This window comes from Notamacropus eugenii, chromosome 1 (genome assembly GCF_028372415.1).
Source record: "Notamacropus eugenii isolate mMacEug1 chromosome 1, mMacEug1.pri_v2, whole genome shotgun sequence".
NCBI classification, from domain to species: domain Eukaryota; kingdom Metazoa; phylum Chordata; class Mammalia; order Diprotodontia; family Macropodidae; genus Notamacropus; species Notamacropus eugenii.
In genome coordinates, this window is record NC_092872.1 from 308,552,120 (window position 1) to 308,790,653 (window position 238,534).

Below are 238,534 nucleotides of genomic sequence, written 5' to 3' on the forward strand. Positions count from 1 at the left end.
GGAATCTTCAGCAGCCACCTGGGTCCCTCCACCCACAGGCCTCAAAGGTTGGTGACAGGGTGTTCTCGGCTTGCCAAGAGGGGAGTGGGGTACCCCCATAACTCAGGCCCCGTCAGGAGGCAGCAGCAGAGGCGGGAGCAGACCAGGGTTCCCCAAGCAGGCAGGAGCCCAGATCCATTGTTGAAGGTCTCTGCATAAACCCCCTGAGGGAACTGAGCCCCAGAGGCGGCCCTGCCCCCACCCAAGCACCTGAACTTAATCTCACACTGAATAGTAGCTCTACCCCCGCCCAAAGCCCTGAGGCTGGGAAGCAGCATTTGAATCTCAGACCCCAAGCTTGGCTGGGCAGATTTGGAGGCAAAGTGGGTGTGAAGAGAATATTCAGAAGTCAAATCACTGCTGGGAAAATGCCCAGAAAAGGGAAAAGAAATAAGACTATAGAAGGTTACTTTCTTGGGGAGCAGGGATTTCCTCCCTTCCTTTCTGATGAGGAAGAACAATGCTTACCATCAGGGAAAGACACAGAAGTCAAGACCTCTGTATCCCAGCCCACTCAATGGGCTCAGGCCATGGAAGAGCTCAGAAAGGATTTTGAAAATCAAGTTAGAGAGATGGAGGAAAAGCTGGGAAGAGAAATGAGAAACATGCAGTCAAAGCATGAACAGCAAGTCAGCACCCTGCTAAAGGAGACCCAAAAAAATGCTGAAGAAAATAACACCTTGAAAAATAGGCTAACTCAATTGGCAAAAGAGGTCCAAAAAGCCAACGAGGAGAAGAATGCTTTCAAAAGCAGAATTAGCCAAATGGAAAAGGAAGTTCAAAAGCTCACTGAAGAAAATAGTTCTTTCAAAATTAGAATGGAACAGATGGAGGCCAATGACTTTATGAGAAACCAAGAAATCACAAAACAAAACCACAAGAATGAAAAAATGGAAGATAATGTGAAATATCGCATTGGAAAAACAACCGACCTGGAAAATAGATCCAGGAGAGACAATTTAAAAAATTATGGGACTATCTGAAAGCCAGGATCAAAAAAAGAGACTAGACATCATCTTTCATGAAATTATCAAGGAAAACTGCCCTAAGATTCTAGAACCAGAGGGCAAATAAGTATTCAAGGAATCTACCAATCACCACCTGAAAGAGATCCAAAAAGAGAAACTCCTAGAAACATTGTGGCCAAATTCCAGAGTTCCCTGGTCAAGGAGAAAATATTGCAAGCAGCTAGAAAGAAACAATTCAAGTATTGTGGAAATACAATCAGGATAACACAAGATCTAGCAGCTTCTACATTAAGGGATCAAAGGGCATGGAATAGGATATTCCAGAAGTCAAAGGAGCTAGGACTAAAACCAAGAATCACCTACGCAGCAGAACTGAGTATAATACTTCAGGGGAAAAATTGGTCTTTCAATGAAATAGAGGACTTTCAAGCATTCTTGATGAAAAGACCAGAGCTGAAAAGAAAATCTGACTTTCAAACACAAGAATGAAGAGAAGCAAGCAAAGGTGAACAGCAAAGAGAAGTCATAAGGGACTTATTAAAGTTGAACTGTTTACATTCCTACATGGAAAGACAATATTTGTAACTCTTGAAACTTTTCAGTATCTGGGTACTGGGTGGGATCACACACACACACACACACACACACACATACACACACACATACACACACACACACACACACATAGAGACAGAGTGCACAGAGTGAATTGAATAGGATGGGATCATATCTTTAAAAAATGAAAATAAGTGGTGAGAGAGAAATATATTGGGAGGAGAAAGGGAGAAATGGAATGGGGCAAATTATCTCTCATAAAAGAGGCAAGCAAAAGACTTATTAGTGGAGGGAAAAAGAGAGAAGGTGAGAGAAAAACATGAAGTTTGCTCTCATCACATTCCACTAAAGGAAGGAATAAAATGCACACTCATTTTGGTATGAAAACCTATCTTACAATACAGGAAAGTGGGGGATAAGGGGATAAGCAGGGTGGGGGGGATGATGGAAGGGAGGGCATGGGGAGGAGGGAGAAATTTGAGGTCGACACTCATGGGGAGGGACAGGATCAAAAGAGAGAATAGAAGCAATGGGGGACAGGATAGGATGGAGGGAAATATAGTTAGTCTTACACAACACGACCATTATGGAAGTCATTTGCAAAACTACACAGATTAGGCCTATATTGAATTGCCTGCCTTCCAAAGGGAAGGGGTGGGGAGGGAGGAAGGAAGAGAAGTTGGAACTCAAAGTTCTAGGAACAACTGTCGAGTACTGTTCTTGCCACTAGGAGATAAGAAATACAGGTAATGGGGTATAGAAAGTTATCTGGCCCTACAGGACAAAAGAGAAGATGGAGACAAGGGCAGAGAGGGATGATAGAAGAGAGAGCAGATTGGTGATCGGGGCAATTAAAATGCTCAGTGTTTTGGGGGGGAGGGGACAAAAGGGGAGAAAATTTGGAACCCAAAATTTTGTGAAAATGAATGTTAAAAGTTAAATAAATAAATAAACAAAAAAAATTCAATGATTTATTGCCACTAAAGTGGGAAAGAAGAGACGTTTTTTATTCGGTAAAAAATGCCATGTAGACATTTTGATGTTGCTAATGGCTCTCTTCTATAATTGTAAGTCTGTCAATGCGTATCTCTAGATCACTGAAATGAAAGGCTGTCCACTTAAGGACAAATTTGCAGTTTAAAGGATGATGATTCCTCAGGAATTATCCTGTTTCCTTAAATTCAATTCTTTGCAGTAGCTTGAGACTGTGAAACTTTGTGCATTTGCTATGATAATTAATTCTTGTTCCCTAAATTTGTGAAATGGATTGGCTTTGATCAACCCTTGACTGATAGGGGAAACCAAGTCTGAATGTCAGAAAAGTCCATATAGGAAATAATAAACTTGATATAATGCAGATTGTCAGAATTGAATAAGATAAAGACATTCTCTCACCACCTGCAAGATATCCAAGATTTCTATAGATTCGCATTGAAGGACATCTTCCCTGTGTTAAACTTTTATAACTTTCTAACCTTCATGTCTTGCACTGGATGTCAGTAGGCAGTGCTTCAAAGAGTAATGGAAGGATGTCAAGACCCCTATTAGTTCTAGCGCAATGGATCATGGCATATTCTTTTGGAAAGTGATTTTTGCTACCATCTCCTTGGTTCAGGTTGACTGCAAAAGGGGCTATTTCCAAGGAAAAGCTTATTACAAACTGAATCAAGTCCAAGACATTGAATTCAATATTGTATTCCCAGTCAAGAAGATGACTTTTGTGATATTTACTTCCCTACAAGGGAAGACGATATTTGTAACTCTTGAGAACTATGTCATTATTATGACACTTAAAAGGGATATACAGACAGAGTGCAGGTATAAGTTGAGTTTTACATGATGAAAAAAATCTAAGTGGTGAAAAGGGATTGTAATTGTAGAAGAGGAAAGGAGGAGAGAGATAAGGGTAAATTACCTCATATGAAAAGGTATAGAAAATCAGTTATAGTAGAGATAAGGATGGGAGGAAGAAAAGCCTTGTTTGAACCTTGCTCTCATCAGATTTGGCTCAAAGAGAAAATAACATAATCAGTTCAGTATAGAAATCTCACTTATCTGATAGGAAGCAGAAGGATAAAAAGGAAAGAAAAAGCAGGTGTGGATAGAAAGGAAGGAAGAAATAGTAAGGGTAAAGAGGAAAAAAAAGGAGGAGGCTTGATAGAAGGGAGGGCAACCTGAGTGAGGCAGTGATTGAAATCAAAACTCTTGCAAGAAAGGAAAGGGAGGAGAGAGAAAAGTTTAAACAGGGAGCAAAATACAATGGAGAGAAAGACCCAGATAGTTATCACAACTGTGAATGTGAATGGGATGAACTCTCCCATAAAAAAAGAAGTGGATACCATAGAGGATGAAGAGTCATAATCCTACAACATGTTGTTTACAAGTAACACATTTGAAACAGAAGGATACACATAGAGTAAAGGTAAAAGACTGGAAATGAATATATTATGCTTCAGCTGAAATTTAAAAAAAAAAGCAGGGATAGCTATCATGATCTCAGACAAAGCAAAAGCAAAAATAAATCTAATTAAAAGAGATAAAGAAGGAAATGACATCCTACTAAAAGGTATCATAGACAATGAAGTTTTATATATATGTGTGTGTGTGTAAATATATATATGTATACATATACATACACACACACACGCACTAAACATATATGCACCCAGTGGCATAGAATCCAGATTCTTAAAGGAGAAGTTAAGGATGTTACAGAAAGAAAAAGATAACAAAACTATACTGATGGGACACCTTAACTTTCCTCTCTCAGAACTATCACAAATAACCATAAAATAAACAAAAAAGAAGTTAAGGAGGTGAATAGAATTTTAGAAAAGTTAGATGTGGTTGATGTCTGGAGAAAACTGAATGGGGCTACAAAGGAATGTACCGTTTTCTCAGCAGTACATGGCACCGGCACAAAATTGACCATGTACTAGGGTATAAAAAACCCCTCAAAATCCAATGCAGAAAGGCAGAAATATTAAATGAATCGTTTTCAGATCATGATGCAATAAAAATTACATGTAACAAATTTCTATGAAATGATAGACTAAAAATTAATTAGAAACTAAATAATCCTAAAGAATGAGTAGGTCAAAAAACAGATCAGAGAAGCAATAAATAACTTCAAACCAAAGAATGACAACAACGAGATAGCATACCAAAACTTATCGGATGCAGTGAAAGTGGTTCTTAGGATTAGTTTTATATCTCTGAATGCTTAGAAAGAATAAAATAGAGAAAGAGGACTTCAATGAGTTAGGCATGCAACTAAAAAAAAAGCTAGTAAAAGAGCAAATTAAAAATCCCCAATTTAATACCAAATGAGAAACCCTGAAAATCAAAGGAAAGATTGATAAAACTGAAATTAAGAAAACTATTTGACTAATAAATAAAATTAAGACCTGGTTTTATGAAAAACAACAATAAAACAGATAAACCTTTGGTTAATTGGATTTTTAAAATAGAGGAAAAAAATTACCAGCATCAGAAATTAAAAAGGTGAATTCCCTACCAATAAAAAGAAAATCAAAATAATAATTAGGAGCTATTTTGCCAATGGTATGCCAATAAGTTTGGCAACCTTAGCAAATGGATGAATATTTACAAAAATATAAATTGCCCAGATTAATAGAAGAGGAAATAAAATGCTTAAGTAACTCCATTTTAGAAAAAGAAATTGAATACACCATCAATGAACTCCCTGAGAAAACATCTCCAGGATCAGATGTATTTACAAGTGAATTCTATCAAAACTTTAAAGAATAATTAATGCCAATAATATATAGACTATTTGGGAAAATAGGAAAAGAAGGAGTCCCACCAAATTCTTTTTATTATACAAATTTTGTGCTAAAACTGGGAAGAGTCAAAACAGAGAAAGAAATTTATTGAATAATTTCCCTAATGAATATATATGCGAAATTTTAAATAAAATATTAGCAAAAAGATTACAGCAACTTTTCATGAAAGTAATACACCACAATAAAAGGAATGCAGGACTGGTCGATGTTAGAGAAACTATCAGTATAATTGACCATATCAATATCAAAACTAACAGAAGCCATATAACTATCTCAACAGATGCAGAAAAAGTTTTTGACAAAATACAGCACCCATTCCTACTAAAAATACTAGGGAGATGATGGAAAATGCCATCCACATCCAGAGAAAGAACTGTGGAGTCTGAATGCACAGCGAAGCAGGCTATTTTTTTGTTTGTTTTATTCTTCTTTGTCATGGTTCCTCTCACTCACTTTAATTCTTCTATACAACATGACTAATGTGAAAATATGTTTAATAAGAATATATAGAAGAGAGCCTATATCAGATTGCATGCTGTCTTGGGGATGGGAGAGGTGAGAGAGGGAGAAAAATTTTAAAACTTATAGAAGCAAATGTAGAAACTAAAAATAAATAAGTTAAAAAATAAACTAAAAAGTATTAGATAGCAGAGGAATAAATGAAGTCTTACTTAAAATGATAGGTAGCATCTATCTAAAAACATCAGTAAGCATTATATGTAATGGGTATAAGTTAAAAGCATTTCCAATAAGGTCCGGCATGAAACAAGGATGTTCATTATATTAGCTTTGGCAAAAAGAGAAAAAAAGAAAATGAAGGAATTAGAACAGGCAAAGAAGGGACAAAGTTATCACTCTTTGCAGACGACATCATACTTAGAGAATCCTAGAGAATCAAGCAAAAAATTACTTGAAATAATGTCATTAACCAAGTTGCAAGATATAAAATAAACCCACATAAATAATCAGCATTTCTATATATTACTAAGAAAGCCCAACAGCAAGAGATAGAGAAATTCCATTTAAAGTTACTGTAGATATTATAAAATATTTGAAAGTCAACCTGCCAAAACAAACCCAGGAACTATATGAACACAATTATAAAACATTTTTCACACAAGTAAAGTCAGATCTGAATAACTGGAAAAATATCAATGGATCATGAGGTAGGCACAGCTAATAAAATAAAAATGACAATTCTACCTAAATTAAATTATTTATTCAGTGCCATACCAATCAAACTACCAAAAAATTTATAGAGCTAAAAAAAAATAATAACAAAATTCATCTGGAAGAAGAAAAGTCCAGGATATGAAGGGAGTTAATGAAAAGAAATTCAAGGGAATGTGGCCTAGCTATACCAGATCTTAAATTGTATTGTAAAGTAGCAATGATCAAAGCTAATTGGTACTGGCAAAGAAACAGCCTGGTGGATCAGTGAAATAGGTTAGGTACACATAACACAATAGTCAGTGACCATAGTAGTCTACTACTTGATAAATCCAAAGACTCCAGCTTCTGGGATAAGAACTCACTATTTAACAAAAACTACTGGGAAAACTGGAAAATAGTATGGCATAAACTAAGCACAGATCAAAATCTTATACTGTATAGCAAGATAAATTCAAAATGTGTATATAATTTAGCTATGAAGACTGATACTATAAGCAAACTAGGAGAGCAAGGAATAGTTTGCCTGTCAGATCTATGGAGAAGAGAAGTACTTACAAACAAGAGGTACAGAACACTAAGACAGGCAAAAATGATCATTTTGATTACATTAAATTGAAAAGTTTTTTACAGAAACAAAGCCAATGCAACCAAGATTACAACGGAAGCAGAAATCTGGGAAACAATTTCTATGGCTAGCATCTCTGATAAATTAGGCCTCATTTATAAAATATACAGGGAACTGATTCAAATTTATAAGAATACAACTCATTCCCCAATGGATAAATGGTCAAAGGATATGAACAGACAGTTATCAGAGGAAGAAATTAAAGTTATCTATAGTCACATGAAAAAATTCTCTAAATCATTATTGATTAGAGAAATGCAAATCAAAACAATTCTGAGCTACCACATCGCACTTATCCAATTGGCTAACATGACAAAACAGGAAAATGACAACTGCTAGAGAAGATGTGAGAAAATTGGAGCACTAATGCATTGTTGGTGGAGTTGTGAACTGATCCAACCACTCTGGAGAACAATTTGGGACTATGCCCAAAGGGCTATAAAAATGGGCATACTCTTTGACCCAACAATACCAAGTCTAGGTTGATATTCCAAAGGGATGATAAAAAAAAAAGTGGGGGGGGGGGAAAGGATCACATGTACAAATATATTTATAGCAGTTTTTTTGTGGTAGTGAAGAATTGGAAATTGAGGAGATGTCCATCAATTGGAAAATGGATGAATAAATTGTGGTATATGAATGTAATGGAATACCTCTGAAATCTGAATGCAGATGGAAGCATACTATTTATTTTCCTTTCCTTTTGTTGTTTTCCTTTGTTTCTTCATTCTTATGGCTCTTCCCATTAGTTCTAATTCTTCTTTACATCATGGCTAATGTGAAAATATGTTTAATATGAATATATATGTAGAGCCTATATCATTTTGCACACCATTTGGGGGAAAGAATAGGAGAGCAAGGGGGGGGGGGAATTAAAAACTCAAAATCTTCTGGAAGTGAATGTTGAAAACTAAAATTCATTCGTTCATTCATTTATTTTAAAAAAGAAGATTAGTTTAGCAAAGTTTGTTTGGAAAGAATAGTATGAAGCCCTATTGATGTGACCAATGTTCCTTTTCTATTATTGTAAGCCTCTTGATGCCTGTCTCTCGATTGATCAAAGGAAAGGCTTTCCACCTAAGGACAAACTTAGAGTTTAAAGATTGGCAGTTCCACAGGATTTGTTTTGTTTCCTTGTTTGCAATGCATTACAATAGCTTGAGACAAGGAGCTTTTTGCATTTTCTATGGAAGTTAAGACTTTTCTCATTCCATGAATTTGAAAAATGGATTGGCTTTGTTCAACCCTTGACTATAAGGCAAATCCACATTTGGATGGGGAAAAGTGAATAGGAACTTTAATAAAGTATATCTTACACTGGTAATGGAAAGATTTCAAAAAGACCCTTATTAGGTCTAGTGGAAGGGAAGAATGTGTGTAGGACCTTGGCACATTCTTTTGGAAAGGGACTTTTGTAGCAATCCCCTTGCTTTAGATTGCATGCAGAAGCCATTCTTTCCAAGGAAAAGCCTATTCCAAGTAGAATCAAGTCCAAGACACTGAATACTATATTTCATTGCCATTAAAGTGAGAAAGAAGATGAAATTTTCAACCTTTGTTGAGAGCAGAATGATATGAATTTCTAATGATGTGACTGATGTCCCTCTTCTATCATTGTGGGTTTATCAATGCTTATCTCTTGATAGCTCATAGGAAAGGCTATTCTCCTAAGGACAAATTTAGAGTAGAAAGGAAGGCAAGACCTCAGAACTTGTTTTGTTCCATTAGATTCAATGCATTACAATGGCTACAAACTGGTGATTTCTGCCTTGGGTGGTAGAGTTAAGACTTCTGTTGTTCACTGAATTTGCAAAATGGATTGGCCTTGGTTAACCCATCAAACCTTATTTGAATGGGCAAAAGTCAATAAGAACCTTAATAAATGAGATATAATGCAGATTTCAAAGTGGAAGAAGAAAAAGATGTACCCTCACCACTGATGCCCAGGACTTCTGTGGAATTTGGTTGAAGGAAATCTTGCTTGGGTTAAGCTTTATCAACTTTCTATCCTACTAGTCTTACATTGGAGTCTTACATTGGCTTCAAAGAGTAATGGAAAGATCTCAAGAAGACCCCTATTAGATTTAGTGGAAGGAAGCAATTTCAGCAGGATCTTGACATTATTTTGTTAAGGAACTTTTGCTGTAATCCCCTGGCTTCAGGTTGCAAGAAGGTATTCTTTCCAAGGAAAAGCCTACACTAAGCAGGATCAAGTCCAAGACATTGAATTCAATGGGGCATGGCCATTCAAGGGAGAAAAAAAGAAGAGAACTTTGTAAACATTTGTTGGGTAAAGAATGATAAGAAATCTTATTGATGTGGCTGATGTTCCACTCTTATTATTGTGGGTCTATCAATGACTATCTCTAGATGGCTCAAAAGAATCATCTTTCTCCTAAGGACAAACTTAATTTGGAAAGTATAGGAATTCTTCAGGACTTTTTTTGTTTCCTTGGATTCAATACACAGCTAGGGACTGTGGATCTTTCTGCATTTAATGGGGAAATTATGACTTTTCTCTTTCCCTAAATTTGCAAAATGGATTGGCTTTGGTCTACCCTTTACTGCAAGAGAAAATCACTTATGGATGGGCAAAAGTCTATAGGACCCTTAGTAAGCATGATATAATGGAGAAGATTATCAAAATGGAAGAAGACAAAGATGTGCCCTCTTTACCTAAAGGATGTCCAAAATATCTGGTGACTTTAGTTGAAGGAAACCTTGCCTGTGTCAAGCTTTCACAACTTTCTGCCCTATGAGTCTTTCACTGGATGTCAATAGGCAGAGCTTTGAAGAGTAATGAAAAGACTTCAAGAAGGCTCCTATGAGACATAGTGCAAGAGGAAAATATCTGCAGGAAATGGCATTTTTTTTTTCAAAAGGAACTTTTGTTGCATTTCCCTTGCTTCAGGTTACAAGAAGATTCCCATGGAATGGAAAAAGCCTATTCAGAACAGAATCAAGTCCAAAATATTGAAAGAAGATGACTTACATTTGTCGAGAAAAGAATGGTATGAAGCCTTACTCTTGTGGCTGATGTTCCTCTTATATTATTGTGCGTCTATCAAGATCTCTAGATGAATCAAAACAAAGGCTATTCTCCTAAGTACATACTAAGAATCAAAAGCATGGCAATTCCTCAGGACTTGTTTTGTTTATAGGATTCAATGCATTGCAATAGCTTTAGATTGTGCAGCTTTCAGCATTGTTGGTGGAGTTGTGACTTTCCTCATTCCCTGAATTTGCAAAATGGATTGGCTGGTAGTAGTGAAAGCCAACTTTGGATGGGGCAAATACTACAGGAACTTTAATAAATGAGATATATTGCAGCTTATTAGTATAGAGGAAGATAAAGATTTGGCCTCATCCACTAAAAGACAACAAAAATTTCTCTGGAATTGCTTTGAAGGAAACCGTTGATCTGTCAAGATGTGGAAACTTTGTGCCATAAGTGTCTAACACTGGATGTCAGTAGACAAATCTATAAAAAGTAATGAAAACATTTCAAAATACTCAGATCTCATGGAAGGGGACATTTTCTGCAGGACCTTAGCATTTTCTTTGGGAAAGGAACTTTTGTCATAATTGCCTTGCTTCACATTGCCAAAAAAAGACATTCTTTAAATGGAAAAGCCTATGCTGAGCAGAATCAAGTTCAAGATATTGAATTCAAAGCATATTGCCATTCAACAAAGAAAGAAGATGACTTTTGCAATGTTTGTTGCAAAAAGAATTGTATGAATTCATATTGATGTGCCTGGTGTTCCCCTCATGTTATTGTAGGTCTATCAATGCCTGTCTCTAAATGGCACAAAGACAGCACTTTATAGATAAACATAGAGGGGAAGGGATGGGAATTCTTGAGGACTTGGTTAGTTTCCTTGGATCCAATGCATTGCAATAGCTAGAGCCTTTGGAGTTTTCTGCATGCGGTGGTGGAGTTAAGACTTTTCTCTTTCCCTGAGTTTGAAAAATGGATTAACTTTGATGAACCTTTGACTGAAAGGGAAAAACATTTGGATTGGGAAAAGTCTATAGGAATCTTAATAAATGTGACATAATTCAGGAAGTTATTGGAATGGAGGAAGATAAGAATGTACCCTCAACACCTGAAAGATGTATATGGAACTGCATTGAAGTAAACCACAGCTATGTCAAGCTGTGTCAACTTTGTGCCCTAGTGTCTTACACTGGATGTCAACAGGCAGAGCTTCAAAGAGCAATGAAAATATTTCAAAATAATCTTAATAAATCTCATGAAAGGGAGCAATTTCTGAAGTACCTTGTCGAATTATCTTACAAAGAGACATTTAAATAAATCCCCTTCCTTCAGATTGCAAGAAGGCATACTTTCCAAGAAAAAAGCCTGTTCTAAGCAGAATCAAGTCCTAAACATTGAATTCAATGGTGAATTGTCATTGAAGTGATAAAGAAGATGACTTTTGCAGTATTTGGGGGGAAAGAAAGGTATGAAGTCCTATTGATGTGGATGATGTCCCTCTTCTATTAAAAAATCTTAACTGCACCTGAAAATGTAAGAAACTCCACAGTGTCTAGCTATTGCAATGCACTGAATCCAATGAAACAAAACAGGTCGTGAGGAATTAATATCCTTCCCACTCTCACTTCCTCCTTCTGAGAGAAGCATTTCTTTTGAGGAAACTAGAGATAGGCATTCATAGACAAAAAATACAAAAAACAGACTTAAACATTGTACCTAAGGCTTCATACAATTCTCCTTCCTAACAAAAGTTTCAAAAGGCACCTTCCTTTATGGGCAGTGCTCCATTGAATTCAAAGTTGTTTACCAGATTATAATTAAATAGGCTTTTCATTTGAAAGAACATCTTCATTCAATGAGAATCATGGGAGTTTCAGTAAGAATCCCTTTGTGACAGAATACTGGCAGGTGCTGAAGATATTGCTCATTCAGCCATATCCAATAGGGTTCATCTTGACAGCTTTCCAATAGTTTACATAGGGTGCTTACTGACATGAAGGCAAATTATATAGAGTCTAAAGTTGCAATACTCTCAAAAAAAATCTAACTAGTTCAATACCCTACTTTCCTCTATGACTAAATAAATAATGTACATGCAGAGAATGTATCCTAACAAATGAATTCAAACCCCACAGAAATATGGAATGTCTTGCAGTTTTTAAGGAAATTATTTGGACCTCCTAGATCCTGATTATCCTTTTTATTGATTTCTATGGACATTTTTCCATTCAAATGTGACTATTTCTTTAGGTTAGTGATTTACCAAAGCTTTATGCCATTTCAAGGAAAGAGAAAAGTCTTAACTGCACCTGCAAATGCAAAAAAATCCAAGTCTCTAGCTATTGCAATGCATCGAATCCAATGAAACAAAACAGGTCTGAGAAATTGCCATCCTTTTCACTTTCAAATCTTCCTTCAGAGATAAGCTTTTCTTTGGAGGAAATTGGAGATAGATCTTGAAAGACCAACAAAAATATAAAAGGGACTTACATAATGTAGGTTAGGTTTCATATTCCCTATTATATGCCAGTAAAACCATCCTAGGAAATGGATGAATATCTACAAAAATATAAATTACTCAGGTGACAGAAGAGAAAATGAAATACTTAAATAACTATCTTTTAAAAAGAAACTAAACAAGCTATGAGTTATAAAGAAAAATTCCCAAGACCAAAAGGATTGAGAAGATAATTGTATGAACACTTAAAGCATTCCAAAACGTTTCCAATATTATACAAACTGTTTGAAAATAAAAGAGATGGTTCAAATTATTTCTATGATACAAATGTGATTTTGATACCTCAATCAAAGAGCAAAAGCAGAGAAAGAAAACTATTAGATAATTTTCCTAATGAATATTGATGCAAAAATTTTAAATAAAATTTAATAAAGACAAGTAAAGATCATACACTAAAACAAAGTGGGATTTATAAGCCAAGAATGTAGGGCTGGTTCAGAATTAGGTCAAAGCATAATTGACCATATCAATAACAAAAACAACAAAAATCATATGATTATATCAAGAAACATAGAAAAAGCTTGAGATAAAATGCAATACCAATTCCTCTTCAAAAAAAAAAAAATACTAGGGATTTCCAGGAGCCAAGATGACAGAGTAAACAGTAAGTCACTATCACACTCCCTTTTTGACCTTGAAAAACCCAGAAAATACTGCCCCCAGGAAAAATCCTGGAAAAGTGGAGCCAACAGAAAGATGAGGTGCACCAGTCTTTTATCTCACGAGGCTAGGGGGATTATTGTGATTAAATTGCAATGATTAAAAGGGACCAGTCCAAGACAGGAGGCATCCTTTCAAGCCAGCTGAAAGGCACCCCTCAGTGGACCAGTAGGAAATTCTGAGCCCCAGAGTGGGGGAGCAGGCAAGTGCCAGGATCCCACCCCCACAGTCCCCAGTGCTTTGGCACAGCCAGGAAAACCAGCAAAAATTAGTGCAGAGAACTACCACTTTCATTAGTGGAGGGTCTTCAACAACAGCTAAGCCTACCTGTGCTCTAGTACAGCCTTGGAAAAGGAGGCAACATCCAATGGTCAGACCACCACCAGCCCCACATCCCACTTCAAGAGCTTCAGTGTAACCCCAGGGAAACATAGAAAAGTCTCAAATGGCCTCTGCATAGATCAGCCACCAGCAGCAGCTCCAGCTAAGCACCAGGTAAGCTACAGCCTCTAAATCCTCCAGTACCTGAGGTCCCAGCACATAAAGCCAATAACCAGAACCCTAAGCCCCCAGTAAAAGAAGTCTGGGACAATGCCCTCTATGTCCCAGAAGGATAGATCAACTTTAAAATCCAGGAAAAAGGAAAAAATCATGAGCAAAAAGCAGCAGAGAAAAACAAAGACCATAGATTGTTACTATGGGGACAGAGAAGATCAAAACAAATCAGAAGAGGAGAGCATTGTAAATGTACCCACATATGAAACCTCAAAGGGGAATATGAACTGGTCTCTAGCCAAAAAAGCCTTCTTGGAAGAGCTCAAGAGCGATTTTAAAAGTCAAATTAGAGAGAGAGAAGAAAATTTGAACAATTACTTTAAAAAGCAATTGATAACACGGGGGAAAGTACATTAAGAAAATAACTCCTTAAAAAGCAGAATTAGTGAAATGGAAAAGGAGGCACAAAAGCTAGTAGAACAAAAGAATTCATTAAAAATTAGAATTGGGCAGATGGAAGCTAGTGACTCTATGAGACATCAAGAATCAGTCAAACAAAATCAGTAGAATGAAAAAAAAATAGAAGAAAATGTAACATACCTCATTGGAAAAACAACTGAATTAGAAAATAGATCCAGGAGAGATAATTTAAGAATTATTGGTCTACCTGAAAGCCATGAACAAAAGAACCTGGACAGCATGTTTCAAGAAATCATCAAGGAAAATTGCCCTGAAGTCCTAGAATCAGAGGGTAAAATAATCATCCAAAGAATCCACTGATCACCTCCTGCAAGAAATCCCAAACTGAAAACATGAAGGAATACCATAGCCAAATTGTAGAATTATCAAGTCAAGGAGAAAATATTACAAGCAACTGGAAAGAAACAATTCAAATACCATGGAACCATAGTCAGGATTATGCAAGACCTTCCAGCTTCTATATTAAAAGATCAGAGGGCTTGGAATATGATATTCTGTAAGGCAAAGGAGCTTGGATTACAACCAAGGATCAACTACCCAGTGAAATTGAGCATAATCTTTCAGGTGAGGAAAAGGACATTCAATGAAATGGGGGACTTGCAGACCTTTCTGATGAAAGGACCAGAGCTCAATGAAAACATTTGTTATTCAAATACAAGACTCAAGAGAAGCAGGAAAAAAACAAATAGGAACAAAAATAACCCATGTTATTCAACACAGACAAACTGTTTACATCTCTACATGAGAAGATAATACTTGTAAATCTTGAGAGTTGTATCTTTATTATGACATTTAGAAGGAATATACATAGACAGGAGGGGTGGGTTTAAGGTGACTTTAATGTGATAATAAAAAAATCTTTATTAAGTGGTGAAAAGGGATTGTAATGGAAGAAGAGGAAAGTAGGAGGCAGAAAAGGGTAAATCAAATAACATGAAGAGGCACAAAAACAAATTAATTAGAGGGAAAGAAATGATGGAGATGAGCATTGTTACTCTCATCAGATTTGACTCAAGAAAGGAATAACATTCTAAGTTAGGTATAGAAATTGAACTCGCCCTATAAGCAGTAGGAAGGGAAAGGGGAAAGAAAAGGGAAAGTGACTGATAGAAGGGAGAGGAGATTGGGGGAAGGTGGTGATCAAAAGCAAAAGTCTAGTGAGAAGGAAAAGGGAGAAGGCAGAAATAATAGCATAAACAGAGGGAGGAAATAGGATCATCCTTGATGATTTCTTGAAAGATGTTGTCCAGGCTCTTTTTTTGATGGCTTTCAGGTAGACCAATAATTCTTAAATTATCTCTCCTGGATCCACTGGAAATGGAGAAATAGGATGGAGAAAGATACAGATAGTAATGGTAACTGTGAATGGGAATGGGATGAACTTTCCCATAAAACAAAAGTGGATAGCAGAATAGATTAAAAACCATAATCATACAATATGTTGTTTACAAGAAACACATTTGAAACAGAAATAAACAGAGTAAAGGTAAAATGTTGATCTCAGATAGAGTTAAAGCAATTAAAAGAATCTAATTAAAAGAGATAAGGAAGGAAACTACATACTGCTAAAGTCACCATAGATAATGAAGTAATGTCATTACTAAAGATATATGCACCAAGTAGAATAGCATGCAGATTCTTGGAGGAGAAGTTAAGTGAAGTACAGGAAAAAATAGAGAGGAAAACTATACTAGTGGTGAGCCTCAACTGCTCTTCTCTCAACTAGATAAATCTAACCCCAAAATAAAGAAGAAATAAGATAAGGAGATGAAAAGACTTTTAGAAAAGTTAGATATGGTAAACCTCTGGAGAAAACTGAATGTGGACATAAGCAAACACACCTTTTTCTCAGCATATATACCACCTACACAAAATTTAACCATGGACGGGGGAATAAACACCCCACAATCCAATGTGAAAAGGCAAAGATATTAAATGCATCTTTTTCAGATCATGATGCAATAAAAATTACATGTAATAAGAGCCATGGAAAGATAGACTATTGAAAATTAAATAATTAAATCCTAAAGAATGAGTGGGTCAAACAACAAATCACAGAAACAATCAATAACTCCATACAACAGAATGATAATAATGAGACAACATATCAAAATTTATGGGATGCAAAATCTTAAGACTAGTTTTTTATCTCTAAATGCTTATATGAATAAAATAGAGAAGGAGGAAATCAATGAGTTGGGGAGGCAACTAAAAACCTAGAAAAAGAACAAATTAAAAATCCCCAATTTAATACCAAATTAGAAATACTGAAAACCAAAACAGAGGTTAATAAAATTGAAATTAGAAAGCTATTGAACTAATAAATAAAACTATGAGCTGGTTTTACGAAAGAAACAATAAAATAGATAAACCTTTGTTTATAAATAAATAAATAATAAAAAGAAAAAGAAAAAAGAAAATGAAATCACCAGCATCAAAAATTAAAAGGGTGAATTCCCCACCAATGAAGAGGAAATTAAAACAATACCTAGGAGCTATTTTGCCCAACTGTATGCCAATAAATATGACAATCTTAGTGAAATGGATGGATATTCACAAAAATGTAAAATGCCCAGATTAGTGGAAAAGGAAATAAAATACTTAAATAACCCCATTTCAGAAGAAGAAATTAAATAAACCATCAATGAACTCCCTGGGGGAAAAAATCTCCAGGGCCAGATGTATTTACAAGTGAATTCTATCAAACATTTAAAAAACAATTAATTCCAATAATAAATAGACTATTTGGGAAAATAGGCAAAGAAGGAGTTACACTAAATTCTTTTTATGATGCAAATATAATGATGATACCTAAACTGGAAGAGCCAAAACAGAAAAAGAAAATTACTGGCCAATTTCCCTAATGAATATAGTACAAAATTTTTAAATAAAAAAATAGCAAAAAGATTACAGCAACTTATCACAAGAATAATACACTATGACCAGATAAGATTTATACCAGGATTACAGGGCTGCTTCAATATTAGAAAAACTACCCACATAATTGATCATATAAACAACAAAACTAGCAGAAACCATATCATTATCTCAATAGATGCAGAGAATGCATTTGACAAAACACAGCATCCATTCCTATTAAAAACACTAAAGAGGAACTAGAAAGACACATTTATGCAGGGTCCTCCCCACAGCCCATAAAATACCTGTAGAGAGGGACTCTCAACAAATTTTGGAGCAGCAGAAGTGGAGAACAACAGAGGGGAGGAGATTTCCAGCCCATGGTGACCTGAAAGGCCCACAGAAACGTCAATAGCACTGGATGCAGAGCTGAGCGCAGAGCCCAGCCCAGCCTCGGCCAAGCTGCACAGAGTGATGAGACTCTGGGAGGAGGACACCTCGGGGGCAGAATCTCCAGTCACAGTAGCAGATCCTCAGATCCCTTGGCCCACAGGTGCCAAAGGTCAGTGACTGGGTTTTATCAGCTGCCCAGAAAGGGAGAAGGGCCTTTCCAGAGCTCTGGCAGCAGGTAGCAGCCACAGAGGGTGCACAGCAGCCCATACAGACCACTCGTTGGTGGAGTATAAAAACTGGGGGCATTGAAAAGCTGAGTCTTACCTCAGCTCTGGGTGGAGGCCCTGGGAGAGCTGGTCTTTGTCTCACACTGAATGGCAGCCCTGCCCATCCAGCTTATCTGAAAATCAGCTCCCAGTGCTGACTTTATTGGAACTGGAGGTCAAGAGGCTGTGGAGAGGTATCTGCTAAGATTCTGGGCACAAAAATCCCTCTCTGCATCCAGACCAGTACACGCTTGATTGTGCCACCTTGGGGGAACTGAGATCTCACAGATTCCCAGAGTATACCCTATTCTTGACAAAGGACCCAAAAGTTAAGTAACTGGCTGGAAAAAACACCCAAAAAAGGGGGAAAAAATAAGACTTTAGAAGGTTACTTTCTTGGTGAACAGATATCTCCTCCCATCCTCTCTGATGAGGAAGAACAATGCTTACCATCAGGGAAAGACATAGAACTCAAGGCTTCTGTATCCCAAACATCCAAAATAAATATTCAGTGGGCTCAGGCCATGGAAGAGCTCAAAAAGCATTTTGAAAATCAAGTTAGAGAGGTGGAGGAAAAACTGGGAAGAGAAATGAGAGAGATACAAGAAAAGCATGAAAAGCAGGTTAACACCTTGCTAAAGGAGACCCAAAAAAATGCTGAAGAAAATAACACCTTGAAAAATAGGCTAACTCAATTGGCAAAGGAGGTTCAAAAAGCCAATGAGGAGAAGAATGCTTTCAAAAGCAGAATTAGCCAAATGGAAAAGGAGGCGAAAAGCTCACTGAAGAAAATAGTTCTTTCAAAATTAGAATGGAACAGATGGAGGCTAATGACTTTATGAGAAACCAAGAAATCACAAAACAAAACCAAAAGAATGAAAAAATGGAAGAGAATGTGAAATATCTCATTGGAAAAACAACTGACCTGGAGAATAGATCCAGGAGAGACAATTTAAAAATTATGGGACTACCTGAAAGCCAGGATCAACAAAAGAGCCTAGACATCATCTTTCATGAAATTATCAAGGAAAACTGCCCTGAGATTCTAGAAACAGAGGGCAAAATAAGTATTCAAGGAATCCACAGATCACCGCCTGAAAGAGATCCAAAAAGAGAAACTCCTAGAAACATTGTGGCCAAATTCCAGAGTTCCCAGGTCAAGGAGAAAATATTGCAAGCAGCTAGAAAGAAACAATTCAAGTATTGTGGAAATACAATCAGGATAACACAAGATCTAGCAGCTTCTACATTAAGGGATCAAAGGGCGTGGAATATCATATTCCAGAAGTCAAAGGAACTAGGACTAAAACCAAGAATCACCTACGCAGCAGAACTGAGTATAATACTTCAGGGGAAAAAATGGTCCTTCAATGAAATAGAGGACTTTCAAGCGTTCTTGATGAAAAGACCAGAGCTGAAAAGAAAATTTGTCCCTCAAACACAAGAATGAAGAGAAGCATGAAAAGGTAAACAGCAAAGAGAAGTCATAAGGGACTTACTAAAGTTGAACTGTTTACATTCCTACATGGAAAGACAATATTTGTAACTCTTGAAACTTTCAGTATCTGGGTAGTTGGTGGGATTACACACACACACACACACACACACACACACACACACACACACACACACATGCACAGAGACAAAGAGCACAGAGTGAATTGAATAGGATGGGACCATACCTTAAAAAAATGAAAATAAGGGGTGAGAGAGAAATATATTGGGAGGAGAAAGGGAGAAATGGAATGGGGCAAATCATCTCTCATAAAAGAGGCAAGCAAAAGACTCTTCAGTGGAGGGAAAAAAGAGGGGAGGTGAGAGAAAAACATGAAGCTTACTCTCATCACATTCAACTAAAGGAAGGAATAAAATACACACTCATTTTGATATGAAAACCTATCTTACAATACAGGAAAGTGGGGGAGAAGGGGATAAGCAGGGTGGGGGGAGGATGGAAGGGAGGGTAGTGGGAGGAGGGAGCAATTTGAAGTCAACACTCTTGGGGAGGGATAGGATCCAAAGAGAGAACAGAAGCCATGGGGGGCAGGATAGGATGGAGGGAAATATAGTTAGTCTTACACAACACGACTATTATGGAAGTCATTTGCAAGACTACACAGATATGGCCTATACTGAATTCCCAAAGGAAATGAGGGGAAGGATGGGGAGAAGTTGGAACTCAAAGTTTTAGGAACAACTGTTGAGTATTGTTCTTACTACTAGGAAATAAGAAATACAGGTAATGGGGTATAGAAAGCTATCTTGCCCTACAGGACAAAAGAGAAGATGGGAACAAGAGAAGGAAGGGATGTTAGAAGAGAGGGCAGATTGGTGAAAGGGGCAATTAGAATGCTTGGCATTTTGGGGTGGGGGAGGAGAAATGGGGAGAAAATTTGGAACCCAAAGTTTTGTGAAAATGAATGTTGAAAGTTAAATAAATAAATTTTAAAAAATTGTAAAAAAAAAAAAAAAAAACACTAAAGAGCATAGGAATCAATGGGGTCTTACTTAAAAGGATAGGTAGTACCTACCTTAAACCATTGACAAGCATTATATGTGATGGGTATAAGCTAAAAGCATTTCCAATAAGATCAGGTGTGAAACAAGGATGTCCATTATCATCACTGTTATTCAATATGGTACTAGAAATGCAATAAAGGAAAAAAAGTGGAAGGAATTAGAATAGGCAAAGAAGAAACAAAGCCATCACTCTGTGCAAAAGATATGATGATATACTTAGAGAATCCTAGAGAATCAACTAAAAACTACTTGAAATGATAAATAACTTTAGCAAAGTTGCAGGATATAAAATAAACTCACATAAATCAACAGCATTTCTATGTATTACTAACAAAATCTAACAACAAGAGATAGAAAGAGAAATTCTATTTAAAGGTACTGTAGACATTATAAAATATTTAGGAATCTACGTGCAAAGATAAACCCAGGAACTATATGAACACAATTACAAAACATTTTCATACAAGTAAAGTCAGATCTAAATAATTGGAAAAACATTAGTTGCTAGTAGAGCTAATAGAATAAAAATGACAATTCTGCCTAAATTAATTTATTTACTCAGTGCCATACCAATCAAACTACCAAAAATTATTTTATAGAGCTAGAAAAAATAACAAAACTTATCTGGAAGACCAAAAGTCTAGGATATCAAGGGAATTAATGAAAAGAAATGGAAGGGAAGGTGGCTTAGCTGTACCAGATCTTAAATTGTATTATAAAGCAGAAATCATCAAAACTACATAGTAGTCAATGACTATAGTAATTTACTATTTGATAAACTCAAAGACTCCAGCTTCTGGGATTAGAACTCACTATCTGATGAAGATGCAGGGAAAACTGGAAAAAAGTAAGGCAGAAACTAGGCATAGATCAACATCTTATACCATATACCAAAATAACCAAAATGGGTACACAACTTAGATATAAAGCTGATACTATAAGCAAACTAGGAGAGCAAGAATGAGTTTACTGGTCTGATATATGGAGAAGGAAAGAATTTATGACCAAACAAGAGATACAGAACATTATGACAGGCAAAATGGATAATATTGATTATATTAAATTGAAAAGGTTTTGTATAATCCAAGCCAATGAAGCCAAAATTAGGAGGGAAGTAGAAAACTGGGAAATAATTTTTACAACCAGTGTCCCTGATAAAGGCCTCATTTTTAAAATATGTACAGAACTGAGACATATTTATAAGAATATAAGTCATTCTCCAATTGATAAATGGATAAAGGATATAAATGGACAGTTTTCAGAGGAAGAAATTAAAGCTATCTATAGTCTTACGAAAAAAATGTTCTAAATCCCTATTGATTTCAGAAATGCAAATCAAAACAACTCTGAGCTACCACATCACACCTATAAAATTGGAAAATGATAAATGTTGGAGAAGATGTGGGAAAGTTGGAACACTAATGCATTGTTGGTGGAATTGTGAACTGATCCCACCATTCTGGAGAACAATTTGGAACTATGCCCAAAGGGCTATAAAAACATGCATATCCTTTGATCAAGCAACACCAATTCTAGGTCTGTATCCCAAAGAGATTATAGAAAACTATAGAAATAGGAAAAGGACACACATGTACCAAAATATTTATAGTAGCTTCAAGAATTAGAAATTGAGATGTCCATCAATTGAGAAATGGCTGAACAAGTGTGGTATATGAATGTAATGGAATACTATTATTCCATAATAAATGATGAGCAGACAGACTTCAGAAAAACCTGGAAGACTTACATGAACTGATCAGAGTGAAGTGAGCAGAACCAGGAGAATGTTGTGCACAGTAACAGCAACATTGTGTGATGACTAAATATGATAGACTTAGCTCTTCTCAACAATACAAGGATCTAAGACAACTCCAAAAGACTCACGATGGAACATGCTGTCCATATCCAGAGAAAGAACATTAGCTTCTGAATGCCAATGGAAGCATACTACTTATTCTCTTTTTCTTTTGTTGTTTTGATTTGTTTCTTTTTTCTCATGAGTCCTCCCATTAATTCTAATTCTTCTTCATATCATGACTAATGTCAAAATATGTTGAATATGAATGCATAAAGTACAGCCTATATCAGATTGCTCTCCATCTTGTGGAGGAATGGGGAGAAAATTTGAAATTCAAAATCTTATAAAAGAGAATGTTGGAAACTAAAAATAAATTAAAATCAATTTTAAGACACTAAAAATAAATAAAAACTTTTCTTCAAATCATAGTATAGCATATATTATCAAATTATACTGTAGCATATATAGTACCTATCTAAAACCAAGAGCAAGCATCATTTAAAAAGGTGGGAACAAAAACCATTTCAGTAAGATCAGGTATGAAGCAAGGATGTCCATATTATATTTATTATTCAATATGGAATTAAATACTAATTATAGCAATAAGGCAAGAAAATAAATTGAAGGACTAAGAATAGTCAGTGAAGAAATAAAGCTATTATTCTGTGCAGATGATATAAAGGTATGTAGAGAACCCCAAAGAATCAACTAAAAAACTATTTGAAAAAAGTAGTGATTTTAGAAAAGTTATGAGATATAAAATAAAGCAACATAAATCATTGACATGTCTACCAATAAACCCAAGACAAACTCACCGTTATGAAACACTTTTCATACAAATAAAGGTAGACCTAAACAATGGAAATACATTAATTGTCATGGATAGACTGAGGCAATATAATAAAAATTACAACTCTACCTAAGTTAATTTACAGTGACATACCAGTCAAAATAACAAAGAATTATTTTACAGAGCTAGAAAAATAATAACAAAATTCATCCAGGAGAAGAATCAGTAAAAAATGTGAAGGAAGTTACTCTAGAAGTAAGATATTTCAAACTGGCTAATCAAATGGTAACATGAAAAGTCTGGTACTAGCTATGAAATAGAGTAATTGATCATTGGAATGGATTAGGTGCAGAATACACAATAATAAATGGTCAAAGTAATCTGGTGTTTGATTTTCTCAGATATCCAAGCTTTGGGGTAAGAATTCACCTTTTGACAAAAAATATTGGGAAAATTGGAAAGAAATTTGGCAAAAACCAGGCATTGACCAACATCTCACACCAATTTCCAATATAAGATCAACATGGATAAATGATTTAGATATAAAAGGTCATAAATAAATTAACAGAGGATGAGAAAAATTACCTGTCAGATATACAGATACGGGAAGGATTTAAAACCAAACAATAAATAAAGAGAAGCATGGCAAGTAAAATGGATAATTTTGATTACTTAAATTTAAAAAATTTGTATAATCAAAATTAATGGAGTTAAAAGTAGGAAGAAAAAGGAAATGAGAAAGTTTACAGCTAGACTCTCTGATAAAGGCCTCATTTCTCAAATATATAGGAAATTAAAATGAATTCATAAAAATTACAGCCATTCCCCAATTGATAAATGTTCAAAGAGTATGAACAAACAGTTTTCAGAAGAAATCAAAGCTATTTAGGATCGCATAAAAAACTGCTCTGAGTCACTACTGATTAGAGAAATGCAAATTAAAATAACTTTGAGATACCATATAAGGTACCTATCAGATTGGCTATCATAATGTAAAAGAAGAAAGATAAATGCAGGAGAGCTTGTGGAAAAATAAGGACACTAATGCACTCTTGATGGAGTTGTAAAATGGTCCAAATATTCTGGAGAACAATTTGGAACTATACTCAAAGGAGCATCAAGCTGTACATACCCAGCACTACCACTAACTAGGTCCATATCCCAAATAGATCAAAGAAAGGTGGGAAAGACCTAATTGTACAAAATCCTTATAGCAACTCTTTTTGTGGCTGTAAAGAATTGGAAGTTGAGGGGATGCCCATCAGTTGGGGAATAGCTGAATAAATTTCCTTACATATGACTATGATGGATACATAACAGCATGATACATACTATTGTATTATATTGTAAAAAAAAAAACAAATTGAAAACATGGAACTACAACATTGTTCCTGAGAAATGAGAAAAAACTAGTATCTCATGGCAAAGTGTTCAATGCCCCAAGACACCAGACTCTGCAGGGACTCATTGCCCACCAAGGGGCCTCCAGAGTCACCATGGCATGAGTCCTTCCCACCTTCCTCATCCCCAGCACAGACTATGCTGGGAGTGATGGCTTTCAGTAAGTATTTTTGCATTTTTCCTCAGACATGATACTGATCTTCAGGCACTAGAGGGTGCTGGGATATTTGGCAAAGGGACTAGATACAGTGCCCCAGCCAGACACCAGTCCGGTTGTGCCAACAATGACACTGTCTTTTGCCAGCTGAATGGGTTGAAATTGGCAGTTCAGTCTCACTGGCTTCTCAAGGTCAACATGAAGTCATTGTAGCTGGTCCTGGAGCAGCAGAAGGAGTAGGGAACCTGGCGCTCCATTCTGACTGATTGCTGATAGGGCTCCAGGCACCTGATATTGTGTTTTCCCAAGACCACTCAAAAGTTCCAGTGGGTATAGTGAACTGCTGTGAGGACTCAACTATTGGACAGCAAGGTACCCCCACAGTGGAAATTCTGATTGAAGAACAACACCGCCCTCCAGGGCTGGGAGTGGGGAATACACATTTGACCACCAATGATCTTATCCTCATTCCTCTCTGAGTTGGCAGTGACCCACAGAAGAGGCAGTGTTAAGAACAGGCAGAACATTTCTAGAGAACTGTCTAATTGGCGTGTGGAAGGTCCAATGATAAGCAGATGAAAAGTGACTAACAGAAACAATTCTGAGAAATGCAGACACAGAAATTGATGGAGTAAGACAGAGTACCAGAGGCACAGATGGATGGTGCCCCTAACTGGAGGGAAGGCTGTGGAGGCTAAGAGAAGGAGGAAGGACAAGCAGATAAGAGGTTGCAAAAAAAGGAGGTCAAGGAAACTTTGGAGGTTAGGCAGTCAAAGAATGTTTTCCAATATATCCCATTGTTTGTGGGGCATGTCAGTACCCATCAGAGACATCATATTATAAACAATTGGGCTGGAGTTGTTACAAAATAGCAGAGATTATAGTGTGGATCCACTGCCAATATGGACATTGTGGTGCTGATAACATGTCCATGAGAACATATGATTCCCCTAACTAAAGACTATTCCTGCCCGTTTGGGCTTCTTGTGCCAGTCAAAGCACTCACCTAATCCAAGAAGTCCTTGCCCTATCCCCAGCTGGCAAACTTGCATTCTCCCATCATAAGACAAGTGGTTTATTTCTGCCAAGCAACAGCTCCATCAAAATACACTTGATTTTCCAACCATTTCCAACCATGTCTGTGACAAATCAGTTTCACTCTAGGAAGTTTCTCCAGTGGTGGTCCAGTGGTGAGATCTTGCTAACTATTTCTGCCCCTTCCTTATTACTTTCCCAATTGAGAGTTACCTTGGCCTCAAGATTCTTGAATGCTTAGAAGGTTCTGTATACCCTTGAGAAGTAGCTTAGATGCTCCTCAAATAACAGGCTTGTTTTCCTCTGGGATGATTTGGACAACCAAGAATAAGAAGGACTTGGGAATGCTAGAATGGTATTATTGAGAGGAATCTTACTTTCTAACAGCAATGGGAAAGGAGAAACTATTACTATATAACTATGATGAGTATGCATTTATTTGGGAGAGAGTGGACCCTTGAGATGAATTAGTAGTAATTCTAATTCTCTAACAGCATTGGGATAAGAGAGTAGAAGAAGGGCTCCCCTATTCAGGTTTTTAAGGGGCATGAATTGTGTATCATTCTTCTCATATGGCTTTCAGGGAAAATGAAGTTTTAGTGAGTGAACCAAGGAATGCTGAGAAAATGGCAATATTAGGAGAATCTCAGTATCAACTTAGATCCTGGGATAGGTTGTATGCAAGAAGCTTATGACCTCTTAACCACTTTACTACAGATGACACTGATGCATGAAGAATTGCTGTGTCAAAAATGTCATCATCATTGCTGTGTTCTTGATGTTCCTTGTCCAACTCATCAGCTAATTTGCTCATTGGCTCATCATCACTACCCTAAATTAGGAGACACACTATGAATTACAAAGATGTGGCATTGTTGACCACATTAATGAGATCATTAAGACCTGAGGCTCAGTCTTTCTCAAGGAAGGAACTAGGGAAGGGGGTGAGAAATGAAAACTATTAGCTTTTGCCCTACACATTTTTTCTTATTTTTCTTTATGGTGTTGCAGGTGGTAGGGGTTGTTGTTGTGATTGCTTTCCTTTTCATTTTTCCCTCCTGTACCAGGAAGATTCATTCAGTACTGATGAACTTCTCCAATCAAAACCCAAGATATGTATATGTATGCGTGAGGGGGGGGGCATATATATGTATGTATATGTATTTATGTGTGTATACATATCTATACATGCACTTACACATATGTACATATATGTATGTGTGTATATGTGCATATTTGTGTATATGTACATATGTATGTATATATACAAGACTTGACTTCCTTCTCACCAAATCCCAATTCCAGAATAAACATTTATAGCAAAAAACCCAATTGCACGAGTTGATAACAAAACCAAAATTAAAGAGTGTGTGTGTGAGTGTGTGTGTGAGTGTGTGTGTGTGTGTGTGTGTGTGTGTGTAGAAGGATCTATAAAAGAAGACCAGATTTTCTCTTGTCTCCAGCTTCTATCAACTCCACCCCTCAGGCAGACTTGGACCACTAACCAATCATTCTCCACCAATGAGGAGTCTATTATAGAAGTAATCCTTTTTAGCCAAGGGTTACATAAAAAGCTACACAACTGAGGCATTTATTAATATTTAAGAGGTGCCTTTCCTTACAACTCCCTGCATGCTGTATCCTAGCCTTGCCTACTTATCAAGGATCTTCCTTAAATTTAGACATTTTAGAAAATAGGAATTATGCCACATTTATATTCCAAATAGAGTAAGAGATTTGGCCATCAAAATTTACCTTCCTTTGGAAAGGAGAGGACATGCTGAGTTACCCAGCTGGCTGAGTTACCCAGCTGGCTGAGTCCTCATTCAGGCAGCTCAGTCTACTCACAGGTTGTGTTTGTCCTTTGTTTTTGAAGGGAACCATGACATCAGGGAAATGATGACATGACTTGCAGATTTGAGTGAGGGAGAGCCGTGCAAGGTCACCAACCTCACCTTCTCCTCCAGAGCCATCTGGATCCAGTGATCAGATATTCATCAAAATGACTGAAGATGGCCCAAGATGCAATGGGAGACCCTGGCCATTTTAGGCTAAAGCCTTTTCAGGTACTCACTTAAAGAAGTAACACCCATTCAGTGAATAGGCCTCTTTAATAAATGAGTCAAGGGATGGCCCCTTTAATTAGAAAAGAAATCAAGCTAGGAGGGCAAAACCTTCTGGGTTGCTGTTGCAAAGAGAAACAGTTACCATTGACATTCACTCTAAGCCAGGAGGGCCCAAAATATAGCCATTAAATGGAGCTTGAGAAGGGACCTATTGCGGTCCAATCTATGAGCTTCAGAGTGAACTGAGTTTAAGGTTTTGTGAAATAAAAAGAAAGGAAAGGAAGAAAGAAAGAGAGAGGAAGGAAGGGAGATACAGAGAAAGGAAGGAAGGAAGGAAGGAAGGAAGGAAGGAAGGAAGGAAGGAAGGAAGGAAGGAAGGAAGGAAGGAAGGAAAGAAGGAAGGAAAGAAAGAAGGAAAGAAAGAAAGAAAGATTTAGCCAGTAAGCCCCAAGTTAACTGGGCAGCTTCTGGTCATCAAAATTTTGGCCAGAATCTTCCTTCCTTCCTTCCTTCCTTTTTCTTTCATGAAACAGTAACAGCAATACTGAGGGTCTTCCACTCCCAACTTGATTTTTTTTCTTTTTTTCTAATTAAAGGGCCCATCCCTTGACTCACTTCTTAAAGAGTCCTATTCACTGAATAGGCATTACCTCACTCAAAGTAAGAATCTGAAAAGGCCTTAACCTAAAATGGCCAGGGTTTCCCATCTCACCCTGGACCATCTCTAATCATCCTGATGAATATCTGGACACTGAACCCAGATTGCTCTGGAGGAGAAAGTGAGGCTGGTGATTTTGCACAGCCCTCCCTCACTCACTCAAATCAAAGTCAACTGCAAGTCATATCATCATTTTCCTGATGTCATGGCCCTCTTTGAAAATGAAGAACAAACACGAGAGTAAGAGATAATTGATTTGTATCTGAATAGTAAAATGCTTCATAATTGTGGCATAACTCCAAAGGCAAATGTTTCACACAAGTTAACTAAAAACTTTGATATATATATATACATATATATATATGTTTTGCTTTAAATGAACATTAAGATAGTTGCCAAGTATTTTCTGAATTTGAAATCTTAACAGTTCTGCTCTGATTACCTGTGTGTGTATTTTCAAGTGTTTGTAATTTTTTTTTTTTATTGTAATTGCATACAAGACCAGGTTGGAACATGACCTAAAAAACTCTCATAGCTTATTTCTTAAGTTTATATCCTCAAAGCATATAGATTTTGTAAATTCTGACATGACTATTTTCCCTATCTTCCTACTGATTTTCACTATCCATTAATGAATTCAGTCATCCTAGGGAAAAATTAACATTTACTTCAATAGAGAAAATGTGTTATACCCATCTCTGACATAATTGGAGTTTCAGTTTCTTCTCATCTCAGAACAATAATATTATAGTATTATTTTATTTCACAGAAGGCCACTACAAATCTAGAAAAGGAGTTTTACAACATTTTTAGTTGCTAAATGTTGAATTAGTAAGAAATTTTTCAAATTTCCTTTCTTCCTTGTCCAGTTTCTTAGGCAAGACAAGCATATATAAGTGAAAACTGAGAACGAAGAGAAGGTTAGAAAGAAGGGAATTTATCTTTACAGATAAGCTTACAATATTTAGACTCTGTGAGCTCATTGCTTAGTTTTGTATATTAGGGTATTTGCACAACATATTTGTATTTCTTTGCGAATCCAGTATAATGGGTTTTATTGGCATTGTGTGAGTCTGTGAAGAGAGCGTGGGGTCGTTGCTCAAGCAGAGTGTGAAATGGATAATGGAAATCACACTCGGGTGTGTTGTGTACTCATGTGTTTCACTGATAATGCTCAAGTACTTATTCTAATAAGTCCACTCATTCGAAGTGAATTATCATAGGGGAGCCTCACACTGGTGTTTGTAGGAACTCCAGTTAGTAATGCCAAGCTCCATTTCCATCCCTTTCCATCTCCTCCCATTTCCTCCCAACCCCTCCCTACTAGTGCATTGCAACATCTTCAGACGCAGAGAACTGCACCCAACCAACGGTGCCTCCCAAAGCTGCAACCTGCAGTCCAGGGCACAGCCGGAGTTGCTAGAAAGAAGACCGGCGGCGGCGGCAGCAGTTATCACTACTAGGTGTGTCGCTATGGCCAAGAGTCGCAGGGACAGAAACAGCTGGGGTAGGTGGCAAACAGTACTTTCTCCCTCTAGCCTTCCATGGACTCAGAACCTGATATTTCTAACCAGTGCTTCTAAAATGGGGAGGGAAGAAAACCCCGGACTTGGCTCCAGCTGTTGGATGGCAGGGCTGGGCGAAAGCAGCTCAGAGTGCCTGCTGCTCGCCTTTTAAGTGTATGAATTATGGCTGAGGTGAATCCATCTCCCATTCTCCCTCCACTGGGACGTGGGCCTAGTATAAGCCGCTGTGGCGTCTCGGTCTAAGACCACCTTCTTCCTCCCCTTCCCCAGACAGCCCCAGCATTTGAACAAACAGCTCTTCCCCGGAGGTCTTAAGAGATGTGCGCAGGATGGACCCAATCAATGGAGACTGAGGGAGCGGGGCGGTCATGGTGTCCCTGAGCCAGAGGAGGTGAGACAATGTTGCAGCGAGAGTGCCGAGAGCCTTGAGTGAGCAGCCTACGTCCTCCGGACCCTGCCTCCCTGGGCTGGGATTAGGGTGTAGGGCGCGGGGGCAGAATTGGAGATAGGGGAGGAAAGGGGAGGAGAAAGGAATGGAGAAAGGAGAAGATTACTGAGCTCCTGGCTGCAGGCAAAGTAGAGAGCCGTTGGTTCTCCCTTGGAGAGCTTGCGATGTCACAGACTCGGTCTGTCTACAAGACAGCGTGTTGCTACATTGTAGGCAGTGTCTTCTATTCCAGGATACTTTCACTGGGGGAGGAGAGCTTTTAGAAAGGAAGGCGTAGCGCAGCGCTGTGGGAATGCATCTTGCCCCCATGGCTGTGACATCCTGGTTTTAGGCTGCTTTGTTTCGCGATTTTCCTCTGCAGGATACTGAGCTCGTGATTCAGAATCCGGATGGGAGGGGTGGGGGGGAGAGCGAGAAGCGGAGCGGGCTCCCCCTATTAGAGGTGGGCGGTACTCTCACAGGCCCACAGAGCCAGGGGCAGTGATGTAAAAGCAACCCAAGCCCCACCCGCCTGATGCTCCGGAACCGGATGATGCAGTTTTGTTCCTGACCAAGAGTTCCTACCTGTTCTTTGAACAACCTAATTAAGGCAGCTGTAGTCGTAGGGACTCACACAAAGCATGGCAGCTTTCTTATGTTACTGTGACAACAAAGGGAAAATGTTATTTTGACTATCTGATGTGGTTTTGTATTTAGGGAAATTTCATCGTTCTGACCTAGGGGACTTAAATTTAATTTTACGTGGTTATTACAGGTATTTTTTGATATGTGTTCTATATAGATATATGTGTATTGGGTATGGGTGTGGAGATAGACAGACAGACAGACAGAAAGATAGACAAATAGACACATAGACAGATAGATAGATAGATAGATAGATAGATAGATAGATAGATAGATAGATAGATAGATAGATGCCTCATTTGTCCTGTGCTTCTGATTTTCCTCATGTCTACTTCTGTAGGCAAGGCATAAATTGCGGCAGATCTCAAAGGAATGTACTGAAAGTGAATTTGTTGTAAAGGAACTCAGGAATATAGTATAAAAACATTTGGTCCTAAGAATAACCAAATCTTATCCTTAGCGAGCTCTATTGTTGCAGTAATAACTAAGCATCTTTCTCAACTGCTAAAATTTGGTGGCTTTTAATCGGTATTCACATACTTGACCTGTCTGAGATTTAGGAACAACTATGGATATATTCTCCTTTGCTTCCAGGACACTGACCTTTCCTAGTTATCTATTTGTCCAGCTGGATCATCATCCAGTTTGAACCTTCTAGTCTCCAGTATCGTTTTTGCCTTAGTCCTCAGGTTGTTTTTGTTTGTGGTCTTATTGCCTGACATAAGTTCAATCATCATTTCCATTTAGACAACTTAAATCTTCATGTCTAGCAATAATTTCTTTCCTGAATGCTAGTCTCAAGTTCCCGATTTCTTACTGGACCTCTCCACCAGGGTGTTGTAAAAGCATCTCAAAGTCACTCTGTTCAACATAGAACTTATTATTTCTGAAAAAAAATCCATCTCTCATTCAAATTTGCCTATTTCAATTGAACATCACCATCCTTCTAGTCACCTAATTTTTCATTCTTGAAGTCATTCTTAACTCTTCACTTTCCCTCATTCCATGATCCATCAGTCTGTCTTACTCACAATTCACACTACAACCATCCTAGTTCAGACCTTCACCTCTCCCATGTTTCCATACTCTTCCCTCTCTAACCCATCTTCTATACAGCTACCAAAATCATCTTCCTAAAGCACAGATGCTCAAAAATCTTCAATGACTCCCTTATTGGCTTTAGGATAAAATATAAATTCCTCAGCCTGTCATTTAGAACCCTTCACAAACTGCTCCCAGCCCATCTTTCTAGACTGATTTCATATTACTATCTCCTCCAGACAAACTGACATACTAGTTCCTTCAAGGTAGAATCCTTATTCACATAAGGTGCTCCTCATGCTTGCAGTGTATTTCCTCTTCACCTCTGCTTCTTGAATCCTAAACTTCTTTCAAGGCTACGTTCAGACTCTACAATTTTTACAAAGTCTTTCATAATTATCTTATTTTTATTGCTGTCTCTTCTCAAATTATTTAGTATTTACTTATCTGTGCATATTGTAATATCTTTCTACAAAATGTAAAAATTTCAGCTTTGTATCCTCAGTTTCTGGTACTAAGGATAAAGGTAGGGAAGAAAACTGTGATTGCGTTGGCTTTGGGAATTTCTTAATTTAGAAACTCCCTCCACCAATGCAAGTCAGCATCTTTTCTTCAACTTACAGTCTTAGAGAGTTGCTGTGGCACTAGGAAGTTAAATGACTTGTCTAGGGTAACAGCTAATATGTTTCAGAAACAGAACTTGAATACAGATCTCCCTGGCTCCAATGTCAGTTCTGTATTAACTAATTTTCTAACTAATAACTTGTGGTTATTCAAATGTGGTATTCAACTCTTCATGACCTTATAGACCATAACATGCTAATACAACTTATGGGGTTTTCTTGGCAAAGATCCTGGAGTGGTTTGCCATTTCCTTCTCTAGTGCTCCATCTGCTGAGTCACCTAGCTGCCTCCTAACTAATGGTAGATAGAGCCCCAGGTCTGGAGTCAGGAAGACCTAAGTTCAGATCTGGCCTCAGACACTTACTACCTATGTGATCCTGGGCAAATCACTTAACGCCGTTTGCCTCAGTTTCCTCAACTGTAAAATTAACTGGAGAATGAAATGGGAAAACATTCCAGTATCTTTGCCAAGAAAAGTCCAAAAGTGATCACCAAGAGTAAGGCATGACTGAAAAACAACTAAATTATTAAAAACTAAATAATGATTAACTAATAGTTGTTAACTAATAATTTTACTAAATCTATACTAACACTAATAGTGTTAATAATAATACTTAGCATTTGTATAGCGCTTATGTGCCAGGTGCTTCACAAATATTGTCTTATTTACTCTTCACAGCAATCCTAAGAGGCAGGTTCTATTATTATCTCCGTTGTACCGTTGAGGAAACTGAGACAAACAAAAGTTATATGACTTGCCCATGGTCACGTAAGTTTCTGAGGCTGCATTTGAATTTAGGTCTTCCTGTCTCCAGGCCCAGATCTCTATCTACTCAACTGCCTAGCTGTTTCCAATTCCATTCCATGCTGCAGCTTAATAAATTTCGATTGAAAATAAACTAAACTTTATTTACTTCTTCAAAAGGCTTTGAATGTTCCTTAAATATTCATTTCCTTCAGCCAGTTTTGTTTCTTTGCAATACAAAAACCAAAAGCTCTTGTGTAATACATGTTCTTGTAACAGATGTTCTTAATGCCCACGTTCTGCTAAGTGATTCTGCTCGTAGACACACTAGCTTTTTTTTCCTTTGCAATTTCCCAGAGCTTTATTTCTGAGCATGTCACCTCTATTACAGATTCCTTAAGTAGCAGTATTACTTTCTTCAAAGAATTATTCAAAGTAGGTATATATGCTTAAGAACATGCCCATGTATGTACAAGATGAATTCATTTATATGTGCATATATGCATGTATACAAGTATCTATGTATTTATATATGTACATACATACACAAACACACATACATACATTCTCTTACCAGTGGTGTCAGCAAATGTTTTTAGAAATTTTTCTGAGTCACAGAGAGCTTATGTGTCAAAGACAGTATGTATCAGAGACAGAATTTGAATCGAGTCTCCTGACACTAAGATCAGCTCTCTTATTCACTGTAATACTGTCTCTAGTATCTATGTGTGAATGTGTGTGCATGCACACATTCCTAAAACTCCATTAGAGTGATTATTCCACAGTAACTGCTGTAGACACAATAATAATTGTAGAATTTTGTCATGTAAATATGTAAATTTATGTAAATACTTATCCCCCCAAATTTAAAATATTTGTCTTTTGTTTTTCACATCATAGTTATTCTCAATTTATGCCCCTACCCTGAAACTGAACTTTTCTTTGTAACAAAGAAAAATACTTAATCAAAAACAGTCAATATTAAGATATGCGGTAACTATATGCAACATTCTGCCTTCGTAGTCCTCTACATCTCTGCTAGCATAAGATATGCTTGTTTTATCATCTCTTTTGCAGGATTAATTTTGATTTTTCATTTGCTCAGAATTCACCTTTCTTTTAGTATTATTTTATTATTTTCAATCAATCAAAATTCATTCAATAAAGTGTGCTAGGTGTTATGCTAACCAATCACAAAATAAAACTCCTTGAGGAGCTTACATTCTCTCAAGGAAGACAGAATGTACATATAGAAGTATATGCAATATATGTACATCAAACAAATATGAGGTAATTTGATGTTTAATGCTTTATACAGAAAGGTACTCATAGCTAAGGGATAAGGAAAGATTTCATGCAGAAAATTACACTTAAGTTGACCTTTGAAGATTTCTAACAAGCAGAAAAAGGGAGGAAATGCATTTTAGGCATGGGTAACAAAACTGTGCAAAGGAAAGTTAGGATACAAGGTGTCAGTAAACACAAGAAGGACAGTATGACGAGTTCATGAAGAGGTGTAATATATAATAAACTTGTAAAAGTAGGTTGGCAATTGGTTGTGAAGGACTTTAAATACAGAATTTTGTATTTGATCCTGGAAGCAATAAGAAGAGTGACATCTTCATATTTGTGTTTTAGGAATAAACTTGTGGCAGTTGGGGGAAAATGGATTGGAGTGAATAGAAATTTGAAGTAGACTTGAGACTTCATATTGTTACTTATATTGTTCTGCTTATTTCACTTTATTCATACAAAACTCATGCTTTTCTGGATTCTTCAACTTGTTCATTTCTTATGTCATAAAAGCATTCCATAATTAGTTCAATCACACCCCAATCTTTGGACACCTATTTTGTTTCCAGTTCTTTGCTACCAGAATAAGTGCTGCAATTTTGGTATTTATTAGACCTTTATTTCTATGTTTGATCTCTCTTTTGGGCCCAGAATTGGAGTCACTGAGTCCAAGGGCAAGAGGAATTTTATCAGATTAGTTTGATCTATCCAGAACTCCATCCACAGTACACTTATGTCCCTGACTCCTGCCCTTCCAAAATAAATTATTACACTTTTTATGTCAATTTTGCTTATTTGCAAGATTTGAGGTAAAGCTATGGAGTTATTTTAATACTAAATTTTCTTATTATTATTTGGAGCAATAATTGATATGCCTACAATTCTTATTTTAAAAACAATTCATATCTTTTCACCACTTATCTATTGGAGAATGACTCTGGGTTATATTTGTTTGGATATTCTACTTTTATTAATGATAGTTGATACTTCCCTACAGTTTTCCTTCTATCTGCTTTGATTTTTTTGTGCAAAAAGGCTTCTATAACATATATATATATATACATAATACATACACTATATATAGCAATATATTAGTATAATATAAATTGTCTGTTTTGTTATGTTCAACCTTTGGTTAAGAATTCTTGTGGCCCCAGTTGTGAAATGTACCACCTTCCATTCTTTGCTATCTTTATGATATGGTCACACATCCATTTGGAGTTTACTGTGACATAGCTATAAGTTACCAGTCTAAACTTCTATTCAAACAGCTTTCCAATTTTTCCAGCAGTTTGTTGACAAATTCAGAATTGCTTGCTCAGTAACTTATGTTCTCAGATTTATCAAACACTGGACTAATGTTTTTGATTACTTTGACTTCTTACTTACCTTGTACATTCCACTGATATATTTTTCATGTCCTAAGTAGTACCAAATAGTTATTCATATTTTATTATACCAATATATGCCTAAAGTAGCTGTAAGAAGAATTAGGTATTGGTAGAGTTTTGAACCTGAACCAAGTGGGCAGGAATAGAGAGTGAGTCACTTCTCCAGATCTGTAGATCCATAGATCTGGAAGAGAAGACTACTAATCTTCATTTTACTCAAGCTTTACATCAATAAAAAGAAAGATGGGGTACAGGTGGTCTAAAAAGTAAGGAAAGGAACAAGACTCTCTCTTCCCAAGAAGCTGAAACAGAAACAGAATATTCAAAATGTATGAAAGGAGAAAGTTTGATTTAAGTGCAATTCAGGAAGATAATGACAAAACTTCACCTTATCAAAACTCATGTATCTTATCTTATTTGAGCTACACAACAAGCTGGTATAGCACCAATGCAATATGCATAGCACCTTTGGTGCCCATGAGTATCCCAGTGCAGTTCTGAGTCATGAAATACAACAGAGTCTTCACATAGAAGACAGAACCAAAACATTAATTCAGACACCAGAAAACCAAATCCATCATAATCTCTACACAGTAACAATGCAGAAGATAACACCATCTCCAAGCCTTCCCCCTGCTAGACTTCCCAAAAACCATTAAACAAATCACAAGCAGGCTCCCTTAAACAAAATCACAAACAAGCTCTTTCACTCATGCTAACCAGCAGCCTGCTTGCCTGCATTCTTCCTATCTCTGACTACTCCCATGACCAAATTTTCTCTCAGCTCTGCACTAGCTCCACCTCTTCCTGTTCCACCTGTTCAGCAAAGTCCTCCCACTACTGACTCCATGTGACTCAGACTTCCATGTCACCCAGACAGGTCACATGGGCCTATTCATGAATGGGAAAGATTTTCCCATTTAAATTACCATTACAGCTGGTGAGAAAGGCAGGGTCAGGATAGGCATTAGCTTTATTTTGCAGATGAGAAAACAGATTTAGAGAGCTTCTAAAAGAAGACCTGTGCATGTGCATTGTGCAGTGGCAACTCCTAAATCCCAAGGTCAACTTTCTTATTCCCTTTGGAATTCTATCTCTTTCTAAGAAACCATCAAGAACAACTATATAGTTGGAAGTACCTACACCTAATCCATGTCCACCCTACTCTTTCAACTCACACCAATCTCTGAAAAAAAGGAAACACTATAAACTTAAGCAATTTGTCTGAGGTCACATTGATTAGAATTGGGATTAGAATCTTGGTCTCCTGTATTTTGTGCTTTCTGCTCTTTTCCACTGCCTTTCTATAGAGCATGGTGGAAAAAACAGGATTTTCTAGAGGCCTAAATCAAGGTGATATAAGTTGAGATAGTAGAAAGATTTGGAACCAAGAGATCTGATTTTTTATCTAGGCCATGTCACTTATTAGCTGGATGACTGTGCAAATGACCTACTCTCTCTGGGTTTGATTTTCTTAATCTATTTACAATAACAAGAACCACCTGGACCTCTCTATGCCTTTTTACCCACACCTAGGAGCTCTAGAGAGAATCACAAATATAAGTTTAGCTCATGACTAGAAACACCCCCAAAAGTGAGGAATAGAAACGTACTCATTGTTCAATATAAATCAGATACAGGACAGTTATTTATTTCCTACACACACACACACACACACATGCACACACATACATGCACACACACACACACACACAAAATGTTTAACAAGGCGTCTTATAAGCACATATTAACAAAGACAATTAAGCAATATTGTAATATTATCTCGTGAGACTGGGACTTAAATATCAAAACAGAAAGCAGGTTGCTGGACTGACTGCTAAATCATTTCACCTCAATTCTACAATGTCTCTGGACAAGTGCCACAAAGTCCATGTCTCATGTCAATCTGGGGATTGAGTTTTCTCCTTTTCATGGTCATTTTCTACAAGAAGCATATGGTGGCAAAAACACTCATCCTTCTACCACTAAGCCAGAAATGAGAGAACCAGAACTTTCATGTAGCTCAAACTAACAAGGATACCTCCAAATCTGGACATATCCATCTTGGTATTGCTATTTGATCATCTATGATCAGGAAAGTGATAAAAAACAAGAGGCAGCTAGGATCCCAAGGCCTAGGCTTGCCTACACTAATACATGTGCTTAGCTGTCACATGCTTTAGAATCATCATATTGCTATGGTGAAGGATGGATAATCCCTCTCCATCTTCTCACAGGAAATACATGAAGGAAGAATTTGCTACCCATTCCAGAGAGTCAAAGAGAAAGGGTGGGGTGAAAGAAAGAAAGGAAAAGAAAGAGAAAGGAAGGATGGAAGGAAGGAAAGAAGGAAGGAAGGAAGGAAGGAAGGAAGGAAGGAAGGAAGGAAGGAAGGAAGGAAGGAAGGAAGGAAGGAAGGAAGGAAGGGAAAAAGAAAGATTCTGGTCAAAATTTTGATGGCCAGAAGCTGCCCAGTAATTTTCCTTTTCAATTGGTATAGCACCCTGCCCTGCTACCATTATCATGATTTACGATGGAAAGGAACAAGGGACCAATGTTTTCTGCCTTACGTTAAAGCACTGATCTATTCAGTGCTGGGTCACATGTTTCCTTTGACACTGCCAAAGTGTCTCTGAGAATGCTCTATGGAGTGTATTATAATCCACCTCCTTTCCCCATTACGTATAAAGTGAAACTTACACTAGATGTTCTTTAAAGTCCCTTCCTTTTCTAAATCCATGGTGTCTATAAGAGGAGGCAAATATAAGGTTACTACAGGTTTCATTTTATGAAATTAATAATCATAATTAGTTCAGTATAAAAAGAATAAGAAAGATGATTGTATAAAACTGAATTGTTATAATTTGTTTTTAAAAATAAATATTTTTAAAAGAACTAAGTGTGTATATATATTTATAATTTAAGAAGAGAGAAACAAAAGTTCTCTATATTTGTGGGAACTGATCAGAACACCCCTAATCAATTGCTTTGCCCCTAGTCCATATGATGAAATCAAAGAAGATGAAAGGCAACAAAGACAACCAGATATTAATATCTTAAATGAACTTCAAAAAAGAGTTTTCGCTTGTTATGACTTTCCAAAATATGACAGTATCTTGATGGAATATTTGGTCAGCTTGCCATTGGATGGATGAAGATTATCCATACCCTGGTGGTATATAAAAAGCAAGTTTATCAGCTGTATAGTCAACTAATGCAAGAGATCTATGAAAAATATGACCCTTGACTCACAGAGTTAGAAACAGAGTTGCAGTGAGTAGGTCCAGTAAGTCTAGCAGAGAGACTTGCCTAGTTTCCTGAAAGGTGAGCACTGTAAGTACGCTACAAGAAGTGAAAGGAAATTGGGGCCCTGCAGTAGTGGAGGCATGAGTTATCTTAGCCTTTTGTATGCCTCACTACCAGCATACTGGTATGTGCCCCCTCTCCTCACTGATACTGTTTATATTTGTGGGGAAGTGTGCTCCAGAGTTATGAGAGGCGCATTTTGTAGTTGATGTTCTTACTACATCATCTTAGTAAATGCCTTTGCTTTGGGGTAATTGTGTTTTATTGATTTTTTTCTGGTAACTCCATGATTAGAATTTTCACCTGCCCCCCAGTAATCCTTCCTTGATACACACACACACACACACACACACACACACACGTGTGTGTGTGCATGTATATATACATATATGTATGTGTGTATATATTATATATATGTTTGTGTATGTGTGTATATATTTACACATATATTTATGTGTATGGTCAAGCAAAACATAATACACTGGCCTTGACTGAGAATTCATATCTACTGCACTTTTGGTTCATTTCTCTGCTAAGAGAAGGAAGGTATGTTTATCAGTCTTTTGAACATAATTGGTCATTACTTTGATTGATGTTGTGAAATTTTTCAGTTATTTTCACTCACATTGTTATTATGTAATCCAGATAAATTGTTCTGCTTACTTTCATAAGTCTTCCCATCTTTATCTAAATCCATCATGTTCATCATATTTTGCAGTACAATAGTATTATATTATATTCATATGTCACCATTTGTTTGTTGTTGTTCAATCATTCAGCTGTGTTCAACTCTTCATAATCCCATGGGCATGCCAGGCCCTTCTATCCTCCATTATTGCTCAAAGTCTGTCCAAGTTCATGTTTATTGTTTCCATGATACTATCCATCCATTTCATTGTCTTCCAATCCCTGTTCCTTTTGCCTTCAGTCTTTCCCAATATTAGGGTCTTTTCCAGTGAGTCTTGTCTTCTCATTATACACCCAAAGTATTTAAGTTTTAGCTTTGGTATTTGACCTTGCAGTAAATAGCTTGAATTTATTTAAGTATTGATTGATTTGATCTCTTTATTGTCCAAGGGGTTCACAAGTCTTCTCCAGCACCACAATTTGAAAGTGTCAGTTCTGCTATACTCAGGTTTTATTATAGCCCACCTCTCACAGCCATACATTGCTGCTAGAAAACCATAACTGACTACATGAACTTTTGTCAGCAAGGTAATGTCTCTGCTTTTTAGCATGCTATCCAGATTTTCTATAGCTTTCTCCTTAAGGAGCAAGTATCTTTTAACTTCATGGCTGCAGGCATCATCTGCAGTGATCTCTGAGCCCAAGAATATAAAATCTGACACTGCTTCCATTTCTTCTCCCTCTATTTGTCAGGAAGTGATGGCATTGGTTGCCATGATCTTATCATTTTGTTTTGTTCTACATTAAGCTTCAAGCTAGCTTTTACACTTTTCTCTTTCACCTTCATCAAGAGGCTCCTTAAGTCCTCTTCACTTTCTGCCATTAGAGTGGTATTTGAAACTGGAATGTGAATACTTTCCGTTTTAAAAACTTTCATACCTTTAGTCTATTTCCCTTTTCATTCACTTGTAAAGGAGTCTTGTAGATATATTTCATTTTTAATAACAAATATTTACAGATTTTTCTCATTTTGTAAGAGATCTGTGTAACAAAGCAAAACAATCAATTATAACTAATAAAAATGAAGCCAACTCATCTGAAAATTCATGTAGCATCTTGTATTTGTAGCATCTTCCTCCCATCTCCCTAATTTTAAACAATTAATGGACACTAATTAATAGACCTTTATCAATTTGATGGACTTCCTCTTAGTTTCCAGTTTCTGCTACTACAAAAATAGTTTGAAAAATATTTTTGTATGTACAGGGTCTTTTCCTCTTTCTTTGATCTCTTTTGGATTTAGGCCAAGGAGTTATAGGACTCAGTTATAGAAGGGTCAAAGCGTATGTGCACTGTTGAATAACTTCCTGTGCATAATTCCAAATTGCTTTCTAGAATGGTCACACCGATTCATAGGAAAACCAATTTTCTTCTCAGTCCTTCCAGCATTTATTATTTTCAATTTTTATCATCTTTGTCACTGTGATAAGTATGAGGTAAAATGTTAATTTGTTTTAATTTTCATCTCTCTAAATAGTAGTCATTTGGAACATATTTTTATATGACTAAAAAAAGCCTGGCTTTTTTCCTTTAAAGAGTGCCTATTTTTGTAGGCCTATATTTTTATAGGCAGACCAGACCTATACAACATATGGCCTGTGGGCTGCTTGTGGCCCACCAAAGAATTTCAGGTGGCTCATGAAAAATATTGAGGATTTAAAAGAAAGTAAAGATGCAATGAGTACTTTGTTTATGCCCTGCTAAACCTGCCTTCCATTATTCCGTTGTAACTGTCATATAACATGGCAGGTGAGTTGCCACTGTGAACTCTCTTTTGTTCCTCACATGACCCACAGCAGTGTGTGGGATGGCGAGACCCCCTACCCAAATTGACTACTCAGAGGCATCTCAAAGTACAAACAGAAAGTCCTTTATTTGGTTCTCTCAAGAAGCGGGCATCACCCTCTCCAGACAGTCTGGAGAAGTGAGTCACCTTACAGAAGCAGAAACATGGTTATATAGCTAAGAACCACAAACCCACTCCCCCTTACTCCCTTGGTCAAGAGCCTGAGCAAGCAATCATATTTTCAGAAATAAGGAAATGGCTTAAGTGAATCTGGGAAGAGGGGCTACAGGTGGTTTCACAACTTCAGGTTTCCCCATATCATATGATTTTTGAGAAATTGAAACTCAGGCCTAGAATCTGATCTACTTCAGATTTAAGTTCTTGAGAAGTTTTCACTAGCTATCACACTCAGCAGCCAACCATCACCAGAATGTCTCTATTAGGAGAGGAGTGAGAATAGTATCTTTTCGCTATGTTTTCAGTCATTACTGGCATTGAACAGGGACAAAGTGAGTACAGCCATGTGCCAGTGCAGCTGATGCCCACTATGCAACAACTTCCCTGCTGCAAGGCCACCCTCCTAGCTGCATGATTTTCTGGTGTTCTTTCCAAGATCAGACTTTCAGTTCAGTATTTCATTGTCTATGAGCAGTTGCTGTGGAGATTTTTGGTCCTAACATTAAAGTTTTTAGGGTGACTTTGTAAGATGGATAATAGAAACAGAAGACTGAATCAGAATATAGAGTGTTTAATGCGGAGTAGACAAATACATACTTGTTTACTTACATGAGAGACAAAGTATTATGCCTTGTTTGCCAAGAAGTAATAGCTGTTATGAAAGAATACAATCTTCATTGTCATTTGAAATCAAAACATCTTGATTTAAGCAAATTGGACACTAATGAAAAACAAATTAAAGGCTTCAAATTGTTGAAAAATATCAGTGGGGAACAATGGTTTTTCAAGAAAGTAAACTCATAAAATGAGGCAACTATTAAGGTTAGTTTTGAGATTTCTGAAGAAATCAATTTCAAACGTGATTCCAGAGTACAAAAAACTGATTGCTGATAAGAAGTGTAATACATCCCATTAACTAAATGTAAACAATAAGAAGACCTGAAAAATGTATTAAAACTTGTACCACTTAGCAAAGTAATTTTTTTAACATTAATGTGATTTTGAGGTAAAAATCTTAATAACTGTAATTAATTGACATTAATTGAAATTTCCCTTTTTAAAATATGGTTTATTTGAAAAATAGTTTAATCACTAATTTTACCTTTACTTGAAAAGTGAGCCCCTAAAAACCTATCTGCATTCTGAAGAAGTTTAGCCTATTTTAATTTTGACCCCTAGCTACTGCCAAGTTGCACCTTAGACCAAATTGGGAAATGGCTCTTTTTCTTATAAATTTTCATCGGTTCTTATATATCTTAGAAGTGATTTTTTATTAGATACTCTTTGAAAGACCATTTTTTCTCCTGAAGTATTATACTCAGTTTTGCTGGGTAGGTGATTCTTGGCTTCAGTCCTAGTTCATTTGACTTCTGGAATATCCTATTCCATTCCCTTCTATCCCTCAATGTAGAGGGTGCCAGATCTTGTGCTATCCTGATTGTATTTCCACAATACTTGAATTGTTTCTTTCTAGCTGCTTGCAATATTTTCTCTTTCACCTGGGAATTCTGGAATTTGGTCACAATGCTCCTAGGAGTTTCTCTTTTTGGATCTCTTTCATGCGGTGTTCTGCGGATTCCTTGAATATTTATTTTGCCTTCTGGTTCTAGAATCTCAGGGCAGTTTTCCTTGATAATTTCATGGAAGATGATGTCTAGGCTCTTCTTTTGATCATGGTTTTCAGGTAGTCCCAGAATTTTTACATTGTCTCTCCTGATTCTATTTTCCAGGTCAGTTGTTTTTCCAATAAGATATTTCACATTATCTTCCATTTTTCGAATCTGCGCAGTATGTTCTGAGATATCTGTCTTTCTCATAAAGTCCTTAGCGTCCATCTGTACCATTCCAGTTTTGAAAGATCTATTTTCTTCAGTGAGCTTTTGAATCTCCTTTTCCATTTGGTTAATTCTGCTTTTGAAAGCATTCTTCTCCTCATTGGCCCCTTGCACCTCCCTTGCCAACTGAGTTAGGCTAGTTCTCAAGGTGCCAATTTCTTCAAGATTTTTTTGGTTCTCCTTTAGCAGGGAGCTGATCTGCTTTTCATGCTTCTCCCTCATCCCTCTCATTTCCCTTCCCAGTCTTTCCTCCACCTCTCTAACTTGATTTTCAAAATTCCTCTTGAGCTCTTCCATGGCCCGAGCCCATTGGATGGGCTGGGACACAGAATCCTCGATTTCTGTGTCTTTGCCTGATGGCAAGCATTGTTCCTCCCCATCAGAAAGGAAGGGAGGAAGTGTCTTTTCTCCGAGAAAATACCCTTCAATAGTTTTATTTCTTTTCCCTTTTCTGGGCATTCTCCCCAACCAGTGACCTGACCTCTGAATGTTCTCCTCACACCCACCTCACCTCCTGGTCCTCCCAGCCAGCGTTTGGGAACTGAGATTCAAATGCTGCTTCCCGCCTTAGGGTTTTTGGCAGGGGCAGGGCTGCTATTCAGTGTGAGAATTAAGTTCAGGTGGTCAGGGGCAGGGCCGCCTCTCTGGCTCAGTTCCCTCTGGGGGTTTATGCACAGACCTTCCACAATGGATCCAGGCTCCCGCCTGTTTGGGGAGCCCCTGTCTGTAGCCGCCTCTCAGCTTCTATCTCCTGGGGGGGCCCGAGCCATGGGGGCACCCCACTCCCCTCTCAACCCGCCAAAGAGACTCTCTCACCTACCCCCGTCAGTCCCCTGTTGGTGGGGGGGCTTGTGCCGCTGCTGGAGATCCCGTCTCTGGAGCCTTCTCAAATCTGTGCCTCTCGGAGCCGCGGCCGCCGCAGGTCTGGGCTGGGCTCCGCGTCTACAGTGCGACGGACCTTTTGCGAGCGGTTTGCAGGTTCCTCTGTGGGTGGGGGGACCTGCGTGGCCGCTGGAGATTCCATCCCCGTAGCCCTCTCGGATCTTTTCCTCACGGTGTCGTGGCTGTGGCAGGGCTGCCCTCTGCTCCCCGTCCCGGTGCCCAGTCCACGGCGCGAAGGACCCCCCCACAAGAGGTTTGCAGGTCTCTCCGGAACAGAAATCTCCCTCGCTCCAATATTCCATGGTCTCTGGGTGCAGAATTCGCCCTGGCTTGGTCCCCTCTAGCCATTCTGTGGTTTGTGGGTTCGGAGCTATGTGTATGTGCATCTTTCTACTTCGCCATCTTGGCTCCGCCCTAGATACTCTTTTTACAAAGATTTTCCCCACATATTTCCCTTGTAATTTTGGCTTTATTAGATTTGTGTAAAGCTTTTTAAACTTTATAGAATCAAAATTATGCATTTTATCTTCCATGATTCATTCTTTAGTCACAAATTTTTCTCCTATCAATATAAATGATAGGTAATCTTTTCCATGTTCCTTCAATTTGTTTTTGATGTGACTTTTTATCTAGATTAGGCATCCTATTTGATACTTACATAAGACTTATTCTTGAATAAGACATAAGATAATTGATATAAATCTAATTTTTTCCATGCTGCTATCCAGTTTTCCCAGAAGTTTTTGTTAAATAGTGAATCCTTATCCCAATAGCTGGAGTCTTTGTGTTTATTGAATACTAGGGTCCTAGATACAGTTCCTATATGTTGTGCACCTTTTCTGCTCCACTTTTAAATTTCTTTTCTTTTATAGCCAGTACTGCATTGTTTTAAGAATTATTGATTTTAGTCTATTTTAAGATCCAACATTGCTAGGTCCCTCTCCCTGTCTTTTCACTATTCCTTTCAAGATTCTTGACCTTTTATTCTTTCATATGAATTTTTTTAAGTTCTATAATAATCCTTTGGTAGTTTTATTGATATGGTATTGAATAAGTAAATTAATTAAAGTGGTATTGTAATTTTTACTACCTTGGTTTAATCTATCCCAAAACAGTTAATATTTCTCCAATTCTTTAAGTCTGTTTCTATTTCTGTAAACAGTAGTTTAGAAATATATTTATATAGTTCTTGAATAGACTCCCAAATATCCTCAAGTAATTTTAAATGGGTTTTCTCTGTCTCTTGTTGCTGAGTTTTATTAGAATTAAATAGTAGTGGATTTGTTATATTTGTAGTGGATTAAATTTATAAAGATTTATTTTATATCCTTCAGTGTTACTGAATATTTTTATTGCTTCAATTAATTTTTAGTTGATTCTTCATGTTTAAATATAATCTCATACCATCTACAAAAAACTGATAATTTTGTTTGTTTACCTGTCGTTATCCCCTCAATTTCTTTTTCTTGTTGTGTTATAGCAAGCATTTCCAGTAATATGGTAAATAGACATAGTGGCATTGGACACAATTGTTTCATCTCTGACATTAGTGGAAAGAATTCTAGTTTATCTCCAGAACATGTAAAGGATATATGTGATATTTCTGCTTTTCTTCATTTGTACAGTTTTTATGTAATATGATATGATTTTTTTTGTTAAGGTGCCATGCACAGCTGTTAATATGACTATTTCTTTTTATGTGCATTCAACAATTACCAGAGATCTATCACTTTTTAAAAATTCTCATTAGGAACATAGAAATTTAATGTTTGATAAACTCAAAGTCCCAAGTTTTTAGGACAAGAGTTCACTATTTGTTAAGAACTACTAGAAAAACTGAAAAAAAGTATGACAGAAACTAGGTATATACCCCCACACCTTATAGCAGGATCAAGTCAAAATGAGCAAATGATTTAGACATAAAAGATGATACCACAGATTAGTAGAACATGTAATAGTTTACCTGTCAGATGTATGGAAAAGGTAGGAATTTATAACCAAACAAAAGATGGAGAGCATTACAAGATGCAAAATGGACAATTTTAGTTATATTGAATTAAAAAGCTTTTGCACAAACAAAACAAATGCAATTGAGATTAGAAGGAAAGCAGAAAACTAGGGAAAGAATTTTACACAGATGTCTCTGATAAAGGCCTCATTTCTCAGTTATATAGAGAACTGAATCAAATTTATAAGAATATAAGTCATTTTCCAACTGATAAATAATCAAAGGATATGAACAGACAATTTTCTGATGAAGACAGAGTTATCTATAGTCATATAACAAAATGCTCTAAATCATTGTTGATACAAAAATGCAGATTAAAACAGTTCTGAGATGTGCCAACAAAGCAAAATGATAAATATTGGAGGGGATGGGGGAAAATTGGAAAACTAATGCACTGTAGGTGGAGTTGGAGGATCCAATCATTCTCAAGAGCTATTTGGAAGTATGCCCAAAAAACTGTGCACACCATTTGACCCAACAATACCACTACCAGGTCTGTATCCCAAAGAAATTTTTATAAAAGGAAAAAGGACCTATTTGTACACAACTATTCATAGCAGCTCTTTTTGTGGTAGCAAAGAGCTGGAAATGGAGTGCATGTCTATCGATTGGGAAATGGCTGACGGAGTTGTGGTATATGATTTTAATGGAATACCTTCGTGCTATGAAAAAAATGACAAGGGGGTGGAGCCACGATGGCAGAGTAACAGCACACACTTTCTAGAGCACTGCCTCCAAGCCCAGCCAAATACCTGCAAAAAATGGCCCTAGACAAATTCTAGAGTTGAAGAACCCACAGAACGACAGAGTGAAGCAAATCTCCAGCCCAAGACAACCTGGAAAGTTGCTGGGAAGTGTCTTTTGCATCACACGGGAGGCCGGGAACAGTCTAGCATGGGCAGGGCCAGCACTGACAGAACCTGGGCAGGCCTTGGGGAGACTGAAACTCTCGCACCTGTGGCAGTTTCCAGACTTCAGGATATCAAAACGCCGAGGACAAATTGGAAGATCAGTGGAAAAAGTCTGTGGGACCAGTGCGGGAGAGTGGAGTGGTCTGGCCCCAGCTATAGGGCAGCAGAGGGAGAAGGGGTTAGGAGGAACCCGCAGCAGCCACAGAAGCAGGGGCAGAGAGACAGTGCCTGTTTCTGGAGCTTTAGGTCCACAGACTGTGGGGGAATCGAGCTACTGATAGCACACCACCCATCCACCCATCCCCACTGGAAGCAGACATCTACCTTGACAAAGAGTTCAAAAGTCAAGTAAATGGCTGGGGAAATGAGCAAAAACTGAAAAAAGAATCAGACTGTAAAATCTTACTTTGGTGACAAAGAAGACCAATACATGCAAATAGAAAACAAGAGATGATAAACAAGATGATTTGCCAAAAAAAAAAACCAAAAAACCCCTGAAGGTCTTACATGAACTGATGCAAAGTGAAGTGAACAGAACCAAGAGAACATTGTACACAGTAACAACAGTCTTGTACAGTAAACAACTGTGAATGACTTGGCTCAGCAATACAGTGATCCATCCAAGACATTTCCAAAAGACTCATGATAAAAAATGCTACCCACCTCCAGTAGATGAAGTCTGGGGGCAGATCAAAGCATACTATTTTTCACTTTCTCTATTTTTTATGGTTTTTTAACTATGACTTGACTAATATGGAAATACGTTTTGCATGATTGCACATTTGTAACCTATATCAAATTGCTTACCATCTCAATGAAGGGGGAGGAAGGAAAGGAGAATTTGAAACTCAAAAATTTTTATAAATGAATGTGAAAATTTGCTTTTTACATATAGTTAGAAAAAACAAAATATTTTTTTAAAAATTCCTTTTAGGACCTTACCTTCTTTTTTGTTTATTTTTTTAGTTATAATTATCTGGGGTTGATAAGGTTAATTTGGATTCCTCATGATTATAGTTTTAATGTCTATCTTTGTAATTCTTTCACTTTTTCCTTTAAGTCTTTAGACTTGGGGTACATACAAGTTAAACATTGAAATCAATTAATTGTCTACATTACCTTTCAACAAAGTTTAGTTTCACTCTTAATCTCTTTTAGTTGGCTATTTTTGCTGTTGCCTTGCCAGAAATCATAACTGCTACTTCTGCTTTCTTGTGTTCAGTTAAAGAATAATAGATTTTTCTCCAATCTCTTATCTTAACTTTGTGTGAATTTTTATATTTCAAGTGTGTTTTTTCTATTATTGGATTTTGTTTCCTAATCTATACTTCTAACCTCTGTCTTATGGGTGAGTTCATCCCAATCACATTCAGAGTTATAGTAGTTAATTGTTTATTTCTCTCCATCCTGTTCTCTCATGCTTTTTCTTCTCTATGTTCCTCAATCCCTCTTTATTTTAAATTATTTCCCTTCCTCTAATTTTTTCTCTTCCTTTCAGTATCCCCTCTCCCACCCATTGAGAATTTGATATCAATTATACACATGAAATCATTAAAAAAATTTCATATTAGCCACATTAGAAAAAAACACAAGAAAAATAAAGTGAAAAACAATTGCCTTCAATCTGCACTCAGAGTTCATCAGATCTTTCTCTGAAAGTGAATAGCATTTTTCATCATAAGTCCTTTGGAATTGTCTTGAATCATTGCATTGGTCAGAATAGCCAAATAACTCACAGTTGATCATCACTAAAATATTGATGTTACTACATGAAATGTTTTCCTGGTTCTGCTCACCTCACTCTACATCCTGTAATGTGTCTTCCCAGGTTTTTATGAAAGCATCTTGCTCATCATTTCTTACATCACAATATCATAATTACATATCACAACTCAGTTAGCCATTCCCCAATTGATGACCGTATCCTCAATTTCTAATTCTTTGCCAACCACCAAAAGAGTTGCTATAAATATTTTTGTACATATAGGTCCTTTCCTTTTTTTCTGATTTCTTTGGGATATAGACTTTGTAGCTCCACTGCCTCTGCCTTTCTGTCCCACTCCACTGCCTGCTGTCAAGGCCTTTTGTAGAAAAATCTGATTCAGTCAAGTTTATTACATTGTATTGGGTTCAGCAATGCCCCAATGAACTGGGACTGGAGATGTGCCCTCTTCTGGTAAGACTTTTAAAAATTTATTTATTTATTCATTTATTATTTTTGCTTGCTTAGCCAACCATTGAATATCTTTCACTCTTACAGTCCCAATTTAACAATTAAAAAAACCCTCTTAATCAATATGTATAGTCCAGCTCCTTTTCAGGCCTTTTAAAAAATAATAATTCTATTTTTTATTTTGAACTTGACTTAAACACAAAATAAAATGATCATTTCTTTAACTAGACTAAAACAGCAAAAGAAGTCATCATCTCCACCTCAAACGAGTAATTAATTGTTTGCTTTATGTTTGCTGCTACTTTTTTCCACCCATCTTGTGAATGTCCATTGCCTTTGGATGTCCTGTAATTGTGATTCCTTGGAGATTGTGGCATTATTTCATTTACAGCAATATAACATTACCAGAAGAATATTACTGTTAAAAAAGATGAGATTTTATTTGAAGAAGAAGCTTGGATTTATTAAGAATACTACATAATTTCCAAGTGCAATCCAATACAGCTTACTGCTTCCTATTTAATTCTGGGAGTAGATCAAGGTCCATCCATGTGTTTGTCCAATATACATGTACTAATGAATCCATCCAAGTTCATCAAACTGCATATCCTGGTCTAAACAACAGATAGTCTTCATTCACTTAGATTTTTCAACATGGACAGTGTCTCTTTTTAGAAATTATGGATATCAGGGTGCAGCAAAGATGGCAGAGTAAAAGGACAGACCTGTAGAAACTCCCCACCATAGGCCATAAAATACACGTAAAAAATGACTCTAAACAAATTCTAAAGTAGCCAAAGTCACAAAACAATGGAGTGAAAGAGATTTCCAACCCAAGACAGCCTGGAAGGCCTATAGGAAAGGTCTATCGCACCTGGTACAGGATGGAGTGCAGCCTTGCTTTGGCCACGGAGCAGCAGGGACAGGATTGGAATGGGCTTCAGGGGGCAGAATCCCCAGAAGCAGCTGCAGTGCCCAGATTGCTCAAACCACAAATGCCAAAGACAGTTTCAAAGGTCAGTGAAAAAGCTCTTTCACCTAGGTGAGAAGGGAATGCAGTCTGGCCCCACCAACAGCAGTAACTGCAGTAGCAGCATCCATTTTTGGAGCCCTCAACTTAAAGCCCCTGGGGGAATTGAGCAGCTGATCTGAATTCCAGCCCTGAGTGGCTCTCCTGGGTTGAGGAAGAGTGCTGGCATTGTGCAGTTGGAGGCAGTTGTAGAGAGGGAATTGTACTTGCAGATCCTGGGCAGAATTGAGGGCTTGTGGTTGCTCACAGATAAGAGCGCAGGCCAGGAGAGGAGTTTACCCTTGATTGTGCCAACTTGGAGGAACTAAGAACTTACAGGTCCCCAGGGTATACCCTCCTCTTGACAAAGGGCTCACAAGTCAAGTAACTGACTGGGAAAATGCCCAAAAAGAGGGGAAAAATAAGGCTTTAGAAGGCTATTTTCTTGGTGAGCAGGTATTTTCTTCCATCCTTTCTGATTCAGAGGAAGACACAAAAGTCAAATCTTCTGCATCCAAAACCTCCAAAAAAATATGCAATGGACTCAGGCCATGGAAGAGCTCCAAAAGGATTTTGAAAATCAAGTAAGAGAGATGGAGGAAAATTGGGAAAATAAATGAGAGCAATTCAAGAAAATCATGAAAAGCAAGTCAGCAACTTCCTAAAGGAGACCCCCCCAAAATGCTGAAGAAAATAGTGTCTTTAAAAATAGGTAAACTCAATTGACAAAAGAGGTCCAAAAAGCCAATAAGGAGAAGAATGCTTTAAAAAGCAGAATTAGCCAAATGGAAAAGGAGGTTCAAAAACTCACTGAAGAAAATAACTCTTTAAAAATTATAATGGAGCAGATGGAAGCTAATGACTTCATGAGAAACCAAGAAATTACAAAACAAAACCAAAAGAATGAAAAATTCAAAGATAATGTGCTAGGGTTGGAAGCTCAATTCCATGTGGACAGTCTCGGGCGGGTAAAGGTGGGAACTTCTAAATCTTAGAGTTCTCACGAGACCCCCCAGGAAACGGCTGGGAATCGAGGTGAACCGAGCTATCTCGTGTATTTCCACCTCTTCCCGTGAGAAACGTGATGGGAGAGAGCTCTCCCCGCCCTCGAGATTGTCCCGGATCTGGGCACACTATTGTTATCTAACAGCACGGTATTCAGATGCAAACTATGCCGCTGAAGAGTTTAAGTAGGATCAGGAAAGCCTGAAAGCTCTCTTGGGCGGAGGGGCGCGGAGCAGACAGGACAACAAGGCTCCGCTTTTCCTCTCTCCTCTCTCCCCTCCCCCTCTCTCCCCACTTACACTTCTACTTCCAATCTCTTATTGTAAGATCTTTGCCTCCTTGGGAGATCCTTCTCTCTCTCCCTCCTAAGGAAGAATCCCCTGCACTTGTAACCGAGACCCTGAAATAAAGCTCAACCCTTGTTCGACTCTGGAACATCCTTTCTCTCATATGCGCACCTGGCATGGCCAGCCGAAGACCTCGGGAGGTGAGGTAAGAAAGACTCGGGTAGCCCACAGGCCTCTAGGTCTGGCAATAATGTGAAATATTTCATTGGAAAAACAACTGACCTAGAAAATAGATCCAGGAGAGACAATTTAAAAATTATGGGACTACCTGAAAGCCATGATTAAAAAAAAAAAAAGAGCCTAGATGTCATCTTTCATGAAATTATTAAGGAAAACTACCCTGATATTCTAGAAACAAAGGGTAAAATTAGTAAAGAAATTAATTAAGAAAATTAATAAAGATGAAAGAATCCACAGATCATCTCCTGAAAGAGACCAGAAAAGAGAAACTCCTAGGAATATTGTAGCCAAATCCCAAAGTTCCCAGGTCAAGGAGAAAATATTGCAAGCAACTAGAAAGAAACAATTTGAGTATTGTGGAAATACAATGAAGATAACACAAGATCTAGCAGCTTCTACATTAAGGGATCAGAGGGCCTGGAATATGATATTCCAGAAATCAAAAGAACTGGGATTAAAAGCAAGAATCACCTACCCAGCAAAACTGAGTATAATACTTCAGGGGAAAAATGGTTATTCAATGAAATAGAGGGCTTTCAAGTATTCTTGATGAAAAGACCAGAGCTGAATAGAAAATTTGACTTTCAAACACAAGAATCAAGAGAAGCATGAAAAGGTAAACAGGAAAGAGAAATCATAAGGGGCTTACTAAAGTTGAACTGTTCACATTCCTACATGGAAAGATAATATTTGTAACTCTTGAAATTCTTCTCAATATTTGGGTAGTTGGAGGGATTATACATGTATACATAGACAGAGGGCACAGGGTGATTTGAATAGGAAGGGATGACATCTAAAAAATAAAATCAAGGAGTGAGAGAGGAATATATTGGAAGAATACAGGGAGAAGTGGAATGGGGCAGGTTATCTCTCATGAAAGAGGCAAGAAAAAGCTTTTTCAGTGGAGGGGAACAGGGGAGGTGAGAGGGAAAAAGTGAAGTTTACTCTGATCACATTTGGCTTAAGGAAGGAATAACATGCACTCTCAATTTGGTACGAAAATCTATCTTACACTACAGGAAAGTGGGAGAAAGGGACAAGTTGGGTGAGGGGGATGATAGAAGGGAGGGCAAATGGGAGAAGGGAGTATTTACATGTTAACACTTTAGGGGAGGGACAAGATCAAAACAGAGAATAGAATAAATGGGGGGCAGGATAGGATGGAGAGAAATATAGTTAGTCTTACACAACATGACTACTATGGAAGTCTTTTGCAAAACTACACATATATAGCCTATATTGAATTGCTTGCCTTCTCAGTGGGGATGGATGGGGAGGGAGGGAGGGAGACAAGTTGGAATTCAAAGTTTAAGGAATGAATGTTGAGAATTGTTTTTGCATGTAACCTGGAAATAAGAAATACAGGCAATGGGGTATAGAAATCTATCTTACCCTACAAGAAAAGATAGAAGATGGGAATAAATGAAGAGAGGGATGTGATAAAATGGAGGGCAGATTGAGGGAAGAGGTAATCAGAATGCATGGTGTTTTGGGGCAGGGGGGAGGGGAGAAATAGGGAGAAAATTTGTAACTCATAATTTTGTGGAAATGAATGTTGAAAACTAAAAATAAGTAAGCATAAAAAAAGAAATTATGGATATCTTTAGGTATGCAGTATTCTGGAACTTTGTGTAACCAGAATATCATCCACAAGCAGGAGCATCTGAAAGAACCTGCCATTGATAGGGAATCTCTTTCCTATTTGGACTCTAGGCCAGAAATCTTCCATGATAGTAAAAACACCATTGGCAAGCAAGCAAAGATGTCTTTATTTCCTGCCTCAATTAATATTAGTCATCAAAGAATCATGAAGTAAAGTTAACTTTGTTTGATTTGTCAAGGAATCTCAGAGAAGAGCCTTTAAACCTGAATTTTATCTAACATATCAAATGCTTTTTTTTGTAGTATTCAAAAAATAAGCACTTTGGGATACAGTAGTTCTCTGTACTTTTCAGTAAATTGTGTAACTACAAAGGTATGGTCATTTGTGAATGCATGCCTGTTCCTTTCTTGTAGTTCCTTTTCTCATAGAAACTATGATAAACATAAAGTTGGATATGTTTAAAAATTATTCTCATAAAAATTAGTAGGAGTGAAAAGGTAGATAACAGTTAGCAGTTATTGATATCCTTTCAATTCTTTTTAGGTAGTAATAACAACTTTTGTTTTTTCCAGCCATTTGGTATTTCCTCCTTTCAGATATTTTGAGAACTGATCCCTCAATACCCTCAGAACTGTGCAGCATGAATGAACTCACCCTGTGTTTTCTTGATCTAAATGCATTGATTATAATTTAAGTAATAGCAATTTTTAATTTTCTAGGATCATAGAGCAGATAGATCCTTTCTCCTTGGCTCATCACATGCAGTAGCGTTCCCTGACTGTTAAATTCATGAAGACACATCAGATCTCCTGTAGTGTCTTTTTCCTTTCTGTTGTACTCTGTCTATAAATAGCAACAACTACCTTTAATTAACATTAACATTGACTTTTCCAATGATATTTTCCTATTGGGATTGTTGGAAATGTTGATTATCATTTTATCATTCATTTTTAGCACCAATTGGTGACATCAAATTCCTTTACTTCTACCAGTTGCTTTTCTGAATTACTGCTCACTTCTGGCAACATGGTTCTACTCACTACTGATCACCAGTTAAAGGGCCCTAAACACTTTTACCTAATTACTGCTATACTGTAGAGATGTCCCTGTTCTTATTTCTCCCATTTGAGATTTATGTGAATAGTTCTGGTTAATGCCTTAAAGGTATTTGAGTTTCATCTCCTGTAACTCCTTTTTGAAAAATCTCTTCTAAATACTTTCTCCTGAATGTACTCCATTTTGAGGGCACCTCTTATATATTACTTTATTTTCTGAAAATTTTTGGGAATGCTTTTTGTGGTCAGGGAGAGCACAAGTTTTATATAGACTAGATCTACTGCCACCCATAGTGGAAGTATTTGGTCCTGCTAATTGGGGCAATTTCTAGTGGTGATAGTCAGAAGGTGAGCAGATAAAAGGGAATTAATCTGTGTCCTTCCTCTAGGGACACTCTCTAGGTCCATTTGTCAAAAGAAACAAAATGAACCTTTGGAAATAAAAGTCATATGTAATATTGGTATCCAATGGGAGGTGTTTGCAGGGAAGACTTTCGTAGTGCTCATTCGTTCTCATCCTCAAGAGACTAAAAATCCCTGGAAATGGGGATCTGTACTTATATTATTGTGTGTTCTTTTATTTCCTCAATAGTACCTTCTCTTCCTCCTCTCCTCCCCCTATCTTAATCCCCAAGTAACCCTTGTTCTTTTCTTTGAATAACATTATATTAGGAATACCTCCATGTTTGACAATACACATTAAATAAGCTTTCACTAGACAGTCCTTAAAAGTATATTTTGGGCACTTGTGAGAAATCAGGCAAATGAGTGAGAGGACTAAAGTATAGTCAAGCAGCTGACCCTTGGAGGATGAATCAGGAGGGCTGTAAATGTGAATTTGTATTTTATTGCATTGTGAATTCAGTATGACCTGGAAGGAAAGCAACCAGAAGAGTCTGGAGAGCTGACTAAGGAAGAGAGAGAATAAGTTCCCATTTTAGACTTTAAGGCAGATCCTGAGTGAGGCTAACATCTGAGTAGTAAGTCAGGAGCCAGCAACTGATGAAAGATCATGTTCACTTGGTCTTAGACCTGAACCTCTGAACATTTTTTTCATTTTTGTAAGTCTTTCTCTTGTATTTTTCTATGCCTTCTTTGAACAGAGAGTAGAGTACTTCCTTTGGGACCTTACTTTAATGTTCAATTGAAACCTGAATTTATTTGCTATATAATCAATATAATGATCAGAAAGACCAGATAGGCCATATTAAGGAATCAAGTCTAGAGACAATATATGTGATCAAACTCAGTGCTGTCTAAATGGAGGCACTCAGTGCTTACAGTGTACAGAGCTTAGGAGTCATCAAATAGGGACATATGCTCTAGAAGATCAACACATTCATCTGAACACTGTTGCTTTTTCTCTTTAACAGGTGGGTTCACAGAAAAAGCATATGAGTGGAGCTCAGAAGAAGAGGATACCTTGAAAAAGGCAGGGCCAGTTCAGGTTCTCATCATGAAAGATGATCACTCCTTCGAATTAGATGAAATTGCACTTAATCGTATCCTTCTGTCAGAAGCTGTCAGGGACAAAGAAGTTGTTGCTGTTTCTGTGGCTGGAGCATTTAGAAAAGGAAAATCATTCCTCATGGACTTCATGTTGAGGTATATGTACAACCAGGTATGATAAGAAGTTCTCTAAAACACTTTCTTGTTCTTGTGCTTCTGTAACTGGATACTTTTGAATGAACATTGTACTTGCTGGCAGAGAACAAATTCAGAACTGAAAAAAAATTACAAGGAAATTTATTAAGTCATTGGGCAAGGAGTAGAGCCAAAAAAAGTGTTATTGTCCTCAACCCCCTAGTCTCTGAAGTTTTACATTATGAAAATTCAAATGAAGGAACAAGGAAATAGTTGATTGATCAGCACGGAGATTGTTTGAAATGTAAAATGGGAGAAAACTCCTTACATCAATCTTGGGATCTAGCTCCCCAGAAGGATTTTTTGAGATCAACATAACCTGGAGTCCTGAATTAAACAGTGAACAAATCTGATCACTAAGCAACAAGTCAGAACTTTTAGCCATGCAGGGCTAGGTTCAAACAATTTACTAAAATTTTCCCAAAGTTTTCCTTTATTGGGTATTTAAAGCCCAATATTCCTATACCAGATGAAGCACAATTACAGAAGCAGAGAGCTAGACTAAGGTTTCAAAGGAAGTTCTTTAAAATAACCCAAGTCAGTGGAGGCATCCTCTTCACTATTCATTTCATCTTGAACTTGACAGAATTCCTTTAAGAGCGATAGGGACCAGATTGGTGGCAAATTTTTCCCAACATTTCACAGTCAGAGAGATCAGATTGAATAAGCATCAGGGGCTATGAGTCAGGGGACTTAGACTCGCTCCAGGAAACAAGTGTACTTCATAATATAGGGAGATTTCCCAGTAATTGAAAGAACAGATATGACCGCAAATATAGAAAAAAATTTAAAGACAGAATCACCATCTCATGCTTCCTTCAGTTTCATAAAAGTTGAATAAACTTAAACAGAATCATAATCTCATGCATCCCCTAAGGAAACAAACTTAATTAAACAAATTCTATAGGCAAATTATGTAGATTAAACTATATTTAATCAAATCTTATTTCATCTTGAGCCTTAATTGTCCCTATCTGATCCTTGGAAACATTTTCCCTTGGAAATTCTGGATTAGGCCTCATTTCACTCTGAAGGGGTGTTGTTAAATTTGGTTTTTCAGTAACTAGTTCGTGTGGTGAAAACCAGTTTAAACCTTATGGCTTTAATTTGTCCTTTGCTCATTCTTCTGAACAGAAATACACACATATATGTACACACATACATATATATGTGTAGATATATACCACATATGTATACATGTACATAGATACATTCTAGTTATTAAAGAAAACAACTCAGTTTTTGTAGTTTTTCTCAAAGTGAAGTTTACTATTCCATTATCACATAATATTTTTGTCCTATTCCTGCTTTCAGAATATGTATTATCCTCATATCATCCAGAAAGAATAAGATACTTTAAAGATGTAATCTTATGCATGAATCTATAAGCATTAGTGATCACAGATTTAAAATGATAGAATTAAAAACAGTAAGATCTTTATACTTGCATCCCATTATAGTAACTCAGAGATGCTGAGTATTGCAGCAACAAGATTCATCAAATATAAAAGCTTTTACAATTCAAGGGAAGGAGCAACATGGTTATAAAAGAAACACTGTCTCTTCAAGGGCACAGACTGACCTGATATAAGCATAATAGGATCTGAAGCTTCTTTGCTCTGTTTGATTCCAGATAACAATTATGGTCATTACTTTACTTTTGAACAGTCAACATATAGAAAGTTCTACATTATTCACAGTGTACTGTGACTTGACTAATCAAGTAGGAAAGTTTGGTGTTCAGTAAGGAAATAACATAATATGGAAAGAGGCTTCTATCATCACATTTGAAAGGTTGTCTTCTCGATTTTCCTAGGCACAGACAACCTGTAGCCGTTCTCAGATAGCATTCCCTTTGAGCACCACATGACATTTCCCTTAAAAGGTCAATGACTCGTTGAATGACAATTCAGACAATCTTACCAGTCAAAACTCAGAATAATATCAAATTATAGTCCCAAGAGATTGCTTTTCTCATGTTGGAATGACAGTTGACAATAAACATACACAAGGCTTTATTTTATTTATCCATTCTATTTTAAATCCATCCAGAAGCAGAAATCAATCACAAATTAAGAATAATAACATTCTATGATTACCCACATATTGAATACATGATAGTTCACTCAACATTCAGGAAAAACAGCTGTCCACTGAAACTTTCGGGCTGGCAGATATTCGAATCTGAAAGCATTACGATGCTTTCATTAACTTCTTCAGCAAAAATAAAATCTTTAAATTTTGGAATTGTGAATATTGTCAACCAGATAGAGCTAATCTCTAACCTGTGGGTTAGTAGAGCTGAACAAAACAGACTAGAGAGAGAAGAGTCAGGAATCAATTTAATTTCAAAGTGAGGGAAACAGCTTGTAAGCAAGGACACATGTGCCAGAGTGCCGCCCTGGTGGGGAGAGAGCAGCGCTTCAGTGTGGGGAAATCTCAATACTTATACCTATGGTTATACAGTGAGCTGTAGCCCTGATAATGAGGGGCAACAGCAACAATGTGACAAGTTTGATTCATAAACAATTCTGAGATTGTGCTGTGACTGAAATGATCCAGAAGTTGAGCACAAAGGATTGTTGTTATGCCAAGCTCCAGGCCCATCCTGCTTGCTGGGCCTTAGCTCTGGAAAACAAGATGTCTTCTAATATCTTGACATTTCCCCCTTTTGGCCAAAGGGAAGTGGTCTGAAAGAATCTCTATCATTCTGGCCAGTAAAGAAGAGGCAGGTGTATCCTGGCCAATTGGGCCAAGATAAGATGTTGCCTAGAAGGTTAGTGCCTTGAGGGGACCTCTGACTAGGGAAGTGTGTCTCAGGTATCATTGCTAGCCATTGTTTGCTTGCAAACAGAAAAGAGAGGAGGGCCAAGAATGTAGGGGGAGAAAATGCCAACACACACTTGAATCAGGACTTTGGTGGTTGGGCACACAGCAAAAGCAAATAGGAAAAAACAAACTATATCCATAAACTCAGCCCTCACCCAGAATCTTGGGATAGCTGTTACATCTGGATGTCAGCTGCTTCTGGGTCCATACTAGATGAACCCTGAGGTCCCTGGAGGGTTCTGCTGTCCACTCGGTAGCAGGGGCTTTCTTCAGATGATTCAGGAGTCCACACCCATAAGTTTGGCAGCTGTGAAAGTAGTCAGAAGGACCTGGTAGAGGTCCTTGGAGAAAACTCCTTGCACCAATCTTGGAATGTGAGTTTCTGTTTTTTAGATATTTAATTGAGTCTCTAAACAACACATAGGGATGGTCCAGATTCCCAGACATGCAAGGCTAGGTTCAAACAATGCAATGAAGTTTTCTCACCAATACCATAATTGCCTAATTACATTGATAGGTATAAATAAAACTGCTTGGTGGGTTGACAACGGACTAGTTTTGAGAAGGGAGATTTACATTTCACCAAGGTAACCAAGAAAACTTAAACATGAACATCTTAAAACAAAAGACCAAAACAATATAATAGTTATCACCATTATTAATTACCATCAAGTCTTCTTGTATCCTAAAAATCCATTCTCAATTTATTAATGAATAATATTGATGACAGTGGGCATCCTTCTTTCACACCTGATCTTACTAGGAAGGCTTCTAATTCATCCCCATTAAATTAATGCTTGCTGATGGTTTTAGATATACATGCTTTGTATCAATTTAAGGGAAAACCCACTTATACCTATATTTTCAAATTTCTTTGAGTAGAAATCAGTGTTATACTTTATCAAAAGCTTTTTCCACATCTATTGATATAATCATATGTTTTTTTCTTTTATTATTGACATAATCAATTATGCTAATAGTTTTTCATATGTTAAGTCATCCCTGATTTCTTGTATAAATCCCATTTGGTCATAAAGTATAAACTTTGTAATATATTGTTGCAGTCTTTTAGCTAGTATTATATTTAGGATTTTCACATCTATATTCATAAATGAAATTAGTCTGTAATTTTTTTCTCTATATTTACTCTTCCTGGATTTAGATATCAGTATTATATTTGTTTCATAAAAGGCATCTGGTAGGATCCCTTCTTTGCCTATTAATATTGGAATTCATTGATCTTTGAATGTTTGATAGAATTCATTTGTAAATATGTCTCATCCTAACGCTTTTTTCTTAGAAGACTCATTTTTGGCTTGTTCTGCCTTTTGAAATCATCAGACAGGTACTTTAAAAAAAAGAAAATAATTTCACTTTCTTTACCATTATCAATACAATTTATGTGTAAAAGCCTTAATTAATAAATTCTTAAACCAATTTTGAGAACTTATTACTAAACATACTCAAAGCCTGAATTTCCATGATACGTAAATTTGGAAGGCAATCATATACATCTGTATATAGTTTAGAGAAAACAGTCTAATTCTGTTTCTCAAAATTTACTATTCCATTTAATTAGAAAACTTTCCCATTTTATCTTTGTCTTATTACTTTGTTTAATCATTTTCCACTGGAAAATGTCATCCCTATATTATAATTTGACAACAAAAATAGTTTAAAATCATTTGATGTTCATATTTTCATTCTATTACAGTAACTCAGAGATGTTCCAGTATCAATCTATTATTTAATAGATATAGTACTGTACTTACAAAACTTCTTGATTATAGAAATTTCCTATAAAAGAAAAAAATAGTTATAACAGTGTCATATATCATAACAAGGGAGAAAAACTCTCTTAACTCTTTGCTTAGGCATGAGTCATATCTGACAGCCAGTCATGTAGTCACAACATGTTAAAAGAAAGGTTTGGGATTAACCAGATGGGGAAATTTCCTTTTCAGCAAGGAAATAGCACAATGGGGAAATAGAGTCAGGAGGATCCTACCAAGACCATCTCCAAAACTTTCCCACATCCATCTTTAGTAGTTCTCCAGACTGCAGCACATGCTATTTTCTACCATTGACTTCATGACAATTCAGACAATTTTATTGGTAATCAAATCTCAAAACAATAATAAATTACAGTCCCAGGAATTTTTACCAAAAATAGCAAAATTCCACTAACCACAACTTAGGCTTCAATAGCTTTCCTAATGCTTCCTTAACAGTTAACACTTCATCAATACTTTACATTTATAAATTAAAACTAACTATACTCTTGGCCTTCAGACGTATAGCCAATACCTGATGGTTGACTTTAACATCAATATATTAAAGCTATATCTTTAAACTACCCTGTACACTTTCATAATAGCCTAGAATTTCAAATGAAAATTTGCTATTATGTATTATTATTATCTGCTTTATAACAAAATATACCTCATTAAATATTTGAAAGTTTTCAAATTCATTTTTTAATCTTTTTTTAAATCACATCCTTTTAAAAGCCCAATTCATTGAAAAGCTGTTTTGTCTAACAGCATTTCTGATACAATGATCTCTCAAATTTCACAATATAAGAGAATTTAGAAATACAGTAATAATGCAAACAACATCATGTATTTAAAACCTGAAACAAAACTTCAGATGACATCAATTGGGTTTCCAAATTATCCCATATAAAAGTCATTGATATTATTACTTTTGACATTTTAAAACTCAATTTAGAGTTGTCTGATATGGAACAATTACATTCAGTTAAAGAAATAATAACAAATAAAGAAATAGTGTAATGCTTAACATACGCCACTCAGTGTATTAAGCACCTTACAATTATTATACCGTTTTGATCTCACAACAACTCTGGGCGATAGGTACCATTATTATTTTTCTCTTTACAATTCAGAAAACTAGGGCAAACAGAAACAAGATAACTTGCTAAGATAACAGATAAAAACAACCAGAATGGAGAAGGGTGGGGCTCACCAAAGGCAGCTATTGGCTGTCCCACAACCATCACCACTATGTACTGCTATGTCATGTGCTGCCAGGAGCACCAGGACCTTCCCAGGCAGCAGCTGGGCAGGACATGCTGAGGACTAAGCCTACACTGGAAACACTGACTGAACTTTGAGAGAGCAGCAGAGGATACTGGCTACAGAATGAGAATTCCAGAGGCTAAGGTGGCTGGTACCAGGACCTTCCCAATTGTGGTAATTCCTGGTGGCAGGACAAAGTGGTTGCTGGTCATGGAGCCTGACCCTCCAACAGCTGCAGCTTTGGGGTAGTCACTGATGGGGTTGGGCATGCAGGATATACTGCACTTGGGTGATATCCCCAGGCTTGCCTAGAAGAGCAGCCTGCAGAATACTCAAGGGCACAGAGTCAATAGGGGACCCCACTATAGTTGCTGCCCCCACCACCAGGTGGACCCCGGGAAATGCCAGCATTTTTTTTCAACACCTGTATTTGGGAATCTGATCTGGGATGAGAAAGTGGGCCTCTTTATTGGGTGAGTCACAGAAGATCTCTGCTTTAAACAATCTTTTCTCTTTTCATGGTCAGAAATGTCAAGGAAGGGTTACCAAAAAATTGCTTATAAGGTGCAAACCATTCATCTTTTTTTTTCTTTCTTCACTCTGGGTTACTTCCATACTACCTTCCTTCACTGCCCTAACACAACAAAACTATTCATCTTGACATTTATTTTATTTTTTTTAATTTATTTATTTATTTAACTTTTAACATTCATTTTAACAAAATTTTGGGTTCCAAATTTTCTCCCCTTTTGTCCCCTCCCCCCCCAAACATTGACATTTATTTTTAACTTCTATAAAATTTAATCTTTATTTTTCTTAAAACAGAGTGGTACCCCAAAAGTTACTAAGATATTTCAGAAAGGAGTGAGCTGCTGGAGTTACCCCAAATTCCAAGAGTTCTCCACTACAGTCTTAAAAATGATAAACTTCAAACTCTTTAATGATTAATCTCCAAACCTCCAGAATCTGCTAAGATGCTTTTAGCAGTTCTACAAACTTTGATTATCTATTTCTATAATTCCAACATAGCCAGTACTGGAATTAAAGGGGGAGGAGGAGAGTGCAGGGTTTTTTCCTCCTTTTCTTATAACCTAATTTCCCATGGAAAGCCTAAAGTGGAAATAAGTTCTGCTTACTGGGGACAATCGCTTCAAGTATGAAAGTTCATTAATCTTTCCCAGTGTTCTAAACTCTCTGGCTATAGCACTTAGACGTTTTTCTGGTGGAGTGCATTTTAAATCTTTTAAGGTAATTGAATCTAGCTCACAACATAAAGGCAACACAGACATTTTACGTTTTACAAAGACATAGACATAGATAAAATAACAAGACAGATACAAATGGAACCATTTTGTCTGAGGCACACAGTTGCAGTTTTACAGAGGCATACAGAAAGGTCAATTAATAGAGGTGTGCAGTTAAGAAAGGATATCCTTACCAGAGAGACCCAAGATGGATCAGACCCCTGGAGGGCCCTGGAGTTTTCCTCACAAAGAACGGCAGACTGGATCAAAGTGGGAGCTCAGAGGATTGGAACAGGGGCAACCACTCACCAGATAAGGGGGTAGGACTAGGGTCAGACTCCTGAGAAATAAATTTCTGGTAGCACTTAGTCCATTACCACTGGTACCAGGTAGTCGAATAACCTGGTTCTACGTTCAGTCCTACTTCTGATACCAATTAATGTCAAGTGTATGGAACCAACCTCTTAACCTGTGAGTGGCCAGAGACAAACAAAGCAGGCTAGAGACAGGAGAGTCAGGAATCAAAAAAGAAGTTTATTTTTAAAGTGAGAGAAATGTCTTACAAGCAAGGACACATGTGCTGGAGCACTACCTCTGGGGGGCGCTATAGTGTGGTGAGATCTCGATGCTTATACCTATGGCTCTGCAGTGAGCTGTAGTTGTGACTATGAGGGCTACAGCAGCAATGTGACAAATTTGATTCGTAAACAGTTCTGGGATTTTGCTGTGGCTGAGATGATTCAAAGGACAAGCTCAAAGGATTGTTGTTATGCCAAGCTCAGGGTACAGGCTGCTTGCTGGGCCTTAGCTCTAGAAAACAGGGCCTCTCCTAATATCTTGACGATACTAAGTTAGCTTAAAGTTGTAACTTCAATACATGTTATTTTACATGCACTTTCTTAATTTTCATAAGCAACGGCCAATCTATCAGATAAAAATCACTCTATATAAAATAAATTTGTTAGCCCCTTTATTTCAACTCTGGGAAATACTCATTTCTCATTAACCGCTTACTTTATAACTTCACAACATTTTTTCAGCAACTTTTCTTGAAGAGTTTAAGATTTTATTAAGATTTTAATAATATATGATATATAATAACTAGTATAATAATTTTATGGCCTTACCAAGACTGAAGATTCAGGGAACTGAAAATCGGGCAAGTCTCCAAATAAGTTCACAGATATTTACAAGGTCTGTGGTAGTTTCCCAAGCAGAAAGTAATCATTATTATTATTTATAAGCAAAATGTAACCAATTAAATATTTGACAGTTTGTTTCAACTGTGACAACACCAGTCTATCAAAAGAGGAGTTGATTTTCAAATGATATGATTGTATCACTTTCTGGGAAAAATTTTCAAAATTAACAGCATTTTTTTATACAATAATTTCCTTAAAATCACAACAGAAGAAAAAATTAGAAGCCTAATAATAACATAAACAATATTATGGGTTTTGAAAATCTAGCACAAAACTTATGGCCAGTCAACATCAATTTGATTGAATATCCTTCCAAATTATCTTATATTAAAAAAAATTACTCCATCCATCTATTGATTTGGCATGCTATATTAATTGCATTCAAAAACCAGTATAATCAATTACACTTTTAGTTCTTATTCATGAAATTTCTAAACATATTTTATGAAGACCTGATCTAACATAGAGGGACAGACATCACAATTATTTCACTTTAAACGAAACCACATTATAATTTTATTTGAAGACAAACTCAGTCAAATCTAATCTGGATTAACAATCATAAATGGTATCGTTTGAAATCTCAGTTTACTCAAGGGTCATTAGCTGCTTGCAACTCAAATTATACAGTCCCTTGCTTTCAGTCCCAAAGACTTATGTATCAATCTCACATTATCATAGCCTTTAAATTTCAGCATTTAAAAAAAATCTTCAGATCATATTTTGAAAATTTACAGCAAAGATATTACATTTAAGTTACAAATTATTTTATAATGCCACAAATTTCTACAAACCAGGAATAAGATTTCCTTTGCTTGTATTTCTGGTTAGGCTTGAAATGACATATAAAAAGTTATCTTGAAGGGTTTTTTTTGTTTGTTTTGTATTTTTTCCATTCTAAAACCTTATCTCCTGCTAAAAGTTTGAAATGGGACTAGGTCCCTGCTTACTGGGAAGGAGAGTTTAGCGTCAGGTTACTGAAAGCTAAAAGAACTGTTTTAAATATGAAATTCAATTCATCTTTCCCACTATTTCTGTGTTGTTGTTTTTTTACACCACTCTTTGTAGGCTTTTCATCTTTTCCCTTAGAAAGTTCCAAGGTATCATAATGTACAAATAACACTAAACATGACACAAGACAAAGGTTTTCTTGAGAAGTTCATAGAGAAGGCATCTGTACTGTTGGAGTAAAAGTTTGGGCCATAAACACCCAACCCTACTCAACAGTTTATGATCAAGCTTCCCTCGTTAACCTGAGGTCATGCCATATAAATGGATGTAGATAGATGCTAAGCCACCAGGTTTGTTAGGGTTGCTCAATCTACTATACAGATATCAGAATAAGAGAAGACAAGATAACATAGATATCTGATAAAACGAATCCTTCCCAGCACATTGCATGGCTCAACTGCCACCAGTGTACAATCACATATTAGATGTCCAATTTATTTTAAAAGTCATAGGAGAGTTGGAGGACATATATAGAAAGGAAAAAAAGGAGAGGAGGAGTAAGGAAGGAAGAAAGATAAAAAGAGAAAGACAGAGGACAACTGGCACTGAACCCAGAATTCTTGTGTGATCAGCCTTAAGAAGACTACTAATTTGACAATGAGGGTGGGTAGACAAGTTCTAATCTTACTCTAAGTATGTCACACTGTTCCTCTTATTTTACAGATGCAGAAACTGAGGTCTAGGAAGGTTGAGTGAATTTCTCAAGGCTGCATAACTAATAAATGTCTTTAAAATTATTAATGTCTAATGTTGGGGAGGGCAGCAAAATGGCAGAGTGAAAGGATTCAGTACTATGAGCAATCATCCACAAACTTCCAAACAGATCTAGAAGAAGCATCAGACCAAATCTAGCTGAACATAGGGAAATGGACAGGGAGGTTTGCAGACACTGGGGACAAGATCAGGGAGTATTCTGTTATTGAGAGAGAAGCTGCGTATCCAAACAAAAGGAGACCTTAGACTGAAAGAGGAACCACCAAATACCTAATGCTGTGGTGATAGATGTGAATTGTCAGCTTTTTCTCCCACTACCCTGTTCCAGGGCATAGTGCAAGCTGGAGTGAGAAGGGCATTTCCTAGTATGGAGGCCCTGCTCTGTGTATGGAGAAAGGACCCAGTAACATCAGCAGCAGCAGTAGCTGATGTGGTTCAGACCTTAGGTGCAAAGCAGAGTCTCGCTTCCAGTATCTAATCCAGCCTGCAGAGGAGTAATGAGGGCAGAAATCCCAGACCAAAGGGTAGCTTACAATTCTGCTCTTCTGAACTGATGAAGTTTTGCGGCTGGTTGACATGCATGAATTCCTACAACAGTCTGTTGCTCAGACCCAAACCCAGGTCAGAAACTTGCAGAGCTCAAATGAGGAAAGCAGCACTCATACTTTGCCCTGGATCACACCACTTTGGGAACACAAAAAGCTTATAAATTCCCAGCCTGTTCCTGAGATATTGGAAAAGCACAAAACTCAATACCTCAAGAAAGCACCAATACTTCCTTCCAAATTGCCACAGAGCTCAGCCCTAACATAAGCCCAAAGTCAGGAAGTAGGCTGGAAGAATGGCTAGACAGAAAACGAATTCTATTCCAAGTTATTATGGCAGCAGAGATGTTCAGGACTCAAATGTAAGAGAATGATTTCAAAACATCTACAAGAAAAGTCTCAGAGAAAAACAGAGCTCAGGCATAAACTCAACAAGAATTCCTAGAAGTGTTGAAGTAAGAATTTTTAAATACTTTTATAAATGGAATGAAAATACCTGAGGAAAAAACTTAGAAGAGAAATGAAGGCTACAGAAGAAAGAATTATAAAGGGAATTAGTAACAAGAGGTACAAAAACCTTTCCGAAGCAACAAACTCCCTGAAAATCAGACTGGGTCAAATAGGAGCCAATAACTCCATTGTACAACAAGAAATATTTAAAAGGAAGTCAAAAGACTGAAATAGTAGAAGAAAATTTAAGGTATTTCAAAGCAAAAACAACTGACCTGGAAAAAGAGATCAAGTAGAAAAAAGTTAAGAACCATTGGACTATCTGACTTTCATAATAAAAAGAAGAGCTCAGACATCATATTTCAAGAAATCTTAAAAGCAAAATACATCTATTCCTACTAAACTTGTTTTATTACATTCATCCCAAAACATCAGCTTATCAAGATGCTTCATGATCCAGTATGTTTGCTATTTCCTACAGCTTTGTGTCATCTGAAAATTTGATGAGATCTATGCCTTTTTCCAGATCATAGGTTAAAATGTTAAACAGCACAGGAATATGAACAGATTCCTAAAATACTGTCTTGGAGACTCCCTGCTATGCTAACAGTGAGTCATCAAGTCTGAACCATCTGAGTCCATCTAATTACATCTAATCTATCTCTCCACAGTGCGGAGAATAATATGAGATACTTTATTAAATGCTTTGTTGAAAAATGAACTTTATCCACAGAATTTCCTTCACCTTCTAGTTTAGTAATCCTGCCAAAAAAGGAAATGATACTAGACATGTCCTTTTGTCTTCCCCCCCACTACAAATATGTGTATTCATGCAAAACAAATTCCTGCATTAGCCATGTTCAGAAAGAGAGAGGAAAAGAAAAGGAACAAGGAATGAAGAAAGGAAAGAAGGAACGGAGAGAGAAAGAAAGAGAAAAGAAGGGAAGAAAGGAAGGAAATGAAGGAATGAAATGAAGGAAGGAAGGGAGGGAGGGAGGAAGGAAGGAAGGAAGGAAGGAAGGAAGGAAGGAAGGAAGGAAGGAAGGAAGGAAGGAAGGAAGGAAGGAAAGAAGGAGGGAAGGAAGGAAAGAAAAGAGAGAAAAGAAAGATTTGAGAGTAATTAAAATCTATGGTATTAATTGTAGATATATATTCAATGAAGTGAAAAATATATACTCACTGAAATAAAAAATCACTGAATACTGAAACAGTCAGAGATGACTTCAGGAGTTAAGGTTTGAAGAATGAGTAGTATCTCTATAAGAAAAAGAAGAGGACATGATAGCATTCCAGATTGGAAGGAAAGGCTTGACCAAAAGCATTAAGGATAGGAATAGGTATAATATACGGGAAAGTGAGTAGACCTACCCAATTGGAGTGGAGAATAATATTGGGGAGTAGTAGGACATAAGTGCAGCTGAAACAGCTAGGTGGCACAGTGGATAAGAGCACTGAGACTAAGGTCAGAAAGACCAGAATTCAAATCTGACTTCAGACACTTACTAGCTGTGTGACCTTGGGCAAATCACTTACCCCTTGCATGCATAAAACTAGAGAAGGAATGGCAAACTACTCTAGTATCCTTGCTAAGAAAACCCATCCATGAGGTCATGAAGAGTCAGATACAACTGAATAACAAGGAGGACATAAGGGTGGATAAGTAGGATAGAGTTATTGTGGAGGTATTAAAATTAAATCTCTTAAAAATAACAATTATCTTTTTACTCATTCATACCACGTTAGACAAAACTAGCAAAATTCACTATACTTTTAATTTTAGAAGGATTTTTTGGATTTGGGAACATGTCTAATATGGTCTCCTAGCAACTAAAACCTTTTTTCTGAACCCATTGTTTTCCACATTTACAGTAGACATTGTGTGTATCTGTGTATATATGTATATATTGTTTCCAGGAGGGGGGTCATATAGAATAATGATGAGCACTAGAATTTTGTTTACATGGAAATTGTCAAGCGGTACTTATTTCCAACTCATTTGGCTTTGCAATTTCATAGGTATCTATTGATTGGATTGGAGATTACGATGAACCACTGACTGGTTTTTCTTGGAGGGGTGGATCTGAACGAGAGACCACAGGAATTCAGATATGGAGTGAAGTCTTCCTAATTAACAAACCTGGTGGCAAAACGGTATGAAACTGACTTTTTGATAGCAAGTTATATAACAAGTAAGTTATAATTTTGTAGTAATAATTATCACTTTTTGTCATGAATTTATAGGTAGCCTAGTTCCATAATGGATGGCTCCTACATAAAATCCTAAAGGATTGTGGATCTATAATCACATAGGTTATAATTACAGTCAGTAGGTTAATTGATGGACCATACTGTGATGGTTTCATTAAGTGTCTATGATAAGTTGAGTATTATTAATCAGCAAGCATGGGTCACATAACAGTTAACAGCTAAGTAAATTACTTTACATTCTGGAACGTGTAACAGTATAACGTCAGCTGGGATAGAGATTGGACCCATAATTTCAATGATATAAGGCATTTCTAGATGAGAAAACTCTGCCAATACAGGGCAATATCCTTTCTGCAACCATCAGTTTTAGAAGCCTGAGATTTGAGTGATTTTCCTAGAGTCTTATAAATGCAGTATGTGGTAGAAGTAGAATTTGAACTCAGGTCTTCCTTGTCCTAAAGCCAATTCTCTAGCTCATGCTGCCACTCACACGAGCTAGGAAAGTTGTTGAGCATCATCGTTTTACAGATGAGGAAACTGAGATCTAGCTACACTAAGAGATGTGACCTAAGTGTCAGGATTCCAGCATAAGTCCTTTGACTCCAAATGCAGAACTCTTTCTGCTATATTACACTGCCTCCCATAATATTCTACAAATAATTTTTAAAATGTGCTATGCTTTTTTGTTTGCAGGTTGCAGTATTATTAATGGACACTCAGGGGACATTTGATAGTCAGTCAACTCTAAGGGATTCAGCCACAGTATTTGCCCTTAGCACTATGATCAGCTCAATACAGGTAACTAAGGAAATAAATTTATTGTGTTGTATTTCTTTAAATTATTGAACACAGTGGATTTCAAAATGCACACCATTGTGGAAGGCAATGACTAAATGGCTATAATTTTTATAATACTGGTTCATTTTACCAAATTGGTTAATCAACCAATCTGTCACTTTTATGATTGTTATGCAATCTACTTCATATTGAAAAGTTAAAACAATTTATGGGTCTTACCAAAAAAGATGCCAGCGTTTTTAGAGAAAGGTGTTTTTTTTTCTGCCTAGAGACTACAGACTTAATCATATTTAATGAAATAGAATACACAGTTGTTGTACCCTGCTCTGAGCTACCTCCCTACAAGGTAGCAACTACTTACACAGGTTTTAGAATAATAGCTAGCATTTGTATAGTCCTTAAAGTTTTAGAAAGTACTTTACAAATATAATTTCACTTTATTCTCACAAAAACCTTGGGAATTAGATGCTATTATATCTGTTTTTCAGAGGAAACTGAGGCAGACAGATACTCGCCCAGGGTCACATAGCTAGTCAGTGTCTGGGGGCCTGATTTAAATAGTTCTTCCTGACTCTGGGTCCAGTGCCCTATTATCTGTGGATCCCCCAACTTGCATTTTCACTGACTGGTTCCCCTGGCTAACTAGTCCCCAAATTATAGTTCATGAATCCCCCATAGGCTGCTTTCTCTTAACAATTCTGCCAAAGACACAATTAAGTCAAGGCAACAGAATTTGCTAAAATGACATTATGACATAAAATGACATAATAAGAATAGGAACTAAAAAACATTTCCTCTCCTAAACCCAGAGCACACTTTGTAACAAATGCACAAAGCACCTGTGGGAATAGTGAGCCCAAATCTAGAGTACATTAATAATAAAACCCATGCGTAGGCAAAACTTACATTTCCTACGATGATGGGCCCTAATGTCCTTTTTCTATTTTTGTGCAGTTTTCTCTGCAGCCCAACTCTCATTTTGTGGATCTAGCTCTCCTTGGAGCCCATATTAGGCTTCTTTCTTTACTATTCCTGAAAGCTGCATCCTCTTTTAAGTGATGGCCTGTCTGCATCCATGCCTGTGATTATCATAAACTATTGTTAGAAGTTTATGAGGTTTATACAGATGTTCCATGCCTTCAGATTAGAGTCTGAAGTGAATATTTGGGTGAATATATTTTACATGGTATTCAAAAACCAATAGAACTCTAAATGAGGTTAGTGGTGGCATTTTGGTAGGCACATACATGTACTCAGGCAATAAGTTAAGACAACATGATTTTTTTAAAGAAAACTTTAAGTATAAATGGCAATTCAGAGCATGTTTAAAAAAATTTACTTCTAGTATTCTTTTGCGCTTAATGGATTGCTCGTTAATTTGGGTTGGGTTAAGTTGGGTTAAGAAAAGTGTTTTATTAACCCATCTCAGAATGAGTGGTTTTATGGATATGAAAAATTTTTATCAATTATTAGATAGAAGTTATCTTCACATGTCATAACTTGGCTCATTTTTTAAAAAAAAATCACACAATGATCTGTGCCAGATTTGAGTTATATTATTATGTAAACAAACAGAAAAATGCACAATAAATATTCAAGAAACCATCTAGTTATATTCTTTTTTAAATTTTATTCTTAATTAAGGTATACAACTTATCTCAGAATGTCCAGGAGGATGACCTTCAGCACTTACAGGTAAAAATGTTTGTGTTCTTTTCAACATATCCAGTTCTATGAGTTCTCCAAGTTGGTAAATATTACACAGCCTTATTTTCCCAGACCATTCTCTGTTTTTGTTCAAAGCTACCAGAATACTCTGGAAATGTAACCACATATATTTTCCATATTTCTTATTGTGGCACTGAGCAGTTATTCCTCAACGTTATGGTAATGATTCTCACAAAGACGGTCTCTTTCCTCAATAAGTCCAAGAAAAGGAGATTATTGAATATTAGCTTTGTCTAAGCTAATTGATACTCCAAAACTAAACAACTTGTTCCAATGGCAATACTGGCCACAATTCTGAAAATACCAAAGATTACTGAGATTGATTAAAATGATATTTTCCATGAAATATAAGGTGGAGCAAAATGTTATGGTTGCAAATAGGCTTTTATGGAGCATAGCAATATGGTATGTAAATATAAACATTTATTTATTAGTTTGTTTGTTTTATGGTGCTATTTGGCAAAAGTTTTGGGGAAGCAACACAGAGGGTTTTGTTACAGAGAGATTCCATTTGAATTTGGGATAATTTCAGTAGTTTAATTTGTCCACAAGATTTGAAGTAAAATATTTTATCATTAACAAAATGAATCTATGAATTTATCAGCATAGGGAATTTCTATTATGGAAACTCCCTTCACTAAGCACAGATTACAGCACATCTTTGATTTTGTAGAATAAGCTCTGGGGCATTTCCTAAGCTATGTACAAGCTAAGCGATTTACCAAAAATCACATAGCTATTAAATAGCAGGATTTGGATTGTAATCCTGGAAATCTCTTAAGTACACCATGGTACTTTTACCTACTCTGTCATGTCTTTATTCTTAGCGTGAACTTACAAGTTCAACTGCAAAAAAATACATCCTGAACTGGGTGATTTTTAATATTTTTGGAAGTTAATTTTCTACTCAATCATTTTTCAAGTACATGCTCTGTTAGACTTTGAAATAAAATTATTCCAATTTTAAGTTAGAAAATATGTTTAACAGACTTTCATCTAGTCTAGGGGATGATTTTTTTTAAATAATTTTTTCGCTATATATGTAAAAACAATCTTTAATGTTTCTGGTTCTTTTTTAAGTTTTGAGTTTCAAATTCTATCCCTCTCTCCCTCATTCCCCCTCCTCGAGAGGGTGAGCAATCTGATATAGGTTGTATATGAGCAAATCATGTAAAACATTATTTTGTGCAAGAGAACTGGAAAAGGAAGGAAGGAAGGAAGGAAGGAAGGAAGGAAGGAAGGAAGGAAGGAAGGAAGGAAGGAAGGAAGGAAGGAAGGAAGGAAGGAAGGAAGGAAGGAAGGAAGAAAAAGAAAACTTCTGTTTGTATCTAGATGACATCATTCCTCTGGAGGTGGAGGTAGCATTTTTTATTATGAGTCCTTTGGGATTGTCTTGAAATACTGCTGAGAATAGTTAAGTCATTCACAGTTTATCTTCACACAATATTGCTGTTACTGTGTACGATGTTGTCCTGGTTTTGCTCACTTCACTCTGTATAAATTCATGTAAGTCTTCCCAGGTTTTTCTGAAATTATCTTGCTCATCATTTCACAATAATATTCCATTATGTTCATATATGACAACTTGTTCAGTCATTCCCCAGTTGATGGAAATCTCCTCTGTTCATTTCAAAACTACAACAAAAAGAGCTTCTATCAATATTTTTGTACATGTGTGTCCTTTTCCTGTTCTTAAAAATGTCTTTGGGATACAGACCTAGTAGTGGGGTGGGTATACACAGTTTGATAACCCTTTGGGCATAGTTCCAAATTGCACTCCAGAATGGTTGTGTCAGTCCACAGCTCCATCAATAGTGCATTAATATCCCAAATTTCCCATATCCCCTCCAACATATCATTTTCCTTTTCTGTCATATTAACCAATTTCATATTAAGTGGCAACTTCAGAGTTGTTTTAATTTGCATTTCTTAATCAATGGTGATTTCAAGCATTTTTATATCACTATACATGACTGATTTCTTCATCTAAAAACTGCTTTTTCATATCCTTTAGCCATTTATCATTTGGGGCATGACTTGTATTCTTACAAATTTGACTCAGTTCTCTATATATTTGAGAAATTAGACCTTTATCAGAGACACTTGATATAAATTTCCCCCCAATTTCTGCTTTCCTTTTAATTCCGTTTGCATTCGTTTTGTTTACGCAAAAACACTTTAATTTTATATTATCAAAATTATCCATTTTACATCTTGTAATGCTATCACTTGTTTGATTGTAAAGTCTTATGTTCTCCATAGATCTGACATGTTCTCCTAATTTGCTTATAATATCACTCTTTATGTCTAAGTCATGTACCCATTTTGACCTTATCTTGGTATATGGTGTGGGATATTGTTCTGTATCTAGCTTCTGCCATACTCTTTTCCAATTTTCCCAGAAATTTTTGTCAAATTATGAGTTTTTGTCTTAAAAGTTTGAATTGTGTTTATCAAAAACTAAGTTACTATGGTCATTTACATAGCAGTATATTGTATATCTAATCTGTCCCACTGATCCACCACTCTATTTCTTAACCAGTACCAGATTGTTTTTATAATTACTTCTTTATAATACAGTTTGAGATATGGTATAACTAGGCTACCTTCATTCACATTTTTTTTCCCTACTGATTTAGGGGATGATTTTTTTCAAAAAATGTTTTCCCTCTCCTATGGGATTCCATGGTCTTCCTTCCCTCTCAATTCCCACTAGGAGGCAGCTAGGTGGTGCAGTGGATAGAGCACCAGTGCAGGAGGACCTGAGTTCAAATCTCACCTCAGACACTTGACACTCACTAGCTGTGTGACCTTGGGCAAGTCACTTAACCCCAATTGTCTCATCCTGGGTCATCTACAGTCATCCTGATAAATATCTGGTCACTGGATTCAGATGGCTCTGGAGAAGTGAGGCTGGTGAGCCCTCCCTCATTCAAAACAAAGTAAAGTGCAAGTGATGTCATCATTTCTCTGATAGCATAGTCTTCTTTGGCAACAAAGGACTATGCTAAAGGACCAGTTCTCACTAGAGAATAAAGTATCACTTGCCTCATTAAGGGAAATGCTTCTTTACATTTCACCTCAAGTCAAAGTCATTAAGTCACACAAGTTAGGATTTGGTGGCCATCGACTTCATTTTTTATGTAAAACAACTGAAATAGCATCAGAATTCTCAGGGTCATAGTCAAGGTAACAAAAGGATAAGAACTTACCATTTAGGATGGCAGCCCAAGAGAAACAAATCTCTTATCTTTTTCTCTCTTCCTCTCCTCAATGGTTATCTAGGGGACCAGGAAACAAGCATCTCATGAGTCAGCTGATGACAGGCAGAGGGAAGAAATAAATCACCAGGAGCTCCTTTCTACCCAAATTTCCATGCAAGTTACCAACGTGTTGCTGAACTCTCTTTAGTTACTCTTTAGTTAATTTCCTATAGCAATCCATCAACTAATTCCTGGGATGTAGGACTGAAAATACCCATAACAGTTAGGTTTGACCCCCCCTCCCCCGAGGCCATTTAACTCCTCCATGGAGTTCAATAAGAGGAATTGTCTTTGTTACTTTCCTTCTTGTTGTGTCTTTCTTCCTCTTGCTACAAGTCTCTTCATGATCAAAGTCACACAAAAAACCCTGAAACTTTGGATTGAATCAAAGGGCTGCACCTGGGGACCTAGAGGGCCACATGTGGCCTTGAGACCTCTGGTTTCCAACTCCTGTGTCAGGCACTGGACTAAGCGCTGAAGATACAATTAATAAAAAGACAGTTCCTGTCCTCAAGGAGCTTGCAATCTAAAGGGAGTGATAACATACAAAAGGAGGCAGAACAGGACCCCAAGGGTTACTGTGCATTGGGATATGTTGTTCAATAAAGGTAAAACCAGGCAGGACAGCAAATACAAAGTGGAGTGAACTGAGAGTCCATTTTTTGCCCTCAATAAAGGAAGGCATTAGGGAGGAGTTTGGTACTCCATCCTGTAGTCCTCCAATCAGAGGGGAAAGGAGACTGAGGCAGGTAGTGTCAATCAAGACTTGAGTTAGCCATAGTATAGTGAGTTTTGAAGTAATGAGCTTATCCTGGGAAGGGCATCTTGTGTATTTGTTAGCTATTGAACTGAATCTCATTTTCTTCCAATATAAAACCTAAACTAGCAGGAGACTGGACTGTCAGGCTTAGCCTAGAGCATGTTCTTATGCCTCTGGGGCTACTCTTTCCACCTCCCACCAACAATGGCAGGTTGAATCACTAGAGTCTTGGTTTTCAAACTTTTTGTTCTCTGGACCCCTTATACTCTTAGATATTTAACCTCAAAGAATTTTTGTTTATTTCTGCTATAGCTATTGATATTTACTATACCAAAAATTAAGACTGATTAAAGTTGTAATTTTTTAATATTAAAATACTAATAATAAACCCATTAGATATTCATGTAGACAACATTTTAATGAAAAAATTATTTTCCAAAGCAAAATTCAAACATCACCTTTTTCAGGAGGCCTTTCCAGGTCTTTTCAGTCACCACTCTTCAGTTCCTAGAGTCTTTCTTTCTGAAATTATCTTACTCTTACTCTGTCAGGCGTTCTCCCCCAATTCAACGCAAGATCCTAAAAGGCAAGGACTGTTTTTGCCATTTTCCCCCAAATCTCCAATACTTTGCATAATTAGTATTTAATAAATGATTATTGATTTACAAATTGGTAAATCCTTGAAGTACTGTAATATTTTTGTCTGTTTATATCCACTCCTATATGAGCTCCCTAATACAGAGACCTGGCTTAATTCTGAAAAGTACAGATGGTCCAAAAATGAGAGATGAACTCTAAGCTCTCCAGCTTTCAATCCAGTTTCTCTTCTTCCAGTGTGTTTATCCCCAGAATCTCCACAAAGCATTCCCAGAAACTTCTGCATAGCATTTCCCAAGAATCCTAGTTTTAAAATATCCATAGTTAGTAAATTTTGGTGTAGCATATAATTGATAAGTTAGTAATTATACTCATATTAGAGTACATGCACAATCTCGTGTGATCAGGAAAGTTTGAAGACTACTGCTCTAGAGTCTAAGGTGGTGCCTGTGTATTTTGGGGGAGCCTATCCAATTATTTCAGCTAACCTAGACAGCGGAGGTACAACTGAGAAATTATCCCTAAGGGATGTTCCTGTAAGCCTCAGAACCCTAGCAGTAGAACAAATTCAATAAGAATTTCTGGGTTCCTCATGATGTGAATGGGCAATTGAAACTAGGCAGAATGGGTTCTTTACCCCTAATGCCACTACTTCCTTGACTTTTTTCTACTTTAATTTAGACTCAAACACCAGAACACAAATACAGAATAGAAAAAAAAAAAACAAAAACATATCATAAACTTAAATATTGGAGCTTATACACAAAATTAAAAAGAAAAAAAGTATGCCATGTGCATAGCAGAAGATGAGAGGATTCAAATTGTGTAACAATAAATTTTCATTTCAAGAAAGCCTTGTATGATAAATAATACTTGTGTTGAAAATGGTCCATCTCTTCTTTGCTTCCTTTTGAGTTCTGTTCTCTGCTGAGCACTTTTTTACTTTGTTCTTTTTTCCCCTCCTCCACCCCCAGAAGGGTACGATAAAGTTTAGATGTTTCTCTATAGTTATAGATATATACATACACATATACATATATAGACATATATTTTCCCAAACTTACTCTACACCTGATCTTTAGTTTTTGTGTTTGTGCACATCTCTTGTTTCCTATCCTTCTTGCCTCCTCTATTTAACTTCTACCCACTACTTTGCCTTCCTATTACTTGCCTACCCCCTTCCAAAGATCCCTTCTCTATCTTCCCATTCCCATAAATCTAAACACGCTTCTATACCCTCCCTTTTACCCATTCCCTTCCCCTCCTCTCTAAAGATTCCTCTCTTGTCCTCTCCCCCTCCCTATACCCCTACCAATTTATTTCTTCTGAATTTAGAAGACTTTTATCCTCTTCTAAATATATATGTATTGTTCCCTCTTAAACCCATTCCCAATGAAAGTAGTTTACCAGAACTACCAGCCCTCCTCTCCATCTTTCTTCTGTATCAATTCTTCTTCTTGCATAAAGTAATTACTCTTTTTAGCTGTCCGTAGATGACTTTACTTTTTAAATTCATATCCTACTCAAGTTTTCCCCAATCTTACTTATGAGCTACCCAATTATTAATCAGAATTTTAGACATACATTTTACATTGTGTGTGTGTGTGTGTGTGTGTGTATACACTAAAAAGTCTGTCTTTGGTATGTACCTTATATTTCTCTTGGTTCTTGTGTGTCAAATCTTCTATTAAATTCAGGATGTTTTTAACAAAGTCTTGAAAGTCTGAGAGCTTATCAAATGCCCAGGATAATTGCAGGGTATAATATTTTTGACCAGAGACCCAGTTCCTTTGCTCTTCAATATATTATGTTCCAAGACCTGTGGTCCTTGAATGTCTCTGCTACTAGGTCTTGTGTGAGTCTGATTGTGGCACCAACATATTTAATTTTTTTTAATCTTGATGCTTTCAATATTTTATTCTTGAGCTGGGGATTTTGGAATTTAACTATGATATTCCTATGAGTTTTCTTCATAGGATCTCTTTTAAGTGGTGATCAATGGATTTGTTTCTATTTCTACTTTTCCCCTCTTGTTCTAATGCTTCAGGACAATTTTCTTTTATTATTTCTTGTATTAATGTATCAAGATTCTTTTTTTTCATAGCTTTCAGTTAGCCCAATTATTTTTATATTTTCTCTTCTTGGTCTGTCCTCCAAATCTGTTTGGTTTTCTTAATAAGATGTTTCATTTTCTCTTCTATTTTTTCATTATTCATATTTTAGTTCATTATTTCTTGATCTTTTATAATTTTCCTGGCTTCACTTCACCCAGTTCTAGTTTTGAAGGTGTCATTTTTTTCTTAAGATTCTATATTCCCTTTTCTAATTGGTTGACTTTCCTTTCACTATTTTCTTGTTTTTCTTGGATTTTCTTATTTTTTTTCTGTAGTTGTTCTTCCATCTCTGTCATTTGGTTTTTAAATTCTTTCTTACAATATTCTAAGAATTCTTTTTGGGCAGGTGACCATTTGACATTACTCTTTGAGGTTTCTTTGCTTCAATATCCTCCTCTGAAGATGATCTCTGGTCATCCCTATTCCCACAATAGCTTTCTATGGTTGAATTCTTTCTCTTTTGCCTGTGCATTTTTTGTGGTAATGGCTTAATTTTTCTAATCACCTCTAGTCCTGGGGTATGGGAAATGGTGCCTCTTGCCCCAGATCTTCAGTTCTCCCCCTCCTGCTTGGAACCGAAGTCAAATATCCAACCTCTTGTAAATCTCCACAGCCAGAGGCATTCAGACCTGCTGCTTCTTCCACTCACCAGGCATGTGCTGGATTATTCTCATCCCTGCAGCTATTAGCAGCACAACTGGGTCTGGTGTTCCTTATTAGCAGAGGTTCTCTCAACCTTCCTGGGCTCCCCTTACTATCCCAAGGCAATCTCTCAAACCAACTAATCCCAGTGCTTGCCACTTGTTTTTAAAATGGACCCTAGCCTGTAGGTGTTTACTCTTCACAGTGACCCAAACCTTGTCCTGGGATTTTTCTTCAGGTCTCATCTTGTCCCAGGAAGACCTCTGTTGTGTCCCTATTCTTATTTATCTCCACGCTAAAGTGCTAGTTTAGTTCTTTTGTAGGGGGAAAATCTTGAGAACGTGGAATTATCTGACCAATTCTGTCATCTTCTCAGAATCCTCTCTCTTTTGTACACTCCTAATGACCATGATCCTCAAAATCATTGAATATACCACTTTTACAAATGTCATTGATTACTGGCCCCTAGATTAACCTATGTAATTATTAGCTAGAATGTAAATTCCTTCAGAGTAGGATTATTTCATTCTTTGTATTTATAGCCCCAGAATCTAGCCCAATGTTTGGCATAGATAGGAGCTTATGACTGAACTTTAAAGTTCATTTAAATGACTTTCCCTCTCCTCCTTTCTTCCAAAAATCCGTATAAATTCCAGGTATATAAATTGCAAGTTTAAGAACTAAGCATCCCTTAAAATATGTACTAACCATCCCCCAAAATAACAATAATGTCTTGGGGCAGCCCTAAATCCTTCAGATCCCTCCTACCACATGTTTTTTAAATGATGACATGAAGGTTTTAGAGTTTAGTTCCCACACATCGAACAAAAGAAAACTGAAAAGTAATGGAAATGAACTCTGCCATGTCAACTTGAAAGTTTTGTTAAAAGAGGTAAACAGACTAAATTCATATTGTTTATTCCATTAAAGCTAGCAGATACATGATCATGGAGCCAGAAGGAAACTTCTGACTGCCTGATACAAGAATGAGAAGGTTTAAATACACTTTTCCATGAGAAAGGAATTATCTTAGTTGTGGAAGTTGTAAAGACAGTGAGATAAGAAAATTGCCAAGGTAGAGTCAGTTAGAAATTATTATCCCAGGATCTCTGTTTTTCTCTGTCTCTGCATATCAAGATAAGAAGAATCCCAACATTCTGGTGGCAGATATCCTGTAATAAATAGGTCTTTAAAGTTGCTCACACAGGAAAGGACATTTTTAGAGCAAAACAAAGACTTTTATCTTTGTGTGATTGATTAGTTCAGCCTTTGGCCCTTATTAAAGTCCAAAAATGATATTAAATGTTACCATTTCCTCCTTTTGGTCAAAGGCAAGCTGCAAGCAGGGCTTGTAGACCAAGGAAGGTATGGAAAAACTTCTCTTTAGGGAGAGGAGTACTAAAAAACCTTATCTAGATGTATTCAGGTTTTTTCCCAACCCCTTAGGGTTTTTTAAGAATTCTCATTTGCTCAATAGGAATTGTACAACACAGAAACTTTTGCACAGAGTTTATAGGAACTTTAGGTTAATGCATTTCTAAATCACCTTGAATAATATGTGGAAACTCTAACTTTAAACCACCATATATATTTTCATAATAGTCAAGATTTCAAATGGAAATATCTGCTATCATAGTAAATATCAAATTATCTAATTATATCACACCCTTTTAAAAGCCCAATAAATAACATAAACAATAACTTCAGATGAAACTAATTGCATTTCCAGATTATCACATATAGAAATTATTCATCTTATTACTTTTGGCATTCAAAAATCACTTCAAAGTTATCAGTTATGTTAAATTAGATAGAGATAATAATAATATCTAATATATGCCAGTCATTATGTTAAGCATTTTGCAGTTATTATATCATTTTGATCCTATAACAACAACCATTATTATTTTTCCCTTTACAAATCAGGAAATGGTTCAAACAAATAAAATATATTTTTGCAACTGGAACAGAGAAGTGTGAAGTTTACCAGCAGCAAAGAGGTTGGTTTCCCAATGATAATAATTCTTGTAGCCAGGGCTTAGAAAATGCTTGCTACAGGCCAGACACATTCACCTCTCTCTTCCCCCACAGCTGCAGAATTTACTAAGCTGATTTGCAGCTGCTGGGACAGGGTGGGCAGAATGTATAGGACCTAGGTGACATTTCCAAGCTTTTTCTAGAAGGGTGAGCTGCAAGGTGTCCAGGGGCACAGAGCTGTTAGGACCACTGCCAGTCTGCAAGTATTACTGTCCCTACAAATCTCCTGCATTCTCTTCTCTCAATCTGATCTGGGATGAGAGGGATTAACATGATCCCTTGTGACTGTTAAAAATCCCCATATTGAGATACCCTCTTAACTCTGGGGAGGGAGTGGGGAATGCTAAGTGATCAGGAATGGGAGAAGGTGTTTTAAAAGCAAGGTGAGCTCCTGGAGTTACATATAGTCTCAGGAATTTCTTTTCCAATAATTCCAAATGATCCATTTCCAAACTTTTTAATGATTAATTCCAGACTCTGCTAAATTATTTTCAGTCATATCTAATTTTCATTGTAATTCCAGGTTAACCAGACTGGAGCAACAAAGAAAAAGATCTTACAGTTTTGTTTGTTTCCCTAGATTCAGAATTTAGAAGTCTCTGACTGCCTGCATTTTAAATCTTACAAGATAACAGACTCATTCACAGCACACATGATACTGACCGGGAGACACACTGATAGACAAATTGACAATTAACAACAGGATAAATACAAACAGAGCTCACAATTAACAAGAGAGGAGGGGAATTAGAAGCTTGTTAGAAATCCCCATCATGAATTGACTATTATTATTCTGAGGAAAGAGGGTTGCAAGGATTCAAGATCTGACAGAATAGAGATAGATACTGCAATCTTTGCTTAGAGCACCTATAGGTTGTTGGAAGCGGGGAGCCTTGGCACCCCCAAAGTTTCTCACTATCTTAAAGGGAGAGGCCCCATGAAAATAGGTTCAGGTCTCTAGTCTGTAGGTGGATTGTGACTGTCCTCTTCAAGACCAGAGTGCTTAAGGGAAAGTGGGAAGGGGGAAGGAGGAAGAGGCAACAGAGGCAGAACAGAGTTATCCTCCTCAAGGCTAGAGCAGGTAAGGGAAGACAAGTAGGGAGTGGGTAACCACAAAATATAGTTCTCCGCCCCATAGTCAGAACCTGTAAGAGAAGGGAGGAAGGAAGTGAGGAATAGGGCAGAGGGAGTGAAGAGGAAGGTCAGGCTTGGACCTTGGGGTAGAGGGAGTAAGCCAATACTGGGGTGGTGCTGAAGCAGCTTTGCAAGCCTTAGGGGGAGAGGCTCCTGCTTTTTGTTCTCCCTCAACCATTTCAACAAGCCCAAGATAAAAAACTCCTGGATGGATATTTTGTTGGCCTTTAAACTTAATCTGGTTTTAAGATAAAGTAACTTTGACGGGTCCAAAAGAGCCCTATCATAGCCAACATAACTTAGGGCTATATATCCAGCAAGCACGGGAAATACCTGTTATCATCAGGTTGGTAACGACTTGACATATAAGAAGCAGCGGTTTTGTCAGCTGGACTTCTAATTTTAGTTTTTGATAGACCCATAGCTAATTTTCCTAGATCAATCCTGACCTCCAGGGGATCTATATGGAGCATTTGACCACAGACTTGATCCCTGACCCCTGAGCTAGCTTTAAAAGGAAATTTTTGACTTCAACCAAATTGGTGGATGTTGTTTGGAAACTGGGAATAGAGAAACTTCCCCAATCCCATCAAGGGTAAGACTCTAGGAAAAATTAATCCTGAGGCACCTGAGTCTTTGGCATTGGCGAGGTGGGGAGCCATTCTCTCCTTGTCCATCAGTTTCATTGTCTGATGATCATGGAAAATTCTGGCTGCCTGATACAAGAATAAAAAGGTTTAAATACACTTTTCCATGAGAAAGGAATTTTTTTAATTGTATAGGTTGCAAATACAGTAAGATAAGACAATTGACAAGGTAGAGTCAGTTGGAAATTATGATCCAAGGACGTCTATTTTTCTCTGTCTCTGCATATCAAGATAAGGAGAATCCCACCACTCTGGTGCAGGCATCCTTTCATAAACAGGTCTTTGAAGAAAACGGCATTTTTCGAGCAAAACAAAACAGTCTGATCGATTAGTTCAGCCTTTGGCCCTCATTAAGGTCCAAAAATTATATTAAATGTTATCAACAACAAAACAAAAAGTCTAGAATTCAGTGGAGGCTAGAGAATGATCACATAAGGAAATTAATAGAAACCTGGAAGTCATCCAAGACTAAAAGAAGAAATTGTACCAGGGAAAACATGAATAAGCACAAAGGGGTGGGGGGGAAGAATGGGGGAGAGAAAACACCCGAACATAATGAATGAATACCATGGATTTAGAAAAAAAAATTAGGTAATTTCAGATGAAAAGAGTAACTCTAGCTAAAAGGACTACATTAATTTCTGGAAAAAAACAAAGCAAGGAATAAAAAAATGATATTAGAATTGTAGTAAGTGCTATTGGGGATGGGGGGAGTCCCAGAATAAGAATAAAAGGCTTAGAAAAGAGAGTGTAAAATCTTACCTAAGTATTGGATTCCCTGAATGTATCAGACAGAACCCACTGACTCCATGAGGAAACCTTAAATTTAGAACAAAAGTAAAATATTGAAAAAAATAGGGGAAAATGTAAAGTATTTCTGATCACAAACAACTGACCTGGAAAACAGGCTAAGAGATGATGACCAAGCAAAAAGAAATCGTAAAGGAAACTTGCCCAAATCTATTAGAACCAGAAAACAAAGCAAAAATAGAAACAATTCACTGGTGACTTTATGAAAATAAAACAAAACACACCCAGAAATATCACACCCAAATTCAAAGTCCTTCCAAGTCAAATAAAAAATACTGTAAATAACCAGAATGAATAGGTTAAACTACCAAGGAAATAGTCAGACTTGAAAAAGACCTGGTAGCTAATACTACAAAGGAGAAATAAATCTTGGAATTTGATATTTAAAAATCCAAAAGTTAAAGGCTTATGACCAAGAATAATTTACCCCACAAAATTAAGTATAATTCTACAGAGGAAAAAGTTCAACTTTTATTAGAATATAAGAATTTCAAGTATTTCTGATGAAAACTCTGAGCTGAGGAGAAACTCTGAAATACAAACATAGCAGACAAGGAAAGTTGAGAAAGATAAATACATTTGAGCAAGTGAGGGGCTACATGTGATAAAATGCTTTAATTCTAACTGGGGGAGGTCTATCTGAATCTTACTACATTACAGGGTCACAAATGGACTTAAACATATAAATACAGGGAGTGCATCTGATTTTGTTCAGTTTTGTTAGTTTTAAGAGATAAAAATAAAATGGTGGAAAAGTAAATACATAAAGATGAATAAGGGGAAAGGGTGGGGAGGAGAAACATATCCCATAATTGGAGAGCACATAATGAAAAACATATAAACATGAAGGTAGTAATAGGGTAGCAGTCATCTCATAGTATTCACTTATCTAAAACATGCAAAAAGAAGAAGAATTTAGTATTCTTCCTTCAGGAAAATTCAAAAAAGCAGGAATAACAATCATAAGCTTGGACAAGGCAGTAGTAAAAATAGACCTGATAAAAGGAATAAGCAGGAAAAATACATTGTTTAAAGACACCATAGTTAGTGAAATAGTATCAACACTTAATATATGTGCAACAATGCATAACACCTAAATACTTGAAGGAAAAGTTAAGTGAATTATATAGCACAAAGAACAATTAATACCACATTTAGATAATCATTTTGAAGTCACAGAAATATGGCATCCTCTAAAACTCTTTTTGTCAGAAAAATATGCTCCTGATATCTGAACTATAGAGAAATGTCAGAGAAATAAAACTATAGCCCAATGTCTTGAGTGAATGTTAATGTAAAAGTATTGGAAAAACAATAAAAAAAGAGTCCACAACATATGGAAAAGATTATACACTATGACCAGGTCGGATTTATAACAGCAGTATAAGGTTCATTCAGTGTTATGAAAACTATAAATTCAGCAGACCAAATTAAGAAGCAAAGCAAAAAAATTATACAATTATATAAATATAATACAACAATTTTTTCAATGAAATATATCTTTTTTGTTTTTAAAAAACTGAAGAAAAGATCATACTAAATACACCTTTCTTAATATGGCAAATAGTATCTAAAATCACAAACAAGTAGTGTCTATAATGGAGAAATGCTAGAGGTTGTTTCAAGTAAGATCAGTGTTAAAGCAAAAATTCCATTGTTAGCCTTCCTTTTTAATATAATACAAGGAGCAATAACTATAATAATATGAAGAGGAAAGGAAATTGAGAATATATAAAATGATCACTTTTGCAAAATATTATGATTTACTGAAGTTATTAATTGTTTAAATTATTTTTTAATTCTCTAGGGTTCTCAAAGTAGCAGGATATAAAATAAATGTATGAAAATCATCAGTCTTTTTTGTACATTCCCAACAAAACCTTGCAGAAAAATTACTTCAGAACAAGAATGCTTCAGAATAAAACCACTTCAGAATATATACACTTTCTGGGACAGAAAAGAATTTTATATCTATAAAGCACCATTTAGAGAGGTAAAGGAAGACCTAAATAATTGTTTATTCTTGATCTAGGTAAATAAAAATCAAAATACTACTGAAGTCAATTTATAGATTCAGTTTCATGCCAATCAAACCACCAAATAAATAGAAGTAGGCAAAATTATTAAAAAGAAAAAACAAAAAACACAACACCTGGAGGGTGTTTCTCCTCCCCCCTTTTCCCTTATTCATCTTTATGTATTTCCTTTTCTACCATTTTATTTTTCTAGGTCAATAGGTCAACACTGTCAAGGTCAAAGGTCAAGAGTTAAGACAAGATGAACACCCAGAATGAGGGAGGCATTCCACTCAGTTGTCACATGACTCACTCAGCTCTTATATGACCTACTTCAGCAAAGCCTTGAAATTTGCGCCAGACTAAATAAAAATCAAGAAATACAGTGATAAATAACAATAATTGACTCCTTGCCTACTACTGTGCAAAGACAGCCACACTCATTCTCCCTCTCAACAAAGCACAGGATAGCTTCCCAGGGGAACCAAAGATATCCAGGGACTTGTGTAGTCTGCAAGGTTACAAGAGTCAACAGGAGCAGAACTCTCCTCTGAGAAAGACCCTGAATGATCAGAAAACCCCAGGGTTTTCTTATAAATGCCAGGGAATGGCAACAGGCCATGGCCATACTAGCATGGTGCAGCTCAGCCTTGCAGGAACAGATTGGAACAGCCCAGACCCTGGGACTATGAGATCACTAACTCTGTTCTGAGAAACCATAGAAATACCAAATATCAAAAACTCAAAAATACACAGGGAGTGGTGGGCAGAATTCGAATGTCAGCACAAGGCTCCAGGAGATTCAATAAACATATGAAAGAAAATGCTCATAAGTCAATAATGTTAAGAGAAATGCAAATTACAATAACTCTTAGATTCCACCTCACATTGATCAAATTCAAAAAGATGATAAAAATAGGAAATGACAATTATTGGAGGGAATATTAGAGGTAGAGCTAGGTGATGCAGTGGATAGAGCACCAGTGCAGGAGTCAGGAGGACCTGAGTTCAGATCTCACCTCAGACACTTGACACTCACTAGCTCTGTGACCCTGGGCAAGTCACTTAACCTTAATTGCCTCCTCCTGGGTCATCTCCAGTCATCCTGATGAATATCTGGTCACTGGATTCAGATGGCTCTGGAGGAGAAGTGAGGCTGGTGACCTGCACAAGCCCTCCCTCACTCAAAACAAAATCAAGTGCAAGTCATGTCATTACTTCTCTGATGGCATGGTCTTCTTTGGCAATGAAGGACAAACACACAGAGGTAGAGCACAACAGTGCACTATGGGTAAAGTTATGAATTGATCTAATCATTCTGGAAAGGAATTCAAAATTATATTCCCAAATTTATTAATTCTCCATACTGTTGGATCCTAAGATGCCACTACCAATCAATCAATAAATATGTATTAAGTACCCACTATGTGCCAGGCACTGTGCTAAGCACTGGGGATACAAAAAAGAAGTGAAAGACAGCATCTACTCTTAAAGAGCTTAAACACCAATGCAGTAGACAGCATGCAAAAAAATATATGCAAAGCAAGTTATATACAGTATAAATATGACATAAGAGAGGGAAGGCACTAGAATTAAAAGGACTTGGTAAAGACCTTGTAAAAGATGAGATTTTATTTGGCATTTAGAGGTACCTAGGAAAGTTGGCAGGAGGAGATGAGAAGAGAGCATTACAGGCATGGAGGATTATATCCCAAAGAGATCATAAAAAGGGGAAAAGATCATAAGTGTACAAAAATATTTATAGTAGCACTTCTTGTTATAGTACTGGAGAACTGGAGCCCATCAATTATAGAAAGGCTGAACAAAATATGGTATATGAAAGTAAGGTAATATTACAAAGCCCTAAAATATTATGAAAGTCATGGATTCAGAGAATCTCAGAAAAAAAAGGTATGAACTGATACAGCAAAGTGACCAGAATCAGAATTATTTACACAATTTATCCCCAATAAGCAAAAAAACTTGGATATATTTAAGAATTCTGATTTACAGAATAACTTCCCATCTCTTGTATAGATACAAGAAGATATATGCATTTCTAGTCACAACTATTATAACTTTTTTTACTATACTTTTGTTATACGCCATAATTTTTCTATTGTGATTGGGAGAGTAACAATATTAATGCAAAAATAAAAAAGGGGAAAGGAAAGAAAAGAACATAAAGGAAACATTTTTCAAAGCACTAAAAAAACATAAGTTCAAAAGCAGACAGACAGTATTGAAAATGTTTTCTTTAATTTAATATGGAGAGTGATGAAAAATTTTAATTTAATATATACTTTTAAACTAAACTGTACATAATTGAGTTTGAATTTTTCCTTTTTTTGTTCATTATAAGAAAGTACTACTTTGTTAATGCTTGTCAAGATCATAATAAAGATATAAATAATAAAATTATATATACGTGACATTGTGAATATATGTATATAGTTTTAAAATAAAGTTTTATTGGTCTTTTTTGTATCATCATAGTTTTCCCTATTGTATCTCTCTCTCCCTCTCAGAGAGCCATCCCTATAAGAAACAGTATTTTTAAAGGAAAAAAAAAGGAAAGAGGAAAAAAAATCTGTATAATCAGTCAATACATGGGCTATGTACAACCTTCTACCTCCACAAAGAAGTGGGTTGGAGGTGTTCCTCATCTGAGTCATGTTTGATCTTTATAGTTTTGCAGCATTTCCATGTCTGTGTGTGTGTGCATAGTTCTTTCCATTTACATTGATGTCGTCATTGTGTTCATTGTTTAGATCTTAGATCTTTCTATGATTATCTGTATTTGTCATAGTCATCATTTATTATAGCACAGTAAAAATCCACTACATTCATGTATCACAATTTATTTAGCCTTTCCCAAAGAGATGAACATCTACTTTTTCAATTCTTTTCTTTCACAAAAAAATTCTGCTACAAATATTTTGGTATATATGGAGACCTTTTATTAATGGTTTCCTTGACATACATTGACTCCAGTAATGGAGTCTTTGAGTCAAAGGGTATGGACATTGAACACATGCATGTATGTATATGCATATGTGTGTGTTGTGTGTATCTGTATATAAAATATACATAATGATTATGATAATTATGTAACATATATGTATTCTATCTATAAAGGGGAGATTTGTGTGTTAAAACAAAACTGGGCAGTAGGGAAGATTATAAAAATAGAACCTGGCACATATTAAAGTATACCTGTATTTTATTTTGCTTTTTCTCCTCCATAGCTTTTCACTGAGTATGGCAGACTGGCCATGGAAGAAACATTTCTGAAGCCATTTCAGGTTAGTCTGTATATGAAAGTGGATTATTTCCCTGATATATTTCAAGTATGTGAAATAGAAGGGCCATGTGTAATCTACTTATGATTTGCCTCATAATAAAAAGACTATTATAGAGTTAATATTAAAACTATTATTTCTTGATTTTTCTTGTCTCTAGTTCCTTTTCACTTTTTACTATCCATTATTTATTTTCCTGATCCCTTTGATAGTGCAGTGAATAAAACACTGAACAAGAGTCAGGATGTAGATCTGAATTCAAATCTGGCCTTAGAAACTTGCTAGCTATGTGACCCTAGGCAAGTCATTCAATCTTGTTTGCCTAAGATTTGTCATATATAAAATGGGGATAATGAGAATACCTACCTATAAAAATGAGAGTCAAATTAGATAGTATTTGTAAAGCACTTTGCAAATCTTAAAAATATATGAAAATGCTAGCTATTATTAACATCATTATTACTTTACATGACAAGCAATCAATAAATGGGAAACAAAATCAAGGAAAAAGAAGATTGGCACCGTAAATCTTTTACATAGGTCACAGCATGGATAAATCTTTCCAAATCCAAAGCTAACTTCTGACCTTAGTCGAAAGCATCATTCCATGATGGACTCTGTCATCTAAATTCAGAACTAGCTATGATTAAAATTGAGTAATGTACCAATCAGCAAGAAATATCAATTACCAGAAAAGAAATTTAAACATTTCAAGAGACTGTCATTTACTAAGTAAATGATGCAGCCAAAAGGGTACTTAGGGGAAAATTTTTATCTCTGATTGCTTAGATCAGTAAAATAGAAAAAAAGAATATCAATGAACTGAGTATGCAACTAAAAAAGTAGAAAAAGAACAAATTAAAAATTCTAGTTAAATACCAAATTAGAAATCCTGGAAATCAAAGGAGATTAATAAAATTGAAAATAAGAAAACCACTGAACTAATAAATAAAGCTAGAAGGTAGTTTTATGGGGGAAATGGATCAAAAAAAGGAAAGAAAACCAAATTACTAGTATCAAAAGATGAAATGAGTGGGTTCACCACCAATGAAGAAGAAACTAAAACAATTGTTAGGAGCTATTTTGCCCAGTTATATGCCAATACATTTGACAATCTAAACAAAATAGATGAATATCTACAAAAATGTAAATTACCCAGATTAACAGAAGAAATAAAATACTTAAATAATCCAGTCTTGGAAAAAGAAATTGAACAAGCCATCAATGAACTTTCTAAGAAAAATCCCCCGGGACCAGATGTATTCACAAGCAAATTCTATGAAACATTTAAAGAACAATTAATTACAATACCATATAAACTATTTGGAAAACTAAGCAAAGAAGGAGTCTTATCAAATTTTAATACGAACACTAAGACCAAATCTTAAAGCATCTGTATTGCATCTCAAAATTTTCCCCATTAACTTTAAAAACAAAAAGCTTAAACATAAATGCTTTACAGGATAGTAAACAAAATAAACTAGAACACACATGCCAAATGTTTCATTTTTGAATCACAGATAGAGCTCCTATATTTGTTTTACAAAAAAAGCATGTCTTCCAACATGCTTCTCAAACAGTGTTCCATGTAATATATTATAAAAGCAACATTTAACATATTTGAAACTACTTTAAACTAAATACACTTACTTCTTAAATACACTCCTACAACATAACTACCTTGATAAAAGCTGAAATTGTTCAAGTTTTATAGTCTTTACTCAACTTGATTACTATCTCCTAGATGAATGTTTTTCTGTGTTCAAAAATACTGAAGCTGGAAGTTTTTTAAATAATTCTGATTTCACTTATAGTATAAATCATAATCTTGTATTGCAAAACTTGTCAAACTTTAAGTCCCAACTAAAATTCCATCTTCTACAGCAAGCTCTTTTACTCTTATTTTTTGTGTCTTTCTTCCTTAGTTATTTAATATTTATTCTGGTTATACCTTTTTGTTTGCTTCTTTATTTGCATGTTATTTGATCCTTTAGATTGTGAGCTCCTTGACAGCAGGAATTGTCTTTTGACCTCTTTTTACATCTCCAAGACTGGAGAGATATTCCTGGCACATAGTGGGCACTGAATAAATGCTTATTGAATGGTTTATTGATTGGTTGTAGGGAAGAACCTGGAAGTAGCAATGGGGATCAAGGAGTATTCTAACTTCCTCTCCTCCATTGCTGAGTTATGAGGAATGAAAGTGTAGCCAGTGCTGAAAAGTATGGTCAGGGAGGCTGTGTCATCAGGAGGGAGGCAGATCTCAATGACAGCCGGAAGATGGAAGGAGTGCGGAAGGAAAAATCATGTAAAACAAAAGCAAGCTTGTTGTCTATGGAGCAGGTATTACAGAGGGCATAGTAGAAGGGATTGGGCATTTGGTTGGCCTTGGTGGGAGGGATGGAATTTGAAGGGATGAGAATAGGAATCAGGTAGTTCAGGATGGGGAATGGGGTTTGTGTGATGAACTATAGGGTTTCAGAATCACCAGGATATGGAGAGCATGACTAGGAGTGTCTTAATCTTTTTTTTTAACCTTAATGTAAATTATATTTGATTACAACACTAAACACTGTTCATGCACCCTCAGTCTACTCATGTAGTATGCTCAAGTATTCATTAAATCAAAAATAATTAGAAGGGACATTGGCTTCAATTAGAATAATTGAATTTTAATGTAAGCTTTTTTCTTTTTGCAGAGTATGAAACACGATGATGTACAGAACAGAAACCTGATTTTTTTTTTTTAGTGAATCTTAACTATGCAATAAGAAAAGAAAAAAACATATTATAAATTTAAATATCAAAACTTAAATACCAAATAGGAAAAGAAAAAAGCCTGTCATGTGTACAGTAGACCATAAGAGAAAATTTAAAATAGATAGCAATAAATTTCCATTTCTGTTGTGTTGAGAATTGTCTATCTTTGCTTCCTTGTTAGTTTTTTTTGTTCTCTTCTGTGCATTTTTTACTTTGTTCTTTCTTACTCCCACTCTGAAGGCTACAATTAAGCATGGATATATTTATGCATAGATACAGATCCACATATACGTATATATACATACATACATATACTTTCCATAACAAATTCTACTCCTGATCTTTGTTTTTATGTTTGTGCATATGTCTTATTTCCTATCTCCCATAAGTCTTCTGTTTTTCCTTCTACGCACTCTCTTGTCCTTCTATAATTTAACCTATCCCACCCCCATCCGAGGATCCCTCTCTTATCCTCCTGTTCCCATTAATCTAAACACCCTATTCCCTCACCCTCCCATCTAGAAGTCCCTCCCTTATCCTCTCCCCTTCTCTAGTCCCTTAGCATTTTATTTCTTTCTGAATTTAGCAGACTTTTATATTCTCTTAGATATATATGCATTGTTCCCTCTTGAACCCATTCCCAATGAAAGTAGGTTGCCAGAACTAACAGCCCTCTTCCTCCCTCTAATTCCTCTGTTTTGGTTCTTCCTCTCACACCTCATTTGTATAAAATAATTACTCTTTTAAGCTGTTCGCAAATGGCTTTATTTTTTAAAGTCATATCATACTCAGGTCTACCCCAAACTTTCTTATGAACTACCCAATTGCTAATAACAGTCTTAGATATATTTTTTATTTTTTACATACATAAAAGGTAAGCAGTCTGTCCTTATTGAGTCTCTTGTAATTAGTCTTGGTATGTATCTTGTATTCTCTTGGGTCTTGTATGTCAAATCCTCTAGTAAGTTCAAGATTTTTTTAACAAGGTCCTGAAAGTCTGACAGTTCATTAAATGGCCTTTTTTTTTAACTCAAGATTATGCTTAGCTTTGCTGAGTATGATATTTTCAACCAGAACCCCGGTTCTTTTGCTCTTCAATATACAGTATTCTAAGACCTGTAGTCATTTAGTGTGACCACTGTGGGGTCCAAATTGTGGCACCACTATATTTAATATCCTTGAGCTGGAGGATTTCAACATTTGACTATCACGTTCCTATGGGTTCTCCTCATAGGATCTCTTTCAGGTGGTTATCAATGGATCTTTTCTATTTCTATTTTCCCCTCTTGTTCTAATGCTTCAGGACAATTTTCTTTAATTATTTCTTGTATTATTGTATCAAGATTCTTTTTTTTATCATAGCATTCAGGTAGTCTGATGTTTTCTCTTCTTGATTTCTTCTCCAGATCAGTTGTCTTTCTTATGAGATGTTACCCATTCTCTTCCATTTTTTCATTCTTTAGACTTTATTATTTCTTGATCTCTTATAACTTTGCTGGCTTCCCTGGTCCAATTCTGATTTTCAAGGAGTCATTTTCTTCCTTAAGATTCTGGATCTTTTTTTTATAATTGGTTGACTTTCTTTTCATAATCTTCTTGTTTTTCTTGAATTCTTTTTTTAGGTTTTGATCTCTCTCATTTGATTTTTAAAGTCTTTTTATAGTTCTATGAATTCTTTTTGAGCAAGTGACTATTTGATGTTACTTTGTGGTGCAGAAGAAAATTTCTTTGTTTCACTAGCCTCCTCTGAAGATGAACCCTGGTCTTCTCTAATCCCATAGCAACTCTCTATAGTTGGATTCTTTCTTCTTTGCACATGCATTTTTTTAAATCTGTAGTAGCTTAATTTTTATAGTTTCTTCCAGTCCTGAGGCATGGGAGATGTTGTCTCTGGCTTCAAAACCTCCTCCTTCAATTCTCCCCTCTGGCCTGGAACCAAAACCAAGACCTCCAGACTCTTGTAAGTGCCCATAGCTAGTGGCATACTAGCCCCACTGTCTTCTTTTTTAAAAAAATGTATTTAGTATTTAATTTTTCCCCAATTATGTATAAAAACAACATTTAATATTTGTTTTTAAAACTTTGAATCCCAAATTCTCTCTCTCCCTCCCCACATCCCCTCATTGAGAAGGAAAGCAATTCCATATAGGTTTTATATGTGTAATCATGCAAAACATATTCATAATGTCATGTTGTAAAAGAAAATATAGACAAAAGAACTCAAGAAAAATAAGAAAGTTTAAAAAAAAGTATGCTTCAATGTGTATTCATACACCATCAGTTCTTTCTCTGGAGATGGATAGCATTTTTCATCCTAAGTCCTTCAGAGTTGTCATAGATCTTTGTATTGCTGAGAATAGCTAAGTCATTCACAACTGATTAGATGATATTGCTGTTACTTTATGCACAGTACATTTCACTTTGCATCAACCCATCCAAGTCTTTCGACGTTTTTCTGAGAGCATCTTGCTCATCATTTTTTTATAATATAATGGTATTCCATCATAATTACTTACTGCAACTTGTTCAGCCATTTTCCAATTGATGTGCATCCCTTTAATTTCTAATACTTTACCCCATAAAAGAAGTGCTATAAATATTTTTGTACATATAGGTCCTTTTTTTTTTTGTTTTTTATCTCTTTTGGGATATAGGCCTGGTAGTAGTAATGTTGTGTCACAGGGTATGCATGGTTTTATAGGCCTTTGGACATCCAGCCCCACTACTTTTGTACTCACTAGACATGTGCTGGTTTCTTCTTGCCCCAACACACCCTGCAACAGAGCTGGTTCTGGTGTTCCTTGTCAGCAGAGGTTCCCTAGATCTTTCTTGGATCAGATACCCAATACCCCTCACTGGCAAGGGTGGTGGTTGAGGGGTGTTAAAAGTTCCTGTAGCATGGGCAGAGGCAGCCTCCCAACCTAATTAATCTCAGGACTTGCTGTTTGTGTTTAAGCAGACGTAGGACCTAACCTGGAGATGTTTACCCTTCACCAGGCCAAACCTCATCCTGGGACTTTTTTTCAGATACCCAATTATCCCAGGAGGAATCCTGTTCTGCCCCAACTCTTATTTATTTTTACAGCTCTGTGTTTGCCCTGAGGTGCTGTTTCATCTCTTTTGTGGTGTAAATCTTGAAAACTTCGAATTTTCTGACCTACTTCACCATCTTCCCAGAATCCTCTCAGAGTTTCTTAATCATTAAATGAAATATTTTAAAGAGGTTTTCAAAGTAAATAATATTATGATCTAAGGGTGGATTCCTTTTAGAGCCTTGGGCAATTTGGGTGAGGAGGCAAGAATTTGGATCAGAAAAAGTGGTGATTGTCTCATTCCCCAGGGCAGGAGACTAGGATGGCAACTTGATGAAATGGTGCCCCCTCTGTATGTTTCAACAAGAGAACACAGGTAAGATGGAATGGTACTTCTGCTCTTCCCACAGGAAATTGGAGATGAGACAGGAAATCCATGGGGTATGATAAGAGAGGAGCTCACCTCTCCCCTTCATATTCCCTCTGGAGGCTGGAGATCAGGCAAAAGATGTGTGCAACAAGGTGGAAGGCATTTGCTTCTTCCTCTCATGCCCACAGGAGTCTGTAGTTCTAACATGAGACATGCATATAGAAACTTGTATAGATTCAATCAAAAAATGTTCCTTAAAGAAATAGAGCTGCATAGCAAAATAAAGTAAAAATGGATATGTGATTTAGATATAAAGATTGATACCATAATGAAACCAGGAGAGCAAGGAATAGTTTACCTGTCAGGTCTATGGAGAACAGAAGAATTGAAGACCAAACAAGAGATAGAAAACATGATGAAATGCAAAATAGATAATTTTGATTACATTAAATTGAAAAGTTTTTGCACAAACAAACCCAGTGCAACTAAGATTAGGAGGGCAGCAGAAAATTGGGAAAGAATTTGTACAATCAGTATCTCTAATAAAGGCTTCATTTCTAAAATATATAGAGAACTGAGTCAAATTTATAAGAATACAAGTCATTCCCCAATTGATAATTAACGAAATGAACATTCAGTTTTCTGATGAAGAAAGTAAAGCTATCTTTAATTTTATGGGGAAAAAAGCTCTAAATCACTATTGATTAGAGAAATACAAATCAAAGCAACTCTTAGGTGCCACATCACATCTATCAGATTGGCTAACATGACAAAACAGGAAAATCAATATGGGAGAAGATATGGCAAAATTAGAACACTAATGCATTGTTGGTGGAGTTGTGAACTGATCCAGCCATTCTGGAGAGCAATTTGGAACTATGTCCAAAGAGCTATAAAAATGTGCATATCCTTTGACCCATCAATACCACTTCTTTGTGTCCCAGAGAGGTCATAAAAGCAGGAAAAGGACCCACTTGCACAAAAAGATTTATCATAGTTTTTTTTGTGGTAGCCAAGAATTGGAAATTGAGGGGATGTCCATCAATTGGGGAATGGCTGAACAAGTTGTGGTATATGAATGTAATGGAATACTATTGTGCTCTAAGGATTGATGAGCAGGTAAACTTCAGAAAAACCTGGAAAGACTTATATGAACTGATGCTGAGTGAAATGAGCAGGACTAAGACAATACTGAATAAAGTAAGAGCCACATTGTGTAATGACTAACTTTCATAGACTTAGATCTTCTCAGCAATGCAAGTATTTAAGACAATTCCAAGATTCATGATGAAAAATGCTATCCACATCTAGAGAAAGAACTATGGATTCTGAATGCAGATAGAAACATGCTATTTGCTCTCTCTTTGTTTTGTTTTTTCTTTCTCATGTTCCTCCAATTTGTTATAATTCTTCCTTACAACATGACTAATGTGAAAATATGTTTAATAAGAATATATATGCATATCAAATTGCATACCATATTAAGGAGGGGGAAAAGAAGGGAGGTAGATAAATTTTAGAAATAAATAAATAATTTGTTTTTTTAAAAAGAAATAGAGGAAAACTTAAATAACTAGAGGAATATTTGGTTCATATGGCTGTGCCATGTCAATATAATAAAAATGACAAGAATACTAAAGTTAATTCACAGTTTTAATTCTATGTGAGTCAAAGTATCAATGGGATACTTTGTAGGACTCAAAATAATATCAAAATTGATTTGAAGTCATAAATGATCTAAATTATCAAATGACATAATGAAAACAGGAAGAAATGAGGTATTTTAAGTTCATTTTTATTAAAAATGCAAAATTCCTAGAATTTCAGCACACAATCTAAACTTTCTTTCTCATAATCTCATTTTCAAGCAACATTTCCAAACGTGAAAACATTCATTTTTTAATTGAATCTCACCACTCTAAGATTTTAGTGAAGAAACTCTTAAGAGTGCTTCCAATTAATGTGAAACAGGAATGTACAATTCCACTGAGAAAATTTCTGGTTGTCATACTTACTTTGGTCTGGAAAACAAAATGAATGTGAAAATGATACTTTGATGGATCTTTTGTTAGTACTCCCTCCAGCAGTGCATAGTGAAATTCATCTGTCCCTTTTCATCTTTTGTAACTCTTGTCTATATCCTCCAGAAAATATTCTACTGACTTGTCAGGGCATCAGCACTGTACTGGCTACAAAAAACAGCATGGACTCAACTTCCAGAATCCTTAGATTCCCCCACCTCTCTCCCCAGAACTTTTGAAATTCACAAAGTTGGAGTCTGTAGATTAATCTCATTCACCTAATATAAAAGAACAATGTTGAAGTAAAAGAGGTTATTTTCACAGGATCACATATTGACCTCAGAGGAAGGCCAACTACAATCTTTGTTTGATTGTTGTTGAAGACAACTCTAGTTCCAGTTCTGCAATTGCAGCCAATCAAAGACAGACTAGAACTAGTTTACATAATGTCTACACACGCCCCATAGTCTCCAAGGTACTCCTACTTTCTTTCATCATTACTTTCTCAGAAGCAGGCTTCCTAATCATTTCCCCATGAGGAATGGTATCAACAAGGCTTTGTGCATGTGTCAATCTCCCTTCCCCGTTACAATGAAAAAAGAAAAAGAAATAGAATTACTTCCATCTAGTGTAGAACCACACAAAAGATGACCAGAAGCCAATGCAGACAGAGAGTGAAGTTCAGGTAAAACAGGACCCATCACATTGTGAGAGAAGAGTTGTTTCAGGATTATCACCATAAACTCCACCAAATAAATTTAAAGTCAGTCAGCATACTGAATAGGATGTGGAGCAATAATTTAAGAAAAATCAGATTTTCTCCCAAATAAAAACTTAGAGAAATGTTATAACCCAAATCTAGAACTGCCAGGTCAAAAAAATAAATAAATATTTCTAGTACCACAGAGATCTTATCAGGATATCAGATTTGGCAGCTATGATGATGAACAAGAGGACAACTTGGGATTATAACTTAAAAAATAGGCCTAAAAGAAAATTTACTTAGTAAAACTGAGTATAACCCTGCTGGGGGCAAATGGATGTTTAATGAAATAGAGGACTATTAGTATAGACCAATAACCCAACTGAATGTCAGCATAAAAACTTTAAAGAAAATATTGGGAAAGAGGACAAGGATGATTTAATATAACATAATATAAAAATATTATATTACTATATATTTTATAACATATTATATAATATATGAACATATGATATTAATATTATGAAAATTTAAAACATAATAGAACATATGGGAAACGAGAAAAATAGAATGATAGTGATAGATGTAGAAAAAATTTTCAACAAAATACAACATTCATTCATGTTTTTTAAAAAAAAGAAACTAGAAAATAAAAGAATAAATATAACTTAAGATATGATAATTACTACCTACCTAAAGTCAAGAGCCAACAATATATGTAATGGGGAAAAACTAAAGACCATTCCTATAAAATCAGGGTATCACTAGTATTATTTGGTAGAGTGCTAGAAATGCTAGCTATAGTAAAAAGAAAAAAAAAGAAAATGGAAATTTCAAGGCATTTCAAGGAAAAATTTTCAAGGAAAAAATTGAAGGAATAAGCACACATGGAAGAAATAAAATTATCTCTTTTTTGCATATGATATGATTGTTTACATATAGATTACTAGAGAATAAACTAAAAATTAATTCAAACAATTTTAATTCAAACAATTGCTTCAGCAAAGTTGCAGAATAGAAAATAAATCCAAATAAATCATCATTATTTCTGTGTTTTACCAGTAAAACTCATCAAGGATAGAATTCATTCAAGATAACTAGAGAATGAATAAAATATTTGTGAACATACCTATTAAGACATCCACAGAAACTATATGAATTCAAGCATAAAATACTCTTTACAAAGTAAAAGACAAGCATATTAGGATCTTCCTTTAATAGGAGAAAATTTAATAGGAGAAATTTTAATTTTAATAGGAGAAAAATTAATTATATATGATTAGGCAAAGCTAATTATAATAAAAGTGACAATGTTACCAAAATTTATTTATTTATTCAATACCATGTCAATAAAAGAAGTCAAAGATTACTTTCTAGAACTGGAAAAAATATTTTTAAAAATTCATTTGTGGGAACAAAAGGTCAAAAATCTCAAGGGAAGTAATGAATAAAAGTGACAAAGCAGAATACCCAGCAGCACTAAATTTCAAACTAAACTAGAAAGGATAATCATTAAAATTATTGAATATTAATTTTCAAAAATAAGAGATTAATGAAGAGAACGTATTAGGCATACAACATACAGAAGAAATTTAATCTGGCATCCTGGCGTTCTCGAAATTCAGTGACTTCAGCTATTCATATAAAGGGTCATTATTTGACAAAAACTGCTGGGGAAAGTAGAATATAGCGTGGTAGAAATTTTTTGGTTAGTTGTCCTTCCTTTTCAAAGAGGACCAATACCACATTGCTGTGTTGGAGTCAAGGTAAAAGTGTGTCCAACTGTAGTTGATGGGACCAATACGAGCTCAGGAGGCTCTTCCTTGGTAGAGCACAAATGGGTCAGGCACAAATAGTCCATAGGAACGTTTGGAGTGCAAATATCCATAGTTCTTCATAGTGTTCATAATTTCTCCATTTACTGTAATCGATGCTGCCACATATGAATGATATGCCACTGCTGGCTGGTGGAGAACCTGCGTTTTCTTGTTAAGTCAAAATTAGCACAAGCAGCAAAGCATTTAATCATATTTTGTTGCATCTTAGTTTCAGATGTTGCATTGAGTGCCCAATCATCTATGAACAAAATGTCATACTCCAACTCTCCCTCCTTTCCCTCTCTTTCCTTGTAGCCTTTTCAAGTTAAATAATTTATTGTCAGTGTGGTAGTTGACCTTCATACTGTTTTTGTTCTCATTGAAGGCCTCTGACAACATTGCTGAAAAACATCATGCTAAAAAGCATGCAAGCAGGCACACAGCTTTGTTTCACTACATTAGTGATGGGGAAAGTGCAAGAGCATCATTCTTTATACAGCACCTGGGCAAGCATGCCATCATGAAATTGATATAGTATACTGATGAACTTCTCTGGCAACCAAATTTTGCCATGGTCTTCCACAAGCCCCCACGACTGACAATATCAAAAGCCTTGGTCAGATCAACAAATGTTACGTACAGATCTCTGTTCTGCCTGTTCTGCTCCTGACATTATAAGCTTGTCCTCTTTCAGGTGCACTGATGATGAGAGTCTCCGGGTTTTCATAAAATTTTTCTTTGATTTCATCAGTCATGGTGGCGTTGATGATGGTGGCATGGAGCTTTCCTGCACATGACAATCACATTGTCATGAGCATGCGTTTCATTCCCTTTGGCAGTCATACAAGCTTGTTGACTAGATTAGTTTTGATTGCAAAATCTATGCCAGCTTCATGGCATTCCCTATCACTGCAACCATTCTAGAAAAACATGCATCCATCTCAGATTTCAGTAAGTTGTTATTCATTATTTGGAGCCTTGTTTCACTCAGGGCTGCTGTTTGGTTGTGATACCTGCTGAGTTCTCTCACAACAAGAACTGTTTATCTTTCAGGTTTATTGAATTTCATGTTGTCCATAAGCAAGCACACATTTCACACACTGATTATGAGTGGAATCATCTTTGCAGAAGTTTTTGTACATTTTTATGTGTGTTTCAACCACAGAGTAGGGTTAGGTAAACCGGACAATTTTTAGGTCACCTTTTCTAGTCCCTTTCTTACAGAGCAGTGGAGTCCTTAAAAGGCTGCTCAAACACCTAATGGATGCCAAATCCCACTGCTGTTTCCAGTAAGAAGACAACCCTATGCCCTGGGGCCCCTGTGTGCAAGGCTGTAGTTTTAGCTCCCGGTGTATCTGTACCTGCTGCTTCATCACTTGTCTGTCATCACAGGTCTTTGAGATAGGTTAAAATGGCAAAATGGTATGGGCAATGTCTTTTGATTTGCATGTAAATTGGATTTAAGTGAAGGAAAGTTGTTCAGAGTCTTCAGCTTCACACTCTTCCAAGGTAATCAAAGTCCAGTGACAAGACAAAATCAAGATGACTGGTGATAGCTCAGGATGAACTTAGTATCTTAGATGTCTAACCAAGCTTTAAGTGCTCCACAGTGCCTCCTCCAAGAGCCTTCATGGCTATTCGAGCAAATTGTTCTCATCTACCTCTTCTACCAGGGGCAGTGTTAACATGCTTGGGGTAGACACCCTCTATCTGACTGAAATGTTTGAAAGCCCTTGGTTACACTCAACCTGGTTTAGCCCATCTGCCAAAACAGTTTACTGGGGTGTGACCACTACACATGCTACAGCATCTTGGAGCCACATGTGAGAACTGGGCAATACCAAAGGTGCAAAGAATCCCTGCAAAGGCTGAAGCAGCCCTCACATCAGAGGGACTAGTTTTCCCTGAACACAACCTACACCCCATACAGAAATTAGATTTAAACCAATATCTAACATGATATACCAAAAAAAGTTCAGAATAGATATATGACTTAGAGATAAAAGGTTATATCATAAATACATTAAAGGATCAAAGTAAAAGTTAACTTTCATATCTATGCACATGAATAAATTTTTAAACCAAACAAGTGATAGAGATTATAGCAGATAAAATGGATGGTTTTGATTACATACATTTTTTTTGCACAAAAGCTCTCATTTCCGAAATAAAGAACATATAATTTTATAAGTAAGAGCAATTTCCCAATTGATAAGGAAGGGAACAAGCCTTCATTAAGCACCGAATATATGCCAGGTAGTGTGCCAAGCACTTTACAAATACTACTTCACTTGATCCTCATAACAACTCTGGAAAACAGACACTATTATTATCCCTGTTTTATAGTTGAGGAAACTAAAGCAGAGAGAGGTTAAGTGACTTGCTCAGGGTTACAAAGCTAGTAAGTTTCAGGGAGTCAAATTTCAACTTAGGTTTTCCTGATTCCGGGCCCAATGCACCATCCACTATACTAACTTCCTCTAATAAATGGTCAAAGTATATGAGCTGGCACTTTTCAATGAAGAAATTCAATATATGAAAAAGTTACATGAAAAAATGTTCTAAATCTCTAATAACCAGAGAAGCAAATTAAAGTAACTCTGAGGTTCCACCTCATACTGCTCAGATTTGCAAACATGAAAATCAAGGAAAATGCTCGTGGAGTTATGAATTGGTCCTGTCATTCAGAAAGTAATTTGGAATTCTCCCTTAGCAGTCCCACTATAAAGTTTATATCCTAGCCATCTAAGAAAAAAGACACATGCATAAAAATATTTATAGCAGCTCTCTATGCTATAACAAAGTATTAGAAATTGGGGGGGGCTACCCATTAATTGTGGAATGAATGAACAAATTGTTGTATGTGAATATAATGTATTATTGTCTTATGAGAAATTCTGAGACAGTTGCAGAGAAACCTGGAAAGACTTGTATGAACTAATGGAGAATGAAGTGATTAGAATTAGGCAAACAATTCATACAATAACAACATTTTAAAGACAAATGATTAAGAGATCTAGGAATAGACTTCCTACCCCTTCCCTCAGTGCCCCTCTCCCTCAGTTAAGAAGAGAACAGAAGGAAGGTCAGAAAGAATCAAAAGCAAACAGACATTTTTAAAGCTCCATGGTAAATTTGATCTATACATAAAGCAACTTCTGTGAAGTTTCATGCCCAATCCATTCCTCCACTTCTATAAGGTATATGGACAAGTTCATTTTATTTGGTATTTATTATGTTCTCAAAAAGGGAGAAAAAGAAACTGGACACAAATAAAACTTGATACTTTAATTAAAATGGATGAATATTTTTAAAATATATAAAATACCCAGATTAACAGAACATGTCACAAATCTTTTCCATTTTTCTTCAGCTTTTAGTATTCAGCATTTTCATCTTTGAATGACCTTGAGATGACTTTGCTTAGTTGGGGTTTTTCAGACTTTTCCCCCCTTCTAAATAATATTTTATTTTTCCTATTATATTTAAAGACAATTTTTAACATTCGTTTTTGGTTGGTGTTATAAGCTGTGATTATTTTCATAATAATCTTTTTATAAATGCTTATCATGATGATAACATTGCACAAACACTACCATTCTTTTTCAGTAAAGTCAGTTTGCTTTAGGAAATGCTTTGTACAAAATCAAATCACAACCACTTGAGCCAGTCTGTGGGTAAACTACCCTTGTGGTTTATATGCAATCAGCTTCCTTGACTTCAGTTGTCATTTTATTTGTGTGCAGTTTACTTTTGTTGGGATTTCTTATTTGCTTCATATTCATTAATTATTTGATTTTCTCTTGTTAAATGGGGGCATGGAGTGGGGTTAAATTTTGCTCCTTATTTTGTATGTTTGATTGCTTTTTATGTCTATTAAGTTTTTGCATTTTTTTAAAAATGACATACATAAGATACACACTCAAACACAATGACACTTGTCTTTCAGAATTAATATAAAAGGAAAAGGAAAAAAAATTGTAAAGTTACTTAATTAATTTAATCCTATTCCCCTTTTGTCTTATTTCAGTCCTTAATATTCCTTGTCCGAGACTGGAGTTTCCCATATGAATTTTCCTATGGAGCTGATGGTGGTGCCAAATTTTTGGAAAAACGTCTTAAGGTTTGTTAGATGCCTGTTTGCATCAAACTTTGTCAGTGATTGTTGAGCTAGCATTGTAAATTTGATTTAGTCCTCTACTTAATATTAACATAATACAATAAAACCTCATATATATACATATGTATATATATATATAGTGCCTGTTATTTTTCAAAATACTTCCATGTTCTTGTGTACTTGTTTTCAAGACTAATTTATACTCAATGTTTGGTCATTTTTTGCTTTTTTTGTAGATATTCCACTTGCCCTCTTTCATTTCCTTAGACACAGAAACTCCATATACTTTACTTTCAGTACTCTTAAATGCTCAAGTGAATCTGTGATTTCATTAATTTGGATGTCCCTTCCAATGATGCAGATCAACACCCATCCATGATGATCCTTTAGAACTTTTTTTCATGTCTTTCCATAAATTTACTATAAGGGAGTATATTCAATGTGCTGTAGGTCTTTATCACTCTCTTGATATTCTGAGGATACTAAGAGAGCAAGTAGACTGTCTACTTGTCGATCATGTCTATATAACAAGCCCATGTTCCTTTCCTATTATAAATTTCCCTGATGGAATCTCTTACTCTATTTTTCTTTGAAGTTCCACATTTATTTTATGTTTCAGCCTGCTCACATTTACTATCGATTGCTCTCTGTGTAGTATTCCTTTTCAGTTCTTATTGGTAATAATTAGCATATGTATAGCATGTAAACTGTGCTAAGCACTTTAAGAGTATGACCTCATTTGATCTTCACAACCCTGGTGGGTAGGTACTATTACAACTAGAAAGTGTTTGAGGTCAAATTTAAACGCAGGTCTTCCTAATTCCACATTCAGGGCTCTATCCATTGTGCCATCTAGCTACTTAACTTCTTAATGGAAACAATAAGAGAACAGTAGCATAAGGATTTTTTTTAAATGAAGGAATGCCATATAAAAGACTCTCTTCTTTAAAACAATACAAAACAATTTTAAGTGCTTTTGATGCTTCCTTTTTTTTACATGAGTTACTCCCTCTGAACCCCTCTCTGCCCAAGCCGAAACTCTCCTATATAAACAGGAGAAAAATAAATCAAGACACTGAGCATATGTAAGAATGCATGTCTGGTTCTAGACCACCTTGCTTCCAAGAGGTACCGAAAACATTTCATCATTGGTCTTTTGAGGTCTTTCAATGTATTTTTACCTCGTATCATTTGGTCATCACATAAATTATTCTCTTGGATGTATACAGTTGTATTCACTCTGGATCACTTCATAGAAGTCCTATATTTCTCCCAATCTATCATTCTTCATTTCTTATTGAGCAGTAAAATTCTATTCTATTTATATATCATAATTTGCCCAGCCATTCCCCAATTAATGGGTATCTGTTTTCTTTCAGTTCCTTGTCACAAAAAAGTGATGCTATAGATATTCTTGTATTTCTTCTACTCTGTCTCCGACTTCCTTGGGGTATGTGACTACTAGTAGTTGGATTTTAGCTGGGAAAGAAGGGAAATGAGGAAAGTCATGAGATAGAAATGAGGAAGGAGAGAATTGAAAATACAGTTAGGAGATAAGAGAGGCTCATGTGAGGAAGAGCAAAAGAAGCCAATGTTCCTGGATCACAGAATACATGGAATATATGTGAGAAGAGTAGAAAAGTAAGAAGGGACAAATTTATAAAGAGATTTAAAAGCCAAAGAAAAAAGATAGGTAATATGGAGCCACTGAAGTTTATTGAATAGAAGAGTGACATGATCATAGGAAGATGAATTTGACGGCTGAGTGGAAAATTGGAAAGGGACTTAAAATTTAATTACTTTGGAATACTAAACTCCTTGTTTAGTGGATCTTTTGGTTATAAATTGTTTTCCAGAATAGTTGAACCAAGTTACGGTTCCATCAACAGGGCACTAGTGTACGTATCCTTCTATAATCAATCAATCAACAAACATTTATTGCCTAATATATGCCAGGCACGGTGCTAAGGGCTGGGGATACAAAAAAAAGGCAAAAGACAGCCTCTCACCTTAAGAAGCTTGAAGTCTAATGGGGGAGAAAGCATGCAAATAAATTTATATAAATTTATATAATTTATATCACTTTTTAATATATAGTGATGTACAGAATACACAGGAAATAATTAACAGAAGGTGGAATTTTAGTTGAGACTTGAAGGAGGCCAGGAGGTCAGTAGTTGAAGCAAAGGAGGAAGAGCATTCCAGGATAGGACCTTGCACCTCTTTATTTTGTGATTTTTTTTACAAGTGATCCTCCTACCTGAGTGGTCCCTCTTCTCCCCTCCATCTCCTGGCTTCCTGGATTTCCTTCTAGATGCAACTTATTTTTTAACCTTTTTTTAATTAATTAATTTATTTTTAGTTTTCATCACTCATTTCCACAAGATTTTGAGTTCCAAATTTTCTCCCCTTCTCTCCCCTCCCCTAACCCCAAAAACCATGCATTATAATTACCCCTCCCCCCAATCTGCCCTCTGTTCTATCAAACCCCTCCCTTCCCTTATCCCCATCTTCTATCTTTTCTTGTAGGGCAAGATAGATTTCTATACCCCATTACCTGTATTTCTTATTCCCAGTTGCATGCAAAAACAATTCTCAACATTCATTCCTAAATCTTTGAGTTCCAACTTGTCTCCCTTCCTCCCTCCCCATCCATCCCCACTGAGAAGACAAGCAATTCAATATAGGCTATATATGTGTAGTTTTGCTAAAGACTTCCATAAAAGTCATATTGTGAAAGACTATATTTCCCTCCATCCTATCCTGCTCCCCATTTATTCTATTCTCTCTTTTGACCTTGTCTCTCCCCAAAGGTGTTTACTTCTAATTACCCCCATCTCCCATTTGCCCTCCCTTCTATCATCCTCCCCACCCCACTTATCCCCTTCTCCTGTACTCTCCTGTAGTGTAAGATAGATTTTCACACCAAATTGAGAGTGCATGTTATTCCCTCCTTAAGCCAAATGTGATCAGAGTAAGCTTCACTTTTTCCCTCTCATCTCCTCTCTTCTCCCCTCCCATGAAAAAGTTTTTTCTTGTCTCTTTTATGAGAGATAATTTGTCCCATTCCATTTCTTCCTTTCTCTTCTCAATATATTCCTCTCTCATCCCTTAATTTTGTTTTTTAGATATCATTGCTTCCTATTCAACTCACCCTGTGCCATCTGTCTATATATGTATATGTGTATAATCCCTCCAGTTCCCCAAATACTGAGAAAAGTCTCAAGAGTTAGAAATATTATCTTTCCATGTGAGAATATAAACAGTTCAACTTTAGTAATTCTCTTATGATTTCTCTTTCTTATTTACCTTTTCATGCTTCTCTTGATACTTGTGTTTGAAGGTCAAATTTTCTATTCAGCTGTAGTCTTCATCAAGAATGCTTGACAGTCCTCTATTTTATTGAATGACCATTTTTTCCGCCTGCAGTATTACACTCAGTTTTGCTGGGTAGGTGATTTTTGGTTTTAATCCTAGTTGCTTTGACTTCTGGAGTATCATATTCTTATCCTTTTGATGTCTTAATATAGTTATCCTGATTGTATTTCCACAATACTCAAATTGTTTTTTTCTGGCTGCTTGCAATATTTTCTCTTTGACCTGGGAACTCTGGAATTTGGCTACAATATTCCTAGGAGTTTTTCTTTTCAGATCTCTTTCAGGAGGTGATCAGTGGATTCTTTCTATATTTATTTTACCCTCTGGTTCTAGAATGTCAGAGCAGTTTTCCTTGATAATTTCATGAAAGACAATGTTTAGGCTCTTTTTTTGATCATGGCTTTCAGGTAGTCCCATAATTTTTAAATTGTCTCTATTGGATCTATTTTACAGGTGAGTTGTTTTTCCAATGAGATATTTCACATTGTCTTCTATTTTTTCATTCTTTTGGGGTTTTTTTGTAATTTTTTGATTTCTTATAAAGTCATTAACTTCCACCTGCTCCATTTTAATTTTTAAAGAACTATTTTCTTCAGTGAGTTTTTGAACTTCCTTTTCCATTTGACTAATTCTACTTTTTACAGCATTCTTCTCCTCATTGGCTTTTTGGGCCTCTTTTGCCATTTGAGTTAGTCTATTTTTAAATGTGATATTTTCTTCAACATTTTTTGGGGTCTCCTTTAGCAAGCTGTTGACTCATTTTTCATGATTTTCTTGCATTGCTCTCATTTCTCTTCCCAATTTTTTCTCCATCTCTCTTACTTGATTTTTCAAAATCCTTCCACGCCCTGAGACCATCACATTTTTTTGGAGGTTTTGGATATAGAAGTCTTGACTTTTATGTCTTCCTCTGATGGTATGCATTTTTCTTCCTCATTTGAAAGGATGGAAGAAAATACCTGTTTTCTAAGAGAGTAACCTTCTATAGTCTTATTTTTTTCCCCTTTTTTGGGCATTTTCCGAGGCAGTTACTTGACTTTTGAGTCCTTTGTCAAATGGAGGGAATATTCTAGGGACCTGCAAGTTCTCAGTTCCTCCAAGGTGGCACAGTCAAGGGAGAGGAGTTTATTCTTCTCCTGGTCTGTGCTCCAGTCTGGGAGCAACCACAACCCTTTCTGCCCAGGCTCTGCAAGTAGAATTCCCTATCCAGAGCCTGCACCAACTCCACCATGCCAATCAGTGCTCCTCCTCATCCCAGGACCACCACTCAGAACTGAGACTCAGATCAGCTACTCATTTCCCCCAGGGTCTTTAGGTCAAGGCCTCCAAAAATGGATGCTGCCACCACCTGGGGCCAGGGCCAGACTGCATTCCCTTATCACCCAGGTGAAAGAGCTTTCTCACTGTCCTTTGAAGATGCCTTTGACATTTGTGGGTTGAGGAATCTGGGAACCACAGATGCTGTCAGGGATTCTGCCCCCTGAGGCCTGCTCCAGTCCTGTCCATGCTGCATGGTCAAGGCTGGGCTGTGCTCCATGGCCTGTATTCCACTCCGCACCTGGTGCAATAGACTTTTCCTGTTGGCTTTTCAGGATGTTTTCGGCTGGAAATCTCTTTCACTTTATTGCTTTGTGGCTTCTGCTACTCTAGAATTTCTTTAGAGTCTTTTTACAGGTATTTTATGGGCTATGGGGGGAGAACATCTACAGGTCCATCCTTCTACTCCGCCATCTTGGCTTTGTCCCCCTATATTCTACCTTCTTAAGGAAATCTTTCTCCTTCCTCTTCCTCCTCTTCACCTAATGTCTTCCAGATAAGATGACCTTCCATTTATGTTATATGTACAATGTTTAGCCTGTTGTCTCCCACATTAGAATGAAAGTTTCTTGAGACCTGGGATCATGTTTTCAAATTTCTTTATATCCTCAGCACTTAACAAGGTGTCTGGCATATATACAATAGGCACTTAATAAATGCTTAATCTTGACCAGCTGACTAATTATCTATTGAGGTAAGCCTCTTTTTCTTAACAATTTGTATTGATTCTTGGATATTAGATCTTTATCAGAGAAATTTGATATGTAGAAATTTTTCAAATTAATTATTCCCCTCTCTCCCACTTTCCAATTCTCCTTTATGTGTTCCCCCATTAGAATGTAAGCTCCTTATGAGCAGAGATTGTCTGATTTGCTTGGATTTATATTCATTAGGACTTGGAACAGTGTCAGGCAGATAGTACATGCTTAATAGATGTACTCAATATACTTGATTCTAATTGGTTTTGATTGTACAGAAACTTTTGAGTTTTATAATCAGAATTTTTTTTAATCTTTTATGAACATCTCTATAATTTAGTTTAGTTAAGAATTCTACCCCTTGCCTAAGAATTTTTAGTTTAGTTAAGAATTCTACCCCTTGCCTTAATTATGAAAAACATCTTCTTCCTTGTCCTATAAGTTTTCAGTTATATGACCTTTTCACTTTTGGTTGTATATTGACTTAAGCACCTTTTAGTGCTGAGTGTAGAATATGGCTTAAATCTTATCTTTCTTTGCATCATGAATTAATGACGCCTATAGATGTCTTCTCGGAATAATTTTTAATACATAAAAATGCATAGTACTAGAAAGGAAGTCAATTTTATTAAAATCCAGTTTTAAAATAATCTTGTTGGAAAAGAGTCTTTAAGTCAAGGATTCTTAACCTGGAATCCATTAAATTATTTTAAAATATATTCTGACAACTATATTTCAATATAACTGGTCTCCTTTGTGATTTTCTTTTGGAAAAATTAGCAATTAAACCATAAAGCAATCTGGTAGAAATTAAGCTTAGATCTTACAACCCCATTCAGCAATAAATTCAAAATGGACATGAAAAAATTAGAAGAAAAGCAAGCAATAAACTTTCCACAGCTATGGGTAGGGGATGAATTCTTAATAGATAAAGGTAATTACAAAATATCGATAATTTTGATTATGTGAAACTGAAAAGCTTTTATGCATGTGAGATAAAAAGGGAAGCAGTCACTAGGGGAAGACTTTTATCAAGTATCTCTGTTAAGGCTTAATCAGGGGTGGGGAACCTATTGCCTTAAGGCCACATGTGGCCCTTTAGGTCCTCAAGTGCTGTCCTTTGACTGAATCCAAACTATTTGTCCTGTGAAGTTTGGATTCAGTCAAAGGGCAGTACTTGAAGATCTAGAGGGCAACATGTGTCTCAAGATCACAGGTTCCCCATCCCTAGTTTAGGTATTCAAGATAAATAGACAACTAACAGAAATATCTAAGACCAAAAGCCATCTTCCAGTAGAGAAGTGGTTAAAGGATATAAACAAACAATTCTCAATAGAATTGCAAATTATTAACCACCTTGTGAAAGAATACAAGCCCTTAAAAATACAAATGCAAGTCAAAACAACTCTGAGATTTTACCTTACACTCAGCAAATCAGCAAAGATGACAAAAATTGAAATATTTAATGTTGTAGTTGTTTTGTAAATATAGACCTATTAATCTGTTGTTGGTAGAATTGTAAATTAATCCAACCATTGTAGAAAGCAATTTGGAATTATGTCAACAAAGCAAAAAAAATTCATACTTTTGAATTCAAAGATCTCATTTCTAGGCTTATAACCCAAGGAAGTCTTTAACCAAAAGAAAACCTCCATGTACCTAAAAGTATTTATAGTAGCATTTTTTTGTGTTAGCCAGGAACTGGAAGCAAAGTAAATAGATGCTTGGGAGTTGAGGAGTAAATAAACTCTGATACATAAATGCAATGGAATATTTTTGTGCTGTAAGAAACAAAGAGCATGGAAAACTTACATACATGGATGCAAAGTAAGCAAAAGCAGGAAAACTATATACGCAATGACTATAGCCATGTAAATTCAAGGCACTTAAATGGGATCCAAATACTTCTTTAGAGGTGTTCTGAGTGGCTATGATTCAGTTCAGGACTGTGGTGGTTAAGGTTTGATCTTGAAACAAAATGCAATATTCATATGTCATTTCATAGTTAACAAAAGGAGATTTATTTAGAAATGTCAGGAGAAGAATATTCAACAAAGATAGATTCTGCTACATTAACATCCCTAGTGGGTGAAGCCAGGATGACAGAGAAAAGGTAAGTATTTTTCTGAGCTGTCCCAAATTCTCCTCCATATAGCTTTAAATAACACCTCAAAATAAATTCTGGAGTGGTAAAAACCACAAAAGGAAGGAGTGAAACAATTTTCCATCTTAAGACTGAAGTTTGACAGGAAAGTTCTATTGCATAAGAGTTAGAGTGGAGAGCAGGCTGCACCAGCAGAAGATGCACCCCAACAAATCAGGAAGAGGCCTTAGGAGCAACTGAATCATCAGTGGAAGCAACGACTTCTAGAGCTCTCAGTCCACAGATGGTAAAGGGATAAGAAGGAGATTAAAAGTGTCCCTTTTCTGGCCCTGGGTACAGAATTCTATTGCATTGCCCATAATTAAATCTGGATCACAGCCCCAGGACAAGGAGCAGCACCCACATACAAAAGACATATTGAAGAAAATAAGACCCATAAAAAAACAGAATAGGCCTGATGGTAAAAAGAGGCACAAAAGTCCTGAAAAGAAAATCCTGAAAAATATTGAAAAGAAGAACTCCTTAAAAGCTAAATAGAAAAAGTTGTACAAAAATTCACTGAAGAGAACTCCTTAAAAAGCAGAATTGGCCAAATGGAAAAAGAAGTACAAAAGAAAAGAAACTCCTTAAAAATGAATTGGTCACATGAAAAAGGAGCTCATTAAAGAAAATCACTCCTTAAAAATCAGAATCAAGCAAGTGAAAGCTAATGACTTTATACGACATCAAAAAATAATAAAACAAAAATCAAAAGAATGGAAAATAAGGGGAAGAGTGTAACTCTTTCATTGGAAAAACAACAGACCCAGAAAACCAAACAAGGAAAGATAATTTAAGAATTATTGGGCTGTCTGAAAGCTATGATCAGAAAATAGTCTAGATATCATCTTTCAAGAAATAATCAAGGAAAACTGTTCTGGTATCCTAGAACACATGGGCAAAATAGAAAATGAAAGAATTCACAACTTATCTGAAAGAGATACCAAAATGAAAACTCCCAGGAATATTATAGCCAGATTCCAGAGCTCCCAGGTCAAAAAGAAAACATTTCAAGGAGCCAGAAAAAAACTATTCAAATATGATAAAGCCACAGTCAGGACAACAGAAGATTTAGCAATTTCAACATTAAAGGATCAGAGGACTTGGAATGTGACAGAGGTCAAAGAAGTGAGGATTATAATCAAGCATTACCTCCCAGCAAAATTGAGCATTTTCAAAGGAAAAAATGAATATTCAATGAAATAGAGGACTTTCCTGATGAAAAGACCAAAGTTGAATAGAAAATTTGAGTTTCAAATACAAGACTCAAGAGAAGCATAAAAAGGTAAACAGGCAACAGTAAACCAATACCTAAACCAGGAAGAATAAAAAAGAGAAAGCAAATTATAGGCCAGTTTCATTAATGAATACGGAGGCAAAAATCCTAAATAAAACACTAGCTAAAATATCACAATATATTTAAAAAGATCATACATTGTAACCAATCAGGAGTTATACCAAGAATGCAGGGATAGTTTAACATAACTAAAACCTTTAATATAATTGATTATATAATACTAAAAACATTTTAAAACATATGATTATATTAATAGATGCAGAAAGGTTTTTTGTGAAGTATAATAGTCATTTATATTAAAAACACTTAAAAGTATATGTATAAATGTATTTTCCTTTAAGTTGATTTTTTTTAAATAGCATTAATTTAAAACTATCACCAAGCATTATTTGTAATGATAAGCTAGAAGCCCTTGTAGTCAGTTTAGGTGTGAAACAAGGGTGCCCACTGTCACCAATATTATTCAATATTGTATTGGAAATCCTATAGCAATAAGATAAGAAAAAGAAATAGAATGAATGAGAATGGAGGAAAAGGTAATGAAACTTTTTAAAAACTCTTTTTTGTAGACAATATGATGATATACTTGTAAAATCTCAAACACTCAACTAAAAAGTTAGTTGAAACAATTTTATCAAAGAAAGAGGATATAAAGCAAATCCACATAAATTATCAGCATTCTTATATATCTCAGACAAAACTCCGCTAGAAGAGACAGTGAGAGATATTCCATTTAAAATAATTCTAGACAGTATAAAATGCCTCGGAGTATACCTGCCATAACAAACCCAGGAACTACACAAACAAAATTATAGAAAACAAAAACTTTTTAGACAAATAAAATCAGATTTAAATAATTGGAAAATTATTAATTGTTTGTGAGTAGGCAGAGCGAACATACTCAAATTGACAATTTTACCTAGACTAATTTATATGTTCAATTAAAAGTATCCAGTTAAATTACCAAAAAATTATTTTACTGAGTTAAAAATAATAATAAAAATTGCAAAAACAAAAAGTCAAGAATATCAAAGGAACTAAAGAAAAACTGTAAAGGAAAAGGTTTTAGCAGTACCAGATTTTAAGCTATACAGCATAAATTATCAAAACTACCTGATACTGGCTAATAAATAGAAAGGGAGATCAATGGAACAGCATAGACATACAATTTATGGTAGAAAATAAATATAGTAACTTTGTATTTGACAAGTATAAAGAGAAGATTTGGGGATAAGAATTCATTATTTGTTAAAAAAAAAATATTGGGAAAACTGTAAAGCAGTATGGCAGAAACTAGGCAAAGACCAATATCTTACACCATTTACCAACATAAGGTCAAAGTGGATATATGACCTAAATATAAAGAGAGATATTATAAGAAAATTAGAATGACATAAAAAATATTACCTATCATATTGGTTAAAATGATTGAAGAGGAAAGCAACAAATGTTGAAAAGGAAGTGGAAAAATTGGGACACTAATTCATTATTGATGTAATTGTGAAACTGATTCAACCACTTTGGAGAGCAAATTGGAATTGTGCCCAGAGAGTTATTAAACTTTTTATAGCCTTTGACCCATGAATACCACTACTAGGTCTATTTCTAACAATTATTAGGGAAAAAGGAAAACAACTACATATTCTAAAATATTTATAAAAGTTCTCTTTGTGGTGGCAAAGAACTAGAAATTGTGGGGATGACCATCAGTTGTGGAATGACTGAACATATGATTGGTATGTGGTATACTACTGTGCTATAAGAAATTATAAGCTTGATGATCTTTGAAAAACATGGATAGACTTGCATGAAATAATGAAAAATTAAATGTGCAGAGAATGAAGAGAACATTATATATAGCAACAGCAATATCGTTTTTAAAAAATAACTTTGAGTGAATGTCATTTTAACTATCACAAATACCCAGATTAGCTTATCTGCATCCAGAGAAAGAATTGATAAATAGAAGTAGAATGATTTTAGATATGTATACATATTTGTGTCTAATAGTAGTCAATTATAGGGGAGAGAGAGGGAGCAGGGATGAAAGAACAAAAGGGGAAAAGAAATCTACTTTTTAAAATTTTTTTGTTTTTTCATATTGTCAATTTAAATATAGAAGCTTAAAAATAAGATAAGAAAAGAAAAAAGGATGTTATATGCACAGAAGAACATAGCAGAAGATTAAAATATATAGTAATAAATTTCCACTTCAAGAAAGCTTATATGATAAATATGTGTTGTGTTGAGAGCTGTCCATCTTTTCTTTCTTCCTTGTAAGTTTTCTTTTGTTCTCTGCTGTTCACTTTTTACTTTGTTCTTTTTCTCCCATCCACCCCCTCCAAAGGATCCAATTAAATGTAGATATATTTATATATATTCACATATACATATATACACATTCATCCATATATAGATATACTATATGCACATATATATATGCATATATACATAAATATGTTCCCTAACAAATTTTTCTCCTGATCTTTGTTTTTATGTTTGTGCATATCTCTTATTTTCTATCCTTCCTGACTCCTCTACTTTACTTCTACCCACTACCTTGCCCTCCTATTAATTAACCTACCCTCCCATCTCTCCCCATGCCCCCATCCCCATCCAAGGAATTACATGGGGGAGGAGGGCTGTTAGTTAGGTTGCCAGAACTAACAGACCTCCTCCCCATGTAATTCCTCTGTGAGAGCTCTTCCTCTCACAAGTCATTTGCATAAATTAATAACTCTTTTAAGCTGTTCCTAAATGCTTTTACTTTTCAAAGTTAAATCATACTCAGGTCTACCCCAATTTTTCTTATGAACTCCGCAATTGCTAATAACTATCTTAGCCATATGTTTTACATTTTACATATATAAAACAATCAGTCTGTCCTTATTGAGTTCCATATATATAGTCTCAATATATATTGAGTCTTTGGTATATATCTTATATTTCTCTTGGGTCTTATATGTCAAATCCTCTATTAAGTTCAGGTGTTTTTTATTAATAAAGTCCAGAAAGTCTGACAGTTCCTTAAACCACCTTTTTTTTTATTCAGGATTATGCTTAATTTTGTTGGGTATTATATTTTTTACCAGAACCCCAGCTCTTTTGCTCTTCAATATATAGTGTTCCAAGACCTCTGGTCTTTTAGTGTTGTAGCTGTTAGGTCTTGTGAGATTCTAATCGTGGTACAACCATATTTAAGTTGTTTTTTTTCTTGTTACTCATAATATTTTATTTCAGAATTTGACTATAGTATTCCTATAGGTTTTCCTCATAGGGTCCCCTTCAGGTGGTGATCATTTTTGGTGATCAGGTGATTTTTTTCTATTTCTACTTTCCCCTCTTGCTCTAATGCTTCAGGACAATTTTCCTTAATTATTTCTTATAGTATTGTATCAAGATTCTTTTTCGTTATCATACCTTTCAGGTAGTCTGTTTATTTTTATGTTTTCTTTTCTTGATCTGGTCTCCAGATCAGTTGTTTTTCTTCTGAGATGTTACACATTCTCTTATATTTTTTCATTCTTTAGATTTTTTTATTGTTTCTGGCTGGCTTCCCCTTGCCAATTCTGATTTTCAAGGAGTCATTTTCTTCCTTAAAATTCTGGATCTCCTTTTCTGATTGGCTGACTTTCTTTTCATAATCTTGTTTTTCTTAGATTGCTTGTTTGTTGGTTGGTTGGCTAGTTTTTCCTCAATCTTTCTTTTTGATTTTTAAAGTCTTTTTAAAGTTCTTCTCAATTCTTTTTGAGTAGACAGCTATTTGACATTACCCTTTGGGTTTCTGTGAAAAAGAAAGATGGTTTCTTTGCTTCTTTGTCTCCTCTGAAGATGATCCCCAGTCTTCTCTATTCCCATAGTAACTTTCTAGGGTTGAATTCTTTCTCATTTGCCTTTTTTTTTTTAAATCTGTAGTAGCTTAGTTTTATAATTACCTCTAGCCCTGGGGTATAGGGAAGGAGCCTCTGGACTAAGATTCTCCTTCAGTTCTCCCCTCTAGCCTTGAGCAAAGACCTAGACCTTCAGCTTCCTGTAAGTGCCCACAGTCAGAAATGTCCCCACCCCATTTCTTTTGCATTCACTGGGCTTGTGCTGGTTCTTTCTCACAACACCTCCACAGTACAGCTAGGGTTGGAGTTCCTTGTCAGCAGAAGTTCCCTTGATGTTCCCTGGCCCACAGGCCTACCTCCCTTCACTGTATGTGGGAGGGAAGTATTTGGAGGAAAGTGGAGGCTAAAAGTTCCTGTGGCTGGTGCTGAAGCAGTGCCATCTAACCCCAACACTTGCTGCTTATTGTTTAAGCAGCCCTAGCCTAGAGATGTTTAGTCTTCACAGGAAACAAACCTTATCCTGGGATTTTTCTTCAGATCTTCTCAGATCGTCCCAGGAAGACCCCTATTCTGCCCCTTCTTTTATACATTTTTATGAGTTCTACATTCATACTGAAGTGCTATTTTATCTCTTTTTGGGGAAAAATCTTGAGAACTTGGAATTTTCTGACCTACTCTGTCATCTTCCCAGAATCCCATCTCAAAAGAGAAGTGTACATGGTAAATTTATTATATATTTAAAAGGAATAGCAAATTGTACATAATGGATTTGCAGTTTCATGTGTAATCATCTTTTTTTTTTACTGTACTCTGTTATGGAAATGCTTCTTTTATCCCAAAAATTAAAATTTTTTAAATTAAAATTAAAAATATAAAAAAGTAAACAGGAAAAAGAAAGCATAAAGAATGCAATAAAATTAAGTTCTTTACATTCTTACATGGGAAGATAATACTTGTAACTTCTAAGAACATCCTCATTATTAGAGCAGTTAGAAGGAATGTACATACAGAACATGGGTATAAATTGAATATGATGGGATGATATTTTAAAAAATAGAAGTATGAGGTGAAAAAAAAAGAAATGCACTGGGAGAAGGCAAAGGAACAAATCCAATGGGATAAACTATCTCACATAAAAGAGGCACCAAAAAACTTTTACAGTGGAGTGGAAGATAAGGGAGGTATGAGCAGCGTTTGAATCTTACTCACATCAGAATTGGTTCAAAGAGGGAATAACATCCACACTCAGGTACAGAAATCTGTCTTATCCTACAGGGAAGCAGGAGTTGAAAAGGATGAGAGAAGCAGGGGTGGGGTGGGGAAGGCAGGGTGATTAAGGGAAGCAGTAGTCAGAAGTAAACCATTTTCGGAATGGTCAGGGTAAAACAGTAGAATAAACGAGGGGAAAGTTGGATAAAGGGAAATATGTTAGTAATCATGAACTGTGAAAAAAATTTTACAAGGATTTCTGATAAAGGCCTCTTTTCTCAAATATATTGGTAACTGAGTCAAACTTATAAAAATAAGAGCCATTTGCTAGTTGATAAATAGGAACAGGCAGTTTTCAGATGGTATAATCAAAGCCATCTATAATCATATAAAAAGCACTCTAAATAACTATTGATTAGAAAAATGCAAATTAAAACAATTCTGAGGTACCACCTCACACTTATCAGATTAGCTAATATGACAGAAAAAGGAAAATAACAAATGTTAGAGGAATGTGAGGAAATTGAGACACTAATGCAATGTTGGCAGAACTGTGAACTGATTCAGCTATTCTGGAGAGCAATTTGGAACTAGGTCCAAAAGGGCATAAAATTCTTTGACCCATCATATTCTTTGCATATTCTTTGACCCAGCAGTGCCACGACTACATCTGTTTCCCAAGGAGATACATTTTTTTAAAAGGGAAACAACCTGTATATACAAGAATATTTATAGTAGCTCTTTTCTGTTAGCAAAGAATTGGAAATTGAGGGGATTGTATATAATTATGATGAAATAAGTGCTATTGTGCTATAAGAAATGAGGAAAAGGATACTCTCAGAAAAACTTGGAAAAATTTACATGAAGTGATACAAAGTGAAATGAGTAAAATCTGGAGAACATTGTAGTCAGTAACAGCAATATTGGACATTGATCAACTGTGAATGACAACTATTCTCAGCATCATAATGATCCAAGGAAATTCTGAAGGACTTATGATGAAAAGAGAAAGAACTGATGAAGTCTAAATGCACATTGAAGCATATTTTTTAAAACTTTGTTTTTGGGGGGAGAAGAGGTCTCTATTTTCTTTTACAACATAACTAATATGGAAATATGTTTTGCATGACTTCATATTTATAACCTATGTCAAATTACTTGTCTTTTCATTGAGGGGAAAGGGAGGGAGAGACAGAATTTGGAATTCAAAATTTTAAGAAACAAATGTTAAAAATTGTTTTATATATAATTAGAAAAAAGAATGTACCAAAGAGATAATTTTTTTAAAACATTAAAGTCCCCTTGCAGTTCACCAGCTAAACATTTTAGAGCTCCTTGTGGAGTTGTAAGATGAGGAAATTACTTCAACAATCTGATCACTAAGTCCACTGAACCAACCAACTCTCAAAGAGTATTTCAATAGCTTTCAAGGAAAAACTGGTCGGAAAGGGTTAAGAAATTGCTGCTACCAAAAGGGGTCAGTGGACAGAATTCAAGGTATCTATGAACTGAAATGGGGAAAAATTCTATCTTTATTTTAAAATAATTGATTCAATTTGTAATTCTATATATTTTATTGTAAGGATTTAAAAGCGTTATTCTGAGAAAGGGTCCATAGGCTTCACCTGGTTACCAATGGATCCATGACACAAACAAGGTTATAAACCTCTGATGTAAATGGAAAGAACAGCACCCCAAAACCCCCATTATCAAGCTTAGTCTCAAAGGAGAAATATGAGAAGACATTTCTCTTTGCCTCCTTATATTTGTCAGGGTGTCAAACATTTATATAATGTCAGATGTTTTGATAAGCTTTTACTGAATTAATTTTTCTCTCTTTTTTGAAGCATTCAGGGTTAAGTGACTTGCCCAGGGTCACACAGCTAGTCTGAGGCAAGATTTGAACTCAAGTCCTTCTGATTCCAGGGTTAGTGCTCTATCCACTGTACCACTCAGCTGCCCTTCTTCTCTTTTTTAAAAAAAGAAAGTTGTTATAAGGGATGACTTTCTAGGCAAGAAGGATACAGGGGAAATATAGGCAACATGTAAGCAAACAATATCAAGAAAAGCATATTTTAAAACATAATTGGCAGTTAACAAAAGATTTATTCACCCACCTGAACAATAATATTCAAAAGAGGGAAAGAAAATAAAACACTGATTCAGTTGAATGTAGCTTTATTGTGCCTAGTATTACTAATATGGTTTATGGTCAGAAGTCTAAGGAAGAGTTCGTGTCTTGTTCACGTTGTGGCTTTTTATGTATTGAAGCAACTAAGAAACTACATCAACCAAGGCTTTGGCCACTGAACCAATTGTCAATGACAATTTCAATGTCTTTTAAGGAAAAGTTAATTTAACCTGAATGAGGGGGAAAATAGAAGGTGAGGGCTTTAGCATATTGCCCCAAATCTCACACCTTGGTCTTCTAAAGGACCCTCAATCACTTAGTTTTAGGGCTGTTATCGGAAAACCCTAACCTTAGGAGCCCAGCAAAGACAAGATGGGATTAGGAAAAAAACCAGAAAGTTAATAAAAACATAAATAGACAGCAAACAATTGAATGGCCCACTGAAGAAAAAATCAAATTGGGGTGAATGAAGACCAAAAAAATCCCAGGCTTTACATATGCCCTTTGGAAGAAATGAGACCCCAGTGTAAACAATCTAGTCTATGTGCTGAATGATACTACATCTTTGTGGTTTGCAGTGAGTCCCCTGATATAAAGAGGTGAAAATGAGTAAGAATGACACCACCAGCATCAGAACTACTGAAAAGATGTTGACACCTCCTACACTACCACCAGTTCTCAGCAAGAGACAGGGTCATCTACAGTAAGGTAGCTAAGAAGTTGTTACTCTCTTGCAAACAACCTGTCCCAGTGTCCTGTACCACCACCTATTTGGTGTTCCTTGGCTCAACTTCCAGAATGCCTCCATCTCTGGAAGCCCTCATGGAGTAGGGGCAGAAATACTAAATCTTTGCTCCTTTAGAGATCTCTGAGAGAATCCCCCCTTTCTTCTGTAGGTGCTGGTTAGACACTCACCCCTTCCTTGTCACCAGACAGCAAGTCACCTCCCCAAAATGCCATCCCTGGATCTTACAAGCTTCCCCTGGAGAAGAGTTGTCCAATGACCTCAGGTGCTAGGCTAGTAGTAATGTGGAATGGCCTCATTAATTCCAGATTATATTAAATAAGGGGCTACACTATGTCTGTGGAGAAGTGTAGTTACTGCTGTCCTGTTCAGCTCTCCTTACCTAGAAAGAATCCCTGATGCCTTGCTACTACCTTTATTACTACCCATATCAGTGCCCATTCCACTGGGTCCTATGGCTCTGCTTATTTTACTACCATTGGGGCACTCAAAACTGTTACGCTGCTAAAGCCCAGGCAATACGTCTCTATTCTAAAGCCCCAAATTGCTGTGTCCACTCCAATTCCTTCTTCTAATGGAATGCAACCCTGTATCTATTCCGTTGGAGCTTGTAATGCCATATACTCCACTTTATATCAGTCTTTAGTTGCTTAATGGTCACAGAGAATTTATACTTTTATTTCCCTAGGGTGATGAGGGAAACCATCAAGGAGCCATCATCACTAGAGGCACCATCAGAAGCACAGAGATTAACAAGCGCTCACCTTCCCCTGTACCATCCATTCCATATTGCAACATGATCATTCTGAATCAATCCTACATGACAACCTCCAATTGTTCAAAGGAAATACCTGACTCAGATCAATTCCCTAGGTAGTTTAGGGCTGAGATTGCAATGAAATTAGACACTGAAATATTTAGCAAAAAATAGAGATTTACATTACCATAGCAGGAGAAGGATATTGAGAGCAGAGAAAGGATATTCTGATAGAATATAGCCTTGACTCAACTTTTTAATGAACATTTTAGTGTTATTTTTCTGATAGATCTATAGAAGGAGCTATAGTATTTTATATCCTTGCACAATGTCTGGCATGTAATGAGCACTTAGTTAAATGCTTTTTGACTGACTGAGTGAGCTAAGGTAGGACATTACTTTCATAAAAGTATGAAACTGGAAAAAGCATAATAAAGAAAGGAAAAATTGAAAATGTACATTAATATTACTAAAAAATATACATATGTTCTCCTTCAAATACAAAATTGTGATAACTTTCAAGGCAGGGCCAAAATGGCAGAGTAAAGGAAGTACTATAGCTGAGTTCTCCCAACATTCCCTTCCTAACAACTTTAAAACAATGCATTAAACTGATTTCTAGAGGAGTCAATCCAACAAAAGGTCAGGGCAAAATATTTTTCCAGTCAAAGACAACTGAGGAGGTGAGGAGAGTTATGTGGTATTGGAAGGTGAGCTGGCCTAGAGTGATAATTCTGGCAACATAACCAAGGAGACTTGAGCAGAAGCAAAAACAGCAGTTTCAGGAGCTCTTAGTCTAAAGACAGGAAAGGGATTAGACAAGTGGTGAGGCAAGGGTAACTCTGTACTATCACTGGGCACAGGACACATTGCTGTTTGGAAACTCCATTGCTCATACCCATTTCCTGATCACAGTTTCAGGGTAGGGAGGAGTGTCTTCAATCACAAGGGATCAGGGCCCCTGAGAAACAAAAGCAATTTTGACTGCAAGAAATCAGGGGCCTTTCCTAGGTAAAGATCAGAATGCTGATCAGGAAAGGAGTAATTATACCTCTTCCCAGATCACACTACATTGGAGGCATAAAGAACTTCCCAAACCCTGGAACTAGCTCTAAAAACAACAGCAAAAAAAAAAAAAAAACAACCCAAAGTTTCGGCCAGTGCCACCTTTCACTCTCCAGGTTATTAGAACACAACTTAAACAAAGTAAAAAAAAAAAAAGACTAGAAAAATGAGTAAACAGCAAAACAAAGCTAAAAAAAAACACTTGACCATAAGAAGCTGCTATAGTGATGGGGAAGATCAAGACACAAACTTAGAAGAAGAAATAATGTGAAAAAGCTACAACCAAAGCCTCAAAGAAAATTGAAAATTGGATATAAGACCAACTGAATTCCTAGAAGAGCAAAAATTATTTTTAAAAAAAATTAGAGGCACATTTAGGTGGTACAGTGGATAGTGCATCGGCCCTGAAGTAAAGAGGAACTCAGTACAAATTCAGACACTTACTAGCTGTGTGACCCTGGGCAAGTCGCTTAACCTTGATTAACGCATATACACACACAAAAAAAATCAAAATAAGAGTGGTACAGAAAAAAATGTGAAAATAAATGACAGGCAAGAAAATTATGAAATGATAATTAATATGAATATATTAATACAATGTAATGTAATATAATATATTATACAATATAATATGAAATGATAATTGAAAGAGATACAAAAATGCTCAAGAAAATAAAACCTTAAAAAACAGAATTGGGGGGAAGAGCTAAGATGACAGAGTAGAAGAATGAACCGGCTTAATTTCTCCCCCCAAAGCCTCTAACATACTAGTAAAAAATGACTCTAAACAAATTCTAGAGCAGCAGAAGCCACAAAATGACAGAGTGAAACAGATTTCCAGCCCAAGACAACCTGGAAGGCTAAAAGAAAGGATCTTCTCTACCAGGCTCAGAATGGAGTAGAGCCCAGCATGGGCTATGATGACACAGACAGGACTGGAGCAGGCTTCAGGGCACTGGCAGTCGCTGTGGTTTCCAGATTTCTCAACCCACAAACACCAAAAACAGTTTCAAAGGTCAGTGAGAAAGCTTTGTCACCTGGGTGAGAAGGGAACATAGTATGGCCCCAACCTCAGGGTGGTGGCAGCCACTACCACAGCAGCAGCCTCTTCTGGAGCTCTCAGCCTACAGACAGTAGGGGAATCCAGAGGGTGATCTGGATCTCAGTCCTGGATGGTGGTCCTGGGCTGAGGAGGAGTGCTAGTAGGTGTCAGAGCTGGTGGCAGCTGTGGAGAGGGAATCCTACTCCTAGTTCCAGGTCAGAAAAAAAGTGTTTGCTGTTGCTCACAAATCACAGCGCAAGCCAGGAGAGGAGTAAATGCCTCTCTCTTGATTGTACAACTTTGCTGGAACTGAGAACTTACAGGTCCCTAGAGATAGCTATGAAAACAGCTGCACAAAATCCATGAAACCTGGGGTAGTATATCCTCCACTTAACAAAGGGCTCAAAAGTCAAGTAATTTTCTGAGAAAATGCCCAAAGGGGGGGAAAATAAGACTAAATACGTTTACTTTCTTGGTGAGAAGGTATTTTCTTTCATCCTTTCTGATGAGGAAGAGCAAAATATGCAACTGGAAGAAGACAGCAAGGTCAAGCCTCCTTCATCCAAAGTTTCCAAAAATATGGGTATGAAGTAATCTTAGGCCATGGAAAAGCTCTAAAAGAATTTTGAAAATCAGGTAAGAGAGTTAGAGGAAAAATTGGGAAGAGAAATGAAAGCAAAGCAAGAAAATCATGAAAAATTAATCAACAGCTTGCTAAAGAAAACTCAAAAAAATGCTGAAGAAGAGAGCACCTTTAAAAATAGATTAACACAAATAGCAAAATAAGTCCAAAAAGTCAATGAGGAGAAGAATGACTTAAAAAGCAGAATTGGCCAATTGGAAAAGGAGGTCCAAAAGGTCACTGAGGAAAATACTTCTTTAAAAATTAGAATGGAACAGATGGAAACTAATGACTTTATGAGAAACCAAGAAATTACAAAGCAAAACCAAAAAAATAAAAAAATAGAAGACAATGTGAAATATCTCATTGTCAAAGCAACTCACCTGGAAAATAGATCCAGAAGAGACAATTTAAGAGTTATGGGACTACCTGAAAGCTATGATCAAAAACAGAGCTTAGACATCATCTTTCATGAAATTATCAAGGAAAATTGCCCTGATATTCTAGAACCAGAGGGTAAAATAATTATTGAAAGAATTCACCGATCACCTACTGAAAGAGACTCGAAAAGAGAAACTCCTAGGAATACTGTAGCCAAATCCCAAAGTTCCCAGGTCAAGGAGAAAATATTACAAGTACCTAGAAAGAAGCAATTTGAGTACTGTGGAAATACAATCAGGATAACACAAGATCTAGCAACTTCTACATTAAGGGATCGAAGGGCTTGGAATGTGATATTCCAGAAGTCAAAGGAACTAGGATTAAAACCAAGAATCACCTACCCAGCAAAACTGAGTATAATACAACAGGGGAAAAATGGAATTTCAATTAAATAGAGGATTTCCAAGCACTCTTGTTGAAAAGACCAGAGCTGAATAGAAAATTTGACTATCGAATACAAGAGTCAAGAGAAACATGAAAAGGTAAAAAAGGAAAGAGAAGACATAAGGAACTCATTAAAATTGAACTGTTTACATTCGCACATGGAAAGATGACCTTTTTCAGTATTAGGGTAGTTAGAGGGAATATATATCTATATGTATATCTATAGATATAGATATATATGTAGGTATGTATGTGTATGTATGCATGTGCATATTTTATATGTATGTATATATGTGTATGTGTATAAATATATGTATATATGTACATGTATAAATGTGTGTATATATATGTGTAGATAGGTAGATAGGTAGATAGAGAGATAGATAGAGAGATAGACAGACAGACAGACAGAGGGCACAGGATGAGCTGAATATGAAGGAAGAATACCTAAAAAAATAAAATTTACTGTTGAGAGGAATGTACTAGGAGAAAGAGAAAGGAAGGGGTAGAATGTAGCAAATCATCTCATAAAAGAGGGAAGAAAGAGCTTTTACAGTGAAGGGGAAAGGGGGTACATGAAAGGAAATAAGTGAGCCTTACTGTCATGGGATTTGGCTTAAGGAGGGAATAACATGCACTCAATTGGGTATGGAAGCCTGTTTGACCCTGCAGGAAGGCAGAGGGGAAGTTGATAGAAGAGGGAAAATAATAGAACGGACAGCAAATTGGGGAAAGGCATAATCAGAAGCAAACCCTATTGTGGGGGGGCAAGGGCAAGGGAGAGAATGGAATAAATGAAGGGCAGGACAGGACAGAGGGAAATGTGGTTAGTCTTTCACAACATGACTATTATGGAAATGTTTTGCATGGCTACACTTAAATGACCTATATTAAATTGCTTGCTTTCTCAATGAGGGTGGGTGGGGAGGGAGAAAGAGAGAGAATATGGAACTTTAAGCTTTAAAAATGAATGTTAAAAATTGTTTTTGCATGCAACTGGGAAATAGGATATAGGCAATGGGGTATAGAAATTTGTTTGGTCCTACAGGAAAATAGAGGGGAGAGGGATTAGAGAAGGGAGGTGATAGAAGGGAGGACAGACTGGGGTAAGAGTGGATGGGGTGCATGCTGTCCTCGGGTGGGGGTGGGGAAAGACATGGAGAAAATTAGGAATTAAAATTATTGAGGAAGTGAATGAAGAAAACTGAAAAATAAATACTATACATATACACACACACGCATATATATATATATATATAATTAAAACCAAAAAAAAAAAAAAAAGCTGGCCAAAGGGTAAAAGAGGTACAAAATTTCACTGATAAAAAGGATTACAAAAAAAAAGAAAATTTGGCCAAATGGAAACAGCTAGAAAAGCTCACTGAAGGAAATAATATCTCAAAAATTAAAATTGGCAAAGTAGAAGCTAACATTTACACCACAGATATCAAGAAACAATAAGACAAAGTCAAAAATGGAAAATAAAAGACAATGTGAAATATCTCATGGAAAGTAGATTGAAGAGAGATGATTTAAGACTTGAAAGTTGTGATCAAAGAGCCTGGCATATGTTCTTCTAGGCTCATCATAGTTCCAGAAATTATTAAAGAACACTGCCTTGCTATCCTAAAACCAGAGGGTAAAATAGAAAGAATTCACAAATAACATGCTGAAAGAAATTCCAAAAAGAAAACTTCTAGGAATATTATAGTGAAATTCCCAAGCTCCCAGGTAAAGGAGGGAATATTGCAAGCATTTCAAAAAAATGCTAAAATATTTCCAGAGTCAGGATCACACAAGATTTAGCAGTTATCACATGCAGTGGAGGCTTGAAGTATAATTTTTTGAAATGCAAAGGAGTTAGGATTAAAAACAAGAGTAACCCATCCAGAAAAACTGAGTATAATCCTTCAGGAGAAAAAAAATATTTAATGAAAGAGACAATTTTCGAGACTTCCTGAAGGAAAGACCAGAAATCAGTAGAAAATTTGGCTTTCAAATACAAAATGAAAGAAAAATATAAAAAGTAAAGGTGAAAAAGAATTTACAAGGGACTCAATAATATTAAACTGCTTCTATTCCTAGAGGAAAATGATACATGTAATTCATAAGAACTTGATCATTATTAGAGCAGTTACAAGGATTCTGCATAGACAGAAGACAAAGGAATAAGTCAATCATGTTGGGATGATCTTCAATAAAATAGATGGGATAGAAAGTGGGATGCACTGGAATGGGAAAGGGAGAAGAAAAATGGGGGAAATTATCTCACAAAAAAAGAGACACACAAGACTTTTACAATGAAGGAAAATGGAGGAGGTGGGCAATGCTTGAAGCTCCAAAAGGGAAGAATAACACACACACACACACACACACACACACACACACACACACACTCAGTAGGCTAGGGAAATCAATCTTACCCAAAAAGAAAGGAGGGATGAAAGGTAATAAGAGAATGGAAGAATGGAGGATTTGATAAAAGGGAAGCAGATTAAGGGAGATAGTAGTCAAAAGTTGTGAGAAGAGACATGGTAAAAAGAGAGAGAGAAGGACAAAGAAGAAAATAAGTTAGAGGTAAATACATAATTAGTGATCATAACTGTGAATGTAAATGAAATGAATTCACCCGTATAATAGAACTGAATAGCAGAATGGATTAGGAAGCAGAATTCAACAATATTTATTTTTAAAAAGCCCTACAACTTGAAACAGAAAAGATACAGAGGGTTAAAAGTAAAGGGCGAAGTAAAAAAGGTAAGAGTAACAATCAGTATTTCAGACAAAGCAAAAATAAACCTAATTAAAAGACATAAGCAGGGAACTTATATCTTCATAAAATATACTATAGACAATGAAGTAACATCAATACTAAACATGTATGCTCGAAATGGCATAGAATTTGAATTCTTAAAGGAAAAATTAAATCAGTTACAGAAGGAAAAAGATAGTAAAATTTTACTAGTGGGGGACCTCAACTTTTCCCTCTGGGAACTAGATAAATTTAACCAAAAAATAAATAAGAAAAGAAGTTTAGGAGATGAAGAAAATTTAAGAAAAGTTGGAGGGGAGGCCGAGCCAAGATGGCAGAGTAATAGCATGGACTTTCTAGAGTGCTCCCACCAAGCTCAGTGAAATATCTGTAAAAAATGACTCTAAACAAATTTTGGAGCTGCAGAACCCACAGAATGACCGGGTGAAGCAAATCTCCAGCCCAAGACAGCCTGAAAGGTTGTCAAGAAGGGTCTATCTAGCCATAATGGGAGCAGAGCACAGTCAAATGTAGCCTGCACTGGCACAGATAGGACCTGAGTAGGCCTTGGGGAGACTAAATCTTTCACACCTGTGGTGGTTTCCAGACTTCATGATCCTGAAATGCTGAGGATAAATTGAAAGGTCAGTGGGAAAAGCCTGTGGAACCAGTACAGGAAAGTAGAGTGGTCCTGTCCCAGACCCAAGGCAGCTGAGGGAGGAGAATGCAGAGGAACGCAGCCACAGCAGTAGCAGGAACAGATATAGCCACTGTTTCTGGAATGTTAGGCCCACAGATTATGGGGAATTGAGCTTCTGACAGTACACCCCCCACCCCCACTGGAAGCAGAGAACTATCTTGACAAAGAGCTCAAAAATCAAGTAAATGGCTAGGGAAATTAGCAAAAACGAGAAAAAGAATCAGACTATAGAATCTTGCTTTGGTGATAAAGAAGACCAAAGCATGCCAACAGAAGAAAACAAAATCAAAGCTCCTCCATCTAAAGTCTCCAAGAAAAATATGAATTGGTTTCAGGCCATGAAAGAGCTCAAAAAAGATTTTGAAAATCAAGTAAGAGAAGTAGAGTAAAAATTGGGAAGAGAAATGAGAGTGATGCAAGAAAATCATGAAAAATGAGTCAACTGCTTGCTAAAGGAGGCTCAAAAAATGCTGAAGAAAATAACATTTTAAAAAATAGACTAACCCAAATGGTAAAAGAGATCCAAAAAGTCAATGAGGAGAAGAATGCCCTAAAAAGCAGAATTGGCAAGATGGGAAAGGAGATCCAAAAGCTCACTGAAGAAAATAATTTCTTAAAGATTAGAATGGAGCAGATGGAAGCTAATGACTTTATGAAAAATCAAGAAATTATAAAACAAAACCAAAGGAATGAAAAGATTGCAGACTTTAAAATAACTCACTGGAAAAATAACTGACCTGGAAAATAGATCCAGAAGAGACAATTTAAAAATTATGGAATTATCTGAAAGCCATGAACAAAAAAAGAGCCTAAACATTATATTTTGTGAAATTATCAAGGAAAACTGCCCAGATATTCTAGAACCAGAGGGCAAAATAAATATTGAAAGAATCCACTAATCACCTCCTGAAAGAGATCTGAAAAGAAAAACTCTGAGGAATATTGTAGCCAAATTCCAGAGTTTCCAGATCAAGGAGAAAATATTGCAAGCAGTCAGAAAGAAACAGTTTGAGCACTGTGGGAATAAAATCAGGATAACTACATTAAGGGATTGCAGGGCTTAGAATATGATATTCCAGAAGTCAAAGGAACTTGGATTAAAACCAAAAATCACCACCCCAGCAAAACTGAGCATAATACTTTAAGTGGGGAAATGGTCATTCAATGAAATAGAGGACTTTCAAGCATTCTTGATGAAAAGACCAGAGCTGAATAGAAAATTTGACCTTCAAACACAAAAATCAAGAGAAGCATGAAAAGGGAAACAGGAAAGAGAAATCATAAGGGTCTTACTAAAGCTGAACCATTTATATTCCTATATGGAAAGATAATATTTTTAACTCTTGAGACTTTTCTCAGTATTTGGGTAGTTGGAGGGATTATATACATATAGACAAAGGGCACAGGGTGAGTTGAATAGGAAGGGATGATATGTAAAAAAAATAAAATTAAGGGGTGACAGAAATATATTGAGAGGAAATGGAATGGGGCAAATTATCTCTCATAAAAGAAGCAAGAAAAAGCTTTTTCAGGGGAGGAAGAAAGGGGAGAAGTGAAGCTTACTCTCATCACAGTTAACTTAAGGAAGGAATAAAATGCACACTCAATTTAGTATGAAAAATCTATCTTACACTACAGGAAAGTAAGGGAGAAAGGGAGAAGTGGAGTGTTGGGGATGATCGAAGGGAGAGTAAATAGGAGGAAAGGGGCAATTAGAAGTAAACACTTTTAGGGAGAGCCAAGGTCAAAACACAGAACAGAATAAATGGGGGACAAGATGGGATGGAGGGAAATATAGTTAGTCTCATAACATGACTTTCATGGAAGTCCTTTGCATAATTACACATGTATAACCTCTATTGAATTGCTTGCCTTCTCAGTGGGGATGAGTGGGGAGAGAGGAAGGGGGAGAAGTTGAAACTCAAAGTTTTAAAAACAAATGTTAAAAATTGTTTTATATGCAACTGGGAAATAAGAAATTCAGATAATGGGGAATAGAAATCAATCTTGCCCTACAAGAAAATACAGGAGATGGGAATAAGGGAAGGGAGGGATGTGATAGAAGGGAGGGCAGATTGGGGGAAGAGGTAATCAGAATGCACAGTGTCTTTGGGAGGGGGAGGGGAAAGATGGGGAGAAAATTTTTATAATAAATATATATTTTTTATAATATTAATATATGTATAATGTTAATATATAATATTATAGTAAGATAATATATAAATATAATATATATAATAAAATATAAATTGTTCCAATGAACAGAACTCAAAATCTTGTGGAAATGAATGTTGAAAACTAAAAATAAATAAATGTAAAAAAGAAAAAAAAGAAAGTTAGAGATGATAGACCTCTGGAGAAAACTGAATGGAAATAGATAGGAATATAACTTTCCCTCAGGTGTATATGGCACCTTCACAAAAATTGTATTAGGCATAGGAACCTCACAAAAAATGCAGAAAAGTAGAAGTATCAAATGTATCTTTTTAAACCATAATGCAGTAAAAATTATGTTGAATATAGCACTTTGGAAGATAGATTAAAGATTAATTAGAAACTAATTCTAAATAACATCTGGTTCAAAAATAAATCACAGAAACAATAATTTCACTAAAGATAATGACAATGAGACAACATACCAAAATTTGGGGGTAAAGCCAAAGCATTATTTAGGAAGAAATTTATGTCACTAAATGCATACATTAATAAAAGAGAGAAAGAGTAGATGAATGAATGCAACTAAAAGACTTTTTAAAAAATAATTAAAAAAAAACAATTAAACACCAAAGTGGAAATTCTGAAAATCAAAGGGGGGATTAACAAAATTAAAAGTAAAAAACCATTGAAGAAATAAATTTAAAATAGGACTTCTTGGGGCAGAATAATAAAATAAATAAAGTGTTCTTTGATTGAAAGAAAGGAAAAACCAAATTACTAGCATCAAAAAATGAAAAGAGTAAATACATCATCAATGAAGATGAAACTAAAGCAATTATTAGGAGCTATTGTTCCTAATTTATGCCAATAAGCTTGACAATTTAAGAAAAATCGATGAATTTTTACAAAAATATAAATTGTCCAGATTAACAGAAAAGGAAATTGCACACTTAAGAATTGCGATTCCTAAGAAAAAATCCACAAGGACTAGATGGATTCACAAATGAATTTTACCAAACATTTAAGGAATAATTAATTCCAACACTATATAAATTATTTTTTAAAATAGGTAAAGAAGGAGTCCTGCCAAATTTCTTTTATGATACAAATATCGTGCTGACATCTAAACCAGGAAAAGATAACTATAAATTTAGTATTTTATTTTTTCTAATTATATGTAAAAATCAGTTTTAGCATTTGTATTTTAAAAAAAAAAACTTTTGAGTTCGAAATTCTCTCCCTCCTGCTCGCTTCACTTTCCATTGGGAAAGAAAGCAAGTTGATATAGGTTAGGGATATGCAGTAATGCAAAACATATTTCCATGTTAGTAATGTTGTGAAAGAAAACACAGACAAAAACGAAAAAGAAAGTAAAGAAAAAGCATGCTTAAATTTGCATTCAGGCTTCACAGATTCTTTCTCTGAAGGAGGATAGCATTTTTCATCATAAATTCTTCAGAATTTTCTTGGACCATTTTATTAGCTAAGTCATTCAATATTGCTGTTAGTGCATGCAGTGTTCTCCTGGTTTGGTTCTTTTCACTTTGCCTCAGTTCATGCAAGTTATTCCAGGTTTTTTTAGAGCATCCTGCTCTTCCTTTCTTACATCAAAATAGTTTTCCATCAAAATCACATAGAACAATTTGTTCAGCCATCCCCTCTATTTCTATTTCTTTGCCACCACAAAACAAAGCTGCTATAAATAGTTTTCCTTTTCGTTTTTTATCTCTTTGGGATACAAACCTAGTAGTGGTATTGCTTGGGCACACGTTATAACCCATTGGGCATAGCTCCAAATTGTTCTACAGAATGGTTGAATCAGTTTACAACTCCACCAACATTGCATTACTGTCCTAATTTTCCCATATCCCCTCAACATTTTTTCATTTTCCTCTTATCATATTAGTCAATCTGAGAGGTGTACGGTGGTACCTCGGAGTTGTTTTAATTTGCATTTCTCTAATCTATAGCGATTTAGAGCATTTTTATATGACTACAGATAACTTTTAATACTTAATCTAAAAACTGCCTGTTCATATCCTCCAACTACTTATCAATTGAATAATGGCTTTTCTGTAAATTTAACTCAGTTTTCTATATATTTAAGAAATAGGTTCTTTTTCAGAGAAACTTGCTGTAAATTTTTTTTCACACCCATGATTACTAAATATTTCACTCGATCCTATTTTCCCCCATTTCCATTCTTTCTCTCTCCTTTCACCTCAATCATTTTCAAAAGTGTTTTGCTTCTGACTTTTACCTCAGCTAATTCACCCTCCCTTCTATCACCCTTCTCTTATCCCATTTCACTCCTACTTTCCCATATGATAAGATAAATTTCTATATCCAACTGAGTGTGTGTATTTTATTTCCTCTCCAAGCCAATTCCAATGAGAGTAAAATTCACATGCTCACACATACATCCCCCATGTTCCTGTCCACTGTAAAAGCACTTTCATGCCTCTTTTATGTCAAATAATTTACCCCTTTCTACCTCTCCCTTATCTGTTCCTCGCAGTGCATTGCTCCTTCTCACTTCTTATTTTGTTTTAGATTATTATACCATCATACTCAACTCACACCCATGTCCTCTCTCTATGTATATTACTTCTAACTTTCCTAATAATGGGAAAACTTTTGGGAGTAATCAGTATCATTTTCCTTGACAGGAAGATAAGCAGTTTAACCTTATTAAATCCCTAATGAATTCACTTTCCTGTTTACCTTTTTTTTGTTCCTTTTCAGTCTTTTATTTAAAAGTCAAATTTTCTGCTCAGTTCTCGTCTTTCCATCAAGAATGTTTGAAAGTTCTCTATTTCATTGAATATCCATTTTCCCCCTTGAAGAATTATATTCAGTTTTGCTGGGTAGGTGATTCTTGATTGGAATCCCAGCTCATTTGCCCTCCAAAATATCATATTGCAAACTCTCTACTCCTTTAATTTAGAAACTGCTAAATCTTGTGTTATCCTGATTATGGGCTCCATGATATTTGAGTTGTTTCTTTCTGATTACTTGCAATATTTTCTCCTTGACCTGGGTACCCTGGAATTTGGCTATGTTATTCTTGGGAGCTTTCATTTTGGCATTTCTTTCAGAAGGTGATGGGTGGATTCTTTCCATTTCTATTTTACTCTCTGGTTCTAGGGTATCAGGGGAGGTTTCCTTGATATTTTCTTGAAACATGATGGCTAGGCTCCTTTTTTAATCATGGCTTTTCGATAATCCAATAATTTTTCAATCATTTCCCCTAGATTTATTTTCCAAATCAGTTGTTTTTCCAATGATATATTTCACATTTTCTTCTATTTTTTTCATTCCTTTGAATTAGCTTTCACTTGCCCAATTCTAATTTTTAAGGAATGATTTTCTTTGGTGAGCATTTCTAATTTTTTTCCGTTTGGCTACTTCTGCTTTTCAAGGCATTCTTTTCTACAGTGAATTTTTGTGCCTCTTTTATCATTTGACCTACTCTGTAATTTAAGGTGTTATTTTCTTCAGTATTGTTCTGTGTTTCTTTTACCAATTTATTGGACTCTTTTCTCATGATTTTCTTGTATCACTCTCATTTCTCTTCCCAATTTTTCCTCTATCTCTCATGATTTTTAAAGTCCTTTTTGAGTTCTTGCATGGTCTGAGACCAATTCATATTTTAATTCAAGAGTTCAATGTAATTCACGTTTGACTTTGTTGTCTTTTTCTGAGTTTGTATTTTGATCTTCCCTGTCACCATAGTAATTTTCAATATTCAGGGTCTGTTTTTTCTGTTTGCTCATTTTTCCAGTCAATTTCTTGTCTTTTAATTCTATGCTTAAGTGGGGCTCTGCTTCTGGATTGGAGGGAACACTGTCCTGAGCTTCAGGGGGTTTATTGTGTAGTTGTTTTCTGAACTAGTTCTGGTTATCTGTAAGTTTTCAGTTCTTCCAAGGTGGTATGACCTATGGAGAGGTGTGTTTATTACTCTTCTATTCTGTGCTTTGGTCTGTGAGTGACCACAAGCACTCTTTTCTGCCCTGGATCTATGACCAGTGTCCCAGCTCTCTGCAGCTTGCAAGCTCTGGTGTGCTAGGGCTCCTTCTCACTGTGGGATTAAAACCCAGGACTGCAACAAAGATCCAGATTTGGGCAATGCAACAAGTCCTGTCCCTGTGACCAGCAAAGGGACTCTTGTGATATTCTTCTGACCACCTGTCTGACCTCCTTACCTGAGAGGCTGAGAGGTCTGGCAACTGCCACTGTCACCACTGGACTGTACTCCACTCTCACCCCAGTGAAACAGACCTTTTTTTTGCCAATCTTCCAAGTTGTCTTGGGCTTGAAAATTGATTCCTTTTGTGGAATCTTCAAAATTTTTTGAGGCATTATTTGAAGTTGTTCAGAAAGGTTTTGGGGAGAACTCAGGCAAATTCCTGCCCCTTTTCCATCATGTTGGCTCAGTTCCTTGAGAAAGAAAACTATAGACCAATTTCCTTAATGAATACTGCTGTAAAAAATTTTAATGAGATACTAGCAAGGATATTACAGCAATATGTCACAAAGGTCATACATTATGAACCAGAGCTGGTTCAATATTAGGAAAACTATAAACATAATTGACCATATTAATAAGAAAAAATCATATGATTATATCAATAGATAAAAAAACCTTTGGACAAAATACAAAAATTTCTATTTTAAAATGCTAGAATACATAGGAATAAGTAGAGCTTTCCTAAAAATATAAAGTAGTATCAATCTAAAGCCAAAATCAAAAATTATCTGTAATAGTGATAAACTAGAAGCTTTTCCAATAAGATCAAAGGTGAAGCAAAAACATTCATTATCACCACTATTATTAATTAATTGATTAAAATTTTATTAGGAAAGCTAGTTATAGCAACAAGACAAGTAAAAGAAATTGAAGGCATAAAAATAGACAATGAGGAAACAAAACACTCCTTGTACATGATATGATGGTATATTTAGTGAATCACAGAGAATCAGCTAAAAAATGAAACAACTTTAACAAAATTGCAGGATATTAAATAAAGCTATACAAACCATCCGTATTTCCATATATTACCAAAAAAACACAGCAGGAAGAGATAGAAAGAGAAATCCCATTGAAAATAACTGCAGATAATATACTTGGGAGTCTACCTGCCAAGACTAATCCAGTGACTATATGAATACAATTACAAAATACTTTTCACACAAATAAATACAGATACAAACAATTGAAGAAATGTTCATTGTTCATGGGTAGGCTGAGCCAATATAATAAAAATTACAATTCTACCTAAGTTACTTCTTCAGTGCCATACCAAGTTCCAAGACGAAGACATCAGCAAATTCTTATGGGCACAATGGTATATAATTGTGATGGAACACTATTAAGATATAAGAAATGAGAAGCAAGATAGTTTTAGAAAAACTAGGAAGATTTATGTGAACAGATGCAAAAGGCACAGTTAAATGCAAGGGATTTGCTGGCATCAACTAACATTAGTGCATAGGAGCTGACTTTAAATTTTCATTAGGAACGTTTACACCTTGGAAATCTGCAAAGGCTACAGATCAAAATTTGAGTTATTCTTTTGTTGGTTGTCTAGAATTAAGAAAGTGATGCTGAAAATGTTAATAATGCAAATTAAATTTAAAATTGTGCCCTGAATTTTCACCCTTAGTTAAATGTCAAGGTGGTTTATTTCAGGTCTCAGGGAACCAGCATGAAGAACTTCAGAATGTACGAAAGCATATTCATTCCTGTTTCACCAACATATCCTGTTTTCTACTACCTCATCCTGGCCTAAAAGTTGCCACCAACCCAAATTTCAATGGAAAACTCAAAGGTCTGTAGTAATGTAAACATGTTCACAGAAGTAAACTTGAATTTCTTTGTAATTTCTGTCTACTAAGCAACCCAAATAGTTTCACTCCTGTTGACTTCCATTGGAGTTAGGTTTCTCTGAGGGAAATGATAAGAGACTGTAGTATATTTGTGAATTTATAACTTATTGCTGGAGTCTTTATCTATGCAAATCTTCTACCAAGTTTTGTTGAAGTTAGATGGCCACCAGAGATGCCAGAATGAATCATATCCTGCATACAGCTAAGAATTAATAATCTTGGTTTTGCATCCAAACTCATTAAGGGAACATTGATACTTGTCAAGGAAATGTCACGTAAATTGGCTAATTATTGATTCACACAGAAAAAAATATTCTATAACTACTAAATGCAAACTTCTAGAAACAAATACCAAAAAACTAAATTATTGTGAATTGAATTAAAGGAAGATTTTTCTTAAGTAGCAACTCCAAAAGAGCTATTCTTTGATAGAGGCATTATAATATTATATTCTAAATTTAAGGTTCCTAAATCTACAAAGAAAAAAATATGTACTATATCCTAGTAACCAATTATAACATTTTCATACGTTGCAGTTGACAAAGGGTAAAATAATAATACCCAACATTTATGTAGTATTTACTATGTGTTACTCACTATGCACTTCACATATATTACCTTACAGTATCTTCACAGCAATCCTAGGAAGCAGGTGCTACTATTATTCCCACTTTACAGATAAGAAAACTAAGGCAAAGAGAGGTCGAGTGGCTTGCCCACAGTCACACAGCTAATAGTGTCTGAGGCCTACTTTGCACTCCTCATGTTCCTTATGCTTTAGCCACTGTGCCAGCAAAAGAACCGTTTCTTCAATTTTTTGCTTGGAATTCCAAAACTGAAACCAAACCATTCTATTCATGTATTTGTATTCTTATTGCTATAGCCTATTTACATTGTGCTACATGAAATTCAGTGTTGTTCTGTAGCAATAAGCATTTCAGGACAATGACTCTAAAAATAAATTCTAAAAAAACACTGTAACACAACTTACCAAAGACCCTGGAGCAGGCCTAACCACTATCTTTGCCCTGTGCTCATAGACCTTTTTTCACATACACCTTAAACTAACTTTGATAGAAGTTAGTGCCACCCCTTTATAAGAGTAACTGCCAGGTATCAATCTGGAGCAAAAGTAGTGGAACTTTCAGCTTTATTCCTGAGGCACTGGTTGACCCTGAGGGTATAAACTTCCCTCTACTCCCCATCTCCTCTTCCATATTAGGGAGTGGAGTTTTACATGGAGGCCCTAAAGCTAAAGAAGCCACATATATAGCTCTTTGTGTTTGTGTGCGTGTGTGTGTGTCTATTAACAATGAATTTAGGCTTAAGCATGTCCCCATGGCCCAGATGAATCCCTTCCTCTTCTGTCTTGAAGACTTTAAAAATACAGCTTACTAAATGAAAATCAAATAACTCTTAAGCTCACCAGACAAGAATTGAAGTCTGATCACTAGGACAAGATTTAGTGTCCCCTAGACAGTGGCTTAGATACCCTTTTACAGATATGAAATAATTATATAAGATTGTAATACAAGTATTTATTATGATCATGAACATTTAAGGAAGCAAAATACAGAAAAAGCAGAATGAAAAAAGCAGGATAAAGAAATAGTTTAAATAAAGAGCGGTGATTTCTATCACATGGAGACTTCTGTTAACCTAGGAACTGGGGAGAGTAAAACCTTTCAAAGCTCTCCTCAGTTCTTAATTTTTAAAATGATGATGGCAACTGACATCATCAGTGCAACTTCTTTGTTGATGTTAACTATACCACTGTTTTTCCATGCTCTCATAAGCAGACTTTTCATCACCTTCTCAAAGGCTCTGCTACGGTCCTCTTTTATTCACTAACCGTCAGGATGTGTAATGATTTCCTACCGTCCATTCCACTATTTTCCCATACTCTTGTGGGAGGCAGAATGCTTCTCTGTGTGATATGTTGTCTTTTTTTTAAATCTCTCTATTGCAGACTGTGTCCCTTTTCCAAAGTTTTTCCAAAGTTAGACCAAAGTCTAAACTTAAAGATCAAAATGTTCCCTCTGAACTACATATCCCATAATGCCAGTCAATTCTTAAACTCTAGTACCTTTATATTTTATTTTAATTATAAAAATCTTATTTTATTGATATGTTTTGTTTTTACATTAACTTCATTTCTGAATACGTCCATCTCACTCCTCTACTCTTTTAAGATATTTTTAAAGTAATTCAGCAAAATCTATCAACATATCAACCATGTCTGACATTATATGTAGTATTCCACATATGTAGTCTCTTATCCTTGCAAATAAGGGAGGGAGGTGCATTTTCTCAAATCTTCTCTGAGATCAAGCTAGGTCATTATAATTACGTGACATTCAGTTTTAATTTTTTGTTCCTTCCTTTTGTATTATTGCACTTATAATGATAGGAATGGGAATTGCGCTGAACCCCTAAAAGGAAAAGACCAAGTCTTTGGGATCTAGACCCCAAAGCCCCTCAACCCAGATCTCTGGCATTTGTCTGAGCCACCAGGCCCATCCCAGTCAATAATCCTTTTAACTGCCCTTTCTTTGTGGCCCTCATTGTCTGTACCAGGCCCACTCCAGGCTACTTGTCACTACTTGATCCCTTCGAGATCCCTTTCTCTGTTAGCTCCAGACCACCCCAAGGTACTTGCCACTCCTAGATCCTATCCAGATCTTCCCACAGTCTTTCTGTATAAAAATATACATCTTATACTCATCAAATGAGCAGATTCTTAAAATCTGACCCACTTCTATTGACATCACAAATATCACAGGTTTATTGGAAATCTTGCCCACCCAGCTGGTGTCTTATTAAACTTGCTACTCAGACTGAAAGAAGGCTTGAGTGGTCAAATTCTTTTGAGGAAGGCTTGTTCCCTCTACCCTTGCATTTTGGGATTCCTAGCATCCCTAGACCACAACATACGATTTGCTGCCTGGGAAAACTCCTTCTGACACTCTAGTAATATTCCACAAACCATATTTTCATGCATCATACCCCAATTGATGGGTATTTAGATGCTTTGCATGTAGTTTTTTGCTGCCATACATGGACAGGCATACACACACACACACACAGCTACATATATTTTTGTTACATAAAGCATCTGACTTTCTATGATTGATCTCCTATGTCCATATCACTTGCCCTAGGATCTCTGGGTCCAAGGCTATAAGTATTTTAAATGATGACTTTACATATGACAGAAAAAAATAATTGTTGGGAATATATTTTATTTTCAAGAACAAGAGCCTATTATTTTCACTACCACTTAAAAAATGGAAAAACTCTAATGTAAGAGTAGACATTCTGATACTGAACATTTGTGTAATGATTTCAATAGGTTTGTATTAAAATACTTTTAAACAAAGAGATTCCAGGACTAAAGTTTCTATTGATCAAAGTTGGATAATTAAATTATCTTCATGGGATTTCCTTTATTTTAAAGGAAATTTAAAATTTTAATATTTAAAGTATTAACTGGAATCATCATTCATGCCTTTCATGAATTAAAAAAAATAACAAATTAGAACAGATTAGTCAAATATGAGCTTGTGAACTTACATCATTTCAATATGATAGATTCATGAATTGATGAACAGAAAGTTTTCAAAAGAAATAATAATAAAGGCAAGGAGAAAATCACGTTCAGTTGGGACACTAGCTTTATAGTAAAGTATACTTAATTGCGTGCTTATTCACTAGTAAGTACTTACGAGAAGAATGATGATGTTCATGAATGATACTACAATGACATATTTACTACTACTACTACTACTACTACTACTACTACTACTACTGCTACTACTACTACTACTACTACTACTACTACTACTACTTTTCCTTACCTCAGGAAAGGATAATAAATTTCAACTTACTAACATAAAAGTTAAGATTTTTAGAAAATCTTCTGTAGAAAACTGATCAAAACAGTGATGTAGCAAATACACATTCATATTACTAATGAGATAGTGTTATTTCAAGGAAGAAAGGTTACTAATTCCAAAGTATTATTGTGAGATTATACCAGTCACATGGATGAACATGGTCCACAAAATAATTTAAAAACAGAAGTTGTCATATAAGTGAACAATAATATATTTCTCTAATATGTGAGATAAAGGTAATTGTATAATAAGTATAATAAGAATGGTAAGTAGGTATAAGGGACAAAGTTGTGAAAAATTCAGATCCTAAACTGAGGAAACTGATGATTCTTCTCTAGTCAATTTGGAAAGAACTTCATGTAGGAGCTGGGATTTCAATTCAATTCAATGAACATTTATTAGTCACCTACCAGTACAAAGAGATTCTGAAAATGCAAAGACAAAAGAAACTGCCCTTAGAGCTGCTTAGCTTATTCTATAAGAGCTGCTTATTCTACTGGAGTTGCTTTACTTGAGGAAAAGAATTGAGAGGACAAAAAATTATGCTATTTAGAGAGCATAAAGCGGGGTGGAGATTGTTTAAATAATGATGAACTTGCTTTTACTTATAGAAATAGATGGTGAATTCATTAAGAACCTGAAAATTTTGATCCCTTGGCTACTTAGCCCTGAGAACCTAGATGTTAAAGAAATCAATGGAAATAAAATCACCTGCCGAGGACTAGTGGAATACTTCAAGGTATTTGTTCCTCATTTCCAAAGAATTTGTTTTTCCTTACATTTGATGCATTGATAAGTTTTCTTCATAATGTGAAGAATCAAGAGTTGTGTTAGTTATAGAGGTAAAAAAGAGAGAATCTGGGGGAATGGGGTAGGATGGAGGGAAAAGAGAAAAGACGCCTAATTTTCCTTTTTTGTGAAATTATTTTTTTAGAAAAATTCGTAATGTTGTTTTCTTATTCTTTTTTTATTAACAAAAAGAATGAATGAATGAAAAAGTTTTCTTTAATGATTTCTCCTCCTTTTCCTTTTATTTTCTTTTACAAAAGCTGAAAGATGAATACAGATAGACCTGGAGGTTGTCATCTTTAACATTTTTCTGAATTTATCCTCAATTTCTCTTTCCCAAATTCAGTCTCTGATCTTCATATATCTCAAACTCTCAAAAATCAACTTCCTTCTCCTTATTTAGCTCAAGTTCTTCTTTCTTACTTTGCTGCTTTTTATACAAAAGCCAAAAGTAGTACTTGATTCAGATCTCTGTTCTACTACTAATTAGTTGGGTGACCTTGGACAAGTCACTTTATCTCTGCAGGCCTGATTATTTCCATTTGCAAAATGAGGGGATTGTATTAATTAAAAATTAATTTTAAAATAGTTAATTGGGTTCTTAGCAATCACCTATTTCAACCTCCTCATTTTAAAGATCAGGAAATTGAGGCACAAAAAACAGGAAGTGACTTGCTCAAGGTCACACAGCTAATAAATAATAGAATTGGGATTCAAACTCAGGTTCTCTAACTCCAAATCCAGCATTCTTTCCAATGTATGCAGTCTTGTAGTTTTAGATCCTCTGATCCTCATCCTCTAAATTATATATCAGAGTTACCTCCCTCTTCCCCCAAAATCACCTACCCAACAAGGAGGTGTTATATTATCAACTCTTACAGAAGAAAATATTCCAGTGGTGTTTGCCTAAAAACTTAGAGGGAATGAAGGATAAAATTTACTCCAACAGCTGGCAGAACTAAAATAGAAATATATGAAACAATTCTCATACATTCTATATTACATTTTCAGACATATCTCTAGACTTTGTGGGGAGACAGGAGATAGAAAAGGATAGTCTAGATGTGTGATTTCATTGATGTAAGGAATTCCTCTACCAACACAGATGTGCAATTGTCTTGAAACTTAGAGAGTTCCTGCAGCATTGTTTGAGTGATTTTCCCAGATTCATACAGCCAATATGTTTCAAAGACAGGATTTAACCTAGGTCTTTTTGGCTCTGAGGTCAGCTGTCTATTCACTGGCATGCTGCTTATGGGCTCAAACTTTTTTTTTATAAAGAAATCTGTATTCGATAATTGATATTTTTTCATCATTCACAGTAATTCCTTATTGTTGTTCAATCATTCAGTTGGGGTTTTCTTGGCAAAGATACTTGGTTTGTTATTTCCTCCTCCAGTTTTAGGCTAGCAGGAGTTAAGCAACTAACCCAGAATCATACAGCTAGTAAGTGTCTGAGGTCAGATTTGTACTCTGATTTTTCTGACTCCAAGCCCTAGTACTCTATTCATTGCACCATCACAGGGTGCAAAACAGTCCAGCAAAATAAAAGCAAGAAATTAAGAACAGTGAGCAAGGAGTTTCACTGGAGTCTCCAGAATTTCTCTGCCAAAGTCTTAAGGCTTTTTATATTTTTGTCCAAAGGCCCACAATTGGGCCACAAAATCATTTCACTTGGAAAAAATTAGAGCCTTGGCTCCCAACAGTTGTGGAGATTAATTTAAACCTCTCCGTTTCCATTGATTTCTTTGTCTACAGGGCAGTTGTGTAGTTCTATGAATAGAATGCCTGGCTTGAAGTCAGGAAGACTCATCTTTCTAAATTCAAATCTGATCCCAGACAGTGACTAGCTGTGTGACCCTGGGCAAGTCACAACCCTGTTTGCTTAGTTCTTCATCTGTAAAATGAGCTGGAGAAAGAAATGGCAAAGAAAATCTCAAATGAGGTCACAGTCAGACGTGAAAGAAACAACTAACACCAGCAAAACTTGACCTACAGAAACACTATCATTGGGAAGAGTGGGCAAATACAAACTACACTATTAGACTAAAAGGTACACGTTTAGTATTAAAGCAACTCAGGATTCATGGCCTGGTCACTTTGCTACTAGACTGGTAGTTGACCACATTTTCTCATGGTATGCTATTCCCCTGAATTCTCTGGGTTTACCTCTCACTGAAGAAACACAGTATTCTCTACAACTCTTAGCTTCCATCTCAGCTGTAATCCTAGGCTGAATAAAGCACTACTTTTCTTAGAGAGAGCAGGAACTTGGTTCTTGTTAATTAAGGGAGTCATCTTTGAAACATGCTACCACCCAACCAGGTTGGAAAACAGAAACATCAGGGCAGTTTTGCCTTTGACCTAGTGTTTTCATTCCTGGGTACAGGGTTGTATCCCTTTGATAAAAGCTCTCATTATAATTTATGGTGACTATCCATATTTATCAGAATGTTTATCTCTGAAAAGCTAGACCAAAAGCCAGGTACAAGTCATTTGGCTAATAATCATTAATCAGGTTCAAGGTTGCCCCAGTTTTATAAACTGTAAGTTTCTTCTTTTCCCTTTTCCCTTCTGGTCTAGAGCTATAATCCAATCATTAATAGCATTTGCTTTGGAAAGGGACAATCAATTTTTCTGCTCACTTTTGCTTATCAAATAGATAGGATCCAAAAAGATCTTGGAGGGCTACAACATTGGGACAAATATAAGAAGATGAAATTTAATATGGATCTATTGTAAAATCTTATATATTCCTTAAAAATAATTTCATAAGTATGAAATGAGAGAGGTATGGTTAGTTAGCAGTTTGTATGAAAAATACTATAAACTCTATATGAGTCAGTTTTGTGATATGACAACCAAAAATCGTAACGTCATCTTGTGCTACACTAAAAGGAGCATAGTTAGTTTATAAGAATAAGAAGATGATACTCCCTCTATCTCTCGGTTGGTCAGACTACATCAGGAGTATTTTGCCTAGTTCTAGATGTCACATTTTAAGAAACTTAGAAAGCATTATAATGCCAGTGAGATACCCACAGCCATCACTATGGATATGTATGCATGCTTCCAGGGTAAATTCACAAAATAGAAACTCTTTTCCTCAAAAACAAAAGCAAGACATTTATATAAAAACCAGAAAGCCAAATCCATCATAGCAACAAAGAAATCTATACATATTATCAATGCAGGGAGCACGGCCATCCCCAAACCTTCCCTCTGTCAGGCCTCCCCACAAACAAGCTCCCTTAGGCAAAATCACTCCCTCTCTCACTCATGCTAGCTGTTCTGCTCTGCTCTGCCTGCTCTCTCTCTCGCTCTCTCTCTCTCTCTCTCTCTCTCTCTCTCTCTCTCTCTCTCTCTCTCAGCTCCACCTCACTCTCTCTTCCTGCTCCACCCATTCAGCAAGCTCCTCCCACCATCATCGCTTCATGTGACCCAGGCTTTAGACTGGGCCAAAGCTCAAAGCAGGTCACATGGGTCTATTAAGGGGTAGGGAAGATCTTCAAATTCCCTTAACATTATAAACATTCAAGAGAAGGGTAACCAAATAGTGAAGGGCCTTGAGTCCAGGTCACATGAGGATTATATGAAAGAAATGGAGATGTTTATATTGGAGAATAGAAGACTTGAGAGGGGGGAAGTAACATATGACAATTGTCTTCAGGCACATGAAGGACATTCACATAGCAGAGGGATTAGCTTGTTCCATTGGGTCCCCCAGGGCAGAATTAAGAACACTGAAGTGGAAGTTGCAAAGAGGTAAATATAGTAAAGGCTTGATATCTGATATATTATCTCACAATTAAAGCTACTCAAAATTGTAATGTTGCTTCCTCAAAAGGTAGTGGATTCCCCCTTGTTGGCTGCTTGACTTCCTATTGGGTATGGGGTAATGGACATTCTTTTGAGAGTATGAGTTAGATGAGATTACAGCTGAAACACCTTCCAACTCCAATATTCTGTGATTCTGCGAAATAAAAAAGTTGAAAAGTACTTACAAACATAATTTATAATAGTAATAGATGGAAGCATTTCATGAAACTTATTTAAATATGCATTTTGTGTCACTTCACAGGCATACATAAAGATCTATCAAGGAGAAGAATTACCCCATCCCAAATCAATGTTGCAGGTAATTATTCAGATGTCAGGTGTTGCAAATTTGTTTTAAGATGCTTTACAGGTTATGCTAACATTCATGACTGGAATTCACGGTTGGTTAATATATCATGTAGGACATATGATAATTATGAAATAAATTTTATATATTTGTATTTTGTCCAAAGGCCACAGCTGAGGCTAACAATTTAGCAGCCGTTGCAACTGCCAAGGATACATATAACAGAAGAATGGAAGAGGTAAGAATAAAAATGCAATGCTTTGAACACATTTAGAATGTAACAAATTTCTCTCAGCTATTCCTTCTTATTCTTTTAGTCAGTGGTCAATAAACATTTATTAAGCATGTGCTAGGCACTGTGCTAAGCATATCGGACATTGATAGAAAATGGAAGACAACTCTATCCAACTTTTTACCATGTTTCATTCAGCCATCCATCTCTAGACCCCCAAGTAAGCCACAAGAGAAAATAATCTTTCTTTGTAGAGAAGCAAGGAGGAAACTGTGTGAAAACATGCATATGGATCAGGGTAGATCTAGTACCACTACTGGAAAAACAATTTTAAAATGCCATGTCTTATCACATAATTATTTTTCAATATTTATTCTTTGTGTATGACAGATAACATATTAGTTATGTGAGAGATAGAGAGTTTAAAGTCCCTTTATTTTCAGTGGGAAGAGTTTTGGTTAAAATCCAAATTTTCAGGGCTTAGTTTTCCTCACACTACCTTGCCTATGAAAAAATGAACACTATAAGCCAACTTGTATACAAGACAGTGGTTATTTGTGAATAGTTATATTATTGGTATACATGTTTCTGTCCTGGATTTTTTTTAAATCTCAACCTTTCTCTGCCTTTTATAGATATGTGGGGGTGACAAACCATTTCTAGCACCCACTGACCTGCAGAACAAACACCTGGAACTCAAGGAGGAATCAATTAAGCTGTTCCGTGGGGTCAAAAAGATGGGTGGGGAGGAATTTAGCCGGCGTTACTTGCAACAACTGGAGAGTGAAATAGATGAGCTCTACATACAATATATCAAACATAACGACAGCAAGAACATCTTCCATGCAGCACGCACCCCAGCCACACTGTTTGTGGTCATTTTCATCACCTATGTCATTGCTGGTGTCACTGGATTCATTGGTTTGGACATTATAGCCAGCCTATGCAATATGATCATGGGACTGACCCTTATCACTCTCTGTACCTGGGCATACATCCGATATTCTGGTGAATACCGAGAACTGGGAGCAGTAATAGACCAGGTGGCTGCTGCCTTGTGGGACCAGGTAGGATCATTTAACTTACATTATTCCTTAAAAATTAGTTTTCTCATTTTAATCCCATTTGTTTCCAAAAAACATTTGATCATGCACTATGCTTTTACTTGTTTATATCCCTTATAAGAGAGGCAATGAATGTGGTACAGTAAATATAGAGCTCCAGGCTTGGCAGCAGGAAGACCTGGGTTCAAGTCCTACCCTGATTCATGGAGTCAATTAATCTGTCATTGCCTCAGACAACTCTTTAAGTCTACAAGTTACAAATGAATAGTAGATGTATATTGGTAGAAAAAGTTTTCTACCATAAGTTCCCCACACAAATGAAATCACAGGTCTGGTTCAAATCTATAATGTATGGTGAGATGATTCAGAGAGACAGATGGATCCCTTTTTGTAGATGAGGAAACCAAAGAATACAGGAGTTATCACTTACCACACCATGCTGGACTATACTATCCGAGTCTTTGCCTTATTGATCCATTAGTGACATGATGATCCCCTGTTGCTCCCTGCAGCTTTTTAGAGTATCATTGACTCAGAATTTTAGAGGTAGAAGGACTTTAATAATCAATATAATAAAACTTCATTTTGCAATGTCTAGATAAGCTAAGAGATGTATGTTTGTTACAAAACTAGTGACAGAACCAGGGCTAGCACCCTAGCCTCCTGACTTTCTGATTAGTGCTTCTAGAATCACAGACCTTTATAGCTAGAAGAGACTATGGAGGTCGGTTTAGTACCATAAACACCACATTCTAAGACACTGAAATCAGTTTCATATCGTTGTATTACTGATCTTTCTTTGGGAATGGGGATGGAAGAGGAGAGGGAGCAGGAGCTGTGATTTTATTAGTGTAAGAACTAGGCAACAGTCCTGTAACTCATCATCTTGGAGAAATGGCTGGGGCACTGTAAGGTTAAGTGACTTCATTAGGACTTCATTAGGCTCACATAGCCAGTCAGAAGCAGGATTAGGATCCACACCTTTTTGACTCAGAGGTCAGGTATCTATTCATTGTGCAATACTGTAGCTCTATTTTTAAACATTTAAGTTATTATTAATCATATAGTGATGCAAGCAACACCTTATAGTAAGAATGAAGGATTTCATATTCATAGTCTGTACTGTTAAACAGAACTCCAATTGATTGATGATCTTATCAATTTGGCTATTTCCTCCAAAAATCAAGACCACACTTATCCCATGTATCTCTTATTCATGTTCAACCATTTTATTTCAGAGGCCCTTCTTGAGTTCACTTGATACCTTCAGGATACCAGTGGAGTATGTGGGTTGTCCGTCATTTGACCAGCTCATCTTTTTTTTAAACTATGGATTTCTTTGATAATATCCTTTACATTGTTTCTCCTTCACAATTCTTTTTTTATAATATGGATGTCCAAGGAACATGTTCTGAAGGACCAGCTCTATGAATGCTCTATCTAATTGCATATTAAAACCTGGACAATAGTTACTATTCATCCACATTGTTTTCCATTGTGGATATCAATTCATTCATCCAATATGTATTTATTAAACACTCTGTATATGAAAGAGCTGTCAAAGGCTGAACATTTACATACAAAAAGAAAATAGTCCTTGCCTTTAAGGAGATTACATTTTTTGAGGAAACATTAAATTCTTTTGAGTTCTTCTGTGTTCTGGGGTTTAACAAAATCAATATAATGTCACCTGCACATAGAATCATCTGGAATACCTCAGCATCTATGGTGAATCATTATTCTATTTGTATTTGACACAGCACATCCTCTTTGAAAGTGTCAATACCAAGCATGCATCTCTGAATTATTTCTCACAAAGCCAGAAAATTTTATAGCTAGAAGGGGCCTAAATAATCATCTAATTCAGTTCATACCCAAATAAGAACCCCTACAATACCCAACAAGTGGTTATCCATTTAAAAACCTCCAATGAGAGGAAACTCTCTGCTTCCTGAGGCATTACACTTTTGAATAGTGTAGATTTTCTAATTTTTAAGAAGTTGCCCCTTTTTAACGTCCACTCCTTGCTCCTGGTTCAACTGTGTTCTGGGGTTAAAAAGAATAATTCTGATAACTCCATATGAAAGTTTTTCAGATACTTGAAGATGGCTTTCATGTTTTCCCCAAGCCTTCTCTTTCTAAATTAAACATGCCCAATTTTTTCATCACCTCATCATTATGACATGGTGGTGATTCACCATCATGGATACCCTCTTTTGACACTCTTCAGTTTATTAATGTCCATATTAAAATGATAGCTAAAAATGAACACAACACCTTATTTCTGGAAGTCTCTCAAAGTGGTTCATGAACTCATTCTCTTTTTTAGCTGCTACACATACTAATAACTTATAGAGTTTACAGTAGACTAAATTCCCTTACTTGAGTGTGCTCTGCCCAAAGGAAGGTAAATTTTGATGGCTGAAGTCAACTTAGTTATCTGGGGGTTTACTGGCTAGATTTCTTTCTTAAAAATCATGTCTTAAGTTAGCCTAATTCACTCTGGCTCTCATTGACAAGATCACACAATAGGTCCCTGCCCAAGCACTACTTAGTGGTTACTTTTTGGACCCTCCTGATTCTAAGTGAATGTAAATGGTAATTGTTTCTCTTTTGGCCAACAAACCTGAGGATCTTCCCCTCCTAGTTTGATTTTTTTTTCTTACTTAAAGGTCCATCGTTAGACTCACTTCTTAAACAGGCCTATCCACTGAATGGGCATTGTCTCACTCACAGTGAGATCCTGAAAAGAAATTACTTTAAAAGGGCCAGGGTCTCCCACTATATCCTGGACCATCTCCAGTCATCCTGATGAATAACAGATCACTGGACCCAGATGACTCTGGAGAGAAAAGTGAGGCTGGTGACTTAGCACAGCCCTCCCTCACTCAAATCCAATTCAACTGCAAGTCATGCCATCATCTTTCTGATGTTATGGTCCTCTTTGAGAAGCACAAACTACAAAAACCACACAACCCAGCTAAAACCCTTCTTTTTCCCAATCCCTCGATTCTAGTGTCTTCCCTCTGTTAATTATCTTCAAATTATCCTGTATATAGCTCACTTGTACAATTACATACATATACAATTCTCCCCCACACCCCATTAGATTGTGAGTTCAAGGGCAGGGTCTATCTTTTGCCTTTTCTTGTATCCCCAATACTTAGCACAGTGCCTAGAACAAAGTGCTAATAAATGTTTATTTAGTGACTCTGAGAGCCCTTCTAGCTCTTAATCCTATGTATGATCCTAGGAAAACTTTAAAGTTTCTGGAATCTACCAGCCTTTAACCATTCTTGTTTCTTACTCCAAAATCATATTTTTTCAACTTAATTTTCACTTCCCCCTTTCATTCCCCTTCTTTGAAGTCACTGAGTGACTTGAAAACATTTGATTTATTTTAGAATATCTGTATAGAATTGCTCTATCTCTTCAGCAAGTGTTGCTACAGAAATTATTTTTATAGTATTCTTGCAAATGCTTATAAAGATTGCAACATGAAATTACATGGCTCATGAATTTGTTTCTTGTCCTTAGACCCACTATAAAATCAATTCCAGCAGCACTTTTTTAAACTCTCTAAGGTGAACCTGAGCCATCCTTCTATTTAGATTAGATAAAGTATTTATTAAGTATTTACTATGTGCCAAGCATTGTGAATATAAATACATGTAAAAAAGAAAGATAGTTCCTGCTCTTAAGGAGCTTATATTTTAAAAAGGGAAAACAACACATAAAAGGGAACTGACAATATGTTTGTGTGTGAGAGGGCAGGTTTCAATGGGATGAGAACCCCATGGGACAGGGTGGGAAAAGTTTGTAGAGTGAGAATCTGAAAGGAGTTGGAAGTGAGTATATCATGGTACCTCCAAAATAAGAGGGAAACTGGGGCAGAGAAAGGAAAGTACTCTAGGTTGTCAGCCACTGAACCAGGTTAGAAGTGCTACATTTAGTTGCAAATTCCTTCTGTTTTTATTTATTAATGAGAACATCAAGATTGGTACTAAGTCAGTTCCTTCAACAGTATATACACTTTTTGGTCACTGACCAAGTATCTCACATTTTGAGTATCTGGTATTAGAGTAAGTAAATATTAGGAAGGGAAGATACAGGTTATTATACACACACAAACACACACATACACACATTTTTATTTAAACAAAACACAGACTTTAAAAAATATACTTAGGTGTTAGGAGAAAATCAAAATTACATACAATTCAAAACAATTCAAACTTTTTCTACTCTGTTCTTGTTTTTTAGAGACATGGTATATGAAAAAATAAACTTGAAACAACTGTTTCTTCGTTTTCATTTTGCTGCAGTTACCAAGTTTATATCCAGTAACTCTCATGTATTTGTTCTACAAGTTTAACTGGATTCATTTAACACAAAAAGAAACAGCACTTTACAGATGGAAATAATTTTTCCAAATCAATAGAAACAAGTATGTCCCAGAGATCATAATACAAACTCTATATAAGAAAAATGTTCTCAAAAAATCACCAGGTTGTAACCAAATTCTCATATTTGAACGGAGAATTTCACTATATGGTCCATAATGAATAAAGAAATTATTCTTAAAGACTAAAAGGAAAATAAATAATGCAGATTTCTGAAAAAGTGGCCTGTCTAAAAAACAAAATGATAACCATTTTGCATGTAGGGGACATGCATGTAGTGGGGACAAACCAAAAAGGCAAATGTTAAGATTTAATAATCATTAGCTTAATTGAACCAGAAAAATAAGGTGGCAAGTAGCTCAAAATGATTTATCAAAAGACGCCTCAATAACTTGGACTATAGAGACATATACTAAAAAACTAAGGCTACTTAGATGTTATTGAGTTACAAGATATTCTGGGGATAAATGGATAGGAGCTAAATAATACAATCCTCCCACAGAATCAGGAAAAATCAGGTTGTGTTGCAGTTGCTAAAGATTTACAAAATAGTTAAAAGCCTATGAAAAACTTACAAACAGGATTTTCTTTAGCTAAGTTTGAATCAAAAGCATTGGCAGCACTGATGCACAAGTTATCACCTAACTGCACTATGCTACCATTTGCTATTTTAGGACTGTATGTACACCACCATTGCAAAGCATTTTATTTCCAAACACAGAGATATGAGAGAGTTTAGAAAACAATAAATTTGATAAAAAGAATCACAGGACTTCAAAGAAATTTTCAATTCTTTGTACTGATTTCACTCTCTTAAAATGTCATTAATAAAGTTTGTTCATTTAATCTATTTGTTATTCTAGATATTATTTTTGCTTGTTTACTCAGATAACTGAAGTAAGTTAAATGACATTGGAGTTGAGAATTTTGTGAGGAAAATAAATATACTCAATGCCTCTGCAGTTTAACTGAATATCACTGAATAACTGATTCACATCAGGACAAAACTTGATGTCAAATTATGATAGAGTTAGGAATAATTAAGAAATGAAATCTTTTAACTTTTTTCCATGTGAACCCCAAAGTTCCAAGATTCTGCAATCTATAAATTATGTATTACTGAATTCTTCAAATTAGCTGATAAATTATGAAATCAATATGGCAAAATCTTGGGGTATTTTTCCTTTTCCAAAAGCTAACAATGTGTCAGTCCTCTAGATAAAGTATAAATATCAGTTATAAATGAAGCAAAATGTATACAAAAATACTATTTTTTTTTCTTTTGAACTGCCTTTACCACAGGGAAGTACAAATGAGGTAAGTAAATTTTTCTATTAAAAACTTCTCTTTATTAAATATATGTAATAGTATTTTCTCTGCAACTATATAGTCACTAAAGTATATCTTAGAGGAAAAAAATGCTTTCACATTTTTTAAAAGACAGTTTTCTTCTCCTGAATGCAAAATAATCTTCGAAGAGTTTGTTTTGTTCAACACTTAACTGTAAATGGCTTTCATTTTATATGGCTTTTACATAATATTTTCTTATTCTTTAAATTATTTTTGAGCAGAAACCTAGTCTGAAAATCAAGTTCCCAATAGCTTATAATGTTTCTGTGGATATCTGTTTTGTTTTTCATCGCTTAACGTTTTCAGAATTCTTAAGTTTTTCTGGTACACTGTCTTCTCCTATATTGCAAAGTAAAGTGAGCATAATTATGAACTCTGATCTTAACTAATACTGGAGGAAAAATTAACCCAAAAGGAGATATAGGATATAAATAATTTGTAATTTTGATATTATTTACTTGAGTTACAGAGACCACCCTTATAAACACATTCTATAGTGTTCTTGGCATTCCTTAACACTGATCTATTAATCAAGTTTTATAAATCTAATTTTACCTTTTTACATATGAAGGAGTCACCCTTCTGAAGAGAGAATTTGAACTTCAGTTTTGGACTTAATTGTTAACTTAGAGAAAATTGGAGTTCTCTAGGCTCACTCCTTTCAGAAAGTCGTGTTGGTCTGTTATTACATTGGCTTAGAGGTTCATTGTTCTCATCTTAGTTTTAATTGTTCCATATCTGAATTGTTTGTGCCTTAAGACTGATACTAACTCTAATTTAATATTTATAATACATCAATAAAGAGGTCTTAAGGTAGGCAAACCCATTTAATAAGCATTTGTTAAATTCCTGCTCTATTGGGCACTGTATTCTCCATGGGACAAAGACAAAAAACAAGGAATATCTAAAAGAGTTTATATTTTCTTGAGGGTGAAAAGCACTTATAAAAGAAGTAAATACAAAATACAAAAAAATACAAAATAAAGAGGAAAATAATTTCATGAGGAATATGAAAGACTAGGAGGATCAAGAAAGTCTTCTTTGTGAAGAGTCATTTTAAGTGAGCTCTGAATCAAACTAGTCGTTCCAAGAGGCAGAGGGAAGACAAAGTATGTATCTAGTTATTTTCAGATTGTATCTTTTATTGGAATTTATATCTGCAAAGTTTAATAGGTGACAAACACACAGAAAGTATTCAATAAATGTTTGCTAACTGATTAAATGAAAACAACAGTAAAAGACATGAAAATTCAGATTAGGACCAATTTGCTAAATACATCATCTTTCTAAGAAAAGAATACTATAAGAACACAATGTTCAATATATTTTCTGATGTAGTCACCACAGCAGTGTTTTACTCAACTATTTTGTTGCAAACAAAAGAGATGATGGTTATGTTTTTTTAAAGCATTGATTAAAAAGGGGGAGAGGGGAGAGACAAAGATAACAAAACAAACTCTGCTGACTGGATTCACTGCAAATTTATGTGATGTAACCTAAAATTGACCTTCATTAATTCCATTCCTTTTACACATCCCTATCTCACTCATTCCAACAGCTTTTCCAAACATATTCAACCCTTTCTCAAATTTCCCCCACCTCCAACCTCTTTAGCTGAGAATTTTTGACACCTTCCTTTTTAAAAAAATTGAGACTTCACTCCCTCTCCTTACCTCATCTCATGACACTCAGATGCCTTTTCCCATCATCACTTTTGCTTTTTTCAAATGAAGAGTTGATCTTTTTCATTACCAAGGCACACATGAACATCCATTCTTTTACATCAGACTGATAGCATGGTCTTCTTCAGCAACAAAAGACAAACACATTTGCTGACAGTGTCTTCTTCTTACCACCTTATATTCATGTCACTCAGATACCTTGTGCCACCATCTCTTCATTCACCATTATTCCACATGAAAAAAAGTGGCTTTTTATTGCCAATGCTCACCCTTCCATATGCATATGAGTGGTCCTATTGCATACTTTTTTTTCCAGCAGATTGCTCCCTCTCTATCATCCATACCTTTGCAACTCTCCCATCACTTTCCCCACCACTGTCCATGCTCTTAGCTGACAACCTTGTCTCATATTTGACTCAGAAAAAAAAATACATGAGGTCATTTACAAAGAGCTCTCCCTTCTCCCCTCCTCATTTTACATCACTAAGATGCCCTCTACCACTTTCTTCCCCTTGACTCTTCCCACATGAAGGGAGGTAGCTCTTCTTGCCAAGGCAAACTCCTCTCTATGTACAAGTGATGTCATTCCATCCCATCTTTTCCAAAAGATTCTTGCCACCTGCTCCCATCAACTCTACTCTCTCTTATCTTCAAACTCTCCCTCCCTACTAACTGCTTCTCTACTGCTTGCAAACATGTCCATCCTGAAAAAAAAAAACCCTCACTTTGATCAATCCTGCTGTCATCCTATATCTCTTCTTCTTTGTGTGCCTGGACTCCTTGAAAAGGCTGTCAACATTCATTGCTGTGCTGACTGGGTCCACTATTAAATTTTAATTTTCATTCCTCTTACTCTCTTAACTCTACAATGTAACTTCTAACCTCATCATTTACCTAAAAACTGCTTATTAATGATCTCTTTAATTGCCAAATGGCTTTTTCCTTTTTAACCTCTCCTTGAACTTTTGACACTTTCAATAACCCTCTAATCCATGATACTTTCTTCTTTCCAAACTTTCATGACACTATTCCATCCTAGATCTCCTTCTAACTGCTCCTTTTCAGTCTCCTTTTTTTGGATCTTTATCCAAGTCATGCCCACTATTGGTGGCTGTTCCCTCAGAGCTTCATTTCATAACTTCATCAACTCATATGGATTCAGATATTACCTCTATGTTGATTATTCTTCAATCTACTTACTTAAACAACCCATCTCCAGTTGCCTATTAGATACCTAAATGGTCCTATAAACATCTTAAACTCAACATGTCCAAAATTGAACTCATTATCTTTTCTTCTAAATCTTCCTTTCTTCTGAACTTCCCTATTATTATTATACAGGACCGCACCATCTTCCTAGTCACCCAGACTCACCAAAATAATTGTCATTCTTGATTCCTCACTCTCTCCTCCAGAAGGAATCTGTTGCAAAATATGTTCGAGTTTACCTGTGTAACATTTCTCAGATATGCCCCTTTCTATCCTCTGACAATACCATTACTCTGATGTAGGCCCTCATCATCTCATGCCTGGACTATTATGATACCTTGATGTTTAGTCTCCCTGCCTCAAAGCTCTTCCCACTCCTATTCCATCCTTCCCTCAGCTGCCAAATTAATCATCCTAAAGCATGTAAGATCATCTCTTTGTCTCTCTCTCTTCCTCTCACACACACACACACACACACACACGCACGCACACGCACACACACAAACACACACATTCAATTAATTCTATAGTCTCCTGATAATCTATGGGATCAAATATAAAATCATCTTATAGTTAAAACTCTCTTCCAACTTTCCAGTCTTTTAACTCACATTCATGTATTCTATGATACAGTTCTCCTTGTTGTTCCTCCAAAAGATTTACTCAATCTCCCAACTCTAGGAATTTAATTTTAATTTTTTTAATTTAAATTTAGTTTAATTAACATGTAAATTTTTAAACTTTTTTTAAATGGTGAGTTCCGAATTCTCTTCCTCCCTCCCCCCCTTCCCCTTCATTGAGAAGGAAGGCAATTTGCTATACTTAATTCATGGGCAATTATGCAAAACATACCTCCATACTAGGTTGTGAAAGAAAATACAGACCAAAAAAAAGGAAAGAAAAATAAACTTTAAAAAGATGCTTAAATTTACATTCAGACTATATCAGTTCTTTCTCTGGAGGCAGACAGCATTTTTCATCAAAAGTTCTTTGTAATTATCTTACGTCACTGTATTGCTGACAATAGCTAAGTCATTCACAGTTGATCATCATAAAATATAGCTGTTACTGTGTACAATGTTCTCCTAGTTCTACTCACCTCACTCTGTATCAGTTCATGTAAGTCCAGATTTTTCTGAAAGCACCTTGGTCATTTCTTATGTCACAATAGTATTCTATCACAATCATATATCACAACTTATTCAGACATTCCCCAAATGATGGGCATCCCTTCCATTTTCAATTCTTTGCCACCACAAAACGAGCTGTTATAAATATTTCTGTCCTTTTCTTTTTCCTTCCTTCCTTCCTCTCTTTCTTCCTTCCTTCCTTCCTCCCTCTCTCCTTCTTTCTTAATTTTTTTAATCTCCTTGAGATACAATCCTAGTAGTGGTGTTGCTAGGTCAGAGTTTTATAGCCCTTTGAGCATAGTTACAAATTGCTTTCCGGAATGAGTAAGATCAGTCTACAACTCCACCAACAATGCGTTAGTGTCCCAATTTTCCCACAACCCCTCCAACATTTGTCATTTTCCCTTACTGTCATACTAACCAGTCTGATAGATGTGAGGGTGGTACCTCAGTTGTTTTAATTTGCATGTTCTAACCAATAGTGATTTAGAACATTTTTTTCATATGACTATAGACAGTTTTGATTTCTTCATCTGAAATGAAAACTGCTTGTTCATATCACTTGACCATTTGTCAAATGGGAAATGACATATATTCTTATAAATTTGACTAAATTCTCTATATATTTGAGAAATGAGCTTTTATCAGAGAAACTTACTGTAAATTTTCCCCCAGTTTTCTGCTTTCCTTCTAATCTTGGCTACATTGGCTTTGTATGCATAAAACCTCTTAATTTAACATAATCAAAATTGTTTTAATATCTAATAATGCTCTCTATCCCTTGTTTATCTCATAAATTCTTCTTATCCATAGATCTCACAGTCAAACCAGTTCATGCTCCCCTAATTTGCTTACAGTTTCATCCTTTATGTCTAATTCATGTACCTATTTTTACCTTATCTTGGTATATGATATGAGCTGTTGATCCATAACTCATTTCTGACAAACTGATTTCCAGTTTATCCAGGGGATTTTGTCAAATAATGAGTTCTTCTCCCAAAAGCCTGGCTCTTTGGGTTTGTTGAATGCTAAACTGCTAGTCATTTATTACTGTGTATTATGTACCTAATCTATTCCACTGATCCACCATTCTATTTCTTAAACAGTACCAGCTGTTTTGATGATTACTGCTTTGTAATAGTCTGAGATCTGGTATGGTTAATTCAATTTCCTTCACATTTTTTTCATTGATTCTCTTGACAATCTTGACCTTTTATTCTTCTAGATAAATTTGTTGTTTTTTTCCTAGCTCCATAAAATAATTTTTGGTAGATTGGTATAGCACTGAATAAGAAAATTTAGGTAAAATTGTTATGTTTACATAACAATTACGTCTCAGTTTACCCAAGACTAATTAATAATTTTCCAATTGTTTAGGTCTCACTTTGTGTAAAAAGTATTTTATACTGCCTACAATTATCTTAAATGGAATCTCTCTTACTGCTTTGTTAGTAATCTACAGAATTGCTGATTTATGTACATTTATTTTATATACTACAATTTTGCTAAAGTTGTTAATTATTTCAACTTTTTCAGTTGATTCTCTAGAATTCTCTAAGTATAGCATCATATCATCTGCAAAGAATGACAGTTTTGTTCCATCGTCACCTATTCTAATTCCTTTGATTTCTTTTGCTTTTCTCATTGCTATAGCTAGTATTTCTACTACAAAATTGAACAATAGTGGTGATGATGGGCATCCTTGCTTCACCCTGACCTTATGGGGAAGGCTTCTAGCTTGACCCCATTACAGATGATGCTTGCTAATTTACCATTTATCATTTTAAGGAAAGCTTCATTCATTCCTATGCTTTCTATTGAGTGTTGTGTTTTCTCAAAAGCTTTTTTTGCAGATTGAAATAATCCTATGATTTAATTTGGTTTTGTTATTGATATGGTTAATTATGCTAATAGTTTTCCTAATATTGAACGAGCCCTGCATTCCTGGTATAAATCCCTCCTGGTCCTAGTGTATGAGCTTTGTGATAGATTGCTGTGATCTCTTTGCTAGTATTTTATTTAAAAATTTTGCATCAATATTCATTAAGGGAATTAGTCTATTCTTTTTCTGTTTTTGCTCTTCCTGTTTTAGGCATTAAAATGATATTTGTGTTGTAAAAGAAATTCAGTAGGACTCTTTCTTTGCCTATTTTTCCAAATAGTTTATATGGTCTTGAAACCAATTGTCCTTTAAATATTTGATAGAATGCACTTGTAAATCCATCTGGTCCTTGTGAATTTTTTCTAAGGTAGTTTGTTCAATTGCTTTTTTGAAGATAGTGTTAAGTATTCCATTTCATCTTTTGTTAACCTAATTATAGTTTTGTAAATATTTATTCATTTCACTTAGATTGTCAAGTTTGCCAGCATGCAGTTGAACAAAATATCTCCTAATAATTGTTTTCCTTCATTGATATTGAATTTATTTTTTTCCTTTCATTTCATTCATACAGGCAATTTGGTTTTCTTCTTCCATTAAACCAAATTAACCAAAGGTTAATCAATTTTACTGATTTTTTTTTTCACAAAATCAGCTTCTGGTATAATTTATTGGTTCAATAGTTTTCTTGCAGTTTTACGAATCTTATGATTTTCAGGATTTGCAATTTGGTGTTTAATTGAGGATGCTTAATTTTTTAAAAATATTTTTAGTTGCAATTCATTGATCTGTTTTTCCTCAATTTTATTGATGTAAGCATTTAGAGATGTAAAATTTCCCCCAAGTACTGTTTTAGCTGCACCTCATAAATTTTGGTATGTTGTGTCGTTGTTGTCATTCTCCTCCCATTCATTGTTTCTATGATTTGTTACTTGATCCACTCATACTTTAGGATTAATTTCCAATTAATTTTTCATCAATATTTTCATGGTCTCCTATTGAATGTAATTTATTGCTTTATGATCAAAAAGGATGCATCTAACATTTCTGCTTTATTTGGTTGTAAAGTTTTAATACATGGTCAATTTTTCTGTAAGTGCCATGTACCACTGAGAAAAAGTTATATTTCTTTCTCTTCCCATTCCATTTTCTCCAGAGGTCAATCATATCTAACTTTTCTAAAATTCTCTTCATCTCTTTAACATTTTTCTTGTTTATTATTTGGTTAAATTTATCTAGTTCTAAGGAGAAAGTTTTACAGTTGAGTTCATTCCAATCACATTCACAATTAATATTACTGTGTATTTCCCTCTATCTTGCTTTTCCCCCCCTCTTTTATCTTTTTTCTCTCCTTTCAGTCAGCCCTACCTCAAAAGTGTTTTTCTTCTGACCAATTCTTCCCCCAATTCCTCCTCCTTTCTATCAGACTCTCCCCTGCTCTTATGCCCTCATCTCCTACTTCTCTGTGGGGTAAGATACATTTCTATACCCAAATGAGTGGGTACATTTTTCCTTCTTTGAGCCAATTATGATGAGAGTAAGGTTCAAGTGCTGCCCATCCTTCTTCCCTCCACTGTAAAAGCTGTCATGCTTCTTTTATCTACCTCTCTTATCATTCTCCCAGTGACTACCTCTTTCTCATTCTTTAATTTTTTTATATCATCCCATCATAGTCAATTCTGTGCACTCTATGTATACACCTAGCTGCCATAATGATAAAGTTCTTAAGAGTTAAAAGTATTATTTCTCCACGTAGGAATGTTAAGAGTTTAACCTTATTGAATCCTTTCTTTTTCCTATTTACCTGTTTTTGCTTGAGTCTTATATTTTAAAATCAATTTTTTTCTATTCAGTTCTGATCTTCTCATTAGGGATGTTTGCAAGTCCTCAATTTCATTAAATATCCATTTTTTCCCTCGAAGGATTAAACTCAGTTTTGCCAGGGTAAGTGATTCGTGGTTGAAATTTTAGCTCCTTTGCCCTCTGTAATATCATATTCTAAGCCCTCCATTCCTTTAAGCTGGAAGCCACTACATTTTGTGCAATCCTAATTGTGGCTCCATATTTGATGTGCTTCCTTCTGGCTGCTTACATTATTTTCTCCTTAACCTAGGAGTGCTGAAATTTGGCTACAGTACTCATAGAAGTTTTCATCTTCAGATTTATTTCAACCGGTGATTAGTAGATTCTTTCAAGTTCTAATTTTCCCTCCAGTTCAAAGATATTCATGCAGTTTTCCTTGAGAATTTCTTAAAATATGATGTTTAGGCTATTTTTTTTTTAATCATGGTTTTCAGGTAGTCCAATAAGTCTTAAATTATCTCTCTTTGATCTGTTTTTCAGGTCAATTGTTTTTCCAGTGAGATATTTCATTTTCTTTTATTTTTTAAATTCATTTGATTTTGTCTTATTGTTTCGTTATGTCTTCATAAAGTCACTGGCTTCCATTCACCCAATTCTAATTTTTAAGGAATTCTTTTCTTCAGTGAATTTTGGTATCTCTTTTTCCATTTAGCCAATTCTATTTTTTAAGGAGTTGTTCTCTTCAGTGGATTTTTGTGCTTCTTTAATCATTTGGCCTATTTTGTTTTTTAAGGTATTATTTTATTCAGTATTTTGACTCTTTTCTTGCATTACTTTCATATCTTTTCCCCATTTTTCCTCTACCTCCCTTACTTAATTTTTTAAAATCCTTATTGAGCTCTTTCATGGCCTGAGACCAATTTATATTATTCTTTGAGACTTTGCATGTAGCTGCTTCAATTTTGTCTCTCCTGAGTTTGTGTTCTCATCATCCCTATCACTGTAGTAACTCTCTATGGTCTTTTTTTGTCGTTCATTCATTTTCCAGCCGATTTCTTGACTTTTACTTGATGCTAAAGTTGGGCTTTGCTCCCAGATTGGAGGGGGCACTGTCCCAAGAGCAGCTATGTGGTGCAGTGGATAGAGCACCAGTGCAGGAGTTAGGAGAATCTGAGTTCAAGTGTAACCTCAGACACCTGACACTCACTAGCTGTGTGACCTTGGGCAAGTCACTTAAACCCAATTGCCTCATCCTGGGTCATCTCCAGTCATCCTGATGAATATTTGGTCACTAGATTCAGATGGCTCTGGAGGAGAAGTGAGGCTGGTGACCTGCACAGCCCTCCCTCACTCCAAACAAGGTCAAGAGCAAGTCATATCATTATTTCTCCAATGGCATAGTCTTCTTTGGCAACAAAGGACAAACACACAGAATTTTTTTGTGCTGCTCTTTTCAGAGCTAATTCTGGTGGTTTGTAAGTTTTCAGTTCTTCCAAGGTGGTATGATTTAAGCAGTGTGCTCTCCTGGCCTGTGCTGTGATCTCTGAATGGCCACAAGCACCTTTCTCCACCCTGGAATTCGGTAAAGTATCCCTGCAGGCCACATGTTTTACTGAGCTAGTGCTCCTCTTCCTTGGAACTACAATTCAGAACTATGCAAATGCAATGCAACAGGGCCTGCATCCAGTACCAGCAAAGGGTACCCTGCAATCTCCTCCTAACCAGCTGCACAACCCCCTTACCATGTGTCAGCTGAGAGCTCTAGAACCTGTTGCTGCCAATTCATCCTCCCATGGCCAGCTGTAGTCTTCCCAGGGCAGGGCCTATTCTGGAAAGCCTCCCACTTTCACCTGAGAAAGAACTTTTCTGCTGACCCTCTAAATTGATACCAGTTGGAAAGTTGTTTCACCCCATCTGTTTGTTGGTTCTACCACTCTAGAATTCATTTTGAAGTGTTAATTTAACATCATTAGAAGAGGAATTAGGGAGACCTCAAGCAAGTCCCTACCATTACTCTACTATCTTGGAACTCTAGGCATTTTCACTGGCCGTCCCCGTGCCTGGAATGCTCTCCATCTTCATCTCCATTTCCTAGGTTCTTTCAAGTCCCAGCTAAAATATTACCCTTCATAAGAAGCTTTTCTTGATCTCTGCTTCAGTAGTAATTGTCTCCAATTTACCCTGTATATATCTTGTTATATAGTTGTTTTTATGTTGTCTCCACTGTTAAAAACTGTGTTCCTTCGAGGCAAGGAATGTGTTTTTTGGCTGTGTTTAGTTTAGTTTTTTGGTCTTTCTTTGCATTCCTAGCACTTAGCACTGTCTGGCACACAGTAGGCATCCAATAAATGGTTACTGACTACTTAGAACTGTGGTAATAGATGGATAGACCACTTGCTAAATAAATAATGCTACCTACATAATGCAGGACTCATCCAAAAAAGAGATGAAGGTTAACACTATTTATTAGTGATATTAACTTCTGTGTTCAGTAGAAATTTCATAAATAGGAATATTATATATAACATTTTTTTGTTATGAAGCCCTTTGAGAAGTCAATGCTGACTTGGAAGACAGTCTCTAAAATAAAAATAATCCCAGTTATCTATATGGCTCTATGCCAGGGAACATTTTTATAGGTATAGACAATCTGTTCATCAAATGTGCTTATGATGTAATATCAGTCAAGACAGCAAATACTTTGTATCGCAGTCAGGATCCTAAAATATACTGACAGGGTAGAACAGTGGGTCAAATCTAGTAAGATGGCATTTAAATAGAAACATCAGTTTAAAAAAATCAGCTTCACAAGTACAAATATCACAGAAGCTTAGATAGACATAATTTTATTTGAAAAGGTTCTGGGTATTTTGGTGGACTTCAAGCTCAATATGAGTTGAAAGCATAATATGCTGATATAGTCTTATATGATATATATTGTATATCTTATGCAAACTTATAAGCTTATAAGCCTGAATTAAAAGATACAGTATCCAGCACTAGGGAAGTGACAGCCCTGCTATACCCTATCCTGATCAGACTTTGTCCTGCAACAGTGTGTTCAATCCTTTGGGAAGAACATTGATAAGCTGGAGACTAGGATAAGGATAACTATCATATATAGTGAAAAATCAACTAAGGTTCAGTTGAAAGAACTTTTCAAATTTAACCTCATGATAAAAAAAAAAACTCAGGAGATATGATAGCTATCTTCAAATAGGACTATTATGTGGTTAAAGGATTCAACTCCTTTTGATCTTGGGGCAACAGGAATAAGTTATGAAGGATACAATTTTGGTTTAATGTAAGAGATAACTTGATGATTAAGATAACCCAAAATGGAAATATAATAGGGGTGGAAAAAGAGAATTTGTCCACTATAGAGGATGAAAGAGGATTAAGGTTTGTATTTCTAGCAGGTACTATCTACTATACATTGAAGACAGTTGAAAAGTACAATAGCATTATAATCTTCACTGTCAGTGATATTTCTGATTATTTCAAATCCCCTTCTGTTTTACTAGTAAACTGAGTAACACAAGCCTTGGCAAAAATAGTGTCTTAAGACACTAAAGAACAATTTTGAGATATAATTATGTTTGCCTACTTAAATGTTTAATAATATTAACTATACTTTTCAAGCTGTTCTTTTGTACTTCCAGGCGTTATATAAACTCTACAGTGCAGCATCAACCCACAGACATTTGTATCATCATGCTTTTCCTGCATCAAAATCAAACTCTACTGAAGAATCAAAACGCAAGAAAATGTAATCCACATTTTTAAAATAGGTGCATGAACATTTATCCATTAAATCATCAGTTACATGCATCCATGTATACATTTTCAAGTATTTAAGATTAAAACAAAAGGTTGAAAACTGTCTGTTTCCTTTTTAAGTATTTAATAAACCAATATAAGCATGGTTTCTGCATTTTTCTGATACATACTATTATAAGTTAATATTAAAATGTATTCTCTTATTTATTAATATAATACATGTTTTCCACTTGAATTTACTAACTAATCCTACTAGCTTATAATCAATTTAAATGTGTAGTGGTATTCCTACAAGTTTCTATATGCTAATTTGATTTCTGAAGAAATAAACATTCATATAAGTATTTGTATAAGCATAGTATAGTAATGCAATGTTTGAAAAATACTATATCATCTTATATGTACTATGACCTCAACTATTTTAAGTACTCTTGATAGAACCTTTTCATTTGCTGTGTCAAAAACTAAAGATTTTTTCTTTATCATAATTAAAGCAATGCTTCTATTTGTCATAAATGAACAAAAAAAAGAATTTTGCATACATATTCAAAAGTTTCACTGTCCTGTATTCTTTTTTCCATTTAGAATACATAAAATGTATTTCTTACAGGTTGATTCTTTGACCATGTTGAACTATTATTAAAGATAACTTTCCTGAGAGATTGTTTATAAGTCATTACAGTACTTGAGAGGTTTGAGGAAAGTTTGATAAGTTTGATTTGTAAGATAATACTATATTTTTACAAAAACTGGATTTTGCTAAAAATATACTTTGAGATTTTAAGAAATGTAGACATTTTCCTTTATATCTAAAGATTCAATGAAAAACTAGTATAAAGTGTTACTTTAATCAGGAAGTTTAAACACAGATTTATAGAGTAAGCACATGGAAAGGCACAAATTAAACTTCCAAAGGAAATGAGCATTTAGTACTCTTAATCAGACTTCATATTACAAAACAGGTCCCCTGAGGGAAAGAAAATTATATTCTAATATTGCTTAATTTCTTTTTCAAAAAAAGAAAGAAAAAAGCTCTAATCCTAATTAGTTAGAACAATAGGAGTGGAAAAAGAGAATTTGTCCACTACATAAGATGAAAGAGGATTAAGGTTTGTATTTCTAGCAGGTACTATCTACTATACATTGAAGACAGCTGAAAAGTACAATAACATCATAATCTTCACTGTCACTGATATTTCTGATTACTTCAAATCCCCTTCTGCTTTACTAGTAAACTGAATAACATGAACCTTGGCAAATATACTTAAAATTCCATAAAACTATAGTTAAGAAACATCATAAAATGAAAAACCTATAAATATTAACGATATTTTAATAATAGTACAGACTCACTAATACTCTATCATATGGTATTATTATAGCAAATATAAGTGATAAAACATACTCACTCTGAAAAAAACAAATATTTGAAATTTATTGACTTCTTGGTATTTATAAGGAAATGAAACATGAAATCCTTGTAAGTATTGCACTAAACAAGATCTTAAACATTCAAACAACTTATGGGAACCAAAGAAAAATAATTAATAAGAGTAGTTGTATAACCTAAAAGATTTGTTAAAAAAAAAAAACTCTTACAAGATGGAAAAATGTCAAATCATTTGGAAAAAAAAATTTTCTTGCTGACTTCCTGATCTTTAGCTTGACAGCTTAAATCAACCTCTCAATGTGTCAGGATATCAGTCTATTGTGTGCTGACAAAAAAGACCACAGTGTCTATACTAAGCTAAGTTGTGTTTCTCCAACATTGTAGTAATATCAGTAAAAGTCATGGGCCTTGGAGTTATCTAGTCCAAGCCCATCATTTTACAGATGTGGACCTGAAGTCCAGAGAAGTCAAATGTTACGCCCAAGGTCACACAGGTAGCAAACTGCAAAGACAGGATTCATATTCAGGTCCTCTTTCCTATCTATGTACACTGTATCCCAGAAGTAGACTTGTGCCTCAGGGCACCTAGTACTGTGAGATTCATTCAAGTCCCTCTGCCTCTTATGCTAAAGAATGTTTTTTACAAAGTGAACTGAAAATGTCTTTAAATAAAGCTTTCTTGAAGTTTTTAAAGTAAAAAATGAAAAGTTCATTATGTGAAAGTTACAAATGACTCCCCCATTTTGACATGTTTTGTACTATTACGTAGTATTTGAATTATCCATATCATTTCAGTTTAGCACATAAAGAAAACCATAAACATCTAAGTATGCATGTGCATGTACATACTTCTTACACACACACACCCTGTGTGCACGTGTGTGTGTGTGTGTGTTCACATCAGACTTGATTTTTTCCATAGCTGCTTCTCAGCTCTTAGAGATTACCAAATGATGATTTTGTGTTTAGTAATAGTTGTTTGGTAGGGATAGTGTTCCTCATTACATATGTCTCCATTTATAAAATTCATAAGGCAGTTTCCTAAATACAACTTTTAGAAGGTAATGTTGTAATCAAGTGATCTCAATAATACTTGGCTCTTGTCAGGGGAATAAGCTAACTTTATTTTTTTAATCAATAAAAGGAGTTTTTATTATATAAAACAAATACATGGAGAATTACATTCAATAGTGCAATATCAATAAAATGAAAGCTGCTTTTCTTAGCCAAAACAGTTTTTAAAAAAGTAAAAACATTTTAAAGTCATTATAAAACTTAACAAATTTTTATTAAAAATTAGCTTAAAAATTTTTGCCATGTTGCTGGGCATACCATTGCTGTCTCTGTTTGCGGTTTTCTAACTCTGTGAGAAGAGCTTCTCTATATGCTTCATACAATTTAACAATACGTTCCAGTTCTTTCATGAAGAGCAGCTTTAGCATTCCCTGGTATGTGTCGAGGTCAGCAAGCTGGAAGAGTTCCCATTTCAGAATATGGTCATATCTGTTTTAAAAACACAGACTGCAATCAACATATATCCATTAAATTATGAACACAGGTTTTTTAATAACATGAATTATTCCATTTTTTCAACAGAAATAAATTTACACACAGGAATTACTAGATTAGAAACATTGGTCACGTCAATCACAAAGTTAAGTTGTTCTTAAGAAAGGGTAATAACTAACTACACTCAGTACTACTTCACTCTGACTTAGATTATAGAGGGACACATGTTGTCTTTAGTTTTCATTAGGAGATGGTCTGATATTTACATATATCAGAAAAGCAATGAGCTGAACCCAGGAAAACCTGGGTTCAATCCAGCCTCTGACACTCACTGGTTATGGGAACCTGAGCACTTAACTAATGTCTGTGCTCCACTGGTAGAGGAAGAGAGCTAATTCAGGAGGAAAGGAACCATTTGATTGAAGTTAATACGTATTAAGTACCTACAGTGTACCAGGCAAACGTCCTAATCATAGACAAAAGCAAAACGTTCTGTTCCTTCAAGGAAATTGTTAAGCTAATTTTATTGCCCCATTAAGGACAAAAGTATTTAATAAGCAGCTACTTCATATATGGCTCTGTGCTAAATACGGGGTATACAAAGACAAAAATGAAACAATCCCTACACCTGAGTTTACATTCTAACAAGGGAAACAATATATTCATACGCAGATATGTAAAGAACATGCACGTAGATACATACAAAAACTCAAAGAAAGCAGAGATATTTTCTTAAAGATAGAAAATTAAGGCATAATAAATTATACAATAAGTTAGCGAAAGGATAACTTACACAAATCAGTTGACAGTTTCAAGTTCATAAGGAAGGGTATTCTTAAGCACAATAGTTTTAAAAGTTAATCACTACTAAGATGAACAAGTAATAAAAAAGAAAATAACAACTTTGAAGATCTGTCCATTTATTCATACAGTAACTCAGTTTATATTCACAGCAAGCCTGTAAGGTTAACAGATGATGAAATACAATGAAATGGCCTAAAAATACTTTAAGAAGAGCACAATATTAGGCAGAGACCAGTGCAGGAATGTCTCAAAAATCCAAATGCAAGAACCAGCAAAGCTCCAGAGAAGCTGAGAAGATCTCTATGGTGAGAGAAAGGAACTGTGAATTCAGTGAGGGAGGTGGTCCCAGTCACATCCATGGAGTCACCTCATAGTAGGGCGGGAAAAGGAGCTGGACAACAGTAGAAAAAAGGTCTTAAGCAACATCTGGGTAACCTCAGCCCAACTTAGGATCCAGGCAGCCTCATCCTAAACTGCAAGAGGAAACAAAGCCAAACAATTACCTCTGAAGGAGCGACTCAGATTTAGCCACCACATTCAGGAACAAACAGGGCCTGCCAACTCCCCTGGGAACACAGGAACTTGACCCAAGCAAAGGCCACCCAACCTAGATATTAGGCTGATGAGATGAGTAAACTCAACAAATACTCTAAAGAAGCACCTGAAAGATACCTCAGGGGTAAACCTCCAAGAACAGAGTAAGTAACCCCACAAGTCCAAGTACAGCCTCAGAGGGAAAAAAATTTCCTAGACACAAGGATTACAAGATATTTAGAAGAAATGAAGTGACATGGAACCACCGTAAAGATCAAACAAGATTTGGCAGCAAGTATAATGAAGAGATGAGCTTGAAATATTATATTCTAAAAGGCAAATAACAAAGTCTTACAGCCAAGAATAATTCATTGAACAAAACCTATCTAATCCAATAAGGAAAAAGAAGACTTCTGCTGAAATAGAGTATTTCCAAGTATTCCTAATGAAAACAAAAGTAAACACATCTGAAGGGACAGACTATTTGGGGATGAACTGTTGTTAATGCTAACGGGGGACAAGAACCAAACATCTCCTTAGAACTACAGAAATATATTTAAAAGTCAAAGAGAAAGTCAAATATGACAGAGGGTTTAAGATTGGTTTTGTTGCTTTAGTCAAAGGAGAAGAAGAAATGGGAAGTGAAAGGGTACTGGGATAGGAAAGATGTAATAGAAGTATATAAAATGAAGAGTACTTAAATATAAAGTGTGAGAGGAGAAAGGGTATGCCATGAATTTCACTTTCATCTGAACCTGAAAAGGAAGACAAAACAAATTTACATCCTACCCCTACACACACACACGACATCATGGCACAGAAATACATTGAATGAGAGGAGGAGTGCAAAGAAGCAGAAGCAGCTCATTTCATTTATAGAATAAAATTCCTCTCTAATCATCTTTTTCATATTTGTAAAGAGGAGGTGAGAACAGAGAGAAAAAATTAGAAGACAGGATGGAAGAGAATACACAATTACTATAATAATAATAATAATCATACTTAGAGTGGGATAATCTCACCCATAAAACTGAAGAGAAGAGCAGAATTCATTGGAAAACACAATCAAACCATATGTTGACACATGAAACACAAAAACTCACATGGATGCATAAGAGGCTGCAGCAAAGTTGATTAAGTTTTATCTGAACTCAAAGGTAGCAATGATGATTTCATAAGAAGCTCCAGTAAATACAGACATGAAAAAGAGACAAGCAGGGAACAGATAGCAAAATCAAGAGCAATACTTGCTAATCACTATACAGTAAATTATCTAAATAAGAGAAGAAAATCGAAAAATTGAAAAAGTTAATCAAATTGCAGGGAGTAAAACTATAATAATAGGAGAGCTCAAAGACACTCTTTCAGACAATCAAATCAAATCAAATGCAATTAAATTTTATTCAATAAGTAGCCTTTGAAGAAAATGACAAAATAATTATAGACTAAACAACATAATTCTAAAAAATGGGTAGGTCAAGAAACAAATTAGAGAAACAACAGGAAATGTCATCAAAGAAAATGACAATAATGAGAAAGCATACCAAAATTTATGAGTAAATCAGATCTTCTGAAAAAAAAATTAACACCACAACAAAACAAAGAAAGAACAAATCAGTGTACTGGGCATAAATTTTTAAAAAACTGTACAAATAAAAAAATCCTGAACTAAACAATAAAGTAGAAATTCTGAAATTTATAGAGGACATTAATAAAAAATTTTTAAAATAGAATTCTTAAGATAGCACTAATTTAAAAGGAACTAATAAAATAATTTACATGATTTAAGAAGGAAGGAAAATAAAACTTTTAATATAAAAATGAGAGGGAAAGGGGATTTTATAAAAATTAAAAAGGAAATAAAGGAAATTACCAGAAATCCTTTTACCCAATTATATGCCAACAAAATTGAAAATTTAGAGGATATGGAAAAATATTTATGAAAATATGAGATATGAAGATTAACAAAAGAAGAAATATACTATTGAAATATTGTAATATTGAAAAAAATAATAAACTGAACAAGCTATAGAGGAATTCCTTCAAGAGTGAAAAACACTTCAGGATCATATAGACTTACATGTGAATTCTATATCAGATTCAATGAACAATCAAACCCAATATTATAAAAACTGTTTACAATAATAAATAGATGGTAAAACTATGGTCGTGATACTTGCCTCAGGGAAAAACAAAGTCAAAATATTAAAGTATAAATCAATATACAAAATGGACATAGTTAAGAAATTCAACAAAACATTAGCAAAATGGCTAAAACAACTTATTACATTATCCAATCAAATGAGGTGGGATTTATATCAGGAATATTAGGCTATTTCAACTTAAGAATATAAACGTAACACAGTATGTCAATAATAAAGATGATACAGTTATATCAATAAATGATATAAAATCAAAAAAGGTTTTTGAAAATATCTAACACTCACTACTATTTAAAAATAAAACTATGAGGTTTAGGAATAAACAGACTTTTCCTCAATATAATAAAGAATATCTTACTAAAACCAGGAATGAACATTATATGTAATGGAGAAAAGGTAGAGGTGTTTCCAACAAAATCAGGGATAAAGGAAAGAAACCCATTATTGCCACTACAATTTAACATATTTAAATTTAAATTCTAAACTAGAAACGTAAGTTTCTAGTTAGAAAGTCTAACTAGACCAATAAGACAAGAGAAATAGGGAGGAAAGCATAAGGAAGGAGCAAAACTATTGCTTTTTAAAGATATGAGTTAGACAGAAAACCCTAACGAGTTAACTAAACATTAGTTGAAAACAATTAATAACCAGTAAAGTTGAAGGATTTAATAGGAATCCATATAAATAACCATCTTTCTTGTATATAACCCATAAAATCCAGAAGACAGACATGAAACAAAAAATTGCAGTTAAAGTAACTATAAAAGGTACAAAATATTGGGGACTTTATCTACCCAGACACACTCAGGAACTATACAAATTCAACTATAAAATATTCATTACAAAAGTATAGACAGATCCAAATAACTGGAGGAAAAAAACAGGTTGAGACAACAGAATAAAAAATGACAATGTAATATAAAAAATTTTTTCTTATTCAATGATATGCTAATCAAACTACCAAAGGATTATTATTATTCATAATAATGAAATTCATTTCAAGGAACAAAAAGTCAAAAATCTAGGGTAAAAAGTGAACAAAGTAGGAAGAAAAGTGACCTAGAAATACCAGATCTCTAACTATACTACTAAAGAGAGAAAAAAAGGATTGAGAGAGGAAGAAGGCAGGAAGAGAAAGGGAAAGGGAGGGAGGGAGAGAGGAAAAGAGAGAGAGAGAGAGAGAGAGAGAGAGAGAGAGAGAGAAAGAGAGAAAGAGAGAGAGAGAGAGATATCCAATATTAGAATCAATTAAGTATTCAACAGAGAAGCATATGAATAGTATAACATTAAATTCAGTAAAGTCAAAGATGCCAAATATTAGGGTAAGAATCCACTACTAGACAAAAACTGTTGGAAAATGGTTTGGAAAAAATTAGGTAAAAACTAACATCTTATACTGTTTATCAAGATCAATTCCAAATGAATATATGACTTAGACATAAAAGATGACATCATAAACAAATTAGAGTAGCAAGGAAGTAATTGTGTTTCAGATAATAAACACCATGACAAAACAGAATAGAGAGATTCCACTGTATCTTTATAGAAATTAAAACAGGCAATTTTGATTATATAAAATTAAAATATTTTTGCACAAAACCAATGTAGTTGAAATATGAAAAGAAACTGGTAAATAAAGAAAAAATTTACAGCAAGTTTTTCTGAAAAAATTCTCATATCCAAGATACATAAAGAAGTGTCATCCGAGTCGCTAAAACAATATGAACAGCCATTTTCAAAAGAAATATAAGCTAGCATTATATGAAGAAACACTGCAAATCACTTAAGTGACTATGACACATTCATCAGAATTGAGAAAAAGAAGAAAGTGGCACAAGATTGTAGTAAAACAGGCATTTCAATAAGTGCTTGGGTGGAACTGTTAATGAGTCCAGCAATTCTAGAAAATAATATGGAATTATGTTCTAAGAGTCACTGCACTGTATCTATCCTTTGACCCAAAGATACCCAAAAGAGACCAAAGAAAGAGAAAACTTTAGGACCCATATATCCAAAATATTAAACAGTAGCTCTTTTTCTGGGAGTTCAGAAAAGGAAACTAAAGTATCAATTTAGGTAATAATTAAACAAACTGAAACATATGAATGTAAAGGAATATTACTATGCTACAAGAAATCATGGAATAGATACTTTCATAGGAATCTTGGAAGATCACTTTGAAGTGATGAAAAGTAAGGAGAATAACTTGTACAATGACAAAAACATTTTAATAAAGGAAAACAATTTTTAAATACTTTTGAAGAAATTAAATTGATTCTATATCATTTTATAACTTTGTAATCAATCCTGTTCTATACTAATATCTCATTTTTTGTGATTGCTCAAGCCACATTTTTTTTGTCTCTTTGCCTATGAAACTAAATTTAGAAGTTCAGTTCTCCTAATCACTCTTCTATTGTTGCCTCATGGAAATTGGTATCTTTAAGTAATGCAGGTGGATACCAGGAAGTCTGGTCCACTATCTAACCTTACAAGTGGACTCAAACAATGAACATTTCTTAGTCACAGGAGCTCATCTATCCATTCGAGTTAATTAAAAGAAAACTTGTTATCCCTCATACCTTCAGCTTCTGGGAAAGTAGCAAGGTATCTGTTATAATCTTTTAAATCCTAAAGATAGCTCAAAGAGATACATCATCCTTGAACTATCCCTGCACCATTAAAGCAAGTCTCATGTCCCTAAAAACCTTCGCAGGCATCAGGGAGTCTGCTAACTCAGGTCCATTAACAAGGTCTACAATATGCAGATTGCTCCCATAAATCAATCAAGCATTCCTTTGTGATAGAGAGGGGTAATTATTAGCCTCACATGAGTGCTAGTCCTCTGTTCTTGATGTAACCAAATCATATTGTCCTCACCTCCAAGTAGGTGAGTTCTGCTTTGGGAGCATTGAGAGAGACCAGTGACCCAATTTATTGGTTAGTGCTAGCCCACCTAATCAATTATGCTCAGTTTGTCTCTCAGCCTTAATTTTCAAATACAACACTTTAAAAATCTAATTAGTGCCATAAACCACAAGATCAAAGTACTAAAGATGAAACACATAACCTACTTCTTGCCAGAGGTGGCTGTTGTTGTTTGTCCTTCATTCTCAAAATGGACCATGGCATCAGGAAAGTGATGCAATGACTTGCAACCAAATTGGATTTAAATGAGGTGATGCCATGACATGCAAGTGAACTGGGTTGAAGTAAAGAACCAAGAAAGGAACAAATTTAGAAAGGGGAAAAAAACTAGAAAGAGAAAGACATCCATCCAGATGATTTTCCTTGCAAACAAATATAGGAACAAAGGCAAGAGTAGTGAAAAAAAATTATCCCAGAAAAAAATGTTTTATGACATCCAGCATTAAAATAGCAATCAACACTGGAGAGTATAAGAATAAATGGAACTTGCCATAAAATAACAAGCAGTATCTACCTAAAACCATCAGAAGGCATTATATGCAATGGGGATAAGCTGGATGCATTTCCAATAAGATCAGGGATGAAACAAGAATGTCCATTATCACCACTAATATTCAATATGGTACTAGAAATGTTAGCTTTACCAATAAGAGAAGAAAAAGAAAATGAAAGAATTACAATAGGCAAAGAAGAAATAAAGTTATCACTCTTTGCAGATGATATAATGACATACTTAGAGAATTTCAGAGAATCAAGTGAAAAACTACCTGAAATAATAAATAACTTTGGCAAAGTTGCAGGTTACAAAATAAGCCCACATAAATAATCTGCATTTCTATATATTATTAACAAAACCCAACAGCAAGAGATAGAAAGAGAAATCCCATTTAAAGCCATGGCAAAGACTACAAAATATCTGGGAATCTACCTGCCAAAACAAACCCAGGCACTATGAACCCAATTACAAAACACTTCACACAAATAAAGTCAGTTCTAAGTAAGTGGAAAAACATCACTTGCTCGTGGGTAGGCCAAACCAATGTAATAAAAATGTCAATTCTACCTAAATTAATTTACTTATTCAATGTCATACCAATAAAACTACCAGATAATTATTTTCTAGTGCTACAAAAAAAATATCAAAATTCACCTGGAAAAACAAAAGGTTCAGAATATCAAGGGAACTAATGAAAAGAAATGCTAGGGAAGATGGCCTAGTCCTACCAGATCTCAAACTTTATTATAAAGCAGCAATCATCAAAACCACTTGGTACTGGCTAAGAAACAGAGGGGTAGACCAGGATTAGGTTAGGAATTCAAGACATAGTGGTCCATGAATATAGCAATCTACTGTTTGATAAATCCAAGGACTCTAGCTTCTGGGATAAGAACTCACTGTCTGACAAAAATTGCTGGGAAAACTGGATAACAGCGTGGCAGAAACTGGGCCTGACCAATGCCTGACGCTGTACACAAGAATAAAGTCCAAATAGGTACATGATCTAGGTATAAAGATTGATACTATAAACAAATTAGTGGAGCAAGGAATAGTGTATTTATCAGATTTATGGAGAATGGAGAAATTTATGACCCAACAAGAGATAGAAAACATTATGAAGTGCAAAATGGATAATTCTGATTACATTAAATTGAAAAGTTGTTGCACAAACAAACCCAATGCAATCAAGATTAGGAGGGAAGCAGAAAACTGGGAAAAAGTTTTTGCAGCTAATGTCTGTGATAAAGGCCTCATTTCTAAAATATATAGAGAACTGGGTCAAATGTACAAGAACACAAATTCAGAGAAAAAAATTAGAGACAAATGGAGGAAACCATAAGCCTACCTCTTTCAATTTCAAAAGCAAATGAATTAAACAAGTCAATAAAAAGGAGCATGACAAACTGGATAAGCAAATAGAATTCCACAATTTGTTACTTAAAAGAAACACACCTAAAAAACAAATACATGGATAAAAATGATGGTTTGGAACAAAATTTGTTATACATCAAGGGAACCAAAAAAGAAAGAATAGCAAAAAGAAAAATTCACAATGTACAACCACATAAACAAGGAAATTATATTATACTAAAAAGAACCATAGACAACTAGATGGGTGGAGTGCATAAAACACAGAAGACCTAAGTTCAAATCCAGCCTCAGACACTTACTGATTATATGACTCTTAACAAGTCACTTAATTTTGTTTGCATCAGTTTCTTCATCTTAAAATGAGCTGGAGAAGCGTAATGTTAATGGAATGGGAAGAGGTTTCCCATCCATTAACAGACCTATGTGACCTGCTGTAAGCTCCACCCAGCTGACTGCTGTGATGGATCCTAAGTCACATGGGAGCATTTCCATAAATTCATCAGGACAAGGAAGTTCTCCCTCGTGCCCCTCCCACAGCCAATTAAAGACCACTCCTAATTTCACACCTATGGGGAGGTAAAAGGTTCATAAATTTTACATACTTTTATGGACTTTTTCAACATAATAATCAGTTGTGTTATTTTTTTTGCCTTGATAGTTTGATTGGTATAGCATTCAAAGTGTAAATTTATTTTGGTAGTATTGTCACTTTTATTATATTGGCAAAGCTTACCCATGAGCACTAAGTATTGCTCTACTTATTTAAGCTGTTGTTTTTTTTTTTATTTAAGGAACACTTTGTAATGGAGTCTGTACAAGTCTTGTGTGTGCTTTAGTAAATTATTCTCCAGATATTTTATACATTTTGTAATTATTTGGAATGGGATTTCCCATTCTACTTTTGCTTCTTGAAATTTGTTATTATGTAGAAATGCAGTTGACTTCTGAGGGTATATATAAAATAATATTTCATATTGCTGAAACTATATATTATCTCAATATTTTTGCCAGTCCACTAGGAATTTCCAAACATTCCATCATATTATTAGCAATTATTTTATCTCCTTTTTACCTATCTTTATGCCTTTAATTTATTTATCCAAGTGAGTATATGTGTATATGTATATATATATGTATGTATATATGTATGTTATATACATACATACATATAACATATATGTATATTCCCTCTTTGTGCCAATTTAGATGAGAGTGAGGTTGAAGCACTGTTTACCCTTTCACCATTTTCCCCTCCACTGTAAAACCTCTTTCTTGCGTGCCTCTTTTACGTGAGATAATTTTCCCCATTCTTCTCCCTTCCACCCTTTTGCCCAGGCATTGCTTCTTTCTCATCTATACTTTTTTTGTTATAACATCCCAACATAATCAACTCACTCCCAAGTCCTCCATGTAATATCCTTCTAATTGTCCTAAAAACGTTAAAGTTCTTAGAAGTTATATGTATCATCTTTCCATACAGGAATGTAAAGAGTTCAACCTCATTGAAACCCTTAGGATTTTTCTTTCATGTTTTATCTTTTTATGCTTCTCTTGAGTCTTATATTTGAAAATAAAATTTTCTATTCAGCTCTGGTCTTTTCATTATGATTGCTTTAAAGTTTTTTATTTCATTTAAATATACATTTTTTCCTTTGAAGTATTATACTTGGTTTTGCTGGGTAGGTTATACCTGATTGTAATCCAAGCTCTTCTGCCTTCCAGAATATCATATTTCAAGCCCTCTGCCCCTTTAACATGGAAGCTGCTAAATCTTGTGTTATTCTGACTGTGATGCCATGATATTTGAATGGTTTTTCTCTGGTTGCTTAAAGTATTTTGTCTTTTGACCTCGGAGCTCTGGAACTTGGCTACAATATTCCTGAGAGTTTTCATTTAGGGATCACTTTCTGGTGGTGACTGGTGGATTCTTCGAATTTTTGTCCTCTGGTTGTAGGACTTTGGAAGAGTTTTCATTTATAATTTCTTAAAATATGATGTCTAGGTTCATTCCTCGATCACAGTTGTGATTCTTAAAATATCTCTCCTCAATCTATTTTCCAGGTCAGTTGTTCTTTCTGATGAGATATTTCACATTTTCTTCTATTTTTTCATGTTTTTACTTTGTTTTTTGATGTCTCATGGAGTAATCATTAGCTTCCAGTTGCTCGTTTCTAATTTTTAAGGAATGATTTTCTTCAGTGAGTTTTTGTACGTCTTTTCCATTTGGAAAATTCCACTTTTTAAGGAATTATTTTCATTAGTGAAGTTTTGTACTCTTCCCCCAATTCTGTTTTTCTAAGGTGTTATTTTCTTCAATAGCATGCTTATCTAATTTTGAAAATAATTTTTTAACTTTTCTAGTTATTCTTGTTGGTACTGTATAAAAATCACATTTTTCTTTGAGTCTTTGCTTGTAGCTCTTTTGACATCATTGTCTTCTGAATTTGTGTCTTGATATTCCCTGTCACAATAGCAGTTTTTTATGGTCAGGCTCTTTTCTTGCTGATTACCCATTTTTCCAATCTATTTCTTGACTTTGAACTTTATGTCAAAGTTGGGCTCTGTTCCCAGTGTGGGGTGGGGTAGGGCACTGTCCAAAGCTTCAGGCTTTTTCTACACTACTGTTTTCACAGCTATATGCTAGGGTTTGGAAGTTTTCAGTGCTTCCAAGGTGGTATGATGTGGGGAAAGGTGTGGTCACACTTTGTTGTACTCTTGTCCTTACCAGGAAGGGCCCTGATTCTTTGGGATTACAATCAATACTGCTCCTCAGGGCCCCAATCCTTTGTGCTGAAAGTTCTCTTCTTTGACCTTGAACTATGCTGCAGAAGTAGGTATAGGCTGCCAAACAGCATTGGGTCCTACATCTAGTGCTAGCACAGAGGTCCCCTGTAATCTCTTTCTGACCAGTTGCTATGTCCCCTTGTCATCTCAGGCTTGAGAGTTCCTTAAGCTATTGGTGCTTCTGTTGCCACACCTAGTCCCACCACCGATGCATCCATGTGGCCTTTGGGCCAGCCTCCATCTTTGTGTCACAGAACTCTTTCTGACTTCCTAAGTAATCCTGGGCTGGAAAAATGTCTCATCCTGAATTTCTGTTGGTTCTGATATTCCAGAACTGAATTTGAGGTTTTATTTTAAAATTGTTTGGCAAGGAATGTTGGGAGAACTCAGCTGATTGCTTCCTCTACTATACCACTCTACTACTGAGCCCTCAAAAGTGCTCTATTCAATATTATTAATACTTCCCTACATCTATGAGTTCAACTCTACCCCCTATGATTTCAGTTCTTTTGCAATGTTCACCCTATATCACTCCCCACAAATTCTACATTACTCTATGTTCCACTTTCTCTGTTTGCAGGGCAAATTTGTAAATGAAAGTGATTACTTACCCCTCCCACTCCCAAGAAATCTGTATCTCCTTGTCTTAATTCCAGGAGAAAATGGGGATTTTAGTCAAATATTCACTATTTCCTTCTAGTGAGATCCTACTTCAATGCCTCATTGCAGTGCAGAGGTGACCCTAGGTACTTGGGGACTATTCTAAGTAAGCTAGAAAGACTCTGAGTATGAGCTTTGAGATGGACCATCTTGGCTAACTGCAGAGAATTATCACCAAAAGATTAGCTACTATTAGATATGTAAATAAGACACTGTAAATTTCCCTTACTGTAGGGAGAAGCTACACTGCTGAAATAATAAAGTGATTAAAATATTAAAATATCCATTAGTTCAGAATAACAATTTATACCAGGTAAACCATGAAGAATGTTGATCTCATTAATATATTCCTTTCATACCATTTGATGTATATATAGACATAGATATGTGTATATCATGTGAATGTGTATATATATGTATATATAAAATATGTATCATAGATATATGATGTAGATACCATATATGGGTACACACACACACACGCACACAAACACAGACCTACAGACCTATAGGGAAAAAAGGGAAGAGTGACTGGTAAATTTTATGTTTACTCAAAATGTTAAATGCTCAAAACTAGCTTATTCTATCAAATTTGTGAATTAAGAATTTTATGCTCTGGACTGTGGATTCTATGACTAATGAAAATAGACCTCAGTAGCAGAAGTGAACTCAAGAGTAAGAGTAGATATTAGGAACACCTAGTTAAGATGACTGACTAAACAGAAGGTGGATCATTCAGCTAATCCATCTATTCCACCAAAACTTTGAATTTGGCACAAAATTGCATCCTGACCCCCTCAAAAAAGATCCAATGAGAAACTACAGTGACGTCTTCCATACTAGAACTGCACAAGAGTTATCCAGAAGCTAAGGTAAACAGGAAAAAGGGCTGTCAAAAAAGCAGAGTAGTTCCATGAGTGATCATTGATGCGCCAAAGGCACTTTGAGAGAGTACAGTTCTCTTGTTTAAGAGGCAACAAGACCAGAGGGATGCTCCAAGAAACTCCCAGGAAGATCAAAAAGCCCCAGGATAGGAAGAAGTCAGAAAGCTTCCTGACTCAGATTTGGAAAACCTGGGGAGCTGAAGCATACATCAGACCAGGACAATTCAGACCCAGGGGCTCTAAGTTTCCTAATATCCATTCTCTTCTGAGATGCCAGCTGATTCCCTGAAGAACTAGTGCTCTAAACATCAAAACTATGATGTTTGGGGTTGGGAACAAGGGGGAGGGCATCAGTCCTGGGAGACAGGAACTCGGGTGATCCAAGGAGACCAAACAGGTACAAAATCCTAATTCAAAAATAAAAGCTAGGGAGATGAGTAAATAAAAGAAAATATCAGCCAATATAAAAAAAATTACTATAAGTCTAGAGATCTTCCAACAGAAGGTATGAGTAACTAAATAATAACTGCAAGTAGAGACTGGAGCTAAAAAAATATTTTCCACAAGGACTACACAAATAACTATAAGAAATGAAGCAAGAGATAAAAAATAAAATTAAAGCTCTGGAAGAAAGAATTTGTAGAAAAATACCTTGGAAGAAAAAGTGCTAAATTTCACCCAGGTAATGAACTCCCTAAAAACTAGAACATACAAAAGAGAATTAAGAAGTCCATAAGTCAACAAGAAATATTAAAGTGGGAAGACTTCATAGTCACACGACCCAACAAGTTAGAGATTTAAACATTTTTTCTGATCCTCTCCAAAAGAGAAATAATGCACCAAAGATAAGCACTTTCTGCTGTTTTCATCACCTAAGACAGCAGGAACCCAAAAGGACAAAAAAAATCTCCATAAATTAATACTTTTCTCACTCACTCAGCCCTCTCTCTTTTATCACCCATCAGGCTACCAGCAGCAAGAATGCAATAGCCAACTGGACCTACCGGCTTATAACAAAATGCAACTCCACATCCTGGTTCCCCTACCTTCCTCTTTCCAGTCCCATGGGGATCAAAGCTTCAAATTACAGAAATTTTCTGAGGCCCCATCAAACGCTGTCACAGCACTTTGTGCTACAAAAGATCTCTGAAGGAAAATGGGAGAACAGAGGGAAAGGGATTTGATACCTTGACCTCCCTTCCCCCAGCCCACTTATTCCTAGAGCCTAAGAGAACTAAATTCCAAATGAAAGGAATCTGTACCAGGCTGCAATAGCACCATCATGGCAGTAGATGAAATAGAACAGGACTCTAGAGAGGAGCGGATAGGGATGTTATGGCAAACCGCTAAGGTTTAGGGAAAAAGTCCAGCATTCAGCTAGGCCCTGTTCTGACCCTGAAAAGTTACATGGGGCAGAAAATGAATTTACCAGGGTGGGAGGAGGCAGAGAGACACTTTGAGATCCAGCACCCCAGGAAATAACCATCAGAGGAGAAACAGAAAGTGAGCAAAAGGGGAAAATAAGAAAGAAAAAAAAATTATCAAAGATCTTGGAAGAAGAAAACTCAAAGACCTAAAGCATAAGCAGACAAAATAAAACAGGGAAAACAGTAACAGCAAAAGGAAATAAGGCTTCCAAGATCTAGTAAACAAGTTTGGGCATCTATGCATAAATACTGAAAAACAAAGGAAATCAGTTCAACACTTAATGAAACAAAGGTCCCTGTGGATTTTGACAACAAGGAACCACAATATGCTATTCTTGAGTAGTTTAAAAGAGATATGAGAATTCTGAGGGCAGAATTTATGGCCTACACAGCAGAAATAGCTGGCAGAATGGGAATAATACAAGAAAACTACCCAGAACCTCTAAACACAGAAAATGAAATGTCAATGGAAAGGAACTGCAAGATGGGAGGGGGGGGAGGGGAAAGGGCTATAAAATCCAATTAACATAGTGGTTAAAATGTTAAATTCCATTAAGAAAAAAAAATTTTTGCAAGCAATCAGTGGAACAACTTTTAAATACAAGGGGAATAAAAATTTGAATGCCACAAGATTATTCAGGATATGCCAGAAAGCACAAGAGATAATATAATGTTTAGGAGGGTAACAGAGCTCAGGATAAAGGGTAATCTGCCCTGCAATTCTGACTTAACTATAAATGATAAAAGATGGACATTCACTAATAAAGAGGTATTTGAAAAATTTGGGGGGAACAAAAAAACAAACGTGAAGAGATAATTAGCTTCTGGAAAACTTCTACAGGAGGGGTTAAGTGATGCAGCAGCCAAGGACAGCAATAACATCAGAGTGAAAGCAGACAAGTAATGGACTTCTTTCTAAAGGGACACAAAGAGACAAAGGTGAAGGAGGAAGTCAGATTGAGGTGATCATGGAGAGATGGACCAAGAGCATTAGGTACAGAAACTTGGGGCACCCTACCAACCAATGTTTATGGGGCTAAATTATAAAACAGAAGGACTAATGAGAAGGAAGATGGAACAGACAGGTGTGATGTGCCCTGGTGAGGTTGAGGGCTAGCAATTAGGAAAAGGTAACTCCAAGAGTCTCTCAGAAGAGTTGACAGGGGAGTGGGTCAGGAGGAGAGAAAGAATTTAAAAGGAGGAGAAAAGAAGACTTTCTTTTGGTGGTGGAATACAGTTCCACTAATGAATGCTTCTCTGGATGAAAAGGGATGTTCCATGAAGAGAGATGCAGAGATTTGGTATGTGAAAAAACCATCCTGACGAGGAAGTAGGGAACTAGCCAGGAAGTAGGTCCTGGAGCCTGAGGAAGGAGAAGCTCATGGACTCAGAGAGGAGGTTTTGAGGTAAATGGAAAGAAGGTTAAAAGGGGGAGGGTATACAAAGGACAGTGGTGAGCTGTATAATAACAAGTGTAAGGGGGTGGGGAAGTGGTGATCTACCATGGGGCAGTATCCTCTCCGTTTTCTGGAGGAACTGACATTTTTCTTTGAGTGAGGCAAAATAGAAAAAGGGAATCCAGACGACAAGCTCTACAAGGCAGTGGCAGAAACTGCTTAGAAGGGAGAGCCTAGAATGGATAAATTGGATGTTTTGATTCCATAAGGAATGCAGAGAATAGAGAGCAACTAAGTAAGACAAGAATCATGAACCAGAGAATGAGGGTCTAGAGTAGATAGAGAAGATGGATAGTGAAGAGTATAAGGAAGAGGGAACCTCTCTGCAAAGGACTGCAAAAAAATATTTAAAAAACTAAGGAATAGGACCAGGGAGAGAAAAGAGGAATCTGCTTGTTTAAGTGAGAGGAAAAAAGAGGGATATAATAAGTAACCAAATTAAGTGAAAGAAAAAGGAACTAATAAGCAAAACTCCAAAGGGAAAGGGTTATAAACAAGAGACTATAAACAAGGGGATGAGGAGAGGAGTGAGAGAAATAGTAGGAACAGAAACACTTTAAAAAAGATTAAAATAAAGTAACTGAAGGTATATAGTGCTTTTATGTTTACATCAGAAGAAAAGAAAAAATCAGAACTTGGAAAAATAGTCAATACTAGAGACTAATGGAAGAAAATAAAAACCTAACATTCATAACCTTAAATGTGAATCAACTAAACAATCTAATAAAATGAAAAAGAGTAACAGACTGGATAAGAAAACAAAACCGTGCAATATGAACCTTAAGAGAAACACATTTTAAAAAAAATATATAGAAAATAAAATTGAGGGGATGGGAAAAAAGTTTACAATGTATCAAATTTTAAAAAGTAGGAGTTAAAATCTTGCTATCTGACAAAGAAAAAACAAATATTAAAAAGTACAAACAAGGAAATTACACGTGCTAAAAGAAAACAAGAAACAGTAAATCAATATGAATAATACTTACAAGTTCCAAAAGACTTAACATCAAAATTCATGAAGAAAATATTAAATGAGAAGATACAGAAAGTAATAAAATAGTAAAAGAAGACCTCAATATCCCCATCTAAGTTCTGGAAAAGTCTAACTTAACAGAAAGATAAAAAACCGAAAAATTATTGGAGAAACAAGAACCAAAAGACTCACGGCATCTTCTAAATGGGACTGCAAAGGAATCTATGTATTTCTCAGTACCAAATGGAACTTTTAGAAAAACTGACCATGTATATTTATCTATCTATACACATACATATATATATTTAAAACAAATATAAAAAGTCAGAAATAATAAATATATCCTTTGCAGACCATACTGTCAAAAAAAAGGCATTCATTCAGGGACCACAAAAACAAATAAACCTATATAGATATTTAACAATAAAATAATAAATAATGATTGAGTCAAAGAACAAATCACAGAACAAATAATAATTATGTGGGGAAAATGATAATAATGAAACAACATAGCAAAATTTCTGGGATCCAGCTAAAATTGTGCTTGGGAAAAATCATATCCCTAAAAACATACATCAACAGAAAAATTTTTAAGGATCAATGAACTGAATATGTATTTAAAAACTTAGAAAACTTAAACAGATCTAAAAGAAGAAATTAAAATTAGGGTAGAAATAAACTGGAAACCTAAAAAACCTGAAGAAATGATAAATAAAAGACTAATAAAATTGATTACCTTTAGCTAAGCAGATTAAAAAGATGATAGAAAATCAAATCAATAAATTAAGATAAGGGTAAAATGAGGAAGGTAAAATCCCCACAAAACCAGGAAAAATAAAAAGAATAAACAGAACATATTATACCCAGCTCTTTGTAGCTAAACTCCCAGGAAAAGCCACAATTAGGTGCCTCCACTTTCTGCCCTTTCACTCTCTTCTTAACTCCTTACAATCCAGCTTCCTACCTCATAATTCCACCTAAAATGCTCTCTCAAAGGTGACAATGATCTCTTTACTGCCCAATCCAAAGGTCTTTTATCAATTTTCATTCTTTTCCACATTTCTGCAGTATTTGACATTTCTGATTACCCTCTCTTCATTCATACCCTCTCCTCTCTAGGTTTTCATGGCACAGCTCTTGCCTGGTTTTTCTTCTTATATACTTCACTGCTCCTTCTCATTCTCCTTTGCTGGATCCTCATCTAGATCATGCCCTCTAACCACAGGTATCCCTCAAGGTTCTGTCCTGGGCAGTCTTCTCCTTTCCCTCTATATTTCCTAATTTAGTGGTCTCAACAGCTCCCATAATTTTAATGATCATTTTTATGATCATGAATTTCAAATTTACCTATCTTGCCCTACCTCTCTACTGACCTCAAATCTTGCACCTCCAACTGCTTTTCAGACATCTCAATCTAGTCAATCTGATAAGTATGAGACGGCACCTCAGAGTTGTTTTAATTTGCATTTCTGTAGTCAAGAGTGAGTGATTCAGGGCACTTTTCCATGGCTATAGATAGCTTTGGTTTCTTCTGAAATCTGCCTGTTAATATCCTTGCACCAATTATCAATGGGGGAATGACTTGGATTCTTATAAATTTGACTCAGTTCCCTATATAGCTGAGAAATAAGGCCTGTATCAGAGAAACTTGCTATAAATTTTCCCCCCAATTTCCCACTTTCCTTCCAATTTTGGTTGGATTGCTTTTGCTTATACAAGAAGTTTTTTCATTTCTAGTAATCAAAATTATCTGTTACACTTCCCAGGATTCTCTGTCTCTCTTGTTTGGTCATAAACTCTTCCTTTATCCATAGATTTATTTGACATCATCTCCCCCCACTTCTCCTCCATTGTAAAAGCTCTTTCCTACCTCTTTTATGTTTGATGATTTGCTACATCCTACCTCTTCCTTTCTCTTACTCCTAGTACTTTCTACTCAACAATAAAGTTTATTTTTTTGATATTCTCTCTTCATATTCAGCTCACCCTGTGCCCTCTGTCTGTGTGTGTGTATATATATATATATATATACGTATATATATACATACATATATACGTATATACACATATATACACACACACATATATAGATACAGATATATATATATGACACACACATTTCCTTTAACTACCCTAATACTGAGAAAGGTCTCATGAGTAACAAATAACATCTTTCCATGTAGGAATGTAAACAATTCAATTTTAATGAATTACTTAAGGCTTCTCTTTCCTGTTTACCTTTTTCATGCTACTCTTGATTCTTGCATTTGAAAGTCAAATTTTCTATTCAACTCTGGTCTTTTCAACAAGAATGCTTGGAAGTCCTCTATTTCATTAAAATTACACCTTTTTCCCTGAATTATTACACTCAGTTGATGGGTAAGTGATTCTTGGTTTTATTCCTATCTCCTTTGACCTCTGGAATATCATATTCCAAGCCCTTCAATCCCTTAGTGTAGAAGATGCTATATCCTGTGTTATCCTGATTGTATTTCCATAATACTTGAATTGTATCTTTCTGATTGCTTGTAGTATTTTCTCCTTGACCTGGGAACTCTGGAATTTGGATACAATATTCCTAGGAGTTTTCTTTTTGGGAAATTTCTATTTTACTCTCTGATTCTAGAATATAAGGGCAGTTTTCCTTAATAATTTCTTGGAAGATGATGTCTAGGCTCTTTTTTTGATCATGGTTTTCAGGTAGACCAATAACTTTTAGATTATCTCTCCTGGATCTGTTTTCCAGGTCTGTTTTTTTTTTCCAATGAGACATTTCACATTGTCTTCTATTTTTTCATTCTTTTGCTTTTCTTTTATAATTTTTTGGTTTCTCATAAAGTCATTTAGCTTCCATCTACTCCATTCTAATTTTTAAAGAACTATTTTCCTCAGTGAGTTTTTGAACCTCTTTTTCCATTTGGCCAATTCTCCTTTTTAAAGTCTTCTTCTCCTCATTTACTTTTTAGACCTCTTTTGCCATTTAGGTTGGTCTATTTTTAAAGGTGTTATTTTCTTCAGCATTTTTGGGGGTTTCCTTTAGCAAGCTGTTGATTCACTTTTCATGATTTTCTTGCATCGCTCTCATTTCTCTTCCCAATTTTTCCTCCATCTCTCTTACTTGATTTTCAAAATCCTTTCTGAGCTCTTCCATGGCCTAAGACCATGGCATATTTTTTTTTTGGAGGCTTTGGATGTACAAGTCTTGATCTTGCTATCTTCCTCTGATTGTATGCTTTGCTCTTCCTCATCAGAAAGGATGGAAAAAAACACCTTTTCACTAAGAAAGCAACCGTCCATAGTCTTATTTTTTTCCCCTTTTTGGGCATTTCCTCAATCAGTTACTTGACTTTTGAGTTCTTTGTCAAGTGGAGGGTATATTACCCTAGACTTCAGAGGTTTTGTGCAGCTGTTCTCTGAGACATCTCTAAGGACCTGTAAGTTCTCAGTTTCACTAAGGTGGCACAATCAAGGGAGAGGAGTAAACTTCTCTCCTGGCCTGCACTCTGGTCTGTGAGCAACCAAAAACACTCTTTTCTGCCTGGAACTGCAAGTAGGGTTTCCTCTCCACAGCCTCCACCAGCTCTGCCACGCCAGCCAGTGTTTCTCCTCATCTCAGGACCACCACCCAGGACTGATACTCAGATGAACTGCTTGATTCTCCCACTATCTGTAAGCCAGGAGCTCCAGAAGTATCTGCTGCCACAGTGACTGCCACCGCCCTGGGGTTAGGGTTGGAGCCAGACTGTGCTCCCCTCTCACCCAGGTGAAAGAGTTTTCTTACTGACCTTTGAAGCTTTCTTTGGTGTTTGTGGATTGAGAAATCTAGAAATGTGCAGCAGCTACCCATGATTCAGTGCCCTGAAGCCTGCTCCAGTCTGGTCTGTGCCCCATAGCCCACGCTGGGCTGCACTCTGTTCCAAGCCTGGTGTGACAGACCCTTCCTGTCAGCCTTCTAGGCTGAATTTGGCTCGAAATTTGTTTTACTGTCATTTTGTGGCTTCTGTTGCTGTAGAATTTGTTTAGAGTCATTTTTTATAGGTATTTTAAGGGGTATAGGAAGACAGCTAGAGCATGTCTGTCCTTCTATTCCACTATCTTGACTCTGCCCCCTGTTTGGTTTTTAAAACTCTTCACAAGCAGGCTTCAACCTATACTTCTGGTCTTCTAACATATATTATTACTTTCCCTCAAGTCCTCCATCTTCCAGCAAAATTGGTTTCAATCATCTCTTCACCTCTTATCTTTGCAATATCTGTCCCTCATCCTTAGAATGTACTTCCTCCTTCCCTCTGCCTCTTGGAATCTCCAGTTTCCTGATCTCTCTCACTGCCAGTATTTCTTCTTAAAATGATCTCATATCTATTTTGTATATACATATTACACACACACACACACACACACACACACACACACACACACACACACACCTTTCCAACTAGATTTTAAGTTCTTTGAACGCAGAGGATGCTTTACTTTTGGTGATCTCTAAAACCTAGCATAATGCCTACCACATAATACATACTTAATAAATGTTTGATTTCAAACAGTCAAAGACTACAATTGAATTTAGTATTAATTTATAAAGAAGTAAAAAAACAAGTACAGAGTAAAGTATCATGTCACTTAATCACTAAGATCAGTGCTTATTGTCTCTGGCTATGCTAAACTGAGAAATGTGCCAATGATTAAATCTCTATGCTTCATGATTTGATTCCTTTTAACTATAAATATGATAACTTGCATCACTGTGTACATGCACTATGCTATCTGATTTAATCTTATCAAAAAACAAAATTTTTATTTTATGAAATGTAAAAGTACTTACTTCATAGGAGCCCGAGCATAAACCTGAAGCCAGTCAGGGATTTCTGCCGAATGGTATGGATTTGCAGGTACCAGAAGGGACTGGCTTCTTTCAGCTTGCTGAGGCTGATATGTTACAGGAGGAGGCTGATCATACCGGGGTACACTATAAAAAGGAGTTAACATTTATTTTTACATAGGTCTTAAATAAATTTTTAAAGTTATAAAGAATAACTACATTAATTTTAACTATCTGTCAAGCCCTTTAAAAAGCTACTCAATGAGTTCCTAGTGTAAATTTCTTGAACTTTCTTCACTAAGGGGATTTTTTTCCTAAAACTGATCATAGAATTTTCATAACAAAATTGTCTGTTTTTTAGATTTTAAAATATTTTATTCTGGTGGATTTTTCAAACTAATAAAAGAAGAATAGAATAGATGATCCTGAAGTCCTTTTCAGCACTAAAATTCTTTAGTTCTTATATATATATTCCTATATATACAAACTTTTCTTAAATAACATATGGGAGAACTTTATTAAACTGATAAACTATAAAGGTCAAAACCTTTGGTGGAAAAATTTTTTAAAGTATTCTACTTTAAATTTAGCTAACACCCTTTTATTATTTCAATGGAAGCACTCATGGGATGGATATTCTTTTTTTTTTTTTAAAGAGCAGAAAATCACTGCCTTCAGACAGGCAAGAATTAAAGCGGACTGGAATACAGTGCTGCCTTACAATGTTGCAAAATCTTCATTTTTTCACACAGGAGAAAGAGATGAATCACTGTAGATATTAGAAGTGAGGGAAAGAAACATGCTAAGCAATTTCTTAAAAGAAAACTTAATATAATATCTGCAATTAAGTAAATGAAAAGACAAGACTATTTAAATCTAGGTTCAAAGGGTTATTTTAATAGTACAAGGAGTAATACTCTATATAACACATAGCAATCTAAATGTTAACAGACAGGTGTGCTAGTTTCCTATCAATGAAGTCATTTTTTAGACACTTCTAACAAAAAAAGAGACTAACGTAGTAAGATTCAATCAGAAGATTTCAGATCCCAAGTTTTGAGATCACTGAAAGTAGCTATCAAGTAAAGTAATTTTTAAAATAAAATCTTCATTTTAAAAACTACTCTATAAATAAAGGTAAGGACAAAAGTAAAATGCTACTTTAAAAAGCTCTAAGGTAACTTAAAATACTTCCTTATAAACAAGCCACAAAATTAAATAAGACTGTAACATATGATTATTCTATACAAACACACACATACACACACACACACACACACACACACACACACTGAACAAAAGGAAAAATAGTAAGTATCACTGATACTCTACCTAGGAGCACATGGATGTCTATACTGGGCTCTCTTATTTATATGATCTACATAATATAATCCAAATTCTGATGACTCAACTCGCTCCCATCCTGGAGGAAGTCCCTCTCGTTCAAGAGGATGGCTCCAATGAGTTGTGTTTGTGTTATGATCTATGTAGTATTTTCTTCCTCTAATTGTCCAGTCAACAGACCAGCCAGGAGGAAGGGGTACATCTTCAGAACTGTGGTTTAAATTCCCTAAAGATGTAGCAACAACCTTTCCAATGGCTGGAAAAAAAAAAGAGAATAATGACATTAGTTTTGGAAATACTCTATGAAAAAACAGTAATATCTTCCCTGAGAAAAACTGCCAGAATCATACTCAGTATAAAGTACCTTTCACAAACCTAGCAAAATACCCATTTTTCTATCAAGTAAAAAAGCATAATGAGGAAAAAAATAATGTAAAATTTTACACTTGACAGAGAGCAGTTGGGGCAGAGGAGAGAGGACACAGGCAAGCAGACAACTAGGATTGTCAATGGAGAGAAATTGTATGATTAAGGTTTGTAAGTATATATAATCTTTGTGGAAGACATACTTTCAAAAGGATGCAGACTGGGAGAAAGCTGAATATGTGAAGCAGTCATTTAAACAAAGAAATAAATAAAATGGCCCATTTTCAACAGATGTATTCCAAAGACTCCAAGTAGAAACCAGTATTTTGAACAGATAAAGAAAAATGCCACAGGAGCTGATATTGAATGCAATGAAGTGTCTTTCTTTTTCAGGAAAGACTACATTTATCTTCTTCATTATCTCTGGTGATGTCATATTTAATGGTTTAATATTCTTTCACTTAGAGATAATTTGTAAGTCCCAGAACTCCTTGTTCTCATGTAGCTATATATAGCTACATATAGCTATTCATGTACATAAGTAAAATTCCAAGTAAATACAAAAAAAAAAAATTTTACACTTAGTTGTTCACTATCACAAAGTGATCGCCATTTGGATTTTCACAAAATTCTGAGGTGATGTCAATTATGAAAGAAAAAATATCAGAAAAAACAATTCCATTCCCTATTGAAGGGGAGAATTTATTGGTTGGTCTACTTTTTAAAAATTTATATCCTTCTTCTTGCAACACTGATGATTTAAAAATACTACATATGATTTTCAATTACTTCAAAATTCTGTGATTTATCCTCCAAGAACACAGATAACAAGCTTTTTGTGCCTTGATGAAATGCAGTGATTGAGGAAATTTATCACCTGGTGGCCAACCTTCCACATTACTATTTAAAATTTTAGTGGTTAGTCCTCAGACAATAAAACAACATAAATACTACTAGATTTGGACCTTATAGCTTGTTTCTCAGAACTTATACTCAATCAGCATAGCTTTTGAGAACACAGCATTATCTCTATGCCTTCTGTACATCAGATTTGAACTTTCAGGGTAAAGAACATTTTGACTGAAATGATAAAAGTTAACATAACTCTAGCTCTTAAACCATCATTTTAAAATGGTATAGCTATCTACTTATGGATCGCAAAATAAAGAGATTTATACCCACCAAAAGAAGTCCGGAAGGAAAAGCTCAATTATTCTGTTTTTTAACAAACTCTACTGTCTTCCTACTACTGTTGTAAGGTATCATAGAAATTTGGCCTGTAATGTATTTATGGTAGGCAAATGTGCTCTAAGGGGATAGAGGAGAGAAACAGAGGGTATCAGGGAATACTCCTCAGTTTCCTTTGCTTGATGTTTATCCAGGTCACGCCCACGACCCTAGAGTGTCTCCTAGTGCTCTGTCCTATGCTCTTTTTTCCCTGTACACATTTTCCTTGGTGATCTCATCAGCTCCTATAGATTCAATTATCATCTCTATGTTAATGATTCTCAAATCTATTTATCCAGCCCTAACTTTTCTGCTGACCTTTAGTCTCATATCTCCAACTGCCTATTACACATCTAGAAATGGATATCCTATAGGTATCTTAATCTCAACATGTTCAAAACTGAACTCCTTATCTTCCCACCAAATGTTCTCTATTTCCTAACTTCTTTAAGGTTGTCAAAGGCACTACCATCTTCCCAGTCATGCAAGTGTCATCCTTGATTCTTCATTTTCTCACACCCCATCCCGTAAACAATCCATGACCAAGTGCTACCAATTTTATCTTCATAATATCTCCTGTATTTCTTTCTCTTCTCTGATACTCTACTGCAGGACCTTATCCCATCACACCTGATTTATAGTAATAACCTGTTGGTCGATTACCCTTGCACACCTCCCTTCCAACCTGCGGCCATACTCCATTCAGGTGTCAAAATGATTTTCCTAAAACATAGTTCTGATGTATTCTAAAAGCTCCTGCCACTGCTTATCACCACTAAAATGAAATATAAAATCCTCTCCTTGGTACTCAAAAAAATTCATAACCTGCATGCCCCCTCTTCCTGTCTTCTATATTTTACTTAGCTTATTCATGCTCACATATTCTGTAGTTCTTTGACACTGTCCTCTTTGCTGTCCCTTAAACATCACCTCTCAACCCCAGGCATTTTCACTAGCTGTACCTCATACCTGGAATGCTTTTCCTCCTCATCTCTGCATCTGCTTTCTTGGCTTCCTTCAAGTCAAACTTTTTTTTAAGGTAAAATCTCACCTTCTACAGGAAATCATTCCTGATTCTCCTTAAATCTAGTTCCATTCACTGATTATCTCTAATTTGTTCTGTATATTGCTTGTTTGTACATAGCTAAATCTGCATGTTGTTATTAATAGAAAACAAGTTCCTTGGGAGCAGGAACTGTCTTTTCCTTTTTTTGCATCCACAGCAGTTAATAGAGTGTCTGGCATTTAACTGGTGCTTAATAAAATTTTAATGGATGACTGACTGTATCTTTCATTTCACTGGTATAGGGAACTTCCAGGTGAAGAATCCCCCTCTACCAATGCAGTTGGGCACTTGTTATGCCGTTTATAATATTAAAGAATTGTGTAGAACACAAAGAAGTCAAATGTCCTGCCAGGATCACACAGTCAATACATGTCAGAGGCAGAACTTGAACACAGGTCTTCTTGGTTTTGAAGTTAGCTCCCTAACTATTACCCCACATTGCCTCTCTGCTGTGCCCATTAGCCAGGGAAAGGGGAGAGCAGGAAGTAGGAAGAAATGAAGTAATATTAGCAAATAATAGGTAGATCTAATGCAACCATTAAGGTTTCAATACTTCAAACTACATTATGTTCATCAAGAATTCCCATATGCTTTTAAAAAGCAATGCTCTAATTGATTCCTAAACTTAAATTTCAATTAATTTCCTCAGAAAAATTCTGAAAAGTCAATGTCCATGTGTCTGTGTATGAATATATATAAATATAAATATATACATATGCACAGACATGTTATACCTACTCTTATTTAAACATAGTCATAATTACAATTTTATTTCTATTAAAACCTTATTTCTATGATGTTTTCATTTCACTTCTGTACCTAAGAAGTTTTTTTAACTTTTTTAAACCTCACTTTTTACAGTCATAAATTACTGCATTGGATTCCATGATCTCTAAGGTCTCACATCCAACTGTGAATCTAGGATACTATTACTCCAATGGTTGATTCTAAATGGTACTTTACTTTTATAAATATAAAATTACAGTGGTTACTAATCTTCCATTTCCAGGCATAGGCATTTAAATATAAGCTGCTTGAAGACAAATATTGTTTTACCCTTACTGTGTATGCCAGCACTTACCACAATGCCTGGAACATATGAAGCACCAAATAAACATTTGCTGACTTCCTGAAAGGTTAAATTATTATGTCATCTAATAAGGTCAAAGTCCTACTTTCAATTAATTGGTTTTTATCTATTCAATAGCCCAAAACTGCACTCCTAATTCCGACCTTGTGTCCTAGAAACAAAGGCAGTTGATCACAAGCAGGGATGCAGTTGAGTAGTACCAGTTTGCTCAGTATTTTATATATTTTATTTTAAAAGCACAAAAAAAAAAAAATCAATCAGTGTTAGTTTACAGGAAAATAAATGTTTATCCTTCTTTTAAGTTAGTATATAAAATTTGCTACTCTCTCTAAAAATTATGCAATGTTTAGGAGCATTTCTAAAACTTCATGATGTGACTAAACCTGACTTTAAATAAAATGGCATAAATCTTGCAGGAAAACTTATTAAGATTTATTTTTGAATTTGAACAAGCAGGCAAAATAAATATTTGTAGTAAAATCAAAGTGAATAAATAAAAACACTGATGACTGCACATGCAATCTTCTGAGCTGTTGATTATATATATTAATTTCAATGACTAATAGTTAATCAATTAGAAGCCAATATTTTCTGTTATGTACTGATTTCAAAACAGTATGACTGACTAATCAAAACAACCAAGTTGGGGCGGATGGGTGGCACAGTGAATAGAGCCCTGGCCCTGGAGTCACGAGGACCCAAGTGCAAATCTGGCCTCAGATACTTGACACTTACCAACTGTGTGACCTTGGGCAAGTCACTTAACCCCATTTGCCTTTCCTTCCCCTCTCCAAAAAAAAAAAAAAACACAAAAAAACAAAAACAACAACAACAACAAAACAAGCTGATTAGCTTACTATGTTCTTATAGATCATTTACAATTTCTTTCTTCATGGCAAACTCATGTTCCCATGAAAAGCAGTTCCAGAACTGTTGTTTTAAAACTATTATGTACTATCACTGATGGGTATTAAGATGCTTTTAAATGATATGCCTAGGACCCAGGAGCTCTGTGGCAAGAAAGACGGCAAAGGGGGATCTCAACAACAGAATAGCCCCATAATCCCACATAGAAAAGGATGTAACTATGACCACCACATTCAGGATCACTCCATCCAAGAGTACCTGAACAAAGCTTTATCCAAGCACAGGTCCCCACAATTAGATACTGAAGTTTCTGAAATGTAAATATTAAGAAACACACTTGAAACAAAAAAGATACAAGAGCTGGAGGAAAATCTATTATGTTTCAGCAGAAGTAAAAAAGGAAGGGGCAGCAATCTTGATCTTAGACAAAGCAAAAACAAAAATAGACATAATTTAAAAAGATAAACAGGAAAACTATTTTTGTTGTTCAGGTAAGTCATGCCCACCTTTTTGTGACCCCTTTATGGGACTTTCTTGACAAAGATACTAAATGATTTACCATTTCCTTCTCCAGTTCATTTTATAGATGAGGAAACTAAGGCAAACAGAGATAAGTGACTTGCCAACACTTCACAAGTGTTTGAGGCCAGACCTGAATTCAGGAAAATGAGTCTTCCAGACTCCATACCAAGCACTCTTTCCACTGTACCACCTAGCTGCCCCAGGGAAACTATACTTTCCTTAAAAAGAAAAATTAACAGTACCATAATGAATTAATAGCAATACTGAACATATGCCATAGTATCTAAATTCTTAAAGGAAAAATTAAATGAGTTACAGGGTAAACAATTTACCTGTTTATCCCCTCAGAGACCTAAACTTAAACATAAAAAAACAAGAAAAAAGTTAAAGAGATGAAAAGAATTTTTGAAAAGTTAGATATGATAAACCTCTAGAGAATACTGAATGAGACTAGAAAGGATTATATTTATTTCACATCTGAGCATGGCATAATCACAAAAACTGACCATGTATAAAGGAAAGAAAATCTCAACAGTAAATACATAAAAGCATAAATATTAAATGCATCTTTTTCTGACAATGCATTAAAATAACTTTCAAGAAACAATATTTAAAGCATATGTTAAAAACAAATTTGGTTTTAAAGGAATGTTAAAAATAGTAAATAATAAATTTATTTTAAAAATAAAAAATAAATTAGAAACTAAATAGCAATCTTAACAAACTGATGGGTCAGACAACCAAAAGTAGGAACAATAATTTCATTAAAGATAATAACCATAATGAAATAACAGACCAAAATTTGTGGGATGCAGCCAAAATAGTATTTAAGGGAAATAATTTATCTCTAAATGTTTACATCAATACAAAAAAAGGAGCAGATCAATGAATTGGGCATACAACTAAAATAAAATAAACCAAAAAATTTCAAAACCCCAAATAACATCAAAATAAAAATTGTGAAAATCAAAGGAGATTAACAAAGTGAAGTAATAAAATCACTGAACAAACAAAACTAATTTTAAAAACAACAATAAAATAGATGACACTAGCTAATTTGAATTTTTAAAAAGAAAATTACCAGTATCAAAATTGAAATAGGTGAATTTGCAAACATGAAGGAAAAATAAAAACAACAACAGGGAGTAATTGTGCCAAACTGAATGCCAGGAAAACTAATAGTCTAAATGAAATGGATAAATATTTACAAAAATATAAACTGCCAAGGTTAACAGGGCAGGAAATAACCCTATTTTAGAAGAAGAAACTAAAAAAGCCATAAATGAACTCCCGAAGGGGGAAGAAAAGGGCAAAATACATTTCCAAGTGAATTTTATCAAACATTTAAAGAACAATTGATTCTAATGCTACATAAATTGTTTGAAAAAAACAGGTAAACCAAAACCAAACTCTTTCAATGATACATATCTGATCTTGATACCTAAACAATGGAGAGTCAAAACAAAGAAAATTATAAACAAATAAATACTGATACAAAAATTTTAATAAAAAAATATGCAAGGAAATTATATTATATCACAAAGATCACACACTATACCCCATTGATTTATATCAGGAATGCAGGGATGGTTCAGTATTAGGAAAACTAAAGGCATAAATGGCAATATTAATAATAAAAACAGGAAAAATCATATGATTACTTCAACAGATGCAGAAATGGCTTTTGACAAAATACAATGCCCATTTCTGTTAAAAACAGAAAGCAAAGGAATAAATGGAGCTTTCCTTCAAATGAGTAGTATCTATATAAAACCAAGAATCAGCACTATCTATAATGGATTTAGGCTTATAAACTACAAACTTCCAGAAACATCAGGAGCGAAGCAAGGATATCCATCATCACCATTCCTATGAAATATTTTACCAAAAATACTAGGTATGGCAATAAAAAAAGAAAAGGAAGTTGAAGAAACAAGTAGGTGCTAAGAGAAGATAAAAACATTACTTTTTGCTGATGAAGAGAACCCTAGAGAGTGAGCTAAAAAATTAAGTGAAACAAAAACTTGGGTAAAGGATATAAAATAAATTCATACAAATAATTAGTATTTCTGTATATTATCAATAAAATCCAATAAGAAGAGATTTTTAAAAATCTATTTATGATAACTATAGACAGAGTAAACTACTTGGGAGTCTACCCGCCAAGACAATTACAACAACTTTACTAACACAATTATAAAACGTTCTATTTTTCCTGAATTTATTTTAGTTTTCAACATTCATTGAAAACATTCAAGTTTTAAATTTTCTCCCCTTCCCTTCTCAAGATGGCATGCAATCTGACATGGGCTCTACAGATACATTTCTATTAAACACATTTTCACATTAGTCATGTTATAAAATGTCCTTTACAAAAATAAAGACACATCTAAAAAATTGGCAAAACATTAATTGCTCATAAGCAAGATGAGTCAATATGATAAAAATGACAATATCACCTAAGTTAATTTACTTATTCAGTACCAAACCAATAAAACTACTAAGTACTACTTTATAAGGGTAGAAAAAAATGACAAAATTCATATGGAGGAACAGGTCAAGAATATCAAGGGAATCAATGAAAAAATGTGAAGGTTAATGTTTATTGGCAGAGCTGTGAACTGGTTCAGCTACTTTGGAGAGCAATTTCTAAGGCATTCTAATTCTGAAAGACTTAGCAACTCTGTTCAACACAATGACCAATTCCAAAAGATTCACAATGAAACATGTTATTGACTCCAGATAGAGAGCTGATAGATTCAAAGTACAGATCAAAATATGACTATATAGCTATAGATATAGATAGACAGACAGACAGACAGACATAGATATAGATATAGATAAGAGACTATTTTTCTTGCTTGCAGAATGGATGGAGCAAGGGAATGATAAGGGACATAATTTAGATTTGAAATTTAAATTAAATTTGTAAAGAAAAATGAAATACCTTGGGGACAACAAGGTGGTACAGTGGATAGAGCACTGGGCCTGGAGTAGGGTCTCTTAGTAGCTGTGTGATCCTGAGTAAGTCAATTAGCATGTATGCCTGCTACCTCAACTGTAAAATGGAAATAACACCATCGATCTCTCAGGGTTGTAGTGAGGATCAAATGAGATAATAATTGTAAAGAGTTTAGTACAAAGTGCTTCACCCATAATAAGCTCTACATAAATGCTAAGTTTTTATTATCATCATCACTATCATTATTACACTGAGCTCAAAAGGAAAATTAGAAAAGGAGCAGAACAAAATGAGGGTTTAAGAGTGAGGGCAGGACAGGTGAAGTAAAACAAATTCAAATGTCATGGCCAGTGAGGTATGTGAAGAGGCGAAAGGAGGATTAAAAGGAATGGAAGAGTAAAATCCTGGAACTGGGTTGGGGGAAAGGGAAGAGATGAGCTACAGTAGCAGAAACAGGTCATTTCATGTATAGTTCATAAATAAAAGTGGTAAGAGAGAGGGAGTTTACAAACTCCCTCTCCTCATTTGTGAAGAGAAGAAAATGCAAAAGACAAGATCAAGGGAAATATAACAAATAATAATAACCATGAATGTGGATGGGGTTAACTCACTCATAAAATGAAAGACACTAGCTTGATTTATTTATAATATGACAGAAGCCTAACCTTAATTTGCCTCAACTATGTCATCTGTAAAATGGACATAACAGAACCTATCTTGTAGGGTGGTTGTAAGGATTAAATGAGATAGTATCAATTAACCAGTAAACATGTATTAAGCAGTTACTATGTGCTAAGCATTAGGTAAGTATTTAGCACCATACCTGACACAAAATTAAGTGCTACATAAATGCTAATTATTATTATTAAGATTTACAAAGATTTAAAATGAGGGGCTGAAGCCAAGTCTATTATGCTTCAAATAAATTCAAACACGCAAAGGGAGCAACAATGATTTTAGACAATGCTATAGTAAATACAGATATAATAAAAAGAGATAAGCACAGAAATTCCATTATGCTTAAAGGTACCATATATAATAAAGCAACATCAATACTTAATATATACATATCAAATAACATAGCACTGAAATACTTGAAAGAAAATTAACTAAACTGGTACACTGCTGGCAGAGCTGGCAGTCATTTCAGAAAGCAATGGGACGTTATGGAGACAATGTAACCAAAATCTCCAGAGATTTCACTTCTAAGAAAAAAGGAACCATATACCAAAAAATTATTTTATAGAGCTAGAAAAAAATAATAACAAAATTCATCTGGAAGAACAAAAGGTCCAGAATATCAAGGGAATTAATAAAAAGAAATGCTAAAGAAGGTAGACTAGTGATACCAGATCTTAAGTTGTATTATAAAGCAACAATCATCAAAATCAGTTGGTAATGACTAAGAAATAGAGGGGTAGATCAGTGGAATAAGTCAGGTAGACAAGACACAGTAGTCAATGACTATAGGAATCTATCTATAGATAAACCCAAAGACTACAGCTTCTGGGATAAGAACTCACTATCTGACAAAAAACTGCTGGGAAAACTGGAAAATAGTATGATAGAAACTAGGCATAGATCAACATCTTATATCATATACCAAAATAAAGTCAAAATGGATACACAATTTATATACAAAGGCTGATACTATAAGCTAACTGGAAGAGCAAGGAATAGTTTACCTGTCAGATTTATGGAGAACAGAGGAATTTACGGCCACACAAGAGATAGAGAACACTAAATAAAAAAAGTTTTGCACAAACAAAGCCAAGGCAACAAAGATTAGAAGGTAAGCAGAAAACTGGGAAGCAATTTTTACAACCAGTGTCTCTACTAAAGGCCTCATTTCTAAAATATATAGAGAACTGAGTCAAATTTATAAGAATACAAGTCATGCCCCAATTGATATGTCAAAGGATACGAACAGGCAGTATTCAGATGAAGAAATTACTGCTATCTATAGTCACATGAAAAAATGTTCTAAATCACTACCGAATAGAGAAAAGCAAATCAAAATAACTCTGAGGTACCATATCACACCTATCAGATTGGATAACATGACTAAACAGGAAAATGATAAATGCTGGAGAAAATGTGGGAAAATTGGAACACTAATGCACTGCTGGTGGAGTTGTAAACTGGTCCAACCATTCTGGAGAGCAATTTGGAACTATGCACAAAGAGCTATAAAACGGCATACCCTTTAACCCAACAATACCACTTCTAGGTCTGTATCCTAAAGAGATCATACAAATGAGAAAACAACTCATATGTACAAAAATATTTATAACAGCTCTTTTGGTGATAGCCAAAAATTGGAAATTGAAGGGATGTCTATCAGTTGGGGAATAGTTGAGTAAGTTGTTGTATGTGAATGTAACGTAATATTACTGTGCTATAAGAAATGATGAGAAGACAGACTTCAGAAAAACAGGAAAGACTTACATGAACTAGTGCTGAGTGAAGTGAGCAGAACCAGATCATTGTACACAGTAAGAGCCACACTGTATGATGACTAACTTTGATAGACTTGTCTCTTCTTAGCAATGCAAGGATCCAAGAAACTCCAAAAGACTCATGATGGAAAATGCTGTCCACACCCAGAAAAAGAACTATGGAGTCTGAATACAGATGGAAGCACATAATTTGCTATCTTTTTTTTCTTTTTTGTTTGTTTCTTTTTTCTCATGGTTTCTCCCACAGGTTCTAATTCTTCTTTACAACATAATTAATGTGAAAATATGCTCAAGGTGAATGTATATGGAGAGCCTAAATCAAATTGCATGGTATCTTGGAGTAGAGGGGAAGGGAAAGGTAGGGAGAAAATCTGGAACTCAAAATCTTATGGAAGTGAATGCTGAAAACCAAAAATAAATAAATAAATTTTAAAGAAAAAAAGGCACCATATACATCAAAATACTTGTAGCAACACTTGTTGATATAGCAAAAAAAAAAAAATGCAAACCTAATAGATTCCCATCAATCAGAGAATAACTAAACAAATCGTAGTATATAAATGTAATAGAATATTACTGTGCTATAAGAAATGACAAATACAATTAATACAGAGCATAGAAATATTTACATGAACTGATATAAAATGAAGTAAAGAAAACATATGACAATAACTGCAATGATACAAACAAAAAGAACAACTAAATCAAACAATCAAAATTGAATGTTGCATCTAGGTACCCCCTTCAAATAAAATCATTTTTTTAAAAACTGAAACCACCAAGAAGTCAACAAAAATATTTTTTTATATGATGAAATGGATAATTTTAGGAAAAACTCAGAGGACCTTCAAAGTGATAAAGAATAGAACTAAAAGAACCATTTATTCCATGGCAACATTATGGAGAAAAACAGCTTTGCAAGACTTTAGAATTCCGATCAATGCAATAATAAATCACAAATCCAGTGAAGTGAAAATGAAACACACTACTCACCTCCTGCCAAACAGTGCAGAATAAAATATTTATTTTTAAACACCATGGATACCCAACCATTATTGATAAAAGAAAAAAAAAAGATACCGGATTATTTTAGAATTATGTTAATTTGAGTTAATACAGCGATGTTTAACCCATTTTTAAACTGAGAGGCATTTTCTGCAATAAAATTAAGAATATGCAGTATCAATTTATTTTTTTTCATAACGGTAACAAATTTGTTTACAATAAATGCTATCACTACTTAATTTTATGACATTATCTTGCCTCATTCTGGCTCTTGAGAATTTAACTAAGTGACAAATATGAGTAAATTTTTTTCAAACTTTGTTATATTCCCAGGGTTACTCTTTGATAATGCCAAGTACACATAATGACAATGATGTGATACTGAAAAGCTTTTCTAAATACATTGTGTCCACAGGGCTTCTCTCTGATATGTTTCTTTGATATTAAGATGTTTTCTCAGTATATAAGCTATATGGCTTCTTTGTATTATAAATTTTCCAATATGCAAGGGATAAGAAGCCTTTTTGCAACACTCACTACTTTAGGGATTCTCCTTATGTGAAAAATAAGATACATCCTAAAGTGAAGGTTAAATCTAAAGATTTTCCCATATTCATTGTAATGAAAGGGAAATATGTTCTCTGACAGTGAGCAAGAATTGAATGGTCAAAAAAATATTTTTTCCATATTCATTATGGAAAAATGCCTCTTTACTATTATTCTATGTTATCTGGGTCTCTTTTCTTACCAGGTTTTTTTGGTGGGAGGTTTGATTAACAATTGCACGAAACCTCTTCCCTTTCTTCAAGTTTTTAACTCTCTTTCTTCAAAAAGATTATTCTGGGTCTTTTTATTAATATTTCTGGTAATGCTACTTGAGAGATTTGATATTTTGAAGTTGATTCCTTCATCTCAGTACAACTCTTCTAGTCTAGAGAGATTATTTCTTAGGACTTCTCTTAAATTCTCTGTATATCCAGGTATCCAAGGCTCTTCACCTTCTTCAAATTGGAAGATCACACTAGATTTTGAAATAAAGTCAATGAGATGAGGTTTGTACAGCTCTCCACTATCTCATCAGCTGCCTCCACTCCCCTTGGATCAAATTCGTGGTCACATCCTTGAATTTTACTGATTCATGCTACCTGGCTGTCAAGTACACAGGAGTCATTTTTTTCATTTTCTGTATTCCTTTCTGCAAGACTGAATCTTGAGAATCCTGTCTTCATGTATTTTGTTGTTCAAATTTTTTTCAGTCATGTTCAATTCCTGATGATTCCATGTGGGGTTTTTTTCGCAAAAATACTGAAACAGTTTTCCATTTCTTCTCCAGCTCATTGTATAGGTGACAAAACAAAGTCAAACAGAGTTAAGTGACTTGCCCAGGGTCACACAGCCAGTAAGCGTATGAAGCCAGCTTTGAACACAGGAAAATGAGTCTTCCTGATTCCAGATCTGGCACTCTATCTACTGTGCCACCCAGCTGTCCTTACATATACGTGTCAAATTTTCCTCACTATCTTCTTGACATTAATTATATTTTCAACTCATGCCCCTGGGCAGAAATACTCTGGTACTACTAACAATAGAACTTTCTTAACGTAAATATCAATTTTCAGCCATGGATACTAGAGCAACTGGAGTATCTTTCAAAACCATGTCCCTTTCCTATACCAGAACTTCCCAAAGATCTGATCAATATGTCCTCTATGTTGAATTGTTTCTCCTGGTTAAAATCCTTTTCTACAGGGCCCAAACTTGTCCTTATGAAACTAGAACCCCAAGGGAGGGCAGCTCAAGGACAAGGTCTTTCCAATGGCAGCTTTTTCTTTGGGGCTCAAATATTTGTTTCCCTGACACAGTCAGCTTTAAAGTTTCTGTGTGGGTTCTTCCAAGGACTACAAATCAAAGCTCATAAAATTCTATTATTTCAGTTTGTGAAAAAAGAAAACAAAAAAAGTAACTAAAATATATTTGAATAATTTGATGATTAGGAATAATCAATGCTTTAAAATAAAGCAGAAATGTGATGGGACTTGGAGGAGACCAGATCTCCCACAAATGCCCCAGTAAAGTTCTAAAAATGCACTAATATGAATGATAAAATCAAAGATAAAAAAATCATAAACTCCTCCATATAATTCAGATCTGCAGAAGAATGATGGAAGCCTGCTAACCCTGAGCAGAAACAAACCTGTGGGGCAGAAATCAAGAGTGCCCGAGGCAGCACCAGGGAAGGAAGCTGCAACAGGAGATACGGCAAGTATGGTACCCAGGCAACTGTACACTAGAACCTGAGTAAGTTCTAGGATCAGATCAATGCTCAAAGACAGAGGGTTAGGGAAGCATGAAATCCATGGTCTTCACAGAAGTTCTACTATCAGAGCAGCGTAGATGAGTCTTATTTGGACCAAGAAAGGGATAAAAGTAAATTTAAAAATTTATTTAATTTAAAATAAATATCTAAAAATTAATTATTTATTCAATTCAGAAATCATGAAACAAATAAAGGGTTAGTGAGATAAAGGAAAAGTAGCAGAGTTTGGCTGTACAATAAAAAAGAACTGATAGGAAGCTTTTATAAAAGTCTTAAGGAGGTAGTTAACAAATAAGATATAAACACCCACAAGTAGTTCAACAAAGGCTGAGCTTGTCCATCAGTGTCAAGAATAAAAGTATTACTACAATGATCTGCAAACTGTATGAGATGTTTCTACTTCTGCAGCAGCCAAGTGATTGTTTTCCCTTCAAGAAGAAAAAGCTAATGACTTGCAGAATACCTATCAAAATTCCAGGTTACCAGGAACAATCAAATGTTTCCTTAGAAAACAGAAATTGAGCTTCGATGGGAAAAAAAGAATTTTAAGTAGCAAAAGGGAAATTTGAGCCTCTAGATTTTGTAAAGCAGAATAATATAACACCACCACAGAAAGGGAGGAAAAAACAATCATATATTTAAAGGTAAAAAAACACGTATGTACAGGCTCTTCCTGAAGGAAGATAGTTGCTCTGAAAAATAGAGCCCCAATTCAGTAACTAAAGTTGGACAGATGAATGAAACAAAAAAGATACTGAAGAGTATAAAATTATATTATAGATCAAGAGATGTCCAAAAATATCTCCTAGAAGGAGAGGGTAACTCCATAGCAGTTGCAAAAAAAGAAAATTAATTTTCCACAAGGTCTAAGTAAGTTACTTAAAAGAAATGAAGTAATATAACATGAAATTTAAAACTCTGAAGAAAAGAATTAAAAGAAATATAAAGACTCTAAAAAAGGAAAGTAATAAACTTTATCCAAGTAAGGTACTCCGTGAAAAGTAGAATAATCCAAACAGGAATCATTATTCCATGAGACAATAAGACATATTGGAACAAAATTTTTAAAAATTGAAATAATTGGAGAAAATGTAAACTATCTGATATCAAAAACAACTGACCTGGAAAACTGGTCAAGGAGAGATAATTTAACAATGACTGGACCATTTGAAAAACATCATTTAAAAAAGCCTTTATCCATAAACAAAAATTACCCAGATTTTCTTTTTAAATCAAAGGGCAAAGTGAAGATGGAGAGAACCCACCAATGACCTCCCAAAAGAAACCCCAAAAGCAAAGTCCCAAGAACATCCATAACAAAATTCCAGAACTTCCACATTAAAGTAAAAACACTTAAGTCTCCAGAAAAGAAATTCAAAGATACCAATTAGAATCACACACAACCATACAGCTTCACGCTCTCTCAAATAAATAAATAAATGAAACAAACCAGAAAATCTTGGAATGCAATATTCCAGAAGGTAGAATCAGGTCAGAGTATAGCCTTACAAACAAGAATAACTTATTTCACGTGGGAAAATGGATCTTTAGTGGAAGACAGAATTTTCAAGTATTTGTGATAAAAAGATCAGAACCAAGAAGGAACTTCGAAATACCATCTGAAGAGAGAAGAGAAACCTAGAAAGGTAAATATATCTGAGCAACTAAAAAAATCTGTATGATGATGCAGACCTAATACTCAAAGGAGGAAAACTAGGAATAGGGACAAAAAAACAAAACGTGTCCCTTAATGTTGTAAAAGACTAGAGGAAAGCAACTTAAGAAAAATGGAGAACATGGACATGGATTCTGTTTCAAAATGGGAGAAAGAGGAGGAGTTTAAAACAATATACTAGGATAGAAAGGAACAATGGGGTAGAACTTGCTATTTCTCATAGAGGGCATAAGGAAAAGAATATACAAACAAGAAGGAAGGGTTGAAGGGAACAGATAACAGATGAAACTGGTTCATCTGAAAAGGACAAGGAGGTGTGAATACACAATTTATAGAATAAATTCATCAAACTCATCAGGGAAGGAGGCAGGGCCCCCAGGGGAGGAGATAGAGGGATTTAATACCTGAGAGAGAAAATTAGCTTCAAGCAAAGCACACTTCCTGATCCTACAATAGGGATTAAATGGGAGGAAAGGGTTTGAATCTAAGGAAGTGCCGATCTACTGAGGAATGAATGAACAAATTATATTGATATATAGTAATGGATTATTATTTCACTGTAGGAAATGATAAAAAAGAAAATTTCAAAGAATCTGGGATAGTATGAACTGATACAGACTGAAGTAAGAACCAGGAAAATATGGAAAAGAAAGACAACTCTAAAAGACTCTAGAAATCTAATCAAAGCAATAACCAACCACATCTCCTGAAGACCTATTATGAAACATAAAACTGACCTAACTGACCTGCCAAGAGATTCAAAGTACAAAAAGAGACATACATTTTTGACGAGTATCATTGTGCGGAATCATCTTGCTTCATTATGATATTTATTACAAGATATTTCCTCCTCAAGAGGGGGACTGGGAGTTAGGGGACAGGAAAGTTAGCAAGTTAAGCCAAAAAGAGAAGTCCGTTGAAAATTAAGTAATAGAGAACAGAAACCAAGAAGCACAGACAGGCTTTTGTTTTTTTTAAGTAATGTGTGGCCAAGTCACATGAGCAATATAAAACAGAGGATTAGACATTTTCTCTCATCCCCATGATCTCTCAAACCTATCCAAAACAGAAACTATGTGCCAAACTTCAACTCATTCCATGGTATAGGAGACCCAGAATCCAAAAGAAGGTTAAAAAAAAACACACACAGAGGAACTAACACACACTGATCCTGAGTTCCCTCAGTACCCCTTTTCTCCACACCCACCCACAGACCTCTCATGCTACTGGGAAGAAGGCTGAATTAGCAAATCCAAGGACATGATACAGGCATACTCAAAAACCCACTCCTGCACTGAAATGTTCCTTCCTTTTTTCCAATGCTTTAGACCCTAGCTTCAGGTTATGGGAAGTTTAATCAGGCCTCAACTGCCCGTTTGGCTAAAGCTCTTCAGGAGCAAAGCCTGCTGGGGGTTGTAACCCCAAGCATTAGTGCTGCAAAGTTCAGTTAGGGAGGGTAGAAAGTGGAGTAAGAACCTTAAGTAAAGAAAAGCAAGGCCTGGAACATCTGTGATTAGATTAGAGAGATTAGAGAGGCAGTCAAAGCTCAGATGAAATTAAATAACATAATATTCTGACCTCCTCAAATGTTTTTGTTAGCACTACAAGTTGGCATTACTGCTATTAATGTTTCAGTTCCTGTATTAGTTTAGTGAAATCTAGGAAATTTAGTAGTTTTATATTAACGAAAACCGGATTGATGAAGGCAGTAGTAGTACATTGTCTTTTACATGTAGAAGAAACCAAGAAGCCCTACTGTATAACTGTGCTGTTACATAATCCTACATTGCATGACATTTCCCTCTCATCACATTGTTCTCATTTTTCCCCCAAAACAACAAAAGAGAAAAAACACATATTACATATAATTTCTGTTTACTTATTGTCTTAATGATGAAACTAGAAATGGAAAAAAAAAAAAAGCTTGTCCTTAACTATATTTACAATTTGGAATTTGCATGAACTGATTTAGTAAAATGTTAAACTATTAAAGAAGAAAAAAAATTAAAATCATTCAGCCAACATGGTTGACTATCTAGCATATTTCAGCAATATGTGAGTACAAGGTAAAAAGACAATAGGATTAATTCAGGATTGGTACTTGGCAAAGTGTGATCAGTACAAGAACAGGGCTGCACATGTGACTTGGGAACATAAATAGTTTAACATTGAACTGATTAACCAAAGTGTCAAGATTAGGAAAGAAAAAGTAAAGCCAGAGTAGATATAATGATTTCGGAGAACCTGAGATTAGAGACACTGGAGATCACAGTAAAGATGAAGAGTACTTTTAAAGACAATAGGCATACAGAGATTTTATGGTCACATAGAATTTCACAATTCTAAAGCATGTATGTGAAAAATTTGTAGGAAATAGTAGAGACCAATGACTGTGACACTGTGTGTATCTAAGGTAGAATAAAGGAGTAAGTCAGAGGAGCTGAGGAACTTAGTAAACTGAGAGACTGAAGTGTTTGACAAAATACAGTTAGTTCTGCTATGACATATCATGTGCTTTTTACATAAATGGTAGTTTGAGAAACACATGTCACTTTAAAGTAGAACTGACCATATAGTAAAGACTATTAGTATAATGACAATGAATGGAGTAGAGGGGAAGACTTCAAAACAGGTATTTAACTTCTTGATAACAAAAGGAGAAGGACCAGTTGCCAAATGATAACTGCCACTAGGATCTGGTTAAATGTTCAAAATAAAGTGAGAGGAGAAGAGTGATGGTGACAAAGGGAGGGTCTTAAAATAACAATAGGAAGTATCCTAGAACAGTGAATCCAAGGATGTGAGAAGAGGTAAGTTGAAGGCTAAATATGACTCAGGCTGGTCTGGTGTTTCAGGTACAGAACTGGAACGAAATGAGATACTTATATACCATCTAACAGTTAATAAATGGAGGTGTATTTAAAGGATACTTAGAATGGATATACCATTTATTCAACTGGCACAGTTTCCCTGTCTAAGTGTTGGCCATGCAAGTGCATTGATTAGGAGTTTTTGACTCATGTACTGGCTTTGGTACTTAGTCCACCAAGAAGTGAGTTCAAGTCTTCAGTTCTTAGGCCAACTGAGTCTTATAGAGAGTTTCAATACCTTCTTAAAGAAAAACCTACCCCACATGAGGTACGATCTTCTGACATTACTCCTACCAAAATGGGAGAGTATATCCAGTATTGGAAAGACCAGCAAGGAATGCAAGACCTTCATAGAGAAACTAAATCTTCATAGAAAATGGAAAGAGGAAAGTAAAGGAAAAACATTTGTTATCAACAGAACAGGAGTTCCAAAAGCCAGTAAAAGATCATGGAAGCAGACGAGGACTTTGGGAAGGGCAAGGTTGATAGGGATGATAGAATTGGATGTCACAGCAAGAAAAGGAGTAGTTTTTGCTTAGGGAAGCCAAAGATTTTGTATCACTGAGAATCAGAGAATAAGAGGTAGCAATCTGGTAGCCAACGAATAGGTAAATAATATCTTTTAACTGCAGCTCCCACCCTCAAGCACATTGTGAACTGCAAAGGGTAATATGAGTTCTCTCCTGATAATTTAAGGAAGAGAGAGCCTGAGCCATCTGTTAATAGTCTTCCCTGTTTGATGAAGTACTGGTACCAAGAGGTATGATACAATAAGTACTTAGTCCTGGGCTAGGTCCGTAAAGGGATGACTGGTGCCTAGAGCTCTTGGTCCTACAAGTGAAGAGTTTAATACCACAGATCCTGATTGGGTGCTGGATATGATCTGGATTTAATGTCTAAAGCTCAAACCTTACACTGGGTCCTAGAGGAAAGAGGTAAGGTACATGAGATTTTGGTCTAACGAGAGGCTTTACCCCTAAATGAAAGTCATAACATTTGCACTGACATAGTGATTGAAAGGGTACCAGTAGACCAGAAGAGTAAACTGTCACAGAAAGACTAGAACTTCTCCTAGTACTGTAAGACTCTACCCTCATCTCCTCTGACAATGGCTGACTTTAGTTGGACATGTGCCTGTACCTTTTAGTCCTTACATTCACCTTCCTGGGGCCTTCAATTCAATCGAGCTGATAAAATGTGTCTCTTCTATCCCAGACAATGCTATTTGTTTGGAAAGGCATCCCACGAATTAATCTACTAGGACATGCTCAGTATGTAACAGGTTTAGACAGTATTTCATTTAGAAAACAGTGTGTCACCTTCAATAATCCCAAACTGTGCTGGCACAAAAGTCCTAATTTTTTAACACTAATAATCTCTCTGAGATTATATATACATGATTATTATATAGAGGTTATGTTATATGTGTATATACATACATACATATACACATATACATATCCATACACACACACACATACATACATACATACATGCATGATCCAGAACCACAAGGTTCTGGATAGAAAAAATGCCAGGACTAATTGGAAGATGACAAATGCTACTGAAATTTTGATTTAAAAAGAAAAAGAGTAGAATGTATAAGCTATATTTGACAGTGGGCTTGACTTCATCAATAGAAAAACATCAGAATGATCATTAAGGGAATAGTAAATACCTAGAAAAGTGTGATCATACAGCTCCAGTATGGCTTCATCACAATCAAATCAGCTAACCCTATTTCATATTTTGAGAGTTACTAAACTGGTAGATCAGAGACCATATGATCATAGATCTAGAGCTGAAAGGGATGTCAGCTTTTGGTCCAACCCTTTCATGTTTAGAGATAAGGAAACTAAGGCCAAAGGGAAGTTAAGTAGTTTGTCCCAAAATCACACATATATTAAGTGAAACTAGGTCCTCTCACTTCAAATTCAACACTCTTTCTACTCTTTCTTTAAACCACTAACTGCCACTTTTCCTAAAATGATTTTCCTCATCTGCAAAATATAGGGCTATATTTGACATTTTCTTGCAGAATTTTAGCATAAAAGGACCTCAGAGGCCATCTAGCTCAAATGATACCCATAAGGAATCCCCTCTACAACATCCCTGAAAAGTGATCATCCAGACTAAGAGAAAGAATGTCCCTAAAAAGCCATAGCAATGGAAGCTAAAAATAAGGAAGACAACAGATGCTAAATTTTTAACACATTAATTAGTTGGATAACTTCAACTCTTTCTCTAATGTATCAATAAGCTGTTAAATGCTACTAAACAAGGTCATTACCAATCTTTTTTTTATATTTACCTGGCCAATTCAACCAAGTACCGATAGCTTTTTTGAATAAGTCTACTGAAAAGTTCCTTTTTTTGCATTTGCATTTTATTATATACAAACTAGGGTGTAGTATTCTGTTGAACACTTTTGCACATACATATAGTGATTAAAATTTGGTGAGTTTTTTTCCAAGAGGTTGGCTTGAATAAGTACTTTTCACTGAAGATCACTGGCTGAATTATCAGAGTTTAAGAGAACCTATTTGATTTAAAGATTAGCCTAGTTTTCTACAGGTGGAGTCAGTAAACGCTCCTTCCCTTCCCACCCCCACCCACCCCACCCCCCAGTGAATTGAGTTCTTTTCCTCGCTCAGTAAAGAGGAATCTTTCTTCCCTAATCTTCTTACTTATCATTGATACTAAATAAATGCAGTTTGGCACATAATTCCTCAGTGTTTTTCACACCTAAGTGTGAATTGTGTTCCTTATATGAAATGACATTACATATTACAGAGTTTCAGTGATTCACCCTTCCTGGAGAATGAATGCCATCTTTTTTTTAAAAGTTACACCTATGATATCCCTTCTATTAGCAATACAAATCTGACCAGATCTAATCCTGAAACTAATACTGATTCTAGTTGCTATGATCATTTGCTAGAAGGCAAGATGGAAATAGCAGAACCTTGTAACCTGACAGGAAGGAAATATGTCATCTTTTCTATTTTTCAAAATTTTATAAAGACTCCCCTCTAAGACAGTGTTTCCACTTTCCTTTCTCAGCACTGAACCCTCTGAATTTCTTTCTCATTTCAACCCCAGGCAATATGATTCCTTAATCCTCTATTTCTTGACCTTCCATATAAAAGTCCATATTAACTGACATAAAAATGGGGTAACCAAACTTCTAAGGTTTTATCAGCCCCAGGAAAAGGTACTTCAGCCTAGTTTATGTATTAATATCATATAAAGGCTTAACAGTTTATGCCAGTGGAACTCACTCAAGCAAGATGATCCTTCTCAATAGTAGCTAGTTTAAGGTAGTTCTGACTTAAAAAAATTACTCTTTTGAAATGCGTATTTAAGTTCCAGGGGTTCTAAAATACTTGGGATTGACACAGGGTTTGGGAAAGTTCTAAAAGACAGGAGTCTAAATTTTGTACTTTCAAAAATCCTAAGACAAATTAAAAAATGAACTAAATGCTTTAAAGTAGAATAGAGTAACTCTTATGTATTAAGCAGCGATTCTATTACCGTCACAATAGTTTCATTTTATCCTTAACTGTTGTTATTGATCTAGAGTCACACATTCTAGAAAATAAAGTCAAATGGGCCTCAGGAAACACTTCTAACACACTTACTTCTTGGAAGGAAAGGTATGGCAAATCTAGATGACATACTAAAAAGCAGACATCACCTTGCCAATAAAAGTCCGTATGGTCAAAGCTATGGTTTTTCCAGTAATAACATATGGCTATGAGAGATGAACTATAAGGAAAGCTAAGTGTAGCAGGACAGACACTTTCAAATTTTTGGAGCTGGAGACTTTTGAGAGTCTATAGGACAGCAGGGAGATCAAATCAATCAATACTTAAAGAAATTAATTCAAGCTATTGGCTGGAAGATCAAATACTGAAGCTGAAGCTTAAATACTCTGGTCACAGGACTCACTGGAAAAGACCCTAATATTGGGAAAAATTGAAGGCAAAAGGAAAAGAGATCGGCGGATGATGAGATGGATAATGTCGTGGAAACAATGAGCATGAAGTTGAACAGATTTCGAGAAAGAGTGGGAGGATAGAAGGGTGTGTTGTGGTCCATGGGGTCACAGTCAGACATACCTGAACACACATACACACATACACCCATACACACACACCCATAATAGTTAAAATCTGTATTCCAAGAAAAACAAAATTTGGAGACATGAACTTCGTTTAGTATCTCAATTTGAATAACATTCATTCATAACCAACCTATTATTAATGCTGCCCAAAGACCATTCTCATTTTCTTTTCATCTCAGCCTATAGAAAAACTGACTTCAGTCCCTTCTCCCTGCACAGCTGTAGAAATGTTACATTTTCTCTTAACAAAATCTGGGGAAAAAACAAAATCTAAGGTCTAATCAAAAGGGGAAAAAATAGATATAGGTATATTTCCCAGCATGTGTGAAAAGGAACTTGGCTGTTATTCAATTGATCAAACTGTCAAATGTTGAGCACTCAATTAAATAAAACTTACTATGTAAGACAGCTCAGCAGAGAACATTGTACCTAGCAAGTATCCCCCAAAAAAGTAAGAAAACATTTACATCAAAGTCTGTGTTTTCTATAGGAAAAATGCAAATGTCTGTTCATGTTTACCTTGAGTCTATGTGCAAGTATATAGGTAGATACATAGATGTGTGTATGTATATATGTATATATGTCTCTATATGCATGTGTGTGGATATATGTACATATATTATAACATATATACATACATGTGTAACATATATTCCCTTGTGTGAGTGCCACATGTGTGCATGTTTGTATGTCCGTGTATACATGTGTGTGTGCACATGCACTGCACCACACACAAAGTTGTTCAGTCATTTTTCAGTCATGTCTGACTCATCATAATTCCATTTGGAGTTTTCTTGGCAAAGATACTGGAGTGGTTTGCCATTTCCTTCCCCAACTCATTTTACAATTGAGTAAACTGAGGCAAACAGAGTTGGCCAGAGTCACACAGCACTGAGGCCACATTTAAACTCAGGAAGAATCTTCCTAATTCCAGGACTGGTACTCCATCTACTGCGCCACCTAGCTGATATCTTTACATATAGTGTGTGTGTGTGTGTGTGTGTGTGTGTGTGTGTGTGTGTGTGTGTGTGTGTGTGTGTATGAGAGAGAAAGAGTGTGTGCGCGCGCGCGAGTGTGCGCGTGTGTGTGTGTGTGTGTGTGTGTGTGTGTGTGTGTGTGTGTGTGCACGTAGATATATAGATATATGTCCCTTAAGTGAGAAACAGTAACTATTGGACTGATTTTATTTTTGGGGGGGAGATTTTAAATCTTGATTTCAGCAGTTATCTTTTTCTATTGTTTGGTCAATCAAAGAAATGAGGGATTAGATATATTACTATAAAAAATTTTTTCAAAATTTAAAACAGATATTAAAACATGAAAATTAAATTATTTGGGAACAAAATTATGCTCATGTGTGAAATTTCTCCTCCTGTACTAAAAATGTTAGATTGGGAATTAGATATCCGAATATTTACATCAGGTATTATAAGAGCCTTTTTCTGACACTCGACAATACCTTAAGGTCCCTATGCAACAGACTGTATACACAGTATATGTATACAAAGTACAAAAATTCCTTGAACCTCTTAATTATTTTGCTTTCCTATGTGACAGACACAAATTTATATCTTAATTGATTTCCCCAAAATGAGGAAGGTACTTTATTACTCTGTCTTAGAGCACAAACTGTACAGTAGTTAATTTATCTTAAGAAGCTATTTAGCTACCTAACCTAATTTTTCACTCTGTTCTATCTGTATGTTTATCTCTGAGGTGGGATTTTCCTAATGTGACCACAGTATATTTTATTTCTAAAAACTGCATATGTTGGGGTCATGTATATGTTTGTGTGAGTGACTCTAACAAAAATTTATTATGTTATCTTGACAAAGATTTTATATTATGTTAGAAATATTCTTACAACACTTCTAAGATTTTCTTAAAATCACGTTATGATTTTAAGTACTTAAGTTAAAATTTCAAAGTTAGAAGGCAAGTAATCTTGAGATTAAATAATAATCCACCTAAATCTATATATCTTCAAAACTGATATGTAAAAGGTTGAAATGGAAAAATTATAGATTATATGTTTCAGAAGATAAAATTTTAACAGTAAGAATTCAGTCTCATCAACTAATACATACATTTATCTACATAGGAAACAAGAACCTTCTCTGAAAAGTTGTCCAAATACATATTCCTGGGTCTGTTGAGTTAATCTAGTTCTGATAAAGATATGAACACAATTAATTTTTTAATTGTCAATTTCTAATTCTGTTTTGAGGAAAAGTTTTCTATGATTAACAATGAAAATTAGAATTTTTATTCTAATTGTATTATAAATTTTTAATAGGAATCCTAATAAACAAAAAAAAACCAAACAAAATCTATGCTCCAGCCAAAAGAATAAGCTAGCAAAAAGCTATGTTGTAAAAGAACCTAAATGACCAGAAGCTCTGGACTATAGCCCTGCTGAGCACAAGACCAACTAACCAACAAGAAGAATGAAGCTAAGGTTCAGTTCATACTAGATAAATGAGCAGAGTTGAATAACAAGCTCTATTCCAAAGCATATGAGTAGAAGAAATGGACAGTGTTATGCAAGGGATGAGTGGGAATAGGATAAAGGAGCCAGAGAGACAACAGTAGAGGACAGTACAAGAGTTCAACTGATTACTAAGAGGTCGAGATTGGGAAGGGAACTGAATATAACCAGAGTAGGAATGATAGCATGGGAAAGTACAGAGGGTAGAGAGATGAGAGGTCAAAGTGAGAGTGAATAAATTTAAAGGCAGAAGTTTACAAGAAAAGATAGAATGATAGAAGATTATGATTGTCTAGACTAGGAAGTATTAATATGTCCAAGTCTTCCTATTATGCTGCTAATACTGGATCTTTGGATACCTAAAAATTAAAATTTCCATGCCTCAAATATTATACTGAGAAACTTCATGGGAGAAAATAATCAACTGTTATGGTTAACATGCAATCCCACTAAAATTATACTGTGACATTTCACCATAACATGAAGTGACTTAGGGTTCGTAAAAATCATGCCAGCACAAAACAAGTGACGGTATGTCCTACCAAAATGGGGAGGTTTCAATAATGAGAAAAAAAAAACCTGCAGTAAAAGTACAGTCAATAAGCATTTATTAAGTACCTACTATTTACCGGTACTGTGTTAAAAAGTGGACTAGCCTCACTGAGTTTAAAAGCTTATTCTAAGTCTAGTCACAGCACAATGAATTTTTCAGCAACTCTTGAAAACTAATTACTAACTGGGAGAAAGGCTATGATTATGTGTGTCATGAAAGGAAGTTATTGTTGTAGTCATCCTTTGTTGTCAAAGAAGACCACGCTATCAGAGAAATGATGACATGACTTGCACTTGACTTTGTTTTGAGTGAAGGAGGGCTGTGCAGGTCCCCAGCCTCACTTTCTCCTCCTGAGCCATCTGGATCCAGTGACCAGATATTCATCAGGATAACTGGAGATGGGCCAGGATGCAATCGGAGACCTTGGCCCCTTTAGGCCAAGGCCTATTCAGGTATTCACTTAGCGTGATGTAATGCCCATTCAGTGTTTAAGAAGTAGTCAGGGGATGGCCTCTTTAATGAGCCAAAGAAAAAATAATTAAATCAAGCTGGGAGGGAAACATGACAGTTACTACTGATAATCATTCTTAAGCCAGGAAGGTCCAGAAAGCAGCCCTTAAGTGGAACTTAGGCAGAGGCCTAGTGTTTTCCAATCTATGGGCTACAGAGTGCAGTAAGTTTATGGAGAGGGGAAGGGAGAAGAGTGGAAAGGGGAGGAGAGGGGAGGGGAGGAATAAGGAAGGGAAGGGAAGGAAAACGAAGGAAAAGGGGGTGTGGGGAGGGGTGATATGGGGGGGTGAGAAGAGAGGGGGAGGGAGAAATCTAACTAGTAAACCCCAAGTTAACTGGACATCCTCTTGCCATCCAAATTTACCTTCCTTTGGAGAGGAGAAGGAAGAGGAGGGAGAGATAGACAGGAGAGGAGGAACCGAGTTACCCAGCTAGCTGAGTCCCCATTCAGGCAGCTGCATCTACTCACAGATTGTGTTCTTTGTGGTTGTTGTTGTGTTCATCCTGTCCTTCGTTTCTGAAGAAGACCACGCCATCAGAGAAATAATGACATGACTTGCACTTGACTTTGTTTTGAGTGAGGGAGGGCTGTGCAAGGTCACCAGCCTCACTTTCTCCTCCTGAGCCATCTAGATCCAGTGACCAGATATCCATCAGGATGACTGGAGATGGCCCAGGATGCTGAAAGGAAGTACCCACACCAACAAAATAAAATGTCCTTGAATTATCAAAACAATGTCTCAAGAGCTGGGGTGGGAAGCTTGAAGGAGAGAAGTGATCAAGCATCAATAGGATCTATAGCAGAGAAGTTTTAGGAAAAGGAATAAAGGGTGAAAAACTAAAGCTCTGACTACTGAAGTACAATAAAGGCTGTACTTAGCTCATCTAGCTAGAGACTTGTTCCCAGGATTTCATTTGCATATATGGAAGCAGTTGGGAAGCAATGATACTAAAATTTTATCACAGTAAAATGAATGAAATTGGGTTTCTTTCATTCTTTTTCTTTATAAGGAGGAGTGACTAATTACAAGCTTGATTAGCAATAATGAGGATTAAATAGGATGATCTCCAAAAGAATGTTTATTAGTTTCCAAAGTTCCTACCAAGTGAGCCCAGAGTATCCACCATACTGAAAACTGTCAGACAAATCAGAATAAAGACACATGCAGTATTTGTACTTTGAATCACCTGACACATGCCTCCCCTGATTGTGTGGAATTCTTTGGAAGAGATCATTGTTGAATTCATATCTGTAGTCTTCATGCACACGATCTCCAGGAGATTGCCTCCTCTGACCACTGAAAAAATTATCCAGATAATAATAAGAGGAACTAGTGTCACCATTTTCAACAGCAGCATTGGCTTCCATTAAAAAACCCTGAGAAGAAGAACCATATTCCCGAGGGACATCTGCTAAACTCCTTGCAAGGTAGGAAGGTGCAGATAGTCTGTTGCTTTCTCTCCTCATGATTTCATGAGGTGGCCTCTGAATTGGAGTTCTAAGAAAACTGTGATTTCTGGAAATCACTCCATCCCCAGTAGCTGAAAAGGCATGAGGGCTTGAATCTGGAAGACATATATCAGTTCGTCTTGGAATCGTTGGACCATGACGGATGAATGAAGGCATAAGATCTGTAATAACAACAAAATTACTACTTCAAAATATGAAAAACTTAAATTTTCACAAGGGTTATTTGAATTCATTCAGAAAAGAAAATGAATTTTAGCATATTAAAATTTTCTTCATTTTATTTTGGACATACTGTCAAACATAAGAATTGGAAAGGACTTCAGAAATTTTTTAGTCCACCCCCTACCAATAGCATGAAATACCTCTCCAATATTCCTAGCAAATAATCAATCAACCTCTGCCTGAAACAGCTTCAGTGACCGAGAACTGAGTTTCTCCAGAAGCATCCCATTCACAGTTTTGGAGCTGTTACAAATGTTTTTCCACATTACAAGATAAAATCTGTCCCAGCAGGAACATTTTTCTTTACCCATCCCTTGGTCCTAGCTATACCTTCTGGGGTCAAGAATCACAGAATTTCAGAAATTAAAAGCAATTTGGCCTAACAAAAACTCAAAAAACATACTAACAAATATGAAAAAACAAAGATGCAAAAACATACTAAGTGGTTACACAACCTTTACTTGAAGACCTCCAATGAGGGAGAACCAAGACAACCCATTATACCATTGGATGACTCTAACTGTGAGGGAATTCTTCCTGACCAACCTACCTAAAAGTTCCTATTTTAAACTTCTATCTATTGCTCCTACTTCTGCCTTCCAGGATCAAACATAACAACTCTAACTTTTCTTACACATAATAGCTCTTCAAATATTTGAAAACAGGTAACATGTCCCTATCTGCTTAATTTTCTTGTTCTTAAAGCTAAATACGACCAGTTCACAATTGTGGCTACAATACTCTGGACATTTTTAATGCCTAGCTTAATAATGACCTTCCTAAACTGAGGCATCCAGAACTCAATACACTAGATGTGATCTTAACTGAGCAGAGTGTAGTGGGACTATCAGCTACTTATTTCCAGAAACTATCCCTTTCAATACAACCTAAAACTGCATCAGCTGTTTTGGCTTTCCTATCACACTACTAACATACTGGCTATGTAGCCCACTAAAATGCCTAGATATTTTTCTATCTTCTGCCTAACTATGTTTCCCCAATTTATATTTGTGATTTTTTTAAACCTAAGTGTAAGACTTTACAATTAGATTTATAAGATTACAGATTTAGAACTGAAAAGGACCTTAAAATAATAGCTAATAATGATAACAGCCAATGTTCACATAGTGCCAAGCACTGTGCTAAGAGCTTTTCAAATATTACCTCATTTGATAAAAGACCATCAGGAACACTTTATACCTAAAATAACCAAACTTCTCCCTGGAAAAGAGTGAGGAAATGGACTTTCCATACCTCTTTGTAGAAGCAGGGGCCTTGATACAAACAGACTTGGCTGATGTGCTGGTTTTGATGAACTTTTTTTGACTCTCTTTACTGTAAAATCTTTATTAAAAAGGCTAACAAGATAGATACCAGAGTGAGGAGGAATAGATTTAGAAATGAGGGTAATATAAAAATAAATGACATCAGTAAAAAACATGATACAAAAATGAATGAATACTAAAATAAAAAATGAGTTCCAGCTATTCAGAAAAGTTAAGGATAACAAAGAGTTTTTAAAAAGTTAAATTATGGGCAGGTGTGGTGGCACACACCTGTAATCCCAGCTACAGGGAAGGCTGAAGCTGGTGGATCTCTTGAGCTCTGGAATTCTGAACCAGAGTAGACTAAGGTGATCAGGTGTCTGCACTAAATCCAATACCAATATAGTGAGCCCTGGGGAAGGAGAAACCATGGTGCCTATGGGAGACTGGGACGGACAGTGTAAACCAATTTGATTTACAACAGAGTAGGTCAAAGCTCCCCGGCCACTCACTAGTGGGATCAAGCCTGTGAGCAGATAATGTCCTTTCAGCCAGAGAAAAATAGAGAAACTCAGTATTTAAAAAAAATATATTGTGGAAAACAGGAAGATCAAAATAAACACAGGATTGCTGCTCTAGGTAAATGGCATAAGTATAGCTTTCTAGAGAAAATCAGAGCTGCCCAGTTTCTATTTTAATTCTGTTTCTTCATCTGTCACAAAAAATGACCTTTGTACTAGACAGGACAGGACAGGACAAAAATGACCATCAATCAATAAGCATTTATTAAGTGGCTAATGTGCCAGGCAGAAACAATGTTAGGCACTCGGGACAGAAATAAAAAATACCACATTAATTACATTGCTGACTGGAGCTTACAGTGCACCAAAACCCCTTACTGATCATTTTCCTACAAGCTGCAATCTAATCTATTTCTCCTTCATCTTGTGATGAAGGTGATTTTTAAAAATACAAATGCAAAAGGAAGGAGCTGGTGCAGATAAAAGGTGATACAAAAGTGGGTTTGATTCACAAAACTTTGTAGTACCTTTATAAAAATTTTTTAAAAAGTCTCATATTAAACTTACTAAACATGAAACAAGTTCAAAAAGAATCTGAAACAGTGTTCTGAAAGAAAATTACAATTCAACACAAAAGTAATGAGAATAATAACTTTCATAAAGTCACTTGCACTAAACAGAATTTTTTAAAAGTTCAGAAATCACTGTTAACTGAAAGCTAAAATTTATGCTCAGATAAATTTATGCTCACTTATGGGAAAACTGACTTTTAGAATTTATTAGAATTATTAAGCTTATGTAAAGGAGCTTAATATCAGATTAATAGGCTATAATTGATTTAAAATTGGGCCTCATCATAGAAAATAAGTCATAGAAACTAAATACTAGAAGAAACTACATAGAGTAAGAAACTTATCTACTCTGATGTTCTCAAGTAATCAGCCAGCCTCTGCTTGAAGAGCTTCCAAGTTAGGAAACTTACTAATGCGGCTGCTGCCCACTTCACTAATAACTGAAAAGCTTTTTTTTTTTAAATCTTCCCTAATGGAATTTCTTCCCAATGATACTAATTTTACTTCCATATATATATATATATATATATATATATATGTATATATACATATATATATATATATATATATATATATATATATATATTTGTCTTCCCTTATTAGAAAGTAAAATCCTTGAAGGCTGGGACTGTCTCCTACTACCGACAAACTCAAGTTTCCAGCCTGTTCTCCCACCTTAGGGAAGGAACGTATCACTATTTATACTCCAAGATCCTGCTCCCTCCTCTGAACTGCCCAAAGATCTGAAACAACTCCAACTTAGATCATGACAGCACTGACTTTGAAAATCTCTCTAAATTTTACACTTAATGATTAACAAAAATCTGGTGACATCCTACACATCCCTGTTGGTCACCATACAAAACCCAATCTGTTCCCCAACTACCCAATTGTTTATTCCCATTCTCCTCAATCCCCACCCCCAAAGTCCCAACCAAACATACACTTCACTGTGTCCTCTCTAATGCAACAAATTTGCTTTCATCTTAAATCTTTTCATTTCCCACTCCTATCTTTTGAATCTCATTGAGATCAGGCTCCTTCCCTGGTAACCCTTTCCAAGACCTGTCTGAACTTTCGTGCATTCCCCTAGACTCATGGAAGAGGAGTTAGAATACTCCTTATTCCCTAGTATCACTTCCAGGTTCATTCCATCTACTACAATCAATCAGTAAATTCTCCTCCTTGAGGTCCAGGCAATCTACATCTACTACCCAATCAAAATCCTAGTAACTGTAGTCTATAGACCTCCAGGATATTCCCTTTCATTCCTCAATGAGTTCAGTACCTGACTCACAAGCTTTTCTTTCCAACTCCTGCCCTCATACTAGGAGACTTCATCATATATATATTGACTTTCTCTCAAATATAGTAACACTGCAATTTCTCAATCCATTCATGTCCTACTCCTCCATCCCACATAAGCCACACACAAAAGATGGTCATACTCTTTATTTTACCATCAATCACAAATGAACCACCTCTGTGTTTATGAACTCTGAAATTCCCTTATCTGATTATATTCCATTGGCTTTCTACCCTTCCCTTTGCCTTCCATTACCAAACCAGGCTTTTTGTCCACACTGTGCTCTCCAACCACTCAGTTCTCTCTCAGACCATCACTTCTGCACTAGCCTCCTCTTTCCCAGTTCAACTCTATAATGTCCTCACCTCTTAAATGTCTTGTCCTCTTACCATAAGGCCAATTATGCCCAGCCAAGTCTCAGTCTTGTATCATTCCACACTCCCAGTGTGCATCATTATACAATTGCTGAACAAAGGAGAAAAATCACACAACTGTTCTGAGTCCACTACAAATTTGTTACCTAACTACATGTGTCCTCATTGCTGCTAGGCAATCACTCCATACTTTCCTATTTAATTCACTATTCCACTCTCAACAAATGTTCTTGCAAACCTCTTCTCCCCTCCTCCTCACCTTATAATACTCTGATACAAACTGCTACTATTTCCTCCTTCACCTGAAGCACGATGTGGCCCCTCTCCTTGCCAAGGCAAACCCGGATATCTGCATAAGTGGTTCCATTCCATTCTATCTCCTCCAGCGGTATGCCCCCTCTATCATGCCAATTCTCTCACTTAAATACAATCTCTGTCTACTGGCTACTTCCCTCTTGCCTGAAAAACATGGTTATGTCTTGATCTTCCATCTCCACTAATTCTCATCCAATATCTCTTTAGTCTTTTGTGATTAAACTTCTTAAGAAGGCCACATATAATAGATGCTTCCACTACCTTTCTTCTCACTATCTTCTTAACTTCACAATCTGGCATCTTCTAACTTCATTATTCCACCAAAATTGCTCTCATCAAAGTTAACAATGATGTTCTAACAGCCAAATACAATGGCCTTGTCCTAATCTTCAGACTTTTGGACCTCTCTGAAATCTCTGACACATTTGGTCATCCTCCATTCCTCAACACTCTCTTTGCTTTAGGTATTCAGGACACTGCTCTCTCCTGGTTCTCTTCCTACCTGCTCCTTCTCAGTCTTCTTGGATGGATCTTCATCCAGGGGAGTCCCAGTAACCTTAGGTATCCCACAGGGCTCTATTCTGTGCCCTCTTTTCTCTCTGTATTATTTTACTTAATAATCTCATCAGCTCCTATGAATTCTATTATCATCTTTAATGTTGATGATTCTCAGATCTCCTTATCCAATCCTAACCTCTCTGCTGAGCTCAGCTCCCATCTCCAAATGCCTACTGCACATATCTTAGAGACATCTTAAACTCAACATGTTCCAAACTGAACTCATTCTCCCCCCCTCCTCTGTGGTCCCAGCTAAAATCTCACTTTATACAAAATGTCTTTTCCAATCCCAATTAAATAAACTTAAAAGTTTATAAAGAGCTTAGTACAGTTTGGTCCTTAGTAGATGCTATATAAATGTTTATTCCCTTTCCCTTGCCTTCTCTGCCCCCTCCATCCCTCTTAATTCTAATCTCTTCTGTGATGATTTACTATTTATCCTCTATATAGCTTCTTTGTACATAATTGTTTGCATGTTATCTCCCCCAATAAATTGTGAGCTCCTTTACGGGCAGGAACTGTCAATGCCCAGTGCTTAGCACAGTGCCTGGCACACTGAAGGCATTTAAAAGGGGCTGCTAAATGGTGCAGTGAGTATAGCACTGGGCCTGAAGTTAGGAAGATCTCAGTTCAAATCTGGCCTGGGACACTTACTAGTTCTGTGATCCAGGACAAGTCATTTAACCCTGTTTGCCTGAGTTTCCTCACCTATAAAATGAGCTGGAAAGGAAATGGCAAACCACTTCACTGCCTTTGCCAAGAACACCCCAAATAGGGTCAAAAGGAGTCTGCTACAACTGAAGGACAACAGAAACAGGCACTTAGTAAATGTTTATTGAATGTCTCACTTTCATCATTGTACCCCCAGCACCTAATAGGCTACCTGCCACATAGTATATTAGCCCTCAATAAATGCTTTTCTATTTATTTACTTACACATTCTATGATCCAGCAAAACTGGCCTCCCTCCTGTTGTTCTATCACCTGTTTCTGTGCTTTTGCACTGTCCTCCCATGCTTCGAATTCCCTCTCTTCTATGCCTTAGAATCCCTAACTTCCTTCAAAAGTCAGCTCAAGTGCCACCTCTTTTATCATCCCTCCCCATCTGCTAATACCGTTCCTAAAAATTATATTTCTTATTTATGTTTATGCATACTGTTTCCCTATAGAACTTAAGTTCCTTGAAAGCATTTGCCAATTCATTTTTCTCTAGCACACAGCAGGCCTTTAATAAAGGCCTGCTGTTTCACCAGATGTCTAAAAGCTGGAACTGGTTTCCAAACACTTCAAATTTAAACTTTTAGATGGCTAACTCCCTGAAGAATCATAATTCACATTGTTACACTAAGTCTTTTATCGTAAGTGAAAACAATGCCAACATGGATACAGAGTAACATATAACGTGATACTCTGTCCTAAGGGCAAGATTTTGATATCTCATGTACTGTTTTTAGTTAATTGTTCGAAGGAGAAAACAAACCAAAGCAAAAGAAACCAAAAAATAAACATCATTAAAAATAGTGCCCTTGGAAGTAACCTAAGTCAAGGAGACACAGGTAAAGCAACCAGGCAAATCCCAGAGTTATAGGTATGAATTATATATGTGAATGTATAGATTTTGGCCAAAGCACGGGCTGACTGGTGCCTGGCACCCCTTCCCGCCAGCCCCAGGTCGCCCAAACCCAGCTCAGCCCTCATCCACACGCAGCTCCAAGCGCTCCTTCTCCACCCTCCCCGGCAGCGGGGCCAGCAGAAGCCAAGCCTTAAACTCCCGGGCTTCAGGCCCCGAAGGGAGCGCAGGGCCACGGCAGCCGGCCCTCCCTTCTCGGCGCCGCCGCCACGCCCCTGCCCCCTCTCGGCTCGCCAGGGACTCACTCCGCAGCAGTGGCGAGGTCTCCTTCTTTACGTACTTCCCCTGCACTTCGGCCGGTTTGGACACTTCGTTCTTCGTTTTCTTTCGCGACAACATCTCGCCGGCCCGGTCCGGGGCCCCCCGAAGCCTCGCAGGCGCCCAGCGAACTTTCCTAGAGCGGGCAGCCCCGGCCTCCGCCGCGCCAGGGGGCAGCGCCACAGCCCACTTCCCTTCCAGCCGCTAGCGAGCCGCAGTCGCCCGCCGCCCCAAAGCCCCGGCTCCTCCGCAGAGAATGCTGCATTTTACGGGGCTGCTAAGTGTGTCGGCCGCTCCGCACGCTCCCGTTCGACCCTTTCCGGAAGCTCGCCTGCTCCGCGGGGCCGCCCAGGGAAGCGCAAGCGAACGAGGCCAGAGCCATGATCCGCGGCGGCTCGGCCTGTGCCCGGGAACGAAATCGCGGCAGACTCCTGCGCCCGGGACCTTTCCTGTAGGCTGCAGGGGATTCTGGGGGATTGTACGCAGCACGTGCCCTCTTCCGCCCGTTCTCTAGCCGGGCACAAACAGCGCGGGGAGAGCTTAAAGGAGTAGCCAGGGGCGGCTCTTCTTAGTGAGTCCGGGGAGGAAGCCAGGAAAGAAGAGTACTTGAGGACAGGAAGGAAGACGGGGAAAGTCTTCATTAGATTCCATCTCAAGATCTGTAAGTTCGACCCTCCGGGGAAAAAAATGTTCAGCCCTAGCCCGACAAGGGCTTAAAAAGAGAAGGGGAGAAGGGAAGGAGAGGAGAGGATCAGTTTAAAATTGGTATTTGATAGGCAAAAGTCAAAATCATTCCCTTCCCAGCATACAAATGAAATAGAAAATAGGAAAAGGAAACATTTATTCTTAAAGAAAATATGGAAAAACAAAATCATATATCACAATTATATGAACAAAATATTAAACATAAACTTGAAAATTGCCACTCTTGAGCAGGTAAGAGTAACATCCAAGTTGTGGGCCTGGGTGACTAGGAAAATGGTGGTACACGCCAAAGGAATAGCATAGGAGGAGTGGAGGATATTTGTGGGAAAGATAATAATGCATCCAAGAGCCCAGGATGCAGTCTGACCAGTGAAATTCTTTTTACAAAGCTTTGTTGAAATATACAGTATTCTTAAAATCAATATGCTCAGTAAATTTAGGTCGTGTGGTTGTCCTATAAAAAGGTAATAGTTGTATGGACGGGACTCATTGATGACATGGATAGATTTCTCTAAAATCTGGCTTACCTCTCCAAGGAAGACTGAGTCCTACCTCAAGAGCAGAGAAGAGCCATGACTGAACTCTTGCTTCTTCTCTTGCCTGTTTCCAAGAGAAGTATCAAGCTATAAGTACATCTATCTGCCATCTCAAATATCAGTATTCTAGGTGTACAGGTTGTTGTTGTGTTCGTCTTTCGTTTTCCAAGAAGACCATGACATCAGAGAAATGATGATATGACTTGCGTTTGACTTTATTTTGAGTTTAGGAGGGCTGTGCAAGGTCACCAGCCTCACTTTCTCCTCCTCAGGTGTACAAGAATAGTTCTGAAGGAAAGCCAGGTCCCTGATTACTCTTAAAGATGAGAATAGCCCTCATTCAAAAAAGTGTAGTGCTGTCAAAAAAAAAATTTAACTTCATAATCTGTATTGTAGACACAAGTCTGCCAGAAACAATTTCACATAACTTTATATATAAGCATTTCCAGCTTAGAGAGAGAAATGTTCAAACTGAACTCATTCTTATGCCTCAGGACGTCTTTATGCTCCAAGATAATTTTCTGAAATATTTATAAGAATCTATAAGAACTGTTAAAGTAGTTTGGTATGACATTTCAGAACAATGGTCATGAATATTAGTTATTTAATCTTCGACTAGAACCACTCAATTCCTTCCTGAACTATTCCTCTCAAATTCTGAAAGGATCTTCTTTCTAAAATCGTAATCTTTTCTGAACAACAAGAGGTGCTTCTTTCTTACTGGAAAAGAGATTATTTCCCAAGGATGGGTCACCCACTACTCTAGTTATGATCTTAATAAGAGAAGAGGTACTCTGTTCAAAATTTGTTTTCCACTTTTAATCCAGTTTCCTGAATATTGACCTAACCCACCTTCCTAAGGTGACAAGTCTGGGAAGGATTTTTGAGACTGGAAAAATACATGTTTCTTCATATTTCTAGAGAAGATCAAAAGAAGGTTTCCACCTTTCCACCAAACACTGGTTAAACAAAGTAGCATCACAAATGAAGAATAGCAAGTAAAACCATTTCAAACAACTAAACAATCAAAGAAGTTACACACATTGGAATATATCAAAGAATGAACTCTTTAATAATAAGATAGCTCATAACAAGACAGAAAACTCAATATCAATTAACTGCTGTCCCCTTTTCCTTTTTCTTTCAATTCCATCAATTTCTTAAGGAAATTAATTCAGATTGTTTAGTGGAAGGTCAAATACTGAAGGTGAAGCTTAAATACTTTGGACACATGGAAAAGATTGAAAGCAAAAGGAAAAGGAGACTGCAAAGGAGGAGATGGATAGATGGTTCCATGGAAACAATTGAATGTGAACTTGGACAGATTTTGAAAGATACAGGAGGATGGAAGGGCTTGTAGTGCTATGACTGAACAACAATAGCACAGAATACTTGTTCAATCCCTGAAATCAGGACATACTGGTGAGCCAGACTCCCCTGTACGTTTACAGCTCCTCTATACATCTTGTCCAAGGATTGTCTGGAACCACAAGTCTTTTCCCAAAAAAAAGTACTGGCACCAGCTCTATATCTTGTTCAGGTACTCAACATCAAGTATTCTCTCCAACAACCTGAGTCAAATCTCCTGCATATTCATCAGTATGCAAAATGTCCCAGGCTTGGTTAGAAAACCAGATACACGAAAATTCAAGATATCATCTATTGGAATCCCTGATTTCCTTCAAGACAGCTGAGAAAATCTCAAAGGTCTGCAGAAAGTTGTTTCCCATCCAAGGTTACCTCACATCTGCTTTGTATGTATCTAGTTTCCCACCCACCTACATCCCATTAAGATGTCCATTTCTTTCCAACTTTCCTGACAGCTCCCTTTTCCTTCCGCCCCTTTTCAACTACACATTGACTTCTCTATCAAATAGCCTGTGGAACCGAATCTCAAGAGCCTATTCTACTCCAACCCTCTAAAGAATGAGAACAGATTTAGGGCAGAGATTGGGGAATTCTCACAAGTGGTAAAAAAAAAAAAAAAAAGCTCCAGGCTTATCTAATCACTGATTCTAGGAAGCAGAAGTTGACTCCCTCCTAAAGGAGCAAGCTATTGGGATTTTTTTCCACCAAGGCATTAGGATAGTTGCAGGAAAAGTTCAAATGGAAAACTGGAGGCCTTGGATGCTCCTGAGAACATAGAAGTAAAGGATGCTCTCTGCAAGGAATCTTCTCTGCTCCCTGCAACTTTCATAGCCTGGGTGAGAACCTGGTTTTACTGAGTCAACTAAATTTATTAGAATCCCATGCAGGAAATGCTCTTTGTTCCTTTTCAGGTAACTAAGATGGTGACTTGTTTACAACAGGCCTCATAAGGATGACAAAGGATGGGGTGAAGTTCCTAAAGAAATGGGTTTGATAGATTGGATTTATGCAGTCTCTCTTTCCCTCCCTCTGCCAGACCCTATGTCTGGATATGATTGCTAAAAGATATGTGATTAATAAGAAAGCAATTGATGACCAGTTCACAGAAGTGTTAGCAAAACTGTAGAAGGAAATTGAGCACCAAGACTTATATCATACAGACTTTCCAAAAGATGGGTAGACTCAAATTTATGGAGAATGGAAGAATTTATAACCAAACAAGAGATAAAGAACATTATGAAATGCAAAATGAACAATTTTGATTACACTAAATTGGAAAGTTTTTGCACACACATACAAAAAAAAACCAATACAACCAAGAGTAGAAGTGAAACAGAAAGCTGAGAAACAATTTTTACAATCAGTGTCTTTGCTAAAGGCCTCATTTCTAAAATATATAGAGAACTTAGTCAAATTTATAAGAATACAAGTAATTCCCCAACTGATAAATAGTCAAAGGATATGAACAAGCAGTTTCCAGATGAAGAAATTAAAGCTATCTATAGTCATATGAAAAAATGCTCTAAATTACTATTTATTAGAGATGCAAATCAGAACTCTGAGCTACCACATTATATTATTATATATTATATTATACCTATTATATTAGCTAACATGACAAAACAGGAAGATGATCAATGTTGGAGAACATGTGGGAGAGTTGGAACACTAATTCATTGTTGGTGGAGCTGTGAGCTATTTTATTAGCTAACATGACAAAACAGGAAGATGATCAATGTTGGAGAACATGTAGGAGAGTTGGAACACTAATTCATTGTTGGTGGAGCTGTGAGCTGATCCAATCATTCTGGAGAGCAATTTGGAACTATGCTCAAAGGGCTGCAGAAATGTGCATACCCTTTGACCCAGCAATATTGCGTTTAGGGCTATATACCAAAGAGATCATAAAAATGGGCAAAGGTCCCACATGTACTAAAATATTTGTAGCAGCTCTTTTTGTTTTCCAAGAACTGGAAATTAAGGGAATGCCCATCAACTGGGGAATAGCTGAACAAAGTGTGGTATATAAATGTAATGGAATACTATTGTGCTACAAGAAATGAACAGTTGGACTTCAGAAAAACCTGGAAAGACTTAAATGAACTGATGCTGAGTGAAATGAGCAGAACCAGGAGAACATTATACACAGTAACAGCAACAGTGTTTGAGGACTGTTTCTGATAGACTTAGCCCTTCACAGCAATTCAAGGACCTAAAACATTTCCAAAGGACTCTTGAGGCAAAGTGCCATCCACATCCAGAGAAAGAACTATGGAATCAGAACACAGAATGAAGCAGACTATTTTCTCTTGTATTATGCTTTGTTTTAGTTTGGTTTTTCTCATGGTTTCTCCCATTCATTTTAATTCTTCTGTGCAACATGACTAATGTGAAAATGTGTTTAATAAGCATGTATGTGTAAAACCCATATAAGATTCCATGCCATCTTGGGGAGGGAGGAGGGAAGGAGGGGCAGAAAATTTAAAACTTATGGAGGTGATTGTTGAAAACTGAAAACAAATTAATTAAATTTTTTTTAAATGATGAGTAGACAGACTTCAGAAAAACCTGGAAAGAATTATATAAACTGATGCTGAATGAAGTGAGCAGAACCAGGAGAACATTGTACACAGTAAGTGCAACATTGTGCTATGACTAACTTTGATAGACTTAGCTCTTTTCAGCAGCCACAAGGATCTAAGACAACTCCAAATGACTCAAGATGGAAAATGCTATTCATATCCAGAGAAAGAACTGTGGAGTCTGAATGCAGATCAAAGCATGCTATTTGTTCTCTTTTTTGTTTGTGTGTTTCTTCTTTCTTATAGTTCCTCCCATGAGTTCTAATTCTTCTTTACAATATGACTAATGTGAAAATATGTTTAGTATGAATGTATACATAGACCCTATATCAAATTGCATGCTGTCTTAGGGAGGGGAAAGAGGGGGAGAAAATTTAGAATTCAAAATCTTACCAAAGTGAATGTTGAACATTTTAAATTAATTAATTAAAAGATGCCTCAAGCACAAAGGGCACCATGCCAGACACTGAGGCATCAAGTCTAGACCCTGGAACACTTTCCCCTTTACTAGTCCCTACCTATAAGGACATGGCTTCCTGATTTTACCTGGTTTAACTATGTCACTGCCTGCCACATGAGAGACATACTCAGCTGGGTTTCAACAACCATTAATCTGGTAACAAGGAATATCCCCAGAAAATGGGGGCCCTGGCAAGTTTTTCCAGTGTGCTGAACTCTAGGCTGCATGATTGGCATGTGAGAGAGCTTTGAGGAATGTGAGATGATTCAAACAACTTCTTATACTTTTCTGAGGCACCTTGCTTTCAAACAGAATATGAGAGATGAAACTGCTGCTGTATGGCTAAGATGGTTGTGCATTTACTTGGAAGAAAGAGACTTTCTGTGTGCCCAGGAAACTGAATCAAAGGAGACAGGAAACAATAAGATTGAGGATGAAACTAGGTGACTAGTGATAAGAAATCTGTTGGCTGAAGCTATTCCTGCTTCAAAGAGCTTGATTTCTTCCTCAGAAAAAGCATAAGATGGATGGGCTTTCATGATTAAGAAACTCAGAAAAGATTCTGGGAGCTTGATAAGTCACTGGATCATTGTTAAGGATATGGTCCAGTGGAGCCCATATGGAGGCCCTCTCCACATCAAAGCTCCATTACCTCGAAGAACTCTCTTAGTTTTGTAATTCATTTAAATCTCTAAATTGCTGCAGATCAGTTAATATAATGAGTTATATTACTTGGCCCTATAAAAATAAATTTTCATTACAACTAATTTCCCAATAGGATTGTGCAAGGGCTGGGGGAGACAGGGTGGTAGGTAAATTTCCTGAAAGAGATAAATTTGAAAAAGTGGATCTATGTGTCTTCCTCTCCCAATTTCCAATCCAGCCTTCCATGCCTAACTATCAGACCAATTAGATCTTGTCTTCTAGGGGGAGTTCTGTCCTCCAATAGCTGACTTTAACTAAGGATATCCCTTACTATGTGGGCACAAAGGTCTGAGCAGATCAACTAGTGAAATATAAGCCTGAAATCAGGATAGCTATCATTTCCACTAGCTCTAGGAATGCTGGGAGAAGGCATAGCACCTACTGACCTTCTAGACATGAAGGCAAAAGGTTCTCCACAAGGAGCAGTAAGTGTGGCTCCTGAAACGTAAGGCAGTAAAATAAATAACCCCAAACAAATAAATGAATGAATAAATAAAGGAATAAACAAAGGAATCAATTGTAACCATATGTGGTTGCTAATTAAACTAGACATGAAATCCAGGATTGGGGTAGTAAGGAGTCTTTCTTCAGCCAGTAAGTCAGTGAAATAGAATTTATTAAGTGGCTACTATTGGAAGAGGAGTAGAGCCAAAATGGTGGAATTGGGCAGGAACTTGTCTGAACTCTCCTAAATTCACCTCCAAACAACTATAAAATAATACCACAAAATGAATTCTGGAGTGGCAGAACCAATTAAAAGACAGTTTGAAACAATTTTATGGGCCAAGACAGCTTAGAAGTTTGGCAGGAAAAGTCTGTCTCCCTCGAGTAAAAGGGAAGTGGAGGCAGCATCTGCCAAGTCAGAAGCAGGCTGCACCCCAGCAGTAGTGAAGCCCCAAGCCCCAGCACAGGTCAGCAGCTGGGACCCACAAGACATAGCAAGCCAGTGGCAAGGCCTCTTTCCCACACAGAAGACCAATCAAGAGTTCTTTGGCATGCTGCACAGCAGGACATTGGCAAGACCCAATGCCTCCAGCACAAGAAGCTTGGGAAAGTGCCCCCTTTATCCCAGGAGTAAAGCCCAACTTCACCATAAAGTGAGAAGTCATGAAATAGGCTAGAAATGAGCAAAAAAAATTTTTTAAGGGACCAGATCATAGAAAGCTGCTATGATGGAAGGGAAGATCAAAACACAAACTCAGAAGACAAAAGCCTCAAAGAAAAATGTGAATTGATTTCAGGCTTTAAAAACTGTAAGAGCTCAAAAAGGATTTTGAAAATCAAAGAAGAGAGGCAAGAGAAAAACTGGGGAAAGAAATAAGAATAATGCAAGAGAACCAAGAAAAAGAGTCAACTGCTGGGTAAAAGAAGCACAAAAAGGGGAAAAGCTGTACAAAAATTCACTGAAGGAAACAACTCCTTAAAAATAGAAATAGGTAAATGGAAAAGAAGATGCAAAAACTCACTGAAGAAAATTTTTAAAGTTTAATTTCATTAATTTAATATAAAATTTAAAACTTTAAAAATTAGAATTAAGCAAGCAAAAAAAATAATGACTCCATGAGACATCAAGAAACAATAAAACAAAATCAAAAGAATGGACAAAACAAGAAAATATGAAATATTTTACTGGGGAAAAAACTGACCCAGAAAATAGATTCAGAAAAAACAAGAATTACTGGATTATCTATAAAAGCTGTGATAATAAAAAGACCTAAACATCACATTTCAAGAAATTATCAAGGAAAACCACCCTGATAGCTGAGAACAAAAAAAATAAAATGGAAATTGAAAGAATCTACCAATCACCTCCTGAAAGAGATCCCAAAATGAAAACTCTGAGGAATATCATAGGCAAAATCCAGAACTGTCAGATCAAGGAGAAAATACTACAAGCAGTCAGAAAGAAATAGTTCAAGTATCATGGAGCCATGGTCAGGATTACACAGCATTTAGCAGCTTCCATATTAAAGGACTGAAAGGCATAGAATATGATATTCAAGAAGGCAAAGGAGATAGGATTACAACCAAGAATCAAATACCCAGCAAAATTAAGTATAATCCTTCAGGTTAAAAAGCAGGGGTGGGGAGGTGAGGGGGGGGGGGGGGGGGGGAGTGCATTCTGTGAAATACAAAACTTTCAAGAATTCCTTAACATTTTATTTTAGCCAATTCTTCTCTGTTCCTAGTGAACAGGTCACTCCCTAATGGAGAGGATGCTTGCTCAGACAAAGGCAACACTTTTTATATTGTTCCCAATTTGAAATTTCTGCCTCATTCTTCATTGCCTGGATGCAGCCTCCTGAATCTCCTACTTCATGTTCTCCTTCCTGATAGTCTCCTCTTCAGACATCTCTTTAAGCATGTGTACAAGCTTCTGATCTTTTACCTCATCAGAAACCTGGCTTTGCCAATTAGAATCAGTAGCCTCTGACTTACATTCTGCTATCACTAAGAGCTGGAAGGAGTTTTAACCCTGTGGAAGCAGAATTCCTTCTTTTGTTTCCCACGGTGAATAAAATTTTAGAAAAGTTAAATATGATAGACATCTGGGGGGAAAATGAATGAAAATAGGAAGGAATATATCTTTTTCACAGTGGTAAATGGTGGCTACATAAACATTGACCATGTTTTAGGGCATAAAAACCTCAAAATCAAATTCAGAAAGACAGAAATATGAAATGTATCCTTTTCAAATCATAATGCAATAAAAAGCCATGGAAAGATAGATTTAAAATTAATTGGAAACTAAACAGCTTAATACTAATACTAAAGAATGAGTGGATCAAAGAACAAATCATAGAAAAAATCTATAATTTCATTAAAGAGAATGATAACAATAAGACAACATACCAAAATTTACGAGATGCAGCCAAAACAGTACTTAAGGGAAAATTTTTATCTCTAAATGCTTACATCAATAAAACATAGAAAGAACAGATCAATAATTTGAGCATGAAAATAAAAAAGCTAGAAAACGAGCAAATTAAAAATCCTCGATTAAACACCAAATAGGAAATCCTGAAACTCAAAGGAGAGATTAATAAAATTGAAAGTAAGAAAACCATTGAACTAATAAATAAAACTAGGAACTAGTTTAATGGGACAAAAACAACAACATAGGTAAATCATTGGTTAATTTGATCTTTTAAAAAAGAAGAAAACCAAATTAACACTATCAAAAATGAAAAGAATAAATTCATCACCAATGAAGAGGAAATTAAAGCAATTATTAGATGTTATTTTGCCCAAGTACATGCCAATAATTCTGGTAATCTAAATGAAATGGATGAATATTTACAAAAATACAGATTTCCCAGATTAACAGAAGAGGAAATAAAATACTTAAATAATCTAGTCTTGGAAAAAGAAATTGAACAAGCCATCAATGAACTCCCTAAGAAAAAGCCCTCAGCACCAAATGAATTCATAAGTGTATTCTACCAAATATTTAAAGAACAAATAATTCTAATACAATATAAACAAATTGGAAAAACAGAGTCCTACCCAATGCCTTTTATGACACAAATGTGGTGCTGATACCTAAACCAGGAAGAGCCAAAACAGAGAAAGAAAAGACTAATTTTTCTAATGAACATTGAAGCAAAAATTTTAAATAAAATACTAGCAAGAAGATTATAGTAATATATCAGAAGAATGTTTCACTATGAGCCAATGGGATTTATACTAGGAATGCAGAACTGCTTCAATATTAGAAAAATTAACAGCATAATTGACTATATCAATAACAAAACCAACAGAAATAATATGACTATCTCAATAGAGAAAGAAAAGCCTTTTGACAAAATACAACATTCATTCCTGTTAAAAACATTAGGTAGCTAGGTGACACAGTAAATAGAGCACCAGCTCTGGAGTCGAGGGACTTGAGTTCAAATCTGGCCTCAGACATTTACTAGCTGTGTGACTTTGGGCAAGTCATTTAATCCTGATTGCCTGCAAGAAGAAAACAAAACAAAAAACTAGGGAGCACAGTAATAAATGGAGCTTTCCTTAAAATCATAATTAGTATCTATCTTCAAGTATTGTTTGTTTTAGGGATAAGCTAGAAGCATTCCCAGTAAGGTCAAGGGTGAAGTAAAGATGCCCATTATCATCACTGTAATTCAATATCATACTAGAAATGTTAGCTATAGCAATAAGACAAGAAAAAGAAATTGAAGGGGTTATGATAGGCAATGAGGAAACAAAACTATCACTCTGCAGATGACATGGTGGCATTCTAGAGAATCCTAAGAGAATCAACTAAAAAACTAATTGAAAAAGTTAACTACTTCAGCAAATTTGCAAGATATAAAATAAATTGACATAACTCATCCACAGTTCTATATATTACCAACAAAGTCCAGCAGCAAGAACTAGAGAAATTCCATTTTAAAAGACAATAAAAAATACTTGAAAGTGTACCTTCCAAGTCAAACCCAGGAACCATATGAACACAATTACAAAACACTTTTCACACAAATAAAGTCAGATTCAAACAAGTGGAAAAATATCAGTTGCTCGTGGGTAGACTGAGTCAATATAATAAAAATGACAATTCAACTATCAAAAAAGTGTTTTATAGAGCAAGAAAAAATAGTAACAAAATTAATCTAGAAGAGCAAATAGTCCAGAATATCAAGGGAATTAATGGGGGGAAAATGTAAAGAAAGGTGGCCTAGCCATACTAGATTACAAACTGTATTACAAAATGGTAATCATCAAAATAGTGTGTTACTAGCTAGGAAACAGAGTGGTGGATCAGTGGAATAGATTAGGTGCATAATACACAGTAGTAAATGACCATAGTAGTCTAGTGCTTGATAAACTCAAAGATCCAAGCTTTTGGGAGAAGAATTCACTCTATGACGAAAAGTGCTGGAAAATTGGAAAATAGATGGCAGAAACTAGGTATAGAACAACACTATATACTAAGATAAGATCAAAATAAGTACATGATTTAGACATAAAGGGTGACAACATAAAGAAATTAGAGGCATGTAATAGTTTACCTGTCAGACCTATGAATAAGGGAAGAATTTAGGACCAAACAAGAAATAGAGAGCATTATGAGATGTAAAATGGATAATTTTGATTAAATTTAAGAGATTTTGCACAAATAAAACCAACATAAGATTAGAAGGAAAGCTAAGAAAAATTTTTCATCAAGTATTGCCAATAAAGGTGTAAATTCTCAAATATATAGAGAATGAGTCAAATTTATAAGAATACAAGTCATTCCTTAATTGATAAATGGTCAAAGAATATAAACAGGCAGTTTTCAAAAGAAGAAATCAAAGCTATCTATAATTACATGAAAAAATGTTCTAAATTACTATTGATTAGAGAAATGCAAATTAAAACAACTATGAGCTACCACCTCACACCTATCAGATTGGCCAATATGACAGAAAAGGAAAGTGATCAATGTTAGAGAGGATGTGGAAAAATTGGGACGGTAATGCACTGTAAGTGGAATTGTGAACTGATTCAACTATTATGGAAGGCCATTTGAAACTATGTCCTATACTGTGCATTCCCTTTGATACAATAATACGACTGCTTGGTCTGTATCCCAAACAGATTGAAAAGAAGAAGAAAAGGACTTATTTGTACAAAAATATTTATAGCAGTTCTTTTTGTGACAGCAAAGAATCGAAAATGGAGGAGATGCCCATCATTTGGGGAATGGCTAAACAAGTTGTAGCATATGATTGTAATGGAATACTATTATGTTATAAGAAATGAAAAGTAGCAGAATTTCAGAAACACCTGGAAAGATTTACACAAACTAATATAAAATTAAGTTAGCAGAACCAGGAAAACATTGTACACACTAACAGCAATATTGTAAAATGATCAACTGTGAATGACTTAACTATTTCCAGCAATACTATGATCCAAGACAATTCCAAAAGACTCATGATAAAAAATATTACAAACTTCCAAAAAACCAAACTGATGGAATCTGAATGCAAATTGGAGCTTGCTATTTTTTCAATTTGTTTATTTCTTTTCTTTTGTTTTAAACTTCAGTACAAAATAAGAAAAGAAAAAAATTGCCATGTACACAGCAGAACATAAGAGAGGGTTCAACATAAAGCAATAAAATTCCATTTCAGGAAAACTTATATAATAAATACCGTACATTGTTTTCAAAGTTGTACAGCTTTTTTTTTGCTTCCTTGGTGGTTTTCTTACGTTCTCTGCTACATACTTTTTACTTTATTTTTTCCCTTCCCTCTCCCCCACAATGCCAAGAAGGCTATAATTAAGTGTAGATATAGATATATTTGTGTATTTATGTATGTGTATATATACACAGATATGCGTATTGTATGTGTATGCATATATACATGTTATGCATAGAAATCTATAAGCGTACACATACATAAATACACTTATACACATGTGTAAGAATGTACTATGTTTATTTCCACTTGTCACCTGCTTCTCTAAAAGTGGATAGCATCTTCTTTCATAAGTCCAAGTCTTTCTATGTTTTTCTAAATCAACCAGCTCATCATTTCCTATGCCACAGCAATATCCCAACCCAATCCTATTCTATTCAGAGATTGTCTCTGACAGTTCTTTCCCAATTTTCTGCATTCCTTGTATTCTTGGCTGTACAGGTTTTATTTTTACAAGAAAATTTTAATTGAAAATAATCAAAATTATCCATTTTACACTTCAACAATGTTCTCACCTTAAAATATGGTTTAAGGTTTGATACTACTACTAAATCTTCTTCCTTTACATCTTTTCCCCACTGACTTTTCTTGATTTTTTGTTGTTCTAAATAAACTTTGTTATTATATTTTCTAATTCGGTAAGATTTTTTTTAGTTAGGTAAAAGTGAATTTTTTATATTATATTGGCTTTACCTACCCATGAACAATTAATATTAATATTAATTAATATTGCTTCAATTATTTAGATATAACTATATGTGTATAAAAAGTTTATATTTGTATGGTTCCCATGTCTCTTTCAGCAGGAATATTCTCAGGTATTTTATACTGTCTAGTTATTTTAATTTGTCTAAAACAATATTGAATAATATGGCTGATACATAGTGTAGTTTCCCTATTTTTTCTCTTTTATTTAAATTTATTTTTATTTTAGCTTTAGCTTTGTCTGAAATCATGAATACCATCCCCGCATTTTTATATAATAAATTTTACTCCTGGCCTTTATTTTATGTTTGTATGTTATCTCTCATTTTTATAGCATTTCCTGAAAGCAACATATTGTTGAATTCAAATTTTTAATGTGCTGTCAGTTTCCATTTTATGGGTAAATTAATCCCATTCACATTCTAAGCTATAATTACTTATGTATTTTCCTCTTTCCTATTTTTCCTCACTCCCTTCTCACCCTGTTCCTATCCCTCCTCACTCCTCTGCTTTACTTCTACTTGCTACCTTGTCCTCCTATTCTTTAACCTACTCACCCCTCCAAAAATCCCTCCTTTATCCTCTCTTCCCCCATCCTATCCCCTTACCTTCTTATTTCTTTCTGAATATATGTATGTGTATATACATATATTCAGAATATATAATAAGACTAAATAAATATTCTTTCTTTTTTTTACCATTCTAGATTTATATGTTAGTTCCTCTTTAACCCATTCCCAATGAGAGTAAGATTTCAGC

At 35.7% G+C, this 238,534-nt stretch overlaps 2 protein-coding genes and 1 pseudogene across 7 annotated transcripts; 1 reads left to right on the plus strand and 2 right to left on the minus strand.

The window, feature by feature from the left end:
• Positions 1-24,355: 24,355 nt before the first annotated feature.
• LOC140517239 (kallikrein-14 pseudogene) lies at positions 24,356-25,031 on the minus strand (annotated as a pseudogene).
• Positions 25,032-29,474: 4,443 nt separating this feature from the next.
• ATL1 (atlastin GTPase 1) lies at positions 29,475-165,036 on the plus strand. Of its 5 annotated transcripts, XM_072629445.1 has the most exons (14): positions 29,475-29,770; positions 56,293-56,540; positions 69,616-69,750; positions 70,501-70,605; positions 72,250-72,300; positions 89,601-89,657; positions 104,388-104,480; positions 136,838-136,976; positions 141,542-141,669; positions 145,801-145,857; positions 146,012-146,083; positions 146,713-147,144; positions 152,847-152,861; positions 164,260-165,036. In XM_072629445.1, the coding sequence occupies exons 1-14, from the start codon at positions 29,527-29,529 to the stop codon at positions 164,368-164,370; spliced, it is 1,887 nt and encodes a 628-aa protein (XP_072485546.1). In that variant the 5' UTR covers positions 29,475-29,526; the 3' UTR covers positions 164,371-165,036. The 5 variants fall into 5 exon arrangements, with proteins under 5 accessions (XP_072485546.1, XP_072485547.1, XP_072485550.1 ...); XM_072629446.1 differs by lacking the exon at positions 152,847-152,861; XM_072629449.1 differs by lacking the exon at positions 104,388-104,480.
• A 1,834-nt stretch (positions 165,037-166,870) lies between these two features.
• Positions 166,871-225,008, minus strand: SAV1 (salvador family WW domain containing protein 1). Of its 2 annotated transcripts, none has more exons than XM_072629450.1 (5): positions 224,508-225,008; positions 217,217-217,660; positions 189,914-190,181; positions 188,585-188,728; positions 166,871-167,270 (listed from the first exon to the last, which is right to left on the minus strand). In XM_072629450.1, the coding sequence occupies exons 1-5, from the start codon at positions 224,599-224,601 to the stop codon at positions 167,069-167,071; spliced, it is 1,152 nt and encodes a 383-aa protein (XP_072485551.1). In that variant the 5' UTR covers positions 224,602-225,008; the 3' UTR covers positions 166,871-167,068. The 2 variants fall into 2 exon arrangements, with proteins under 2 accessions (XP_072485551.1, XP_072485552.1); XM_072629451.1 differs by having other exon boundaries at positions 224,543-224,952.
• Positions 225,009-238,534: the final 13,526 nt, after the last annotated feature.

Bases quoted from the DNA above. Each gene is read 5' to 3' on its own strand.
- ATL1 (XM_072629445.1), top strand. From the start codon at position 29,527: ATGCCAAGCTCCATTTCCATCCCTTTCCATCTCCTCCCATTTCCTCCC. The intron at 29,771-56,292 runs GTAGGTGGCAAA...TCTCTTTAACAG, and splicing joins CAGGGACAGAAACAGCTGGG to GTGGGTTCACAGAAAAAGCA. The intron at 146,084-146,712 runs GTAAGAATAAAA...TGCCTTTTATAG, and splicing joins ATAACAGAAGAATGGAAGAG to ATATGTGGGGGTGACAAACC.
- SAV1 (XM_072629450.1), bottom strand. From the start codon at position 224,601: ATGTTGTCGCGAAAGAAAACGAAGAACGAAGTGTCCAAACCGGCCGAA. The intron at 190,182-217,216 runs GTGATTCAAAGT...TTTTTTTTCCAG, and splicing joins TCAGGGGAGGCATGTGTCAG to CCATTGGAAAGGTTGTTGCT. The intron at 167,271-188,584 runs GTAAGTACTTTT...TTTTTAAAACAG, and splicing joins TATGCTCGGGCTCCTATGAA to ATATGACCATATTCTGAAAT.